The 269,838-nt window shown below is 42.4% G+C and overlaps 2 protein-coding genes across 2 annotated transcripts; one reads left to right on the forward strand and one right to left on the reverse strand.

Moving 5' to 3' along the window:
* Nucleotides 1–25,201: 25,201 nt before the first annotated feature.
* On the reverse strand, nt 25,202–178,641 carry LOC142942177 (MAM domain-containing glycosylphosphatidylinositol anchor protein 2). The gene is made up of 18 exons (XM_076084400.1): nt 177,756–178,641; nt 127,864–128,003; nt 119,623–119,797; nt 104,044–104,240; nt 99,729–99,867; nt 99,208–99,477; nt 86,262–86,353; nt 85,917–86,154; nt 75,156–75,449; nt 63,354–63,626; nt 54,078–54,226; nt 47,980–48,157; nt 42,006–42,026; nt 39,581–39,736; nt 36,809–36,970; nt 30,370–30,500; nt 29,786–29,882; nt 25,202–28,642 (listed from the first exon to the last, which is right to left on the reverse strand). The coding sequence occupies exons 1-18, from the start codon at nt 177,826–177,828 to the stop codon at nt 28,554–28,556; spliced, it is 2,874 nt and encodes a 957-aa protein (XP_075940515.1). The 5' UTR covers nt 177,829–178,641; the 3' UTR covers nt 25,202–28,553.
* Nucleotides 143,638–145,876, forward strand: LOC142941767 (low choriolytic enzyme-like). The gene is made up of 8 exons (XM_076083832.1): nt 143,638–143,709; nt 143,882–143,900; nt 144,001–144,039; nt 144,199–144,345; nt 144,431–144,548; nt 145,284–145,462; nt 145,549–145,630; nt 145,738–145,876. Exons 1-8 carry the CDS (start codon nt 143,638–143,640, stop codon nt 145,874–145,876), a joined length of 795 nt encoding a protein of 264 aa, XP_075939947.1.
* Nucleotides 178,642–269,838: the final 91,197 nt, after the last annotated feature.

The following is a 269,838-nucleotide window of genomic DNA, read 5'->3' on the forward strand; positions in this document are numbered from 1 at the left end:
CTCCGATTGTCCAACAATGTCCTTGAAAGCTTCTCAGCTTCCATCTGTCAAATCCTGGATAACAGAGCGTCCTTGAATGCACCACCAAGAACAATCCGCTGCTTACAACACATGTGGCACAAGTGAAACAAAATGAATGACGACACGCAGCTGCCCAACACCTATTAGTACAAACTGGACATAAAGGAAGAATGTCAAGTTTTGGGTGAAAAAGGAGTGAGGATATTATCAAAAGATATTACAACCATATCGGAGTGTATTTTCCTCATACCAACAAAGGTGAGATAGTGCTGGAGGTTCATTCCAGCTTTCACTTCAGCTGTGCGAGCACATCGACTATACGCCTTGACCTAATCTCGTCATTCCTCCCATTGCGCCCACCACAGTAAGCCCCTCTCCCATTTTACATTCTCAGGGGTTAAACCCACGTAGCCTTTATTCAATCCAGCCCTTGATCATGCAGATAATGACTTCAGGGAGCTAGTTAAGCCGAGGGACAGGAGGGGGCTCTGTGCGCATGACAGCCAGCAGACGGGATAAAGAGACCGTTGGCCTTGCCAGGATGACATGCTGAAGGCGTTCCTAGTCAGCAGGCAGCCCCTTATACGATGTGCACCCAGCTCCAATTCAAAGAATACGTGGGTATACTGCACAGTAAATATATACGGTGAAGTATGTGTGGAAAATTTACAGGCTGCATTGAAGATTGTGTCATTTTCACAAACGCAACTGCAGGCAAGGTCAACACTCATTTTTATGTCAGAAAAATCATAAATATGCAATCCTACTGTAAAGTACAGTAGCGCTGCAGCAATCTGCAAACTGTACTTGTGTACAGTAAATTTAGTGCATGAATAGCAATGGAGGTCATCTCCTATAAAGTCACAACCAGGCTGAATTGTTCTGACACACGCTTGTGATAACTCTGAAACGTCAGTGCAAATTTACTGTCTCCCACTCCTTTCTATTTCATGCCCGCTTTCTCTCCAGTGCTCTCTTTCTTGCTTGCACAGGAAATTTAGCAGGATGCTCATCCTCCAGAGACGAGCACAATATCCCTCTCCCAGTCAACATCTCTCACTCTAGATTGTAGCTAATGTCAGACCTCGCCCTCATTACACGTCGCAATCGCAGAGGGAGAGAGGTGGCTTACGTATCCATATGGGGAGAAAGTGGCCGTCAAGTAGGGTGCAACATGTAAATTGAAGGCTTATTTTAACTCCAGTCTGAAGCGGTTTGAGGTGCTTTTCTTTACTCTAAAACTGAAAATAAGTGGACAAGCATTCAAAAAACATCACCTCGTTTTTTTTTACAGATTCTTTGTTCATGCTAATTAGCAGAATCGTCATCACCAGATATTTTACTACAACTTTTACATCCGTCTTTACCTTTTGACTCTAAAACATATAAGGATAGGATTTTCTTACTGTCAACAAATCCCATGGAAAGCTAAAAACTATCAATAACGAATCCTAATTGTATTCTCTGTGTACCTAAAGCCTCATAGCGCAATCCTCTGTGCCATAGAATACCACTGTTCTCCAAAAATAACAGCGCATAAATTAGCCACACTGCTGCGCGGTGACATGTTCCTTCATTATAATGAACATGGGCACTGTTTATTCCAGTCAATCCCACACACACTGTCCTGCTGCCTCTAAATGTGTGTGAATCAGATGCTGAAAATAGTCCCCAACAAATGCTTTACTTCTGTTCGAGTAACATTTCTTCGAGAACAATGCGCAGCTATTTTAGTTAATCATCAAACAAACTATATAATGTGACCAGTATGAGCAGTATTCTCTGGGCTGAGTGCCACAGACAGAGTAAATAAATCTATGGATATAGACTACGGTTGGAGGAAGAGGGTCAATAGATGAGGCTATGCATAATCATCACTTTAGATCGCTAACGTGCACCCGACGGACTTACTCGTGGACTTTCCCAAGACACAAGATTGGGTCATGCATAGCTGACAATGATACACCACAACCCCCATTGGCCTGGAGAGCACGGTGGCTCGTTCACAGGAAGAAGCCCAGTTTGCCGGGGCAGATGGCCACAGCTGTGGCACACTGGCATACACTTTGTTCTGCTCTGGATGAACCTCCCCTGTGCCGGCCCGGGTAAACGCTGCAGCTGTGGTGAACCTCTGCCACACACTCTCACTCAGTCCTTCTCACTCTCTGATGATCTTTTCCTCACGTACACACACACACACACACACACACACACACACACACACACAAGCTCTTGGTCTCTAGGGATGTATATCTTCATCTGTGAATTCAGAGAAAAACAAACTGCCATCGGAAAGCAACATATGGCCTGCTTCTAATGGAACACATCTCTTGGGGTCTAACTGATACAGTGACACAATGGCTTGAATGTTTTGCACCGCTATTTGAGCTTTGGGTGGAATTATTTGCAGAATAATAAAACTGAGACTTTTTTTTGAGTACGGTTTTCAGTTTCAGTTATTTCTTCAGAGGATGATATGGTCGCTTGTCTTTGCCAGCTTAGGATCCCAAGGACAATTGGAAGATGAATTTGGCAGCGTAGAGAATCACAAAACTCCTTTATTTATGCATGTAGGTCGCTAAAGAATACATTCTTATTTACAAGCATAACCTTGGAGGAGGGAATTTTCCTCTTAAGTGGGAGGGGGCGGAGATAAAAAAATGACGTTGAGGCAAACAAAAACACTCTTCACTGAGGGGCAATATCAGACAGTGATAAACAAGAACATAAATATCAAAATAAGTGCAGACTGGCAGCAATGGCGGCAAAATAAAATGAAAGCAGAAGGAATAATGAGAAGGGATTAGGCAATAAATAATAGTAATCAGGAAGAGAACAGCACAAATAAAAAGAGCGGAACAGAAGGACACTAAAATCATGAGGAAACAGAAATAGGTAAGCTACAAAAAAACATGTCCACAGGCATGAGACCAATATTAAGATGTTGTGTTGCAGTGCTCTCAATAAAATGTGCAAATGAAGACATCGCGTGATATTTAAATCCACATTCAATATTTAAAAATCTAAATAAATCCGTTTCCCTCAGTATACAAACATCACTGTTGGAGAATATTCACAGCTGAGACAAACCTTAAGCTTTGGAAAGTGATGCTGCACACAGCGTGTGCACGGGATCTGCTCCAGATTTAGAGGCCCATTGAATTTTTGAATTATATCAAAGCTCTACAAGCAAGAAAGGATTGTGTGATGACAGAGAGCCAGAGGTGATGTGATGTGCAGATGGGTGTTTTGTTGGGCACATTCTGGAATCTCACATTACTTGTTCTGGCTGCCTGAAAACAACATTTTCTTCTGACCCAATTTACTGAAAGAACTGGACACAAAATATCACATCTGAGATTCATTCATTTGAAATAATACTCTGGCCAAAACGATTATCCAAAAGTTATTGTTCTACAATAACAGCTTCTGCACATCTGGGGACGGTTTTCTACTAGAATTTGGAACCTGGCTGCAGGGATTTAGGCCCATTTAGCTACAAGAGTATTAGTGAGGTCACCGATGTTGGGTGATAAGGACTGGCTCACAGCGGACGTTCCAATGTAATCCAAAGGTGCTGGATGGGGTTAGGGTCAGGGTTCTTGCAGGCCAGAGCCGAATACAAAACAAAAGTAGAAAAGCTGCACTCAGTAGAGTATGTAATACAAACCACAATTCAACTGGATAACCCCCCATTTGTAAGTGTATCAGACATGTTATTCATTCGCACATCTGACACAACAGATTTACATTCATTTTAATCTATGCAGATGTCTGAACCGGCTCTGTGCAGGCACGTGTCTCAGCTGCGTCTCATGGGCGTAACCTCGAATTGAAGCACTTATTTAGGCTTCTAGTCTATTTTTTTTGACAATACGCGTGTAAAAGTGAGGTTGATGCTCCAAAGAATGGCACCTAATAACCGTGCCTCTGGTCGCAGAGCAGAGCACTGCAATGCAGTGAGCTGTGTTTGTAGTTCTGTTAGCTGATAACCAAACACACTGCCTGAAACAAAAAAGTGATCAAACTGTTTTCCCCATAGACGTACAGTCTATGGTTTCCCCCAACTGTCTCGGCAACAGAGAAGCGGCTGGGAGGTGGCGATGCTCTTAGCTGTGTTATCACTAGTGGTCCTAACCGGTGAGAGGCAGTCAGCGCGCAGTATAAAGAAGGCAATAAAAGGTGTTTTGAGAAAGTGTAAGTCACACAACCGCAAGCATGCAGCCGTAACTGGCCACCCAAACTATTATGCTATTTGATGAAGCAGAATGCCAGATTAGCCGTGGACAGACACAGAGATGCACAATCACTCCCGGACACACGAATGGACACATGTGAGCGGAGACTATAAATGGCTGACCTGTTAATAATGTCTTCACTAGGGACTAATAGGCTTGACAGAGAGGCACACACTAACTGGTCTTGGTCTTTACATGGGACTCAATTAGAAAGACATAAATTAACGCCAACATTATCCTTGATCATTATCCTTTTTACATTCTCCTTAACATTTTACCGAGAAGAGTCAGGTTTTTACACACCAAACATCATAAAGGAAACCATTTTTTTATGGACCTCACTTTGTACGGGGACAATGACATGTTCCCCAAACTGCTGCCAAAAAGTAGGAAGCATACTATTGTCTAAAGTAATAGTTGCCATGCATATATTTTGTAGAAAGAGCGAATTTTAAAAAGCTTGGCTTTGGACATGAACATTGTTCTAATATCGACTTTCTTATGGTGACAGGGGTGGAGAAACAACCCCCAGATCAATAGCACATAAACGTATGTGTCCACATATCCTTGGCTATACAGTGTGTAATTATGCTCTCGTAAAACTGCATTCAAGTTCAATACTGAATAACCACTACACGGTTTTCATCAAGCACAGCCCACACAAGAAACAACCGAACTTTCTTGCTTGTATGGCTGTTTTTTTCTTTCCCCATAAAGTCAACACATGCTACACTGTGACCTGCCAGTATTATTTACTGCTATTTACAGCAGAAATCAATGACTTACACTGCCTTAAAATGTCTCTCCATCTAAAGGACCCTACAAAAAAATACTTTATGTAACACTGACATGTGAGAAAGGACAGGGTGAAAAGCAGCTTTTGCCATAGAAACAAGCTGATGTTCTGTCTCTTTTTTTCCTCAACTAGTGCAGCTAGCGTTACTGTTTTAGTAGCGCTGGTTCAATACTGTGATATGTAGCCTACATATCGCTTTTCATCTGGTATGAAAAATTTAGAAGACGCGTTATATCACCATCAGACCCACAGAGACATGAATATCAAAGAGCATTCTCTTGGTTTTGTTTCATAACACCCATATGATTCTCTTTCTACCCCTCACTCTCTGCTCTGATGCAACATAGGAATGTGTATACTGTACATGAACCTCGCACGTCCATAGAAAACACAGAATAATCAATGTTGAAACAACGGCGTCAGACTAAACTAGCGCTCACTCCTCCTCTTTTCTTACCCTTCTCTCTCCCTCCTTCCAGCTCCCAAATGAACACAGATGCCTCCTAATACTCTGCTAACTCAAAGACCATCTCTGGTGTAGCCAAGACAATACAGCTTATGATATATTCCCTCTTGATATAAAAAATGTGGGATGAGCAGAGGGATTGTCTGGGCTCTCTTATCTGACTTCTGAGAGCCTTCATCAACCCCCCCCCCCCCCCCTCTCTCTCCCACCTGCCTCCCACCTGCCTCCCCTCCTCTCCTGATCGTTACAGCGATAACACACTGAGTGATGAAGGGGGGGGGGGGGGGGTCTGCATTCTGGAGGGATAACAATGTGGGCTAACTTCAACCCCCACCAAATCCCCCTGATGCTGTTCTCAGATCAGCCTATTTGTTATACATATTTTTTTTTTTGCTTGCGTACAACAGACACTAAGAGAGACAAACTCCTTGTTTGAGTAGTGCCAGTGCTGCCTCGTCTCTTTACGCCACTCAGTCTATAGGGATATGTGTGCGTGTGTGGTGGCCTACATTAAGTGCAATGCTGTCTGCTGCGATGTGTTTACGCTGAATGTAATGTGCAAATTGGCAAATTCTACTCTTCATTTGTTGTTTGTGAATTCCATTTGCTTCTCTAAACTGTCACCTAAAAGGTTGAAAATAACAATCAACAGCTAGGCACAACCAAAGACCTAATATAGTGGTGTGCATAGGTGGGGATATGGGGGGGGGGATTTGCCCCTGCCTTTCTGTCCTTGGAGCCCCCATGCCACCCCTTACTGATGATAACGGCTGCCCCGTTGCTTGATATTTATGCATGTGATTTGTCGTGTTTTATATACGTTTAACCTGAAAGCCACACGCTGAAACGCGTTGGTGTGACAACGTTTTGATCTCGTAAGTCCTTGGATCCCCCCTCAGGTGGAAACAGGAAGATACAAACCATAAACAGGCATCACTCACACAAGTCACGTTTACATGCACATCAGATATTAGATTATAATTTGATTAAGTCAATAAAGCTTGTGAGACAGAGCCCATGTCAACACCATTCTCTGATTGTATTAATTAGATTTTGCTCTTAATCTATAATCATGATTGTATTAAATCTGCACAGTGCTTGGATTTTAATCCCACTAATGGACACCAGTTAGGACATATGCTCACCTTTGACACACATTGAATGGTGAGCACGCTATCTGGAGGTAGAGGGGTGATGGAGCCTGGAAAGTTTATATTAGTTTAATTTGAATCTTTCTTTTCACCTGTAATTTGTTACAGATAAGGTTCACATTTGTCACCCCGTGAACCAGATAAATCCCACCCCTTATTTTCAGATCCATAACTGACCACATAAACATTATGGGAACTGTAGTTCTGATGCACATGCATCAATGTCAATACTAGACACGAACAAATATGGTACTACATTATGTTAGTAAGTAGAAATATGAAGAGTCAGAGATGCAGTGGGAATGTGGGCTCTGACTGATCAATTGACAGTTATTGAACTGCAGCCAGTCACAAATTATTGATAAACTCTCTCCGTCAGTCATGACAATCACTGTTGAAACTGTTTGACTAATAGCCGATGAAGAAACATGCCATCTAATCATTGTCTGGCCCAGGCAGGTTTTCCTCAAGAAGAATATCCTTAAAATATATATCTGCCTTCCAACATAATTTTTTTTTCAATTTTTTACTGAACATAAAAGGGGAGACAACATGCACCAATGCAACTTTTAAGGGGAAGTGCCCTTTAAAAAGACAATCTTCATGAAATTACAGCTTTACTACATTGTACTCAAGGTGTCGCAGTCACATGGCGCTCTTTAACTACCTGAGAAAATAAAGAGCTATAAACAAACAAATGAAATATTAGAAATAGATGGGAAATCAAAATGAGTGCTGGATAATATGGCTGCTGCGACGAGGTTCTTCACAACTCATGAGACACTTTTGCTTTATTTTCAAATTACAAGCCAATCGCTGTCTCCAAATAATACATAGACTCGACCAAATAGACTTAAAGCTACAGCCAAGAAAAGCATTCACCACTTAACAGCATGCATGCACTCTAACCCTCACACACACATGCACACACACACACACACACACACACACACACACACACACACACCCACACAAACACACTCCCTTCCCAGCAGCCAGTGGTCCCCTGCTTTGCATAAACCAATAATGTAATGGAGGGAAAGTCATTCCCTGATGAGCACTGTTATGAATAATTTAAAAATAATACAGCTGAAAACCATCTCAAACTTTTAAACTCGCTCCAATCACACATTCAAAAAGTCTATAAAGAAACGTAATGGCAGTCAATAGATGTAATGTTGCAGAATCACTGCACAAATAAGATGAGTTGCTTGCATTTATATCCAATTGAATTTAATAAGCACTAAGTCTGAGTTGGTTTGATTATTGTTGTGATGGATTGTAGTGGAGCCTGCTAAGCTGCTCAGTGGCCTCTGCTCTGCATTGTGGGTAGAAACAGTTCAGAGGTAGCTTTGTTTTTGCTGTGCGATTTCTCTTGACCCTGAGGGATGTTGTGACTGCAAGAACCAGATAGTAAGAAGGAGATAGAAGAATGTTATCTTATGTGCTGCAAGCGTGTGTAGACACAGATGTAGATAAGAACTCAGCAGGGCTGCCAACTAGAGCTAAAAACAGCTAAAGTTGGCATCACAGAGGCCTCTGGGAGCTCGCAGGCAGCACCATCATTGATGGGTGTGGTCCATTCCTGACACACATGGCCACAGTTAAGTGATGATGCTCTCACAAGAGGCCATTGTCGAAAGATAAACCGCAAACAGAAACGTGATGTCGGTTTGAATCAAGTTGAACTAAAACATATTTATCAAAGTCATCAAAAATTTGAACTCGTTTTATCATCCAGTTTTTGAGTGCCACCTGTTATTGTGCTGTGCTGATAAAGACAACGATAATTACGCAATTCACAGTATTCCTAGCCTCCATAATTTCTTGCATGAATTATGGACGTTTTTTCCGTTTATTTCTTGATCCTGGCAGAATTAGCGACAGTTTTGTTCCATTTTCCCGGAGTTGAAATCTCAAAGATTTCCATCTGTTAAGTCTCTACTCTAATGGTAACACAATGGTGATTAAGCCTATGGCCCACTGATGAAAGTATTGAAATATTTATACATTTGCATGTTACGAACTGGGTATCCGTGGTGACATTCCCGTAAAAAATAATAATTCTGTATTAAGTTACTGTTAAAGCAAACCAGACATTTCCTACCGCTGCAGCTCTACACTACAAGTATTGAACTGATACAACATGAGTTGACTTTTAATACAAAGTAGTCACAAGAAATGCAATGTGTTTGTCAGCATGACGATGGCTATTGCTCATCAAAAATGCATCGACGAAACAAGGAACAGATCATTTTGGGGATTTTTGGACAGCGGATCAGTTGGAAATATTGCAGGGAGTAATGGAACAAGAAACCGCAGCTACAGTGAGCTGTTAGATGAAAAGCTGCAGGCGACAGGCTGCACACCCAGCTTCTAAGCCAGGTAAGCAACTACTTTCACTTTCGCTGTTTGCAGACTCAAGCCGTGTGCAGCATGAATCGGATCACGGTCTCTCCCAGAATGATGGAAAAAGGCCAGTTATTGCATGACATATTTATTTAAATGGAAATAGTTTGTGTTGCAGCCCTCTTTTGCATTTTAACAGGTCCCAGACTACTGCAGTATTAAACCACAATTTAAAACCACAATGATACTAGGACACCTACAACCCAGCCAAATTATATTTCTTAGCCGTGTTTTATAGCATAGTGTATGAATAGAGTATGAATGAAACTTATCACGATTACATTTTATGCAAGGTTCTCAAGAGCAGTGGTCAATTCGTCTCAAGGGGCCCTACATTTATACACATTAGGTAACGGACCCCCCTTTGATAAGATTTAGCTTCAGGGACCTCTATCTGAAAAGATTTGGGTTGTTACATGATTCAGATCATAATTCTTCAGATATAATTATCTGATCTGATCTCTGGCATAATTCAGACGATCCGCCTCTTTTGCTCTCCAACGGACTGTTTCCTGCATTTAACCGACCTTCAAGCATTTAACTGCGTTGGTCTGCGTTGGTCAATACTACTTGGAATGAAAAAAGGCTTCTGATGTCTTGTTCCAATACCTTCAGCTTCTGCATATGAATGCAGAATCTGTTTAGAGGTTAAAAATGGGTCACATCTTACAGTTCAGAGTTGTACCGTGTTCTGTCCGTGGTACCCGATGATGCCACTGGCTCTGAGAGGACTCACAGTTTTCTACATCTGTGACACATCTGAAGGAAACCATCCGTCGGCAGCTGAAACAGTGACGAATTGGAAAAAAAAAGAAAAGCTTATGGGATCTGGCATTGATGATGATAATGTGATTTGGATGATGGTGTTGGAAATGTATTTGCTTGCACTATCAGCTCTACATTCCTCCCTGTGCCTGTAGTCCACTTTCTCTGCACATCAGTACACAATGTCCCTGTCGTTCCCTGTCTGACGGCTCTCTCAACAGTAAACATCATTTTGAGAGGATGATGTTTTATTTTACTTGAGGAGATGCAAAAAAAAAAAGGGTGATTCAGGTGATGATTTAGTAAGTAAGGCTATTCAAGTAAATACTCTCTTTAATAGTGCATCACTTTACTTGAAGGGACACAAAACTTTATGTTACTGTATAATATAAAGTAATTGGAAATGTAGCAGTTTTGTTCCACTCACCAGCTCACTCAGTTAATTGTGGCCTAATCGGTCATTAAGACAGCCTCAAAATCTATTATAACAATTTTAAATGAGCAATTAATTAATCATAGTATTTCATGAATTTATTACTCATTCTCCAAAGTTTCTGTGTTATTGTGCTGCTACTGTTGATTGATCGAGAATTAATTAAGAAAGTGTGATCGATCTGGTTGTTGAATGGTTTCCCATCACGTGCTGCATCAGTACAGTCTGCTCCACAACCATATGTCATCCACCTCTTTCCAAAGCATCTCCCAGCCTCACTCTGACCGGCCGCCCTGCTGTACGCGGGGCCGGGCCGGTGGGACACAACGGAGGTCGTATCTGGAAGGGGACAGTACATCAGCTGGACGCTAATCGGCTGACTCACCTTCACAATGCTCCCCTCTGGGATGGGCCAGAGGACTAGCGAAGGGGAAAGGCGGAGGGAAATCAGACTGTGAGCGATTAGGTTAATGAAAGAGAGAAATGGAGTGAAAGGACAGGAAAATGTGGCCCTAAGGCAAATAAGTTTAGAGGAGAGCCGAACCAATTCCGCTGACAGCTTTAGAGCACAGCATTGAGACACTGATTGGCAGAGAGGAAATAAGAGCCAAGACACACTGTCACTGGGTGAAAGAATTACTTTAAATGTCCTATTTTAGAACCTTTTCTATCAACTGCAAGGTCAGTAAAAACCGGCGCTATCACATAAAAGTCCTCTTTTTTACAGCTGTCGGGTTTTACTGACTAACTGTAAGTTAACTGAAAAAAATTTCAAATAAAGTCGAATTTTAAAGCTCCGCTTGGCAGATTTTTATGTAGAAACACAACTGTCGAGGCTGCCAAAGAGCAGAGCATCAAATCAAATGACACTGACTGAGACACCACAGAGGATGATGATTTATTATTATTATTTATATCGTATTAGGATGTTGGCTGTGACCACCATGGTAGAAATGATGTTCATGCTCAGTGGTGGAAGAAGCATTTCGATTGCCAAAGTAAATATCACACAGTGAGCAATAATGGCTGAAAATATGAATATATGATTCGTGGATTGTGCACTAACGTAATGCTTCACTATCACAGGATATTACAGTCCTTTAAACAATTATTTTATGCAGCCTTTTGTAGCTGCATATATTGTACGCAGTCACAGGCCGTTCTAACACAGTCCCCTTTATTGCCCTGGACTTAATATCGCAGCTGGAGCCAAATTGAGAGAGTTAGAATCGGAATGTAATGCTCATTACAGCAGTTAACATGTTGTAAAAACAATAAATACAAGTCACGTAAGTCATGTAGGCTATATATGTTATGATCAACAAGATCAGTGTCCACTTTAGTCAGGAAAATGGTTGTGTGTCAGTCAACATATAATCCAGCTTTGGCCCGTGTCTTTATCGGGAGTGTAGGTTGTGTGATGCTGAATTTCAAGTAAATAAAGCCTCACCCTTGCTTTCAACAGCTTTTAAAATATTTTTTTTGGGGGGGGCTAATGAGAAGTGACAGTTGTGATTATTGAGATTTGTACCTTTGCATGAATGTGTGAGTTTTGCTCTAGGAAATGCTGTAGATGTTAACAAGGCTGTCACCAAAAAATATGCCTCTGTGAGACAGTGATGAACAAAGTGCAAGAATTATGCAGCAGGGATTGGAGATTCTGAGTACTGGACATAGACTGTATGTAAGAAGTGGGCGTAGTCACCATGAAGTCACCTATTGCTGAAACCAACTGCTGAAAAATAATTTTGCTTGTGCTAATGGTTACAATTAACTGTCATGAACTGTAAAATTGGAAGACAAAAAAAAATAAATCAAGTGAGAAGTAGAGTCATTTTGTCTTGAATGCTAAGCATATTGTGTATACGACTTCCCACGTCGTAACCACACATTCACAATAGCAACAGTTTCTCTGCTTTCAGACAGAGGCAGGCCAAGGCCTTTTCACTTCTACCCGGCAAACGGCTACACTGAGCACACAAGCTGCCATCTGCTGATTATGAATTCTCCACAATTTGAACAACCAGCATTTTCTCTATTAACTATCATCAGTGTACTTTGTCTTGGGTCATTTCTTTCTTATTCCAAGTGAAACCATCTAGCCGGCCAGGACGGGTGTAAACAGAATGCAAAGGAACTCTAGAAATGTATTCAGAGCATTTATTATTTAGTTATACTGCAGGTTTGCACTTCTACCAGCTGAACAAGCAAGTATTTGGTACTCAAATTGTAAATATATTTAGATATAGAATATTTAACTTCTTTGAACAATGTGTTTTTTCTTAAATGAATAAAATCCCCTGCGTCTTGCACAGTTTGTATTTTTTTTATGTTGGATAGAAGCTTCATTCTAGGTTTCCGAAATGGACAATCCTGTTTAAATTCAGTGCAGGTGATGGGGTGTATTTGATTGCCAGTCCTGTCACTTTTGCTGGCGCCTTAGAGCATAGTTGGGATTGGGCCTGTCACTGTGCTGGTGTTGGAGAAGCATTTATTTTGGTGATATACTCCCAGCATTGCTCCATATGTGCCAATTTGTCTCAAGGATTGGCCCCTTCAGATTATTCTGTGCTCCTCAGGACATCTCAGAATTCAGCGTTGAGAACAAACAAAACAAAAATAAGTCTCCATTTTCCTCTGTGCTTAATGTGCTCAGCAGATAAACAAATACAAAACTAAAATCACAGAAACAACAGGAGCTTTACTTTAGCAGATGCCCATATTGATTTTAAGAAAACTCTTCTTCCAGAATGTGGAGAACGTTTAAGCACCTACAGGAACAAAACCTCTGAAATCCTCTCTTGACCTCTCTTCACCCACCAACATCTTCCTTCTCAGCAACACACACACACACACACACACACACACACACACACACACACACACACACACACACACACACACACACCCACACAAATAACTGAAGAAGCACCACTGAAAAAAAGCCCAAAGGATCCCAAACCTTCTGGACTGGAAAATGTGTACAAGCTGTAAACAAATAGCCAAGGAACAAACCTCCTGGTCTCTGCGAGCTCGCTTCAAATACTTAAGAATTCACCTCACACTGCAGAGTTGACCTGGTCCTCACTCGGTACCTCCGACTCCTCAAAACCTGACTCTGCAGCACTCACAAATACTTCCCCTATTGTCCAGGAGACAGCAAAGTGTATCAGCGATGACCTTTTGAACTGTAAGAAAAGCTCAGGTGTTCACAATCCAAACAAAGTGTCGAGGTTGGCCTCAGAGGTTAAAGGTTATGGCTGATGGAGAATAGCTTGCTGCTTAAAGTCAGAGATGTTGAGTTTACATCCCCTGTGGGTCCTTTGGCATTTGTGCAAGATGAAAGACAGTAAATGATCTTTTTCTTTGACTGAGAGAGATTGTGAACCTGAAATCGGCAAGATGATGATAGAATTTGCCAGACTTTTCTTTCCTTTTCTGATTATTTCTTATGTTCTTCTGTCCTTATTTTTCATCGGCCCCCTGGCCCCGCTGAGGGGCAGTAGAGTCAGTTGGGGCCACTTAATCCCCATGCAGCCTCTCAGTGCACCTTCACAAGAGTGTGAAATATAATTGGACACCTGCACCCAAGGAGCCCCAAAAATAGCTTTCCATGTTTACACTAGAGCTCTGAGGAGGGAGAGCAGTGCAGCCTGAGTATCACTGTTCCCCTTTGTTACACTCAGGCTGCTTCGCTGCTGTTGTGTGATTGCCCAGCCCCTCTGCAGCACGGAAATACAAATCCATCCTAAGTTCCTGAAAGCAAAATGGTATTTCAAGTGCTTTTCTGTGTCTTTGTAAATTCTGGAGCGCACACTAATGTCGACACAAATCTCTCAGACCAGACCACTTGCCCTGAATTTGGTTTAGTGCGACTCATTCGGGAGGAATTTCCAGTACAATACAAGGATTAATTCGAAGAATAGTTTTCTCTTAAGTCAGAAAGCCAGCTACGGTACACTGCCTTCCGCCCACACACTTTTTTTTCGCCTCACCCCTTTTGTCCGACCTACTCCATTCTTGGTTTCAAATGATCCATGGTTTCCCCCCTTAGTGAACCGTGATTTTCAATAATCTAACTTTATTGGAGCACTGTCAGTTGAGGAAGAAAAAGAAAAAGACTTTATCCTTCAAAAGCGTGTGTGTGCGTTAAGCAGCAGAGCAAGGGGTTGCAGTGTCTGTCCACATGCCCCACCATTTACAGTTCTTAACTGATCAATAGGCGCTTGAGGCAGTGAAAACCTCATTGAACCAGATCTACATCTCCACCTCTTACCCCAGGGACCTGGAGATGGATCTCAGCACACAATTAAAATGTCACACTTGACTGCACTCCACAGACTGTCAATATTAGGAAAATGAATAATAGCAAAGTTTGCAGTAAACACAAAGTTAAAGGCGACTAATAACTTGTAAAAGTAACTGATATAAGAACAAGAATAACACAGAGAGGTGATTAGGGAAGAGTTTGCTGCGATGTTAGCGGCTCTGTGGGGCTGTACTTGTGCACAGAGGTGACAAAGCTAAATGCTAAGCTCAGCATGCTAACATGCTTACAATGACAATGCTAACCTGCAATCACAATCGTCTTGCAATATAGATGGGGGGAATGCTGGCTGCAATAGGCGGCCAATGGCAGGCTTATACCCGCAGCCTACATCCGGTGAGTCAGACAAGTGCGTCATCAAAGTAGGGGAACTTCAGTGGGATTCATTGTCTGGGGTGCATGCCATGAATGTCTGTACAGTACAACATTTGGTGTCAATCCATCTAGTAGATGTTGAGATATTTCACAGGGATAAGTGAAAACCTTGATCTAGTGGTGGTGCTAGTATCTAAAAGGTGTTATTAAAAAAACCTAAACTGTTAAAATCGTAGTGGCACTAGAGGAAAAATCAGTAGACATCATTCTCTGAGGACCATCAACGTACAAAACTTCACATTCATCCATCCAAAATGGTGGACAAACCAACCAACAGACAGACAAGATGTATCATAGAGCCACACCTCTAGCATGTCTAAAAATAAGTGCTGATATAATATGACAACTTGGGCTTCACAAAACTATTGTCAAGTTGTATTCACTGAAGAAATTTGGTCTACAGGCTTGGATTCTGGGACACTGTCTTCCTTGTTGATTTTCTTTACCCAGCAGAAGGTTTAGCCCTCTGGGAGAAAAGCTGGCACAGGTTGCTTTGTTCTCCACACGACATGACAAAATATAACTGCTGCAGCTGCAGTGAACTAAGTCCTGCCTTTCTGGCCAAAACAAAACAAAACACAACGAATGCCATGTCACGCGACGCGACACAATCCCTGCTTTTGAAGGCAGATCGCAAATCCATTTGACTAGCTTGATAAATATCATTTCACATAAAGCATATGCCACAGAGTTAGCATTCCAGCACAGTTCCACTGCCACCATGACAGAAACAAACAAAATAAAACCAATTGAATTTCCTGAGCTGTCAGGCTTTTGTCAGGGTGAAAACTAGTTTACGATGCTGTGGGGCGGATTTTGTCGAGGAATCGAAGAACCACAACCTGTTAAGTGGAACCAGGGATCAGAAGAACTTGTCAGACTTACATTTTTCAAATGATTTCCAGTCAACTCACATACAGATGAGGGCTCAGCCACCCAGTGAAATATGCGAACAGGAGGATTTTCATCTATCTACCTATCTATCTATCTATCCAGCCACCTTTCTGTCTGTCTATAAATAAAAAAAGAGGTAATAGCTTGGTCTATCTTGTCATCTTCATGCTGAGAGGTACTCTGTGCCCGTGTCCTGCTCTTCAAAGGACACTTGTGTGATATCAAAACCACCAAGTGGTGGGCACCGATGAAAAGAGGAGATGAAAATTATGGATTGGAGTTTCGGTTACTTGCCCACTTTCAGCAGTTATATACTTCAGACATTTTAACAGGCTTTTTAGATTTCTTGGGAAAAAAAACATGTGGGTATATCTATCTTATTCAGCGTAAGATTGCATTTTTTTAAAGCAGCTTTAATCAATATTCCTGTATTATCAATGGATTAATGTGTAATGTGAAAGGAGTCGCTTGCAGTTTTTCTCAGCTCTACCAAGCTTTTTAACATATTTAAGTTCCTTGTTCGGGTCTTCTGGCCTGCAACTTTTCTGTTTTTGATTCACTTCTCATCAAAGACAAAGTTCAGGAGGTGAACACATGGACCGTTTAGCAGCTAAAGAGCTCGATACTTCTTTCACGAGTTGGTGATGACCAAAGTGTAGCAAACAAGAGAGTCTACAATGACACTAATGCTGCTGCTTATCTGCTGTATGTACAAATAAGCAACAGTTTGCTAACAAAGTTGCTTACATTATAAGGTGATATATATAATATGTTAATGTCATATTTATAGATAATTGCAGGTTTAAATTTGACGCTTTGTAAGACCTCCATGGATACAGTGATGAATTGCTCATTCATTAATGATTACACAATACTAACTCTTCCATCCCCTAGTTTGGTTGTCATCAGGTGAATCATTTGACACAGTCAGGGTGATTTAATGTGCAATCATATCATTGTCATCACTTTGTGTCGTAGCATCACTTGTTTTCATGCTGACTCAAGGAGTGTAAATTGAAAGTGATTTCCAGGTTCTGTGTCGTGTTGATTGACCTACTTTCGTTTAAAGGGCATGTGACTTCATTGAAATGCGATACGAGTCATTCCCCTCTGTACCTCCACAGTGTACGACCGACCTCTCTCAAACACAATTAAAGGTGCAAGATCAGAAATCGGGAGCATTTGGATTGACTCTCAACGGCTCTCAACAGGTCGACAGCGAGCTCGTAGCTAACGGCGCTAACAGCGTTTAGAGTGCAAACTATGGTGAAACTGCTGGCAGAGCTAACCTGAGTTTACCTGAGTGCTTTGCTTCCACGACGCTGCTGTCGATTGGGACGACGTTATCAGCTATAACCGTCGTATGAGAGCAGTGCAGAGCGGCGGCCTTGAGCTAGCACACTGGCATGCACTAACATGCACTAAAAGCACATGCGGCCGGCCTGGATAAGTCAACAAAGCAAGGAGATGCCTAGATAACAACACAGAGGGAGAGCGACTTCATTCTCTGCTCAGGTAGACATGACTCAACTATGTCTTTACATAGCAAATAGTTGTTTACTGCGATATCAATGTTCAGAATTTTAAATACAGATCCTTCAAAGAAAAGCAATCCCCACATTTTGGGCCAAATCAAATGTGAGACCACTTGATGCGATGCTTCAAGCAGGGCATTTGAAGCCACTCTGAATTATAATTCTTGGGCTCATATTAAATGGCGTGACCGCTCATAAGCGCAGTGCGATAAGGGAGCAATGGGTGTGGATCCTCGTGGCATCGTGCAATCAGGATGTGGTGATGAGAAAAGGTCACTTGTGCTAATGTAATATTTTTTATTCCACGAGAGAGACGTCAGCGCTGATAGATGATCCAAAGGTCACCCGTGTCATCACGCCCATTCTGTCCTGTTAGGTGATGCAAAACAGATTTGATGACTGCTCTGCACACTCCGTACTCCATCAGAGAAGAAGAGAGCGAACAGCTCATCTGGTGGGCGGATAATGGCCTGGGTGGGGCTCGCCCGCTCACATGATGACCAACCTTGCATGCAACCTTACTCATAATGTAAACTCAATGTCTGAGGTGGCAGTGGAGTGAGTGAATCCGGCGAGTTTAAGGTTCGGTTACTTCCTCGCTGACGTGGAAGACATACTGGCGCAGATTTACGCTCTTTTGATCTGTATCAGCATCTTTAACAGTAATGAAAAGCCTCGCAACCCGAGGAGCTGCTTGGATAAACACACAATTCATACTGAGCAAATGAATGACCTGATTGATATGCACAGGAGCAGTAATCATTATCTAGCCAGCTCATGAGCATTATGCTCATAGCCTACTAGTAAACAAAGCACATGAAATCACTTTTTGTCAATTAGCTCTTTGAGAAGTGATCCAGAGAAAAAATATAGTGATCGTGATGTGGATGGATGAGGAGCGATGGTCTTTATCCTCGCGCCTTACCAAATTATTGCTTAATCACTTAGCAAAGAAACTATACATTGAGAGCATATGCACATGACAAAGAGAACGCTGAGGGGAATATTTACCGGCAGATGTCGAATTAGACGTCTCATTTGCATTTAAGGATAAATTAACAACAATAAATGTGAGTGAAAAGATTTCTTTTTTTGACTCATCTAAAGTAAAGTGTTCACCAACTCTGAGAAATGCTATGTTCGTTAGACGTGGGTCTTGCTCTACCCATGAGGGAAATACATGTAGAATCACCCTCTGGATATAATCCATCTTATAGATGAGCCAGTATTACAATACAGAAATATAAGAGTTGTGATACAGGGTGACACTCATTGTCATCATAATTGAATTAGGCAGAATATCAGCAGATGTTCAGAATCTCTTCATCCATTGTTTAATTACCTGCAAGGATAAAACAATGAGGCGGTGTACGCTTTGTGAAAGTGCTCTGGATCTGTCCTGCATCAGCAATGCAGAACTCAATACTGCAGTACAGCAGAAGTAATCCCCTCAGAGGTGAAGCAGAAGTGCAGCAACAGCACAGTGCACGTGTGGAAGGGCTGACCACTCTGCTGTTCAGGCTCCCCTTTGTATATGTATCTAGCGGCCACAATTAAAACAAAGACCTGATGCCTTCCTCCCATGACGTGTGCTCTTATCACACGACACAGATGTCTGAGCTCATGCCAGCGGGCTCAGGTCTGTGATGAGAACTCCTAGTTATGCGCGGTGGCACCCGGTGCGAGCGCCGGCTTCCGAAGGGCAGATGGATAAATTATTCAGCCTGAAGTTTTGCATCAACACGGCTCAGATGGCATCACATGAGAGGGATTAATTTATGCAACATCCATGAGAGGGACGAGGAGATGTCTCCAAGCCATGGGTTGAGTGAGAGGTGCTCATATGCATGTGGAGAGGCAAATCACTGCTTATAATAGAAGAAATGCTAATTGCTAAGTTAATGTAGATGCTGACATCTTTGTAGTCGAGATGCAGGTGTTGAAGGAAAAAAACAAAACAACGCCTCACTGACTGCTTCTACTTAGCCTGTTGACTGGATTTGTTGTTTTCTGATTATTTTGATCTTGTGTGAAAACTTTTGAATCCTATTTAAAAACAATAACTCTGCTTATTAAATCTGAGGCAACAAAGAGTGTCCCAGCTAATAAACTAAATAAAATGCATCGCTCTCTTAGTTCTGTTATTGAGGGATGTTATTGCTGATGTGTTCTTGAAGACGATCAACTTTAATCGTCGCGGCGGACACAAATTAGTTCAAGCACAACATGTGTTGATGGCTAATAAATAAGGAGTATTTTTTAATTGATCATTTGTCAACAGTGCACCGGCCACATACGTGGTCGCCTCTTTGTTCGCCTGTCTGACTTTGACGACGCTGGCATTACTGAATAGACATCGTTTGACTGACACGGGGAGCATTAACAGGCCATTAGCATTCCATGACATTTTCTCATCCGCCGATAAAGCAGCGGCGGCCCTGTAAACAAAGTGCTGTGTCGGTGCATGGCAAGGAGAAAAGGGAATAGAACGTAATGTAAAACGGCATTGTTCAGTGGTTGAGATACCAGGTGCGCATTCTAATGCGGATCTACAGGGCAACCTCTGGCTGGCTGAAACAAAGGAGGGGGACGATAAGGGAGTGGACGAATGGGACATGCAGCAGGGTAATTGAAAGTGCTTGGGATTTTAAAGGCCAAATGCGACCAGGGGTTATCAGCCGCAGAAACAATCTGAATTTTTTATGGGAGTGACTTATTATCCGGACAAAAAGGAGGTTTGCTCCGCTTCACAGAGGGCTCACTGGATAAAACAAGATCATAAAGGCCACAAGCAAACTTTAGGGAGCTTTTAAAGAACTGTAAGATTACTTTTAGCACCTTGTGTGTAGGAACAACGTGTGGATTGTGTACTCAACACCCTTTTGAATAAATGTGCTCCAGTTACAAACCGTTCCCTTCACAGTAATTGTCTGTGTAATGTGGTGTTGATGTAATTATTTTTTCATGAATCTGCACAAACTAAATGAGATCACCACTTGGATATTTGTAAAGAGGCTTAGATCATCGCTTCTACAATGCAGGGCAAAACAAACCTGGAGATACAGGTGAGAGCTGCAGAAATTCCCGTGTTTCTGATCGCTCGTCAGAGATTGACGCTGAAAAAATGATTGTTGTGACAATGAAATGTTTTATCGTGTGAGCATGTTGCACACAGTCACACGCGTGTGCGCCCACACATCACAGCCATAGCATTCTCTAAATTGGTGGGCAGCCTTAGGAAAGCCCTGAGGCTAAAGAGAGACTGATGACAAAATCTGCATAAAACAATAACTTTCTCCCGCTGTTCCCTCAGGGTACAGTGCTGAAAAACAACACAACTGGCAGACTCCTCCAGTCCCGGTAAAGAACTTGCCTATCAGGGGTATGGACGCAGCTAGGCCCTGGGGAAAGCTGGCTGTATGAGATTGCCTATTAGCCCCTACAGCAAGGCCTTGTTGTGTGCAAACGCCAAAATAGTGTAAAGAGATCATCCTGACATGCATTAATTTATTTGTCAGTATTGTATAAACAACAGAATGCAGCCTGGTCTTTTAATAACCTTTGGAAATTGTTAGAATATCTTTACAGTTGAAGCTTGGGTTACATTGGAGAAACGCAAGATTTTTTAAAATAAACTATACCAAAAAGTCCAGCCCAGTGTTGCCAATTATTTTCTAACAAAAGTAGCTAGCTACAATAGCTCCAAAATGATGCTTATGAATGTAAACACGTCAGAATAAATGTACACATGACACTATTGTTAGTACTCACAGGTGTGAAGCTAGCAGCTTGAGGAAGACTCCGGTGACGCGCAATCCTGTACTGCAAATATGACGCTATAGACTTACCTACATGATTTAAGATTGGCCTTTCTTCATCGCCAGATGGCAAATTGGGTTTAGCTTAGCATGAAGCATTAGCTTAGCTTAAGGTGCCCTGTTTCTTGCAAAAAAAAGTTTCTGTTCTTTTCTCTCTAAGATTGAAACCTGCATTGTTTACATCCATGCTTACTAACGCGCAATCTTCATCTTCACCGCATTTGTCGGCACATTGGTGGGTTTCTTGAAACGATACGGCCACCTGTGGATCAGTGGCACAAACACAGATGGGATCAATGCATAAAACCGTTGCATTGGTGTTCAAAAACTCCACAGGCAACGTTTTTTTACATAAAATGTTTGAACTTGTGATTATTCAAATAATAATAAAAAGTTTGTGGGTTTTCCTGTATGTTTAGCACATCAAAGAGGAAGAAAAGTCATTTCAGGCTGTGAACAGCAGCTTCTGCTCTATAAGCTTTCCTCAGTCTGGAGGCCCCTGCTGGCTAACCTTTGGATGACTTTCAAGCCCCTCCGCACAGCATTGTTATTCCTCCGTCTTTCCCTCAGATGTCCTTTTCTTGCTACAATCACTCACATGCTCTCAACTCTGAGAGGACAGCGAGCATGCTAGCTCCTCAGAAGGAGCACAAACTGGGGAGTACTGTCAAAAGAACAATTTGCACAACACAAAATCTTCTGTTTCCAGCCCTTTGAGTGGGAGACAGGTGGTCACTGTGGGAATACCTTGGCTTTCCCTTTGAAAAAACTGTGGGGACAGAAGTGTCAAGAACAGGCAAGCCACAGAAACAAGAGGGTTTGTGTGAAAGCACTAAGCTTATAATATGGAACATTGTGTTCTATTCTATTGCACTTTACTATGTTCTAGTCTCATGCTGTACGATGAAAAATGTATTTGACACAGCCCATAAAATATTCCTTTTCTTTATTTTTTCATTAGTTGCAGGTATGGCACAAAAAAATGGGTGATAAATCCAAAGAAATACAGTGAAAAAAAAGCCTGATCATATATAAATATAGAGCACAAAACAGAGAAGAGTGACAGGTCATCATTACAGGGTGTCGGCACACAACAAGATAAATAACATCACTCAAACACAGCTTTCTCAACAACCTTGATGTTATAGCATCAAATCTCATTATTTCCAGGAGTCTTTTAAAATGTGAGGCGGCAGGGGGGGGGGGGGGGGGGGGGGGCGATTTCCCTTCATTTTGTCATCCTGCTGCACCGATGGTAAATAACTGGACAAGTAAAAATGGAGTCTGTGTGCGAGCAGTCATGCTGCTGCTCCTGCCTGGCCTGTGATTCCATCGAGGAGTAGTGAGATTCACTCCAACACGGGAAACAATAAAGTACCAAGAGGTGGCAGTTTCCCCACTGGTAAAGTTGTCACACTGAGCAGCCATGCCATCAAATAGCGACATACTGCTCCTTCCCTGACAGAGTAAAATGAGATCTCTGAGATGTGTCTACCTCTCCCAGTTATTTAGTGAGACTGCAGTCAGCCTCCTGTCGAGAAGTCCCTCACTACAGCCATAGCCACTGTGTGAAAGTGAAAGAAACTCACCGCATTAAGACGGCTATTTTAATGTTTTAGGTTTAATACGACAGACATTTTGTTCCTATTTGAGTCCCTCATAAGAACACTTTTCTGACTGCCAAATTCAATGCGACTGCCAATTCTGACGTTTCTGGTCGCACCTAACCACAAAGCTCCCCCCCCCCCCCCCACTGTTGGTACCAATTTTCTTTGCTGAATCAATAAAGCAGGGTGTGTTTAGTGATAGTTGGGGCTACCGGTTGGAATTATATCACACTAGTGGAACTGAATGGTTATTCAGGGTGCTAAAATAGCGCGATGAATGGCACAATGTGACAAAGCCCTTCTTAGGTTGAACAGAAAATGAGAACATTTCCACTCAATAAGAAATCTTGGGACTGTTCCTTTTAGAGACCCTTGAAGCACTAGGTATCAAAAAATTTAAATACATGGTAAGACTAACACTTTACCAGGTAATTATAGCTGTAACCAAGTTAGTAAAATGTGAAAGTTACAGCTGAAAAAACACCTTTCAAGAAACGACATTACAGCAGCATAACAGAAATGACTTCAAGCCACAACTTTTCCACTTGTGGGTTATAATATTACAAAGTATGCACTTTCTAGGAATTAAGGCAATACTTTGTTTTAAATTACATTTCCTCACATAGCAACTGGTCATGGTTCAACTCACATGGATAGGTTTAATCAAATTCACCACAGAACCTGGGAAACAGTTTCAGCAGGCTGCATGTTGCACCAATTATGTTCAATCTACAGCCTGCACAAACCCTGACAGACCACATCCTTTCATGCTACAGTGCCTCCATTTTAATGGTATTAATGTAAGCACCGGGTACATTCATCCACAACTGCATAATTCCTTTGTGTATTTGTCAATTTTCACAAAGGATGTAACAGCATTGAGTCAAGACCTTGTTTGTTTCCTTGGTCCTTCTCAGTTCAAGACCAACGTGCACCCCGTCATTAATGCTACACAAAGGCATTAAGTCAAACGTGACATTTTCTCAGTAAGGAAGGTGGAACTGCATTTAAAAAAAAAAAAACACGATTTCTCTCCGTAAAATGTACTTCCCTCCTCCCAAATGGTTGTTGCCTTTCCCCATGCAATAACGATTGACTTGTGTTTTTAGCGGTGGTACAAAGGAAAAGGCAAGTGTATACTGTGACCGGTACTATGTAATGCAAACCAATGCAACTGACCCAAACACCTCATGTATAATGTTAGTATTTGTCAAAACTGCCAGCTTTAGTATTTGAGCTTTACTTGTCTTGACTGACTTTGATGGTACATTTTTCACGTTGTTCTTTCCAGAGGTTTTATCTAAACTTTAACACTTAAATCAAACAAATCGACTATTTATAGCAAACAGTTCTACTTGATGGAGAAGGCTCTTCTGTTTGAACGAGCTCTGAACGACTCTGAGCAGCAGCATGGACTCTGCTGGGTAAATGAATCCGCTCGTAATAAAGACATGGAGGTTAAAACGTTGTGTAATCAACAACAGCAGAAAATATAGCACATGAGGTGGAGGTTTGGGTAGTGTGGGGGGGGGGGGGGGCAGCAAACAAAAGTGGCAAACTTAAATGCTTTTGTCTGCACTAATGCCGTGCTCTATTTGAGAACGCAGTAGTCATTACTGGACAATCAGATTGCAGTACCCATACGATATCATAAATAGAGACTTTTACATTTTATATTATCATGAAAGAGGTTTGAGGTACTGGACTTAATAGATTCCTGGAGCGGTCTACCGAGAAGAAAAGAGAAGAAAAAGATAGTCACTTTATTTTTTGTAACCCTCTATTAAAATTCATGGCACTATCATCACCACTGCAAAACCCTCGCACAAAGTGTCAAACGTAAGTGTCTGGTGTGAGAAACATCTAATAATGTGTGTGCCGGTGGGAAAAACAACACACACAAAATGCCTTGATGGAACTCTTGGCGCACATGGACACATTCAGCTCCAGCACCCCCAAACTAATCAGAAGCTACAAATACCTCAAACCCATTTCCCCTCGTTAGTTTATGAGCACACCTACCGCAACTACAGACGCCTCTAATCGTCCAGAAATAAAGTCAGTAAACACGCCGCTGTTTACATATTCAAATACCGTTAATCCCCTTCAATTGTACTTTGAAGTAGCTTAGAGGACTTTTATCAATATAGAGCTGAGTGTAAGCTACTCACCAGACTCACAACTCACGTACACACAAAGGGCAGAGGCTCACACAGGGTGCGTGAATTGCACAGAAATGAAAAATAAAGGATGTGGTGAGAGCTGTAGTACCACGGAAACAAACAATGGTTCCTTTTGCTGTCCAATTTGAGCAGTTATGGGAAAATTTGACAATACTTCCTTCACACAGATGGAAGTTTTGCAGATGAAGGTACCCAGAGTTTAATAATATACAACACAAAAGCAGGATACAAATCTGGCTTTCCATTCAGGTCTGTTTTTGAAAGGCTCATGCTGATATAATTCCAACAAACACAAAACTAATTTCAAAGTATGGCAAATATACAGAAGGGATTTTGCAAACTCAGGCTGTTATTTAGAAGCTCAACTTTTGGAGCAGTATGCTTATTTGCTTTTCGTTACCTTCGGAGACAGTTCCCCCTTGTTTACAGTCTTTGTGCTAAGCTAAGCTAACCAGCTTTCAGCAAGAAAGTGAAAAAGCTCATTCCCCAAAAAGTCAAACGACTACTTTAAAAAAGTTGAACCAACACCAAATGCGTTCTTTCATTTAAATCCAGCTGTAACTTTGAATCACTCACGTACTGTACTAAGGTGTAGCTGCTGTTACATGAGTACAGGTGCTGAGGGTGGCAGTAAAAGGAACAGTTACCAAAATATCTGAAGGAACTCGTATCCAGACTTAGCAACAGTGACGACTGCACGGGGCACTTTGGCACTTTTCATTACTTGCTATACCACAGGAGGATACAGCAACTAGCTAATGGATATTTCATCTGAGCTTGTATTTTTTGGAAATTGTGTCAAAGTCTGTGTCAAAGTCAGACGAACTTCATGTTCTTGATGTGTCCAAAACAACCTATGAAAGTCTGAAAGTTCTCATCATCAAAAGCACACAAAAAACATATGTTTTAGTAAAACATTACATCTAGTAAGACTGTTAGAAAAGAACTCGCCCCAGAACTCCATTTACATTCATTATGATTTATGGAAATAAAAATAAAATAAGAAACTAAAGAAAAAAGAAAGGAATAGCAGAAAATAGCTGTGATAATGTCTCTGTAATAATATCATTTAGACTATAATGGTATTATAAGGATGCCCTGAAATTCTCATCATTCTGCTCTGTTTTTTTTAATCTTCTTTACACGTGTCAGTTCTTTATCGCATCTTTTGTACACAGCTTGATGCTCACACATGTACATGACCCACTCAGACCAGCCCAGGCTTCCACTGAAGAGGCTACATATGCTGAGCAACCACAACACCAAACCGAACCTCAACCCAGTCCGCATTCACAAAGATTTCCTTTATACTCTTGACCGGCTTCCCTTTCTGTCCTCTAGTGTTCTGGTTGCACGATAAATATCAATGTAACAAGTAAAAAAAAAAGGATCAGTTTGCTGTTAAATGTGGACTTGGGTTGGAAATCCTGTGGGAGTAGGTCACGCATGTGCAGAGAAATATAAAATGGATTTTATATGTTGAGACCTTGAACTGTATGTTGTGCTTCCTGTACTCCAACATAAAACATTTATCATAAACCTTTGAATAGAGCTTCTTTAACATTTACAAGTTATACAGTTACCAAATTGGTTTACTTCTTATGCTTCCATCAGCTTTGATACTTAAGCAATGCAAAGGGAGACAACAAGAAGAGAAAGGAAGTGAATTCATCTTCAACGGAAAAAAATAAGAAACAAGACACAAGTCCTCAAAACATTTGTCATAACCAACGATGAACGGAATTTTTCATTTTCTTATTTTCTCTTTTTTACAATACATTTTTCAAAAACCCCGCTGGTTAAGGTTATGGTCTCAGGTAGATCTTCCACAGTCAATCTTCACAGTTTGTGTAAAAGCAGAGAAACATTCTCGCTGGAGTAATAAAATATCATGACTATTATTATGGTCATTATTATCTTTTATTCTCATATTGTTCCATATAAATGGTGGAGGACAGGGGCGAGGCATGTCACCCTAATGAAGAGCCTGCGGTCCCAAAGTTCCTGCTCTGCTCCCTGTACAACGCAATGTTTTATTCAGCAGTTGTTCTTTTGTTTAAAAAATGCTCGCCCGCGGGGAAGGAGAATTATGGGAAGAGAGAGTGGGGTATTCATTCGATGAAGTGTCTTCATCGTCCTGTATGATCTCGTCTTTCTGCAAAAAAAAAAAAAAAAAAAAATAGAGCCAGAGCCTCACTGCCACTGTTGCCGCTGTTTTCATCCAAATTGTTTCCAAACCTGGTCTGCCAGCACTGCCTGGTCAGCTGCCCTCACATTGAACTACGCGTAGGCATAGGCAAAGGCTTAGGCGCATGCACACACACAAACACACACACACACACACACATACGCACACACATACACACTTGCACGCACACAAACACACAGGCAACTGTCCCATCAGGAGTTAAATCCGGGTGGAGCACAACCCCATGCTCCCTCTGCACACGCATGCCCTCTCCCGTCAGCACTTGTGGGGCAAAAGAAACATGTAGAAAATAGCCCATCAGAGGAAACATGAACAGAGATGTGTTCGATGTTGATTAACACCCAGGCTCACGATTCGGTTTGTAATCTGAAGGCACTTTGTTTCATGGCAGAAAGTAAAGTGGCTTCTGTTCCACAGGCGGACCGCCGACTGAATATTCGAGTCGGGCCTCACTAATCGGACCTTTGTCTGCTCTCTGCCTGTCCCTCCTCTCCCTCCTCTCTGCTCTCCTTCCACCTCTCCCTCTCATGTCAGCTCCTGAGCTTGACCTTCTCTCTGCCCTCCAGTCCAGCTGTCTACACCTCCGCTGATTCCTCCTGCAGTCATTGTTCTGCCACCCTACCCTCGGTTGGCCACTTGGACTCGTGAGCACAGTGTTAATAGATACATAGGCAGCTACAGGGGGGGGGTAAGCAGATGGAACTAAATGTTGCCAAAGTCCTTGTTTTTCTACAGTTCAGCACCAAGCAGATAAAGAAATGCCAAGGTGTGACTTGAGGCCGGACTAGAGTGAAAAACAAGTGTCGGTGATTGGCATCTGGTGCGAGAAAATGAAGATAAAGATACACAGAGAAAGGTCTGATTCCATGTATTTGTAAGCAGGGAAATGCTATTTCCTCTTCAAAAAGTCAGCAGTGTCTATATTCTGCCGCCTTCTAGCGATATTTTCATAACTTCATAAAATTGTTCTTGTGCTTTACAAACTGTCCGTCCTCCTTCGACGCTTGTGAACTCTTTCGGCAAAGTCCAGGCGCATTCGTCGCCCACCTGTCTTTGTGCTCGTAAAGATGTCCAGAGTCCTGCACCGAGGAGTTGTTTCTGTAAAAGTGGTGTCTTTAAAAAAAATTGCGCATCTTCTTTATTACTTTTTGTGGAACTTTTTTATCACGATTTTTTTCTCTCTTTCATTAATTTCGGTCCCTCCGAGGTCTGGCAGGGGACCCCTGCTGCTTTCAGGATGCATGAATCTTTGGTGATTGGATGCCGAGGGTACAGTTCACAGACGGTGGGTCTGAATATTCGCCTCTGAGGTGACGGAGAGAAGGGTCACCTCTGACCTTCCAGGAGGGTCATCACCAAGGTGATGCATAGCAGCCATATATGGGAGGACGTGGACGGAGCCTGAGCGCTGAGATCTACAAACAGAAACAGAAAATAATGGTGGAAATTGATTTTATATACTCCAAACAACACATGAACACGTAATGAGCCAATTGTGTTTCAGGGCATAGTTCTCCAATATTTGGAAATACATCTATTCACTTTCTTGCCGAGAAAAGAAGAAGATTGAGAAGATGGACAGCACTCTAATGTATGTATGTCTCTTTGATAAATATGAAGCCACAGCCAGCAGCTGGTTAGCCTAGCTTAGCATACAGACTGAAAACAGGGGAAACAGCTAGCCTGGCTCTGCTTTCAGTCTCTAAACTAAACTGTCTCCTGTTTCATATTCTACAAACAGACATGAGCGCGGTATCAACTCCCTGCAAGAAACAAATAAATATATTTCCCAAATTGCGAAACTATTCCTAATGTAGAACTAACCTGTATGATCAGATCCTAAAACAAGACGAGATAATTCAAATCTTTTTCCCTCTTACATTAAATAAAGTCATATAATATTCATCATCTGAGATTGAAATGCATTATTCTCTGCATGACTCTGTCCTCAGCCTGGGCGACCAATCCCAAAACTCCAAACAAATTAAATCTTGTCGCTCTGAATCATAAATGGATCCATATGAAATGTAACTTGAGCAACAATCTTGCCGTTATAGAAAGAATACCTTTTAGATGCCTGCTTATTTTCCTCCAATGACATGAACAATTTAAATAAGATCACCCTGATGCATGTATGGTACACGTTAGAAGGATGTCTCAGTTTGAGGAGCTTCTGGAAAAGAACCATTCCTCCAACCCTAAATAACACGCACGACATCAAATGAACAGCGCTCGTCTGCCTGCCAATATCACTTTGTCAATCGCAGACCATTTGCTCTGTCCCGTTTTCTGTTTTTTCCGTTCCGTTTGTTCCTGCAGCGCAATTACAGCGCTCCACTCAGCCGGCGTGGCTATCGCTCATGTGATTACAACACTGTTGCCACGGCAACCCGTGGTTCAACGCCGTTCAAACCGTCTGAGATTGGATCCCCTCTCGTAAATCAATAACCTCGTCCAATGTGGGTAGAGAGAGACAGAACCTGGAGCTCAGATGAAAAGGCACGGAGGAGGCGGAAGTGCGGTGCGGAAGTGCGGTGCGGAAGTGCGGTGCTACTCACTGGGCGGCGGGTCTCGACACTCCCCTTCCTCCAGCGTGACATCATCGATGGCGATGTCACCCTCGATGCCTGGTCCTCGGATGCCTTCGAGTACCACCTGCGGAGAGGAAAAACATGTTTGTCATGTTAGATGTTCAGATTTGATAAGACTACAAAAAAACAAGAAAATTGGCACTGCAGAAAGATTACAGCAGGTGGCAAGTGTTTGTTTCAGTCTTTAATGTCACAACATTTAAAGTTAAGAACGCTTGTGATGTTACAGTTAGAAGTAAGAGTGGGAACAAAAAAAGAGCTGAAACTATAATTACTTTCCACAACTGCAGTCATAACAATGATTGAGAATATTGCAGTCCTATATTCTCTACTCGCAAAAGAGTAGGCATCCTGATGGCAACGGGTGAGCGATATTGCTTTCACAACAGCAAACAATGTCCACGTCTCTGCTTAATATCACAGCTTGTGAAGCGCCACATCAATATGCCGCCCTCAAGGAAACCAATACTTCAACATACCAACGGAAGGAAATAGAGGGCAACAAGAGGAATGCTGCTGGGTATTGGATTGATTACGTTTCCCGGTCTCACCTGGAAGGATGCTGTCGGATGGATGCTAACTTTTGCCTGCTTCCAGCGGTCACCTTGGTTCCCATTTAACGACCACACGGGACCCTCGGAGGCCGTTTGGCCCTTCTGTTTCAGGAGGGCGTTTAGTGTTCCTGTACGAGGGAGAGAGACAGTTGCACATGAATGTCAGCGTACTCACGCACAAACGCGATTCCAACGCTGTACCGTCAGTGGTTTCCAACCTCCAGGCAGTGGGCCCATAGTGGGCCACGGATTCCATGCTACTGGGCCATGTGACAACAATATAACTTCATTAGTTCATGGGAGTACACTACAGGCACATTTTTCAGTCTCTCACTCTTTGTTATTTTTCAAGTAATGTCACGTTTTATTTGTATTTTGAGTAAATAAATAGAGACATTATTATGTCTGGAGCCCTAATCATTTGCCCTATTAAGAACACTATGGCGTTAAATTGTTAAGAGAAAAGCTTGTGACAAAATTGTGTTTCGGCAGACTTCTTAGTGAGACCAAGACAGACTGTTGTGCTTACATAATATGGACCGTTCAATTTTAAAAAAATAGAGAAAGTAGAGAACAAATCCTAAAAAGATCTGTCAAAAAGAAAGACGAACAATATCCATCTAAAGTATTCTAAAGAACTGTAAAACCAAAAGTGTGAAACTCCAGCGATGCTTCTGTCCTTTTTTTGAAGCATTTCTTCTCCCACATTTGAGATACACAACCACGCAGAGTGTTCAGCTTAGTATTCACACCGGTCTCCTGCATTTCAAATGTATGTATTCCTCTGCATTTGAAGCAGAGCCGAGCAGTAGCAAAGGTTAAACTCGGGTCACATGAATTGATACATCTATTAAGTTGTGATTCTGCAAGCGAAGATAAGTTATTCTCTGGCTTGTATTAATCCTAATTAATTATCACTAATGGGCAATGTGTGATGAGAATTTTCGGAGAGCATAAATACATTCCCTGTAGAGAACAGTTCCTAATGTTTCATTAGCTGCAAACTATTTATGCTCAGTCCAGCTTCTTTCCAGCTTCAAGATGTTGGATGTCACTGTCGAGACAAACTCTGCATCTGAAAATGCAATTTGACGGATCCATTTTAAGTGCATTCAGTTAAATAATAACACAGAAGTACTGGCTCCCCCTGTCACAGAATAAGCTATGTACCAGGTCTGAATTGAAGACTCCCCTCAGTGAGACCTCTTGTCTGGCCCTGGGCTTTGATATAAAGCTGTCAGATGATGACACAGAGTGCAACCTCTTTTCCCTCCTCTCTTGTTAGTTGTTTTAATCACCATGCAGGGAGAGAGCGAGAGAGCGAGAGAGAGCAGCATCCAAAGACCAGATCAGTTTAGCATTGACACCATATCGAAGCTCAGCAGGACCACTGCTCTGAAGTCAAGTGAATTTTACAAATATGTTAAGCATAACCTTTGTGCTGACATAACTGGTGAGCAAAGAAACAGCAGCGTCTACGGCTCCAACCTCTCTTTTGATGCATCTGTGTCTCGGCGAGGTGCCTCATTACTGTACATCTCTGTGAGGAAACGAGGGGAAGCCACACTGTATGTCACTGTTCATATTCTTTCATCAGCGCAGTATACAGTACGCTTATCCCCCGACGACAGCACAATCTCCAGTGAGAGATGAGCTCTTGCACAGAACATGACCTGCGGTTTCATCTCCCGTTGAAGTGTTTAGGATGTAGGAGGATTCTTGCTGAGCTGGCTCGCTTAGATTTTTCTTTGAACTCATCGCCATGTAGGTGGTAATATCAGTGTCATCACATCCTGAGCAAAGGCATACGTTGTCTATTCTTCAGAATACCTTCCTTTTTTTTAAGGAAATACCTGTGGCAGACACTTGTGAAATTTAAAAAGATCTGAGAAGAGAAAGATGTGAGTCTGGTGAAAAGTGAGAAGTAGCTCCTGGAAATTTTCAATTATGTAGTGAGGACGAGCGAGAGGGGGATTGAGGTGCAGTACCACCCTCCTTGCTAATGAAAGGATGACTCCATTGCTTCTCAGAAGGTCAGGCTTAAAACAGACTTGCTTGGTGTGCTTTGCTGGAGACTTAATCCGATAAACAAATGCGACACGGGCTCCAAAGGCAAACTTTGATGTGCGCTTCAGTAATTAAGTGTGACCTTGTCTCAGGTATTCCCCCGCTAGCTAACTATGGAGGAGTTTCTTTGAGCCCGTGCCACTGTTCTCATCAGCGCGTGGGCGAAACTCCTTATCGACTGATTCTGGCCTCCAGCGCTGCCGTGCCACAACTTGACTGTGACTCACCTCTGCAGCACAGTCCCTAAGAGCATCAAACTCCCAGCTTCTCAAGACGGAGCTGTGCCAGCTAGAACGGATTACTGAGGATGGCTCGATGGATGCCATAGACATTTTCTCCCACTGCCAAAAACTGTAGAGTCACTGGGCTTCTGTCAAAGGTGTAGGTCCAAAACACAAGACAGCTATGTTTGCTGAGAGAGGTGCCCATGGTAGATAACAATGGGAGACATCTGGTGGCTTGGGCCTTCAAACATATGATTCAATGGTGCCATGACCTAACACACATCAGACGAGTATGGAAAAGGTTGTCCGGTTCCAAATGCACCAACACAGGAACCACCATGCGTGATTACCAATGTAGAGGCCAGTGTGGGATCTGCATTCGTTTGAGAGGCATTCGAGAGGCTTTAAAGTGTAAATGTAAAATGTAAGCTAACTACGAGCTATTTAAAACAACAGTCCTCTGCAAAAAGAGAACATGCACAGCATATGTGAGCATACATTATTTGATGCATTTGTCATAAGCACTCATTTCTCTGGGTAGAAAATATCACAAACTAACATTCTTGAGTTCTGTGGGTGAATTTCTCTCACGGCCAGAGAGGCAGAATACTAAATGGAGCGTAGCCATGGAGGATCTGAGCTGGGTTTCAAGTCCTTGACATTTAGCCCATTCATCATAACACGCCAGAGTCTGGGCATGGGCTTCACCACAGACGGGGAGGGCAGGGAAGAGAGGGTCTGGCTGGCGATCAATTTGAGCAAATTGGAAATGTCACGGCCTACTCAACCTCAGCAGGGAGCCGGAGGAGCTCTCATCTCCCCGCTGAGTCGCCCTCCAACACCCCTCTCCTTATATTCTCTCCACCTCCCTTGCTTCCACCTCTCCAGATGTTTGGTCCGGCCCCCCACCTGGACACTTCCAGTAGACCTTTCCACTGAGGGCAGCTGAAAAGTAGCCATGCTAAATTTCAGACCATATGGAGTCCTGCTGTCAACTCCATGTTAAGCTTAAAGCTAGGGTTTCTAGAAATATTTTTCGTTATATTTGTTGAAATTTTCTTTATATCCCAACAGCAATTAATAAATAAAAATAAAAAACATGGCGTCTGTGTCCGTCACAAGCCTTCCCATACACTCATAGCATGTGAAGTGTTCCACAAGGCTAGGGCAGGTTACCACCTCCAGTTCTGCCGAGTGAAGCCAATGCGGAAGAGTCTTAAAACTTGCATAGAGTAAAATAGACCATCAAGCGGAGTATGCTTTAGGGCGGGCTTACTGTGAGTGAAAGGTCGCTGCCGCTACCAGAGCCATATTCATACTCTATGTTGACGTTTACGAGGATAATGTTACGTGTTTTGTGATGTAGGAGGGAGCCAACCCAATTAGGACTTTATAGACAAAAGGATACAAAACCGTCTTAAACATAGGTTTGGTATTATTTGCAGAGCTTTTGAGATATTTGAATTGAGTTGTCTGACACTACCGACATACAATGGAGATAATTGGAATCTTACGCATATGTGCAAAGCAGTGAAAATTCACATTTTTCAGAAAGCGATTTTCTGATTACTCATAATAATCGGTTGAAAGTATTCACAGTGACCTCTGTGGATCACACTGAATAAGCACGAGAGCTCACAGTGGTCAAATTTGTCGAAAAACACTTCATGTTTCAGACCGCAGTTCACCTTCAGCTGTGAAAAGAAAATGCATTTTACTCAATAGAACAATCTGTGAGCCAGCGTTTGTATTATTCATGCAAATACGAGTCATTTAACAAACTTCAAAGGGAAATAAAATAGCTGGAATGACATAAGATCCACAAAAGAAGACGTGGCTTATAAAGATATATAAGCCAGTTTACTCAAAGAGGGAGAGAAGAGAGGAAGCTGAGTGGGTTGCTCTTGGAGCAGCAGGTCCAGCAGAAGCTCAGAGCGGAGCAGGTGGAGGGTGGAGATGGCGCCGATTCCACCGATGTCTCAGTAGAATACTGAGGTAAATGCAGCCAAATGCTCGCGGTAAACTTCTTATCAAAAGAGAATTGAGTGCAGTTGCCAGCCTGTAGTGATTTCACAGTTTATTGAACATCAAGTTTGATGAGCACGAAACTGCAAGTCCCTCTCCCGTCATTGGGTTCATTCACTATCAATGCTTTGTTGTGTTTGTTGTCTATGTTTGTTTTTGTTTACTCGAAAATATTTTTAGGGAAGTAGTATTTTTAGTTTACTGGATATTTTTGTGGTGCACTCTCTTAGTGTCATTGTCATTGAAAACATATTTTTCAATCAGCTTCTTACCAACAGTGACGAGGTCCCCCATGAACACAAACAATCTGACAACTTTCTGTATTTATTGTTTCTTATATATATATATATATTTTTTTTTTTTAGCTGGTTTGTTGTTGGAGAGCCAAAGTTGGGAGAAGGCGATGTCGTGTACTTCCAAGCACCAACCAGGATTTGGCAGCATTTGAATCAGAATGTGATGACAGTTATTGGGGTTGTTTGGTCGCTGTCAATCAAATCTGATCAAACCACACTGGAGCAGATTAGCTGAAGTTTTGAGTGTTTAACTCTCAATGAATAATACTGAAGGATCTTTTCTTTTTACTTTAACTTTGACTTTCTCAATTAGTCATGAACATTTATTGCTATTGAGAGAAATTTAGAAAATATCGGACTTTGGCAAGTCCTAGTGGTAATGTACAGAGAGACACACTGTATACCCGTCACTGTACGTGTCGGCCTTTAATTACCACACAGACGGTGCCTCAAGGCTCCTGCGCTGATGATCTATCTGGGGATTGAAGCATCAATGCCAAAACAGACCAGAGCTCCTCAACCTTGGGAACACCGCGAATGTGCTGAGTGGTTCGTGGAAGGTTTATGAGACACATTGACATATTTTATTTTAACAAGAGACATTAATAGTAAAGGTTTCAATCATTTCAGAATTCCACGATGATTTGTGAAGTGACGAGCCAGACAAAACTGAGAAGCCTTTTCATAATCACAAGTTTTAATTTTTGCTATTATAGTAAATGCTTTTTGCAGTGGTTCGAGTGCACAGCATCACCTTGCCATCTAACAAACTGCTCTTATGCCAAACAGCATCCAGCCCCCATGATACCAAGACGATCCCGCAGCCCCACCCAACAGTGCCCCTCACCCGCCTTATGAACCTGTGCAGGAGCTAATGATACTGGGTGAAGCCGAGACAGAGAAATCACCAATAGAGGCTGTCAACAATGTATAAGCTTGCTGTTTTTGTACTAGAGATCCAATCTTTCTCCCCACTCCCAAATGTACAAACACACACAAAAAGCATGCACTCAGAGCTGGAGCGCCTGCGAATCGGCTGATTGGGTCCCCAGTGAAGAAAGCCTAAGAGTCAGACGTTAGCCACAGATGGCTCCTCCAGTCGCTCTGCCATCTTCAAATGGGCCATACAAGGTTGTTATCTACATTCAGAGAGGAATGTATGAGCTAATGCCCAGGATTTGTGAACACACCTTTGAAGGGGTTTGTTGCAAAAATGAGATATCTTTTGCTCAAAACATCTGACAGCTGCACTTACAAAATTTTAGCATGAAAGCACAAAAGTCCCCGCTGCACCTGCCATGGGGACAAACTCTGTGGAAATGACTGAAATTCTGTTGCTTGCAGGAAAAAGTGCCGCCGTTCTCCCTCGTAAAAACCCATGTAGGTGGCAGACAGCAATTTTAAGAATCTCTTCTCTCTCGTTATGTCTCAAAGCCAGTTGTGATGTTGTGCCACAGATGCTTGTCGATGGACTTTTTTTGGTAAATAAAATGTGTTGTTTCCTCATTGACTGTTATTTAGTTCCGCATAGATGAGAACGCATCTCCTTCATTTAGCAGAGAATTGCCAAAGCAATTTAAGTTCCACTTTAAGTTGCTTTTGCTGCTTAAGCAACCAAAAGCACAGACAAGTGACATATTCTTTAAAGAATGAGTGCAATTATCCTTTTCTTCATCAGTCTCCATGAACCATTGAGCAATGAATATAAATGAAGATGATCTTTTCAGCAGTGGATAAACTGTATGGCAGATTAAACCCAACAGCAACACGGACGTTTGTTACAACAGACGGGGGACAATGAAGTGTCTGGGGAGTGTATCTTACCTATGTGTTTTCCATACATGTGGTAGAAGAAGCCGAAGCAGTAGGCAGGTGGGTTGGTGATACCGTAAGGGTTTTTAGGGGCTACGTTGAAAAATGGACTTATGAGCCGTGCTTGCTCCCCATCCTTCCGTGGCCTTGATGTCTCAATGTACATGTAGAAACCTTGAAACACAGGGACACATAAAAACACATAAATACCTAAAATAGAACAAACTGCAATGGACTTTGTTCATTGAACATTTAAACATTTGAACATTTAAAGAAGAATTCTAGTTCATTACAACTTAACTGTTATTTTGTAGCTTTGGTCATCATATATTATAGTTTGGTTAACTTCATATACTCAACCCAACACTTGAGCCGGATTTACTAAACCACTTTATTTGAAGGTAAAACCAAAGGTAACTACATCCTGAATTGGTAATAATCCATCATTGCACACACACAACTGTGTGCACACGGTTTAAAAGGAAGGTTACACAGACAGTTTGGCTTTTTCAATTGCCTTCGCTCTTCCAAAGACATCTGGTTTGTTTGAAACAAACTGTTGTCTGATTGCTGCTCATGTTTCTTGTACCGTCGACACTTTTCCAGATGTCAGTTATTATTACCTATAGGACAAATGTATGTAGTTTTTATGTAGTAGTAGAGTATAAAGAGTATCTGAGAAAATGCCTTGTGGATATCCTGAGGACAAAGTCATTGTGCCTCACTGAGAAACAGTTGATTTACCCTTTGAAAGAATATGAGAGCTTTTTTCAGGCAGTGTTCAGACTCCCTCAACGACTTCCTGAATGCCTACTGATACACCAGCAAATCATTTGTCACTGCAAACAGCGAAAAAGCGAGGCATCCGTGGTCATTCTCAGTTGCTTTTTCAGCCGGTCAGTGATAGCATGATGGGAATGAAACCTTCCATATCAGAGATAAGGGGGCAGGGCTTTCTACGAAGGACAGTTCTCCTTTTACTTATGGCAATGACCCGGGGCGAATCGAGGCGATAACAATGGGGTTACATTGATGCTCCCCCGGTCTGACAGTCGTGGACAGCAGCGAATGTCTAACAGACCTCTGATTGTGTCTGAGCCGCACGCTCTGAAGCCAAACTCTGCGCTGCCACAGGGAAGGTAGCTGGTGAGCCGCTCCACGCCCCTCCAGCCAAAATCAAATGGAATATCTCCCTCAGTTGAATCTCATATCAGATAATTACACGCAAAGAGGAATGGGCATGGTAATGAAATGCTGGACATTTTGAAACCATTAGGTGATTAAAGCCGATGCATTATTTACTGCTTCAGCTGGCGCTGGTGCCACAGCACCATAATAGCCACTTATACTCCAGCACAGATACTTTCCATCAGCAGATTCATATAAAATCCTGAGACAGATCCCTGCAAATCCAATTATATTAATTCTTTATTTATCAAGTTCTTGAATATTGAATACCTGCACTGGTAACTCACATATTGAATACCACATTCTATGCAGTATTCCCTGGTTTAGGTACCCATGGAAACAGCAACCCAGTTACAAGTTGATCAAGGCTGCTCACTGTTAGATTGTGCTGCGTCAAGCAATCGATGACACAATGAGTACAGCTGAAAGCATCTACTATGCAGCTGGGAACACTAATCTTTCTTTATTTCCACACGTCAAAAAAGTGAAATGTTAGCATATGTGTAGCGACGCAATGCCGCTAATTTACCCCATCATTCAGCAATACCGTGATAGTTTGCCACTGCACTCTGGGGATTCATGTATTCATGCATGGATTACATAAGAAAATACAGAGTGGTGTCCATTTAAAGTGTGTGCATTCAACCAACATTTTTCCAATCCAATGAGCAGCTGCAGTGTTTTCAGAGCCCCGCTGACAGCTGGCAAACATAATCGCTTACACACACACACACACACACACACACCAACTGTGTTTTCTTCTTCTCTATTCGTGCATACGTTTACGATATGATTGTTCAGCTATATAGATAATCCCCAGCTGAGCAATTCAATTGAGTAACTTGCTCACTGGTTAGTGAATGTTGACGTTGTTTGTGATTTGTATCTACGGTTATGTTACATGTATCGGTAAATATATCTATTCTCTACACACACACACACACATTCCTGTTTGCGTCACAGGAAGCTGAAGCCTTGGATTATGTAAGAAATAACAGAGAGCGTGTGTCATACAAAAGCAGGAAAATACTGAAATGGTCTGACACACAGAAAAACACATTCACACTTTGACCATTGTCAATTTAGGGTTTCCAAATCACTTCCAGCTACATTACATTACAGTCATAATTACAGACAATTACAGACGTCTGTGGCTGATATCAATCAATTTGACAGTTAAGTTGTGAAAATGCCCAAATTGCTAATGAAGTGGTGAGTTTAATTGAATTATACAAAGTGATCCACTTACTTTCGAAGTAGAGTGAAATGGATGGATCTTTTTATACTTAATGTATGGATTAGTTAAAGTCCCTCTGCAGTAATGAAGCTTGGTTTTGCTCTTATTTCACTTGGATGTTTGACCTTCACTGTGCAGAATAATGTATGTGCAGAGTTTGTTTTCACATTTGCTGACGGAGGAGAGTTTCTCTGCGCTCCCCTTAAATCTCTGCCGTTCACAGTGTGGTGAGCAAACGTGATGCCTTCAGAGCACACACACTGAGAATGGACTTTTCAAGTTAAGAAAAATTGTCATCAATAAAAAGTTTCAGAAAACAAATAAAGACTTACGTCCCCGGTAGACTTTTAAATACTTACCCTGCTTAGAATCAGTGCGGTCGCCACTGGGCCCGGTGTTGGGCGTGTACTTGGTATCGCGGGTAGCGGCGCTGTGTCGCGTCCAATCAAAATCATCATTCTTGTCCTGGGTGAACATGCAGATAGGCTCCTCCTCAAAGCTGCAGTGGAACTCTCCTGGTGAGTGACAGAGCAGAACCAGGCTCTTACATTCACATTCTTATAAAAGAGAGAAGTTATGCCTTGTAGGTACAGTATGTGTGCAGTGTGACACCTACTGTATATTTATGAGATTCATGAGTGTTATGTGTGCCACAGGGGGATATATATTTATATATATATACATCAGAACAGTCCTAATTACGCCATACTATCTGGTGAGAAGAATTTCTAAATGAAGACGTGACCTCTCGCTGACTGTGGTGGAGACGTCAGTGAGTGTGTTTGGTTCCTCCCTGACAATGAAAAGAAGTCTCTGCAGAGAGAGTGCTGCACCCTGAAAACATCCAATGGCAGTGTGTGTTTTTGTGTGTACGCGTGTGTGTGTGTGTGTGTGTTTCGGAGCTGGTTATTAGACATTATACCATGACAGCCCACTACTAATGCATGGTGGATAGTATTCAATAAACACAAACCCACGCACCCTGACTTAGGAAATAATATTAAAACCAAATACAAATATCACGCGAAAGAGGTTGGGAACACTAAAACCCATGATTTCTAAAGGCATTAATGGTTTTCTTCATGTTTTTTGACGTTGAAAAAGTAGTATAACGTGTATATATATATATACTGCTAATAATTTAGAGTAACTGTTTGTTTAAAGATTGAAAGCATAAACGATTGCTGGTTGTTTTGTAGTGCCCCACAAGTAGGACTCTGTGTAATCGGTCTTAAAAATTGACACCCACTCCCTCCTTCTCAATCACTCTCCATCTTTTCTGTAGTGGGTGTGCAGATGGAGATATTGCCCCCCCCCCCCTTCTCTGTCGCTCTCCACGTCCCTTCAACTGCAATTTTTAAACTAGTGGAGTGAGCAGAGAGGGAGTGACACTGTAAGTTTCATCACCCTTTAAGAAAGAAATGTAGGTAAATCTGTAGCGCAATGTTATGATGGGTCATATGTAGGGGAACGTCTAACAGTAAATACACTCATGAATAGTTAGACGCGTGGGGAACTAACCCACTCAGTTTAATGAAGGGGTAGTGGCAAGATCAACAGAGACAGAACCCCCCCCATTTAATCCATGTAACAAACAAAGCAAAACCCCTAACTAGAGGACACGGTGCTGCTGAGCAGAGTCCTCAAAGAGATAGTAAAAAAGAGCATTTGGATTCTGGGTGCAGGCATGTGTTCTGATAAATATTCATTGATTTATTAAAATGTAGCCGGGAGCAGTTTGGAGTGGTGACCTTGAGAGGAGCAGAATCCGCTGCTTTTAGTCAGGTAATGGAGGTAACATAGGCTGAGGTGGAGTGTGGGCGGATGGACCAAGGGAGGGAAGAAGGGCAGCGATGTTGCGAGGCAGAGAAAGCGATAGACAGTGAGAGCAGGAGAATAAAAAGAGTGGCGGAGAGGGAGAGGAAGGGGCTAGGTTGCAGGCACTCTTGCCTCTTCTCCTCATAGGCATGCAGATTTAAATGGAGGTCTAGCTCCGGGTGCCAGACACTAACGCCCCCATCCACTGTGAGCTAAACTAAATGTTTTCACCTTCTGTGCCTGGGAGAGATAGGAGGATTTGGAGGAGAGGCAAGAGGAAGGAGGGAGGAAGAGGAGGCGTGCAGGTAAGATAGTTTCCTTCAGGGATTTGGATAATGATGTTGGTGATTAGGATGTTTGTTATTATGTTGGCAATGTTTGTGTAAACACCCACCAAAATATAGAACTATTCAAATAAATAAACCGCCATACACAAACGCTGCACTGCAGCACAGCAAACAACGATTAAGCGTGGATTCTCAAGGCGTGGATAATGTGAATTTGTAAAGTTTCAACAATGAAATGTGTCATAAACGGGACTAAACATTAACGGATATAAACATACGGCGCAGATGCATGCAGCAGTAATGCTCACAAAGCACACACACACACACACACACACGCACACACACACACACACACACACACACAATAGCTAATATCTCATGCAAATACACTCCATCTAAACTGTCCTGTGGAGATTAAAAGCTCTCAACATGTCAGATAGCCTGATGAAGGTTTACTCAGAGTTCCTAAAAGAAGCCTCACTTTTCTTTCTTCATACCTCATTTAGTGCTACTTAAGAACACTTGGAATGATCTTCCAGTGCAGTGTGACATGTTGTGAGTCAGATCTCTACAGGATGTGCAGTTACTTTGAATCTCCCCACTGTTCTCACAGACTGTGCAGCGACAGAAGGAGCTCGCCCTCTGCCGAGGCATGCTAAGTGAGGTGCACATTACTTACTCAGGTGAGGGTTGATGGGAGCTGTGAAAGAGAGAGGCCAGGGACAGTCATTAGTACAGAATATATTAGCCGTCTGTCAATACGTGAAATACTTCTTAAAAGGGAACGGAAGGCGCACGCAGCTGAACAAGCACTCGAGTTGTCGCACTTTAAAAACGCTTGGCTGATACAAGGTTCTCTAGCGCAGGTCACACAGAACACAACACAAGCATGCACACACCAGTAGTTGCTATTCAACTTTTGTCCTGCTGTCATCTGCTGTTTAGGCGCAGAGCTCATAAAAGTCTGCATGTATAACACGTTCAGCCTGCGCACAATGCTCAGTGTTCTACTGTCATAAAAAAAGAAAATGAAAGAGGCTCATGGGAAGGCTGGAAATACTGTCCGCTGATATTAAAACACTGGAAGCATATTAGAGAGTCCACGCTCCATCTTCATCAAGCTCTGTTGCTTTCACAGCGTAAACATCGCCAAACAGGAAGCAATCCACAGGCACACACAATGCAATTATTATTGAGCCGACAGAAAGAGAGATGTCTGGGATTTAAAGTTGAAAAGGTGACAGCAGTCGTTCTCTGCCTCTTATCAAATGTAAAAGACAGAGGGATTAGGAAGACCAGCCTGACCACATTAATAAGCTTATAGCGCAACTGCTTATCATTATTGCCATTTACCGACATTGCCGATGTTCTTGTTCAAGGTGACTTCCATTTAAAGCACTAAGCCTAATTTATACTTCCATTTAGAAGCCAGTAAATCAGAAAAAAAGTAGGAATAATCACAAGTGTGTGTGCTAATCACGTTCCCGTAAACATCCTTGATTCTTTCTGTGTTTTCAACTTCCGCCATTATGGACACTTTCACGTGGAACACTGATGACTTGAGTCCACTGAAATACATGCAAAGCTCCTCCTGCATTCTGTCCACCTAACCGCGCGGCTCAACGCTTCCCTCATTGATCATTTCAGAGGCTACCGCCGCAGCAAACACAGAAAGGTCAAGGGTATCACACAGAGTTGCAACAAGCCAGTTAGTCGGCACTTCAACTTTTTTGCAGAGTAAATACCATTTAACCTGTCAAGAAGATTCATGAGCATTTTCATGATCGATTGCTGACCGGCTGAATAAATGCGATACATCAGCTTTACCACAAAACTATGTTGCCGCGTGATTTATGAAACCCATGCTGTTCATGGGGGGAATTGATTTTAATCCAACCAATTAAAGTGAGTAATAACAAATCACTCCTACAAAGGAAAACATGTAGTGAAGAGCGGGGAAGCAGTGCGGGGATGGTGGAATCGGTCTTCTTTAAAAGCAGAAAGAGGTAGTGATTTCTGTTTATTGCTCTGCGGTTCATAGAAATGTGCGTCCACTCGTTCAGTTGCAGGGTGGACAGAAAAGAGAAATAAGCACAACGGCACACGCAGAGACGGGGGAAAGAGAGAGAGAAAACAAACCATTGCATTTCCAATTGAATCATATAAAACGTTCAGTGAACTGCAACACTGCAGCTGGAGCCTCACCGCGAGTGTGGGAAGAACAGGCTGTACACTGTAATAGCTTTAATAATCTCTTATGTTACTGAAAATACCTGCATGCTACTGAATCTACGCTGGGCTGCACACTGGCACTGCTGCAATGAAAGTCTGCAGAGAGGGAGGAAATCATCCGGGCTGTTGCAGGGGAAACGTTTTAAATGACAACTTACAGCCTCGGGCCTGTGAAACGGATGCTGAGTTTTCTGACAAAACTCTATTCTTTCACTCTCAACCTCCCATTTCCTGCAGCTCCCCCCATCCCAATCCGTACTGCTGCCCCCTTCTTTCTTTCAAGATTGTAGTTATGAAAATATTTTTCCTTGTCAGATTTTTGTCTTCTTTTTACCTGCAGCCTCCCCAGGCCGACTCCCGGTGCCTCAGTCCAGATGAATGTGTCTGCTCGAGCAATGTCTCTACCCCCAGAGGCTACTTTACTCCACACACACACACACACACACACGCACACGCACACACCGACAAATAATTTAACTTCCAATTTAGATTAATGTATTGGATATGGTGAAACAAACGAGGAATTAAAATACACCGAGATTGCTAACTGTTGTTGGCTCATCCATTAAAAAGCATTTTTTTCTTCAAATATTTCTGTAGCTCCTGAAAACATGAGTGAACCTCAAGCACTCGTCTAAAATTGCACAATGTTGTTAAAGCTTAGGTGTGGAAAGCCCTCAAGGTGTAAGGGCTTAAAAACACCGTCTCTTATTTCTATCTCAGCGCTGCAGCGCTCTGCTTTCCCTTCCAGCAACAAAAGCCTCAAATAATGATCGAGGATGAAATGTAATTTTGATAGTTCTTAAGATTAACACTCGTGGAGCAAAGTGAGTTTTCGTTGGACTTCTTTGAAGACTTCTCATATGAAAGGTCGTGTCCTCTGGTTTCTACTTTTCCACCTCAGAGGACAAAACAAACTGTTGCTTGACGCATGACCGCCTTCCATCCAAAACTGCCTAATTTTGATTGAAACACAAAGTGAGCTCGTTGACCGCCAAAGGACAGCGGTCCGTAGAGGCCGTTCCGGATACGAACACTGACTTCATCTTGGCTGGATTCTCTGCCCACTGGCCTGCGGCTGTATTACAAAGCAGCAGACAATTCCATGGCCGAGGCCAAGTGTCCTCAAACACAACAGCAGCCCAGCTTCTCATATAATTCACGCTCTCTAAGATTCCCATCCATCATGTTTAGGGGGTTCTGGGTGGATGCCATGACGTTCTGAAAAAGCCCTGTGACGGCTTTACAGCTCCAACCATCAGTTGGAATAATAACAGCGTGGGCAAATGTCATTCAGTAATCTTCCCTTCATGTCTCCAAGACAAGAAATAACACGAGCGACATCCCACTGCTGTGTCCTTTAATGAAAACTGTTGCTCCCTCAAGGAGGATGCAAGTGTTCTGCACTGGTCCTGCAGTATCACACACCCAAACACAGCCAGCCCATGTCCAATAATCTCCCGTGTGTTATCCTGTTGTTGCATCAGTTAACATGTGACACATTGATCCAAGCAAGTGAATCCTCAATGGTCCTCGACGTGGATGACGGAAGCAGAGGGCCGTGCGTAAATTGTGCAAAAAGCAAAAAGAAGAGACTGCTAGTAAACAAGCAAACATATACCTGATAGAAACAGTGAGAGGCGCTCCGTATCATATCACTTATGATAATATTGGTATGTCTTTTTTTAATGAAAATGCATTGGGAAGATGCGCTCTGAAGTTAGCCTCGCACAACGAAAGAACCAGCTAACTGACAAGTGTCTGCAGCCTTCTACTTCACAGACACCAGGGTGGTATCGACCTTCTCCTCTAGTTCTACACCACAGTGCCAATGAGTGCTGAACAACTCAAAACCACACAATATTTTAAGGAAATATTGCCCACCATGACAAACCCTTTGTTACAGGCTTGAGGCCCAAGTCTTTTAAAAAAAAAGAAAGAATGAATTATAAAATATAATTTCAAAGACTGTGACTCATTGAGTTCTGAGGTAAACAGAGTTGAGCCCAGGACTGAACAAAAGCTCAGACAGGGATTACAGTGAACCACCGCTGGCCGGATAATAATAATACCCCAACACCTCAGGTATGGCAGGCGATAGACATCACCAGAAGCAGAGGACTGTATTTAATATAAGATTTAGTGGATTTTGACTTTAGGACAGGCATCTTACTGTATTATGTCCCTTTCGAGCTGCATAAAAATGGAAAATTAAGAAATAACGGCAATGTTTTACCGTGCCACTGTGCAGGTTGACGCGAGGCTTAAACATTAAATCCTGCACTTTGGGGGAACCAGAGAGAGAGAGAGAGAGAGAGAGAGAGAGAGAGAGAGAGACTAGTGTTATGAGGAACACCAAACAGATGCCAAGTTTGTCACTGCAGCACAATTTAAAAGAGCATCTTTGGAGTTTGGTGACACAACCATCCTTCATCCTACAGCTGGGGACACTATAACCGCTTTTGTGTTTTCTTGCCAACGCACAGAAAAGCTGCTACCATCGGCTTTATGTGCTGCATCAGAATGATCGCCGGGCCTATTGGGCATTGACGAGGAAACTCACTCATACTTGGATTTTAGAGGCCTTGGAGTTAAAACTAGGACAGGAATGTTTCTCCTAACAGCTAACAAACCGCCTGTCTTATTTCTTTGGTTTATTGTTTGTTTCAGGGTCATGGGAAGTTGGAGACTACATACTGTAGTGAAAGGCAGGAAGCACCATGTTCGTCATTGCACTGCAAACACACATAAATGTGTTTATGTGACAAAGACAAAGACAGAAAGATAGAGACGCACAGGTTACTGTTCCCCAGTGAGAGTGAAAAGGAAGCGGTAATGGAGATGATGCCGGGACTGTATTTCACGTCAGTAAGGATGTCTTTCGGGTCACGTTCTGTGAGCAGAGTGGATTCTGCTCAGACCCGCATGAGGCTGCTTCAGTGATGCTATGCTGTGCGTGGGAGAGCAGAGCAGCCCTAGGGTGATAATTAGTCCGGTCTCTTGTTGGGCAGCCGATTCGCACATCAGCATTGGCTGTCTTCCTTTTTTTTTCTACTTTGTTCCTCTGTATCTTCTTTTTTTTCTCAGTCCCGACTTGACTGCCTCCGTCTTCCCTTCTGTGCCTCTCTCTGTCTTAATTAGTCTCAATTGTCATGACTTGAATTCATCTGAATTCAATTCAAGGTTTGGCAGAGGCAACACAATACCACAAACTACAACGGGGATAACAGCAGAGAAAGTTTTATTTATCTCTCTTCCCCTCTTTTTCAATTCTCTTTTCACCAGCCACGATAAGCTGCAGTGAAACTGAATAATTCACAACTGCAGCAGGCAGCAGCACAACTCAGGAAGACGAAGCAGCCAGCGATAGACAGAAAACAGTCAGCCAGTTGATTCTGAAAATGCACATCTCAAGTACACGTGCATCTGTTCACTGACACTGCCGGATACTAATGTAGTGTTTGTGTTTCAGCCAGCGTGTCGTCCAACAGGCTGGCCTGCTCATACAGTACACATCATCTTCATGTTGTCCTTCTGGCCACTAATCTATTATAGTCCTGATTCAAAACCTACATCAACCAGATTTAACAATATGACAGCAGTACACTTGTTATTGTCCTGTCTTGTTCTGGGGCCGTTGTGGGGCTTAGTAAAGCCAGGGACCTTTCAAAATATTTGAAATAAAAAATGAAAAAAGCCACTAAACATCCCATGAGATAAATTACATCCTCTGGCAAAAGAAAATCAAAGGAATCACAGACCAAAAATGCATTGTTTTGTGGGAAACTGAGTCAAGCAAAGCACGACTCGTCTTTAATAACCAGCTCTGTTTGGTCTTGTGACCCGAACTATATGTCTCAGTCATCTGACGCTTTGATGTCACGATGATCTCTCACGCACAGAAACAAGTCAGACTTTGCTCGAGTCCTGAATAGACCTGACTCAGGCAATAAAGGTCACAAGGCAGAGATGATTAGTCAGTTGATCCACATTTAGTCAAAGTGGCAAAGAAGCGTAGCAAGCTGATGTCAAGCTGTCCTCTGATGACTGCATGTGTTAGATGCAATTCAAATAATTTGAATGAGTTCACTTTGTCCTTCCTACATAAACACAATGCGTCATCATAGGGATCATCGTAATGATTGGTGATAGCAGAGAGAACTTTTGATATCCATCAGTGTTGATGAATATGTGTCAATATCCGGCGGCACAAACTTGAGATGGAGATAATTTAGGAGTATTTCTGAGTTAGCTGAAGGATAACGGTACCAGCTGTAGCTGTAATTCACCCACCTGTGCAACCACATGGGTGGCCAGAAGGCTAAAGTGAATGCCGGAACGTGGAAACATTCAAGTACAGCAGCAGGAGCAGACTGGTCCCTTAAAAAAAGACACCTTTAGAGTTTGTATACAGCACTCACCGCTGTACGTGACAATCCGGATGGTGGAGTCACCCTCTCCGAAACGCGTGATGGGAGTGAGGCGCACCTCGTAGGACTCAGGCTTTATGAGCTCCGTCAGGTTGTGCGTCATGAGCTCTCCTTTGTTGATTGCTCCGTCCACAGGGATCTCCTGCTCCCACCAGCGCTGCAAGCCCATCTGGATGGAAAGAGGAACCACACAATTGTTAAAAATCACCAAACATTCAGAGGTTCCGTACTTACATGCGTAACCGCACAGATATTCTTATACATAGTTGGGCTGAGAAAAACATTTGGGACATAAAATGCTGCTCCACAGCAGGAGGAGTCGTTTGAGGATGATGTGCTTAGACAGCTTGTACACGACTGAGACGGTCAACCACATCTGCATAACCGGAAGTTTAGGCACTCACTAGTTATATTAAGGAAGCAGCTGAAACTGAAATACATGAGAAGTAATAGTAAAATTCAACATACAGCTATTTGAAGATATATATATATATATATATATATAAGGGAGGTGCCAAAACGTTTGGGGACCCCAGTCCTAGATGGTGTAGTTTCAATCTGCCAATCCCTCTTTTGGAGACGACAGAACGAGGTTTCTGGCTAGAAAAGCTAATTTAATTGATAAAGGAAGACTAACTGCTGCTGCTGGCTAATTCTCTTGTTTTGAATTAATTTCATTAGTCACTCTGTTCACGGTTCGAAAGTCCGCGAAACACCTCAAGTTAATTACAGAACACAAGTTGGACAGTGTTGGGTTTGGACTCAAGGGCACGTGTTGGCAAGCACTATCAACAGCTAGGGTGGTCAGGCTTGAAGGATAAACTTGTACAACTACAAATCATCCAGGTACACAACATTTGGGCAACTTTGTAGGGTTAGAGGAACTCAAGCCCACCAGACTCAAGCTTGCAGAGTTTTAATACCAACATGGTATTCGCTCCTTTAGGTCCTGTGTTGGCAGAAATTGGAATAAGTTCCATTTTTTTTACACGAAAAGCAGCTATAATCAATACTTATACATTTATATTTATTTAACGTAAACTAAAATACACACAACACAAGGCACTATAGATTTTATAATATCGCCACAAAAGGATGTAGAATACAAAGAAAATTCTTATTAAGAGTTTGCTCCCGGGAACATATGCAAATATGTAGAAATATGACCACAGCAGTATACATGTATGTTCTCCTCACCATCAGTGTAGGATGTTCCCTCTCATCTGCCAATTGACCTTGCCTATAGGCATTTGTATGATCCACCAACACCAAATGCAACACAACAAAAACCTCTTTTTCTCTGTAAGGTGTTGACAGCTCGCTGCTCATTAGACAGATTTACTTTCAAGGCACCTCCCAGCCGCTGAATTCAAATACTGCTATTAACAAGCAGCAGGAATATTCTCATATCTCAAGCGAGAAACATCCGGATTCATTTTCTCCATTAAAGATATGCTTCAGTCGGCACTATACTGGCTTTTTGCGAGTACAGTACGGCCAACACCTTTGTGCTCTGTACACGATTGCCTCATTCTTTGTCTTTAATCATGTTCTACAATGTTCTGCTATCCCTTTATACAGGGACCTTGAACTGACAGGAATTTCATATCTCGACTTTGCACAATGCTGAGCACACAAGCAAACTTGTCTTCAGGTGACTAAGCTCAGGTATCTTGTCTTGTCTTGTGACACAATACAGCCCCCTTAGAAATTCAAAGAGACAAAACAAGGGTTTGATGCTGCTGCATGCGCTGGGGGCAAAGACATGAGAAGTAGGGTCCATTTTATCCTTGAGAATCAGTTTAAGGGGAAGAGCTGCACAAAGACAAGTTACAGCTTCTGCATCACAATTAGTGACTTTACATGCCCTTCTCACTAGCACAGAGAGACAGAGACAGAGTGAATGAAGGTGTGATAGCAGTGGAGCAAAGTCAGTGTGTGTGTGTGTGTGTGTGTGTGTGAGAACAATACAAATTAAGTAATTACTTAAGAGCCGAGATGATCCACAATTATGGGGTGCAAGTTCTCACCACCATCAGTTTGCAGGTAAATAGAGTGTTTTGTCTGCCACTGGTAATTGCAGACGGAACACTTATCCTTATCCTTTTTTTAGTACTGAAGTAAAATTTTATTACAAAAGGCGTGGCAGCTAACAGCTATAAATTACACGATGTCGGCCTGAACGTCTTGGTGTGTTTGAACACTTTTAAAAGAGGATGCATCATTTCAAGAACATTTGATATTGAAATAAAAGAGTTGAAAATAACTTCTTTCCCCCAGTGGTAACAAAAAGGACATCTGCTGTCTCCGAATAGACACACACAGATACATTAAAAATGACATATTTTTATATTTGGCAGTCTAGCTAATGTCTGCAGATTGGTGATGAGGGGTTTGCAGATGCTAGAGACGGGCTACCTTTGTGTGTCTGCAGTGATAGGCAGTCGTACGATTCAGAAATGATTTACACACATGACAAACATCATGTAGTATATATCTGCAGTGGTGCAAATGCAGAAGTGTGTATTAAAACAACTAATACTGATCAATCTGTGTTTTGCGCATGGACACCTTTTAAAGAACATTTAATGCACCTTTCCTAAAGAATGTGTTTATTGGAATGGAGTTTCCTGAAGGTGCAGATGCCAGGGAGAGGCAGGAAGGCACAGCGGCATGAAAATGACTGCAGCATTCTATAAGTCCAATATTCAGAGATGTAAAACATATTAGTCCACTTCATTAAATCAAACATTGTTGGACATGTGGGGGTGTCATGTTATACCTACAACATTCCTGACCAACGTCATCTCCAAATACATGGAATTTCACCCACGTGCACTTTCTTGCTTTTGTATTGCTGTGTATTTGCTTTAAATTTCTTCGATTTCTTTAACCTGGAGCCAAAAAGCTTTCCAAAACTCAATCTCACATATAACTGAATGCTCATGCTCGACATCATGACATCTACTTAAGTCCTACTTATAGAGCAAAGCTTTAGTTCAGGCAGAGCACTGAAGTTGCGCTTGCATCAGCTGATTGCGATCAGCTGCACCATTCACCATTTCACAATTACTGGATAATTTATTTACATATAGCTTATCTTAGTTTTGTTACTTTACAAAATGAATACAATGCTCTTACTACTCAAAAAAACAATGGTATACTGTAGGTCTCAGTACAATATATATTTCAGTTCAAATGGATTTAATGGCAATGTATAATGAGAGCATCCTGTAAATTGACTCTGAGATGGGGTTACTTCATTATTGTTCCCAAATTCCCACATCACATTGCTTGCGTGTTGTTTAAAAAACAACAACATTTAATTGGGAAAATAATGTCAATTAGGGGGACTAGTGTGTGTGTGTGTGTGTGTGTGTGTGTGTCCCAAAGCTCCAGGCAGATGGAGCCTTAAATGCTAGTCTTGGCAAACATTGACTGAAACTCCAAAAAACAACAAAAAAGGGAAGCAAATATTAAAATTCTTTTGACATCAAAAATGAAATATATTTAAATATGCAAATCAAATCAAGTTTGAGATGTTGATTGAGAGAAACATTCACATTTTCAGACGTTTCGAATCATACACATGCTCACTGGGTTATGGATTGTTGTACCTTTGTTCTGATTCCCATTAAGGATCACTGAATCCCCGCGTCTGCGCTCAATTAAGTTTTCTGTTTACATCCCATTACCTTTCATTCTCCAAAGTTTCCCCACAGAGGCAGAGTGCCACATTGATTCAAAATAATTTGACGGCTGCAACTTCAAAATCACAGCAGGATTGATTACAGGAGCCGAAAGTAAGACAGGAATAATCACAGTGGCGGTGTATTGTTTGAAGAAGGCTGATCTACTGTAGATTGCCTGCATGTCAAATATATGGCTCGTATTGATCCGCCTGCACACCCTGACTTGACAGATCAATTGAAAAAGACGAAAGAGGTGGAGGAGGAGGAGGAAGAGGGGGAGGAAGAGACAGAAGAAGCAGTTCCAAGATGGCAAGACGGGTCGAAGACGGGGTTGGAGACGGGCAATCAAGCGTCTGGACAGCCGAGAAGGCTTTGAAGTAGCCGACTGTAGCGTCAAAACAAGGCCAGATGTCAAACCTTCACCATTGCATCCTTGACAGGTGCGGTGATTTGTGTTTTGTGATTCTCACCCTTTCAATGCCTTTTAGCGAGACCTTCTTTCCCATTTCCCCTTCAGCCAGACTCTCTCTCACGGGAGCGCTGGACGATAACACAAAGCAATCCCTTTCAGAGACATAAGGTCTACCGGCTCTAAGCATTAATTCAAACGAGAAAATGATAACAATTCTCAGGGAACGGCAGGGGAGCTGCTGCTGGATCTATAAATAGATCGAAGTGGTGTAGTCCACGTGCCGAAGCTTTCCTTACTGCACCACTCTTTCACATTCAGTCTGGGGGTATCTCTGTATTTATGCATTTACACAGGGAGCATCTCCTCCTACTCATTTCCTCTTGCTCACTGCGTTGACATTTTGTTTGCTACAAATCTTCATTACCAAAAGGCATAACAAAAATCCTATTATCAGTCTAAATCAATACTCTAAGCTGAGACTCAATCAATCACAGAGGGTATACTGTGTAGCAAAGCCCAGGACAAAGTCAGTGAATTTTCCTGAAGGCAAATAATCCCTTTCATTTAAAACAACAGAAGATTGGTTGTTATGCCTCGGAGGAAGGAAATAATGGTCACAAAATGTACCCTCTTGAGATATCAAGGCAAGAAGGTGGAACAAAAATGAATTTGCCCAAACAATGATTGTCTGCTAACACAGATTGTGGTAGTGATGTTCTCTTTTTTAATAAACAAATGCAGAGAAGTCCAAATGTTCAAGAAGCAGACATTATAATCTGTTCAAAAAGAAAACTGCAGTTGAAAATAGGAAAAGCAAATGTATATTCCTGGCAAATTTTCAGAGAAACGCCTGCCAAGCGCTAACATGGGCTCCGCGGAAGATCATTTATTACCAAACAGACCGACTACGATAGTTGACAGAAAAATCATTGCGCTACGCAAACATAACTGGTTTAGAATGTGTTTTCAAGCTTCAACCCCTTGAGGGTGTAGTGTGAAACAAACATGAAATTATATTATTCATTGCAAACACAACTGTCAGGGTATGCTCGCTAATTCTGAGCAGAACTGAGATGGATTTTGCATTGCAGCATGTACTACTTTTCTCTGATGCACCTTCTTTTTTTTCAAACAGGCTCCTGCATGGCGGCTCAGCTCTGCGATGCCATGTTAACCCAAACATCTGTAGTGTTTATGGAGCTAGTTCACTATTTCAAACTCTATGTAAACTGAAGTGGGTGCCACACCTGCTGGTGTAAATGATAAAAAAAAGAATCTATAAAGACAAAGTGCGCGCCACTCTGCCATGAGGAGAGAGAGGAAGGTACACATTGATTGCCAACGAGAGAGAAAACGTAACCATGTCATCCATCAATGCCTACCAGCCTGTCATCTGTGGAGTTTACTTGAGAAGCAGGGAAAACAGGAGTTATGCCTGCTCTCTCTCTCTGCGGGGTTCCCTTCCACTCGTCTGACTGAGCCTCTGATGGAGAGCAAAAACAGAAGCAATTCGTGGGAACCACAGAACTCGTTCAAACGACCGCCACTGACAGATTCTTAGTCGTCCTGCCCGGCCCGCAGAGGCTCATTCACGTCCTCAAAAACTGCAGAATAAGACAGTCAATGAATCGAGGCGTAAGATTTGGAGCTGTCGAGCGAAAGACAACAAGCAAGCTGTGCAAACACTTCCATCTTAAACTATAAGAGAGGTTTTTAGGTGGCACAAAACGACTCGAATTCATATGAGAAGGGTCAAAAAGAGGCTGACCAATACCAATGACTCAGCGATTATTGTACCAGGAGCCAACATTTCTGGCTTTAAAAACTCATGTTCTGGCTGTAACAAAAGCTCCCCGAGAACCGATTTCTGTGGGACTGAATAACACCTTTCAGTGCAAACAGCATTTGAATGATGCACGCATAGGTTACACTGAGAAAAAGAGAAGAAACAGGCAGGCAGGAGGGTGAGTGCTCGGCGTTCCTACCTGTCTGATGCCGAGTCTGTAGGCGACGATGCGGTCCACAGCGTTGGGGTTCATCTGGGTCCACTGGAGCTTGAAGCCGTAGACTCTGGGCCTGTTCTGCCACAGAGGGCTGTAGGTATCGTAGTAGAACTCTGGAGGGTAGGCCTTGCCTGGAGAGAAAAAGCAGATTCATAAGCTCACTTAGGATGAGAAACAAAATGTCTAAAAATCATATAGTGGAATTTAAGGGCCCCTGCAATTCACGTCTACCTATAAACATCCCAGAACTGAATTAAAGGGCTATTGAAAATAGAGTACAAGTAGTAGTAGTAGTAGTAGTAGTAGTATTGCCTTTCCATAAAGGTACTTGTTCCAGAAATATGTATATAAAAAAAGCAGCAGAGGCTGAGATATCTCTACAGTTGTGTGTCTACATGTACGTGCAGACACCATGTGAGAAAGCATTAAAAGGCCTTCGAAAGCGGGACGATATCACAGCATGTATTATTATTTAGTGAAATTGATGAGAATTCTAACTGTAATCCTTGAACGTTGTCAAGTTATTATTGCCATTATTATTATGATTATTATTATGAGATCTCAATTCTTTGCCTGTATTTGTACCGTTACTGAACAGGCATACCCTGCCCTGCCGCAGTGGTTTCTTTTGCACACTGCAGGCTTTCTTTTATGCCTATTTTCATGTAAAAATGTAAACTCGTAAGTGTTTCATTTGTTAACCCAGTGACACTTCTTTAAAGCCAAAAAAGAACGTCTGAATTAGCATGACAAAGATGTACAGTATCTTTCATCATGTTCTGTTTGTTCTATTTCTATTCACTCTACAGTATAGGATATTCCTCGTTGCTGCTGTGACCCAATTTTCCCCAAAGGATCATTAAAGTTTCATCTCATGTCACGTGACATACTGTCGAGGTCGTTCGCGGCGTTGAATCAAAGCGTGTACCAGATTGTAGTACGTCTCCTCAATGTAGCAAAGTGTCCGTCCCATTCAACATTACACTCAAATGACCTCCTCAGTGAAAATCATTTCATCCAGTTGGAAGCAGACTACCACGGAGATCCTCGAGATGCTTCTCTTTCAATAGCACGCTTTGCTTGGTTGGAATCTGGGAGGATTTATTTTGCGACAGCCGCGGTGGCACGGACTGAATACATCTTTCAAGATTTTTGGCTTTCCAGTCACAGCCTGCAAGCTGATTTTCTGACAGCTGAAGTATGGGAGCTGGCAGAACATTGTACTTTAATCAAGATCTAGAAACAAGCTTACAGGATGACCTTCCAGGCGAAGAATAGTAATTCACCTCAATGTCAGGTTGTTGTGTATGCCCCTCTGCTATTTGGGCTTGTTTATTGAAGGATGACAATACCCAAGGCAGATGATTTTTAATAGCCACGGATAAGACGGTGGAGCAGCCATTGTTAGCTCAAACAAAAGGAGGACTGGGATTTGATGTACCCGAGTGGAGATGCAGCAAGTAGTTGATGTATGTCAGGCAATTGCATAAACCTGTCAAGTTAGTTTATGTCATTGATGAATTATAATAGCATTATTTCCCTAAACATGTTAGTAGTCTCCTGAGGATCTTCCTGTAGACTCCTTTGTGTGAACAGATCCTTGAGCCATTTAGTTTTCTTTGATTTTAATTTGACTTATGACACTCAGGGGAGGAAATAAACTGTGACTCGGGAGTTTGTGAAGGTTCTGAGTTCAAAGGATTATCTGTCTGGTTGCAGTTCCCTGCACGGTAACACCGACGCTGGTGGCTCTTGATCTGGATCTTAATATTGCAAATAACGGACGTTTTCTGGACACATTATATGAATGATAAGAGGCCGTCACCGCAATTAGTGGATTTGCTTGTAAGAACAAAGTAAATCCCTACAAATGCTTCTTGTAGAGTTCAACTTTGGTGAATTCTGAAATTTGTGCCTTTGTTGACGAATAGCAAAGCGTCTTGACGGTGCTGAAATTTAAGAGCAGAGCCGGACAAAATGGAGGAAGCACATTTTATCGTGGCAGTTGCGCTGCAGCGTCGGCATTTCCATAGCAAAGGCGAGGTTTGCAAGCTGTTATGGAACAGGCATCAATGGTGCAAATGTGCCCTTTGAATAAAATGAGTGGACTTTTTGTGCTGTTAGTGACTGAGTTAGCTGAGTCAGCAAGATAGTTATTAAGCTCGCAAACTCAGAGAGGTCTCTGAGCCTCTTTCTGATGCGACCAGACTGGTGATATTCTCTGTTTTTCTTAAACAAACTAAATCCCATGAAAAGACCAAAACCAACAATTAATTGACCCAACTATCTGTATAGCTAAAGCCTGTCAGCGTATTCCCCTGTGCCATAGACCTCCATTGTTGCTCAAAAACACATCAATGAGACACTGCATTACAATGAACATGAGCATTGTTTGTTTCCACCCTGCTGTCATAAATACTCACTAACACACCAGAAGTGTATTAATCAACAGCTGAATATATTTTCCCAACAAATCCTAAATAGTGCTGTTTGAGTAACATTTGCAAAAAACAAATGCAGTGCCCAGAAGTTTGAGGAAATGTCTTCAGCAGGAATGAATGAGCTTGTGGCTGAGAGCCACAACAGGGCAGCAAAGTCACAGTATTGAGAGGCGGACAAACACACGGGCTGTATGGACAGTAGGACAAATACAGAATAACGCCAGCCTTAAATGTTAAAGCAGAATTCATCTGGCGTTAGAAGAGAAGAATCCGTGCTGGTTGAAGTGTTCACTCAGCTGTATAATCATGCAACATTAGCAGTAACTGATGCAAAATGACGAGAGTATGCATCTTCTTGAGATGAATTCCACGACGAGGAAAACAATATGGGGCAAACATGCTGAATAGTTAAGTAGGAGAAAACATAATCCACAACACACGGGCATGTTTCATAATTCCTTTGAGTGCCTTTTATCCAAGTTAAGTAGTAAACGCTTGCACTTCATATTTAATTATTCGCATTTAAACAAATCAAAAGCAGCGAGGTGCCTTGGTAAGAGTTTCGGTCAGGCTCTGACTGGTTTGATCAATTCTCATAACAATAAGTCAAAAAAAATCAACTCCGAGGGTATTTTGTTCTGCATTTTAGAAAATAAATCAGTTTAATGATTCTTTGGGCAGCACACTGGTGATCACTTTGCCTTTACATGGATAAAGCTGTTAAAAATACCATATCATAATCCGAGGGAAAGGAACACTCATTTATCAGCCAGATGAAATCATTTAGAGAGAAATTACTGCTGTAATGTATATTTTTTAATGTTTTTATGTTGAAGAAATGCATCTCACAAGGTTGAGACGTCTACTGCAAGTTGAAGCTTTCTGTTTTGTAGCTATAGATGCTATAAAACAAACTATCTCTATATGGCTCACTGAAATGCTAGAAAAACATATTTTCCAACAACAAAAAGCAAGGATAATTACTGAGCGCTCTCCACTTGGCAGCGTTTCACTGTATAGAGCCAGCTGTGTTTACAGCACACTGTACAGTATATGTTACATAAGCCAGCCAGGCAAGTACCGTCAGCTTTCTTCATGCAGTTTATTCTGTATAATAAGGCTGATAGTGAAAGGCTGCTCTTCGCAGTGGAGCAAAGGCACAAAAGGTTAATTAAACTGACTCATATCATTGTATGTTTTCATCATATCTCTTTAAAGATTCCCAGGCAGACTCTGCTTCAGGAACACATGACTGAAAGGATTGCATTCATTCCCTTTATTCATTTAGCCAAAGGGTCTTGTACTAATCTACAACATCAATTGGCTTTTGAGGAGAAACCTTTTAGAAGTAATGTTCTGGGAGCACAGTTACAAGAATAGCAGAGACATTGTCACAAACTTAAACCAATTGTGGCCTTTTACTCAAAACATACAATCTAATGTAATGAAGGCCCTCAATCATAACACATTACTAGTGGCGAAGCACATTACCTAACCCTCTTACACCACTTGAAACCGATAACCCTGGGTGGGAGACATCAAACACGAAGTACGGACGGCTTAATTGATTTATTTTTTAAATCCTGTTCATAGCAGCAGACCAATGCAATGATTCATAGCAGCTCAGTAAAAAGCCTTCAGGCAAGACGTTGACCTTGTTTGCAGACTTCCTTTTCATTTTTTAAGGGTATATGAACATACCTTCCTCTACATGAAAACAACACCATATGCTAAGCGGTGCTATATGGTGCAGGGCTGATGTGTGATGTAGGCTTTTGTGGCAGAAATGACGCTTACATATGGATGAACAGCTGGCCGAGACCAACCCAACACCACTGCATGAATAGCTAACTGACTATAGGGAAAAGACATTAGAGACATTAAAAGACTTGGTGGTAATTGCCTGGTTGTGTCCTTCTGGGATAGAAAGTGAAATCTCTCTGTGGCTATTATTTTTTTTTTAAGGGAAATGGCATTGAACTTGAAATGAGTCACTTCCCCCCTGACTATTCAGCTTATTCTTCCTCAACTTCCTCCCTCCTCTCCTAATCCACTTGAACAAAAAAAAAAAAAAAAAACAGCCAGAAAGATTTCTATTCGTCGATCGTATTCACTGGGATTACATCTTGTTTGTCGTGACCCACTGTGACTTCTGTTTCAATCCTTCTCGGTGAATATCAATGGGAGGCTGCTCTAATGACTAACCTTGTGGTATCGATGTAAAAGAAAAAAAAATAGGTCAGAAAATAAAAATAGGAAGAAGAAGGGAGAAAGACGGCCGAACAGATTCCGTCCGTCCTCGTAAAGACGGTCATCATACAGGATCTATCAATGTCCGTGTGTCTCTGTGAGCCGCGGAAAGTATTCAACATCGTCCACCATCTACAGCCGGGGCGAAGTTCGACTCAGGTGAACGCGGCACAGACTATAAAGGCAGATAGCTGAGTTAGTAAAAAACATGTCTGGAACTCGCAATTGTTCATCGGAGACCAACACTGATAAGGTTTATAAACCCCTGAGATGAAGAAACATGCAGGTTTGAAGGTAAAATCAATTCAGTTTTTTTCTTTTGCTTGAAGATATGAAAAATGATACACACACACACACACACACACACACGCGCACACACGCACACGCACACACGCACACGCACACACACGCACACGCTAAAAAAGGTCAGATTGTACTACTAGATTGAAGCTCAAAAAAGTCCAAGAGGCCTATTTAAAACACACCTCAAAGAGCCGACAAATAAATCAAGATGACAAAATCATTACTCTTAACAGATGATGGATCAAATAATCAAATAGACGAATGTAGAACAGAAACAAGATAGTGAATGTGTGTGTGTGTGTGTTAGTCACAGTACAATAAATTCAATTCTAAAACATGAAACATATGCAGATAACTCATTGCAGCCAACTTTGGGAACCATGTTCCACAATGTGATTTCTGCATCATTAGGAACAATGGCTACAATAAAAAGAGAAACTGGGACCAGATGAGCACATCATAGAGCACAATCTGAATTCATTTCATGAGCAAACTCGCAATATCCAAACAATGACTCTCTGAACATCGTCCCTGAGAATTTACTTGTTCTTCTCTTGTAATTCATGACAGACTGCCAAAAAGAGGACTTAAATGTGGGGAAAATTAGGAACCTTTGTGATTTTCCAGCAAAACTGCAAGACACATTGTTTGGGGGACTGTTCAATGAAAGGAGGGAGAAGTGTAGACTCGCTATGCAGAATTTGTTTCATTATAAATTTTGGTTTTGAACTGATTAGAGAAATGCACCGCCTTAAAGGGACACTTCACTGATTTTACACATGCAGTTCAGTTTACTTGTCATGGTTGGTCCTACTCAGCTTCAGTGGTCGATCTAGAGAAATATTCAGGGCTGGGAAGAGGGTGGTATGGAGACCTTAAGGAGTGGCCTAACTCCGTTAGCTTTAAATGTAGCCAGAACATATTCAGTAATTACATGTGTTTTTATTGGTCTTTATTTATTTTATAATACATCTAAATGAATGCAATACATTTGACAGTCTAAGGTACTAAGCTTTGAATGAACTGTAACTTCATTCTTGACTTGGCTTTTGTTTGGGGCTTGGAGCAAGTGATTTTTGTGCCTGGGTGCTTATGTATGATGCACTGATGACTGATCTAAAATGTGGATGTTTGTCTGCAAATGAGTAGTTTCAGAGATGTTGGCAACTGCAGACACCAGTGAATATTTGTGTTTATTCAGGTTTAATCCGTCCCTCACACAATCAAACAGGAGTTACTATTAGGCCTACTAAACAAAACACGCTTCAACAAAACAACCGGCCACTGCTGTCCAACTGGGCCCATTCTGTATTTTCTACTAGTGGGAGTTGGCAACCCTACACACACATTCAGCAGGAAAAAAAAAATCCATCTGCAGTTGTTGTGTGCGACCAGGAGAGACTGCACAGAAAGCTACCGGTGTTGTTGCCGACTGCATGGCACGGACAGCTAGCGGCAGTTGATTGGTGTGTTACCAAAGTCCTCTCGCGACTCCTTGTACCAAACTGTGGAGTGTAGGGGTGCTCTTGTTGCATTCGATTGCACTCGGACATCAGAGTTTTGCTCTATCGCCGAAGCAACAACTTTTCATGAATATACATTTTTAATTAGATTATCCAAATGATGATGTTATCAGGGTTATCACAGCTTGGGCTTGAAAACCTGCGGTGTATACCGGAGGTTTGAAAGAAGTGTTAGAAGATAGAGCGGGTCTAGTGAAGGATACTTTTGAGTTGCATTGTGGGAGATGTAGGACCCAAGGTTTTAAGAGTGTTGCTCATACTTTGGGCTAAAAGTATCTCAGTCTCTGCCGCTTCCATTTTGAAAGAACCCCTTTTTAAAAAATCTGTTTCTTGCAAGTCCCCCGACTTTATGAAGCTCAGTAATAAATTGACAGAATATAACTTTACATTTTTAAGTCTGTGCATTTTGTGACTTGGGTTTTACCCCATTACCGCTTCATCAGTACACATTTGCAGCCGGAGGGCCGGATGTACAGTAAATGCAGACTAGTGCATAAATCATCAGCTGCATCGGACGGGAATGAAGTCAGAGTCAAAGAAAAGCAGCGTGAAGTCTCAACGGTGAAATACTTCTTTTCTTTATCTTCCAAATCTAACTCTTCAGGAGAGCAGGATTCCAGCATTTGCTAAAAAGTCAGGGTTCCCATGACAGAGAGCCTGAGCCAAAGCTCAGTGGTACACATTACATCCCTCTGAGGGGTCTCTCCCCTGGCACAATTTAATGGCCAACTTCGCTATTACAGCCGACTCGCTGTTTCCACAGATGTCCCAATGACTTGGCACATGGGCATCCATGCACATGCACACACTCTCCCCTGGCACAATACACTTTTTGAGGCGTCAACGTTTACATAAGCCAAAGAATGGCCTCACGTCTGGTGAGTTTGCATGTTTCCGTCGGCGAGGCAATGTGTACGTAGTGCGTAGTATGTTGACTGGATCGGTGATGTAAAATCGAGCCACTGTATCCTCAGGCCAAAGCTCCTCACTGATGTGTATATTACACATCAACACAGCGCAATAGGAAGTCAGGCAGAGAGCGGCGAGGGAACATCCAGGTGTACCTTTCTTCACTCGGTAAAGTGAGCAACCCAAGATACTACCTAACTGCATGAGCCATAACAAATATTTAATGAGCTTCATCTTGAGATGGGCTCACAAGTCTTAGAGGAGTCGATGTTCTCTCCAGTAGATTATTTATTCCAGCCACACTACAGAAGAGTGTTGATCACATTTTGTGGCTATTGAATTTCAGGATGAAATTTTAAAACAAATCTTTAAGGATTAGAGCTTGAGTTAAGGGAATGGGGCCCGCCAGATTTCATGGATGATGGGAGGAACAAAAGTGGATTTTCTGCACCATGCTCCCGCACTCAGGGGGTTACTAAAAGAGCCTCCATACCTTTGGCAACCACTGAGTCCAGATGGTGAGAATCTGGAGCATTGGGCGGGAAGAATGGAGCGGTGGTGGGGGAGAAAGGGAAGGAGGGATGGAGGATGAAAGGGAAGGAAGGGTATTGCAGGTAAGAAGAGGGAGGGAGGGGACATGAGAGCAAGAACAGGCGAAACCCCAGCCCTGTTGAGAAAAACAACTGGCTGGAGGGGACTATCTGCTTCTGTCTCACCTCTCTACCAGGGAGGACTGATTTATGACATGCAGTGGGGGAGGAAAGGGAGGGGAAAAAGAGAGAAAGAAACTGCGAGAGAAGAGATAGAAAAATGCGGCAGGAAAGGTACGATTAGAAGATGGCAATAGATGGAGAGAAACAGACAGTACCTAAGAAGAGAGCAACCTAAATGGCAGAGGATCAAAGTGACAAATACTCCTCCTGTGACCCTGCAGCTCGGGTCTCTAATGGGAGGTCTGGGAGATTGAAACCTTGGCCGGAGTTCCTGCGGTCACTCAACGTGGCCAAACTAATTTGGTCCTGTCATAACAACAACAGGCAATCTAATGAAAAATAGCAGAAAGTAAGTGTGTATTATCTGAAAGAACAGGTTTACTGCGTGGGAAAGAGAGCGAGCCGACATGATTGACATGTCTTGTTCAAACTGACAATCTATTATCATCTTTTCTTTCACTCTTCTCTTAAATTAATTGTCTATCCCACACGGAGACATCTGTGCCACTAAAACACAGCATGACAAGGATTGTTATATGTTTGAGGAGCCAATTTCAGCTGTCCAAAAAGTTCAAGATGAACAATTGAACTATCAACTGGAGGGCATACTGACGGAGTTACTGTAATATTGGTTTGTGTTTGATCATGTAACATTAAATCATTGAACAGCATCTGTGCTATTGCAGCTTAGCAACTGTGACTAGGCACAAACTAACTAGGTAACTTTGGATTTCGCCACATGTTCAAGCGGTGTACGTGGTGCTGTAGTAAGAGCTATACTTTGCATTTAAAGAGTTTGGAGTGTAGTGTTTTCCAAAATAAAAAAACAAAAGTAATGCAAGAAAGTGTCACATATATAAGAAGCGGATGAAGTTGCCATGACGTCACCCATTGGTTTGGGGACTGCCGTGGTGAAACCTCAAGTTAGGCATTTTGGCCGTCGCCATCTTGGTTTTTTGGACGTTGCCAGCTTGGTTCTTGCCTGTCAAAAACACGAACAACACCTAGACCAGACAACGCCTGTGGGTAAAATCAGCCGGTAAAATCAGCTGCTTTTGTCTACCTTTGTCTGGATTCAGGGGCTCATTGTTAAAAAAAAATGACAAAAGCACTCTTTACCTGTAACCTGGAAGGTGCATTTGCCTGCTCCCGCCTCGTTGATGACATTGCAGGTGTACTCCCCCCAGCCGTCTCGATTCAGGCTGCGGATGGTGTACTCCGTCTCGTCTCTTTGGGCGTCAAAAGCTCCGGCGTGGAGCAGCCGGTTTGATAGGAGCCACTCGAATCGCAGCACACGGGAAGGGTGGGCTCGCAGCACCCTGCAGGTCATCACCACAGGCCTCCCAAGGCCCTGACGCATCTCCATGTAAACCGGCTCCACCGTCGGAGGGTCTGAGTGGGAGACAGAAGGACTCAGATGAGTTCAGCCAACGTTTCACAGGGACTGAAAAGGATAGTGCAAGTTAGTACAGTGGAAATATGAAGAAATACGAAAAAGAGGGTAAAGACAGAACAGAAGCTATCCGGGTGAGGGCCCTCCTGGTCAGATAGGTTGTCTCTGACTTCCAGAGATATTTAGAGAGAAAAAATATCTGGAAGACAGAAAAGACAGTCGGAATAGTTAGGTATGAGATGTAGAAAAACAAACAATACAAGGACATATTACAGAAGTGTGGAAAAAGGAAAATGGCTCTGAGCAATGTTCCCGAAGCTCGCCGAAGACCTAAGAAGCACATAACTGGAGAGAAAACAGAAGCTTTTTCAACGACAACCAACAAATCATGCACTGACAGGAAGGAAGAGAAATACTTTAGAGGACAGTCGACTATTTTGACATGAATGGGAGCGGTGAGCCAGAGGAGGAAAAAGGTGAGATTGAAACTCTAAACAATCACCACTGCAAAGTCAAAATGCCTCAGCAATAAATGAACAACATCAAGTGAAAACAATCGTGGGGGGAGCTGCAATGGGTGCAGGGAGATCAATTTTGCATGAAAACTGGAACAATGTTCTGAATGAAATCAGTCACGCTTCACGGAAAATTGGTAACAGGATGATGAAGTGCCCCTCCAGCTCTCAAAATGGAAAATTAATAACTTATTTGAGTATCTGACAGGCTTCACCTCGTCCCCCACACAGACAACCGGGTGGTGAATTATTTAGCCAGGCTACACAGAGAAAAGTGAAGGGGCTGAATATGACCTCGAAGCAACCCGGACCCTTCCTCTGCAAGGTACAATATGCACGATTCTATATTTAGGCTCACGTTCAATGTGTGTTAGATTATGTGCACGGCAACAAAACGCGTGTGTTTGTGAGGACAAAACAGTAGAAAGTGCTTGTGTGTGCCAGCACCGAAATGGTTATGAATAATTTCCCCATCTTAAGCATCTTTGCTCTTGATATGCCCATACAGATGCTTGACAAAAGTCACGGCGGGGTTTGAAAAACAACAGTGAATGCTGAGGGGAAGAGACAGAATGACACAAAGCCCCTTAATTGCCTGACATTTGCATATTCCCCGACTCATTAAAGGAGAGGCCAGGGCCGGGCATGGTACTTTTAAAAAAAGTAATATGTTACAGATCACTGATTACCTGATTGAAACTGTAATCTGCAACATAATTCCCTACATTATTCACACACGGTAATATAATCTAATTACTGAGCCTTGCGACCTTGATAGGATATGCAATTAAAGGAACAGTTTATTAAGATTTACATCGTGTCATTTGATAATACTATTAATGGCATTATTTACAACTTTAATCAGGCATTTTTTAAAAAATGTACAAGATACTTTAATGTCACAAGTGGGCAACCCGCTAGTGTTACCGGTGTTACACGATGAACAGGCACGCACAAGTACTTTACTTGCCCACTACCCCCAGTCGGTTGTCGGTTGACAAATGCAAAAGTTATCAAAATAAATTGTTTGCTCCATACACTTAATTACAAATCATGCTAGAGTGAAGGCATGACCTGCCCTTCTCTGCCTTCTAGCCATACCTGACATTTTTATGTGTCAGAATATTGTGGCCAATTTACAATTACTTCTACTAATTTATTATTACTTCTACTTGAATTGTTGTTGTTATTATTCTGTTCTTACGATACAATTTCGATCTTTTTTCTTTTTCTTTTTGTTTCTCTCTTTCTTTTGTATATATGCACTTTTTTGTTTCTTTTTTCTCCTCTTCCCTCGTACTCTCTCGCCCTCCTTTATTGATATTTATTTTTGTTTATGTTCACCCACTAACCAGATCACACATAAGATAGACAGAACACACACACACACACACACACACACACACACACACACACACACACACACACACACACACACACACACACACACATGTTTTGTACTCACTTTTCTATTAAAAAAAAAATATATATATATATAATAAATACTGTATATATATATTGTGGCCATTGAAGTTGTGGCTGTCCAAATGTCAACACTTGGCCGCTATTGGCTCGTACTTATTGCATTTGTCGGTTGGATTGGTTAGGTTTAGGCATGAGGAGTGAGATTGTTTCAGGTAAAAATATCAGGGTCAGCCAATCAGAGGCAGAGTAGGGCCCGCCCCCCTGGATTCCATCGGGCATAGCTGCTACTGAAGCTTCTCTCTGCGCCGCTAAAAATACGTGCCCACAGCGAAAGCTCGACCGGAGAGGCCAGACACACAGCCATCCGATGTTAAAGATTAAAGTATGCGCTCTACAGATATTCACAAATATCTTTTTTTTGCAAGATGGCCGACGTAATCGCAACATCGATGTTATCACGAGTTTATTAACATGTGGGGAAATTGCTTCACTGGGGCAACACTACTCATATGCTCAATCGTCTGTTTTTCCAGAACTTCTTTTTGCTGTTTTCGAGTAGCTTTCGAGCGGTAACTTTTATTTAGTTTTTTGTTCTGTTGCGCATCACTGAGTGAACTCAGCCCAGGCCGTAGAGCAGGGTAGGTCCTCCCGGCCAGAGAGATGCACTGGGAAATGTGGGCTGTAAAACATTATACTTTATGCAAAATAACACACAAACACATCTACAATCCAAAGTGGGATTTTACTTTCTCGCCCTCGATGCTTTTTATCACACACACAAATTTGGAATTCACACAGCAGCGACTGTGATTAATGACCAATCATTAGATCGGATAATGACTCTCTGGAATGTGATAAATAATAAATCATAACACACGGGATGACAGAAATAGTAAACACAAATATTCCAAAAGGTTTGGACTGAAAAGGAAATGGACAAAGAAAGTTTGCAAACACAGTTGGCCTCCCTCACCTGACGCTGTTCACAAGGTGGAGAGTAAAGTGGCTTTCATCTCCGCTGAATGAAGCGGCAATCAGTTCCTTCTTCAAATCAGCCTTGCCTGGGCTTTTACCCAAACCCTATGGCTTATTTCTGACTCCAAAAGAGGGGTCTGAATCTCTACTTATCACATTAAAATTGTAGGTCTGTGTGCGGCGTTGAATCACAGCCCAGCTCCACAGCCTCCCTGAGTAGCACTACAACAAATTGCAGTAAGTGCATTTCCATTGACACAGAAAGACAAATGAAGACAAGGTTTGGGTCTGCAGCAAATGAAGAAAAAAAAAAAATCAGTTATATAACCAAAACATCCTTTAAAACAAGGGCACACGCCTCATCTCCCCCTGTGTTTCTCCTGTGAAACAGCTGCCCAGCGAACATGAGGAGACGGGAGCGAAAAGGTCGTGCGTGATATTCCCTGAGCAGCGCTCGCCATGCTAAGTGTAGCAGCGAGGGCAGCGAGGGCTCGGAGTTGCTGTTAGTCACAGGGAAAACCCTGTGCACTGGCTGAGATGTAATCCATCATCAGTCACCGGTGGATACTTTGACAGTAATGTTGAGGAAAAACAACATTCAGGAGCACGGAGGCCTTTTCCTCACGGTCCATGTATCAACAGGCAGGCGGACAGAACAAAGACACAGATATACGTGGGGGATGTAGACATGTGTGTTTTCGAGCATGTGTGCAAGGCTGAGGTGAATTTGTGTGCACCTGCATTTCTGAATTGCCGCTTGACTGCTTTTCAATGAACTTCACCTTCAGTCAGAATTGGTTCGATCTGTCTTCCATGTGCTTCGGGTGAGTGCATCAAGAGAAGGACACGCAACTCCTGTGGGCAAACCCGCGAGAGTGGACTGTACTGTAGAGTCTGAATGTGCACATGCAGTCTGTTTGTGGCACTGCGTTCCTTCTATATGGTTACATCTTCTTTGGTTTGTCTTTCATCCCTTTTCTCCTGAGAGCAACACAACGTTTTCCCTCATGGCTCATAGTCACACCTTTGATTTATATAAAAGCACCAATACAACGATATCAAAATAGTCCATGTAAAAGTCCTGCATTACAAATCAAATACATCTACAGATCTATCATCTGCAAAATGTACTTGAAGTAGAGCTGGGCGATTTCTCATTTCATATCTCTAACGGTGTATGTCACAGCATGTCTTCCATACGTAGTCTAGAAATAACCACTTAGAAAAGCCTATTTTTGTATGCTCCAGTGTAAATAAAAATTAAATACTTAGTACTGAGCATTTTTTCATACATTGTCTATGATTTAACTGAGTTTGATCAGATGTTCTTGTATATTGGTGTGCCTTTTTTTGTCGTGTCATCACCGTTCATATCTATACAACCGTGTGTCTATGATTACATTATGTACAAGAACACAAAGTTCTTCATCGTTCTAGCTTCTCAAAGTGCACCAACACAACCTGCGGGTGTTGTATTTTTCTTTTAATAAGGATTTAAGATTTTATGCCCTCGTGGTATTATGTTCTCTAAGAATGTTGATATTTTTCAAGGCATTGTTTCAAAGTTGGAAATTCCAGTATCGTGAAAACATTAATTAAGACAATTAAAGAAAATTTGAGTTAATGTACTTAGTTACTTTACTATATCGGTGCTCCTTGATACATCCAAATTATTACTGTCAAATGCTGGATTAACATGTGACAAACCTGCGCTCCATTTAGAAACATGTTTTTCGTATGAAAGCCTTCTTGTGGGAGAATAACCTTTGTAGAACTACATGCTTCAATATCAAGTCTTGAGAGAGGAAATAACATTCATTAGGAAGTCAAACTGATATATACAGAATATGAAATGATAACCCTGATTCAACTGATTTATAATGAATCCCTGTGTTGAATAATGTAGGCCCTCCTTCCCTCACGCTACAGTCGCTGCAATCAAACAATGAACTTAAGCACCATCTGCATTACCATATCGTTATTAAAACTTAGGGATAATTTATGAACTTAAATATACAATTAATGATAATCAATGTAGACTCTTCAGTGGGAGGAGACGCCTGGTGTGCCGCTAATAGGTTTAGCTCAGTCATTGACCAAGTTATGAATTATTCTGTCGAAGCCGTGTGCAGGCTCCTGTTTGCAACCTACATACGCGCTGACCTTTTCTGGTGTGGATTTGATGCGGCTGATCAATTCAATATTGTTCCATAAAAAAAGGTTATTAAAATTTCATCCCCAAATGCGGTGTGTGAGCCCCGCTGTAATGCGAACGATTAATTTGCCGGCGTTGGGCTAATGTGAATCACTCTAATGTGATTCACTTTAGAGTGGCCCTCAGGGGCCAGCATTGCAGGCCTTCTTGATGCAGAAAGGAAAATTAATTAAAAACAATAATCGTGGAATTCCGCTCATTACTTTTGCCCAGACAGTAGCTCTTTATCCCGGTGTGTCTTTTTGATGTATGTCAGATAGCGAGTCGCTCGCTCAGGGGGACAATCGTGCGGTTTGCATCAGGCAGGTGTCATGGACGATGTGAGGAGGAACAGAAGGGAAGCCTGGATAAAAGAAACCTGTTCGTCTGGGCTGAAGTATCTTGATAACTCCGAGTCTGACAGAAAGTGGTATCAAGGACAGGAGACCACTCTACACCTCCTTTCTCCCTCTATTTCTCTCTCTTTCTTCACTCCCTCTCTCAAGCCCCTGGACCATGCCAACTCAGTCTGACTAAGAACATTAGGGCGTCACAGCTTGGGATTTGGCGTTTGCAATTCTATTAGAGTGACGACTCTAAAGGCAGGCGTCTTCCATTCCCTCTACCTCTCCTCCTGGTGTCGCCTCTGCCAGCCAACAGATGCAGGTTTTTTTTACATATCAAAGCTGTTGACTTGCCAGAGTCGTTCTTTCACGCCTCTAATGCTCTTTGCTTCAGAGGACTGTACCTCGGTCCCTTGATCAAGTTACTGAACGCGGCTTTGCGCATGGCTCACCACCAAAGGCGGGCGGCTCACGCTGGGACCTGGAAATGCAGGCGAGAAAAGCATCTCAGAGGGATTGGCTTGTGCTTACACATCATGAGACAGTCCAAGAGAAAGAAGGGAGGAGGGCATACCGACAGGCAGACAACAAAAGCAGGCCGGATTGTGTTAATAAAGTACATTCTCGAGCTGAGAAAGACGAGCAAAGGTTTGTGTATTTGGCAGACGCAACAGAGTCAACTGTTGATGTTTACATGCGGTGGACACATTTTTCCCCGATACACTCAAATTGTGTCAAAGCAATCCAACACCTCCAGTACGAATTGTTTGTGCTTTTTAAACTTGCGCATTGATGCCAACTATTAATAAGGGAGCAGCGCTGTCTCCGAAGAGAACACTTGGCAGAATGATTGATTTATCAATACCAATGCCCTGATAACTTTCTTCACTGTGCGTTTTTGCTTTGAAGATGGCGAACAGATGCCGAGCAAGAGAGGTGCTTTATTAAAATATTACACGATGAGAAATAATTGCATTCTCAGAATAAATTGTGTCGAAGAAGAGGCAGAATTATTAGGAGTGAATGGATTTGCTTCACTTTGTGTGTGTGTGTGTGTGTGTGTTTTAATCTGATGATGCAACGTATGCCTGAGAATAGATCTAATGGTAAGCGTCTTTCACATGAGGTCACGGAGTCTCAGGCTACATCCACAATAATACGCTTTTGTTTTAAAACAGGGACAATCTATGTGCACTTAAACGTTTTAGCAGCGTTTCGAAATAATCTCTGTCGATACTAAGACGCCTGAAAAACGCAAATCACATGAACATTCACGTACAACTGGACACACGCGTGCCGGTGTGAACAGGAAGCAGATCGTCTACTCTGAGGGTTGTCCTCTTCATCTCCGTGTCACTGAAAACAGTCATCCCTGTATGTGACCCCTGTCCACTGTCACTGAGACATGGGGGGGAAGCAGCAGCAGTGTGTGTTCAGAGATAACCTTCCCTGGTTGGTTGTCAAAGGAGAAACATCTTGCCGGAGAGCGCCCGTGATATTGACCTCCACTCTGTGACGGGATCATTCAAAGGTTGTGGACCTTGTGGGAGTTACGCCTTTGCTTCTCGAAACTGCAGTTAAACCCTCTGAGACCTGCGGATTGCCGGATCATTAAGAGGCTGTAGCGAGATCTCCTCTCCAGCTTTAGAAGCGAGATCGGTTTAATTTGAAAATAGACAGCCTATGGCATCCATTGGTACCATATCATGCTAGTTTGTCAGGAAGGGAGCTTAAAACGCTCCAAAGTTAGGCGGAAATAACTAGAGGGGAAAAACTGGTGTGGCCATTTTCAAAGGGATCTCTTGACATCTCACCTCAAGATATATGAATGGAAATGAGTTCTTTGGGTGCTGTTCCCAAGCAGCATTCTGTGGTCCCTAAACAGTCATGGAATTGCATAAATTGGGTATGACTGGAAAGCTGAGACACATTCAATGAGCTTGATTGTACACATGGGATGATGTCAGTCCCAATAGCAGCCATTTCATTATAGTGAGACCGTTCTGTGATAATCACAGCTTCATGAAACTTTCACAACTACAAACTTGCTTAATATCCAATCGTAAAAAATGCAATTCTTGCATAAATCTCTTAATGTCAAAAAGTTTTAGATGCAAAATCAGCGCATGGTGTTCCTCAAGGCTGTGGTGTCTAATGTTGTATTTTCGAGGGGGTTTCAGGTGCTTAAAAATTGTTACATTTTGCATCAAATGTATATATACATATATACATGACCAGAGACCCCGTGAGAATAAAAGGTTTGTTTTTAAGATTTCACTATATCATTTTGGATTGAACTGGGCCATAAAGGTATGTAATGAATACTTAGTAGTCATTGTACATTCAGTCGGTAGGCCACCTGGATTTATAGTCTGAAGGTCCTTTTCCTCCTCTCCATCTTAAAAACAATCTGTTCTACCAGACAAAGGGGGAGTTTGACATTCAACATACTGTGTAGTTCTACATTTCTTTCACTTGTTCTTGCTATTCCTATTTGTAACATCATATCTGTCTTGTCTTCTTCGTGATTACTCTTGATCAAATGTGAGATGTTTTTTCAGACTGAGGAGGACTTTGTATGGGACGTTTTCACTTCCTTCCTCCTCTACACCTTATCTTTCACCCCAGATGTCCACTGGATGTTACTGAGTATCCCCAGTTGCACAAAGTCTATGTGCAACTGTCATTTCCAACCCTCCATTATTAATCTGTTTTGTTGTTTGCCAACATTTTTTTGTGTTTGACAAGCACTGAATACACGTTTATGATCACTGTGCTCACAGATTCTTAGTTGCTGTACTTGTTTACAATGTCTGTACTAGAGCACAGCGTCTGTCTTTCATGAAGTGCATATTAGCCGAAGGAAAACCGTAGCATTCGCTCTCCTTCAGAACACTTTGAAGGAGAAGTGACATGTAAACAAGAAGAAATAGTTTTGCTCTTGACTATATCCTGTTATTTTGTCTTTTAACTTCCTTCCTACACTGGAAGTGAAAATGTAATGCGCCTCCATTTTATGAAATATCTGACCACTTTAATAGTATAACGTACAGCGTGAAGGTCTGCCAGAGCTCAAAGAAAATAAGAGACTTTCTTCTTCAGCAGTCTGACAAACTGCTATTTGCATAGCATCACTAATCAGATCAGTTCTCCTCCGACACAGCGCTGGGATCAGCTGCTCTGGTTTCCGTTATAATAGTGATGGACATAGTGAGTCATAATGTGTTGGTATTTGTGTTTTGTCTGAGTGAGGCCATTCAAAGGAAGAGGAAACTTATTCGGTTACACAAGTAGACACAGTCCATTTTTACATGATGTGTTTATCATTGTGTAACAAGCTACCTGTTCTAATCTATATTATCAGTAAAATATATATCGTATTACATAGTTGGCTGAATATTCAGTCAGATTGAAAAACTGAAAACTGGTTTGACTATTGTTTGTGAAGAATGCAAATAATGTTAATATTTTAATAACCAGCATGGTCATACTGATATGTAGAAAAAACGTCACCATACAACCAACTACTGCAGCCCACAGCAAGCTAGTAAAGCTAGTCGTGAGCTACTGAACCCAGAACATTACTGTGCCAAAGATTGTCTTTCCAATCCAACACCTGTGGTGTTCTCTGAGCATGTGACCTAAACAATGTGGACGTTTGTTCCCGACATTGAGAAACGTATAATAAGACTGTTACCGGTTTGACTTGTATTTGCTATAGCCATAACCGGACATTAAAAGACAAAACTGGGAACAAACAAACAAAAACATGGGCAGGCCACATAAAATGCCAATGACAAATGAAATGCATAATGTAATATCATGTCAACTGTCAATAAATATAAGCATTTTTTGTACATTGAAATTAATTCCATGTTTTATAGATGCAAGCTGCTCTGGTGTTGGAAAAAGAGTAGGGGTTTATTTTCTTATTTCATGTCTCTTACCATCAAGTCTTAAAAACCATAAACAATGAATTCACTTCATCATAGAATAATAACATATTGCTTTTTTTGTTTCTTGAATAGTTTTTGTACTCTATATTTTATTATGTAAAAAAAGACCTTTAAATTTTTCATTAGACATTTAATATGATCCTATTCTTCAATGAGAACCCTCTACTGAATCTGAAGAAGTTCTGTTATTTCATCTTTTTTTTGTATTTCTCACTGATTTGTAGATGAAGCTGTAGCATGCGATGTTGCTTTGAATGCAGGATGAAAAACAGAAAGAAACGTATAGTGTCGTAATTACTAAGTAATTGTAACTGCTTCTGGACAGTAAAAATGGCACACAGAATCCAGTACTTGTCCCTGCTGCTTTCCAAGCGGTAGCCAAGATCACGGTGACCTATTGCTGCTTGTGGCAGTAAGCTGCTCTCTCTGCTGAGAGGGATCAGAGGGGAAAGCATCTTCATCCATTCTTTCACTCCTTTTAAACAACTGAGGCAGGGTTGGCACGGTAGGTATACGTGTGTTGTTGTTTTACATCGACTTATGTACAGATTGTTTTTAATGTGACTGTTGTTTAAAAGAAGGACATGTAGAAATGTTCAACGTGAGGATGCAGTGTGAACAAAAGTCGTGAACACCAATCTTCTTGTAATCTTGCAATCAACAATTTGTCTCTATCGCGCCACACCCTCTTTGCTGATCCACCGAGTGTTGCTAATTACTGAAGGGCACCTTAGAGTCCGAAGCCTCTGCTTACTCTTTGGTGTCGGCAGTGGTGCGCAGCAAAGCCACTAACCTTAGATACGGGCTGTCATCACTGCACGATCATAATCAATTCAGCCAAAAATAAAACACAGTCTTCTTCAATGCAGCTAAGCTTAAATGTGAACACCATAGCAAAGAGTGCAATAAAACTCTTGAAAAACAAAATGAGGGCAGAATTATGCACTAATCCTTGTTGAAAAAGAACAGAACGGGGGCTGCTCTTGTTCCTCTTCAATCAAAATATTGGTAGTTGGTGTGTCAAGTGCAGCCATTATTCTGTGTTATTACTCAGACTTTAAAAAGTTGTTGAATATTTGTATGCAGTCTTATGTTTGGTCCAATAGGGGAGGACATTTAAAACAGGGCAATCAGCATAGAGCATGTTAATTGCCGTTCATATCAGAGTAGTTTAGGAGTGACATACTGGTGCACAGGTTCCTTCTGGGTTAGTTGAGATGGAAGACTGTTTGGATTAACTAAGTAGGCCATGAGGAAAACAATGGGACTGTGGCTGTGACACTCCGTTTTTCTATTTCCTATAATCACTTGGCAGAGAATGATAGCACCCTACATGGATTGCTTTAATTTACTTCCTATCCATCTTCCGTTCTTTCTTTCTTTTTTTTTGTTGGAGAGGAACATCCCCAGCCCTTGAATGAGTGAAAACGCTTTGAATCCCTGACGTTCGTTCGAAATATCCCATTCAAATCTCCATAAATGAATACTAGCGGGAATAAATTAGCCGCTCGCTAATTAGCTGTTAAGAGCCATCTTTGAATGTGACATCTTAAGGAAGGGAAGGGGTTTCACAATGAGCGGCAGTGGAGGGGGGGGGGGGGTCTCAGGCCCGGGGACATGGCACACAGTCTTTAGGGTCTTCTCTGCTGTATTCACACACACACACACACACACACACACACACACACACACACACACACACACACACACACACACACACACACACACACTATAATAAGTGTGGACATCAGTAACTAGCTTTGTGCCTCTGATAATACTAGTTCTGCACAGTTCACACTCAGATAAAGTTCTCCCCTTAGTGTAAGAGGTGGAGTCAGAGCTGTTTCCTCTCAGACCTGACTGAGAGCACCGGGGGACCGGACTAATTTTACAGCCTTCAGAAGGAAATTGGATGGGTGTGGTAGGAAAGAAATGTTCAATTTTAGTCACACTGGACCAGAACACAAAGACTAATTACACTGCGTACATACAGTAATACACCACATAGACAATTGACGCACCACACTTAGATAAACGTATACTATATCACTGCCACGACGCTGCAACATGCACAAAATATAACCACATAGACAAAAATACCCACAGTCTGTCTACTTACATTGTACGATCAGCTCCACCACGGCCTCCCGGGGCTTCACGTTGAACCCATTAAACTGGCTGGTCTGGCAGCGGTACGAGCCCGTCATCTCCCTGGACACATTAACAATACGCAGCACACCATCGTAGCTCTCCATCTGCATGCTGCCGTCCGGCATGGGCACCTCCTTATCGGCCCGCGACCACAGGATGATGGGTTTGGGCTTTCCTGAAACAAGGCACTCCAGCTCCACTGTGTCACCCTCGCGGGCCACCAGGGGGGACTTGCCCCGAGGGACTGTCAGGTTGGGGGGAACTAAGAAAGAGAAAAACAGAGGAGGGACTGATATGGGGCTCTAGAAAGTCAGCAGGCGGGGTAAGAGGAAATGGCGACTGGGGGGGGGAAGAGTGGCGTGGAAGGTATGGGGGAGGGGGGGGAGCGAATGAGCATCCAGGTTGCAATGGCAATGAAGCTGAGTCTCAGCCACATACACAGCTTGAATGGAAGGACCATGCGGATATTAGCAGCAGCAATGGCTAACGGCTGGGACTGGACGATCTGAGCATGTACCTTCAGTAGAACCATCATGGAGGGCAGCAGTGAGGAAGTTAAATGCAATCAAGCAATGGCAAACAATGGACAATGCAATGACGAGCTGACAAGCAAAGGCACGTTGTGACCCCGACGGTCAAAGAAGAAGATCAACAACAAGGAGGCCACAGGAACTACACTCAGGTTTGAAACGAGGATCTTAAAGTGTGAGCATCTCCGTTTGCTTTTCCACTGCATGTGAAGAACTGTGAACAAATTAGTCCCATAATTGACACACACGGAATAACAGCAGAGCTGAGTCATTGGACTTTATCCATAAGACACCAAGAGAGGCTTCATGAGAAAGCTAATTAACATGTTATAGGTCTTTGGACACCCCAGGTAAATTGGGTGAAACTTCCCCAGCAATTACTGACAATAAGGCAATACATTGTACATTTTTGTATTAAAGTGTGAAAATCCAAATGAGGCATCATTTTATTAAATATTAGCTAATAAGTGTACATTTCCAGAACAGAAATGTGAACATTGGAGAAAGCCGGGTTCAAAATTCTTGTCTCCATTTTTGAGTCAAAGGTTTTTACTTTTTACTACTTCCTAAATCAGAAAATACTGTCAACAGCCATAAAAAAATACATCTTCGCCATGTTTTTATGGATAAAATGTTCTATAAATCAGGCTATGAATGATATATGAACAAACCCCAAAGCTTGCACAAAAATGCTACTGAAGAGTAGATTTATAGTATGAGATGAGCTCAAAATCTTCAAATTGAACAGTGCATTTTTTCCCAGGGTGCCTTGACCTAATCCGTAATCTTGGTCCAACTCAGTGACTTCCGCAATCTCTTGTGCGGACTACGGATTAAACCAAAGACATATAACATGTTAATCATCCTTTTCTACCTTTGAACAGGGCCGGTCTAGCTGTGTCTCCTGTTTTACTTCCATGATTAACTTGCTATCTTCACTTGTCGCCGCTTCATCGCTCGTGCTCTCAGCTCGTTCGCACACTCTCTCCCTTTATCTTGCTCTTTGTTGGAAACCTGGCAACCTAACTTTGTCTTTAACATCAATAAATCGTACAAGAAACGACCCTCGCCCTAGTATTGATCCATAGCACTTGCTCGTGTGTGAATGAAGCTGTAGACTGGAGTTTTATGTCCGACCAATCAGCGACGTTCAGCACTGCAAACTCTAACCCGATAGTTCCTGGACCGGTCTCACAGCAGGCACTGTTTTGCCACCAGAAACTATGGCAGAGGAACTAAATTAAGTCCACGGTTCCTCCGGTCAAAATGGAAATAAGCTTTCTTAAAAATAGTTCCCGTGCCGCCTGTTTGCAGTGAAAACGGGCTATAAATCACTCAATAAGAAGCTAACGTAATCCACCTAATAATCTTACTATAATCACATTCTATCTACTCTACATCTGCCTAAGAAACGCATTACCCTTCGAAAGATACCATCATCATCAACGTCAGCATTGTCTCCACAACCATCGGCATAACAATATTATCATCATCCTTGTCACATTTTCATTATAATGTTCATCATCACATCACATTCTCATCACAATACTATTTTCAGGATGGATTCCACCACAGCCATTACAACATGCATAATCCTTATCACCATCACTCGCCGCAGCGTTTGTACTTTTCTGCCCGCCTCCTCGTGCAGCTCCTCGATCTCAGCACAGCGTCGTATATTCCAGAGCATTTACAACAGAACACTCCCATCGGTGATGTGGCATTATTTGATGGCCATGTAACAAAATATGACCCAGTAAATATCTTGCCTTTGTTTAACGGACACTAAGAGCCTTGGCTGGAAGTGATCGATGAATAATAAAAGAAGTGCAAAGTGCCGAATTGCTGGACACATATGCAGCTTTCCTTGAGTGTGTGTTTGTGTGTGTGTGTGTCTGTGTGTTCTAAGTTTGGAAAGCAGGAAAACTACCAGGTTGGATCATGCAGTCTGGTTCCTCATCAAGCATGCTGGCCAAGTAAATTTGTATAATTAGCAAACCTGGCAAATTGCACGGGCTCCTGGAGTGCTGTGCTGTGTGTGTGTGTGTGTGTGTGTTCATGTATTTTGTGCGAGTCCAAACCAGACTCCAAGACTATTTTGTAGCGCTGCTCCCAAAAATAGTTTACAGCCATCGACTCGAGGAGTGAAAATCTTCCCAGCAATGATGAAACCGCATCATGCTTCCCTGATGATTTTCGAATCACTGTCATTCTGCCCAAACAATGCTGCAGCTGGAATGAAGTCAAGTCACAATGAAGTTTCATAGTGATGAAAGCGCTAGTAATCGCCAGAAAATGAAGCAGAGTCCAGCTTTATTTCCTTTGACTCCATTTCTGTCTAGGTAACAGCCTCACTGCCATCTCAAGTCTGCAACTGTCAGTTATTTGTTTTGTCAATAGTACATTGTGTGAATTGTAGATGAATCAAACCGGTAGAAACAACACAAAGCTCAACATGCAGCCCTGATTCTAAATGTCATCCTCACGTACAAATATGATGCCAACTGTAAATTTGGCTCGTTAATGACCCCAGGTTTTGCACAAAGAATGTGAAAGTCCAAAATTGTAAAAGTTGTTGAATTATTATTTTTTTAAATTTAAAACCTGGAATAACTGGTTGGCTACTTGGAGGCAAGTGAAAACAAGCTGTAAACACAACACCTTGTAAGTTAATATGGCAAAGGTGTTAACAAACAATGGCATATTTCCACATCCAGCAGAGAAAGAACATTTGGATCTGTGTGTTTCTGGCCATCTGATGAATCTCAGTCCAAGATTCATTCCGCTTTCACTGCTAGTCACTAACTTTGTCGGTCTGCAAATTCTGGGCAGAGGGGTTTATCAAAGCCTTTTCTCTGAAACAGCTGCCTGCTGCTAACAATGCAAAGAACGATGAGAGTGTACCATAACAGTGAAACCAAAACAATGAGCTGAAACACGCTAAAACACATTTGAGTACTTTGATTGATTGTTAATATGAACATATTGATAATAGCAGCTCTGAACCGATTCTACTGTATACAGGAAATACTGCACTGATTAATCACTGTATTGTGACAGATGAATATGCCTTTTCAGCCATTGTAATCCATCAGCTTGTTCAACATTTATGTATAACTTTTCAGGGAAGTAATACTTAAACATTTTGGTGACATTAGCATGGGATAATGAACACTGGTCATTCACAGTCTTGACAATTCTGTTTGGCACCAAACGAGCCGCAAAAATGATCTCCGCAGAGACAATGACAGCAGACACTCATTTCACTCACATTTGCTGATTGGTATTCACACAATGTCTCGATCGAGGCAGCCAGGTGTCAAGAGCTGACATATTTCTTTCCACAGCACATTTTCTCCTCTTTCCCGAATGTTTCCTTGAAACCAAACAGTAGAATGGTGAACCGACAAGCGGCGAAATAGGAAGGGAGCAGCAAGCAACCATTAGCGAGTGCAGGAGAGCTGTATTCACGGAGTTGCCATCATTACACCTGGCCTCTCCACAGCCCAGATTAGGCAGGCAATTACAGTTTTCTGCCTATTGGGTTTGGCAGCACAAATACTGGCCATCAGCTGCCATTGTCTCTCCCCGCGCCATCGTGGAAACGCAAACAGGCATACATGCACATGCTGATCTCTGTCTCTCTTGCTCACTCTGTACCTCATTCTTCATCCTGCTCTCTCGTTCCAAATGAATACCCTGCCTCTGTGTGTGAGACTGACCACTGAGATGCTCAGTGTGGCAGAGAGCCCGCTACTGGTCTTCACTGCGCTCTCATTGTGCCAAAGCCAACCAAATGCCAGTGATGCCTGCAGGGCATGCCCGCTGTGTGCGTATGCTTCTATAGTGTGCGCTTATGTGGTTTTTAGTCTCTGCTTGTGCATGTGCGTAGCCGAGTGTTGCTCCTCTCGCCCACGGGTGACCCCATGCTGTGATCCTTCCTCGGTCCCTCAATGCGATGCTTCTCGTTGTTGTTGTTGTCGGATAACATGTCTCAGTGTGTGTGCTTGTGTACTTTGTGGGGCTAAATTGGGACTGGACCTCCTTGTTTGGCCTCAGTAGCGCTGCAACATCTCTAGGGCCTCAGCTGGAATGATCCTCTAAGTGTAGTGCCTGATTGCTACAGCATCTCAGCAGGATCCAGCAGAGCAGACGCAAGCCGACTGGAAAAAACGGGAAAATATCTGGCACTTTGCATTTTCTTACAGCGGCGGGAGGCAGAGTGGTGCATACGGACGTCTTCGAGAATAAACAACATTCCTGTTGCCCCGTTTTTTTTTTCGGGTGAAGTGCGGTGATATAACTCTCCATCACCATGGCAACACAGCGCTCTCTACAACTGCAAGTCCGGCAGAGTGTGTGTATGTACATGCGAGAGTGTGTCTTTGGACAGCTTGGGGCCAATGAGTTGGTCACAATGTGACAGGACTCTCTGCCCCTCTGAGTCCTGGACCTCTGGGGACCGAGAGAGGAGTCCCAAAGGACCACCGTGCACATGTTTGTGAATCCGTGTGTGTGGCGGAGCTGCATCGAGTCGCTGAAGTGTAATAAATATCCACAGATGTGTTCAAATTGGCTAAGTGGATTGATAGACTGCAGTGGCACACAGCTGACCGAACACACGACTGTGTGTGTGTGTGTTTTTGGGCTCTATGCCGTCCCGCTGATATCTTACAACTTACCTTGCGATCAATCACACAACCCCACATTAATTCATGTGGAGATTGTAGCAGTAGGCTTTCAAAACCAATGCACCAGCACCAGCACTTTTCTTGCTGCTAAGTAGCAAGTAACTCCCAGGAAGGACCAGAGTTCATGTACATTGCTCAAGGGGCATTGACAGTAGTTAATGAGGAAGGGGAGAGGGTTTTCTATGCATGTTTCCCTCAGGTTTTTCCCAGATGGCCACCTCCATAAAGCATGACTTTAGGTGGTGCAGTTGGGGCTAAACAATGTGCCAAGTTATCTAGTCCTATTCACATATTTTATGGACTAAAGTGAAAACTGGTAACAGCATAATCTACCTACAGTTGTAACCACTACACTTCTGCCATGAATGTACATACATGCGTTTATAGACAATTTTACATTGTTCTCCAGCAACATCACAGATGTGCTGACATGTGCTGCCAGGTGTCCATCCTTGTAGAAGTGGCATGACCATGGCATCTACTGTTGTCATATGGCAGATTTCTCAGGACAGCATCCCAGCTTTGAGACAGCTGTTAGGCCCCTTCATCCCCGTTCACAGCTCACTGGGCCGGTTTCTGGACCTCTGTTGGCTTGATGGTCCAATGCTGGGATACTGCTCTCAGATGTTATTATTTCAATGTAAAATGGATCTTTTCTTGACGTAACTTTCAATAAAGCAAAATGCAGACACATTGCAAAAGTAAGATACACTGCTCACAGTATTTTTACAGGATATTACAAGATATTGTTTCATATTCTTCAGTGTTTTTTCAGACGATTGTTGGACCAGCTGCATTTCCTCCTGTCCAAACAATAAAAACCAATGACTAATATTAACAATGCAATGAAAGAAAATGGACATTTGTCCAACATCAACAAAAGACCGACGTTCTATGAAAACTCCACATGTCCAAACAAAAGCAGCAAACAAGTTGTTTCCACCCACAGATCCCAAACAGCAGTTGAACCGTTGCACCCTGTAGGTGAGTCAGGATGCAGACCAGGTTTCTCTTTATCGGGGTCAGTGAATTTGCTGCTGAAATAAGCACATTAGCCAGCGGTCTGCCCCTCCTTAGAGTCACATGTGGCGCGGTCACTCAGATGATGGCATCTCATGACGAATCAGAGTCAAACAGACAACAGGACGGTTGAAAGGAGGACAGACTGAGAGGAGCGGGCCTGCCTGCAAGCTCTGGATGACTCAAACTAATTTCAGAGAAAAAAAAAAAAGAGCTGTACTTTGTGTTTATTAAACCAGCTCATTTTTTAATCAACTGAGCACTTAATTGATTTGCTTAATTCATTAACTGCAGTGATTCTTTAGATTGACGGAAACACTGGGTGGTGCCAGAGTTTCAGGTGTGAGCGGGATGCTAATCGGGGAACTCATCACGGAATGAAGAGAGAGGTGACTTTCAATCCGAATACTTACTTTGTGATTATGAACCAGACTGAGGATGAACTACTGCCGTGTGCTGATGCTTTGATGTATAAACAGAGACTATTCTTGCCGCAGTAACGTCGTTTTGTTGAATAAAGGCAGTGGAATCCAGTGTTTGTAGTAATTATAACACAGAGTGCAATAAGCAGATATCAGCTTTAAAGGTCAACAATCATCCGTAATAACTCTTCATGCTATTAATATTCATCTCTAAGATGGTCCCAATGGTAGTTCCAATCTGAAGCCAAATGCCATTTCAGAGTCAGAGCCATAGAATGGCAATAATTGCATCATCTAACAATAATCCAGCAAGACGCAACAACTAAACACACATTTAAGATGCGGACTAATGAGAGGAATAATCAGCTATGTCCAGTTAGAAGTTTATGGGATGTTTTATGTTTTACACTAATGCTCGTAACTCTTTTCAGCTGTTGCTGTGTCTTGCGGTTCTTAATCCTGACGGTACCCAAAGGGGAGGTCTGTGTCCTCGTTTCCAGACCACGCTCATAAATAAGTATTAGCCTTGCAGTCTCTGGGAGCCCCGACGAGAAAAGAAGATGCTTATTTTATGAGTGTGCCATGATAGTAAATATTAGCGCTGTTTTGCAAAAGGGAGAAATCATGAAGGCCGTTGAAATCTGTGTTCATCAAAAGTTGAAAGAATGAAACATAGAAAATATTCTCTTTTATGAAGACATGCTGTGGGCTGGGGCTAAATCCGGGTTTGGAATCTGGAACTGGAGCCAATGCTTGAACAGTCAGCAAGCTCCAAAGTGTTCAGACGAGAGACACTTTAGGCCCAATCTCCTTCCAACCACTTCACCAGCACGAAACCCTGGCAGACCTGCAGTGTAATCTCCTCTAAACACTTTTATTAAGACTTCTAATTGAGGCTCGAGCTTTCTTCCTTCAGGAGAACAGGCAGAGGAACAAAAACTAGGCTTATACACCTCAAAACAGGCTGCAGGGGAATGGCAAGGCAGAGGCATAAGGAGCTTTAGTCAGGGGTGTGAATAAAGACACTGGGGGCCCGTGGGGTGGAGGGCTCATGTAGAGAATGGGCCTGACAACAGTGAGAAGATTGGAGATTTGGGCTCTTGAGATCGATTCAGAAAATATGAAAGAAATATGCCTGTGTTCAAAGAAAAACACACATTATATATCGAGTGGCGCCATCTTGATTCATGGCAACCAGTGAACGGAAGTGACCATATTTGGACCAAGGAGGACTGACGTAGGGACGCCGTATACGTCTCTCGTAGTGGATGACTGACTTCTTTTTGCAACCACAAGAGTCGCCCCCTGATGGCCAGTAGAGAGAATGCAATTTTAGGCACTTTTGCATTGGCTTCACTTCTCAGAACTGGAGGCTGCCGCCTGATACATCTATATGAAATGATGATTGCTGGGTAATATGTATGTTGATGTTGTCCAAAAGTCTCTATTTCATAACGTGACGAGATGATATACTGTAGCTAGTTTAGCTGCAAAATCTGTCAAGACTGACAAGCTGAGCCCTTCAAAATAAAAGCAACAGTAAGTAACTAGGCCCCGACATAATCATGCGCACTGTGGCCCGTCGTAACCACCTTACGCTACTGGCTTTAGTAAACAACACTGTGCCCCTCGGTTGAAGACACTTCTCTGGTTCATGGCTTCATGACACGCATTCTCCAGGGAAACAGCCCAGTCACATTCAGCTAATGCAGCAGGAATTGTTACTGGCAGAAGCAAAATTCAATATATTATTTCCTACGACAGGAACAGCTTTATGACAATGCAACCATTTCATAATATTTCATACCCGCACATCTGACTGGAACAATGAAAGCTTAAAAAGTAATCACAGCGAAGCCTTAAGGAAACCTTTCATTCCATATGATCACAATAGAGTCAGTCATTTCCTCACTAATTTCCTCAGTCAGACAGCAGCACATTTCTTTTTTACACATTAAAGGGTCTGTGTTAATGCATTGCCATCACCAAGACACTCCAAAAGAAAAGACTGCACTACTTAAAAGATAATGAGGAAACAATCTTGGCAGGTGTGATTGATCGCACTCTTTTATAGCATAGGGATTATCAAAGGATTATCTAACAATAATTATGCACCCAAGGTTGACACACTGCTTTCATGTTCACACTGTGAGTGGTAGCGAGGTGTGTGTATGCGATAGACATTGAGTGGAGGTAAGGGTGCAGCGGGAATGTGAAAATGTGCCTGTGGAATAGTGTGTGTGTGAGTAAAAGGGGAAGTAAAGCCTGCTATGAACCCAATCACAAGTCGCAAAATATCACACAACTTTAAAGTCACTTATCAGTACCGAAACACAGGCCAGGAAATTCAAAGCAAACAGATATCTCCTCAGCCAGCGGCAACACCAACACATGGGAGTCCCCCACATGGAAAATATGAAAAAGTGTGATGACTGAGTGAGCGGTAAGCAGGAGACTCCTCACACCCCTCTATGAGCGGTGAAGTAATGCCCGGTGACACCGGAGCATTACCGCATATTCGCTGCACACTGACTGACCTCACACGGGAGATTACAGACAAAAAAAAACATCACTCCTGTCCCACTACGCTTGTCATAACGTTGTCTCTGCCACTGCGTTTCACCATTATTGCAGAGCCTGCAGGAAGTGAGTAAGCACAATGCTATGCTATGTCGCAATCTTCTAAAAGTCAGGCTCGCTTTTGTTGCCTGTGAAGCTCTTCCAGAAGTCTTTCTTTTAACGTCTGACAGGAAGATGGTTGATTGATGTTGAAATCTAAAACAATAGATATAAAATGGATGTTTTGACAGCAGATTTTGTCTTTTGATTACACTTTTAAAGCTTGAAAGATTTCAGTATAAAAGCACCTATGTATCTAAAAGACACGACGAACAGCTGCTGTAACAAGACTACTCAACATGCCAGGGTTGAAACTGGAACGATGCAGCTCAGTAGACAAGGTGGACTGGTATGTTGTGTTATTAACATGCTGTACACATGTATACAAACGTTAGTCGGAACAGTGGTGGAAGCAGCCAATTAGATGGGAAGACGATGGATGTTTAGTCTCTGATTAGTCGGACTGATGGAGTCAGCTTTGGTTCACAGGAATCCCAATTGAACACTCATTGTTGGCGCTGTGATACAACTGTGTGTAAAAACTCAAAATTACAGACGACAGTGAATATTTCTCAGGCTGGGACAGATTACTGGAATTCATTCAGGCAGTGAGCAACAGTCTAAAGAAGACATACAAGCGTTCTTAACCTGTGGAGACGAAGGGCTTAAAGGGTCAGTTCACCCAAATCACACACACAAATATCAGATAGTTTTGCCTTTATCTGCTTTAGTTCTGATAATCAGAAAAGTTTCTGCATTGCTACAATCACCAGAGATACATGGGAAACATGATTTGGGTGAAGTGACCATTTAAAGGAAAGTTCCCTTTTCTTGTAACCTGGTCTTATTTCACATCTCTGCTACCATTCCTATCCGTTACACACAACAACTTACTGGCTGGAATACTATGTATCTAACTATATATATATATATATATATATGATTATTTTAACATGTTTTTAGCAATTCTTTTCTAACATGTAAAATCTCTTTCGAAACAAATCTCTGATTTCAGTTCACACAGATATTAATAATACTAAGTCACGTTACTAAAGGTGAACATTAGATAGTCCATACTAACTTTCCTCAAGTTTGACCATTGAGTTTTACAATGCAATGGACACAGTGTGTAATCCTTAGCTTTTACTTCCAAATAAATGTTTTATATAACCTGGCTGGACATGATTACAGTGAAATTATATCAAAACTTAAAGGATTGATGGCAAAAACTACAAAAATAAGACTTAGATTGTGTTTCCTTTAAAAAGCCCCACAGTCTAAGAAACACTGCCCGAGTTTTTTTATTTCCTTGTCACGGTACATTCTCAGTCTCTCGTGATCTTCAAGCATGAGTGTTTGACGAGCATAGCTACGAGACGTCTGCGTGTCGAATGTGTTGGGGGAGGTGTGTAGATGCGTCGCTGACACAAAGGGGTGTGAGGCTCACCAGTTGTGGAAGAGATGTTGACGTCAATGCTGATCTCAGGGATGCCCCCTCCCTTCAGCGCGGCCACGCAGGTGTACGTGCCGAAGTCGGTGAACTTGAGGTCTATGATGTCCAGGTTGGTGGTCCCGGGGGAGATGTCGGGGTCCGTCTGGGTGATGACCATTCGCTCTGAGCTCCGCAGGCCACGGCCATTTTTCAGCCAGCTAAAAGTCAGCTCCTCTGGCGGCGTCGCCTCCACCTAGCACATTCAGCAACGTGGTTACTTGTGTTGCATTCATGAGTAACTTACTTGTACTTCTCTTTTACGCAGCCACGTGTGTGTTTACTCTGCCAGCGCAACTATACCTGACAAGATATCTTGACTTCACGTCCGATCTGGATGTTGTCGTCGTTGTGGTAGGGGTCAGGCGTGATCCAGAATCGCCCCTTTTTCAGAGCTGTGAAGAGACAATCCATTTGATTAAAACTAGATTCATATCTGCGACACTCTGTAGGTTATGGCTCTGCTTGTCATATTGATGCGATTTCTGAGATGTAATACCAAAGACAGGACTTTACTTTGCTCAATGTCCACACTTGGGCTGTAAAGGGTTGTTATGCATCTCCAGTGAATATACCGTAAACCTGACTGCGTTACTCACCTGCTCAGCCTTTGAGCACTTCACACATTGTCTAAATGCACAGAACGACTGGATCGTGTTACAGCTACGATGTAACCGATCGGAGCATGGCATTGTGAGCAACACATACTGTATGTATTTGCTCATTTAGATGCGTCACTTCAGTATAGAGGTTGTGGAGTCATAAAAGAGGTATTCAAAAACAAGTGGAAGAGTACAAATGGAACTGTAACTGTTCTTTTAAAAACAAAAACTGCAAGTTTGACTTTTGGTGGCGCAGCAGAGTCAAACAGAGAACTTAACAGATAAATCAGAATCCCATACTTGTTTTGAGGACCAAAGCTGTGAGTCGACATTAATATTGATAGCTACGGACTGAAGAATCCTGCAGCATTCAAGCAGGTAAACACATACTCACTCACATGCACACACACGCACACACACACACACACACACACTGTGAAATTGGAGAGATACCTCACAAAATCTCCACCATTTCTAATCCAATTTGGTTTGCAAACTCCATTTTCAAAGCATAGCTCCTCTGAACAGAAAAAAGATGATTTCATTATAATGCATGCTGTATTGGTTCCAAACCCTGCGCCCGCTGTTCAATTCATCTCCTAAGCAAAAAAAAAACAAAACATGTATGGAAATCACCATGGAAATCTTTTCATCTAGCAATTCTCAAGTGACATTATCATATTCAGTTTGGTAAAGGGAAAATGAAAACAAAACCTGCGTGTCAGATTTAAACACAGGAAATTGAATGTGCAAAACATTATGATACCTGCCAAGCTGCACATCGAGGGGAGAGACGAGTGACACACGCTTCCTTGACATGATCTTCCTCCTCGCGTTTGAAATCAGCGTCGGCAGGCAGACAATTTGATTTCTGACACGTGTCAGATACAAATAGTACAAATCGTGTCAACACACAAATTCTCACAAAAGCCTCTGTGCATTTGCATCTGTTCTTGTGTCCCATATATTCTTATTCTCCGAAGTCCTAGCTATCAATCGTGCTGTGTATAATTCAATAGCACAAGCATGGAAACTGTGGCAATTAGCATAATATGGTAAACAGCGCATGTCTGTGACCTTTATGGATTATGGATGGAATATAATACAAGGCATTACCTACAACCCACGTTCGTCTCTGCATCACGGCGTACATCTACTACACACACGGCGAGATTCAATTTCCTTTAAAGCCGACCTACGCAGCACATAATTAATGAGTCAATACCAACTCAGAGGTGGAAGCCATTAAGTGAGCAGATCTGGAAGGAAACGCAGATCTTCCGTTAATCACGCACGTCATAAAGTGGAAACACCCGGAGACAGAGATGTACTCATATCTGACAGTTTGAAAAGGCTTTTGCGTCTCAGTGACATAAGAAAGCATTATCTCATCCACACAACACACGCAGACACACACACACACACACACATCTCATGAGCCATTGTGCTGTCACAGGTGACAGCGGATAAACATTTGAATTTACTGCTTTTCTCTCTTTACGTTCCTTCGTCTCAAGTGTATTCTCTCCGCTACAAGAACTGCGACACAACCGGGCATATAACAATCACCCTGGAAGGCCAGATTTAATCTTTGTTCGAGAAGTTGTCCGTCAGACGAATGAACTTAGGTCGTTCTCTACAGTTGCTTGTAGTTAGTTATTTCTGAATAGCCGACCAGCCAAAGAAATAACTGTCAGTGCTCTGGAGGTACTGTAAGATGGGTTTTTTCCACATCACTTATGGTCCGTCCTTGACAACATGCACTGTATGCAATGGTGTATGTGATTGCCTCTTTACACCATCCCCCATTACAGAGTGCTCGAGTGAGTCAGAGTAACTACTGTATATACTGGTGATTGTTGGCCTACTTGAGAAAAAACTGGTCAGCAGCTTGACTATCGCCTACTCTATTTAATGTTTGTTTTGCTGCCGTCGTTTTAATTCTGTTGGATACATTTTATTTGGATTTAAAATATATAATTCTATAATTTAATTATATAATCTCAATAGAATAAACGTTTAACACATTCCCCCTTTCCTTTGTGTTTACAGTCGCAGTCACGTAACCTGCGTCACCCCATCATCACCACGACTGATATATTTCAATTGTCATACATTTACTCATTAGGTAGGTCACTGCTTTAGGTGAATATTAACCTTCAATATTTTTAACGACACACCCATGTTATCAGCAGAAAACACAAAGATGGGCTGCTGTGCAAACTTGGACCTTTGGGCCGAATTAAATTCTGTTGCTGTGTAGATACACTTTACTGACCGCAGGATGTGATGAATCAGACTCTAAAGTGCCCCGTCACAACACAACGAGGGCCGTCTGCACTTGATGCGATGAGGAGCTATTCACAAATCTCTGATTGGGGCTTTAATCATGAAACGTAAATTGTCTCTCAAACAGGAGAAACCGGACTCATGAGTGTTACATCATTTGCCCTTTTTTTAAATTCCCTTTCTTACCATCCGCTTCACATCCCTGAACTCTTACTGATGACTGGCTGGCCAGGTTGATACCTCAGTGAAAAGGGTGGATGAGGAAAACAGGGCGCAGTCATTGGCTTATGTGCAGCATTCACTATAAGTTATGGGTTTCAGGTTTTTTTTCATATTAACGTAGGGAAATGTCAGCTGGTACTAATTAACCTTAGAAAAGTCAGCCTTTCATTGCTCACATTTCTGAGTAACTGTGCATTATTTTACTGTTAACTATTCAGATTGAAGGAACATGACCTACGTGGACCTTCAGAGTCTAAACATTGCTGAATAGCTTACAGGGCTTCAAGCTCCAAGTGATATAAAGAAACTTGCTGCTGGCATTTGTGGTCGTGGTTGGCTTTATATAAAGTGATGGTGTTGACTGATCTGGAATCCGAATCAAAATGGAGCTAAAACATAAAACTGAACAGAAGAATAAAGCATAAAAAAGCTTATTTCTTCTCACAGCCAATGAGCGCATAATGAGTCCACAAAAATGATCCCTCCGCTTGGAGAGTGAAATTACATACTTACATATATTGACTTATCAATTAATAGAAGGCCAGTGGCCAGAAGCAGAAGAGTGATATTTGACGAAGAAATGTCTCAAAAAACCTAGTTATTTTTATTTCATGCTCAATTCTCTCAGATTTAAAAAGATAAATAACACTTTTATTTCCTCTCATCTAGACTATTGCAACTATCTCTATACATTACCTGCCTCAGTCAAAAATCAATCTCACATCTCCGGCTTGTTCAAAACGCTGCAGCTGTAAATCACTGTAACTGGCTCTAAACGTCTTAGCACACACTCTGTATGTTCGTCGTATATCTGTCTACCTGCTCCATTACTTTTTATTTCAATGTTTTGTTGTAGCAGCTTTTGGGTTTTATTGTATTTTTTTAATTTAAAAAGATCTTGAGATGAAAGGGAGACCTGGCCAAGATAGCCAACATTGATTACAATGTTTTTTTTTAAAGTTATATACAAAGGAAGTTAATATTATTATTACATACGTCAGGGTCCATGCACAGTAAACTAGTCCATTATCATATTCTCCATCTACTCATGATTAACAACTTCTGGACTCATCACTGTCATAAGGGAAGAGCAGATAATAGTCCACACTGACCCGACTGCCCATGCTCCACTTTTTAATATCTATGATAACACCAGAATACCAAGGAGACCCGCTTTATTATTATACTGATCAGAACATCTCCACCAAGCATCAGAGCTATACGATCAAATATATTTTCATAAAAAAAAGAAAAGAAACAGTGTCTGAAATCTGCAACCGACTCTTTCAAACTGTGTTTAATGGATTTAGGTTGTTTTGACAAACTCAAAGTGAGACTTAAGTCAACTTTGCTAAAAACAATAGTCTACCGGGGTCGGTGCAAAGGTGCATTTAAGCTCCTCAACCACAGATCTTCATTCTAGTTAAACCGGGAGTAAGAGTGTCTGATTAAATCTCGGTGCTCTTTTTTTCCGTTCCCTACTTGTCCCACACTTCCCCTCACGATGACTCCCCTCGTTTCCGCACAGAGCTGCAGCGCACTTCAGAATGGCCGGTGCTGCATGTGCACTCATGCATATTTCAGAATTGGTACCCTCCCTGCCTCCTCCACATTCAAAACATCCTCTCCTGCAATTTTATCTGACCATAAATATTGAATAGCAGGTAGGTATTCTGTAAATCGACTACATTTGTGTACACGAGAGATAAGTGGGCATTACTTCACCTGGTTGCACCAAATTTTGCTGGACAGCTGCAGCGACTAAAACTGTGCCTGTTCCCTTATGCATGGGAGACAATCTGAAACTAGAGGTATTTTAAAAGGGATTCTGGGGAGTGTGTGAGGTGAGAAGAGCAGAGTTGAGAGACATTGTCGGGTGATGATGGACTGTCACTCTTCCTTCCCCATTTCTAAATCACGGCAAAAAGTATTATGTTTAATGTTTAATGAGGATCTGCTCAGAAACAGAACTTTCCAATTTGCTCTGGAGGTAAACCGTGTCTCCGAATATTGTTTTACAATTTCCACAACATCATTAATATCTCACAAGAGTGTGTGTGTGTGTGTGTATAAGGTTGGAGTTAGTGAGTCTATATATACATGTGACACTGTATGTACTGTAGGGGAGACACACTTCGATACAATACAATACATTTGCAATAAACACTAATGTCTGTTTATGAAGTTTGACAAAAACAAATCCCAGCCTAAGGTTCCTCTACTGCTTTTTCTGGAGCTTTTCTCTCTCAGATGATTCAACATGTAGCTAGATACACAGTCTACAATCCACAACAAAAGCTTCGTAATGATACGATATCGTATGAAGCGACTCAAAGTCGATTCGTCGCAAGTCGATTATTCGCAATTTAGACTTTATATTTGAAGTGATACTAAAATATATCAATGATTTCTTCGAGTTTTAAACACTGAATACTCCAGAAAGTTACGTCTTCTGCCATGCCGACAGTGCAGCACAGGAAGTGATACAGTAGCATTAGCAGCTAATCAGAGGCCTGGCTCGAAGTCTTGACCACGCTGAATGACAGTGGAGGAAGTGGAGATAGCGCATGTTCAAACATAGTTTATCCATCTTTAAAGTTAGTTTTGTTTTTTTTAAAGCTGCTGTTACACTGCTATTTAAAAAAGTGCAGCATTTGAACTGACAAAGTGAGGTTTGACTCGTTTACATTTCAGGTGGTAGCATACTGCTAATGCTAGCTTTACTCGCTTTGTGATAACTGCTCCTCAGTCAACTTTTTACACGCCCAGAAGGGTTTGTTGTGCCACAGGCAGATTTTATAGTACAATTGCGTGCTTTAAATGGCGTGTTGATAACATTACTATATAGTAGTTAGTAACTACTATAGTAACTACTAGTTACATCGGTTTCTGATAGGTATTGGTCAGTGTTTACACTGCTACAACTGAGCAAACGGCATCTGCAGATGTATGGTTGTAAGCTCTGGAAAAGGTCAAGACTGAGATTTGATTCTAACCTTTAAGAAGTACTATGTAACATTGTTGTTAAGATGTCAGCTGTTGGTTAGGCAAAAACAGCAAAAAAAAGCATCTTTGTCACAGTAAAAAAACATAAGCTTAATAAAGATCATCTTCAGTGTTTGTACTGTGTGTTGAATAGAAAACTCTCACAGCACGATATCTTAACGACATACCAAGACTTGTTCGCAAAGCTGGCCTAGCAGTAGCTCCTTCATAAGTTGCACACCAAAGCAAGAAATCATCATCAGAATAAGCAAAATGTAAACACTTATCTCAGGCACCGGTGTAGAAAATCAAGCCTTATTTAAAAAAACATTGCCAGTATCACAGCCGCTGCGGCACAAAACACAAGTCAACCTGCGCACAAACAAACTGCATGAATTATTGATGAATTTAGGAAGCTGGTTTCCTTTTATCGTCATCAGAGTTTTCTGTCATTCAACATGGCAAGGAGTAAAACATCCACTATAGGGACACTTACAGGAGCTACTTTCTTCATGGCAATATCAGGCGAAGACATAGAGCTGACATTTGCATTACATGTCTCCTGCATCCTATTTCGCCTCAGAGATTGCATGCGGTTCATCGGTGATACAGTTCATATTCAAGGCATTTTCTTGGATCATTACCAAACAAATTACAGTGGTCCCTCTTTTTCTTTTTTTGTTCTACCGCAAACTGAAGTGCTTTTCCCTGCAGCGAGCCTGCATGACTCTCCATAGCTTTAATAGCCTGTGAGAATAATGGGTGGCCTGAACATGAAAAGCACAGATAATCACACAAAGAAAAAAGCCCTGGTTGAGGCCTCCTTCTACAGAAGGCTGATGTCACACGGCGGGATTACAATACCGACTCGGGGGAGCTTCTTTGCAGGGCAAAAGTACACACAGCCCTGACATACTGATTATGACATACACGTATGTAGGCACAAAATGACAAAGACACAACGGCATCACTTATGCACAGACACAAACGCTGCAACACTGCAGGAGAAATTACGTTTGAATGTGCCCCCACTCTTTCCAGAGCACTTCCCCCGCCATTCTCTGGGATGCGAAGAAAATTGTGTCTCACTCCGTTCCCACTCTGAATCATTATCCTCCTCTCTACTCATCAGTTCATCTCATTTTTCAGTCGCTCCTGTCCGACCGTCTCTCAGCAGGCGTCATACTGGGCTCTCCATTCACTCTTGCAGCGAATATCAGCAGGTGGAGCTGAACTCATCTCTCAGAGCCAGATGGATGCCTCTCTAACTGCCACTCTCCTCTGCCTCCTCTCATCCGCTCAAGGTTAAAAAAAAAAAAAGGACAACGGGCATTAGCATGGCTCAAAACACACACACACACTGGCACCGCCATCCAAAACACCTTTCATTTTCCTATTATCGCATGTATCCTCACATTAGCAGCAACACATTCCCCCATGCATCAGCACCTTCACCATATAACGGACACTCACACGTGTCCATTCTTTGGCAGGAAGAAAATGAGTCCTAAATGTTGCTCTCAACCTTCAGGCGGACCTCCGGCTTTAATTTATGTCAAAAAGGATTCACATGCACCGACTGCACAAACAAGACAGAGACGTTCACATGTACAGGCACAGACACGTACAAATACACACAGGCGGTCCTCAGGGCCGCAGCCCAAGAGACCTGCCCGCCTGTGCCAGTTCTGGCCATCCAGCCATTAAATCTGGCATTCATGAATGGAAATGTATTCAGCTTTCGTCCAATTTATTCCAAAGCAAATTTGATAAGGGTCATTCACATGTTGATTCACATGCTGACAGCCGGGTTTTTACCAGGCACGTCATGATTGTTTTCTCCCCTCCAAACAGTCCAAATATAAACGGCGGGGAGCTCACACTGAAAAAGATTGCATTTGCTTCTCTATAAATAACAGCAAGCTTCCAATCAGAGTTACAAAGTGTGGATGGTAGCGAGTGTGTTTGACTTTGTGTTTACGCTTGAGTGTGTGTACGTGGAATAAGTTGTGTCTACGTTAGCGGGTCGGGAATGATGGATGTCTTAGGGTGTGAAAGCTTCATACCTGAATTTGTTAGGAGCCCCCGGGGGAATTGTCGAGAAAATCCGACGGCAAACACGGCTGCGTTTGATTTTCAATCTTTGATAGCTACAGCAATGCTCATTTCTCTACATCACAAAGATGGGAAACACATGCACCGAGTCTCCGTCTGTGTGCAGGGAGACATGAAAACAAAATGCGAGGCCAGCTGCCCATTTCAACAACACCATCTACAGACAGTCCTGTCTCGATTCACCAACTCTCCAAGCGAGAGCTGCCGACTCATATTTGAGCAACAGAGGAAAGGAAGAAACAACCAGCGCAGAGTATCTTTGCATTGTCGCAACGGATATATCACAAACTGGTGTGTGTGTGGAGGACAGAGTGGACTGAAGTGGCCCGGGGAAGGCAGAGTATTGACCTGCATTTGAAGACGTGTTGCGGACCCGTAATCCATAAAAAGGATCTGGTCAGCAGGGTGATGTGATGCCAGTAGCCTGCTGGGCAGGCTGTGGAGATGGCGAAGCCCTGGAAGGCAGTCTGGCTGGTGGGACAGTATGGCCAGAGAAACTACCATCTGCTGGGGAGAGATGTGTGTTTTCACACACACACAGCCCCCTTTGGCAACAGCAGTTTGAGAGGGCTTCTCAAGGACTGGAGAGGAGCGTGAACAAGCTATGCAACAATGAGGCCACAGGATGACCCTGCAAAACACGCACTCAGTGTAGAAAAACCGAATAAATTGGTATTTTATGTAGACATGTAGAACATGAATATCAAAACATATTCACACATGCACAGACGGATGCAGCAATTCTTCCCATGTGCTTGCAATTCCAAACATTTCAGCCGTTCATGGCCACACACACATACATACTTAAGCAATTAGCAGAGCAATTATTTCTCCTGGTTTTGTAGCCTAGTCGGGATTTTCTGAAGAAAATGTTTTATAAGCACACAGATAGCAGTCTTTTTCTGTTGCCTCTCTTTTCTGCACATACACACATTCATACACAAACAAAGAGCAACTAAAGGTCTGCCTGCGCTCTAGCCTCGAGCCTGGCTTATCCTCTTTCAATTTTCCTTTTCTCCCCACTTCAAAGTATCACGACAGTAACAAGTTGCCAGTGGAGCGACTGTACCGAATGTCTTGTCGAACACAATTAAAAGAATACACAATTTACACGTGCAAATATGACCACGATTTCCATAAAAAAATTTGCCAACATCGAGAAGAAGCAACTTGGGAGATTTAGAGGAGAACAAAGCACGATATCATTTCTTAATTACTACCCGGTTAGAATTCATTTAGTCACAATAGAATGGCATTAGGGGGGAAATAGAGTACAGTCAATTGTGCCACGATTACAGTCATGGTGGTTATTTCAAAGTGTTTCCTGTCTAATTTCAATAGAGATTGACTGCAATCATGCATGATTGATTTGCATGCTAAGAGGAAGGTGGGTAAAGAAAAGTAGACAGGATCAAACCCATTCTTGGCACTACAACTTCACCCTTTTCCACTCCGCCTACATTTGTGTTCTCACTGGTCGGCTTTGTCATTTTAAGGGCCATGTCAACCAGTTAATGGGGACAGGAAGTGGTCTGTAAAACTGTCTGCACTGGTGTTAACTCACCAAAGTCCACTACTATTGTCACCCGCGGTGATATATCGGCTGATATGAGCTTATTACGGGTATATTTGTACGACCGTGGATGTCAGCTGATAAGTAACAACAATTTCCAGTAAAGAAATGGCAAGGATAAGTTTGGGGTACATAGTCTGTCAACTAAAGAGGACTGACAAGTTAATTTTTCAACTGTAAAATGTCTAACTTAGTACTTATCGCTGTTGTAGGTGCTCAGTCTGTGGCGACTTGGCTTTAGAACCGGAGGGGCGCATGTTCAAGTCCCCCGCATGGTCAAAGTACCGAGCATAGAGTGGAGAATCTCTCCATTAATGCATGAGTAGGTCCTGTTTGTGCATGTGTGTGTATTTACGGCCTGTGTGTGTGTAATGTGTAAAAATAACAACCGTAATTTCTCCTCAGGGATCAATAAAGTTTGTCTTCCTAAAAAAATGAATAAAAAACTCTGAGGTAGTTTAAAGTTCCTCAAAGCAACTTTAAACTGGTTGTAAAACAGTCTCAATTTAATACAGATGCCTCTATATGACCTACATAACTAAACAAGACCATCAGCGAGAAGGAGAGACACAGGAGAACCAGGACCAGGACTAAGCGGGGCAGTTCCTCATAGTAGCTTTTAAAAAATGTTTCATATGTTTGTTCATTTATTCATTATTTACAAGAAAATAATATTGGAAGATTCGTATATTCAAATTCAACTCTCGAATATCAACATCTGCCTAGAAAATCCAGTATTAGTTGTGCCCACCCATTAACAAACGCACACGTCAGGGAAAGTCTATGTTTGGTCTATGTTGGTGGGTTTATACGTAAAAGAAGAATAACACCCTTTTCTTCTAAATTCAAACATCTAACAGTGTCTATGGTGATGGAAATATCCTCCTAAAGGTGGACATTATACACACCCCCATCCCACCCACCAGCCCCCTTAATATGAAAAGATGCTGCAAGCTTGTTTTCATGCACTCAGTAACAGCAGTTTTTGTTTTTCACCATGAGTATGTCTGGTACAGAGAGCTGTGTGTCTCCATTGTTTCACTGCTGAACTGGTTGTATGTTATTAAGAAACAAATCAAATCTATGATATATTTCTACAGACAATGTAGTCTATTAATATACCGTCGCACCCTTCGTCATCTGGTGCATGTTGATCCTAAAATTGCATTTGCGTCAGCGACAGCTCGTCAGACTCAGGAGACCGATCCTGACGCCTCAGAGAGATATGTGACATCGATCCTGACTGTTTCTCATAGTTCATCAGTCTGTCCCAGAAATAGCATTAAATCAGTACTGCTTTTGTCTGTTCGAGCTTATTCAGCTTGGTTCAAAATTAATTTTGACATGTGATGTTTTGTTGGACTTCAGAGTGTCTCCCTCAAATGGTCTTGTCCTTTAGGTGTGTCTTTGTCTTTCTAAATCATTTTGATAATCAATGCATCTAAACGACGTGTCATTTCAGTATGCTGATCCAAATTGTGCTCTCAGTGATGGTTGGTCAGACTCAGGACAGAGTTTTTGTGTTTCATACAGCACCCCCTCACTCTGGAGTTTTCACTCCAAATTGATTTACTCGTTTACTAGTTTTTAATCTATTTAGTCTCCTCTCGTCTGATTGCCTTTCGTTTAAACATCTGCAGTAAATGATTGAGTCGCACACATGTTGGTGAGGGCTTTTAGGCTTTAGGAGAATATACTGGTCAATGTCTCCACAATGGGTGTTCATCAATGTCTGACTTTTGCATGAAGGTTATGAATCAGAAACGTAACCCAACATATACATCATTATACGTGTGATTGTTTTAAAGAGCTAATGATCAGGCTTTTGCATCTGGATTGATGATTCATAAAGCCTGGCACTGCATGAAAACATCTGCAGCTGCAAAACATTCAGTCAAGCAGAATAATGCATATTTGTCCTGTTTAACTTTTAACAAGTACAGACTTTGCTCTGCAGCCTTAAATGTGATCAATGAGTGTGGATGCAAACATCATCTATATTTAAGGAAGGTTGGGTGTTTACTTTTAATGATATTTGATCAAGATCCCATATGAGAACCATTGTCATCTCCAGATGTCTGACACATCAATGAGAGAGTGATATTTATTGCAGCGATTGCCCGCGGTGAGTGTGCTCTGACTTATTTGCTGCCGTGTGACACCTGACACCTTCTCTTTGATGTAAACCTCTCAATTCCTAAGTCCTCAACTATATGGGCACTTTCACAATGCAGAGACGGGGTTTTATCTGTCAGGAGGGGGCCATCAGGAGTGATTTGTCGATGATTTGATTTTCATCCCAGGGAATATATGGCTGCATAAATAAATGCTTCCAAACAGGTTGAGCACAGAAGCGACCTGATGATGGAGCTGTGGCTTAATCTCTTAGATGAAAGGAGAGAAACTCCGTGAGAAACTTTCTGAGCCAATCTGCTAAACTCTGATATGTGATTCCATTCGTGTGTGTGTGTGTGTGTGAGAATGTGTGTGTGGGATGTTCTCTTGAAAGTTAAAATTCACTTTTGGATCATCCCCTGAATGCTGTATTGCTTGTAAGGCTTTCACTAATTAATACATCTTTTTATTCACCTGCAAGAGGTTCCTGCAGTTTCACATTCAGGGCGTTAGGATCCTCGGTTATGTCACAGATGAAAGCCTAGTCACACACCACCCTTAATCCTCCAGCTTAGTAACAGCAGTCAATTTAAGAAAGTTAATTTCCTCATGAGTCATGTCGCATCTGTGCGTGTTTTATATCAAAACGCCTTTTCTTTACAGGTGGTAAAATATCCTGTCTTGAGTATTAACCTTCAGTGTTGTTTTAGCATTACTGTACATAACATGTGTCTGTTGACAACTAAAAGCACGATTCACCGTCTGCGTATCCGCGTTGACAGAGATCAGTCAATGTGACAACATGCAGGAAAAAGGGACTTTGATAACGGTCATTTCTGTAACGAGCTACAGCTGTATACTACCCTGTTAACGAGCAAACAGGCAGCAATGGACCCTCGTCCCACTGCCCTTGTTAAATTTGTGTAAACCCCTCTTTGAATCCGTGTTTTTTAATGAATGGTTTCACACTCTTTTGCCTCCAGCGTTTATCCTTGGTGGTCTTCAAGTAGCCGGAGCAGAACCAACAGTGAGATCTGATGCTCTGCGTGTTTTGTCAGGTCAAACTCTAAGAGCATAATCTGAAGGACACTCAGCAACTCTGTGAATACATTAATTATAAAGCTATACAAGCAAACTTTAACTAAATTATTAATCAAAAGTAAAACAGTAAACAAGAAATAATATCGTGCCCAGTCATGCACGACAGAATGCTCTACTGTTTTTGCTTTCTTTGTGTAGCAAATAGGCTACAACTGCATTTCATACTGCAACCCTTTGTTGCATAATGCCAATAATTTATCCTTGAATTCTGTATTTATGTCATACTTAAGGTTTTTGGACTCCTCACCTCGCACCACAATGGTGGTGGACTTCTTGGCCGGGTTTCCCACGTTGTTGCTGGCAACGCAGCTGTAGACCCCCGACTCATCTGAGCTGATGGCTGGAAGGGTGAGCGTGCCCCCCTTCACCACGCTCCTTTGTGGCAGGCTGTCATTACTGCTGATCCAGGCGAGAATGGGGGGCGGCTCTCCACCTGTGGTGATGCACACCAAGGACACCGTTTGGCCAGGATTAACGATGATAGGATCCTCCACCAGCAGCTTGATGGACGGCGAGGCTGTGGAGGAAGACAGTGTGGAGTCTTAATTGGCAGGAGATGGACAATTTTGGCAGTTATGACAGTTACAGAATATGTCAGTTCACTTCATCTGTCTGTTTCCATGCCGGTGCTATATTTATTAGGACACGTATATAGATTTAGCTGCATTTATTTAGCAATACACAGTTAATATCAAAATAACTGCAAAAACAGTAATTTGGTGTAAGATTATCAAATCATAACGTAGAAAAGTCAATGGTCTTAAGTACCTGTCTTGTTGGTGAGTCTGAAGATAACACTGCGGTCAGGGATCCCACACACATTTCTGACAGAAGCGACGCAGCTGTAGTTGGCGTAGTCCTGAGGACGCAGGTTCTTCAGCTTCAAAATCTTCGTTTCCCCCTGCAGCTCAGACCAAACCAACACTGGTATGCAAATGTGTGCAAAAATATCAACATAATCAAGTTAAAGAAATGCAGAAAACTAGGCGCTGGGACGGGGATGACAAAGGCCAAACACCTCCAAAGAAAGGTCAAAGAGATGAATATGTATACAGTTTTAATGACGACCAAAATGAAAGGGGAAGGTTGCAGATTACAGCTAAATATATGATGGCGTTGGTTTTAAAGGAAATTGATGTGTCAACTTGCTTAATACCAACGTGTGGATTACTCTCCAGTCAATGGCCCTGCAGTATTTTCCCCATTCAGCTGCAGTAATATGGATGGGCTCAGCAGGGGATCCCTCCATAGAAACGGCTAGCTCACTTATAATATGTGTTTGATTCCAGCTGGGCCTGTCAACCATGAGCTCCGTCCAGGAGGCTGTGATGAGGATGTGAACCTTTTGTTCTGGCTGACTCCAATGTGTGGGTGTTGGGTCGGAGGGGGCGGCTACTGATTAAAACACGAGTCAGCCGCACGCTGCGGCAGTCCACACAACATGGCAGTCCCTCACGTCTTCCACATCCAATGAGGCTCATGGATAAATTAATTGTGTTCGATTAGCGACGGACCCCGCACTGCTCTTCCTTTCTTACTCTGTCACCTCCTCTGCTTCGGAGCAGATATCAGGAGATGAGGTCCGTGGTATTCAGAGTGCAAAGCTTTACTCTCAGTAGGGGGGGGCAAATTGGAGGGAAAATCTATTTGCAAAATGCAAGGGGCAGAGAAAGGAAGCGAAAGGACAAACACATTAAACCGAATTGGAGAGGGGGATTTGATAGTCATATCGACTGAAAGATTGAACGCTACACAAAGTACACAAGAGCTTCGGGAACGGGACTTATGGCTGAAAAAAGGGCAAAGAAATGATGGAGGAGTGCATTGTCACTGTAAGGTGAAAATCCACAGTTTTGCTTTCATGTTTTAAATTACATATTTGAGGCATTAAATGGGCGTCTTTGGGGACATAGAGTCACAACCAGCTTGATGAACTTAAAATGCATGGCAATACAGATGCAAATGAGGGCGTTTTTCAGGCTAGCAGCAGGAAAACTACTAACTTGGCTTCATAGGGGGCAAGAAATTGAGTGAGGAAGCTGAACAAAAGAGCGACAGAAAAATGTGATGTGTGCCTCCGCTGGGTGATGAGCAATATGTTTCTAACTGGTTACTTCCTTGAGAGACATAATGCTCAAGCTGAACATCACACCACAAGAAAACATCAAACTCCATCGTAAACATCAAAACATATCGACTACTATAAAGAAGTGGGAATCTGACGAGGGAGGAGAAATGGCTCCATTATATGTTGGATAATTGTCCTATTCTCTGGCACTTTGTGAGGAAAATGGAGGAGAAAGGAACAGACGATTTTCTACAATAAAAGCAGAGCTCTGGGCCTCACCTAATTATGAGCCCTTTCTCCATACAGGGTTTAAAATGCCACCTCTGCATTTCTACAGTATCAGTGGGAATATAAAAAAAGATTTGGTAGACTGAAAAAGGTGCAAGAGAATGAAGCTGGAATGAAGAATAATGGAGGGAGGAAGGTATTCAGATGAACTTAATTCACAAATCTGCCAGGTCAAAATGGAAGCCTGGCGGCACTCTAATGGACTCCAAATCGGCCCCGCAGGCTCAGCTTTGGTCAGCTATGAATCTGTAACTCTATTGTCGGAGAGTGTGTTTCAGGCAAGTTCAGACATATTGGTGAAAAATAATGCTATTAGCCATTTATATGAGCAAATTACTAGGAGTTTTGTCAGGATTTATTTGGGGTTGGACCGTCACAAAGCTCATCTCTGGAGTTTGGGTTGCGCTCATATTTCCAGAAGCAATTAAAGCTTTACTGTAATAGAGGGCAGGATGAAGGAGCAAAGAGGTATGGAGAGCAGGATGGAGAAGGGAAGAGTGTCTGATGAGGCCCAGTTGCGCAGCTTCTTCAGCCTCCTTTACCCACTCCATTAGTCCGCAGCCATCTTTCTCCATTTGGCCAAACATCAATTTCACTTCCCGTTTCTTAATCCTCTTTTCCTCTCTCGCACGTCTTTATCTCTTTCTTAAAGATTCCCATTCTCTCTGCTGCCCGGTTCAACATACAAATCACATTTAACTCGATCAATTCAAAAACTACAATTCCCTTACTAGTGACAGAGTAAAGCTCGATCAGTTCTTTTATTGTTAGCATTTGAATCCTTTGAGAAGAAAAGTTTCGCAATTTCCAAATTGCGAAGAAAATCCAACTATTGAGGGAAGTGATTGTGAAGAGAACGCGATCTCTCTGTGTCGGCAATTACTCAACATGCATGAAACTTTGTGAAACCGGGTTCGTGAAAGTGATACTGCTATTCATATGGTTAATGAGTACGGCTTAGCTTTCACAGCAAGGGGTGGAGATAGGGTTCAGGGAAAGGATGTGAAACAAGCTGAATCAAACTCATAGTCCCAATACCTGTAGGCAAATGAATAGCAGCAATATCATTACAGTATTTCACGTTGCAATATGTCACCTTTGTAACAAGATGTGGTGTTGTTGACAATTAGCTACTGCGGCTTACTCATCTCTGTTGTGAACATGCAGGATCGGGTGTGTTCTATTGTTGCACTTCTTACTTATTCTCAAAAGATGGTTGATGAAGGGCATCATTTACATACTTAGTGTCTGTTTAAGTCCCTGAACTTCTCAACTCCTCAATATACTGTATCACTAGTGATAATAAAAATACCGTGGCTAGCAAAATTGGTTTCCTGAACATGCAGGGTTTCATCATTTAGAGTTCTAAAGTGTGCTGTAAACGCATTGTCTTGTTTCAGCAAAAAATGCTTCGCTCACTTCATCTATTGAGACTGAAACATTAACCAGAAACAATAGTTTTTACACATAAAAAAATCAGTCCAACAAACATGAGAATACAAACAGCCCCTCATTGTGAGAGAGCATTGTGTCATACGAATTGAATCTTGTTAACAAATTCTAAACCTGCTCTGCTGCTTCAATCTATTCATAGCAAAAATGTTTGCTGTATTTCTCTTCCCTTTTTTTTTTTTTTTGGTAACACACAGGAGGAGGCCACTGGTCATGAGAGCATCTCTTAATAATGTATGAGAGAGAGAGAGCTGTCTGTAACAGCTTCAGCAAATGTATCTCCTGATGAACACATCTTTTGCGATGCCTTCAAAAGCGTATTATGGTTGCATCCTCTTTTCTTCTGTATCAGCCTATTTATCCTCCCTTTGTAGTGTGCATGCAGACGGCATAAGGTGCATATAGCCACATTAAAAGACTCGGGATAGCCGAAGCCCTTAAGTTTTATAATCAACTCTAAGCATTTAGTGAATAGTACGATACATCTTGTTTTCTGTCTAATATTCTGCTTGATTTGACACTTTCATCCACATCATGTTGCCTCTGTCTTATGTAGGAAATTTGGGTTTAGAACTGTGCTTTAACAAATTATAATAGTGTTTAATAATTCATAATTAAGAAATCATAATTAGAAGTGTCTTGGAATACATAATTAGAAGATTCATAATTGTAGAAGTGTTTTAGGATTTGTAGTTACAAGTGATTTGTAGTTAGAAGTGTATCTTAGTAGAATTTGTAGCACCTTTAGCTCTATGCTTGTGAAACTTGTGAAGTTTTTGCCAAAAGTTGCAAAACCTTATCTTTATATAGTATGTTTATCATAGAAGTGTTAAGCCATAAAAGACAGTCATTGAATGTATTAAACTGTAAAGAGTAGCAGAGGGATAGACAGAGATTTCTAGACAGGCAATTGCAGCGGACGCAGAAGGAGCATCACCCGAGCCAGGGGGGTCCTAGCTGGCTGAGAGAGGAGGAGCCAGCTGGATTTAGCCAATAGGAACTACGGACATTATGGGATGTTTTTTGAACTATGTAAGGCGGGAGAGAAAGAACTTCCGTTCTCTTGCTCCTGTTCCACGGTGTGGTGGTAACGTTTCCGGGGTGAGCGGGTCATATTCTATGTAACTGTAAATAATGTACTTCACTATGCAACTGTTTTAGCATCAGAAGTATTAAATGCTTTTGTTCATAATTGAAACCGGCTGACTTTTAGTATTACTGGGTCAAAGGTTTGCAATTCCCACAGTTTAAGAGGCTCTCGAACTCAACACTTACCTGAGTGAAAAACGGCTCGTAGATCTCCACTCCCTTGTCCGAGCCCTGCGTCAGGACCTCCCTCCCACGATGCCAGCTGTAGCGGACGGGCGGGTTGGAATTGGCGACGCAGCGCAGAAACACGGTCCTCTCATAGTAGAACTGCTCCTTAGCTTCTCCTATACTCTGGTGCACCGTCACCACCGGGTCATCAAGGTCTGTGAGAGGAGCACACAAACGGATGGCAGGAAGCTGTCAATAAACACAGTTCTGTGACTTCGTTCAATTTGCAAATGAGTAGAAGACTCCTCAGATCAATCTGTGACACAGACCACGATTCACGCATAAACATATATTTGCCGAGTCAAAACATCCGTCGGCATTTGTTTTCTCTTCTCCCCTCTTTTGTGTCTCAAATTCTGCTCAATATTTCATCGGTATAGTCTCACCATTACATTCTGGAGCTCAGAGGAGAGGGCCAGGACGGTCTGCAATGGACACTGGTAGTCAGCAGGGTCACAACGGAGCGCCAATAGTTTTAGATAATATCTTATAAAACTGTACAAATATAACCAAGTATTTTTGTGACCATGGATGTGCTGCCAAAGAGCGCAGCGGAGACGCCGTGGTGCGTTCTTTAGTCACCTCACCACCACAGATAGCTGTCTAATTGATAGTTGTCAGTTTGAACCGGAGACGGTGGGCTTTTTTAGGAAATAATTACCGAGGTCCGGACCTCGGTGACCTCTACAACCGATGATCCCACCAGAAGCGCATTTCTCCACGCCGGTCAACAAGCGATTCTGCTCCTCGGACTCTCTGTGCGCGCATGAGACATAAGATAATGCAAACGCTATATGAGAAGTTTGCTCAAATATTGGTTGGGACAATTCTGTCCTCCCAAAATATAGGTAGTGACATGTCCATACCATCTATTTGCAAACCTACTCCCTTGATCCGTTAACACAATCTCCCGTGTTGATTGTGGTTAAAGGTCTGACCGAAAAGGTCAGAATTCTCATTGCATCATGAGAGCCAGTTAACGGCGTGCACACAGGAGTCGATGTGTGAAGGGAGGTGAGAAGCCCACAACTTGAACTACTTAAGTCAATAGGATGCAGCCCAAGGGCACATTGACTTCCCAGTCAATGAGCGAGCTGCTACGTGTTCCAAGTCTCACCCCGTCGTGAGCTTCAAACATGAGCGAGGACGACAAATACTGTGCACAAAATAATATTTGATGTCCGTCACTTCAAAGAGTAATGTTTGGCTGGCTTCCTCTCTGATTCAGGCACTGACACATCTGTTACTCTACTCATTTCCCAACAGATCTGAGGGAAGTTGTACCCCGACGCTCGATAGTTGCTTATTTGAGAAAGCGCCTGTGGTTGATTAAATGGATTCAAAGTTAATCATCTTACCCGGCTATCACATTAAGCCTTGGCAAATAGTGTTCATCATGGCTGTGGTGTCTTTTAGCATGCTAATACTCCCCTTTTAGATTATGTCCATTTGCACGCTCAAAGAAACGTGGGGAGCTAGCTGTTACCCTTTCATCTCCGTCATAGATGCAATCAGTTTTTAACACAAGCAAAAAGGCAATTTAAGGGAGAGGATGAGAGAAGCTAATGCAAGTTATCCCTCATGCTCAAATTCCAAATGATAAAGGCTGACCTTTTGCATATGAAGGGGAAAGCGATTGTGTTAATGAGAGAGTCAGTGAGTGAGCAACACGGTGGACGACTGACTGAGTGATTGAGAGAGCCGGTATGCAAATGTGTGAGCGCGAGTGCAAACCGCTTAAATGAATACCCAAATCTTTAACACTTATAAGCCTCCAGAGAAAAACTCCACACGCCTTCGGTATTATTAATGGATGGATTCATCGCTTTTAATTCAGTAGCTGTGGCCCACCTCTGGATTTGCTGAGGATCAGGTCCTAATCAAGGTGCCTCTGGGCCACACTGCACAGCCTCCAGCCTCAGAATGCTGATTCCTCAGTTTCATTAAAGACATGTTCTGCCCTACAGCCCCTTAATCAAAATCTAGCAGCGGTCAATACTTCATCCAGGATCCATTACAGTGTCTCAGGTAAGAGCAATTACCTTTGGGGAGGGGGGGGGGGGGGGGGGGGGGGGTATGAGAGAAACATGGGAGAGGGTGACAACGCTCCGGAGAAGACGAAGCGATTGCGGTGCCATTTTAGAGAAGCAGATTGCTGAGTAAATACACTGATTCATTATAGAGAGGAGGAAAGTGAGAATGCTGCATCTTATCTCTGACTCTTCCCAGCTCCCCCCTCATCTGTTTCAAACAGTCAATTTACCAACTGTGGCAGGAATGGAGTGATTCAATGACAGCCCTATCTGCCCGTGTCTTTGAGCACCGGACCTGATAGGATGTTTTACTTTTCTTTTCTTGTGGCGACAAGAGTGGTTGTGTGTGTTTCTGTATGTTTGCAGCGGTTTGAGCTATTAATAGGGCCGAAATGATATGCAGAGAAGAAGTGGATGCTAGGAGCATAAAGAAATAAATATGGAAATATGGAAATGTTGCGCTGGATTAAAATTTGATGAATTTCAAACAAAATTCCACCTCCGCCATCAGTTTTCCCCCCGTAAGGATGTTGTGTGAGTGTGTGTGTGTGTGTGTGTGTGTCACTCTTCTGCAATTAGCTTCTGAAGTTACGCTTGACTGATTGTGAAGCTTAAATCCTCGAGCCTAGAGGAAAACTGCGGTGTACAGGCCGCCTGCGCCAGAGTTGTTAGGGTTTGTAATTGCAGGTTTATGGGTTCACAGGCCGGTAAATCTGCCCATGTACATCTAAACGCTCCAGCGAGCTAACCTTAGCGTCACTCCTGCTCACTCCCACCAAGCATGACAGGTCTAAAAGCTCTGGGTTTTCTTTGATATTAAGACACAGGGGCCGCGGGCAACATGACACACCAATGTGCAAACGCCAGACACATTGCGTGTCTGAGGGGCTCTCAGAAGAAAAGCAGGAAAAAGGGTAAAATTCAGAATCTCCAATCTTTTAATCCCCTCCGGTGAGAAAGAGTGGAACAAAACCTGCGGATGATATTCCTGTTTGAAAAGCAGAATGGAGATTTCTGCTTTATGGGCCTACCAAAACATTTGTTGGACAAATAGGCACAAGTGAGTGGATCGGATAAAAGAGAGGATGAGGATTAAAGAAGGTGCTTCATTATCACATCAAACCATAGCTCCTTCCTTTCATGCCCCCCCCCCCTGCCAAAAAAAAAAACCAGACACTAAACTCACACACATTACCTCACTCCACCTACCCACACCCAATCCACTCAGACACCAACATTCTTGTACGGACTCACACACACACACCTCTTTTGGGCTATCTCGCGGGTATTAATCTAATGCAAGTTTCTTTCTATTTTTTTTCCTCTGCTTTGATGTCTTTCACTCTCTCTGCCTGATCTGTCGAAATCACCTGGGAAGAGAACACCTATCTGGCTCCCGGGCTGTCAGCCATGCGCGACAGAGGCCCGCGATTCATTTTCACCTAATCACCGTGCCAGCTTGATTACCAGTGGGAGCCGCAGACCTCAAAGACATTTGTGCGACGTCTTTCATGAGTTAAAAAACAGCCAGGTTACGTCAAAGACGAGCAATTTGCTTTTATTTGTGTGCGAAGGGACAGCGAGAAACAGCGAGACGGACAAAAGGAGGAAATGGAGGGTCGAGAGCATGCGTCAACTTCTAAATTGCTGTGATCGAGTTGCGGCGTTAACGAGGTGGTGATAACAGCTGTCTCCAAATAAGGGTGACTTGCTCTCTTTCTCTCTCGTAAAAGTTTTTTTTTTTATTATATAGCAATATGGGCATGAGGCATAAGTGATTAGAGAAGTTATTACTTGGCAACCCGCCCTGTGACTGACCTCACCTTCAAGCCTCTTCTTTTTTCTCTTTTTTTTTTTAAAGCTGGAGTTTAAAAGTAAATCCTAAAAAAGGTAGAGACACCTCCACATAAATAGGAAGCATTAATAGGTGAATTTCTTTTCTGGCTCTCCGACCACATTAAAAGGCGTCTGCTCATGCGAATACCGGAGTATGTGTGTGATCTTTAAAAATATCACCGGTAGCTAAACAGAAGCCTCTGATAAATGAGGGATTGAGATAATGGGCAGTGAGGGTTAAGCATGAGATATTTCCACGCCGCTGATGGAAAATGTGTGGGTTTAATGTACTGTAAGAAGACCTTCAATTTGTAATATGCAACATCAGTGTACTATGTGTAAACACACTACATCAAATAAGACGGCACTGTAGAACATGATCTAGATGGTGTGTAATTTCCGTTTGCTGAGTGGTGTGCTTTAATGAATTTTATTTATGTGGGTCGAAAGGTTAAAACGGCGCAGTGGTGATATATAACATCCATCTCACGTGGAGGCCTCTGATGGAATATGTGTATCCAGCATGTAATTTAGTGTCGGTACATTTCCTTTCCCTCCATCTCTCAACCCAGTGGCAAACAGTGACCTCTATCTCATGGCTACACTCCACAATAACCAGCTCCTGCTAGCGGTATCTATCAGGCGTCAGCTGTTGCTTCACACTAAAGTGTGATTGTGGCGGCGGATGGATGTGTTTGGAGGGTGGGCGAGGGCGTGATACAGCTATTGCAATAAGTCCACTCTGACGATGTGTGCCTGTGTAGCAGAGATATCTCAGTAAACTGAATATCATTCTCCGAGACATGAGAAACGAGTGTGAGGGGGGGGGGGGGGGGGGGGGGGCTGATTCAGTCTGTGTGTGAAAACAGAATTTGTCAGCGTATCATTTGTATGTTGAGAAAGACACACAGTGACTGGACACATTATACAGCCGAGTGCATCTTACCATGGTATCGTATTATGGTAATGTAAACATGGCTCATGGTGCAGCGTTGATTTGTATATAATGATTATTATGATAGTTTATGAGCGATCATAAACGCGCGTCAAAGCTTCAGAATACAGTGACGTCATGGTAAAGATAAATCAAAGGATAAATAACACTGGGGGTATTAATACTAGTTCTTGGCTGGAGCAGTGACTTCCTGGAGTGATCGCTGGGTTCACGTCAGGGTGATGACAACACGTTCTAAAAAGTCTTTACTTCCAGCCAAGAAATAGTCTCACACAACTTGTCAAATCTACAGTTTGTTTTTTATTCAGATCAAACAAGTAACATATAATGTGTTTTGTTACTGAACAGAGCCAGGCTAGCCATTTCCCCCTGTTTTCAGTCTTTGTGCTAAGCTAAGCTAACCAGCTGCTGGATGTAGCTTCCTATTAACCGTACAGTCATGAGTGTAGCAATCCTCTCATCAAACATCATAGGGAATTCAGATAAACATTATTCTTTATGGATTTAAAAAAAAAAGTTGTTTAAATGTATCGGTGAATACGTATTCTTTTCATTCAGAGTATGTTTACAGAGGTTATGCACTCAATCCTGTGATTTCTATTGTGACATGCATTTAAGGCACTCACTCCATGTCATTTTAATAAGCATGATTTAAAATGTAGCGCTTAAAGCGAAAGCATTGAAAGAGAGATAACAATGTGCAAACATTGCTCACATACCCAATTAGCTGCTTCTGTAATGAAACAAGATTCTAAATGAAAAGAACAAATTATTGTTTTTGTTCTGGCTGCATCAGTAGAACAAGAGTGAATACCCAAATCCTTGTGGCACAATAATAGAACATTGGGGGTTTACTGGGTTAGGTGGCTGTATGCGTGTGTGTGTGTGTGTGTGTGTGTGTGTGTGTGTGTGTGTGTGTGTGTGTCTTAGGGAGCAATGAGTTACACAACTCCCCATCCACGCTTTAATATTTGAAGTTTGGAATTGAAATTGAATCAGTGGGTCAGTTGCCAGGGGTCGAAACAACTGTTTTAATACACTGTAAAGGGGGTTTATAAAGGCGGCTCTTCTCTCTCTGCCAGGAACACAGTGAGGGGGAGTTTGTACAACTTGGGTTAAGGTTTGTAAAGGGCAACAGACCACCCCTGCCATGGCTGCTGTTTGGCATGCCTCTGTGGTGCTGTGTAACAAGTCTTGAATTATTCATTAAGCATTTCCTCATTCCAGCGTTAACTTGGACTATAAAACAAATCACCTTTTCTTGATTCTCTCTCTCTCTCTCAGGATATGCATTGAGCATTAAGGTAATGGTAACTAACTCCCTCTCTGAGGCTACAGTCATCAGGCCTGGCTAAGTGTAATTACTGCCAATTAAAGTGGCAATGCACAATGGAGTCAATGGAGCGATCGCCAACGATACAGCTTGCTACACTGTTGGTGGCAGAGTAGCCTAAACAGATATACTGTATAGAGGACAATGGTCTTGTTAGAATTGGAAACTCCTAATGTATAGTAAAGTGGGCTTGTCCCCTCAAGTTACTGGCTGCTAATGTGTAGATAAAAAACAGATTTAGACAATGTGCAGTATGGATGTAAAAATACAAACATTTCATTTGTGCTATAAACAAACCTCCAGAGCTTGGATATAGACTTTTGATTGCTCTTTTTCCCTTAAAGTCAAAACTATGCAAATAGATGATGTTTAAGCTCAAAGAGCGGACCATGTTTCCCTCTAACCAGATGAAGTCGTCTTTCACTTTTACTGTGCTGTTGAAGCTGTTGCTTTAAGAGCTGGAGCTGTGTTCAGGAAGCTACAGCCCACTTAGGACTGGTTCACCTCCATCTTCTTCAGTGACAGTGATTTTCCAATTATGCTGTCTTTGGAGGAACACTGGGTGTCTGTGCGGGTGTGTACGAGACCAATGTGTGTGTGTGTGTGTGTGTGTGTGTGAACACATGGACAATATATGTGATAAATGGAGGGGCAGACGTCAGCAGCCTCACAGCAGAGCTTGCAGGCCCTCACTTCCTCCCAGTGATGGAGATGAGGAAATAATGAGGCCCAGTTGTACTCTGTGTGTGTGTGTGTGTATGTGTGTGTGTGTTAGAGGGTGAGGAGTAATGAAATCTCTTCTTCATCCTCGCCCTTAGACAGTGGCGTCTGCCTCAGCTCATCTCCTCTCTAATTCATCTCCCTAGAAAACAAGCAAGCCACAGACCACTGATCTAAACACAACCACCTAGAAACCAACCATTAGAGTTGGAGGCAAAGCGCCAGCGACATGACGGAGTTCTTTTCTGGTTTCGGCCTAATGACCTTCTCCTCTGTTTGGTTTGGACAAAGACCAACCGAGGATAGGAGACCTTTCCTGAATGTGAAAGCATCCAACTATAAAGCAAGGAATCTCAGTCTGTTTGTATGGGGGTATGTCTTTCGCATATCTCAAAAATTGCTCATCCAATCTACTTCACACTTGGTGGGTGTATTGCGATGGACCCAAAGGAGTGCCGTGTCGAATTTGGTACAATTTGAATCCACGGCACGTTCAATACTAATAAACTTTGAATTAACAAGTGATAGCACTCTGTGAAGCAGCGGGGGCGTGGCCACAGCAGAGCAGGTGACCTGCAGCGGGGTGATCACTTTTGCTGCTGGATGCTGGATGCACAAATGTTACAACTAAACTCTTCCCTTCTTTTCCCCTCGAGTCAACGCAGCACTCCCAGGACCAAGCATGCGGCTGCTTTGAACGGCCATGTGATCCAAACAGCCACGTGCCGTTTCAACGGAATTGCAGCTTGGGAATAAACTGGGACACATTTGGAACGTTAACATTCACAACTGTGAAACCGTCTCTACCGGGAGCCAAGCAATCAATCGCCCGCAAAGGGCAGTGAACTACTCTAACTATAGGAATCTCTGAATGTGTGTGTGTCCTTTGCCTATCTCGAGAACCGTCCAGCCGATCTACTTCACACTTGCGGTTGCTGGGGACCCAAGGACGATGAGTGCCATTGTTTGGTGCAATTTGGACACGTGATAGGTTCATGTCTTCTATGTGAGCTATAATACAGAATGTGAAAATGTACTGATTTAAAAGAAATTCTGTTGTTGTATCCAAGAAAACAGCAAGCTACTTTATCCGTTATTTGTTCTCGATAGCAGGTCTGCTTCCAAGGTGCTGAGGCTTGTTTGACTACTAACTGTAATGTCTGTTGTACTAGGGCACACTGTGTTTCTTTAACGACACAATAAAATTGGCATTGAAACGTTCTAGCACACAATAAATCTCCAACAGTGAACTTGTACTGTAGCAGAAGGTGACACTTTACATATGTAAAGAGTCCTGCTCTTCTCTGTACATCAAACTAGATACTTTCTTTCTTTAACTGATACTCCTTGATCTTGATGATCTCTTACTGCGTTATTTCCTGCCACAACGTCCTGTTTGTGTCCAGACATTACATCATATAAAGATACTCTGATTGTGTCTTTAATGCAGTGTTCTGTATGATGTTACAATTCATTCAATCATTACTGATTCTCTTTATCTTTTCCATCACCTCGTATCATTCTCAAAACAACTCAGTAAACAAGTATTTCATTTCTTGTCTCATTGGACTTCCTTGGTATTAACACAAAACCAAAGCTCTGCATGATTTTAATTAGTTTTAACAATATTATTCACACATTTTTGCCCTCTATCCTCATGAGACTATTATGAGGATTCAAATAACATCATATAATTTACAGGCACTCATTAAATACTTATTTTGCTCAATAAAGTTCTGTTATATAAATAAGTAGTAGAACTCAAGATCAATATCATCATTTCCCATGATTCCCACTGTAAAAACTGATCTTGTAATTTGGATATTGTGGCCCTTATCCAAACATACTGGCGAAAAGATGAATAATAACGCAGTCAGTGCATCATCCATGGCCTTTCCTCTCCCGGAGAGAAAATGTTCAAAAACAAAAAGCAGATAAGAATGAAATTCTGAACAAGATAATCACATTAGCATACACCACACAAACACACTAGTGTGTTTTAAGCTCCTGATGGGGAGGAAAAACTGAGGCAAGAGATGAGGTTGACTCCACTACTCTGATTAAGGGCCCCTCCCCAGAGCAAGTCATTGAAAGAGTAATGGGCAGTCGTGAACTGGCTTTACCTCCATTAACCAAACCTGCAAACATTTACATAATGTACACATAATGTGCTGATTCATTCTGTCCTGATTCAAACAAGGCTCAGATAACTCACCGTGGCCGTATCACACCATTCATCACAGCAGGTCATTTACATCCAAAAGCACTTAAGAGCTGCTGCACATATATCTTTGTCTACATACATTATGGGATCTTTTCAGAAGATTGTATAATACATCACCTCGTATCATGAGATCACATCATTTTGAGGTATCAAGATTGAGTTCCTCAGCCATTTCTCGCACAATACCCGTTTTGTTATCCCAGAATTGATGAAGATGTCATGTGTGGTTTTGTTTTGTTGAAATTTGAAGAGCATGGAATGTATTATATACACAAAATATACGCTCCAAATAGATGGTATAAGAATTATGAAATATTTCAGACCCATTTTGTTTTATTTCTTCTTCTCAAGAATGTTTTTATAGTCCAAGAACAGGCAAGTTAGGGGAATTAATCGTTTGCTTAACCTCTCCCTCAAATCACAATGATCCAAGGTCTGTTAAGCTTTGAATTCCTCAAAATGTCAAAGCAGTAATAGGGGCCATAGTGAGTGTGAAACTTTCTTTTCAGCCTTTCTAAAACCAAAAACACAGGGGCTTAACTGTAAGAAATTGATTAAACAGTGTGTTTTTCTTGACAGAAGTAGCAACAGCAACATAGCAGGGCGAACAATTTTCTTCATTTTCAGGCCGGTGTTGTTGATTTTGAGCCATGTAGTCATGTAGTCATGGTCAAAGTGATCCTCGTTACCCTGAAAGGTTGGAAGAAGATATACGATTCTAAAACCTTACGTTTCTACGTAAAAACCTGTGACGCTAACTTTAGCAGAGTACGTTAGCACATCATTAATTAGCATTAGCACTTCTATGCTACGCTAGCGACTGAATATATACTATACATCTACACATGCTGCTTTTGCTTTTAAATGATCGTTACAGTGAATAAAGACCTCCCCAGCTTTACAGGAACAGTGTTGCTCCTTAATAATGTTTCCTTAATGTCTCGATTATCATGATGTGGTGTTTCACTTTTACACTGTGATCTGTAGGCTTTAGTTTCTATCTTTACCTTTCTAACCTGTTTAAACTGCTGAATCAGTCTGACATTGTGTATAAACCCTTCTGTCTGCTTCTTTCTGATTTGTTTTTCCATAAATTCAATATTTCTTCAGGGAGCACAGTTAGTGACAGTGTGGGCTCCATGGTAAGTCTGACAGCTTAACGGAGTAGCAGCGGGGATGAATTAAATCTAAAGTACCTTTGGTTGTGAATGATAGTGTTGCCCAGGGTGTACCTGGTTTTTACCCAGCGCATGTTGGGATAGGCTTTAAATCCCCCTGACCCTGAATAGGATAAGAAGGTATAGTGGGTGGACTACTGGAGGGATGGATCGATCTATTCTTTTATCCATGAAACTGTCAAAATATAAGCTTTATTGTATATAACTAGGAGCTAGTCCACCAGTTAACAATTATATCCTTCTTCAATCTGAGTCATAACTCATCCTATTGAGCCTGCAGCAGACTGCTTCATACAATTGAACCCACTAATCGATAGGCTCTCTTGAGCTCACCATCCCACACACTACCTTCTGTACACTGTACACCCAAATGTATTACTAAGTCACTTTAAAAGAGCCTCTCCATGCTATATAAATTCAAGCACAGGGTGCAAATGCCAGTAATGACGGGACAAAGGAGTTAACATTAACCGCATCAGCCACAGTCAAAACTCGATTTTCATCACCATGTTCCGTGTTTCTTGTTTCTGTGACTCAGTGTTTCTCCAAAACCCTCTGTCCTCCCTTGCTCTGCACACACATTTACTCAGGCTCCTTGCAGCAGGGCGGCGCGAATTGGACACCTGATGAGATAGGAAGCGCCAGTTATACTGACCGACTGGATAAAATAAAGCCAGCATGGCCGCTAAACAAACACCATCAGCTGCTGTTTGGTCTCCGAGCTCCTCTATGAACTCCATCGATGGAAGGCAAACATGAAGCGGACACACTTCCCCAAGTCGGCCCCACACCGCATGCTGCTGCACAGCGTTGCACAGCTGAGGAGGCGTATATGCCAAGACAAGTTAAGCCTTTGACATGTGTGTGTGTGACTCAGGACCTCACTGGTGGAGAGTGTGTTCATGCATAAGCATGTGCTTGAACCCATTGGGCAGCCTCTATTTTTGTTTCCTCTCGCACGCATGAGCAGACAAAGAAATGGACACACACATTCACACGTCTCAAATCTAGATGAACGCTGCCGTTGCCAAAATCATGATTCAAGCTCAGACTGGAGCCCCTTGCGCTGCCAAACACACACAAACACACAGTATCCTCATTAAAATTCTCTGGCTTCTGCAATAGCAGTGTGAAGTAAGTCCTGCCACAGATAACACAGAGAAAGCAGGCTATTGTCTTATTCTAATCCTTCTTTTGAGGGAATGTAGTGAGAAATATCAGGGAGGAGTGAGGATGTGTGTGAAAGCTTCAGTAAACTGATATCTACAGTTCGGTGGGTTGTTTCTCACAATACAGTATATGCATCACCTGATTCTTACTATTTCACAGCCACTGACAAACTGGCACTGGCTGACTAGGCAGACCACATTAATATCATCTGCACAGCATTAGCATACGGACCAAGAGTGCAAATTCCTGTAAACTCCGGAAGACTTGGCAGCATTTTGACTTTCTCCTTTTCTTTTACTTTTTCCGCAATACATCTCTGTGTTCCCAATTTAATCTGTTTTGCCAGCGTTGTTCCGACCATTTTAAAGTGAGTTTTAAAGTGGTCCTTTATCACAACCTGTACAGTAAATGCTGACCTGGACTGAGCAGGTTTAAGGCAAAGCAATTTGTTCTCCATTAGTCCATCAGGTGAAATCATTCTGCTTCGCTCTCTACGAGTTCATTTGACAACCTCTGTGTTTGCCCACAAATAATTGACTTAAAGGTTATATTGTTTATCAGTAGGAAGTGGAGTTATTCATTCAGCAGATTACTATTAGGCTTTGCAACCAATGACATTTTTTGTATTAAATAGTTTGAATAAATTCAATATTAACTCTAAAAAAATCACCGGTCCACAGAGGCGTGTTGAAATTGCTTGTTTAGACCAACAAACAATATAAAACACATCATCTAAATTGTTGATCAATGCTTTATTGAGTAATCAACTTCCATTTCAGCACCATTTAAATATATTAATATCAGTAGGAAGCATTTTGAAAACTGGTGATTACTAGAATGAGACTAGCAGAGTAAATTCATTTACAACATGCTGTAAGTAGCAATATTTCATGCCCCTGGACATTGGTGGTCAGTCACTTCTGTGACATTTCCTCCTGGCCACGTCCTCTCCAAATCTCTCTTCGGTTTATTGTGCTGGCGATGGTTAATGGACACTCTGAGCCTGCCATAAGCTGGCCCTGCAGAACTCTTAAGCCCTCCTCACTCAGTCAACCAATGGCACATTAGATGCTCCTGCTAAATTAATGGAGCTGAAATTAAATGAAAACATTGAAAAGACCCCCCCCCCCCCGTAGGAAAAAGAAGTGAGCATCTTAAGCTTAAAATCGATTAGTGTAGGAGTTGGGAAAGGTTCTTTATTAACCTTGCGAAGGACTTTCCCTACAGACCTAAATGCAGACAAACACAGCTGAAGTGTCAGCAGGTATAAAATGTGCGTAGATGGACTTCAGAGCTCTGTAAATATGTTAGCTTTGAGCTGGCTGTGTAACTAATACCAGCTCCTCCGGGCTGCAGAGGTCACTTATTACTGACTCTCAACTCAGCAGAAAACCTCTGCTGTCCGTCTGTCTCGATTTAGCCTCGTATTTCCGTCATTTCATTTCCCTGAAAGTGAGTCAAGCAGGTTTGCGGCTGCCTTTATGAAGAATGGGGTGCTCAGCACACTTTGATCTAATAAAAGGTGCACACATGAATAAAAACTCTAGTGTGTATTTTGAAAATTGAAAACAAAACCTTTGATTCCAAGAAGCAGAAGCAAATAAACGGTCTCGACAGAAAACCAAGGATTCGACTGTAGAAAGATCATTCGTGTTATACGCCTCTTATTGTAAAACATGGGGCCCTGTGTCTGGTTATAGAGAGTATTTTCCCTTTGCCGTAATGGTGCAGTCCATTAGAACTGCCCGTGTTGTTTCTTAGACAAACAGAGTGATGTGAACAAAGAAACACATGCAGGATAAATCCGAAAGAGACAGCAAACTCAATTCAAGGTGTTGTTGTTGGGAGGTCCAGCTCCAAAACACCAATTTTAATACTAATTAAAAACCGTAGCTGCAAACCACTAAAAATAGCATGTACTGCAGAGGCCCATCAATTAAATTCACCCCCGGGGGACAGCTATAACATTGCTCAAGAGGAATGATGTGTTCCGCTGGTTGTGCAACATAGCACAAAATGCTAGCTAATGAAGTACATGCATACTGTGTTACAAGGCCAGATGCAAGGACATTATCAGGATAGCAATTTAAAACGCTAAAGATAACCTTCATTTTATTCAATATATGAAGCTTTTTTTCTTCATGTTTTCATCACTCCCCTTTTGTTGATGCATAGGACTTATATCACCATAATAATAGCCTATATTACAAATATATTGTTGTTATTGTGTTTTTATATTGTTCTGTACTCCTATATGTACTACTATATATCTTTACATATATATATACTCCACACATCATGGCTGCTGGAGCAGCACAATTATCTGAATTTCTTTCACAAAATATTTGTGTTCTACTGTATATATTGTAATTGTTTTTAAGGGCATCTATCTTCAACTTCTCATTTTTATCTTAATTTGTTTGATTTAAATCGTTATTTATCTGTTTTCTGTTTTGATAAAATCTTATTTTCTTCACGATACCTCAGATATGAATTTGCATCAACAGTACGGAAAGGTTGAGCTCGAAATGAAGCTTGTTGAGGATCCACGCTCTCCGATTCTCCTCAGCTCTGTCCCTGACGTGTTATCTGGCTTCATTTCCACGTCTGCTGCTCCTCCGGCTCTTTAGTGCAGTCGAGGTGAAATGGTGCACGGAGGGAACGAGGTCTCTGACTGTCAGCTCCTGAGATACGCTCAGCCCCGGCTCTGCTGCTCCACTAAGGCCTTCCACCAGCTTTCTAAACAAGTTTCAATTCCACAACCTTTGCCCGTGTCAGTCCACATAAACAGATACAAGGATGTTGGCTCACACACAGCGAAGGAAAGAAAACATGGGCAGAGGAGAGGCCCATAACAGACAGAGAGGCCAGCGTTGCCACTCTGCGATGCTTCAAATGAACGTAGGCTTTACGAGAAACGAGTCACGGACTGGAAGGAGATCAAGTACATCTTATTTAGTGCGAATGCTCTGCTCCACCACCTCCTCCTTTCCTCTGTGCCTGAAAAGTGGATGTTTGGCAACAAATTAAGAGCGAGGTCATCGATTATATTAGACTTATATTAGATAAGACAAAGCATGTTTTGACTTTGCAGCGTGGCATGAAAAACAAAGCAGTGATTGAGTGCTACCGAGGGAGCGGAGGCTGAAGCAGAAGTGTAAATTTAAGGAGGCGGCTTACAGATCTTTCAAAGGCACCAAACACTACATTTTAAATGTATCTTGGCAGAGTTTTTTTGAAGCTGAAACAGTAAGACTAGAGTTCCTCCCTTGATACATCTGATTACAATACAACTATATATTATTCACTGGATATAAACTCCCACTTTCCTCCATTTCTGAGGGCCCGGCAGCGACTCCCTTGTCTCTCGCCTCACTTTCGACAACTCAGAAGGTGAAATCGGACGATCAATTCCCAGTCAATAAAAACAATAATAATTAATCACAGTGTTCTTTGATGAATGCTAATGAGCCTTTTACCGTTTGTCGTACAGATAGAGAGGTTGCACTAACAGTCGATGGCTTTGTCAGGATAACAACAGCGTTTTAGCTTAATTGCCATTCTCAGGAGAGCGCAGGGGGGTCTCTTCGGATGCTCTACCTCCGAATAATAAGTACATTTTCATTCAAAGCAAAAGTATGGAACGGTGCTATATTGTGCCGTAAGCTTTCATGTTGTTTCACACTGATCAGCACTAATAGTTCATTTCACATAATGATATATTTCCCAGCACTTTGAATTGATTTAATAAAGCATATACGTGCTGGTTAAAGTTTAAAAGCTAACTGCGCTGGAAGCGGCAATATACTACCTTTTGCTACACTGCTAACTGACTTTGTTGCATATCAGAACTGTGAATAGAAACCTTTTCAGGGTCATGTTTGTCCGGAATGTGTCCTAGTAGTGAATTAGGAAGTAGACAAAGCGACACCGCGGCCGGTGCTTCGCACAATAGTAAAGATACGGACCCTTGATAGTCGCACCTTTGGGCAACTTACCATCTTCAGTCTGCCTCACTTGGATGTCTTTGTAAACCAGGAAGAAACACGTGATAACGTTTTTTCAGTCATGTATGTCATTGCACTTACAGTAGACGTCCACCCTGATGGACTTGATAGCCGGGGATCCAAGGCCGTTCTCAGCCTTGCAGTAGTAGCGACCTCCCTGGGTCCTCAGGATCTTTGTGATGTGCAACGTCTCGTTGAACACACTGGAGTCCTGGAAGCGGTCCGACACACTGCCTGCTGTCTTGGTCCATCGGATCTGTGAAGAACAAAGGTCGGGAATGACTTCAGGTCTGATTTAGAGTGAGGGGTCCAACGCAGCTTCAGGTAGTAAGTAGATATACAGGTTGAATCAAGATGGCACAAAGACAGTATGCACTGATTTCATCAGTATTCCAGTGCAGCCAGTTTCACTTCTTTTTAAAATAAATATTGTCTTTATTTTGTGTTCAGTGTCTTTTGATCGCTGTAAAAGCTCATTATGAGTATGCCCTTTGAGCAATGGCAGGTGGCTTTTAATGTGAAATGTCTTTGCAGGAAGTGTTGGCTTCATTGACAGTGGCTTAACACAGATGGAAAATCAACAAACTGGAAGCGACTGGAAATAAATAGTGAATTAAATCTGTGCTTTCATTTGTAAGAAGAGACTCGGAGCAACTCCCTCAATCAAGAGAACAGGTAGGCGTGGAGGAAGTGTTGAGTTTGCATTAACAGCAAACAGCATCGACAACCATAGTTGGAGAAACAGTTACTGCACCGGACCAAGACATAGTCCACCGCATAAGCCTCCATGAAATTAGTTTTTTCGAAGGATTAAACAAACAAGATACAATGTGTTGATAAGTGAGCTTTAGAGGTGTTGGTAGGTGGATTTTGTTACCTTTGGCGAGAGTCAGGGTAGCTATTTCCAGCTTATTATTATTATCTAACATATACGAGAGTGATATCAATCTTCACATCAAACCCACAGCAAGAAAGTTCATACGCTTTTTTGTCCCCCAAAAAAACAAGCTATTCATTTAAAACAGCAGATCAGAAAACAGGCTTCTTATAGACACACAATGAGATATTTAACAAAGGAAATTGGAACTAAAGGAATTTCCAATATGAGCCTGTTCCAAGTAAGGGTTTGTTTGTCTCTGTAGTTGAGATAAATAAAGGCCACTATTTGAGAATTTGCAGAAGATTCAAATTAAGTTATTGCATTTACGTTTGTTATATTTTCTTGTGTTGTTGACTAGAGTCTGTGTTTAACGATATGCACAGATGCCCGTTTAAAAGATGTTCTTCTGTGACATGCCGTCGTACAAAGGAGGACTTGAGAGCTAATAATCTTCCTCTAACCTCCGTTCTTCCTCCATTCTGCACAAGGCGACCACCAGCGTGGCATTCTCAGCACGAGTACCTTTCACTAACTGATGAGACCCAGTTAGCCCATGGCATCGAGGTGTAATGAAAGGTGAAATAGTGTCACTCTCCTACATGGGGTTGTAATTGACTCTCCATCATCTCCATCTCCTGTCCTCATTAAAGCATACAGCATGAACAGGTACTGTGACAACTCTGGCCTGGGGGGCCACGCAGCCAGAACTACGGAGCATAAAGCTCCATTCAATCCCTCATCCTAAGTAAGCCACAGATGGACTGGCTTTGCCTGCAGAACCTTACATATCTCTGCCGAGGCAGGGGGGAGGAATTAGAATCCAATATCTCCACACTGTATGACGATAGCATCATTTTGGATACTGATAACATCCCATTTTACAGAGATAGCATCAGATGGAACAGGGATATCGCTACATGGAGGGATGAAGATAGGGTGCTATCTTGGGAGATTGCTGCTGGTGCTGTGGGGTTTTAACCATGGCGACTCCAGCCCAAGGATACGACAGCTTGAAGTTTGGTCATTTTCCTAACAGACAACAGAAAGGAAATGAAAGGACGGCTGGCCCAAAACCTGATAATGGTGTCCTATTCCAAACGCTGTTTTTTTGTGTGTGCGTGCGCTCAGGGCTAGAGGATGACAAGGAGAGGAATTCACATGCAGCAAAAGTTTATCAGAGGAGTTTCAGATTCTCTGTCTTGCTCGGGGTGTTTACTGTTCAGAGTGGCAGAAATAAATTAGCTACCCTGAAACTCAAAGACTGCGTGTGTGTGCTGTAGTTCTTTCTTTCATCGACCTCTCTCGCTGGAAAAAAGTCTGTAGCCAGACTGAGCTTCTGTGCCATCCATTTATACTGCCTTTAAGTGGATATATTGTCATTAAAATTAAATGCCTGTAAATGAATACACTTCACTGAAATGGCTTCACTTGGCCTGTTTCAAATGCATCAAGAGACACTCCGTGAAAAAGCCCAAACTCAGCAATTGATCGATGCTAAAGCCCCACTGTTAGGAAACCTGGAGCCCTATTATAACAGTTAGGGACATCGTGAGTTCAGCAAAACCAGCCCCAAAGTTAAATAAGTTATGATTATAAATTAGATGGAGCAAAGTCTTTTGAATTCTGTGTCACTCTCCCCACGGTGCTCTGGATCCCCTCATGTAAATACAAAGCAAGCTGGTTTATGGCGACCTCAGCAGAATTCAGTGTTCTCCCAGCTTATACCACCAGTCATTTCCTTTGCCTTTTGTGTAAAGAGCTTTGAGTTTTAGGAAAGCGCGGTATCAATAAGTGCATTGTTGGAGCGACGCTAAGAAGTGGGTATTCAAACAACGCTTCATATTTTTAAAAGGAAAGTGCTGCTGTTTGTTTCACGAGGGCAGCAGACCACATTATTGGTGAGCTTTAAACTCCCCCTGTACCCTGGAGCTATTTTCATTCCTCCACTCCCTTTGACTTTTCTCTTCTGAGCACTTCTGCTCACAGGGGGAGTCCTGAAGTATGCCTGGCGAGAACAGTTTGACCCTCTTCACTCTCCTCCGTGCAATGCAAATACTCTTGATCTGAGAGGAGCTGGTGGATTTGAGCAATATGATAATTGCTGCTCCTAGCCCGCCGACTGCCTTGCTGAGTTTCTTTTGACTGTTTGTGCCTCTCCTTTGTCAATCCTCAGCTGAAACTAATAAGGTGCTCTTTAGTATACACTGGGGACTGAGTCAAACTGCCAAAGATGTACCACCCAGCCACTGAGCCACTGTTTTATAGAAGTAATATATTATTCCTGTGGGTCCCTTGCAACTGTGTGCATATATTATTACCATGAAATGTAAATGGCGTCTGGTATTCATGTTCACCTCGCATAGTTTAGAAAAAAGGAGTTTATGTGCATATTTAGCATATTCTATTAAAAAAAAGAAAGCATAAAATACATGACAGCACTTAGTTCCACAGGGGAACAGCAGAGTCTACGCACTAATAACGTCATTCCCTCTTAAATTAGACATCCCAATAGAAGATCAACATTTGCTTACAAGGAAAGCAGAAGCTCGTCTCGATCAGTATCCAACTGAAAATCCCAGCAGTGTTCGAGACCACACATGCTGCGATGTCACGGCAAGAGCTAATTAAAATGCGCCCAGTGTCTGTTGTTATGCAGGGATCATATGCTGGAGCACGCGTCTTCGGTGAATCTCCCATAATGCCTGCTGTGACGTTTCCCTCTCCCTAACAACAGACTGGTTTGTAATTGCTTGCCATCTTTTGTTTTCCGGCACTGATGGCGGACTGTGCCGCTCAGTGGTGAAGCCAAGTGTGGCTGAGCATGACAATCAAGCGATCAGTGGAAGCAACAGGGGGTCCAAAACACACATTGTGAGTGCAAAGACTCTACAGGTCTAAATTAGAAAGTACTGTACCTTGTAAAGAAACAAAACTGGATGACAATATGAAACAAACTGCAATGGTCTTTGATGTCAAAATAAAAATCATCAACATTTGCTTTGGTGTTGAACTACTTATGGTATGTTTGCTGAAGTTAAAGTCACTTTAAAGACAACAGAGTATGACTGCGGGTGCATTTGGACAGGGTGTAGTTCAAGGGGAAGCTCTACGGTGCCCCCTACGATACTGCAGTTTGCATGGCAAAAAATAGAAAGTTTAAAAAAAAAGCACCATCTGCTAAAGACACCGGCACTGTAGGCTAACTGTCATGGGAGCATCCAAAACAGATCACATACTCCAATTGGTCTGTGTAAAGCGAAATGTCCCAAGGCCCGAGGTCAGCGTATTTGTAATCGCTGACCCGTGGCGCTGCGAGTTGAATCTGGCCAGCCAATAATTGAAACCAAAAAAAAAAAGGTGTTTGCAGTGTGATGTTGCTGGCTATTGGAGGGAGCCTGGTACTCAAACAAAGTAGTGTGGACACAATGGATGGAGGCCAGGGCCGGGGGAGCGAGGGGGCAGATGGCTTCATCATCATGGGACTCTTTGATGTCTGTTCACGGCATCAAAGACAATGAAAGAAGCTGGAGGACGGTGACCATGAAAGTATGAACAGATGAAGCTGTATACTGTATATGCGGTGTTCTGATACAGAGACAAAGAGAGTGAGATAGTGATAAAGACATACCATGGGGAGAGGGTTTATCTTTATACGTATATTCAATGGAGGCAGGGCTGAGTGTAATACTTATTTTTAGTATTGATGATTCATGAATTGTCTGATTAATTGTTTAATCCTTACATCTATTACATGTCAAGAAAACAGTGAAACATCCTCATTACGTTTCCAGAAACCTCAGGGGACATCTTCAAATTGCATTGATTCAATTTCTATTGATGTAAAACAGAGAAAAACGGCAGATCTTCACATGTGAGAAGCCGTAGTCGGCTAAAGCTCGGCAATTCTGCTTAGTGAGTGACTCGGATATCAAAATTGCAGTAGATTAACTTCATGTTCATCGACCAATTGATTAACCGCTGAATCGTTACAGCACCAGATGGAGGGCGATGGTAGAGAAACAGACGGGACATGTTAGTGTTTTATAGATATGGAGTTTGGAGAGGCGCAGCCATCGAATACGATTTTTTCAAACGTTTTGCGTGTATATACAGTATATTTAATTGTGTCTATACATTTTACCCCAAATCAATTAATCCTTTAATCTCAAATATGTCCCAAAAAAAATGCTCATCACGAGTGACCCGCTCAACATCCACATGTTAGCATTTAGCTCACAGCCACTACCATGGCTATACTTCTTGTCTTGTTGTTTGATAAACAGTTCATTGATTATCAATACTGTTGTGGATTAATTCTCTGTTGATGTACTTCTTTTTTTTCAGAAATACACAGAAGGAAGCGACAGATCAAGAACATGGACTTGCTCTGTGTGAGTGCGAGCAGGAAAAGCACTGGCCACATCTACGATTTTCTGTCTTATTCTTCTCCTCGGAGAGTCAAGTTCCACAAATCCTTCCAGTGACCTCTGCACCAGACACCCATGACAATTTAACTTCATTGCCCCCTGAGCCTGCCAGATGCCAGCAGTCCCAGTCTTCCTGCATAGCCTTCAGTAACACCTTGAAATGCCAAACCCACGAGGCACAGCGGAAGAAAAGCACATATTATACGGTGTGCCGGTGACTGACAGGAACATATATTTATTTGACAATTAAATGGGAAGGCAGACAAGTGTTGAGTGTGTGCGTGTGCCATTGTGTGTGAGGTTGGATGCATGTATGCTTTTATTATTAGAAAGCCTCTGTGTGTTTTTCTTCCTCCGAGGTGAGTGGGCAGATGTGCACGGAGCTGACAGCGCGGCCCACTGTGAGGAAGCTGCTGCTGCTGCCTGGTTGGACACAATCCAGAGACTCCATCAGCGGGAGGGCCTGAGGGGCGTCTATGCAATTTAAGAAGTGTGCATATTGATAGACACGCGAAGAATTAAACAGTGGCGAAATTGCCAAGTGTGGCCCCATTTACTCTGTGGTTGGTCCTTTGTGGTGCTGATGTTGTACTTGGCACAACACCCCTCCATCTATGTATCATCATGGGAGCTTTTGCAGTATCTCAAAGTCAGGGAAAGAGACGGGAAACTGGACAGTAATGATGGAGAAAGCAATTTTCTGATTTGCTAATGCAGAACTAATTGAAGCCACTTACAGTGATCGAGTAGTGTGACTTGGCCCCCTGTGATATCGTGGTGCAGATGGAGAGAGTGGTTTAAGTTATTGTTGGTATGGAAGTTCTTTCAGAAAACAAAATTGAAAATGATTTCACAGACCAGAGAAACTACTTTCCCATTAATCTGAGGCGTCTCTAGGGGTGGTGGTGGTGGTGGTGGTGGTGGGGGGGGGGGGGGGGTTCTAGGGCCCAGAATCTTTTACTGTTCATCACGCGTGGCATTTCCTCTACTCAACCCAGATCACGGCCGCGTAGGAATAAATGTGTTTTGAACAGCGTGGTCAGAGTGAAGCGCTGACGGAGTGCTAAACAGAGCCCAAAATGTATGCATGAGCGAATTCATATTCATTCTTATAGTTTTATGCCAAAAGCAAAAGATGGAGGACATCATGTGTCTTTTTTACAGGGGAACAAATGTGTCTGTAACATCTTAGCTAATAAGAATGATCGGTGACATAAGAAAATCAGAAACTAAAATGTGCACAGTATACAAGTCCTGCTTTGAGGAAGTTTACAAGTAAAAACATCTTGCAAACATTTTGCTTTATCAAGGCCTATGTGATTGTACATACAGTATGTGTATGTTCATGCATGCACATGACTTACAACAACAAATAGAGAGACACACACACAATTGTTTATACAGTCTGACAAAAGAGTCCCTGCCAAAGGCAAAACCAAACATGTGCCCATGTCATTAATCAAGACAGGACATGAAATAACCTTTGCAAAGAGCACTGATTACTTTTCCCCCCACATATGCTCTCGAAAGATGAGGAAACTCAACTCAATTAAATGTGGAACTTTGGGGCAAAGAAAGACTCAGAACATGGTCTGAGAATTAATATTTAACTCGAATGAAAAGACGAGCCGTTATTAACTCGCCAGTGTGTTTTTCCGATGAGGTCGCAAAGCCCTCGTGTTCTTCGACCAACATCACAAAACCAGCCGTGGGTCCACCGCCACCCCAGATAACCTCGCCTGCTTCCGAAACTACTCAGTATGAGTGTGCGCCTCCCCCGGTCCCATGCCACTACCAGAGGGGGGAAAAGCTGACACATCCCATAGTCCGGGGAGACACAGCCGAGACCCGCTGTGCCAGGGGAACTGTGCGAGTCTCATAATGACTCTGTTTCAAAGGAGATCCTGCCTCTCCTGCCAGAGCCGTGCAGGGCTTTTGATCTCCCGCCCCCTCCCCCTCCCCCTCCCCCTCACTCTGCTCTGGTTTTCAGAAATTCTAATTAAGAGGAAAAGACAGAGATGATGAGTTGCGAAGATGTCCCCCCCCCCTGACGAGTAGGGGAGATGAACGGTGTGCCTGAACGTCTCGCTAATTTAAGAGGCCTCACCTTTTCAAGTGAAATATAAAAATCAATACGCTCTTCTGCTTTGGCATCCAGAGGGGGGAGTGTACAAACAAAAGGCCCCGTCCATCGATCAAAAGGGGAATTATAGTAATTAATGTAAATGAGCTCAGTTCGGTCCAGAGATAGCGCTGAATTCCGGCTACGTTCTTTGTTATCGAGCAAATTGGAAACAACATTCGATAAATGTTGGAAAGGTTAGTGTGTGCAAATCCTGTCCAGATTAATGCGAGAACAAAATGTGATGGTCGGGTCATTTGTGGCAGAGCTGACATTTATACCTGCGTTAGTTGGTATTTAGTCGAAGCAAGTAGATGAAATCTTGTTTCTGCCTTTGTCTTACTTTTCCGAACATATTTTTCATGCACTTACTTCTAAGATCTGGATGAGAAAAGAATAACTAAAAGAACAAATCAACGGCCCATTTCCTTTGGAAAAAGGTGGAAGACTTTTTAAATTAGTTCAGATCTCAACAGTAAATAAAAGAACTTGAAAAGAAAGAAAAAGCGCTCTCTCAGATGTCAAGGACCCGTGTGCATTCACATGACCGAGCGTCTTTTCACTGTGGCCTGCTTTCACTCGTTAGACTTTTTGTTTTGGCAGATGTTCTGGCTGTTTTGTTTCTGCATTCTAATTAGACTTGGAAGCTTTCATTATCAACATGCAGGTGCACAATGCACCCCAAACCATCAATAATTAAAGGACTGAACTCCTCAGCTGGTTTCCGTGCAGAGGTACCTGGTGTGCCACTCAATGGTTCTAATACAGAATGAAAAGAAAGCTGATGAAGGTGAGTGAGGAGAGGAGAAACGGACAGGAAGGATAGGCAGGCTACACAATGAGCGTCTTGTCCCATGAGTCCCTTGTGTGGCTACTTTTGTCCTGCTCCTCACCTGTGGTCGAGGATGCCCCGTCACCAGACAGGTGAGCTCCAGGGTCTCTCCCTCTCTGATGGTGTAGACCCTCTCCGTGTGCCTCTCCTCTTCAACATTACAGGCATGCCCCGAGTGTATGATGCGGACGGTCGGAGGCGCTGCGGAGGGAAAAAGAACAAAGCGTGTTAGCATTCTGATCATCTCTGACGGAATGAGCGGTTTAGCACAACAGATTGTGTATTGATTAAGAGGTCGTCCCACTCGGGGGAAAGAAAAGTCTTCAAAGCGTCGTGGCCACGTTTGTACAGCGAACAACAAACCAGAGATGTTTGCACAAGAAAAAATAGAAAAAGAATTGCCATTTTTTTTTTTTTTTTTTGCATTCAGTTTGGTTTAGCTTTTCAAATATTGCTAGAACGTCAAATACAAAGTCGAGGGAAGCTACTTGTGGGAAAATGATTCACTGCCTGCTTAGTTTTCATTTGAAGTAAGTTGTGAGAGTCGCACTTTCACAGACACGTACTGATGGAGCTCGTGCTGCAGAGTGTGTTCTCAAACAGGTTTTAACAATGGTGTTCCATTTCTCTTTTTTAATCTTGGACAAGTCCTATATCCGTCAAGTGTGATCAGTTGGACTGAGTTCCCACTACACTTTCAAAGCAATTAGATCGCTGCGCTGCTCACACAACTTACTGTCATGTAATCGAAAGTATTTAAGTCATTTTGGGGTTTTTTCACACTACATTTCTGACTAATGTTGCACTTTTAGCGATACTAGAAAAGTATCACAAAACCCTGCCGATAAAAAACGTACAATACCCCATTTTACAAGTACTGCTACCTAAAGGATAACAGTGTTTTATTAAGAGCCGTACGTATGAGTTGTTTCTTTTTTAAACAAAGATGAAACACTTCTACTGTATTTATCTATGTATTTACATAACTTGGTAGCGCAACAAGAACTGCTACACAGGCACTAGCATTTCGATTGGCTCTTAGATTTTTCTTATTGAAAGAAAAATAACACAAATTAAACTGATCACACTCATTAATTAAGTAATTTTAAATCAATTTTTGACCTTGTGACCCTCTGCGATACTTGCAGACCTTCTCTGGAGCACCTTGGCCCCAGCCCCGCCATCTTAATTACAGTTTGGAGGAAACAGATTCAGTAGTTATGACAAAAGCAGTAACCAATCAGTATCACTCCACTCTGATGCAAAGTGAGTGTCACTTTGCATCTTAACCAAATTGCCCCGCGTAATCAGAAATGATTCAAATGCAGTGTCAAGTTGATGACCAACTGTGAACGATTGATGGTTGGCTGCAAAACAACTAATTTATCTCATTCCTCATCCTCCCCACTCCCTCGCTGTGGGGAGATACGTATCAGGACGGATTTACAACTCAGTCTAATTACACGCCAGAAGGGTTTCATTACAAAACCTTACACATGTACATGAAGAACATTCTCTCAAATGAATCAGCCATGACTCAAAAACGTGATCATCTTTTAGCTAAATGTCTTAACGTGACTTTAATATCATTTTGATACAAGATTTCAATATCAACATATTATATTCTCAACTGCCATTAGAACATCTGGAGAGTAGGCGTCTATGTTTAAATAAGTGACTCTTATTTTGGAACAGAACTCGTCATTTAGCACATTTATTTGAGCACATCATTTCCTTATGTAATACAATCAAGGATATCAAAATGCCAGAATCTGTGATGTGGACAATAACCGCTCAGTATCCAGCAGCACATACTGCAGCACAAGATCAGGGCAGAAAAACCCACAGCTGTAGTTACTGCACTGGTGTTTCTCTCCCTAATAGCTGACCCTTGAGAGACTGTAAGGACATTGCAATCACTCCACAGCCCAACATGCAGCGGGGCACAAGCGGTGGGGGTTAAAACAGAACGGAGAAATGAGTCATCTTAGGTAAAGCGCCCCCAAAAAAACTCAGTTCCAAAGAGCTGTGGAAGCGCAGTCGCATGTAACCGACCCCTGACAATATTAGCATCTGTTAAGCATTTATTCCTCTTCAACTTACATGATTAGTGAAGAGGTTTGGGATGAGATGATTTAGAGAGCGGATACGGGATATGATTAGGAGGAGGACTACAAATTGGTGAAAAATAAATAAATAAATAAATCAAGCTGAAATCACAAGGAGTTACTGACTGCAGTGTGCCTTTCATGTTGGAGGAGCAGCTTCCTGTGTGGGCCTCTCTCAGCAGACTCAGCGCCGGCAGCAGACTCAGTTCTACCTCTATCCAGGCTGCGATGCTAATGAGCGTGGCGACACTCCTCCCTACCGCTGCATTGGGAGTCTCAGCAGGAGTGTGTCCTTAGCCACGCGCTAACCACCCATCCCTCCCCCGTTACCAACCGCGCTGTTTGTCTCACTCAGCTTATTGCCTCGCCGTGCTCGCCGCTGCACGCAGATTGATGAACACTGATACGAAACACTAACTGGCTACTCATAAAGCCGCGTTGGACCGCTCCTGCTCTCACCCCTCCTTGTCTTCCCTCTCTCCATTCAGAGATGAATACACTGGTGGTGAACTCCATAGGGGCGGATAAGGGCTTGAGAAATAGGCTCAGTGTAAGGGAGCTTCACGCAAGGCTGCCACTTGAAACAAAAAAAGGGCTCGGAAACAAGGCCCCAGGGCACGCACCGAACAAAGTACTAATGCCATTTACTCCAATGAGCCAGTATCTCCGCAGCACACCATCAGCCCTGGAGGAAAGTAGGGAGACACCCGTAATTAATGATCTTTAACTGCTATAGCAGCTACTGCCGCGGCCGCACACACATAAACACACACGTGTTGTTTATGCAGACAACGCTAAGCTCACAGCGACGAAAGCAAATAACACTCTCTTTAAGCATACATAATGAGCGCCATAATGTTCTCGGAGAGTCGCACACATCAGCTAAGACCTCAGCTCACTTGGCCCAAAGCATGAGACACAATCACTGTCATTACTACATCATTTTCTGTTGGTTTACTTTTCATGAAAGCCACTTGATATACTGGCAGTAACTACTCATAGTGTTTTCAGAAAAGACATCTAACGATGGATAATGAGACATTAATGCACTGGGACTTGGGGTAGCACAAAGTGAGACGTCAACGCGCTGACAGGTTTGAGATAAAAGATGTCCTGGTGGAGGAGATATGGGTGATAGACAAAGCTTTGAATGCGTCAGAGCAGACACAGTGGTCATAGCCCTTAGTATCTGAACTACATCACATACAAGCTGATTGTGGGGCTCAGGATTCTGTCTTATTCACTGGAAACGTTATGGTGTGACGGTGTAACGTCTTCTAAATGTTCAGGCTGTTTGTGGGTCAGTAAGAACGTACTAACACACACACTGACAGAGTCATTCATCGATTAGCTCTATTTGTGCTGTGTGAATTTTTGAAGTACATTTGTCTAATTGTCAGTCAAAATATTAAGTAACATTTCAGTGAAATGTAGAGACTTTGTTTTAGACAATGCATCCTGAATATCTTAAGTTTACATCACAGGCTCATTGGGACACATAACACTTCCTAATACCAGTGGAATATAGCTCAAAATGAGTTTACTTTCAAGACCTCTTTTTATCTTTAAAGGCCTACATATTACATCTTATTTCAAGAACTCTTACCAAGCCAATTATCACTTGTTGCATTGGCAGCTTTTTTTTTACATATTACAAGCAAAAACACCTCCTATTCATTGTATTCAAGTGGCCTTTTTTCCAATGCAACATCTTTTTTACTCCACATAAAATAGATATGATGCTCTAGACTGGGTTTCAAATGATTTCTCAGTGGTGGAAGGGCATTCAGATCTTTTACATACATGAAAGTAGAAATACTCCACAAACTGCTACAAGCAAACATCCTGCAATTATACTCAATAGGTACCATGTGGAGTTTTCTTGAAAACAAACAAAGGTTGTGTTTACATTCATTTGAAATTGTACAATGTTAACATCGATGTTTGCTTGCTGGCATTGTTCTTCTATTCTACGTTTCTTGGCGCTTTTTCCCTCACCGACGTTCAATCAACAATACGACACGCTGTAAAATGCACTTACACGATACAAACAAAACCCACACTTCAAAACGTTGCTCCATACCTCCACAGGGTGCCTCTAAGCAAAAGCACAGAAGTATAATCAGCGTAATGTACTTAAAAGTAGGAGTGAAAAGTACATCAACTCCCAGCAGTGCGCTAAAACATCTGTTTGGATAGTCACAGACATCCTTCAACACTCCATTAAAGAGCTACAAGTAAATGTTTAAGGACAATTAATCGACAACAAACTTTTCTAAAGCACCTTCTTCTACTCCTCATATCCCTCCGGAGCAAAACAATATGTTAAAAGAGTGAGTGTTCATGTGTGTTGAGAAGCAAAGCAAAGGTAACTTGGGAGCGAATTTCTGCACATTTGGATGTTAATTAGACACTTATTTTTTAGATCTTGTTTTTTTTTCTCTTAGTTTTTTTTCTGCCGGTTGGGGAATTGGCATCGGCATACGAAGCACATCTGCCACTCACACTGATGTGAGAAGTGCAACACAGTGCAGGGGAAAATCAATGCTAAATATTGAGTGGATCCGCGCAGTCAAACTAATGCAGAGTTATTCTGAAATCACTCGTTTGTTTGCTCGACAAGCACTTGTGATTAAACAGCGTTTTTGCAAATGTCGAGCAAATGTTGCCACAAACCTGTGGGTTAAGTTATGGCATTTGCATAAATGTGCATTTCAGGCTGTAGTGTCACCCCCCCCCCCCCCCCCCTGCACCCCTCCCAACCATCTGCAGACACACACACACACACACACACACACACACACGTTTCCTGATAACTATACAGTTTTTTAGGGAAAAAGGAAGCAGAAGAGCTGCAGGCTAGGAGCTGGAGTCTCAGATGTGCCTCTCTTTTTCATTTCATTATCTCATTTCCATAACAGTGACATCATTCCCCCCCTCTGCAGAAACACACGACGGGGAGAGAAAAGGTAGGAGAGGGGAGGAGAACAAGAGACTGCCTCTGCACATATAGTTGTGCATTTTAGATTGTTACTTTAGTGCTCTCTCTTCATCTCCAGTCTGCATATGTGTGTGTGTTTGTGTGGGCATTGTGCGTGTTGAATGTGCAGCTCCCACTGGAGTGACTGGCCTTCCTTGGCCTCAGTTGGGGGAAATTGAGACAGCTTTATCCACTACCGCCAATGGAGATTAAATTGGATTTGGCTAAAAGCAGCCTTGTCACCACGGTTCTGGAGTGCCCGAGTGGCAGAGGAGGTTCTTGGCATTAGTAGAGACTCTAAATTTGACAAACAAATGAATGTGAAAAAAAAAATGCCAACAGCTGGGGCTCGTTGTCGCTGTGGGCTTAATGTCCTCAGACCAACCCCTCAGGACCACTAACCATCGCCTGCTAGTTTTCTGGCTCCGTAATCACCTTCTCAGAGTGGGAGAGCCAGAGAGAGAGCAACAGAAGGAGAAAAAGACATGCAATATGCATACCGTTACAATTTTAAAAATAATTGTTTTTGTTATCAAACCAAACTCATTATCGATTCTGCAGCAGGAGCACTGAAAATAAACTTCTGGTATAAAGGGACTGGGGGGGGGGGTAGTTAATTTCAGCTGAACGATAAAGCTGCACAATGCCAACATAAAAACGCGTAGAGATAACACTAAAACAAGCTGCATTGAGCTGCTTAAATAAGGACAACACAGACATATTAGATATTGCAAAAAATTGCCGATGTTTTGAAAAAAAATGTTGGTGTAACTGGTCACCCGTTGTTAATAAACACCACTGTCACATACAAGCTCTCTTTTTGATGAGCGATAATGAACTTGAACTAATGAATCTAAGCACATTTCTGTTTCAGGCCATCGCATTTAACACAAGACACGACATTTTCATACACATCACGGCTTAATCAAAGAATTATGACAAACATAACAGCTGACGGACCGTTTATATGCTGTGGTCTGACTCACTAAGACTTCTTCTCTATTTATATTCAGACTGTACGTACGGAAACATAATGTTAACAGTCGCCAGAGCACAGAGGAAGCAGGACGCTAATTGACTCAGTAATGTCAGTTTTTTATTTGTAAGAAGAATATTATGTTATTTCTTTATCTTCAAATCAGCAATATTTGTATTTTTGGCCGCCTTGAGGCGGTGGAACACGTTTTAAACACGCCATTGTAATATTAGGATGTAGTTAGTTAACTCTCCTTTAAGCTCTGTTTTGGTCTCCACCAACTCCTAAAGGGATCCTTTCACGTTACACATAATTTGATCCATAGCTTATGTAAAAGTATTGTAACCAAAATGTACTCTCACGTTATGTCAGTCCTATGGTAAATCTATAGAGAACATATAGCAGCGATGCAGCAATACAGATACCGATATCAGATATCAGTCCGATACCGACTCAAATCGCTGGATCGGCGGTCAGTGACTACGGGCCAATCTGTCATCTGATACCATTATTTGAATAAATAACAATTCAAACATTAATATCTATGTTTTTATTTGTTACTTTCTGTTTTACAAAGTTCAGACAGCAATGTTTAAGTCAAGCTTGATGTTGCCTATCTCATAAAAGAATGATCTCTGTCCCTCCCACACAGTGAGGCATAGAGCTTATTAACTAAACACTGGTATGGGATCGGTACTCTGTATTGGCGCAGGTATCGTTATCTGTATCGTGACTGGAAAAGTCAGCTCGGTGCGTCCTTGTCATATAGTAGGCATTAGAGAGCTTCGATCTTTTCTTCCCCCTTTTGTACCCCAGCTGAGCAGACCCACTTATACTAAATCAGTATTTTATGGTTAAAAACAGTATTGGCTGTATCTTCTCGGTGCTGATGAAGAGCATTGGTTGTGTCAGTGTGAATGGATTTTTGTAACCTTGAGATTTCGTAAACATGGTCCATTGCCAAAGTTGTCACACGATAAATTCATTTGTATGCTTTTCCTCATTCCTTACACTTTGGACAGCGTACGCTTACACTACACCCAGCCCATCCTACTGTATAATTGAGAAGCAACTCATCCACGGGGTCATCCATGTGTGGAAGAGCTAGAAATGGTGTGCCAGCAGCACATGCATACTATTACATCAGGGGTTGTCAGAGCGTATTGATTACACACTGTAATGCACTCGCATGCACTCCTCGGCCTACACTGTTGTTGTAAATGAGAGCCTGTGTATATCCGGCTTCGCACTATCAGCACAGATGATCTATCGCACCGTGTGTGTGTGTGTGTTTATTTTTCAGCCCACCACAGTACACACGGTGCGATAGATCATCTGTGCCGATAGTGTGAAGCCGGATATACACAGGCTTGAAAATGAACACACACACACACACACACACACACGTTCATACGAGACTGCAGCATCACAGAAAAACACAACATGTCTGTCCAGCACAGCAGAAAAGAGCGACAATGAATATTACAATCAAGAGAGACATCAGGTGGTCTTTGTGTGACACAAAGGGACAAACTGAAGCCTACTGTCAATTGGGTGGTTGAGATAGCTCATTAACACAGCAGACCAGCTTGTTTGTTCCATCACTCGACGGACACGGGACACTGTAAGAGCACAAAACAAACCGTGCACAGCTGTGGTGCTCAGAGGGGCTATTTATAGGAAACAGACATGCACACACAATCATACAAACACATACTCCTGCACACACACACACACACACACACACACACACACTGTTAGTCTAAAAGTAGGCCAGTGTGAAACTGCCAAAGCCCTGCTGAGATGGAGAGAGAGGAGAGATGACTGTGGTGGGTGAAGGTGGGGAGATTTAGAGGACAGATTCATCTTTGCGCCCACATTACGGCGCTCTACAGCAGGGGGTTATGGAGCTTGACTGCATACAGCTGCATCCATTATGTTCATGCAAGCTTTATGTCATGCAAACCATCTTGAGGAAATGACACAAACGAGCACCCGGTTTCATCTGATGTATCGCTTGTTTCCGCACCAGACCGGACGTGTGAAGGTAACGCCGCAGACTATCAGACGCGCCGTGGTTGTCTGGCTCGCAGCAGTGCTGTGACGGTGCCGTCGCTGTCCATGGTGCTGAAGCATACAGCGGTTGCCATGCAGGGAGAGTAGAAAAAATCAGCTGCTGCCTACTAATGTGGGCATCACACCAACAAGAACCAAACAGGCATACATTACCTGAAGTAACACTGAAGGCTTATTGCACCTCAGCAAATGCATACATGTAAGGCACTGCATTAAATCCACCATCTTGGTTTCACTGTCCCTGGGTTCCTTCAAATGCTACACCGGGACTTTGAGCTTGTAACCTTTTTACGATTTAATTCCCAACATTTTTTATGTGACATTAGTTGTACTACTCAAGATTTAAAGTAGTTATTGTCAATTAACAGGAAATTAATCAGCAACAAATTTGATAATCAGGCAAAAATGGCAAACATTTGCTGTTTCTTCTCAGTTTGAATATTTGGTGTTTCTCTTGATCTTCTGAGATATTAAATAGCTTGAACTTTTACTCAGACAAAACAAGCAATTCGGCAGTTTTAACAGTTCACGCTTTTTTCTTACATTCTGAATACTAAATATGAGAGAAAAGTATTTGATTTTATTTAGTAATAGTTATGGCTATAGCCACCTGTCATTCACCTACTTATCATTTATGTAGTCATCTTCATATAAAGTTTGCTGGCACGCATACTGTACGACTTATCAGCACTGCCAGGAAGCAAAAAAGTGTTTGAAACACTATTTCTCCAAGACTAGAAGAATAATCATGATTTTATAGAATATTATTCACTTCAACCACCAGCACTGCCAAAACAGAGAAGGAGAATGTGTGTCTCCTGAGAAAATGGTGTGTATTAGCTTTAATCCTTATGCACCATAATATTATGGAGTAAAACAATATTTCAACATCTTTTTACGAGTATAATTTAAAACATTCTCTGGCTTGAACTAGCATCTTATTTTCAGAGCTTTGTACATCGAAGATAATACAATCGAATACTGTGCAGGAAAACATGTGTGCAGCTACAAAGAGCTACAGGAAAAAATATCTGCCAAGGTTGTCTTAAAGTGTGTCGTAAAAGCAGGGAAGAGCAGGGAATGTAAAGTCTGCGTAATTGGAAATTGCTTATTTACCTCTGGAATGGGCAGAGATGTCAGGTGCAGTTAGCACTTTCTGCTGCTGCAAGTGATGAGCGCTGCAACATAAAAATGCTGACTGCATTCTCCAGTGGAAACAGAAAGCTTGAGCAGTCCTAAAGCCTCTGTACTCTAATCTGATCTAATGCTTATGTCAATTGAAGGCGCAGACATGTGTTATAAGCCCATTAAACTGACCGTGACCAGAGATCATTGAACACGGCCTCGCCGGTGCAGGTTTATGAGGAATAAACCTGCAGGCCTTTACGAGTACATGCTGGTAAATTTAGAACCTCATTAAAGAAAGACCTCCACAGCTAAGCAGTGCCTGCTAGCTCATGGTACTGTTAAGAAAGGTCATCAAGCAGAGGTGTGAATCTATACTTTGCCTACCCAACAATGCTACAACCCTCTATAAAACACCCGCTGACAGACTATCACAGTGTTACAGTTAAGTAAGCCTTTGTGGGTTTCTCCTATCCCATTCTACCGGTCTGCCCATTCATGCTGCCACATTGGCATAGTGGGCCTGTTGTGGCAGTTAGATTTCCCTAAACAACACTAATCGGACATCTGTAGGGAAGGATAAAGTCCATGTTGGCTGCAAACATGCAGCAGTTCTCTGTCGATAGGCTTCACTCTGGCCAACACTCACACGATTGGCTGATGCAAGGCACCAGCTTTCTTTATGGTTGGCTAGCAGCGAGCCAGCAAGAGCTCACTGAGGATAGAGTATCTGGCAACCCTCTGAAGATTGGGTGCTTGCGCCAAGAAACTGTCTGATGATTGGCTGCGGCAACTCCAGAGTGAACTGATTGTCCTATCAAAGCCCACAGTGCAGGGTGGCTGACAGTGCTGCCTGCTGGCTGGGTTTGCAAAATGCAGCTATCCGTAACACCTCCAGGGGGCATATGTCCATGTCTTTGAGTGAGTGAGTGAGTGAGTGAGTGTGTGTGCGTGTGTGTGTGTGCGTGTGTGTGTGTGTGTATAAAGTCCATAACTTTTCCATTGGGAAGGTGTGTGGCTAAGTCCTGCCAGCAGGCTCTAACACCTCATTATTCTAAGCCAGGCAGGAAATGGCTTTTAGAGATCTCTCGCCGAGCTACGCTCTTGGAAGCGAGGCTACAGGTCTTCCTACATCAGCAGCACAGACCTCGGAAAAGTTTAATTCAAGTTAGCTCCACTGCAGCACTTCACCAAAAATCTAAACCAATTGGCCGGGCACGTACTGTTACTTAAACAAAATACAAACTGTTGTAGTCTTGTGCAAATTAATTTTGGTCTGAGAGTTTTTGAGATTTAATGAATTTGAATTTTTCCACCGAGTCTTGTTAACTGAAGGGTGCTTACTCCATGTGCTGTTAAATACAGCTCAGCGGAACGACGAAGATGAAGAACAGCAGTGCCTAAAGCCTCATTAGGGGATTTTCTACATTTGGGTGAAAAATGTAAGTAAGTTAGCTCGTATGCACTGACTAGGGAATTTAAAAAAGGAGGTGAAGGAAGCAGAGAAGGAGAAGATTAAGAGAAAGAAAAAAAGAAAAAAGAAAAATGACAGTGTGAAATTATTCTTCCACTACTGACATGTGCATTAAAGATTGAATTGAGTTAAGCTATTTTGTCCCATCCCGTATTTTAGACATTCAAATAAAAATGTTACACAAGGTTCAAAACTAGGTATAATAATTTAGGTCAAAATGACTGTAATCGGTCTTGAATGATCAGTTAGAGCTGCTATCAAGTGCAGTTTGACTTAAAGCAACTCATGACTTGAAGTGCCGAACCATTAAAGCGTGCCGTGGTGCTTTTTACAAGAACAGACCTCTTGATCTTATATTCAAAGAATGTCTTTCATACCGTGCTGGTGTTTCCCCGTTACCTCCGGTACTTTACTCTCCACATAATGTGCGGAAAATGTCAAAAAGTAAACCAGAAGGGGGTTAAACCTGACTAGACAGATAAGAGCCCAGTGTTGTCTAATCTGATACAATAAACTGTGCGCTAACAGTAGCCACCCGTTAGCCTGGGTGTGACCGGTGAAAAGAGAAGCCATATAAACAGCAACACACTAATACCAGTTAACCTATTGTAGGCCTTTGCAAATAGAAACAGAGGGCTTATATATGGTAATGTTATGTTAGTTACAATACCAAATTCTTCACAACACAAAAGGCAGTTGACTTTAAAATCAACACTGTCTGCAGATGCCTTTTGTATTTATTTAAGTGTTCTACATATTGAAATAATGATATAATTTATATTGTTCTGCAAACAGAAGAGTTCTCTATCAGTGGCTGTAGCCTGGAGGTTTGGGAAATGGGCGTGCAACCTCTTCTCTAACGTCATCAGTTCTAGACGGGGCTGAGGAAACGCGAGAGGGCAAAGTGATGAGTCCCACTCTGCCCTCAAATAAAAAAGACATTTCTGAGATACTCTTGAGCAAGTCATATATTGGGTTAGTGGCAACCAATCTAAAGACTGACCTGGGCGGGAATGCTTAAGTATGATGTCATGGAGTTCTGTGAATTTAAATCTGAAAAACAAAACAATCTATAAAACAACAACTCTTTGGAATCATTATGTCGATTATACTATCTGTTCAACTGGACCAGAAGTTCTCTTAACTGCCATTTCTCTCAGCATAAAGACCTTTTATGGTATAATTTTCAAATCTGCCTTCTAAAGCACTTCACACCTATTCCATCAAACACATTCATTCCCTGAATGGACTGTTCAACTGCATTGTGGCTTAATCAATTGCATTACTACAATAATACACCTGATTTAATTTGCTATTTGCGTGGCTCTTACAAGTCTGGTAGTTCACACCAATTAAGACGGTGTTTATATTCAATATATTTGTCCCGGTTTGTCTGAATGTCAATCAGTGTGAACAAGCTGTTTACCTTCACTGATTGACTTCAGCATGGAGAAGAGAGCGAGAGAGGGACAAAGAGGGACGAAGAGATACTTTTCAGAAAGCCGCTAAAGATTCTGTCATTACTCAGAGTTACTAACGCTGTAAAAAAAAAAAAAAGCAGATTAGATGAGAAATTAGCCAGCCAGAGAGGAAATGACAGAGGAATTATATGGCTCATTTGAAGACTTACAACGAGTTAAATCACAGAGGATGCAGTGTACAACACACTCGATTGTTACTTTGACATGCAGAGTTGAAGGCGGGGGCAGGGAGAGTAAGTGGGGCACCTGTGTCGGACGAGCCAACCAACTGTAGGAGGAGAAGGAGCGAGAGTGAGCGAGAGGCAGCGGAGCACGCTAATGCGTGTCATTTCACAGGGCGGTTATCATGGCAGCGGGCTTTCCTGGCGCACACTCCCACCGAACACCAGTGCAGCCATTCTAAATGTTAAGCACATTGTTTAATAGTCCATTACGTAAATTGATATTGCTCATTGACTGTTGTCCTTGGCTGCCCACGTAGAGTCAGAGAAAAAGACAGAGATGTACTCAATGGAGGGTAATCGGGTACGTCATCACTGTTGTTTGGTGATCGGGAACACAGAGCCAAAACTTCCCATCTGCTCCGCTTCCCCCCACCACGCAGATCTACCTGCTAATGCTCTAGAAGTCACAGTGAAATGAGAAGTGAGAGTCATCGTTCCTTTAATGTCTATAGAATAGTGAGAATTGGCCTTTAGAATCTTTTTTTGTCTCCAGCCAAGCAGCTAAAACCTAAATATTTTACACATTGAAGAAGCTGGAACCAGAGAATGTTGTTTCTCTGCTTGAAAATGACTGAAAGCATTTTTGATGGACTAATCAATTAATCGACTACTTGTTTCAGCTCTGTTCAGTTTACCATAAGAGACAAAACAGAGACGCAAAACAGAGACCCTTACATTGTAAAGAAATGACCCAACGATGAACCGATCTACCAATCGGTCAATCAAGTTATAGTTCCAGATTTAATCTCTCATAATTCATGCCTTTTTTTTAAATGTTCAATTTTTAAAAAATCCAGACTTTGCTGTGCTTCATATAAAGACATTTCTACTGTTAGTTGTGGTTGAAAATCCAGGTGAACAGTGCTTCCCCTCATGCAGTTCCCTGTTGACTTTGAAGTGTGGTTGAAACGAGCAGGATCATAGTTGAGGTTCAAGTCCATTGAACGTGTCAAAATGAAAAATATTGGCGGCCAAAGGGGAAAACTAAAACTAAATATAACTGGAAAAGTCTTACACTATACTTTTACTCTGACAAGTGATGTTCTCTTTCCTTCTTCTGAAGCTTATCCTCCGCATAAAGTGCAGATGTTTGAAGACAAATGATAGCATTAGACTGACAGCCAATTGAATAAGATCTACTTCCCCCTGCAGCTGGAGGGGCATTAGGAATGAAGCTCAACTGAAAGGATGGGTCATACATCATTGAGCATTACTCGTGCTGTGCTTGTGTCTCTAAAACACAAATTGGATTACCTGTGCACTAACGCGAATCACCCCGAGTTGGATAGACACAGGCAGACTGGACACACACACACACACACACACACACACACACACACACACAGACACACATGAATGTGCAGAATGCACGACGCAAACATTGTTAAATTCACAAATCCGTAGGACTTTATCGTGCTTGCAGTGAAGGAAGTTCACACAGGCAGCACCTGCAGTTCATCTCTCTTTAAGATACACACACACACACACACACACACACACACACGGTGCAATTTTTGTTCCCCGATAATAAATGCCACATTACTGTGACGTACAGTGGAGGGCCGCATCATATAAAGGTTGCCGTGATGGAATCTCCATCTGAAGCTGCCGGCCTTGACATGCAGAATCAGATGCTAAAGCTGTTTATGGCGCTATGAAACCAGACAGCATCCCTCTTCTCTAGTAGACAGTCCACTGGAAGCTGATGATTTATTAGCGAGGCCTTCGATAAATCTGAATACTCATCTTTCTAAACAACCCGTGTCTGGATTTGGAATTTGGAATTGGAATTTTGTTGATCACAGTCTGGTGGCCAAGGTGGCCCGGCCTTTCCAGCTGAGATCATCACTGCAGCAGCAGCAGCAGCGCTTTAATAATGAATCCAGGACTTTACCGCCGGTCACTAATTGAGCCATTATTTTTATTATTTAACCAACACAATTTAAATGGGGCCTCATAACAGTAGGTCACACCCTGTGAAATCTGCAAAGCTCTTTGTGGAATCTAAAGGGTTGTAAAGGCCACAGTGGCTGTTTGGTTTAATAGGAAATCATGTTTCTGTTGATGAGATGCACGGATGGTTTCTGCAGCACTGGTGATCAAGCTCTTAAGGGCTCGTACTTGGATCAAAAAGAAAGTTTGTTCTGATACCAATAGAGAAATAAATTGCTCTTTGGCATAATGAAATATAAAAATGTTCTGGCTGGAAGAGAAACACAAGCAGCAGTGTGGGGAGTCGCTTCACAGCAGCTCCCAACAAAAGAGACGCTCAGAATGGTGGAGCGGCTCCCTCAGCAATCAGAAATGAAACACTTAAACCTATTCAAAACTTTCAATTCAAAGTTTTATTTGTGGTTTTTTTCATCTTTTAAAAATTGACGTAATTAATTAAAAAGATGTTGACATTGAAATATGGAGTGATTAAGAGTGTTGGGGTAAGAACGAAACTACAGAGCCAGCTAATCATTATGTAATCAACAAATTAAAAACGATACTGCAGAGGATGTTTATCAGTATCTTTATTAGTATCTTTTTATCTCTCTTTCTCTGCTTAAAAACTCCATTTTCTCCACCTTATTATCATTACTGTAATAATCATTCCTTCTATGATTTCATTGAGGATTCATAGTTTTCGGTGCATATTTTGGTCAAACTAAGCATGTGTTTTTGCTATTCTTCTCCTTCTGAAAACTTAGTGAAAACCTCCTTTTATTTTAGATCTAACTTTCTCGATTAACCAAAAAAACTGTCATAAAATAGTCCCACGGCCCAAGGTGACGTCATCGATTTGCTTGTTTTGTTCGACAATCGGTCCAAAGCCCAAAGATGTTTAACACACGAGCATTTATGATAAAGCAAGGCAGCAAACACTCACAACTGAGAGGTTCTAACTAGCAAATACTAGTTTTCCTTGAAAAATGTTGAAGCAAAATAACTATTTTTTAGTACTGAAATAGTCTTCTATTTATTTATTTAGCTACATTATCACTTCACTTCAGTGCCTGCAAATACTCAGTAGGAATTTTCCAAAATGTGTATCTGTTATTTTTAGAATAAAACTTAAGGACAGGCCCAGATCTCATGCGCGGATTCCCCGCTGGTTAAAAAGGCCATCTGAAATCTGATGCTGAGCGAGCCGACAGCAGCCTTTGGTCATTGTACTGTAATCCCCCCCCCCCCCCCAGAATAAGATTATCCCTGTGAGGTAACAGGCACTCCCATCAGCTGTGTGTTTAAGACAGAGCCCATTGAACACCTACCCACTAATCTCTGTACACAGACACTCGCTGACAGCCTGCATATAAACTCAGCCCTGAGTGGGCTTCAGCATCGGGCCCCTGGCGAGACGACGACTCCGAAGCGACATCTTAAGCAGCACCTTCAGACAAAAATGGATCTCAAAGCAACGTTTTCTCTTTTTCTGCTGCTGCTTTCGGGCCTCTGTTGTGCTCAGCAGGGCATTGTAAGATATAACTCACTAAATCTAGTGTAGAGCAGCTTGTATGCACTGTATGTAATAGTGACATATTTCCCATATCATCTGTGTCTATCTTTGTCTATATCAATGCATTAGACGGAGTTTAAATACTGTAAAATGAAGTAAAATGGTTTGTTTTTTCCTTTTTTCCCCACAGGATCATGGTACTGATAATGGTAAGTAACCAAACATCACTAAAAGACAAAATCGATCAGGTAAAACACTGAGGGTTATGAGTTGTATGACTTCTGTTTTGCTTCCATTTAGAGATCTTAGAGGAGGACCTAACCCAAACTATTTTGAGGATGAACAATGGTGAGTTTCCATGATACTACAAGGAAAGGGTGGGAACATTAGTTTCTCCCAATATTGGTGCACAATTTCTATATTCAGTCATAGAAAACATACATACTGGATTTTACAGATTTTTCTGCCAGTTAGTTTAAAAATGATTCATTTATTTTCTTCCAATAGGATCCAGGGATACTCTGCTGGAAGGAGACTTGTTGATTCCAAAAACCAGGAATGCTATGAAGTGCATTAATAAAGTATATAGCTGTCTGTGGCAGAAGTCTGCCAACGGGTTCGTGGATATCCCTTTCCTCATAAGCACCAAATATGGTAAGTTCAACAAATTAAGGATTTTGCACACTGGTGTTTCGTTCACACACAGAATCTAATTAGCTACTTTTATTCACAATTTTAGACAACACCGAGAGGAATGAGATTTTAAGCGCCATAAAGGACTTTGAACACAAAACCTGCATTCGCTTCATTCCCCATGCTGCTCAGAGGGCGTACATAAGCATTGAACCAAAATCTGGGTGAGTCAATGACTAAAGCACTCCTGTATGAGAAGGGAAAAATACAAAAGTCGAGACATCTGTTACGGGTAAGGTGAACAGTAAGAATACGTATCTACACATATCCCAGCTGCACAGCATACTGAGGCTACATCAACATTTAATTACAATACAGTAACATTAGTAAAGTCATTTAAACCAGTTTGGCAGCAGTGTCTCAGGCTTTTTTTGGTGTTTTCCTATAATACTTTGTGTAGCGCGTTCTAGTATTCAATATATCTTTGCAGAGAAGTGTCAGTAAGAGATGCAATACGGCTACAAAGAGACACAAAACAACCACAAAGAGATGCAAAGCAGCTACAAAGACACAAAATGGCCTAAATTTAAAGAATCAACTCAGGTTATGACTGTAATCATTCTATGGACACAAGCTGGAGCCGCAACGGTCATCTGGCAGCATCATTCTTGCGTTTAACTACGACAGGAAGTGTTTCTTTAATCCAGCACTCTTCCCCTTAGTCTACCAAATGTTTGTCATTTGTGCGCAACAAGAGCTTTAGAAGCGAAAACAAAACGCAAGAACAGTAAACTACAAGTTTAGCGTCACAAGAGCTATTTTTGTCTGTTGTTCTGAAGCTAATCAGTTAAGCATGGACACACAGGGTCGCTGATGATGTAAATTACATGAATTAATTAATCAGATATCAAGTTGCATATTAACCATCTCTGTCTCTCCGTCACTCTCTCTGCCATTAGTTGTTTCTCTTTACTGGGTCGTATTGGAGACAAGCAGGTCGTGTCGCTGCAGAGGTTTGGCTGCATAAAACGTGGCATCATTCAGCACGAACTGCTGCACTCGCTGGGCTTCTACCACGAACAAAATCGCAGCGACCGTGACGGTTATGTCAGAATCAACTGGGATAACCTCCATAAATGTAAGAATCTCTAGCGTTGTTTATGATTGATTGATACATCTCTTAGTCTGGTAGTTATTTACTCATCTCTTTTTTTTTGGCACCAGATTTTAAATTGAACTTCGAAAAGAAGATCACAAATAATCTCAACACTCCGTATGATTACACCTCTGTGATGCACTATGGGAGGTATGTTACTTTATCAAATGTGTCAATGGAGAACCTAATTCTATAATATACCTATAGAAACTAGTTGAATGATATTTTTTGATGATTCCCATTGTCCAAATCTGTAGAACTGCTTTTGGAAAGAACGGAAAAGAGACCATAACTCCCATCCCCGACTCCTCTGTTGCCATCGGGCAGAGAGACGAAATGTCCAAAATCGACATTCTGAGGATCAACCGGCTCTACAGTTGCAGGAATCACATGTAGTAGACGGTTACTGCAGTATGTTTACATTCTGACATGATACTTGACATTCATGTGACAGTTTAACAATAAAACGATTTAATTCAGCTCTTGTCTTTTTTCATTTACTCAACAGTACAGTATATGAAGAAATGTTGTGTAAATTTAAAAGGGGCAGTCTACCAATTATAGGTGTCAAAGAAAATGAACTAGTGCGGAGAGAAGAAATATAAAATTGAAGGCAGCGTTACACACTGGAGGTATGAAGTTTAACAGGTCTTCTCAAATATTTTTATTGATTCCACACCAGTACTGTCAACAATAAATAGTGACATATCTAAAATGTCTGAAAGAACTGGTCTCTGACGTGACAGACAGGATATATAAACAAAAATCAAACCTTGAACCGACCCTCTCCTTTATCGACCCCCACCCAGCCTTCACATACCCAATAATGTTGTCTAACGAAAGACACTTTCATGCTGCATGAAGGGCGAAGTCTTTGTTTCATTTTATTTCTTGAACTTATTTGTAAGTTACATATTGTGATGCTCAAATAAAACCCCAAAATATTCATTTTGATTCTACAAAAACAGGATGGAAGACATGAAGAAGTTACAAAACAATCCAGTTAACTACATTTATTAGGAATGCAGTAAAATCATGTTGCAAATAAACCAAGTAAAAATCCTTTTTATTATTGTTACATTTTTCCAATTAGTCCATATTACTTTTTGTGAAAACAAAGTTGGGAAATGTTGGCAAAACCACAGAGATTTATTTAATTAGATACAAAAAAGACCGGAGGGCAAATATGTGGCAATATCGTGATAATTGAGTTAATTTCCATTTCGGCTCATGGTAATTAAGTTTGGGATTGGTACACAAGTGAAGACTACAGTGTTTTATCAGAGAGAATCAGTGCTGCAGTATATTCTTTGCAGGAAGGAATAGATGTGGTATGACACAACATAAACCCCGCTCCTGCTCCCTACAGAGACTTTCTGGGGGGGGGGTTTTCAACTTGGCCACATCCCACACTCTTGAATGTGTTTTTTTTTTCCTTCTCCCTTTGAAATCCTACGCAATGTTATCCTTCTGTACTCCACCCCAGTGAGAGAGCGCAGCGTCGGGTGAGAAAGGAGTGGCGGGGGAGTGTCAGGGTGAGATAAGGGAGGAGAATGCCAGTGAGAGAGAACAGATTCCTATTACGCTAATTTCCCTCCTTCCATGATGTAGGACTGCATGAACAATCACGACAGCATCGCATGTATTCCTCCAGTGTTGTGGCTTGAATGCAGCTGAAGAGGCCATGGCAGAAAGCCAGTGAATGTGTACGGTTCAGATGGACGCCGGGCCTTTAATGTTTCATAAAGTAGTTTCAGTTCCTATCAATCGCTCTGCACATGAAATATTTAAAATATACTTGTTTATTGAAATATTGAACGCTCCGGCTCTGTTCACGCTCCAAGAAGCTCTGAGAGACTTTCGGCCATGCTATAAATTAAGAGTATTTCTTCAAATCCCGATTAAAAGAAGATTACCAATGAGCCGGAGATCCATTGATTGACTTACAAACAGGCCACCACCAAAACACACTGTACGTTCACTGAAGCTGGAGTCTAATGAGAGTCATCTCTCTGGCCTGTGAGGCTGATGTAAACTGAAAAACATCGAATGGAATATCTCATCTTTGCTTTGATTGCTAGTGCGCCTTCCTTGGTTTCTGCGTTTACTGAAGCCTTGTAAAACATTAAAACATGAAATGGAAGCCTGATCTACAGTATATTAGCTGACTTTACTCTTATTTGCTAGTACAGCTTTAAAGCACTGTCCGTAATGCTCTTGCGGATGCTTTTTGACTGCACGTGTATATGACCAGCGGGGTCTCCTGTAGGTTGTCTGGTCTAATGAGAGAAGGCCGAGCGCAGGCCAAATGCAGTCTGATCTGTGATGTCACCGGTAATATGCTGGTGGGCCATATAACCGCCGGCTGGCTGAGCGGCTCTTACCGCCACGTTATTAACACAGATCAGGGTACCTGCCTCTCTTCAAACACGATAAGCTTCAACACACAGCTCTCCTCGCTTCGCTGCGCGAGCTGGCTTAAAGCCCAACGATAGGAAATTAAAATGTTCTCTGTGAGCGGTGCTACCATCTTAACTAGTCCAACCCGGGAGACTGTGTCATAGTTTTCTGTTAACATGGTGGGCTTTTTGACCTTACTGGAAAAAAAAAAGTAATCGGAATAATAAAATATAAAACAGTAACTGCAAGCGTGTAAATACAGAGAAGGAAAGTTAGCGGAGTTACAGTGTTTTGGAAAAGAAATCCCCATTTTTGTTACTGTTCCTTTTGCATCAGCTCAGCAAAGAAACACTGAGGGGAAAATGAAAATACTTGATTTGTCGACTTCAGACTGCTGATATTAATTGAATTGAGCAATGCCATTTTGCACAAAACGAGAGCTGTGGATTCTATCCACACTTTCATACATTATTATCGTATTAGAAAAGGGACCTCTTCAATAAAGGATAACAGCAAACAGTAAATTAAAAGTACACGAGTATTGTTTACGACAGACTAGCTGCCTGATTACAGAATGGGTATTAAGCTGCATAGATAACATACGGTAGCTTCCTCCTGAACATAACACGATAACAACGGGAATTCATGAAAACAACAGAAACAGTTGTTTGCGCGGAACATTTGATTTGTGCAATCTGTGGTGTGCTTCTGCTTTCAAAGCCTGTGCTGGGTCACGTGCGAGTCAGCTGCTAAGTGCCCCTTTTGAGGGAGATGAAAGCAGCGCTAAAAAAAAAAAAAAAAGTAAATTTAGTTTAGGACGCCATCAAAAGAAATAACAGATTGGCATACAAAATCTGGGAGTCTTTGTTGTTGCCCTGCAGGACCCAGTGGAAACGATTAGCAGGCTGAGAGATCGAAGGCAGGCAGACTGTAACATGTGCTATTGTTGAAGCTTTCACGAAGATTTCACTTAGCTTCTCTTCTGCAGATCTGAGGAGCCTGGGGAGTCATATAACGCACTTCTAAGATGTCTGAACCTAGAATAGCATACTGACATGTTACTGTCTGTTGTCACTGAATTCTCAAATCTCATGCATTCATGCGATGTGTTCCCAGACTGGATTGAAGCTGATATTACTTAAATTAAGAAAAAAAAGACATTTCAGAAGACAGTGAGTTGGGAGATTCTGACTAAAGGAAAATATGTCCGACTGAGGTCTGTTATATACGTACTGTACGCTGTGGCATTTCTATACAACCCCAGTGTGTGTGTGTGTGTGTGTGTGTGTGTGTGTGTGTGTGTGTCAAAGAGAAATGATATTTTAAAAAGGCCTTTGTAAATGTGTGAATCAGACTGAGGCATTATTCTACAATCCCTCTGAGCGGTGTTCGCAAGAGCTGCACCACATCTCTGCTCGTCAGCGCTGAGGAATTGCAGCTGTCGAAAATGATGCGGCCCCATTAGTGACGGAATCCAAGCTGAGACGAAGCCAGACAGAAAGCCGCTGTGGGGACAAGATGATAACAAGGTACTCATTGGAGATGTGAGGGATGGTGTTTGTGCATCACTCTCTGTGTGCGTCTGATGAGAAGGGGGACAGGGGAAGCGATGGGGGGGGTTGAGATAAAGACAGAGAGAGACGGCGTGGAGAATGAGAAAGAGAGGAGAAGTGGTTAAGGGAGAAGAAAAAGGATGGGGGAGATAAGACGAGACAAATTGAGCGGGGGACAATGAGACTGGGGAGTAAAAGGGAGTGACTGGGACAGTAATCAGAGGAAGGCAACACTGAAACAGATGAATCAAAGAGAGACGGAGAGAGCCCAATAGCCGGAGCCCTGACAAATTGGCAGGTTTACTCACAGGGAGTTGCTGATCTCTCATCCCGCGGATCGTTTCACCGCTGAGCTGAGCCGTGTGCATGATAGCGGGAGGACGATGCAGAAACCCAACAGCTGCCGCAAAGTAAAGATCACTTCGCTCGATGCAACAGATTTGAGTAAAGCCGTCTGTGACGTCACACTACAGAAGAGGCCGCAGCATTACATTACAGCCAGGTGGCCATCTTAACAATCAACAGGTTTAAAAAGTATATTTCTACAGTCGGTTAGCCTCGCACCAAAGAAATCACTCTACCGAATGCAGGGAGCTAAACTATAATATAGGTGCTAACACGAGGATATTAATTAAATAGCAATGTGATAATAGAATACCCGAGGTAATTTAAAGGTTAAAGTTAACATAACCCTAATAAATTACAGCAACGTTGCAACAGACAACTTGGGGCCTTTGGGGCCCTTGAGGGTCAGTTGCCCACTTTACCTGGTTAGTAATCAATTCCTTCCTAATAGAACCAGGAAGCTGCCTCACAGGTATACTGAAAGAGGGGAGCAGAGCTCTCTTAAACACCTTTTTCTGGCGATTCAAACTGCTGTGTAAGCTGTTGGAATGGGCCCATATTGCGGCGTTCAAGATAGTTGAGAAAAAGTCCAAAATCTATTCTCGGTGCACGCTGCCACCCCAAGGGAAATAATCCCCAGAGTATTCTGCCAAACAGCACTGATACGATGGAAATAACAACAGAAACACAATAACATTCACACAGTCAAACAAGAAATACTTTGATTACAGTGAAATCACTTCAGCACCAAGGACAGCGCACACGGTAATGAATCAGCCCACATTTCTAAACCAATCAGTGAACACTTTGTTCTGGTCAACATTTGGTTCACAGAGCGTCTATCACAACAGTATAGTTGTAGTGCATACTTGTCCTCTAAGATAGATTCAAGAGCCTCGGTTAGGCATAGTACAAACCAAACTCTAGTTTCCCTTCTCTCACACAGAAAAAGACAAACAAAAGAAACCTTAACGGCTGGTTTTGTTTTGGTTAATTGCAATAAAATCCCTATTCATTCAAGCATCAGGGAATCCATACAGGGCCAATAAAACATTAGATAGTATTGATGAAGAAAAAGCATTTACAGCAGTTCTAGGGTGGAAACGCAGCTAAAAAAACAAACTGAATAAAACAGCGATAATGCTTTTACAGAAGTGCTTGCATGCTTCATTTCAGCTCTTTTCTGTGCATCACCAGAGATGATGCTAGCACGCCGTGTGTGTGTTTGCGTGTCATGCACATCTTCTCTAAGTGTTGAAGGTTAAAAGCAACTGAACAAGTGCTTCTGTGCACGCGTGCTCATGAGCATTAAGCCGTGCTGTGCTGTGAGCAGTGGATCAGGGCGAATGTGCATACGAAAGGTGGGATTGTATAATTACTGCTATAGAAATATAATTACAACTTCAAATGTAGCAATTATATGTGGCAATTACACAGGTTGTGTGAGTCTGACTTGTATGAGCAGCAGAGTGGATGACAGCCTCCGATCTCCATGAAGAGGCCATTTATTCCACGTTATATTAATAGCGCCTCTCCTGCTTTCACAGGCAGGACGCCGACTCTTAATGCTTCAGCTAATCATGGTGGCATTTGGCTATAGCTCACTCTCTTTGTCCTTGTAGACTCGCCACCAAAACCCATGAGAATCGTGATCGTTGACAGCTGTTTCTGCTTTTCGCATTATTATTCATCCCCCGGTTTTTTTCTCTTAATTAATTTAGTTTTTGCTGATGGCTCCCTCATCACTTTTAAGCCAATAAATTGGATCGCCATTTGCAATCAAACTGTGGTTTAATCGTAGCACAGTTGTGCGGTGAGTGTTGATGAAAAATCGAACAAAATGGGCAAACAGACATTGATGAGATGACAAAACGATGAAGCAAATCCCGAGAGTATCGGTGAGCGATCCCCAAAGCTAAGATGTTTACTTGTTTTAGGTGTTGAACGACAACAAATGTGCTTTTAGAATTCCAGCGCTCCCAGATATAGCCGATAAGGGGAAATTATGTTCTTTTTTTTAAAATCTAAATGTTTCTTTTTTCTTTGTTTACAACATAATGTTCCTAGGAGGACATACTATCCCTGCAGAGATGTGTTGCACATTTAAGATATTTTTAACTTAGTATACTTGTATATCGCCCAATTAAAGCCGTAATTAATGCAGCAGCGTTGTGCTTCCAGGACAAAGTGAAACGTAACGCGGATGACAAACAAACAGCCGGGATCAAGCTCCGAACCACCAAAGACAAGGCTTAAAGGTCAAACGTCTCTAATTGTGTTGGAAAAATGTTATTTCTGTGAAAATGTTTTCATGTTTGTGAGCTCTATGTGCTTATTGTGTTCCTCCACACATCCTCTTGCCCCCAATGTACACCCATCATGTTGCCGCAGACAATTGGAAAATGTAATTTCTTTTCGTTGAATGAATGGGTTGCAGAGCACATGAACGTCCGCTCAGGCGATGCATGTCTCTGTCCTGGAGCAAAACACACTGTCCACAAGGACATGCTAAATCAGCAGAAAGGTCAAACAATTTGCAGTAGAGAGGGAGAACGTTATAGGAACGTATGAGCAGTTCCTTTGTGGGTGTCCAGTCAGTGCTTCAGGGTACTACAGGCAATTGAAGCAATAACATTTTCACAGTCAGGAGAAATGAGATTGTTTCCTTTCATGTGAACAGCGTGCGCCTGTTTTAGTTTCCATTGCATGAATTCTCCTTCCACTTGAACATTTTCCGATTCAGGAGAAAACCTAAGTACGCCTCTCATGCCTGGCCTCTTCCTCTCTCCTCATTGTACTGTTATAGCAACCAGAGAAACGGTCTACTTCTCAAAAAGCAAAAAATCCATTTAAGCTGCTTTTTGAAACTCCAAATGGGACGTTTCCAAGCGGTTGGCAGTAATACGGCTAAGAGTTGTTAACAAACCACCAATAAATCCCAAATAAGAAGAACCTCTCTGCTGCAGCAAAAGAGACGACAACAGTGTGCAGTGTTGGGGGAATGCCCCTATGCTCTTGGTTCATCGCATCTGACACAAACTGGAACAAAGGATGCCATTGTTCTACCAGCAACCCTTAACACCAGGATTCAGATGCTGCATCAGTGTTTCCATCATGATGCGGTAGATGGAAGCAGGCAGGCGCGTTCGCCTGTAGTCTACACATAACTCTGGGATACAGTTGATCATTTTTCATGGCCGCTGAAAAACGGTGAAGATAGCGCTGGAGCATTACAACAGCGCCGAGGCTCATTAGCCTTTTCTTCAGTTCACCAGTTCTGATTATGAATTCTTTCATCATTTTTTTTCCAGTGTGTGTGTGTGTGTGTATATGTGTTTGCAGTGAGAGTTTTGCATATGTGCGCACATGTGAAATTGAGGAGCTGAAGTGTGCTGAGACCAGGTGGATGCTAATTCGTTGTTTAGGCCGTCACGCTTCGTGTGCCTCACTGTTAAAATGGTCTTAAAGTTTTGACACCTGACCATAATGAACACATTAGCGGTTGAAGTTTGGGTTCAGTTTCCATCCCAGCATGCAACACAAAAAAAGCTTTTTTTTCTGAGAAGCTTCAGTGTCTCTTGTTCTCAGGTAGTTGTTTTGAGTGAGCAGCCTTCCACACCCGTTAGTACAAGAATCTAATTGAAGTTTTGTTCCCCCTTCCCATAACTAACATGACATGCTGTGTGCCGGTATGATGCCCCATGCAATGAGAGGCTTATTAGTCCATGAAATTGACCAATGTTACCGTGTCTTGTGAAAAAAAAAATTGAGGGAGAGAAAGGAGGAAAGAGAAAGAGAAAAAGAAAGGTGTTGTTTGCTTTTCCCAAAATTAAAACATGGTCAAGAGTCCTTATTCCTACTTTTTCACTTGAACATGAACATGCATCAGTCTTGCAGTCATGCAGAACGTCTGCACCATTTACACAGCAGCAAGATGAATGGAAACAAGTGACTGCCAATCTTACAACTTTTAGTTTGATGTATCAAAAGTGGTATCCGTGATGTTGAAATGCAACATATGTGTGATTAGATGTAATGTGCAAAAAAACATTAGCCTTGTCCGTCAATCACATTCATCGGCAGCCTTCAAACAGATTTCATAACCTCCACTCTGCCAGTCTAACAGCTACACGCACAAGCACAGCAACAGTATGCAAGGCTTGTGTCAGATACACTGGCAGCCCTTTCAATCTGAACATGAGGGGGAATGTTCGGGACACACCAGCATACTACCCGACCTGAGTGGAGTAATAGACTTCCATGGACATCTACTGCACTTTTAGGTCTAACAAACTGCAGAGTAAAAAGTGCAACATTTTGGAAGTGCTTGTGTGAGGGGTATTGTAGCAAGGTAATAAAAAACAGTGTTGCTCCATGGAGTGTATAATGGGAGGGTTTGGCAGTGAGCAGAAAGGGAGGACAGCAGGGGAGAGGGAGAGCCGGTCGCTGGGGTAATTCAGCTCTGATCGCAGTGCATTGTCGTGAAGCCCGGGGAGGGAAGCCCATGCATCACACTGCAGCTAGCTGTGTCCGGAGTGCACTTCTATGATTGATCACCCCGCACCCCCCGCTTTAATTCAAAGTCAATGGCATCCATAGATACCTGTCAGAGCAGAGCAACCTGCAATGTCTCCTCACAGGGCCGGGACCCTCAGTTCTCCGAGCGAGGAGCCGCGAACACCTTCAGCAGCCCGATCGGTCCGGGAACAAAAGGAGGAGAAAGAGCAGGATCCTGGTGATCACTCATCCAGCTGTTATATTTCTGCCAGCTGTGACAGAGAGTGTAAGGTGTTCACCGGTGATTTGAGTCGAAGATTGATCGCAGCAGGTGAAACCCAATGCAAACATAAGTGAAGGAAAATTGGATTTGTTGTCCTCGCGCCACAATTTAAGATTACATTATGTTTGAACCTAAAAAGCTGTGGTTCTCAACCTGGGGGGGGGTCACAAGAAATAAAATTACATATTTCACCTGTAATAGTGATATTATTTGCCTTAGAGTAGATGCTATTGATTGTGATTGTGAGTCAAGTTGTGCTTGCGTGACTTCCTGATTGAAAACAATTCGTTTTGGAGTTTCACAGTGTCGTGCTTAGCCAAGCAGCTCTAGACAATTTTGCAAGCCATCACATGGGATGGAGCGATGGCTTCTCAGAAAATAGTATTCCAGCTCAAGTCTCGGGCCAACGGCCTGACATTCTGCAACACGGATTTACATGTGTAGCCAAAAAACAATGTGGAATATCGACAGTGTTATTTGTTCTGAAGCGTTTGCTCATGAAAGCGTAAAACCAGTTAAACTCCAGAGACGTTTGCAAAAGAAACACACCTGTCACATCCTTTGTCAAGTTCTTTTCTAGGAGGCGAGTGTGCACACTACAGTCTCTGCTCAAGCCCTGGCAGCTTCATATGAAGTGGCATATCTGGTGGCTCAAGTGAAAAGCCCCACACTACTGCTGAGAGTCTCATCTGCCAGGCAGCCACTACAAACTCCAAGAATTATGTCTGTCAGTGGCTGCTGAATACTCAGAACTATAAAAAGCTGCAATGCAAATATTTATTCCTTTTTGGATTTACATATTAACGTGAAAAGGCCTTTTTTTCCGCACATATATTCATCAAGAACAAAAAAAAAAGATCTCCTGTTGAAGAGGATCTTCGTGTGTCTCCATCATAAAACCAAGAATAACGTTGCTTTGATTAAATAAGCAGGCCCAGCAGTCCCACTAGAATGTGTGAATTCTCACACGCAATGGTCTTCCTGTGTGAGTTTGGTCGCTCTCGAGTGTAATATTTAGTGCTTCATTTGTAAATTAGGAGGTCTTGGAACGCAGAGACGGTGCTGAGTCAGAGGGAGAGAAGAAGTTGCACCAGAAATCCACAAATATCCTCCTTGTATCTATCAAGCCCAGAGACATCAATACCTCCACTGTTCACACTCATTTACAGTTTCATAGGTTTCAGAATTTTCAATTAACTGGGAAAAGACATTTATTTTTAATTTTTTCCCCCACAAATGTTAATGAACAGTTTCTGCAGACCAGTCCTTTCAAAAGAAAACCACAGCGGCTTCACATATCTTGGAATTATAATATCAAAAAAAGCAGATGACCCTCTACAGATCAACTTTAAAAAAAAGCTCAAGTAAAGCAAAATATGGAAATCTAGATATCATTTTTCATATCCATACAGCTGGGAGAATCAATGCTATCAAAATGGTTATTCTTCCATCTATCTCTCATCCCTCTTTCTCATTTTAAATACCTAGACTTAATCATTATGCCATTCATACAGAGCTACAAAACTGCACAAAATCACCAAAAAACACCTAAATCCAAAGACAACGGTGGTGTCAGCCTGCCCCTCTTTGTATCGTGGAGGAAAAAGGGCCCAGTCGATGCATCAAGTGACTGCCTGGCCTGGCTATCATTAGAGCGTATGAGACCTTTCTTCTTGCCCTTCTCAACCATCCCATCAAAAACAGGCAAATTACATTACAACAACAGTTTTGTCAATAACTCTTTAAAATCAAATTACACATAAAGGCACCAAATGCCTACATGTATAATCAAATATGTGGAACCCATGCATTCGCTCCTGGCTTGGCTTGAATGACTCAGTCTTCACAATCTCAAAGGGTGTCAAAGAAATAAGCGCTTTATACCTCGGTGGGCACTTTTTGTCACTTGAGCAGCTACAGTAAGCATGTAATATCCCAGCCTCTGACTACTTAAGGAAAAATATGTAATATTCATAATAAGTGTTCCCTTAACGCCCTTGAGAGTATCAACCACTTTGATCCACGTAGAAAGGGGGCAGTCTCTTACGATGTATTGACATTAACACAAGTGCACTCAAGCAGAACTAGGAGACAGATCTGGGTGAGGGATTGATGAGACTTGAGAGGAAAGCCTTGTGCATAAATGTTAAATTAACTCCAGGCACAATGTGACACAATTCAAAACGGTGCATCGGCTATACTGCTCCAGAGACAGATTATAAGATTTTCCCTGAGCTGTCCTTCCTCTGTAACCGAGACAGATGGGACATTGTTCTTTTTGGACAAGTCTGGAAGTGTTTAGTTATTGGATTTAAAAGTGTATCTCAAGCCCTTGGGAAGGACTGGACCGCTAGCCACTAGTCCCCGTCTCAGGTGTCATGAGTGTGTTACATATGGCAACTAATATCAAAGCCCTTTGGTACGGCTGTATCAAGAAAACCTATTCTACCAACATATGACATAAGAGAGTTGTGAATGTGAATTTAGAAAGCTTGAGGTTCCCTAATAAAAACTATGTATTTGTCAGAATTTGGAGCCCTGTACTACTCAAGTGTACTGGAGTGTAGTGTGTACTCATTTTGCTGTGTATATATGTGTATACGTACTGTTGAAGTATGATTTGTTTTTGTTTTGTTTCTTTCTGTATCTGTGACGGTAATCATGGCAGATTTGTTGAGATGATGTACTGATTATGTAATGATGGGAGTCTTTGCATAATTTTGAAAATCCTAAAATAAAAAGGTTGAAAAAAAAAGAAAGAAACGGTTTTCATTTATTAATCAGAGCATTCACAATAACCACTCAAAATCAGCAGGGGGAGGCGTGAAGAAAAAGCAGTTTACAGCGCTTTGCCGCTGTCTCTCTCTCTCTCTCACACACTGTCAGTGACTGTCCCTTCGCTTTCCTGTCTGTCAGTGGGTTGGTACAATATGGGGGGGGGGGGGCAACCTGATTATTCTGGGAGGATCGTGACTTTGAAAGGTTGAGAAGAACCCCCGCTTTAGTTTTCTTTGGCATTAGCGCACACAAGACATATTTCTCACAATGCGTTTCCTCTGTTCTTCTACTGATGCTTGTACTCGTGTCGCTCTTGCCAGCCCTGATTAAAATTCCTCATTGTTTTCTTTCATTTTTCACATTAATCTAAATACCGGGGGAGAGGAAGAAAGACATACGGCGGTATTACAGATGAGATAAGTGTAAAATACCTGGCAAGTCTGCAACTTTCTATATCACAAATGACAGCAGGCCTCGCTGGGACATAAGATCACACACATGAAATGATTCATATCCTTCAGCAGGTACATTTTATTTTTGGCTAAGAACATCCGGGCCACTTAAATCATTGAAATAAGAACAAAGAGGTGATGCTGAATTACTTGAGTGCCAATTTAGAGCCTTTGATTCATGATCATTCTATCTTAGGTGTTATTTTCAGCTCTAAGTAAAGGCGGAAAAAAATCATGTGCTTGTATCCTAAACCATTAATAATACAACTGATCGATATACAGAGTCTTTAAATCAATTAAGTCTTATGTCATCCAGATGCAAAACTCTTTCACCCACTAATCTCTGCACCATTGTATCCCACTCTACTTATAAACAGTGCCTGGTTATGGGTCATTAAAGCAGACCCTCAGGGTCCCTGCTGGCAAAAACCATATTCTGATTCGTTGTCCCTGACCTCCACTCGTGCATTCATAATGCAGGACTTTGCACCGCAGGGCATGACAGACACCTAAAGGGCCTCTGGAAGCAAGTAGCCTGGAGCAGGGAAGACATGAATACTTCTCTCTCTCTCTCTCTTTAGGTATAAAAAGACATGTACTAGGAGTACTAGATATCCACTCACACATACACTTGGGACACCTACAGTATATGGACCTTATGTGTCTGGCTCTGTGTTGAGACAGTTATGCATCCTAGAATGTATGAGCCAGAAGCTGCACTTTGATTAGAAGCTTTTTTAGGTTTTTCTACACACTTGTAGAGTGTCTCTTTATTGATTTATTTTTTTAATTTCCTGTGTTCGGCAGTTGCGCATGACGTACTAACCCATTACAGTAATGGATGACTTTTTCAGGAACAAAAAGTGTATGGGAGTTTCTTTGACATTCCGGGTTCGGCTTCCTCATTGTCTTACCAGGAGTTAGATGGTGGGACAATCTCAGTTTGGCTCTCAGTCTAAGTGGACAGACTGATCCGGGAACGTGCCAGCTAAGAAGATGGTTAACCTCTACGAAAAGAGGAGAAAATTGTTGAGAAAGTTGTTGAGAAGAATGTTGTGCGTGGGGCTGTAGAGCATTCGCATTGGAGCATTGAAAAGGCCATCACATGTTATAGGCTTGAGCAAACTAAACCACGCTACACCCGCTGCAGGAGCAGCATATGTCCATTTTGTTCATTTCACGCACAGTAAACTGTGCCCGATTGTGCCATGACACCCCGTGGCTCTAAATCTGTGTCTGCACGTGCATATACCTGGGCATGTGCGTGGGCGGTATGTGAAGTCATGAGAGGATCCGCCGTGGAGAATCACATTTTTGGATTCACTCCATTTCACGCTGTAATTGAAATAAGTGCCTTTGCCCTGATCGTCCAGCCGGAAAACACAGAGGGAGCAAATCAATGTCCAGTCGTGAAGCCTAAAGGGTCGAACGGGAGGTCTGGTGTTGTACAGTGCTAGTTAAAGTTTAGAATTTCCATGCAAGGCCAAGCACCTATAGCTGCTACCAGACACATCAGATGGCGAGACAGATGTATTAATTGAACAGTGAATGAGATGGCTGAATTATCTGCCGCCTTCGGTCAAGCCCAGCAGAGAGAGAAAATGCTCAAGAATTATGCAATTTATACACAAAATTCTTGATTATCTCCAACCATCATTGCATTAAATTGACTAATTTGGAATTAGCATTCAGGATCTCTGGTGAGCAGTAGAGGATATGAGATGAAGAGGAGCCATCACACCTGAACCCACTGACCAGCTTCTCATTAGAGACAATAATCATTTTGCACAAGTGGCGATGGCCACCAGTTCACAGGTGAACCAGTCCAATTAAAAAACACTCCTACTACCCCAAAAGGCAAGTCTTTCCCCGCAAGGCAAACCTCTGTTTCACCAATTAGGCATGTGACCAACAATGCCACATGCATAATAAATGGTTTTGAAGTTTTTGGAACTGAAAGACCAACTAAGTAAAGTACCAGAAAGCTTCTGTATGCCGCTAAAATCATTGGGAAACTGAAGTGAAACTAAACCAGATAAAATGAGACTTTCAAAATGAAGTTGAATGCACTGTTGGTATATATTTCATGTGCTCCAAACAAACTCTAACACTAAGCCAAAGGACTTGTAACTTTGCCACACAATTAGAGGCTTGTAACTATGTTGTCAGCAGATTATTTATTATTTCTTACACTGCAGTGGGCCATCACACAGACTTACACGCTGCGACATAAACACATAAAAGTCAACCATGTAAAGATGTCTTCAACACAGCTGTGAACCATTCAAAGCTGCCATCATAACACCAGCACTTCCAGCAGGAGAATGTTGCAGTCAGCTAAGTTTGCAGATCATAAAGGCTTTTACGGCCTTATGCATTACAGTTTATTGCCATGCACCTAACGGAATGTGTTCCTATTTGCATGTACATTACATGTTATGCTTGAGAGCGCCCAAGCCAAACTGTTTCCTGCTCCGTACTAACGGCCCACTCCATGCCACAGGCATGACAGAGCTCCTCCAATAGTCAGCGCTTAGTCAAAGTAGGCTTTCCTGAAATGTGAAAATCAATCATGGATGACAGCTCATTTGGGCTATCTACCAGGGGGGAGGGAATAAAAGGGTAGAAATTCCAATTACACAGTCGATGACCGTTTGCTCCGTAGATATGTGTAACCTCTGCCTGGCGTTGTTGACGTTGGCGTATAATGAGCATGATGTGGGCGAAACTTATTCAGTGGAGTTAAACATCAGAAGAATGAAGCGAGCATTGTAAAGGTGCTTCCAGGGAGCCATCACGAGGGTAAGAGTCGAGAACCCAGACAGGTATTATCTTGCTGTCACGCTGTGACAGGCAAATTATCCCATAGAGCTGGTTGAACCTGGCTGCCTTCAGCTCATTAGAATAACTAGAGAACAGCATGCCATACCATCTTATACCTGTCGAAACCAATGTATAGTATAAAGTCAATTTCAGCACTCAGTGCTTGAGACAAAAGTTCACCTTTAAGTGCCAGCAACAAATCAAACGATGAACTCACCGCGCTCCAGACTGACATGGAGCTTACGTGACCCATTTAACCTTTTGCCAGCCATGCAAACCCCACAATCTGTTCTTTGGCCCTCCTGTCACCCGTGGACGGGGCACCATAGCAGCCTGCGACGGAGTCAAACCGCTGAAAACTAATATAATTTTGTCTGGGCAATCTAATAAGACATAAGAGCCATTTCCCCCTCTTGTCTGTCTCTCCTGCCATCTTTCCATATATCCTGGCGGAGCCGCTATGATTCATACGAGATGTGGTGGCGTGTCTCAGTATGCGATGAGCGAAAGGCACCTTGGGGAATTTTATGATCCATGACGAAGCACCCAGGATCATTTTGGATGTATGCATGTGTCACTGCATATTAATAATGGCCTCTGTCTCATGAAAGCACCAGCACACCTTCAAAGGAGATAATTTAATCTTCTCCCTGCTGAGCCTCCTCTCCTCTCCACGCTTGCTAATACTTTCCATCAGAATCCCAGTCAAAGGAGCCGTTGCTTACATTGTGCACTTTGGCTTTAGGATGATAAAAAAAAAATGAAGAAACAGGAAATGATGGAAGTAAAGCCAACCAGGAGGAGGAAATAAGCCCCAGATTCAGCACACCGCTGAGGAAGATAAACACAGATCTGATAGAGAATCTCCTTCCTTCTCTTTACGTATGTAAATTGAGCGGTCATATAATGTCACCAAGGAGCTAGTTGTTGAGGAAATTGACTTTTTACCCTTCTGCGTAATATATCCACTGCTGAGAATCATGTGCAGCCACTGAAAAAAAATCCCCTCATTAAAAATTACCATCCTGTGGTGCTCTTTCTCCTTCTGTCCCTATTTTTTTGCACCGTAAGCCTGCAAACAAGCAAAAGAACAAGCCAGGGTACTCTTAAGTGAGCTCCATGTGCCCTTTATCTCGCAGAAAGATTTCATTCTCTTTAAAGAGCTGGCACCCTGCGGTGGAACCAACAAATGAGGAGAGCATTGTTGGATCCTGGACTTTGTTTATGTGACGCCATGGCGAGCATCGTCAGGGCGAGAAGCTGACTCTCATTACTCAGTGACAGCACAGCATACCAAACGCTGCCAAGCTCGGTAAAACTCAACGACGACGTGTCCCTTTTAACACACAACGCTACGTGATCTAATGATTGGATGTAAAAATCAAAGTTGATACGTAATAGCCTTAAGTGTTTTATTGTCGTACACGGTGCGGTGGAGGCAGAGAACTGGTTAACCTCTGTTCGAGGGGAGCTGCCTCCAATGAAACCCGCCGTCAAAGACCTTCCATTATGTGAATAGATCCAACAGCGTATTCCCTGTATACCAATAAAACATGCAGAGCCCACAGCAGCCACGTATTAGCACGCATGATGGCATACTGATGTTATCAATAGGGTAATGTCAGCCGATGATGCGAGTGCATTAAGAGGACTCGTAAACCTGTGAAAGAACCATTAATGGGTCATCTAGGGAGCGTTCATCCAGAGAAAAACACATCATAATACCATATACAACATGGCACACAATCGGGAATGCACATGTGTGCTGATTCCATTCAAATGCAGCAAAGGACAGTTGGCATATTAACACAAGAGCTTGATCTCTTGGTCTCAACGGGTGTTGGTTTGACTTAAATACGCTTTAAAAGCTTTGCAGGGCAACATGTGCAACAATAGCCTTTTGGTACCAGTGAGTACCAACAGCTGCTTACTTTTTCAAGTTGAGAATACGGTCCGTTCAATTTGCTTCTTTATCTTTTCTTACAGCATTTGGGGTTTTCTTCTCAAGTGATGGAGGTCTATTAAGAGGCACAGGTCCGATTCCAATTCAGCGGTAGAAGAACAAGTAAAAATAACTTCGTTATTAACGGACCACTTCAGAACACATCTATGGAAAGACGTTTTAAAGTATATTCAAGGCTTCTACTCGTGCTGATTCGGTTCTTCTACCACTGAATGGGAATATAAACTGTACATCAACTTGAGTAAGGACAACCTGTTATGAGCAAGACCACTTTAGAATGGGGAACATACTCAGAGTTAGAAATACTTCATTTAGACTTATTTGGTCACTATTACCACTTGTAATTTCACATAAGAAAAGACTATGTATTAAATGTTTTTAATGGAGAACGACTATTCTTGTGGTACTTCCACTTATAAGGCCCACAGTGGGCGAAGCATGTTATTTTTTATAGATTGTGATCTATTTTGTTTGACCTCTATTTAACTTTAACTAGATAAGTCAATTGAGAACCAATTCTCATTTACAATGAGGACCTGGGGAAGAGGCAGCAACAGAAGGAAAGTCGATACAAGACAGTGAAAACGTAGATACGGCTGCTGGTGCAATAAAACAACATCAGATAAAATGAACCAAAGAAATGTTGCTGTTGATATTGAGCAGTGAGCAGTAAGCAGAGGTATGGAGGGGTCTTACCAATGATAGTTGTGTATCAGTGGACAAGGTGGGCTCAGCAGAGTGGGTTGAAAATGCTTTAAATCGACAACGGAAACCAATTCTTAGTCTGACTGCGGAGAGCAGTGTATCATAATTCATATACAACAACGTCTTTACTTACCATTAATAAGCAGTAATTAGGATATTATTTTGTGGAAAACTTTTATTAAATGGCCTTGTAGTTGTAGAATTTGGTCATGCAGAAAAAGGCATTAATAAGTGCTTTATAATGACTAATAAAGAGCCAGTATTCCACTAATATGCATGCTAATAAGTGTTACGAATTACATGACAGAGGGTTTTATTACTATTGCTTCCATAAAGCTTCCAATATCAAGCCTACAACAGCGCTCTCTATTGCAGCAGAGCTTTGTATGACCATGCAATTTATTACTATTACTATTGTTAGCATATTATGTCATCAGACAAGGCAGTGAGTAACTCCCACTGCTGTTCACCTTTTGGCGTTTTAATGACGTTATCATCACGGCTGCCTCCCACTTCCGCTGCAGCAAAAATAACCTCGTAACATGTACAACAAGCCACTTAATGGCGAAATAAATGAGTCAGAGGCCTTCTTCCTCTTGTGCACACTGCATGTGTGTGTGTGTGAGTGTGTGTGAGAGAGAGAAAGCAGGGGAGTAAAACATACAGGAACAGAAAGCAAACCCATGCAAGTGTGACCCGTTCTTTCCACGTGTGAATGAACAGCACGGTTCAGAGAGTGCTCTTTTATTCACTCGCATCCCCGTAAACCGTGTTTGTGGCGATGGCGAAATCCCCTGCTGTCTTTAAGGTTCCTTTCTCTGTCGCCACACTCTCACCTCCCCTCAAGAGCGCGGAGGAGGTGAGAGGGAGAGAGCCTAAGCTGTCATCACAGTTTAGATCAGTGTCCTGCCTCCACCCCCGCTGCCTCCACACCCCCGTTACCCAAACCTCCAGCAGCGCATTACGCAACTTCGAAAAACAAGGTCACGGAAATATCCAGTCAGGAATCAAAGGAGATAAACAGGAGAGGAAGGGAAGGAAAGTCTTCTTCCTCCTCCCTCTCTTTCTGCCCATTGCAGTGTGTGATTCAGCGGGAGGTAAGGCCGCTGGAATGAGAGAGCCTGCGGCATCTAACGCATACAAATGCCGGCAGGCACACATTTCAATCCACACAGACGGAGGCACAAACATTGACACATACACATGTCAGACACTGGCAGCTCGAGAAATCATGATAGTTTCAACAAGACGTGGTCCGCGGCGTGTCCCTGTGTTTGTGCTCATATTCCGGCTGCATGCTTTGAGGTATATCACTGTGAAGACTTAATACTCACCCACGGTTAAGATCAGATTTCCTAAAAAAGGCATCCTCTTAAGTAAGAAACCTCATTCTGACCCTCTCTTTGCATCATGCATTGTTAATGAGGCTTCTAGTTAAAATAAAATAAAAACTAGCCCTAGAGATGTCTAGAGATGTCACACATTACTTCTGCATCGCACTGGGGATTAACAATAGCAACTGCAGCGAAGAAGAAAGAAGACGTGTGACTTAAAAGCAGCCGTGGTGCTTTTTAGGGATCCAAATGACTATTGGAGCAGAATATTATTGTAATGCTCAGTGAGAAATTAATCCAAAAAACAATTGTGGTAATTGTTTTATTATTTAAGTCCTTTCTCAAGTAACAGGACTAATAGTCACATTAGTAACATTAGACAGCTAACATGCTCACAAAGCCGCTATGATGCTAACCATGTTACAGCATGTTAGGACCTTAGCATTTGTCAATTAGGACAAAGGTTAAAGTGCAGCTGAGGCTAACGGGAATGGCATCAGTTTGCAGGTATTCTGTCATAAACCAAAGTGTGAGGAAAAGTCTGTGAGATTACCAAATGTCATGGCGACCCATCCAAAATTGATTTGGTAGTTCAGTCTGAATCGAGGTGGCCGCCAGACCGACCGAGAGGCCCACATTGACATCCCTAAAAGTATTTAACTTCCAAAATATGACGATTTATCGATATAACATTGAATCGGGCAATATAACTATATATTGCTGTAATTTAAATATGGATTTCAAACTATTGGGAAGGCAGAATATCTCCGGGGTCATGGGTTGTTGACTGGACAAAACAATCAATTTGAAGACATCTAACACGGCTCTGGGAAATTGTACTGCCATTTTACAGTATTTCCAGACAATCAAGACTGATATAGATTAAACAATTAATAAAATCGACAGATTGATATATACTGAAAATAAATGCGGTGGCGGAATTAGAATATAGCAACTATAAAGGCTTCACGAGCCATGCCACCACTTCACAAACACAGGAGCTCATTGCCAAAATGGATATTTGGTATGGTAATGTGACACTATACAAATCAATTAATTGCTGATTCTTCTGTTAATGTACATGCTAATGTTGTCGTGTCAGCTTGCAGACATTGTTTTTTCCATGATGAAAGTTTGCTGTAGCCGCTCGTGATTCCCAAAGAGCAAAGCCAACGTTAATTAAATTCAGACTGCAGAAAACTCAACCCTGTGCCAGGCTTTAGGTACATCTCCACACATCGGGGGTAATTTCACACTCTTGACACTTTCGAGCACCTGCCCCCGAGCTGTATCCGCTCCACCAGAGAACAGTCGGTTTCTCGTGGTTCTCCCAAAATAATTATCACCGAAAAATCAACAGTTATTAAGTGGGGAAAACTGTGGTGAGCAGCTGGACGTTTTTCCCTGCGACTGCCACGCCAGGTCATGTCATTACATGTTAATGGGCTTTCCTCTGATGCTACAGCGGAGCAGAGAGGGAGAGACGGAGGCTGTGATGGAGAGAACAGGGAACCATTTGATGTTTGCCAGTTGAAAGAATAAGCCTTACTTTGGGTTGTGCTTTCCACAGAGGCATGCTGGGATTGAAAGAGCGCTTGCCCAGGGCTAAAGGGGATTTTTGGTGGGCGCCACACATCCAATTACCACGGCAGCATCACAGAAATCCGCGGGGGAACGCGCACACAAACAGACAGATACACACAGTCACACATGCGCACGTGGGCGCCCACGCACACACACACACACATACACAACATGTAAGACACCCACCGCAGGATGCTCTCGCCGCAGAGGGGGCCCGGCCGAATGTCACTACTCGGCTTCTGCTGGATCGGCTGCTCCAGAATTCATGAATATTATCAGCATGTGTTGATAGGTGGCTTATGATATAAATATGGATAGCAATATGGAAGCACCACACAGGTTCCACCTCTTTGGGGAGGATTATTAATGCATTCAGTGAAGCTATTACTGGATTTGCATGGGCTCTTCTGATGAGCCCAGAGAACCTGAGGATCCACTAATATGTTGAGGTTTATTGGTGCATTTCAAAGCTGTTTTGAAGTCCTCTGTACTGTGGTTTCTAGCTGTTTAATATCCCCGCCAACAAACTTTAATAACTACATGGTCCCACATCAGCACACCAAACACGTAGACCCACCAAACCAAACTCATTTAAAATACAACATCCTGGAATTAATGCATTCATTTTTTTTACTTCTACCCAGGTTAATAACTTTAATATTTCCTCTCTCCTTAAAACGGGCAGCCCGAAGGCCAATGGGAAATCATACTTCACCAGACGCTAGTATGAAATCGATTTTGCGATATATTTTTAATTATACGAGATTTGTCATTTCTTTTAATAACGTGGTGAGATGGCCCGGAGCACCACTTCTCTTTTATTGAAACAGACGAATCTCTGATAGCTGCGTATCTGTAAATCACCTGTGCCACTACGGAGGAATCTACTCCACATTTGGTAAACACACCCACAATATTACAAATTCAAACCTCAAGGTGGGTATTTCAATGAATTTTGATCAAAGCTTTTGGTAAATGTCTCATCTTGAGGAGCACCACGGTGGTCTCCGGTAATGTTTTAGTCACTTTGTTCAAAATCATTTGGGAAGCTACAGATCATTTTCTTCTTTCTCCTGAGTCACACCAGAATACAGCCCTAAAACATAGACGCTATATGTATGTATACAGTGAGTAAATACTGGTGTTACCATGAACTGGCACAGCAGACCTCAAACAATCAACTATAGATCGACTATTGACCTGCAGTTTTACACAATCAACCTTTCCCCCAAATGAGCTTGGATGATAAAATGGGGAGTCTGGCTGTAGCACAGAGACCTTTGATTACAACCCAAGAGAGGACGTATGTAAACTCTGCTCCAACAAATATTTTAGCAACCTTTTTAAGGTAATCACGCCAATGAAAGGTCAAAAAAAGGCCAAACCAGCCAATTCCTTAATATTAAGATGGCTTAACTGTGCAGACTCTTAGAGGCATTTGGTATACACCCAGAACCGAAGGAGTAATAATATTGCGTGCAAGGATAAAGGCAATATAAGGGCTCATGGAAATAAAATGGAGGGAAATGAAGAGAAAAGGGGACGGGAGGTCATCTGGAGCTGTGAATGTGGCATTTCGGGAGGCCTGCTTTAGGCTTCACTCATCTTCAGATGAAATACATCTAAGTGACATGAAAGACGGGAAAAAAGGACATGCCAAGTGCGCGTCTCTCTGTTTGCACATGTGTATATATGCGCATGAGTTTTTTGTTCTTACAGTCCGGGAACATTTTTTAAAAAGTGTTGCATCAATGCTTTTATATATATATAATTATCACACCTTTCTTGTGCTGACATTAACTCATGTGTTAACTCACTGCATCTATGACAAGATATGAAAAATTCATTAAGGAAAAAGCATCAGATTTCCTACCAGATCGCATGCTGCATAAAATACGATTTGCTTACGCAACAGCAATTTTTGAATTAATCAGTAATTGCACTTGTGTCAAGATGTAAAGTCTTCATTTGGTGAAGCTCAGGTTACGGGTGTCATTGTAATGATTTCATTTGTCTCTTAAAAATAAAACGTCTGAATGAAATAAAAGTGACTGGTTACTCAGAGCAAAAGAAATCTGTGCCACGAGTGGTGGACGGCAGCCTTTGTTGAGGCCAGGGGAGACTGAACCAAGTCAAGTGAGAGCGAAAAAAAGCGTGGGTTGAGACTTCCGCTGCTTGTGGCGAGGGAGAAGACCTCCAACAGGAAGCAAACCTCACGCTGTGCACACATCTAGACGGGATCATGGGTCAGATTGGATTAATAACTGAAGGCCAAAGCTTGATTTTCTAAGGCGTTGCACCCTTGAGGAAACACTGCTGAACAGCTTTTTGCCGGATTCTGGACTGTGACTGTTATCAGTGTATTGCGGCTACTTCCGTAAAGAAATTCCTATACACCTACAGTGTGCGAATATAACTCCAGGTACTATGAACTCCAAAACCTTTGCTGCAGCAGCCTGAATGAAGACAACAAGGGAGACGGCAGACAATCAGAACTGGGCGAGAACGCCGACATCTTCATTAAATCTCGCCCTTAGATTTCTTTCCCGCTTACTGAACTCTCAGTGGAGAAGTGCTTCGCCTACTCCAGATAACTGCTTACTTTGCCATAGGAAGCCATTAACTGACAGTACACGGCTTGAGGTTATCCCCATGGGTGTAGCAGCCTCTGGGATATACCGTGTCTGGCGGAGAGATGAAGAGAGCATGACGCTAAAGAGATTAACTATTACAATGTGAATTTCTGTTAGAAGAATAAGGTTTTTAGAGACTATTGAGGGATACACGGAAAGCCAAATAATAGAAAAAAAAGGCTCAGCAGACAAAAGGATAACCCTTTAGAAAGGGTAGGAGGTTTAGTGAGTGTAAAGATGCACGTAATGACTGCATCACATGTTCGAAAGGCACTTTGAGGCGCGTTCTGCACGATGCGTCTCATTCAGCCGGGCTGGTGTGTGAATGCACATTGCTAAATTAATATCTCAGCAAAGTATTGCCCTAGATAGATGAAAAAGCACACACACACACACACACACAAAAAGGAGTTATCATGCTTCCAAACACACGCGCGCACACACACACACACAAACTGCATGTTCATCTGTGTTGAAATTTCACAGTGCCTCTGCAGAGCCACAGCACAACTCAAGAGATTCGGTTTTCCTTTTGCCAGCAGGGGGATGAATGACTAGATGTGAGAGATGGGGGGGGGAATACAGCATGGATTTGTGTGTGTGTGTGTTTTTTTTAGTAGCATTGGTGTGGGTGGCTGCCTAGGTGGAAGTTATTGATGTGACGGTAGTCTTATCCAGGGGCCAATGTGTGGCTCCCCTGCTGGCTGCCTGTTCAGCATTGGTTTTGGAGCCGGGGTCTACTGAGGGCGTCACTGTCAACACACTTACTTCGCCACTGTCCCTGCTTGTCGGAGAAGCTCAACCATTATTTGCTACGAAGTTAAGTAGGCTTCCTTCCTGCAGTTGCCTCATCGCAGTGAAATGGTGGTGATTTGTGAAGAGACACATTCAGAGCCCCCCCCCCCCCCGAACCCTCTACATGCATCCCCTCCCCTCCCCTCCTCCTCCTTTCACCGCAATCTCATCTGCTCTCGTGCACAATTGTAAGGCTGCTGCGAGGAGCTTTTGTTTCTGCAATCACTTCACATTTGTTTCAGCGATTGATTTCCTGGCATGTGAGGGGAAGGAGAGAATGAGCGAGTGGGTAGGCAGCGAAGGGAAGGGAAGGGAGGGAGGGGAGGATGGAGGGAGGGAGGAAACAGGGAAGTCGGAGGACGTGCAATGCAAGGCTCACATACTGTCACCATGACAACAGACATCACTTCACAGGAGCAGCACTTAGGATGCCTGTGTGGGCTGAAGTGACATAGTTGAAGGTTGGCATTAGCCTCTTGTGGGTGCCAAACGTACCAATCCTTTCCTTTTCCCTTTATTTCCTCCACGGTTCCGCTAAAAGGCACACCCTGTTGCTCTTGTCAGCTACCTATTGGGATCACCGTGTAATTTGTACTTTATGTGTGTAAATGCAGGTCCTGCCAGTTTGGTTTAACAAAGACAATTCAATTGACTGAAATGCGTAAGGGAAGACAGGAGGAGACATTCATATTCAACGAGCCCCCCTTTCATCACTTGCGTCACTTTGAAGCTGGCTAGCATGTATAATTCTCTGTGATTTGAAGTGATGCCAATCATGGAAATGGTAACTCCACATATACGGAAATGCACCACAGACACTTAAAAGGATCTATCTTAGCCGCTAATCCTGCCATTCATTAAGAATAATCTGCAACACTCTATGGAGGTATACAATTGATGCTTTTTAAATGCAAAATGTATGCATGACTCATCAATATCGAATGCATGCGTTAATGGGTTATATAAGAGTAGCTTAATATCAATAAATGATCAAGTTTATGCCATGATTTAACACTTTATGAATAATCACTTAACAGAATGAATTTTAACACACAGTTAAGTCTTACATTAATTAACATGTCATTAAATCAGCAATAAAGCAGGTAAAAGGACGTAAGCCTCAGTCTCTCTCAGCCCCTCTAAAAGCATAAATGTACCTCTTTCTTGTCTTTGTGCACAAATTTAAAACCTGGCTGAAGGGATTTGGGTTTGCTCTTATCAGCATGCAGCACATACAGCTGCATGCCTCGCTCTCTGCGTCCAGGTCTTGTCCGTCCAATCACATACAGTCATATACAGTATTTACGAGCGGGCCAGACTTTCATGCATGTAATAGGCGTGACGTAATGAAAGCATGAATGCTGGAAGAAATGGAGGCTCGTGGGGCGGTGGTAAACGTCCAGTTAGTCGCATTTCTGCAACACAGCGTATATATGATGAGATTTTAATGAATTTATGACTTAACTGCGGGTTAATGGTTAGAAATTGAGCAGAAAATGTAAAACTGAAACACAAAGGAGAACTCCGGCTCCGCTAAGGGATTAATACTTAAGCCTCGGGTTTATACTCTATTGTTTTAATTACAATTCTAATTGTTTCACCGAAGTCTTTAGCTCTGAAACTGTAACTCTCTGAGTTGGTTTTTGATCTCCCCAAACAGGCCTATCTATGCAACTAAATGTGCACTGATCGACCATGTGGTGGCGCTATCATGAGGTATTACATTTTGTTTTGACCCTTTCTTTTATCGGAGTTCCAGCCATGTCTCTCTCCTGGTTAGTTTTTGTTTCCTGTACATTTAATCAAGTACTCTACTTCAGGTACTACTTGAGTATTTCCATTGCAGTATTGCCATCTACTTCACAATAGGGAAATATTGTACTTGTTACTCCACTACAATTATCTGACAGCTGTAGCCACTAGTTAGTCTGCAAATCGAAAGGCTCCGCACACTCAAACAGGTGTTTTCAATTAGGCTGCTCAGACTAATTAGAGCTCACCAGGTGCTTTGGGAGGAGCTATGCCGGGAACAACATCATTCCACCCACCTCTGTGCACTAATAGGGATCATAACAGGGCAACTTGCCCCGCCCTAAACAACACAACAGAATCAACGAACGGGTGAGGGAGGTGTCACTCAAACTCACTTCTCTGTCCTGGACAGAGTGCTAATTAGGGAACATAAGCAAACACACCTGTGTGGGTGGACCATGGATGGAGGCTTTAAGATAATGCATGACTTCATTAAATAAGATGCATTATTATGAATGAAACTAAACAGCAGCACTTCCTCCCTTACTCTTAAGCAAACCAAACTACAAACTGAAACTAATTTGAAAAATAGGATTCATGCAGGTCAAGAGTCCAGATTCAGAATAAACTCAGTGGATGTAAATCAGCTCCTGTTGAGTTCAGGCTACATGACATTATGCGTGTTCTGGCTATGAATTACAGTCTTTTGTGAGCAGCTTATGCCACTTTTTAAAAACATTTTCTTGGTTGTCTTTTATTCATTAGGATAGTATTAATGCAGTCAAGAGCAGACAGGAAATGATGGAGAGGGTGAGATGTGTGGGATGGCAATGCTACTCACTAAATGGTGGGACTTGAACTGCCGGCTTTGCTTCAACCCCACGGCCAACAGGATGCCCTTGTTACTGACATTTCATCTTTCAAGCATTACACTGGTCTTTATGATGGTCAAACTTATCCAGTCCATCTTTAGGAAAAAACATGAGGCTACTGTATTGCTGACTACAGCCAACAACAACATGATGAAAACGTTTTTTGATGCTCTAGTGTTTATTTATTATCATGAAAACGGCAACAGAGATAGAAAGCGTATGGAAAGGAAGCCCAATGCAATGCCAATAGTAGTCTCATCCCAATGATTTACACCTGCCATGAGTCACACTGCTACTGCAACACTAGTATTGGCCATTTGGGCTTTTTAAAAAGGTACAGTGTTTAGGATTTGGCGGCACCTAGCGGGGAGGATGCAGTTATCAACCAATTGCAACTTCTCCCGTCTGCAAAGCATGCGGGTAAAACTACGGTAAACGTGAAAACGCGAATGGCCGCATCCAGAGCCAGTGTTTGGTTTGACCATTCTGGGCTACTGTAGAAACATGGCGGCACAACATGCCGGGCTCCGTCAGCTCATTCTACACTAAATTAAAAGTACTTATTCATATTATATTATATTTTTGCCAATAGATCCCGTTAAGTGCTACACACTGTTCCTTTAAAGCAAGATGTTGTAGCTTTTTAATTCATTCAGGTTGGACCTCGTGTCTGGCAACCTGAGGATATTAACACTATCACATGAAATGAAATCACGACAGATAAAAGTCTTGCTGCTGTACAAGGTAATATCAGCGAGACCAAGGTTGACATTTAAGATTTAAATCATGTTTTTAATGACCCAGATGATGAATGGCCGCTTCATCAGAATGTCTGAAGACAGAGGAGAAAATATCGGGTTACTACACTTAATTCCGAGTCCAGAATTGCTTTTGATTCTAAATAAACGGGGGCAGAAGGGCGGCCTAGTCGTGCACCAGGACAGGATTTAATGAATGAATGATTACGAGATCATTAGCAGCAGCTTTCTGTCCGCAGCACTGTACGGAGCGGGACAAGTAGCTCAGGGTTTGGGGATGTGGGCTTAACAGTTGAAGCAGCCAGCCAGGTTACAATAAGCTTCTTTGGTCCACGGTGGGGATTTGGCCTTGAATGATCCAGAGGTAAATTGTGTTCCTTAAATCATCCAAATCCTCACAGCAGAAGGAGGAAAAGTATTACAACTGTTCATGATGTGTGCAAAGCAGCAAAAGCTACATTATACCTTTTTTTTTTTTTTGGAACACAAACCATCAAGAAAAATGTATTCCATTTATCACAGCTGCGCACGACTCTATCTCTGCTTTGTACTATGCATACCATAAAGCCCACTGCTCCATTTTGCCTACTGCCAAACTACACACAGCTACATCTTCCACAGTAGCTAAAGGGGAGCAGAGAGAGGGCAGGACTGCGAGCGGCATCCTTCCAGTGGAGAGTGTCCCACTTGCAACAAAGACACAAACCTCGCATGAACCTCTCTCAGACCTCTGCTTCGCAGCTAAACAGCGCTCAAACTAAAAGGGCACTTCCCTGATGTTACACAGATGAGAATGTATGACTCAGCTCGTGAAAGCAGTTCTATCATTTCTTCGGTGGCTTTGTAAAGCCTGAGAAAATAACCCTGAGGTTGGAGATTGCAGGCAGGGAGGGTCAAATGAAATGATGCTATTGGCTGCATTATGGGTAATGTAGGATCCAGTGTTTTTTGGATGTCGACTCAAACCGTTGACCAAACATCAGGATAGCCTCTGTTGCCTCATTTTCACCACTTAAATACCTATACTCATTTGGTGTAGTACCCTTAAATTTGAACTTCGAGCCAACCTGATTTCCAAAATTGACCACAGTGAAAAACAGCTTTTCACCTTAATCGCATTGTATTAAGAGTGTTAAAGTAAAAGTGTGAAAGACTATCCAGTGAATACTGAGCACAGCAGGAGTGCTTCAGACTTCAAGTTAAAACATTGTCTCTGCAGTGTATATTCAGAGCCAGTCTCAGAGGACTCTGTCCTAAGAGAACTGACATTCAGTATGATTAAGTTGGTGCTGTCTGAAGCCCCTTCTTTTCTTCTACTGCAACGAATTACTTCCTCTACGACGTACCAGCTGTATATCCTTATTTGGCTCTGATAGAAGCGCATATACTGTAGACATCCCTCCGATACTCTTGGGGACGGGGGGGACGGAGAGAGAGACAGGCAGAGGAGAGAGAGACGGGCAGGGAGGCAGGGAGGAGAAGAGATAGAGTTATCCGTGGTCTCATTACGGTGGGAAATGTGAGGGTCCCGATCCAAGGGAATGATGAAGGACTCTGTGGAGGAGGCCTCTGAGAACCAACAAAGACGGCTTTAGTTTCACTGGCAGAATGCATTTGCATAGCTTAGAAGCCAAAGCGACTGAACCGGGGCTCATGAAAAGAAACCCCAGCAATTGCTTGGACTTCAATGCAAACGAGAGGGAGCGAGAGACAGAAAGAGAGAGACAGAGAGGGAGAAGTGGGATGGGAGAAAGAGTCGGAACTTTTTCTCTTTAGTGGAATAACACAAAACGAGATCAGGAACATGTGCACTTCCCGTGGAGGTTGTCACCAACTGACTTTGATGCAAAGAGAACATAATGAAGGCGGTACATCTCCAGATTAGGTAACCGGCTGTGAAAAAAAACATGTCCGTGCTATCAGAAGTGTCATGCTCCATTGTATTATTATTTAGGGCAGCTTGGTTGTCAGCAACATTCCAGATAATTGCCAAATTGAGGATATTTAGCAGTGTTTGTAGGTACTTCCATTTCCTACGAGCAGCCACTGGCTTATTGGAGCTCTAAAGAGCAACACAGAGATTGAGATAATAGAGCAATCTCGTGGTGGAGGCTGTTTGTGTGTGTGGTGAAAGTGATGAGAAAAGAGGGAAGGAGGGTGGTAAGAAAAAAAATAAAAGAGAGGAGATAAAGAGTGGAGCAGATGTACTTTAGTAGTGTCTCTCTTTTTCCACTCTGTGGCCTGGAGTCATGGAGGGATGACTGGCCTTCATCAATCCTCTTTAATGACTCTGGCAGCACCACTTAACGCACTAGTATGTGTTTTCTTCATTACCACATCATGATTCCACCATTTAGTCGGCCGCGATGACGTTTGTCGATGCTCGGGGATAAAAAAAAATAATCGGTGAACATTTTTTTTTCCAGCAAAACTGTCCCATTCATCTGCTCTTGAGTCAATTAGGAAATCTGGGGAGGAAAGTGATAGCCGAGGGTTTGAATGCAAAAAATAAGAGATGGAATCGGGTGGTAGAAAGAAAAAGAAATGTCTGAAAAAGCTATTATTGAAATAGATTTGACTGTGAAAAAAAAAGAAAGAATATATAGCACTTTAAATACCTCGATTTCAAAGATATGATCAGAGCAAAGAATTCAGGCCTTGCCCTCTATAAAGACCTGATTTGGAACTCTACCACTTCAAAGTCACTGGCACCATTATGCATTATTTTCTCACAGCCCTCGTTTCAGTCAACCAGACACCCACTGCCTTTCACCTGTGGTGCACAATACTCCCATTTCACTGACCCCCCCCCCCCCCCCCCCCCCTCCCATCCCATCCACCGCTCCTTCAGGTGTCAAACCTCCGGTGAATACAATGGGAGGCAACACAGCGTGGCATGCTAATGTTTGGCACTATCAATAATAAACGCTGACCTTTGACAACCTGCCTAAAGATGTGCAGTGCACTTTAAACACGAGGCATACACAGGACCTAGCCATTGGCTCCTCGCCATTTAAAGGAATGTGATGTACCAAGCTTCTCTATCTACCTCTCTATACAAGAGAAGGGGGAGGGGGGGGGGAACTGTGCTCAAAAGAATTTCCAGGCTGCACAACATGCAAAACACACAGGAACAGATACATGCTCAAATAACTCCATGTGCTACATCTCCCTGTCTCTTCTCACTGGTCCACACACACCTCTATGGCAAAGCCACATCGAGCATTATGGGATATGATTCCTTCTAATGAGCTTGCATCTTCATCCTGCACGCACATGCTGCAGCGTGGACAGCTCGCTCACACCAAGAATCCTGCAGCTTTGATCTGAGAATCATGTGATCAGTTTTGATGGTTGGCGTCATGCCTGTCTCCCCCTGTGAATATATGTATATAAATGAGACCGATTTAGAAGATACAGATATCGAATCCAGCAAAGGCAATGATTTCTTGAGACATCAATGTTTGATCAGGTTATTGCCCTCGGGCTTAAATGGGTAACTGGAGGAATCCACTAACTCCAAACAACAACACCCACGTAGAAATCTTACTCCGCCTAATGAGTGCTTAGAGGTTTAAAGATCAGGTCAAAAAGATGTATATCTCCGCAACAGGTGTTCAAAGAAATGTGGGAATATGAGTGCACATGTATGAGCAGCCATGCAACAGCTGCCCTGACGTGTGCTGTGATTTATTATCTCATTCCTCTCCTCCGTCTCCAGCAAGAGAATAGATCAAATCCTGGCGCATCATTGGTCAGGTGCAGCAGCATGACTGCTCCTGTCATGCTCACGGTAACCTTTCATTGCTACCTCATCTGTGCGCACACAGACACCCTGGAGACAAAGATCTTTTTTAGTGCTTGGCAACGGCCTCTGAAACGCACCACCCCACGTCTCTACTTGACCTCGCGCTCTCCCCGCACAGCCTCGGCTTCGGTAAGAGCCCCCCGTCTCCACCGACAGGTCAGGGCCGCCGCGCACCTCAAGGCTTCCTCCACGTCCCAATGTTACTGCACAGGAATGATTATTTCCTCACAGTGCTGCTGCTGCGAGGACGATTCATTTGACACATCGTCTCTGTCACCGGTTGCACAAGCAGACAGAGAGAGAGAGAGACACCAAAATATGTGCTTATTGTTGAGTGTGTGTGTGTGTGTGTGTGTGTGTGTGTGTGTGTGTGAGGGAGGTAGAGACAGACAGACATAAGGAAGAGGTAGGCAGACTGAGCCACCGCACATGGAAATAATTCATGACTGAGCGTACTAAATGCCACTGCTCAACAGATTATGGTGCTCATGGTGACTTTCAAATATAAAAGTGCCACGAAGACCAATTGAGTGCTAATTACCAAACCCCATGTATGTCGTATGGTGACCAGTCTGAGAGGCTTGAAGAAAAGTCAACCAGGTTCCACTGTCATAATGTATGAATGCAGCCTAAATTTAGCTTGCTCACCAACCATCATGAGTGATGGATTGGACGGGGAAAGGGGGGCTGTGCATGATTGGCTGCCCACGCAATCTGCTGTATAACCTCAGGGTTGCTGAAAACATTTGGAGCCTCTCACTCCATCATGACATTCAGACCTGGTTTGGCGCCCCTTACACCAGGTGATGCTGCGTTTTGGGGGGGTTATTACTATTAGGGGACATGGTGAGTCTAAAGGATGGCGATGTATGAGCGACCACTGCTTTTACAAGGTCATGGTCGTATTTGGTTTCAGCAGAAGCAAATTGCATACACTCACCGTACACTCCTTGGCAACGGATGCCCTCCACGACCAGCGCCAGCAGCCCCAAAACACAGATAATTAGATCCATCCTCTCACGTTAATCTCTGCATATCCTCCTCTCAATGGCAAGAAGTCCTTTCCGGGGCGGTGTGACTGAGGCGCATAGACAACGGCGCCGCTGCGATCCCCACACGTCGATTAATTTAGTCTCGGTATTAGCTGCGAAGGTAAGTACGGTCCGCAGGAGGCGAACACACTCAGGCTGTGATTGTTTTGATGTCCGCTGCCATGTAGTCGGGACGCGGAAGCGCTCGCGGCGCAGAGACGCCGCGGAGGCTGCGGGGAAAAGCGAGCAGGCGCGGGGGAGTGGGCTGCAGAAAGCCCGGCCTTAAAACAGACAACCGCGTCTCCAGGTGCGCTGTGTTTCCCCCGGACTTTAGCGGAGACCCCCGAGGCACCAAACCGAGGGGGCACACTGGTGCTGTCGACTACAAGCAGACGGAGGCTCGGTGCCCACGGACATAGCTCCTCAAAATCCAGCTGTGGTCAAGGCTCGCTCCGCGGATGCAGCTGCTGCGTTGACTGCGTGCTGTCAAACGAAGCCATCACCTCATGATTCCCAAAAAAATACACACACGCGCGCACATTGTCAAATTTTCAGTTCCCACCTTGTAAGGCGGCCGTCAGGCTTCCGATACCACAGTTAGAGGCTCGTGCGCTCACACAGTCACATCACGACTGCACCCCGACGCCGCGCGCTCTGCTCCATCTCTCCCGGTGGCAATGACAAGGGGAGGGTCCAGTACGGCGAGGAGCGGCTGATGGTTCCTCCACAGCGCCTCGGCGATGCCCGCTGTTGCCTCGGCGTTATGAGACCACTTTCTTAATGAATTCACGCGACGGTGGGGAGCCGGATGTGCCCGTCGCGAAGTCAGTTGAGCATCAGTCACGTTGCGCAATACGTGCTACGGAGACCGAGTGGCACCGCAGCCGGTCTGTGGCTACGTCAAGAGGTGCGTGGCTTCCAGCGCTCATCTGTATGGGAGGCTTCGCTCAGCGTCAGGAAAGGCATGAGAGGCGCAGCTGCTGGAAGCTGAGAGAGAGAGAGAGAGAGAGAGAGAGAGAGAGAGAGAGAGAGAGAGAGAGAGAGAGAGAGAGAGAGACCATTGGAATTCAGGAGATCTAGCTTTGACAGACCTTTTGCAATCAACACCAAGCAGCCAGTCTATACTCCTGTCTGCTCATGTTTCACCAGGTCTCCTTTATCAGACAGGGAGGATGAGATGCTGTCTGCCATGTAGCGTTCATCTGCTACAGAAGATCTATTTTGGCTTGAAACAGTGAGATGTCGGTTAGTCTATCCAAGCACACACTGCTGCTGCTGCCACAGGTCTCTAATGTTTTTGGTAACTTTAGCAATACATAACTTTTAAAGTAAAAAAAAAAAGGTACCAAGTGGTTCCCAAATGGGGTCCCAGAAGGCCCTCGGGGGGTCCTGCTGGCAGTTCTGTGGGGGGGGGGGGGCACCTGCAAAACCTGTTTCATTATATAACATTTTGCCATATCTAATGGCTGGAAATATCCCAATTAAAAATGTGGCCTATTCTGACTACAGGTTTCACCTCCCCATTGTCCTGATCTAAAAGTTTTACTATAGCTGTTTCCTAGCAACACAATTTTGATTGAATGGTATTAATTAGTTAAATAGTTCCCCCAGTGTTAGACTTTTGGGACTTTTGGGACAAGGGATGAACGTCAAGAGCCACAGGTTGATTCTGATAAAAGAGTTTGATTCATCTCTAAATTCGGTTTCCCTGTGATGTCTATAATTGTCTTTTAAGGCTTTTTAGCTTTTAAAAAGCATCAAAATGTACGAGTAACAATAAATACAGATTGGTATTTTTACACCCAGCTGGGGATAAACTGTGGAAGTGACTGGTGGAGCACCAGTGTGTGGTTTGGCGCCCTCTACAGGACTCCATTAAATGAATCAATAATCATGCAGTCATTGGGGTTGTAAACCCAATTTCTCACCAGGCTATCGTTCTGATCGCACATTCTCACCATTTAAAATATGAATAAATATGATATGATTATTTCATTGCCTCATGAGGCTTCCATCATTGTAATTCAGCTGAGCTGACAATATCTGATCCTGACACGAGGAGTAAAATTAATTTAGTGGAGTTAATATTTGATATAGGCTACTCCAAATTAAATTTTTGGAATCTAAATGATTGATCTTTCCCATCCGTTCTATGCCGTCGTCAGTGCAGTGCCCTCGAACGTCGGGGTGGTGAAGCAGTGTCGATAGCAAACCGTAATTTGAAAAAATGTTTCAGATCTTATTTTCTGCCAATAACTGGCTTTGTTTTTATCTCAAATGGTGTGTGGAGCAGAGAGCTCCATCACTTTTACCGTTGCTTTAATGCAGGATGTTTAACCATCTCTTGCTCTCTGTGAGCGTACGTATGTGCCTGTTTTCGAAAGTGTTAGAAAAGTGGTCCTTACAATAAGTCATTTAACATCCAGTGTCCACGGATAGAATTTTGACAAGTGTGTGTTTTGTCGTCTGCTGATGTGGTGCGTGTAGTCGCTTATCCCCCACCTGCTTGCTGCTAATCATGTGTATTACTGTACGTTTGCATCACCCATCCAATATGGACTGGAACGGCAGACCACCGGGGAAGCTTAGACTTCTACCTTCCATCTGTCTGTTGTGGATAAATCTGCTCTGCCCCCCCCTTCTCTCTAGCTCTCTCTTTTTCCATCTTCTGCTTCCCTGGAGGAATATAATGCAACCTTATTTCAAGCAAGATGTCTGATGCTGCTAAAGTACACTGACATTGGAGGAAATGTGATTATGAAGCCCATTGTGAGTACAGTGTCTCCGTGCAGCATCATGGGGGGGGGGGGGGGGGGGGGTTATAAATATAAAAGGCTCTCCCTAGTATTGTAGTTCGAGCTGTATGACATTTGACTAAATGTATTCAGTCATACAGTGCATGAGGTGTTGGATACGGTATGAAACAAGACAATTTGGCATTTGAGGGAGCCTCTATGGGCTTCACATTCATCTTCAAACACAGCAGACCTATGATGTCACGGTGGGACACAAAGCCAGGGTCAGCCAGAAGAGTGTGTATCTGTGCTTGTGTGTATCTGCGAGTGTGTGAGAAAGAACATGAGAGGGTTATGGCTTTGGTACTCCTGACAATATTCTGCTCTGGTTGGCATCACACATGAGCAAATCTCAAATGGAACAACATGTATTTTTCCATCTCGCTGCCTTAAAAGTCATATAACAGCCAGTAGCCACCTGTGGAAACGGTTCCACTGACAACTGTAGCTCAAGTCTCGTCTAGCAATGCTCACTTTTTTTTTCGTCGGGTTGCTTTTGCTTCATTTAAATTGTCAGCGGCACCTTTCCAATGTGACATTTGAAGCGAATGATTACTTTAAATTTCTATCTGGTGAACAAGAGAGATGTCATTTGGCACACCCTGAGGAAATAGTGCGATAGTAAAGCCATGCATAGCCCTGAGCATTTGGATTCAAAGAGACTTTTAACGGTTCCAACAAACTGCAATTACCTTCACCTCTGAACAACCGGAAGCGCCGTTAAGCATGCTCCAACATCTTGGGGACCATCACCCGTGGGGGATATGGGATGTACATTTTTGTCTGTCACTCAAACATTGCCCATACCTGACTTCATGCATGGTAGCTACAGTGTGCACGCTCACAGAAGGACACAACCAAGCGTCCCCTCGTGTGCCACTGCTGACGAATGTTTCCCCTAAAAAAATAGGTCACATTCAAGCTGGCAGGTCTATTTTAGAAGGGACGACATTTTTTCAGTTTTCCCGTGTCATAATTTGTTCACGGCGCGGATAATGACTTGCATGTGGCTCCTCCGAGTCCGGAGGGAAGGAGGCGGCGGGTAAAAGTGCATTCGACAAGAACACGTGCGACTCTCTTCCAGGCTGCGGTATTAAAAAAAGATGCCAAAGTGCAAACCTCATTCCAATAAAAATCTTTTGGGCTTCATAAAGCACTGATGACTTAATGCATACTTGCTCTGTCGATTCTCTAAGAAGGAAACAAATAACTTTCTTTTATGTTAATGGAAATTAGACCCCATCTGTTCTTAATGCTCTTGCATGCTCTTCCACATGAAGAGAGCGGACGCCATTTAGATTTAGTGTTTCCTGTCGGGGAAAGCATCAGTGCACTCTAGACTAGTGTAAGATCTCATGCTGAGAGGCAGGCCTTAGCCCGACTATAAAGACAAAAGGCAGTTCTGACGGGCATGACGTGCGTTTCTATTCTACAAATGTTCCCTCAGACACCCCCGTTTTCCCTGGCTAGCAGCACTCCGACACACTCTGTATTCACGGCAGCGGGACGCCTGTCGGCAGTATTTACACACATAACTGGGGTGAAAAGAGGTGGATTTCACAATGAGGTGCAGCGGTTCATGGCAGCTGGTATCAACATGCAGTCAGAATCCAGAGGCCGCCGCTCTTTGTGATGCTCCCTGGTGAGATATCAGGGCTGGTCTCCGCAGAGGTGGAATCGTCAATGTATTCATTGAAGGGGTCTGAAGGTACCTGCACATTTGAAGCTTTGTAAAACGTGCCACCAATGCGTGAAAAGTGTCACGCTCAAACTGCATCCTAAACACATTTACAAATACATTAAGAAAAAAGTTTCACTCTTTTAATTTGCTTTCCTCAAAAAGGGGATATTTCATGACACCCTTCAACAATGCAATCTGACTAATCTCCACAAACCAATTCATTCATCCGTCTATGCTGTGATTGAGGAAACCTGTTACGTCTCCCCTAAGATAACTACACTGCAGCTGTCCACTTCAACATGGGAGAACCAACTCCTGGCCTATTGATCAGCCGCGCTCCCAAGTGAATCGTCCCAACTCCGATTGATTCTGCCGAAGCCGTTTTGGTGACACAGCACAGAGTTAACTGCATGAACCTCACAATTAGATGGCCTTATACTTGGCATCATACACAGACAACTGAGAGCAGTATCACTGTAGAAGGTTAGAACGCAATACATCAAATGAATACAGTCTGGAGATGATCCGAGGATAACTTGTAGAGGATTTGTGATGCAACTTGCTGCACATTTTCTTTGCATTGAAATGTCAGCGAATCGCTCAAATGAAGAATCTGCTCAGGTCTTGATAATATGAGTTCATTATTATGAAAATGTATTTTGGGAACACTATCTAAACCCTCCTATTTACCATTTATTAAAAATAAATGTTTCTGAAAGATTATTGTAGTTTTAAAGTGTTAATAATGTATTTATCAACAACTATAACTCCTGAGCATCTGTAACGGTGCATCACTGATAACAAAGCATAACATGCTGTAATCATATTTACATGAAACATGACGCACATGAACAAATCCTTAAAACATATTTATTAATTTATACATATGGAAAAAATTATTCAATGGTAAAACTGAATTTTTCCAAGCTGCATGTAATACATTACATACATATAAAGATGTATGTAATGTGGTGATTACAATGAATACATTGCATAAATGTAATATGTATATAAGTAGTGAAGTAGTGTGCTTACACCCAGAACAACGTTACACACAGACACTGCATTTGATATTTTTTTTGTAATGAGAAAACTTCGTTGAAAGAGAAAAACATTCTCATGATAATGAGAAACTGAGACGATTTGTTTTCCTCATGGCGGTCTGTAACACAATGCTGTGTATTCCCAGCGCTGTGCAAATCACAAATAGTATGATCCAAGCAAGTGCAATCAGTTTCCCCGATTTAAACCCCTTCAGCTGCATAGAAAATGTGACTCCCGGTTTAGTATGCGGCGCTACTTGGCTCAGTGTCTGAGATTGTAATTATCTCTCTGTAAAGAAGGTAAAGTGAGGCCCATGTTAGCCTTCGTGTTCTCGGCTGCACCGGGGCGGGAAAATAAATCGTCAGAAGTAAAATCATTACACTGCACTCGACAGACAGTAAATTACATTACCAACTCCACTTAAAATTGCAGGTACAGAGTGACGGGGAGGAACCCCTCGTTGAAGAGAAAACTTGGAGAATTGTTTTGTATCTCGGGAGGCCTCGGATCAGCGCTTAACTGCACACTAGTCCTACCTCCACCGAGAGGCCATTATTAGTAATCCCTGTTTGTACCCGAGTGTACAAACAGATGCGGATAATTGCGTGAAAGAAACCATTACAGTGTAATGGTTTTCTTTATCTGCGGCAGATCCTGTTCCCGATTCTGCATGACAGCCTCTTTGTGAATCAGAGCTCTTTCTGAAAACATAGCAGGGCCAGGAGCAACAGCAGAAAGCAATGAAGTATGGGTAAAGTGGTGTGTGTGAATGAAATACAAATGCCACTCCATTCAGTAGGACCGTATTTGCCATAGATATACACTGTAGGAAATTTGGGTTTAGAACTGTGCTTTAAGAAATTATAATAGTGTTTAATAATTCATAATTAAGAAATCATAATTAGAAGTGTCTTGGAATACATAATTAGAAGATTCATAATTGTAGAAGTGTTTTAGGATTTGTAGTTTTAGAATTTGTAGTTAGAAGTGTATCTTAGTAGCACCTTTATATTTGCTTGTGAAACTTGTGAAGGTTTTTGCCAAAAGTTGCAAATCCTTATCTTTATATAGAATGTTTACCATAGAAGTGTTAAGCCATAAAAGACAGTCATTGAATGTTTTAAACTGTAAAGAATAGTATGTTGGGAGTAAGGGACAGATAGATTTCTAGACAGGCAATTACAGGTCATACCCGTGCGAGGGTCCTGCGAGGAGGAGGAGCCAACTGGATTTAGCCAATAGGAACTACGGACATGATGGGATGTTTTTTGAACTATGTAAGGCGGGGGAGAAAGAAATTCCGGCCTCTTGCTCCTGTACCACTGGGTGGGTGGTAACGCTTTTTGGGGTGAGCAGGTCATATTCGGTGTAACTGTAAAGCATGAGATGTATTAAATGCTTTGTTTATAATTGAAACCGGTTCTCTTTGTGTAAGCGGCTGGATTACTTGCGGTTTCCCCACAGTCTAGAGGTTCCTTGAACCTAACAACACCCAAATGAAAAAGGGCCACAATCACTTTAGGCTGAGTTGCGAGCAAACAAATTAATTATTTATGAACAATGAATATTGCATATTGCTCTCAAAATTGTTGTGGCCTCTCCTTCATAAGCCAGCAGATTTGATTTACAGGGTTGGATATTCACTTCGATGGAAGCTGAATTCTAATCACTTTTTCTATGTCAGCACACGGAGGAGGGAGAAGCAACCAACATGCTGTCGATATTTGTGACTCGGAACCATAAAATAAAATGTAGAATGCATATATTAAAAGAGTAAAAAAAAGTTACCCAAGTTGAATAATTTGCATTTCATTTTCTTGACACCCAACGTAAACATGGTTCCTGCGTTGTAAAAGAGCTTTTACCTAGAACCCAGTCATGTTTCCGTTTCTATCTTCCGTGGCCGATAAACAATGTTCCGCCGGCAGCGTCGCATCATGTTGTGTCTCTTATTTCCACCCAACATTGCCTTCTCATTGCTCACTTTAAAACGTAATCGAGTGGTCAAATAAAGATGGAAACAGCCGCTGTGTAACCATTGGCTTTTCTATTTTGCACCGTGGTTCAGGTGTGGGATAATAATGGCTCTGCCATCTGCTCACCCGGTTGTCCTTTAAATTGTCTTTTGCTATTGGCTTAAAAAAAGAAAAAAAACTGAGTGCGCACTGCTGTTTATGCCTGGCACGCATTCATTCTGGCACCAAAAGTACCACCGCCAATAGATAATCATGAAAATATGAGAAAACATTCAGAGGAGCAGGTTATACCGATTCAAACCATTTATCTTTTTAAATGAAAAATACATCCATAACATGCAACTTCAACACAAAATTACAAATTAGCAATCATTTTCTTTGTGCAAATAAAACTCTTTTATTCAATGTGTACTGCACTACAGACATGTTTATCTCTCCATCCATCCCTTTCTGTTTCTTGTTCAGGGTTGTGTAGGGGGGGGGGCAGCAGCCTATCCCAGTATGCATTTGACAAAAGGCAGGGTCCATCCTGAACAGGTCACCAGTCACAGATAGAAAGACCACATTCACAGATTCAGCCAATATTAAACGTTCTACTTCACCTAACCTGAATGTGTCAGAACTGTGGGAGGAAAATTGAGTGCACAGAGAAAAAACCCACACAGAGACCTGGTGATATATACCACAAAGGTTTGAAGTCAGGGCCACTGAGTATCCCATCATTTAATGCTCATTTTATGGAGGCACAGAGTTATAGTTCCAATTGGACATTTTCTCCTGGTACCTCTAGCTCTGCGGGGTAGCTAATAGTTCAGAAATACTCATTTCATGAATTCTTAAACCCGCATTATTATTAGTTTTGCCTTAGCTATAGGGGCAGCACAACAAGCTGTGAACACAACACTGAAGTAATATCACATTTTAAAAGGTGCTATGGCGACAGTTTTGTCCAATATTCCAACAAATTTCCCCTTGCGGGATTAATAAAGTATCTATCTATCTATCTATTCATCCTGCTTTTGACTCTGTTTTGGTCTCCACCAACCCCTGAGAGTAAACGTCTGTCTGTTTAGCTCCTAAAGGCTCAGCAACATTCACCAGCTTTGTCTGTCTTGACGGGTAGGTGGGGTTCGTTGGGCTTTTCAAAGCTGCTGATAACAGCTGCTGAAAATGATGCTGATGAGAGCAGTGAGAGTAAATCAAAACCTTAAAGTTGCAAGTCGTAAAACAAAAACAAGGAACTGATAGACGCTAAAATGCTCAGCACAGCAGAGGAGATCTGCATAGTCGGGTGATACTACGATGTGGGATCGTCACTGCAAGCGAGCCCTTTCACATTATACATTGTATTTGCATCCATTGTTAACATAAAATATATCAATGGGAGCTTTAATCTTTAAAATTTTGCAACAGAAAGTAAAGGTTTATGACAAAAAAAACCTAAACTGCTATTTTCCTCCTACGTCAATCTGAACAAAGAGATATTGCGTTTGGGATCAATAGGAACTGATATAAACTAACGTGCTTAGCTTGTCTGGACTTCCCATCATCAAACATTGCTGCAGGAATGTCGTGACAGCAGCAGCCAAAATAAATCCAGGACGACAGAGCCTGGGGGGGGGGGTGATCTCGTTGCGATGTGTCAGGAAATGTTAGAAGTGAGCTACTGCTTACTTCGTGGCAGGTGATGGATATGTATTCGACCAGATTCCTTCTTTTTTTGCTACATGAAAAGCCTCGCTGTCGGTGGACTTTGGCTGTGAAGTCAATGGTTGAGCTAAACCTCTGTTCACTGCGCAAGCTGTCATCAGGAATATCACAACGCTCAGCAGCTCAATGATGCGGTTGGTCTAAGCCGTGTTACATCAATTTGACTTTGGGTAACTTCCAATAGATGAGGAATAATGATAAATTCACATAAATACTACGTATAGACCCGATACAATTCATGCATCAGTAATAAATAACAATTACATAGATATTCACGCTGTCACGCTTTTTCATGTACTATCTGAATACCCGGTAGAGTTTGTGTCTTATTCAACCTGTCAGTTAAGTGGGTTTTTTGGGGGGAGCTGACTTTTCTTTTTACCATGGAGCTTACAACATCATGAATATTTTGAAATGTTGGCGGAGTACGTCAGAGAACCATTTTACCAAGGTTGTTGAAACCTCATCACACCTCAGTCTGAACATTTTAATCCTCACCCAAAGAAACACCTGGGATGTGATCGGCTTTCGGTGCAAAGCTGAACAAAAAGGGAGTCGTGTTTCATTCAGCAACAAACTCTGTTCGCTCAGCTTTAACTCCCCGTATACTCTCGTGTCTCTCGTTACTGTGTCCAAGCAACTGAGACATGGTTTTTATGATGGCTGAGGCTCATAGACGTCTGTGTGAGCAGTGGGTGAGCTCTGAAAATCATCATGCAGAGCTCATCACGAAATTAGATTTAATCTTTTGTGAGACGCTAATGCGAATTGCATCCGAGGTAGCGTTGTTTCTCACATCAGTCGATTCGGATGCATGTTGTTGTATGAATGCAGATGTACCACATAACATGGATGTTTAGAGTATTAACTGAAACTGTGGGCGGATAAGTGGAAGATTTCACTTATCTGTCTTTTCTCTATTAGTGTGTACTTATTTCTGATCATCATTCATCACATTTCCCAGCTGTCATTTAATTGCTGGGCAGGCATCCAACACGGTAGACTTATATGTTGCTAATAGATGTAAAATGAGAGCAGACACCCGTGGCTGCGTCAACGGGATATGAATGCAAAAGTTGCTACAGTAAAGGATTTGGCAGTCTGACAGGCTGTACCATAATCAAGTGTGACTGTTCAAAAACGGATTACTTTCATTCTTTAAATCACTTTTTTGACACGAGGATTGCTAATAGGACGGCGTGGGCCATTGCTCCACCTGTAAGAAGAGAGACGTAGCTGAGGCAGAGGTCATGAAAATGAATCAGAAATAGCAGCGCATCATTGCCTTGTAGTGAACGCCTGTACCACGTAATCCCAGCCATCTTTCTTCATATATATACACATTATATTGTATGTGTTCAAGCGTGCACAGACACATGAGCTTGTTTGGGAGTGTATTTGTCTGTGTGTGTGTCTCAGAGGGGTCTGGGGGTATGTGTCTGTCGGCATGATAGTACGTCTCAGGAGAGCAGAGCTAAGCAGAACTGTGATATGTGGAGGGCCTAATTACACCGCGATGCAGGTTCGATGTGCTGCCCTCAGCACTGCTGACCGAACACTTCCAATGGGACACGCAGGTGACAAAGAACATAGGAGGGCTGCTTAATAAATAGATAATCACAACAGTTTCCCCCTCCTCCTCCTCCTCTGGCTGATTCAAGGTTTTTCGCCGAATCTTTTGTTGTTATCGTAAATGATTCTCGAAACAGTGTGGTGCTGGAGATGCCCCGGGACGCTGAGTGCGCCCCCGGATGAGGGAATGGGTAAAGGAGGCAGTCGGCAATGAGTTACACTCACCGTCTGCATACAAATCTGCAAGGCGGCGACGGGAGACAGCAAGGCCGACGACAGATTTAACATCTCAGTGAGCGGGTGAGGATGACGCGAGCTGGCAGCTCCCATCTTCTCGCGGCGGCAGCGGCGGCGGCGGTGGCGGGCCAGCTGGCGTTCCGTTGGAAGGGCAGGTTGGGAGGACAGCCAGCACCAACTGTCAGAGGCCTGCCAGGGAAGCTGAGGAGCTGGGTGCTCTCCGCTCTGCTCAGCATGAGGCATTAACTGGGAATACATGCACACACAGCAGATTTGTATCATTATACAGTGGATTGGAGAATCTTCAGTGATTCCCTATCCCATAACCTTCTGGCATAAGCCTCTTCACTACGTGCCCACTCTCATGAGCTGAGTCACACCAGGATTTAGTACCAGGAAAAAAGAAGTTGGACTAAAATCATTTAAATAGAATTCCCATGGCCAGTAGAATCGCTTGTTTAGTAAATACCAAAATAAATATGGTTCCGAATAGGGCGGTCACAATATCAGATTTGCACTACACAAGTATTGTGGCCAAAATAATTCATGATAACAATATCAATATGATATCTATAAAATATGTAATTTGTTCTCTCTTTTGGAAAATGAATAACATTCGTGTGTGGAGCGTTGGGGGAGGGATACACACAGAGAACGCAAAGAAACAGAAATGACAGAAAAGGCGCTCAATTTATTTTGCCAGGGAATCACAAAAGTTATTCAAAAGTTGCCACAGATAAACATGGTAAATCGTATTTACATAGCGCCTTCACACTACATGTCAACATTTACCCATTCACACACGTCGACGCGAGGTCTGGAAGAGCCGGGGTTCGAACTTCCGATCTTCCAACTAGTAGATGACCTGCTCCACCTCCTGAGCCACAGCCGTCCCAAAACACACAAACAAGCCAAGAGTGAAAGGGGAAAATGTTAGACATCATTCTATAAAATCTATTCATTGCAAGGCCTTGTCACACGAACCTTGATGGCACTTCAATCTTTGTCTTTTGATACATCAATCGGCTCGTCCCCGTCAGTCTGTCTCTCCACTCATTAACAGGGTTGTGTGTAGTGAGGCTCAGCGGACATTATATGCGCCATCTATTTGCCAGATGTTATTGCTTACACGGTGGCGATTTCATAAGGTGCTGTGACAATTTCATTAACTTAGGGGAGATCACACTCTCTCTTTCCCGGAGAAGGAGAGAATGGAGAGGGGCGAATGGGGCTTCGGGATCTGAGACGCTGTTACATTAGCAGGATGGGGGAGGAATACATCACCAAGGAATTACCGAGCACAATAGACTCAGGCAGAGCCATTCTGCTCTATTTTAATGAGATATGCTCGGCTCATGCTACCTGCAGTCCTGGGCTGTGCGGAAATTAAATTGCACTCGGATGGCACGCTCAATTGTCACCAACAAGAACCTTGATCTGTTAGCAATGCGGCCGAGTCGCCTATCTGCTCCACTGTGGATTCAAATGATCAAATTGAGAGACATCGGATGATATCAGACGTATCCCATTTCAGGAAGATATTCTGCCCTCAGAGTTAGCTTACTGTACTTGGGCTCGGAGAGGAGGGAAAATTTGCGGTCACGTGCACGGAGCTACACGGTGGCATGGTTGATGGGGTTTCATTGAAAGCAAGAGACGAAGGGTGATAGCCCTCCCCGATCACATTAGTCACATATCGATCGTGCCCCTCCGTCTGCTTGGTAAAGGCGAACACGCCAGACATAATCCTGTTAGCAGCTCTTTCCCCAACCACTCGCCCAGATGGAGGGGTATCTGTGATAAGGGCTTCTATCTGCTCACATCTAAGGTTTACCTGGTAGAGCCCTTTACAAATTGCCTTTGTTCGTCCTGGATCTGAATTCACAATGTGCTACTCCTTTCTTCTTCTTTTTTTCTGAAGACCAGAAAAGCAAAAAAGAAGTTGTTGTCTCTGTGTCTTTATCAGTGTTGGAGGCTTTATCTCATCTACACACACTTACTGTACACACACGCAGGAGTCACTGCATATGCACACACGCATATATAAATGTACATGAAGACAAGAGTTCCCGGCGGCGATTGCTAAAACAGATGAAGAGATAAAGGGGCTTCATCAAAAAAGCACGATGCTTCAACTCAGTGGCCAGTGATGCATAATTCATAGCTGATCAAATTTGACAAGTTCTTATCTCCCCGTTTGGGGTTTGTTGTGGAACAAGGCTGCTGCAGGAGCGCTGAGGAGTCCAATTTCCATTTCTTGCAGTCGGGCCACATTAGCATACATTTCTCCATGCGGTAGTGAGAAGGGGACAGCCGGGGTCCTCATCAGATCGGATTAAAGGAGAGCGTCCGCTGGAGCGGAACAGATTTAGGGAGAGGCAGGCGGAGAGAGCGAGGCGGAGAGAGAGGAGGTGTACAGAGGGACGGAGAGGAAGGGACAGAGAAACAGTCGGACCATGAACAACTTCGACCCGCACATGGTTCTTCTGCAGTACATCTGAACCCGTTATTAGATAAGCCTCGAGTCTCTTAGGAAAAGTCGTGTCTGTTCGGTTATTTTCTTTATTCTTAACATCAGTACCTCAAACGTCCCGACTTCCACCCAGGGTCATATCACACCAGCTCATAACCGACCTTGGAGCTGAAAGCATCCAGGAGGTGATATTCTGCTCGCGTAATTTAACTTCATAGTTGCTCTTAGCACAATGTCGTCTCGCCCTTGTAAAGGTACATTAGCGATATTGATGGTGTTTTTCGGTGCAACCGAGACATCTAGATAGACCATTTAAGTTGCACTCATACGATGAAAATGTATCGCCAGACACAGACATTTCAGAGCGATCAAAGGCAATGTACTGTACAGCGGCAGACAGATGAGTTCTCACACTCGGGGTGACTGACTTGGATGCTCGCAGTCACATGAGCTGTGAGCATCATTCAGGGTTTTTACTCTGTGGGTTATTTCCCTAGTTTCTGCCATCGCGCCGCTTCAGTCAAATGTTTTTCAGCGACTAAAGTTCTGCTCTTTTCTTTTAATCCGCTGGGTCAAAGCACAAATCGATCCAAATGAAAAAGAAGTTCCTCATATAAACAATTAATGTCTGTTTCTCTGAGAAGGATTAATGGTTCGATGGACTGTGTAAACCTCAGGAACCTGTGCTGAAATAAATCTATAATGTCTTCCCCGCCAAACTGTTAAATTTTTAAAAACTCATTGCAAAGTGAGCTGCATCAATCAGAGTACGATTTAGGATACGATATCCTAACTACCATATACCAAATGGAAAATATAGGTCTATTCGTTTAATACATAAATAAAAAAGAGATTTGGACAATTTGACAAGTCAAAACATTTTTAGAAATATAATTTTATAACTTTATACACATGACATCTATTGCACTTCTGAAGAATACTTGAAACTAGAGCTTGAGACCATAAACTCGTGTTCACAATGTTTACTGAGGGAATAAATCAAGTGAGAAGTAGAGTCATTTTCTCATAGACTTCTATACAATCAGAGGAGTCGCCCCCTGATGGCCAGTAGGGAGAATGCAGGTTAAAGACACTTCTGCATGAGCTTTAGTTTTCAGAACCTGAGATTGCCGCTTGGTTGATACTCAATATTCATTTTCAAATCAAGTGTTCCAATGTTGAATTGCCCTCCATTTCACCCAGCGTTTCAGAGATTTGTAAATTTCAGGGACAGCTTGTCCTTTTCATCTACCACCATCCATTCTTTTAGCTGATGAAATCAGTTGAACTACACTCACTCCATCTGGCCATATGATGAAGAGATATTTAGTTTACGCTAAGATATCGAAGGGAAAACAGACAATAATTCTGCAGTTACTTAGTGCAGCCGGCTTGTTTGAGTGATGAATATTGTATTCAAGTGGTTTTCCAGCAGTGATTCATTGCCACATTTATGAGGTCAGCTTTTACAACACACGGGCTGCATGGCGCCGTGTAGTCGTACATGACGCTGTCCTCGGCCCGCCTTGTTCAGCACATTCATGGCGCCGGTCCTGCCTGTCCTAACCTCCATCATCGCTCATCAGTGCAGGTCTCCTGCTTTCTCTCTCTCCAAAGAGCTCACAGACTTCCCTCCATGATTAATTCACCATCCCATTCCTCTGCTCCAACTGGATAAGTTGGAGCACATCAATTATGGACCTGTGCATGTGTGCGTGTGTGATGTTTTTGTTTGACATACCTGGATCAGACAAGGCTATCAGAAAATGTTCAATTGTGCTTGTGCACGTGTGCGAGAGAATGACAGGTGTGAAGAATTTTTATCAAAACAATATTGATGCACCCATAAAATAAAAAGTTCTGAAGTATTCCTCAAAGCAGCTTCGTCTTGTTCTTCCGAGGAGTAAAACAATGTTTTTACTTCATGTATAAAAACTTAAAGAATCCTAAGACCCTGTCAAATACATATTGAAAGTGTGATCTTACACGTTTGATGTGCTTTGTAATGTCAATAAATCATTATAAAGAAAACGTCTTTGGGCAAATACTGCCTCTGTATGAGTTTACTGATTAAGCATTTAATTTGCAGAGGAAGTAAACGCAGTCAAGAGTTCATCAGAAAAAAAAAATGTATTTTGGCAAAAATACAAAGGTTTTTCTTGGTTCATTTCCAACATCTTTTACAGTTCTTGACTAAGATATCAAGATGCTTGTTGCAGTGTACTGCAGCTCTGTAGTCCACTGTGCTGGGGAGATGTTAGAGCTGCTGTTATTTTGATCATATAAAATGATAGTGACAGTTTAATGTGTAGTGCAAACTTCCAAAACATGCAAACGTTTTAATATGTAAAAACCTAAGATACAGGCTCATCATTTTAGTGAAAGTCATATTTCAAAAAGGAAAACAAATGTTTCACTATCTCTCACAGGAGTTGCATTAACTACATTCTGTAAATGACATAATGGTGCTTTTGTCCCATTTGTTGTTATAGTTGTTGCATTTGAAAAAGAAAAGAAAATTCACAGGCAACTGGAAGTGTTCCGATTCACATACTGAGGATATAATAGTGTCACAGCCACAAGCAAAAACTTTCCCCGTAGCCAAGGACTCTCCATCTTTGCCAGGTGAGATAATCCCATGGAGGGTATTCATCCGATTGAAAAAGACAAGACTTCACTCCGTCTTCCCATCACGGCATCTCGAACTGGAAGCTTCAGTTCTCTGCCGGGGGGGCCGGAAAAGTCTGTTCAACTTTTAAGTCAACTTCGCTCTCGCAAAAGGATCTAAATTAACATTGCCGCGTGAGGTGCAAGCCATATGGATCTGAGTCTGGGTTTATGATTAACACAGCGCGCCGTGAAGTTATCGCTGCAGGAGCCATTATACACTCTTGTGAAAACTTCATCAGCTCTCATATATAGTATAGAAATCCCAGTCATATGGAGCTCTACAATAAGCGAGGCTTCATCTTGGCGGTGAGTTTAGGTTTAGTGACCAGTACTTTTAATGCAGTGACAGCAGCGATATAATGAGTCCTGAAGATTGCTGATTCCTCTTTATGTGCCCCTCACAGGAAATCACCAAAACTCTAGCTGCTCGTTATCCACGTGGCTGGGTATAAAATTCTCGACGTTGATATGAGTTTTAGGTGCGGTGGAACATGCACATAAATGCACACACACACACGCATACACACAGATAGACCTCACTCCTCCACCCACTCTTTTCCATCTTATATATTTCCAGCATGACTGAGCTCACCACATTCCCCTACAGAGCCCTTCTCCAAACTTGCAGAGTGCTTGAGCAAACACTGTGTACTGGGCCAATTAAAACTCCTGTGGCGTGGGCGAAGGGGTATGGCAGCATGGGATGGATAGATGGGGCATAACGGCCCATTTGGGTAATGACCATCTTCTCCCTCTCCTTGTATACACCTTCATCTCCTCCCCTCTTTTGTATTTCTGTCCCCCCCCTGCACCTCACTCCTTTCTTTCCCTCCCTCCATGTTGATTGTCTGTCACTCCTGCAGTGCTCCTGGGAGCAGCTAATTGCACCTCTTGCACTCCCCCGCTTCCCCCTCGTGTCATAGGATGCCGATTGTGGCGGGTGCTCACTTTAGGCGATCAATGGGGCGAGTTGCTAAACAGCTCCGCGCAGAGCTGACTGCCGGGACGGCGGCTGTGGTCGATGCGAGGCACTTTTGTGGCCTGTTAGCATTTCAAAGGGCTTTTCTCCCATCATACGTGTCGTCTTCAGCCGACGTGTGCTGTTTGGCAAAAAAAAGCACATAAGTTGATACTATGAATCAAAGCCACATCAACCCAAGAGCAACAGTATTGTTTTTTTTAACTTCTCCCCCAGTGTGAAACAGTTAAATCTGAAGTTTAAACCCCGTCGCTCCTATAAAGAAAGGATGACGTCTTCTCTTATGTTGTCGCTGTCAGGTGTTATCACGCTTCTGGTTGACAGTGTCGCCGCGCGCTTCAGAATGCACAGTGAGTCAGCATAAAGGAATAATGACAGAATGTGACAAATTATCACTCACAGCCTGTCAATCATCCACACCCAGGGGTTGTTTGTTGTGACACAAATAGCAGCAGTAAACTTAGTCACAGGGAGGATGGCATTTGCAAAGGTTTGGGTTACGTCCTCAGTGTGCAGGGAGCTGTTTTTATTCAGCACGAGCTCTCATATGTATGTTAAAGATGGTGGAATATGCTCTCTCACGGGACCGGGGCCACGTTTCACACAAAAGGAAGCGGATTGGCGGTAATGATGCCCCGTTATCATTTATTCACTCTGGAACGCGCAGTTTGCATTCGACTGCATGCAAACAAACACCGCCGATGATTACATTCACAATAACAAAAGCCTATTCTATTTGTATCCTCCCTCCTCCTGTATTTTGGCAAAATGTCTGCTTCGAGACTCCTCCCGGCACATCGCTGGAAGAGCGACACTTTGCATGTAGTGAAAGAGCCGTCACAAATGATCTGCTAATGTGATTACAGAGTAACACCCCTGAGTGCTCGACGTGAACGGCAAAAAGAAGAAAGCGAGGAGTTTCTTTATTTTTTTATTTTTGTTTTCCAAAGTGGGATGATGTTTGGCAAAAAGCTTTGACACGACGAAAAAAAAACACAAAGCGGGGTGACTGCAATCCTACTGTAAAGGCTGATATTATCAATGCCTGATTACACTTTCAGTCATCAGTTTCAAATCTAATCAAGGAGAAAATTAATATTTCAAAATCATATTTCAGAGCAATTCTCAACTCTATTCATGTCTGCTAATGAGAGAGGCGTAGATATAGTAGACAGGCCAATGTACTCTTTAATTACCCCCTTTTTGGCTTCTCTCTACATTACACATGGTCATTTCTCTGCTTCCTTTTGACCACAGCATGGTGCCCAGTTCGTTTGCGTTTTCACTCAAGTACTAGATGAGACCATAATATGTATTTTTTGTCATCTGTCCGTGGCCATATTCTTTTTATATTAGAGTCCAATCAAAGCTTGTATTATGTGCTGCTCAAAAAAAAAAAAATCTGATACTAAACTGTCTGTCTGAACTAGACGAGAAAGAAAAGAAGGATCAAATGTTGGCATCTAATACTAAAGTAAAAAAAAGTGCAAAAGTGCAATCTTCCTTGGCAATAAACGGTTCTGATTCTGATTCTGATATACAGTATATGTATGAGGGCGGAGCATAGGCTGAAATTCAACCGTGGTGTTGATCTGTCAGGAGATTCAGATTCAAACCAAGTACGAGTAGATGAGCTATGACTAAGAAAGAGTAACTACCTAACGAACTACCTAACGTTAGCCGCTAGACTAAGTCCTGCAGTGTAAAACACCATTGGCATTCAGAAAGTGCCCTGCTTCAGAGCTGCGATGTGAAATTCTTATTTTTGTAGATGACAGCAGGAGTTCTGAACCTTCTGTAACTGAAGGCCCACTTCTGATTGTTACAAAATTTCCGAGGACCACGTTCCAAAATAAATGACAAAAAACATGAACAGGGCTGTAAATATGCGTTATGCCACTGTCAGCCGTAATGACTGAAATAAATATCCTGCTCACCCTCATCCATCACTGCCTGTCATTATGAATCCAAATGTAATGTATTCCGGATCATATTTCCTCTTCACGCGCTTTGGAGCTTTTTACGGGTGCAGGCTCGTCTCCCACATCACTTTTTCGTTTCCAGAACCGATCCATTTTGTGTCACTGCACTGGAGGGGACATTAGCTAGCTAACGGTGGCAAAACACGCTTCTGTATACCTGATGATGTGTCAAGATTCAAACATGACGAGTCATTGCAATTTTGCTTTGTGTGAAAAACTATACTTTATTTTAATTTATGTGAAAAACAAGCACAAAATGTGTGGATGATCAGAGTTTTACTCAGATTATCTAAAGCACTTTTATTTACAAGTATGGTAGTCGGTTACAACACGCAGTTTGTTGTGTCATTTCAGTTTGCCTTCATTCTCTCTCTAAATTAGTTTTGCTGACCTGGGGGTTTATTTGAACCTGTATCTGACTGCTCATGTTTCTTGCTCCAACTTCATTTCGTAGACATGTTCCCAGATCTCAGCAATTAACTCGTGTTAATACAAATGTTTTATTACCGAACACAGGTAACAATGATAGCCACTTAGAAATACAACTGGAATGTGCCCTCGACGACAGCCCGGCAAAAAAAAGTATCTTATCTGATTATCGTTGATCAGAGTGATTATAATTTACCTGCTTTTATATAATTAACTTTGTTTTAAATCAGAGGAACACAGACTTTATTTCACCTACGAACTATGTTAAATTTCACTCAAACAATGAATTAAGTAGTTCAAGCTTTCAATTTCCCTTCTAGAGCAGAACAAGAACATGCATGAACTGCTGTCGGTGCACTTACAACAGTACAGATGATCTAAACGTGGGCGACTGTGGCTAAGTGGATAGCAGGGCCGTCTTTCAATCAGGGGGTCGGCGGTTCAATCCCCGGCTCCGGCTCTGCTAGCCGCATGTCGATGTGTCCTTGAGCAAGACACTTAACCCCAAAATTGCTCCCGTAGTTGTGCCTACGGTATAGAAATGTGATAGAATCTGAATTATAAGTCGCTTTGGATAAAAGCGTCTGCTAAATGACTGTAATCTAAATGAGCAAATACTGGGCGGTAACATTGTGAGGGTTTGCTTCCTTTCTAATAGGTCTTGAAAATACATGACACACTCAAAAACTTCTGTTCCCGTCTTGCCGACTCTACACTTTTGACCAATTGTGTTTATAAAAGACATTCACGGATGTTTGTGTGAAGTCCTTCAGTGGAAACATCAGTTGTGCACAGTATCAAGTCGGTACTTGATTTAAATAATTTAAATTTAAATTTCAGCTATTCATCTGCGTAGATGATATTTCAGAATCACATATACACAACTTTGTCTGCATGTCACCACAGTTGGCAGGTGATTCAGGCCAGATGTAATTCCTATAGCCGCTCCGTCCTCTCCTGTTAATTAGATAATGCTTCACTTCTGCTGGCATCACACACTTGATGAACGCAGTCCTGGGAGATTACTTCTCCAGAGCAGCAGACAGGCGGGATTACCTAGACAAATTAATGGCTCTATAATTTGATTTTCTTGGGATTGCAATGTCTAAGCGACTCCAGCTGAGAGGAAGGGGTCTGAATCAGCCCTCCTGCGCGGTGACGTTAGCTAATTGCATCTGCATGCTAAAGAGGCCGCTGGGGCCGCAGGGAAACAAAAGGCTCCACCGAGGTAGGAAATGAGAAAGCTTTTCTCAAGGAGCCCATCTGTGGGGGAAACCAGCGGGCTCAGAGGTACTGCTCACGGTTCAACCACATGATGTCTGCACTGAAGGGTGTGAGAGACAAGGCTGGGGGACAATCTGCTACAAATGGGGGCAGCACAGAGCACTCTGGGTGGCTGCTTGTCAAACTGCCTGTGGCACCGGAGATCAGCTTGCAAACACTTGTGAGGTGTTTCTCTGATAAGGGCCTAATGGAGTTATTGGCTATTGAAAACACGAGGCACGCCACACTGCCTCTTTTTGCTGAAGACGCCCGCTCGCAAATTTCTTTAAATTGACAAACAGCTAGCTAATAGTACACTTTATATGAATCAATACAACTAAACCAAAGTCTAAAGTAGCCTACCGCACTTTTTACCTCCAGGCCGGCTGTTTTCTGTTCGGATCATGGTGACTACGGTTGGTTAAGTCATATAGCCCCTCAGAGTGTCTACCAAAGGTCACCACAATGTTAAAAAACATCAATGACGTTGGGTGCTTTTTCGCTCCAAGACATTTCTTTTTCAACTCGAGGCGTTCAAGGCGTGAAAACCCATGGAGCGTGAAAACGTGATGCTCTCAGCAACGCAAAAGCAGCGCACGAAAGCCTTCACTCTAATTGTAAACAACTGCAAAGAGCCGCCACAGGCTGCTAAAAGCCGCTCTGTCTGATGAGGATCTTAGAAGGCCATGTATGTGCAGACAACGCAGACTACATGCCAGCAAGCAAATCCTCACCTTCTTCTCTCTGCCCTGTGGTGTTGAATTGAAACTGTTCCCCTTTCTTCACTGTAGATTTGTGTACTTTGCATGTAGTGCATGTATTTCACAAAATAAAAGCCTGAGCTTCACAAAATAAAACCCCCATATATCTATGTATGTGTGTGTGTGACCTATACTGTTGAGCAGACTATTGCAAGGCCACGGACACAATTACATTATGAAGAACTTATGTTGTGTTTTGCTGCTTCACAGTGCTAATAAAAGTTGTAATGGCAGCTCTACCACTTGCACAAGTCCCAATGGCATGTAATTAAACTGTCTCATCAGGGAACCCTAGGCCTAATGAGCCTCTCACATTTCAACAAGTAAACTGCTGCTACGGAACAGTTGTGGGCTCAGGCAACCGTTCCAAATCCATTCTCTGGGGTAACTCTCTGAATGAAAGTTTTGCAATTAAACTGCAAATCATTTGACTTCTCCAAAGCCCAATTCATTTATGTCTGTGTGCACGCGTGTGTCTGTGTGTGTGTGTTCTGTATGACTGATAGTCAGGCTCTGAGTGACTGACGCAGAGTGACAGCCAATCAGGGAAGCAGCTCTGCCTGTCCAGGAAGTCCCATCTGTGCCGACAGTGCAGATTCGATCGGCCCCTGCACAGGATTAGTTTGCAGGCCGCCCACGTACCGATGCACTCACACACACACACGATGGCATGTCAACTCCTAAAACAGACTAGCAAAGTGGCTGTGCTTCTTATGTAACAACAACAGTATCTTGTGTAAGGATTTAGCACGGCCATTCTTACTGAAGAGCGCAAAAAGCTTCAATTCCCATGGCAACGCAAATGATTTGGAAGTGAGAGGTAATATTCGTCTCTGCGAGCGCGTCGCTCTAAGTGTTATTATGCAATGATTACATTTCCAGTGCTTCAAAACAGGCACCGACCCATCAGGGGCTAGATTCCAAAACGTATGTGGCGGTTCTTTGTTCTTCCTTGGCTCATGTGTATCCAGGGCTAATTAAATGCAAATTCATTCTTTAACTACCCGCCATGCATGCACACTACACATTAGATGACTCATCATGAATGATCTTCTTTTTTTTTTTGTGATAGCGGTATACAAACGTTGGGATGAAACTTTATCAACAAAGTAACTTTTCTGCTATTATTCCCAAACATGCCAGACATTGTTTCAAAGAATATGAGCAAGGTAATTCAAGGTCCTGTATTCGCACAACCCCCGCAACAACTTCATACCGCAACATCCTTCTTACAGACGCCTGAATAGGATGGGGACATCACAAACAAAGCTGTCGGTGGGACAGCTGATGTCAATGAAAAAAGCACAGGCGTCATCCTTGAGACCTTCATCAGTCAGTGATCAGCGAGCCTCTTCATCCTGGCACACAGTGTGCTCTGGGGAGACCTCTGGTGACACTCCGCCTCTTCTGCGGTTCACGACACTGAATTGTGGCCATTTGATCTCTGCATACGCCCCAAAGCACAGAACTATTCTGGCATTTTGTCGACGAGGCAACGGGGAGAGCCGTGCCCCGTCGTAGTGAGGAGGGTCAGGGTGTCAGGACAGAGCGGGGGCGCCCCTGCAAACCCAGATACAGACAGAGAGGAAGAAACGGAGCGAGGAGAAGCGGAGATGATGCTCCGGTGGACATGAAAGGAAAGAGCGTCACTCGGGGGCTTTGGTTGGAGAATGTTCGCAGATTAAAGCAGCTAGAAGGCGCATGCAATAGTGGGGGGGCTTGGAATGTGGCTGCCTGTTCGAGATTCGGTCTGGTTGGTTAATGCATTATTTGATTATTTTAGCCACACAAGGGCAGCACAACAAGCTGTGAACATAACACATTAACAGGTCTTAAACGATTACGTTTTAGTAAATATTTTGCCAGCCGAATCAGATTGAGATGATATGCCATGATATTCAACCTTTGTTTGATTATAAGACATTTATTACTTTACATCTATTTTACAAGGATTGTATAAAAGGCAATTAAGTAGGCCATGAATATGAGCTATGCGTTTATAGTTCATTACAATTCCTCCTCCGTTGTTTTATGGCGTTTTGCCAGTAACACTGTTTGACTTCTTGCTTCTTCACAGAATACATTGTTTGGATGCCCTCTGGCGTTTCGGAGAATACTGCATTGAACAGTGCTTTGAGCGTAAACGCCTTTGTGCGTGCTCGTAGCTCACACGCCATCTGTGGAGGCCACAGCCTCACGTTTATTATTCACTGGATATGACATACAATATAGCCATCGGCTCCCTGCCGATCTCCCTCCAGCCAGCTGCCACCTTATTCAGGTTTTTACGTAGAAAAATGAGGACGTATCGGAGAGATAACTCCTCATTTTAATATCAAAATATGTATTATGTCAGGTTTGTTGTTTAGGAAAACATGTGGTTTGAATGTAAAAAATGACTTAAGGTTACAGACATGGAAGACTCCCGGATATGGTGAAAAGAAAACATTGACTTTCTGTAGGACACAGCAAAAAAAGCATCCATCATCCACGTCAACCTCCTCCCTACAAGATATTGATAAAAAGAAAATGCAGAGGCCTTTGCTTCTGACAGAGACCGGTAATAATTCACACAGACAATAGAGGTCCTTTTCAGGTAAACATAAATGGGTCGTAGTAGAGAGTTGAATGAACCACGAATGCTGCTGTATCTCTTGTGAGGAAAGTCTAATTTCGTTCCACTGTATGAGAAAAGCAATTTGTCTTTTTACTTTTTACAGTTTAATTCAGGATGAAAATGAATTTCTGCCCTGATGAAATGAAGATAACATCTGAAATATCCCAATCAAACTACAGCTGTGAGGGTGAATAACGCCCAGACATCACTGGATACGGATGAATAAGTCAAACTTACCAAGAGGTTTGTGATGTTATCTACACTAACAGTGAGTGACAGTAAAACATTATATCTGCTTCAGCATTGCACTACTTCACTCCTTCACTACATTTCAGAGGTAAATATTGTGCTTTTTACAGCGACAAGTTACTAGTTACTTTGCAGATAAACATTTTACATATAAGTAAATAACATCAGCTAATAAAATGTAACATAATTATTGTTTGTGTTTGAATAAAAGAACAGTGTGTAGCATGTAGGACAGAAACGGAAAATCATACAAATAAGTGTTTTCTCTGTTAAATGAAGGAATCAAAAACAATAAAAATGAATTTAGAAACTAAAAATCTGTAAGAATACTTAGTTCCTCTTCAATCATTTTTTCCTCAACAAAGCTGAAGCCAAACTTTTCCATTTAATGTTCCCACATCCTCTATTATGCTATCAGATGAAAAGCTAATCGGCAACTCCCTCCTGGTTCACACCATTCTTATCGAGAATATGCTAATGCTACCTCCCTTACCCACATGGGAGTCAATTACCAATTAGCATGTTCTTTATAAACCCCGTAAGATGCACACCTATGCTGCCTCCAGCTCTCACTCAGATGCAAACATACAACCACCATCTTCCCCAACTACAGAAGGATTAATAATAATAATAATAATACATTTTATTTATATAGCGCTTTAAAAGGCACTCAAAGACACTTTACATGTTAAAAACAGAAACAATAGAAGCATTTATAATAAGAACAAAATATACGACATAACAGTAAGAAAAAAATAAATAAAATAAAATAAACATGAAAAGAAAGAAAGAAAACATACATGACTGACTTTAGAGGTTAAAAGCAGATTTGAATAGGTGAGTTTTAAGTGCAGTTTTGAAAGTGGCAAGTGACGAAGAATGTCTGAGGTGTTGGGGCAGGGAGTTCCAGAGGGAGGGGGCAGCAACGGAGAAGGCCCTGTCCCCCCAGGTCCGATGCTTGGACAGAGTAGGGGGGGTAAGGAGGTTGGCGTCAGCAGATCTGAGGTTGCGGTTGGGAATGTGATGGTACAGGAGGTCCGAAAGGTATGAAGGGGCAAGGTTGTGGAGGGCTTTGTAGGTGATGAGGAGGAGCTTGAACTGGATTCTTTGCTGTATGGGGAGCCAGTGGAGGTTTTGAAGGACTGGGGGATTAAGACTCCGTTCATCGTGATGGAAACACATGCCGTCGATAAACTGGTCTCTGATAACACTGTGTACTGGTACAATAAAGCTAGCAGCTAGAAGTACTATTACTACAAATGGAGAACACCGTATAGTCAGCATTGAGGCAGTTCTGTTTTATAAGCTCTCAAGGAAAAAGACAAGAAAACAAAGGATTTTGAGAAGTCTCAAAAGCAATAAAATGCTAAGTCTTCCTAAGACACATCCTTAGTCAAGTATAGTCTCACAGTTTCAAATCAACAAACAGAAATATGTATGTCTGACACGTTGGCAGACACATTTTGAGGTGAAACTACCTCTGGGACTGAGATTAAAGCTCAGCTCTCTTTGATACTTGCCACCTATTTCCACAATGAGAAGACTCAGTGAATCCTCAACATGTGTAGTACTGCCGTTAAAACGTTGTATCACATAGCATTGCCCTTGTTTTGTAATTTTGAGCCAAAAGACAAGGCAGCGGAAACAAACACCATATATCAAAAAATGGGGAAAGAAAGTACCAAAAGAACACATTATTCTTGCTAAGCTACCAGGAGAATTGGTCTGTCCAAAATGCATTACTGCATCATCTCACTGAAAGCAGCACGATGAATATCTTTCCAATATGTGAAGGAAGAGAGAATTTCTATTAGCAGGCTGTGATAACGTAGTAAAGAAAAAGTGAAAAAAGACCTCGTCCAGCTGGCTGAGTGGAGCGGAGTGCCAGTCTCTCCTCTGTCTCCTGCTCTCTCTCTCTCCTCTGAGGTGTACTGTTCAATCAGCCTCCATTAGTAAATTAGATGTTATCTCCTCCGACTGGATCGATAAATTATCACATAACAAGATGTCGGACCTTGATTTGCATTACTGCCCCTGACAGCATGTAACAAACTAATTATTTCTGGAGGACCCCTTTCTCTGTGTGTGACAATTTGGGAAATGGAGTGGAGACATTTCTGTGACTTGTGAAAGCCCACAGAGCTAATACACAGACACCAAGTGCAATGACACAGTCACATTAAAACCAAGCTACAGATAGACGTGCAGTAGAGCTTACACAGGAATGCTAAAGGCCCAAACACTGAAATGAAGACATCTTCGTTAGAACGTATCTTCCAGTATTTTCTCCCTGTACTCTTATATATTAATTCACATCCTTTTGTATTGGCTTAATACAAATATGACATAAAGGAGCATTTAGTATTTTATTTCATAGGCCTATTGTGGCAGTGGTGTCCAAAGGTTAGAGATGTGAGCTTGTGACCGGAGGGTCTTCGGTTCAGTTCCCCGGTTCCTCCCTCGTTACCACCACTGAGGTGCCCTTAACCTCAACTGCTCCAGTGGAGCTGCTCAGTGGCCAGCGGACTGTGGTTGTTTTGGGAAGCTTCCAGGTGTGAATGTGTAACTGCAGGAATCTGGTCCAGCTAAATCCAGCTTGTACTGCATTGGTAACAGGTGATATGACAACGTGACAATACCGTGTTTGTTCACAAACGGTTGCTCGCCACCTGCTGATTAAAGTGAAGGGTGTTAGCGCCGCAGTTAGCGCCGACTTCGGCCCAGGCTCATTTAAGGTGGGCTGACCTTTAAGGTAACTTTGGAGTTTTGGTGGAGCGACTGCTGAATGAAAATTCGGGGTGTGGCTTGAAACTCAAACCAGTTAACTACTTAATTAACTCGGTTTTTTTTCAGCTCCCAAAAAAAGAGAGCATTGTTTTTCATTGTTTTTCCCCCCTTCTGAATAAACAATGGTTCAAAAAAATTATTCATACAAGCGTTCTCATATCTAATATGCTTCAATGAATCTATTGCATGACTTGATTTCTCTTCTTCACTGCATTTTCATTTGAGCTTTGCTGTATATCCAGGATGCTTTGAATGCTAAAAATAACAGACAGTTGATGAAATTTAATTTGAGATAAAGTAATGGCTTGAATCAGTCGCAAGTTGGGAGGAAAAAGGAGAAATAGTTCACATGTTGCTCCCTATGAATGATAACATGCCTGTCTGGGCCAATCAGTAACAAATGTGTCCCCTTTACATGCGTCATAGTCCAGTAAATATAAATTGTCTAGTTGTTATTTTCAGCATGTCACAGGAAGTGGTTTGCGACAGGTTGTTTATCACAATGAAGACTTTATTGCCTTAATATTATTGTCAAAGCCATGAATTTATATATATAGACATAAGAATAAAGATATTATTGTCCTTTAAAAGACAGTTCACTCCCTGTCATGTACTGTCACCTGCTTACCGTTACAAAAACTGTAAAGTTTGTGCAGGTCTGCTTAGAATTTCTCCAAGGAATAAACTCCCATGTGGCCACTGATAACTAGAAAAACAGGACAAAGTCCAACACTGAACAACAAAACAATGCGCTCATGCGCTCATGCGTCTCTGAGATCCTGCAAATCTCACATATGGCATTGCATTGATCTTTAAGGTTCAACGGCAACGACGACAAATGCCCTTGGATCCAGTTATCATCCAGGCAGTCCAGGGCAGGAGCTGGATGTGCATCTCGGGCACCTTACTGTGCGTAGATGGCAGGTCAGCATCTTCTCAGGGTGGATAGTGACGGTTCAGGGAGAAGTAAGAAGACTGACATTAAGGCAGGGGGAGAACAGGGAGTGTAGTGAAAAGATGGAGGAGGAAAAGGGACTTCAAAGATGTGACCAAGGGTTTTTGTTTGACTGCTAGATGCTGGAGGGAGAGAAAAAGGAGAGTACAATATTAAAGGAGAGACAAAAGGTGCGTACTTACAAAGTCAAGGGAGTGGGAGAAGGACACAGGCGACAGAGAGTGAGAGGGGATAGAGGAAGGGATTGAAAAATGGAGCAGAGGGGCAGAAGAGGGGAAACACCAGTCCGAGGCGCATAGTAAAGAATGTAGGATTGGCTGGTCGGGTAAAGGGAGCTTTGGTCCCTATAAAGTCACATTACTGCAGGCTCATACTGCAGGGAAGCTGCTGCCTCCACAGATATGAGCAGTGGCTTTGTACATGAATAATTCAGCCAGCAAGAAGGACAGAGGAATACGCGGTTATGGTGGCGTACGGGGTGGACCCTTGCGAGGGGCCCCGAGAGACTTAACGCTGCAGGAAGGAGCACAAGTTAATGCACATCGCCGTACGATCTGACCTTACACACCCATGACATCAGAACTAGGAGAAGCAGCCGCATGGTCGGAAAGCATATATCCCTTCTAACCTCTTGTTTGCACTCTGTATTGTATCTAGGCCTCATTAGGCAGCGCGAAATGTGCATCGTGTTTTACAAGAGGTTTGTTAGCATGGAAATGCATGCAAAGCCCCAGATAGAAGCTTTTACTAATCCGGTCAGGAGAGAGTTAATGTGAGAGTTCCTCGGCATGCATTAGATAGCTGCTGTACTAATGGGAGGCAGGCTGCTAGGAACCTGGCCGACAGGGATTAGATAGAGAAGTGATCACAGGGAAGACTTCATCAGAAAGGCTGAGGCACCAGGCAGCTCGTTACTACTGTTGCAGCACAGCGGTCCTGCTCGGCACTCTGCAGCACCACACACACACGTGCAGGCTGGATACACACACACACACACACACACACACACACACTGGAAGACTCACATGCAATTAAACCTACTGTTCATACACGGGACACACACACACACAGGTAAGCGGCTTAACCAAGCAGCACCTGTCCCATTCATTATTAAAACTGCACATTACACCTTTATGTAGATGAGTGGACCGTGGTTCCTGGAGCGCTAAAGCTGGATTCCATCCGCTCGGATACAAATGGGCGCTAAAAAAGATCTAAAGCGCACAATCATCATCCCAATGTTGACTTCAAACACGCATACGATTTATATTTTATGCTGAGAGCTGTGGAGGATACCCTGGGTCTCAACAAAAGGAATTACACCGTTTTCAGAAAACATCAAAACACATTTTCAATGAGGCTGAACAGAGTTAGATCCTCTGAGGACAACACACAAAAAAACACCTTTTGTGTGTGTGTGTGTGTGTGTGTGATATTTGAAATTCATCCCAGGAACGATGGCTTCTTGATATTAGGGCATATCAGTGTTCTCAAGTTGTTCTGCCCTGCTCTAGTGGTTAGTGATGGCTTCTCATCTATTCACACTTCTGGTTCCATCCATTGCCTCAGCAGAAACACTGAATTGAACTATAGTTGCGTCATACATCAACCTACCGTACAGCAGCACCTCACTTGTATTTAATCTTTTGGAGATTTTTTTATTTCATCTACTTGGAAAATATTTCTCCCACAAGCAAGAAGACAAATGTTTTTTGTTTGAAAAGTGGTGTTTTAGAGACCCTTTAAAATGAAAATCTCTCTTCTTCAGTGCACATAAATTGTGGTTTCTGGAGTGGCTCCCAACCGGCTGTTTTGATCAAAGAACATGTGAATCAACAAGCTTCCTATAGCGCATCTCACACAGAGATTCTGCAAAACTGCCGTTACGAAGACCTGCTGTTATGCCGGCTTTGCTTTCCCACATGGACCCATACACCATGATGCTGTCCCAGCGTGTGATTTCAGATAGCATCATGGGAGCAAAAGAAGCATGATGTTTAACACAACAACATCGACCTCTAGTGTGACGTATAACATACACGTTGGAAAAGCAACTTGGCGGGGGGAAATGAGTGTTGGTTTTTGAGTGTGTGCTTTTGCTCGCTACTTGACTCCCAAATTCGCTGCCATCCACTGTTGCTGTAGGTTAGCCGCTAAATGCTGCCATTGTTTTTTTGTTTTTTTTATCTCCCCGAGGTTTGGGCTCACTACGTCATTAAAATATCACACCTGTTCCGCCGTGGTGGCTGTCACTTTCTACTGATGTCGGATTGACTCTGAAAACTAGGGATGGGTATCATTAGGATTTTATCAATACTAGTACTATTATCGATACGTATCGGTTTGGTTCCTTATCAATACTCCGGGTATTTACTATGGTTCTACTACGGTTCCCGTTTAGAACCGGGTATCAAGGGCCATGATGATATAATAATGAAAATCTCCCCGCTTGAACAGACTGAGTGAAAACAGCTCATGTCACGTGTAGGCTCATTACAATATACCGCCCCCTCTCAACCTCTCTTGGAAAGGTGCACCATATTTTTCTCCCAAGCCAATCAGAGCAGATTGGGCATTTTCTGGGAGGGGGGTTTCAAGAGACAGGCGCTAAAATAGAGCGGTTCAGACAGAGGGTGATTACAGGTATAATCAGACTGACAATATGAGGAAAATTATGTTTTTTGTTAACATAAAGCATCTAATTATGTTATAGTGTAAACCCAAAATACAAGTATGAACCTGAAAATAAGCATATGTCCCCTGGCCTTTTTTTTCCCTTTCAAAGTTTGAGTAAAAAGACAGAGCCAGACACAGCCGGGTATGATTGCATCCATTTTACATCAACACCTTTTATTTTTTTGTGAAATGATAATTTGTTTGCTTTCTGTGACCCCAGACAGTGTGAGGACAACAGGATGTTTATCAGTGAAAGCCCCAGAGCGAGAAAAAAAAAAAAAAAAAAACATGCTCCGGATTACAACAGGTTCATCATGGCAATTGCCCAACTCCTGCTCGAAAAAAAAGGAAATGATTGCCAAAGAGAAGCGAGAGCGGGGGATGTGCGCTGTGTGAGGAGGTTAACAAGAGACAACAAAGCACTGATGTGGCAGAGGGGGATTGGCAAAGACAGTATGCAGAGAAGAAGGGATCTTTTTCTGCTGTTATGTTGACAGACTTTCACATCCAGCCATGCGTCTCCATTATGGAGGCAAATAAGAACAACTGTGTTTGCATTTATCATATGCACAAATACACAGAAATCCACACCAAACAGACAGTAGACATCAGCCTTCATGCTTGTTACAACTTGGCCGGACAGATTGCGGGCATAAAATGATCACAGTCTGCAAGATGCCACATCCAGACGGAGAAGTCGGTCACAATTTGTGCGATAAATAAAGACAGATGGTTCAAACAAGTGAGAAAAATATTAACTATGGAGAAACGGGAGAGAAAAAAAATAACGTTGACATCTTTCACTGGAACGAAAAGTCCGGACCAGAATCTCCTTGGAGGTTTGACGACATTCAGAGTCGCAGCTTCCCAAATATACATGACAGAACAATATTCTACCAAGAGCATGTTTGGCAATGTCTGTCGGTTAGTCTTCCGCTTCATTCCAGATTGTAATACTTTAAAATGTGTGATGATTCCGTTGACTGATGATTTTCCCCCACGACAAACTCCTGTTCGCAGTCACACTAACTGACAGTCACCTGAACGGTCATGATGGAGTTGAGAGAGTTTTAAGTGACACAAAGGCAAGAGAGGATTTTTGATTGACCGTCGCTAAGCACCGTCACTTTTAATTAGCGCTGCTACGCCTGTCAGGCTTTCAGTTGTCACACAGCAGATTACAGTTTACAAAGACAGGAGCAGGAAGATTCCACACTCAAAGTTCTCAGTACATTTTGAAGCAATGGGTCCTTAATTTCAGACAAGGGTAGATATTTTTTAACCTGAAAACCGTCAATTTTGCCATTAGAAATGCCAATTTATCTGGGATTTAATCAGCTATAGCTAGCTAACCAGCTAATTAAGCAAACACTAGCGCCAAGTGTTAGTTGAAAATGTTGTCTCATATACGTACATACTTGATCGCAACAATAAACTTGCATCACACGACTTGTTTTATTTATGTTATTTCGTTATAAATTCACCCGTTTTGGCTGTTTGGCTTAACTTCTTCAACCCGAGAGCTTATTTGTGTTTTCAAACAGCAGTTTTTCACTTTTAACATGACAAGAAACTAGCAGTCATGTTGCAGTAAACATCCATGTCTGTCCAAAATGTCACCACTTCATCATTTTATCATATTCGATATTTGTGTGAAATTGTCATAATTAGCATACCAATCCTTGTGGTACGGTCAAAAACATGTTTTGTGAGGTAATAGTGACCGTTGACCACCAAAAATAAACCTGGATTGCAAGTGGTTGTTTGTGCCAAATCTGAGGAAATTCACTCAAAGCGTTCCTGAGATATCACGAGAATGGATCGGCTGGACAGACAACTCAAAAAAACATAATGGCTGGTTTGACGTACGCAAGAGCACAGGTGTTGGCGTCTTTGTTCCGCAGCAGCCTGGTGCGCTTGTGCATGATTTAATCAAGTTAACCACCACAGTGGATCTGGCATGCATAACTAGACGGTGACAATGTGTGTCACTCAAATTAGAGACTGAAGATGGAAACATGCTCGTCACCTTCAGGAAGCTGTAACGGGACTTCATCATCTGAACACGATTGTGGATGTGAGATGCTGATAAGAACAGACGGGAATATTTACTCTGCCTTGCTGGTATTATTGGCATAATTGCTACGGAATTGTATTTTTGCTGTATATTTAGATGCCTCTACCGGCTGATGAATGTATCGTGAAAATGAAACTGACAAGCTAATTACAAGTAGAAAGAGTTTTTCTTATGTTGGATGGTTTGTTTCCACCTATGAAAGTGAAGAAAAAGAGCACAGAACACATACATGTTGACCCGTTGACCTGGACCAGACAGGCTGGCCACAAAATGCTGTGAACACAGACACCAAAACTGTTCCGAGCTGCCAACGATTCGCCCCCCCCCCCCCCTGCAGCGTGGCTCTTCTATTTCGGCACATGGTGAGTCACCAAAATGCCAGAGAAACCTCAACGCTCCAGGAAAGTGCCACATCAACATTGTGCAACATATTAATATAGAGCCAAGAATATCAATAAATGAAACAAACAAACAAAAAAACAAGTAGCTAATGATGAGTGCTGCTTCTCAAGATGTACTCAAAAGTGGCTTCCTGCTAGTTGTTGCAGGAAGTACGACATCATTTTCATCTTTGGTTAAGATGCTGTTTTAATCGCTCCTTAAATGTAAGAGGCAGCAGAAGATTGGTTCAACCGTTTTATGGCCTGTTCGAGCTCCGTTTCCTCGGGTAGCATCTGAATTCCTACCAGCCTAAAACATGCTGCAAGGAACTCATTTTCCTCTTCAATTAATTAACTCTTGCTAAATTATTTTGACTGTGGGGCTGTGATCATTTTTAAATGGAATTAAGAAATAATTTAATAAAGAATAAAATTCGTTCCAGAGTCTGATTATGTGGGTAGTTGTGCTGAAAGATCCCTCACGCGATAGAAGGCAGAACTGGGAAGAAAGTATTACTAGAAGGAGCTCACGGTGATCCTGGAAATGAGTTCACAGGAGGTGATTATTAAGTTTACACATCTCGCTTTCACCTCTAAAAACCAGTCGCATATTTTCATGTTCTTGTTTATTGCCGCTGTTTGTTACATTCAGCATGAGCGCTGTGAATCCAAAGGGATGCCCTCGTAGCGTGACTGTATTAAATAAAAACCTGAGCGCTACGCCCAGAGAGGTGGGCTGCTGTCAGCGTCTTCTGCTTGACATGCAGAAGGCGGCGGAAGAAACTGGGGAAATTTAGACCGAGCAATCCCAATGAATCACAAATTCAGTGAATCATTAATGTATCATATCGCAGTCGAGCCGGCTTTCCATTTCAATTCATTTTTATTTAGACACCTCGTTTCATGTGAAAATAATCGATAGAATAACCCCAAACAGAAATAATCATATTCATAACTACAGGAGCGAGGTAGATGGAGGGAGGACCCGCGTTACTTTGCTGGCTGAGCTGAAGCGAACAGTCTGCTTTCACCTTGTATTGCTTTGCATTTCATCACTTCTTTGACTCACTCTTGGGCAGCTGTATTTAAAATCTATATCTGTAGAATAGCAGACCCTAAACTGTGAACATTTTTGAAGCTGTAAACGATCACAAGTCGAATGTTGTTAGTGAAATGTTAGCTGATGAGATTTTCGGAGACATCGTGAACGGTTGGTAATCTGACAAAACATCTGTAATGGGAGGTACAACCACAACTTACCCTTGTTTTCGACACCGGTACCTCTCATGGCACAATGTCTCGCAAAACATCCCCTGTGCACCAAATGGTGACCACAACTACATGCAGATTCATGTGCACACCCACCGAGTGATGCACAGGGAAGTGACAGAGGGACAAAGTCACCGTTTGCAGCTGTTCAAACATGTCATCTACTCTCTTGTTGGAAGCTTCGCATGTAATTACACAGCTGTCACACTGTAATCACACTAATCTGTGCTGAATCACAGGCAAATAGCTTGGGCCACTCACTCAATAAGAGGCACATCTCCTCCTTATCTGCCATGTGTCTGTTTCATAAACCTGGAGAGATCATCCGCTTGTCTGCGATGGGACGGAAAAAAGAAGAAGAAAAAAAAAAAATCGGTATCAATCTGCAAAGACGTAAAAGTAAACAACCACCGCCAGTGACAGCTTGTGCGAGATCATCCATGGATCAAAACCTAATGTTAGTGTAGGGATCAGCAGTTCTATGCAAGACGCCTGCTGGGGATTGTTAATCTGCAGGATTAACCTGTGGTCAGGTTGAGTTAGCACAGTGTCCACTTTTTTGATGGCTGAGAGACTTCGCACGAGAGGCGAGAGCTGTCAAGTCGTATTGATGAAATGCCAGCTGATGTGACAAGTTCAAAGGAGAGGCTATAAAAATGAAAGTTTGCTGTCATATGCTTCAGTATAAAACGACGGGTCACTAACTGTCTGATGTGCCAGAATGAAATAAATTGGAAGAATATTATTAAGGCTTTAAAAAAAAAACACCCACACACCCATAGTCACCCACACAGATGTTTTCAATTATGTTTCTTGATTCGACCTCTTCTCTGGACTGTTCGTATGCACGCACTGTTGTCCCAGAAAACATCTCACTTTGCTGTTCCTGCGTTTGAGCACGTTAGGGTGGCACCTTAGGGATTGATGGAGAGTAAGGTGGTATGGTAGGAATGCACCGACATCTATTTAATGTTTATATACTACATATATTATAAGTTGCTGGTGTACGATTTATTATCTTAATAATCTACATATAATATATATTCAGTCCATTTATTTCTATGCATTTGTACCATTTTGTTAGAAAGGCTATGTTAAAGTCGAGCCTGATGTTGTCCAACGCATAAAAGAATGATCCCAGCCTCTTCCACACCTTGAGGCATACAGCTTATTGAATAAACACTGGTATCGGATCGGTGCTCTGTATCGGCCGACGCCCAAAGGCCAGGTATCGTTATCAGCATCGGGACTGAAAAAGTTGGATCGATGCAACCCAATAGGCGACGGCGCATAAATAAAAACTCTCTGGCCATCCTGCTATGTTGATTTGAATGGGAATGTCCGTCCACCTCTTATTCTATTTGTGATACTCTTCTGTCACATTTATTAGCACGTAGGACATCGTGTATGACCCTGCATAGCGTCGCCCAATGGCAACCTCCAAAGCGGTCCAATCAACCAGAGTAGGTGAAAGCAATGCAGAGCACTGATGCAAAACACCTCATGTTAAGGCCAGCCGATAGAAAGAACTCAAACCCTGTTTAACCTGTCCCTTGTGACAATCTACCACCAATATTATTTCCTGCTTGAGGGTTTTCTGCCAATACATGCGTTTTCAGTAATCCACTGAGTGACTTCCACATCGACATGGTTTAAGCCGTTTTACTTCAGAAGCATGGCACAGCCCACAGGGGTGTTGGAAAGAGTCCGTCCCGTGAAGGTGGTCCATCAGAGTGTCCGAGGCTCGGGCTCTGAGCCTGCCTCTGGCAAAGTCACAACAGTCTGCGATCAAACGCCCCATGGAGTCGTCACACGGCCCGAAGCCTCAGGAACATCCTCAACTATTGCCATTCTCACCATCTGGATGGAGAAACTCCAGAGTGGCTACTTCCTGTCCGACTCCTAACTGCTGACTAAGGAGCAGGTAGCTGGCCTGACCTTACCAACCTTGTCAAAACTCCAGAGGAGAGGATTATTTATGTCTTACCTTGATGAACTGAGCTGTTTTGCTGTAGAAAAATACACTGAAATCCTGACTGTTATATATATATATATATATATATATTGTGCGGTGTTTTTGGTGTTGCGCATTTTAGTAAATGTCTGGTGGGGTTTCATGAGGAAGGTTTTTAAGTTCTTTGTATTTTGATTGTCACACATAACTGACACCGCACTGTTGTCAAACCAGTATGCATAGGGGCAGCAGCCAATTATAAAATAATTAATAGCTCCTGTAATGACGAGTGTTGCCCCTTCCTGCAGACACTCGAGTTTATTTGATTCTGTGCTCAGGTAGACTGAATACGTCACTATATCTTTATTTTAGCTTCTACAATATAAATGCTCTGAATCCCGTATATTGCACCTTTAATATCTGAATTTGAGGTTATTTTGACAGTGATGTAAAATTGTTATTTTTGTATTATTATTAATTCTAAATCCTCAACAGAAAAAAACAAAAGTATAAAGAGCATTTCTACCTCATAGGTCAACTTTTATTTATACATGATGTGATATCTTTCTTTCATCTATTGGTTAAATTACTACTGCATATTCAGACTAGTATGGGGGAAAATAGAAAAAAATAACCTCAATACTTCTCACCATGGGTTGAGTTTGCAGATGGACTCGGTGCCAGTGGCAATGCAGAGAATTAAGATATATTTGATGGTCTTACTCCAGGAACTTTCTGCAGAAGAGGGGATTAAACTATGGTGAGGTTTTAAGGCCGTATACCTCCAGGGCCTCTACGAAGTTAATCAAATGTGTTGCGGAAGTTTATTTATGCGTCCTGGTGTGATGTGTGCATTTGGAATGGCAATGCCGTCACTCTAAACAACCCATGGCTGTTTGAGTTCAACTTACTTTTTACAGCTGGTATTCCCCATACATTTGTATAATTTCACTACTCACCGTATAAAAAGGCATACTCTTCAAAGGCGGATGTATAAATTGATTGGGTAAGAGCTCTTTATATTCCCCCACCATAGCAATACGAACACCAGCGCTATGCATCAGAAATAGACCTTCTATTCATAAGTATGGAGGGAGGAAGTGGGGGGGTAGAGGAGGGGGAAAAAAAAAAACATGTATTGAAACTGGAGGTCTCGCTGAATTGATGGGCACCAGGCGTGGAGCTTTTCTGCAGGGAAATAATTTGCATAATGGGAAAGTGGTTGGAGTTGGAGCTGAGAGCTCTCCTCTTGTGGGGACAGTCAGTGAAGTGGAAGGAGAGAGCTCCTATCAGATAGAAGGCCAATACCAAGGTGCTCCGAGAATGAGATGTACGCCGGTGATACGCTCCGTTTCTTCCCGTCACTTGCCCATTTCATCCGCAAAACAATTTACCAACAATCTCTCAGTCGCCTGCATCCAATATGTATACTCATGAATTTGCTTTTGAAAAGACTGCGGCAGAGTTGCTCCGTCTTCATTCCGCTAATGAATCTTGCACAACAGTTTCCAGTCAACTTGCTCCGATAAAGGAGAGGGAATCCCGATTGATTTGAACATTTTGAAACACCGCATCTGTGGAAACTGAAACAAGCCTAAGCTTCAGTCATACAGGCAGGCTCACTCCATTACACCATAAAACTCTGCTCACAAGTCAGCCGCAGGTCCAAGTAGTGATCCACAGCCATTCCTGCTCTGATACATTAAAACCCTAAATGTAGAAACAGTATATTACTATATTATGGATAATACTTTTGCACATACATTAGAGTGGTGGTCACGAAAAGTGGCTTGAAAGATATGGAGGACAAAAGCCTGTTGACTGCAGCACTGAAAATGTGTCCTACTGCATGATTTATGGGTCTTTGGCTGTTTTATGCAGTCTTATGATGTATGTTTGCACTTACCAGAAAGGAGGTATGTAGTGTAGGCTAGGAATTGAGGATCGAAGTGAACGATGTTTCAGTCATATATTTTTCAAAAGGCTTTGGAGGTGCTTGGTGGTTTTGCTGTTGCCTGGAAAGAATATCAACAGCCACTTTTGCAGATGCAGGAAGGAAAAGAGCAGAATAGCATTCTCTTCCGGGGATTGTATTAAGTTAAAAAAAATATATATATATGCTGCCCACAATAAGTCTTACAGTGACACACTTAATGCTAGTATTTTGGTGTTTACACCCTAAACATGGTCGCCACGATTCGATTAATGTAATACCTTATCTTCTAAAATGATAGTTGCCGTTCAAGTGTTGACCACTGAATATTAATGACGTGAAGCCTGCCATCTAGTTCAGACAGAAAACTTGAGGAGCGCTGCATCCTGAATCAGCTGATGCTTTTAAACTGAGCTTATGTACTGTCAACACCCACTGCACCGTCTATTTAAGGTGTCAAACTTGCTAGTCATCATGCAGCTGCTATTCCCTCTGCTGCTACAACATCTGTGCATGTCCCGATTTACTTATCACAATCATGTCGCTTGATCTGCGTCTCACGGGATTACTTAAAAGTATGAGTGTGGAGTTATGATTTCAGTTTTGTTATAGCAGCTAAATGCTGCTTGTACGTACGTAGGCGTAGTGAAATTAGAAGTATATTTTGAAATATGAAAGATGCTGAAATACTGCTTGTTGTCACCTTGATGACGAGCACATTATCATGCAACACGCCGTTGTTACACAGCGGCTGGGTACATTTAATGGCATTGAATAGTTTTGCATCCTCTCCAGTAAAAGAAAAAGGAGCTAAATTCATTTGACCGGAGCACTCCAGTTTGTTTCCTAATGCCTGTTTTAATCAGCGGGTGGCTGGTTCTTCAACGTTAATCAACACAATTAGATTCAACCCAAAGTCCTGACTGCTCACGAACAAATGGATTATATATGCTCGGCTAAAGGTGAATATTGTGTTGCTTTTAATTTGCTCTTCCTCTGCATCAACAACAGAAAATCCAATTCTTCCGAAATGCTGTTGTAACTTCCGGGCATCCGCTCGAAGCTGCAATAAGCACCTGCAGCTCTTCATCCATCTTCTTCCTCATTTAAAAAGTTTCCGGATAACAATTGAAGGCTCGGATAAATAAACTATATAAAGCTTCAGCGACAGAATACATTCATTGTTGGTTTTGGTGTTTTCATGGGATTTGTTGATAGTAAGAAAAGTAAAGAATGTTACCAGCCTCATCTTTTAATAATATAAAGGAATGCTATAACATGAGAATAACATTGTCCATGTAATATATATGCAAAACTACACATAGCCTACCACATTTTTTGGGCTGGGTATCGCTTCAGTATAAGACTTATAAGTTTAAGAATCAAAATAATACCAGTAATTGACCCTTTTTGAGCCCAGATCTTACAAAAAAAAATTAAAAAACTATTTGTATGGTTTTGCTCGCAGATAATCACCACAAGCAGTCTTCGATTTAATGCAAGGTTTAATTGGCCCACTACCTTAACAGCTATGGGGGTTGACGGACTGCATAATCAGCAGTAACCACTGTACGAGCACTGTGCAGTGCTGCAGGGATTAGCTAGACTTGGACACACACACACACACACACACACACACACACACACACGGCTTCCATTTATATGATGGGTATCGAATGAAGTACTCTCTTGGTATAGTTATCACTTTAAGAGTAGTATTGGTTCTGGCATCGTCATTTTTTGATGCAATAACTAGCCCTACGCATCATGACGAGCTCCAAATGATATTGGCTACACTGCTGTGTGTAACTGCAGGGATGTGAGCAGTGATCACATTCAAATTACTTGTTGTGTGAGTGGAAACGGACTACGTATTAATTTATATTTTTTTAAATGAGGCCATTGCCTTCAACAAGATGTTCTGTACATCTTTGGTCTTAGCCTTAGCGCGAGTGCGAGTGAAATATACATTGATGTTCAGGTATTCATGCCCGGAGCAGAACAAGATGTCACTTATTACATATAGAAGGGGCCCGTCACTTAGCATTGGAAACAAATGTCCAATCTAACTATCTAAAAAATACTCATTCAAAGAATAAATACATGTTTAGCTTCACCACAATAGCCTTTCACCAATCATATGTCATTATATTCCACTCTCCCTAAAGTACATGCACCTGCAGTGCTTGACACGTCACATTACTTGACATCAACAAGGAAAGACGTCTGACACACTGTTGACTAATATGCAGGTACAAAATCACGCACGTGGAGTAAATGCGTCCGGCGAGGGCCTGCCAGTGTCGAGGAGAGGATAATCCCCAGGTGGCAACCTCTGGGTCTGAAAAGTGAAGCCAATGCTGAAGTGCCTTGGATCTGCAGCTTCTCTACTGGCTTAAAAGGGAGCAACTCCTCCGGTTGCAAAATGAAGTCAGCTCTATAGAAGTCTATGAGAAAATGTCCGTACCTCTCACATGATTCCCTCAGTAAACATTGTAAACATGAGTTTATCGTCTCAATCGCTAGTTTCAAGTTGTCTTAAATTAAAATTTAAGACAACATGGTGGTCTGAGGTTACAGTCGGCAAGACAACAGTATCCTTACATCAGGTAGGGATTTTGTCTTGTTTAACCGACACATTACCAGTTCAGTTCCCTGACACACAAGCTTGTGCTGGGCCCATAACGATTCAGGAGAAAAACAACCTGTAAAGTGCATATTTCAAAAGGACTTCGGACTTGAGTGGCAAATATATACATAAAAAGCATTAGCTTTCATGTTGTGTAAGCTAGTTCTAGTGGACCATGCACACATCCACCCCTTTGATTTTTTTTTTTTATATATATATATATATATATATATATATATATATATATATATATATATATATATATATATATATATATATATATATATATATATATATATATATATATATATATATATATATATATATATAGCACAGTAGCTAAGTATTAATTCACCGCTTACTTTCCTCAACAGCCACATCAGAGATTTGGAGTCTAATGATTTCTGCTGCAGAATAATAGGATCTTTCTTCACGCCACCCTTTGAAGTCAAAGAGCCAGATCGTCAGGGTAAAGACTGCCACTTATGATGTGCCTTAGGTACAAATGAGAAGCATTAGTTTGCTGGACCCTCACATGAATATCAATAGCTTGCTCCATGGACTGGCCTTAGCTGGGCCAGTCACTTCCTATTTTCTCTTATGGGCAGAGAGTTCTCATTGAAAGTATCCAAGGTTTCCGTCTCCGTGTTTTGGTTACTGGACAGTATAAGAGTATGAGAGACTAGTGTGAAATGACAATCAAGTCACTGAGATTATTACACGATTTATAAATACCTATCAGACTTTAAAGTGGCATTCTCCAGTAAGCCGCCTGTGGTTCAACACACATCGGCTCTGGATAGGCTCCGTCTTTGATTTGTCCAAAGTGTGATTGTGCTGAACTGTTTCTGCACTTAAGTACAGTGAGTCAGACCACTCATGATGGGTTTCAGTGTTACCGCTATAAAGCTCTCTGTTTAGCCGCAGTGACGGATGATTTCTGTTCTATGTACTCTTTAAAGATATGCCTTTAAAAGACATCTAAAGCGCCTGAATTCCTCACTTTTGGGATGGATTGTTTGTCATTTCTTTTGTTTGTCTTTTTCATTGTAACCATTCTTACACATGTAAAACAATGAATGAGAAATCAAAATGAGAAGCACCTGAAGGCTGTCTTTTGTATTTCTAAAGCTCGCTGTTCTGACTTGTAGAGAGGTTCACGTGTGCTTCCAGGCACATTTGTAGAGACTGTCGACTGAACTCTGCATTATGTTTGATAATAAAAGGGAAGCTTTCTAATAACCGCCAACAATCCTGTGAATTTTTTTTGAATGTGCTTCAATTGCATCAAGAGTTATTAGTAAGTGCGTGTTTAACACAGAATATAATGCCGTTTTTTCATTTCATGATAATTGTTTGCTGGTTGACTGATGATTTAATTAAATTAAATTAAATCATTTTTAATGTGGTTAAAAACAACACATCGTTTATCACATGCATTTTTAATTTACTGCTGATTATCTCTTGCAAATCATTGCTCACCTGTAATGACAAAGTAAGTAGAGTGAGAAGCATTTGGTCGGGCAAAAGCCATCACAATAAGACTTTGTCTGCGTAGTTATTAAGGCATAATGATAATAATAATAATAATATAGTAGCTTTGAATTAATAATATATTACAGTTCTGGTCTGGATTTGTGATATCTAGATGGTTGACAGTCAGGCTGAAGTGAACACACTCTCTGTGTGATTTCTTTGTTCGGTTATCTCGACCTGAACATGAAGAATAAACAACGACTGCGAATATCCAATATTCAAGAAAAGGTTGCAATAGATTTGTGCAGGCAGAGGACCAACTACTGGAGCAGGTCTGACAGTCTCTCTGAGATAAACTGTTGTACAGCCTAAGCTACAGTAAGCTATTTCATTGAGCCTCCCATTAGCCAGAGAAACCACATGTGGAGCTCCTGGCCATGTGAACGAAGTGGGCGGGACTACTGTGTGCACGCGGTTTGAGAAAGTTTGACACTGCATTAGAGATTATTTTTAATTTTTTGTTATTGAGACTCTGTAACCAATGAAATCCTACGGGTTGAAGAACACAACCCCTCAGGTCCTCAGCCAGTTGGGTTCATTTCATAAGTTGAGTCAGCATTGTTCTGCCAGGCTGTTTCAAGCGATGAAATGATGCATGTTCCAGGCTAACTCAGATATACAAAACAACTCAAAGAGAAATGCAGCCGGGGGCAGGTGCAGATGAGAAAGCACAGGTGCAAAACAAAACAAAAAAAAGATGACTTGTCTGTCATGTGGGCACACAATACAGACACAACAAAAGTAAATGGAAATACTGTCAGAAAATAGTGGAGCGGTCGTCGGATAAGCAGAGAAGCGGTGCGCTGCTGTGTGTGGGTGTGGGTGTGTGGGTGTGTGGGTGTGTGTGTGTGTGTGTGCGGCATGTGTGCTGGAGGGAGATAGAAAGATGTCCAGGGAGGCGTAGTCGGATAGCAGCAACAGTGACTGTACGAGCCATGGTTGTTACAAATGAATGCTGCAGCTCCTCGAGATCCAAGCAGAGACCACTTGCTTTGTTTGCCAGCAGCTGAACATAGCGGCGTGGTCGACCCCAAAGTTAGCTACAACCTAGCCCTGGAACATTAATGGAGTGTCCCCTTCACAGTCTGGAGGCCGGAGCAGCGGTGTTACACAAGCTTTTGTTGAAATACTGTATGTTTACTCCATACCCTTAAGCATCCCGCTGAGGAAACTAAATATCAGAAGCCTAAATAGTGTTACTCAAACCTGATTTGTCAGATTTTTGTCAGAGTCCCAAGAGTTGTATGATATGGCTAACTTCACCTTGAGATGCCCCTCTTATCAAACTTGAAAGTGAAACGTAAAAGTGGTCTTAATCACTAAATATGAATATTACTCAGAGTCATAATTCATGATGATTTTGTGTTTATTGATCGTTAGGAATGATTAATAAGAGGTCCACCGTGACGAAAGACAATCTTGTGAACACGTGTTTTTAATAAGACATCGCTCATCAATCGTTAACGAGGTAAATTAGGAAATCAATCATGATGTTGATATCAGATTATATCACTCGGCCCTGCAGCAAATAACTTCTATTATTTTCCAATTCTTCACAGCCTTTCTATCGGGAACGTCGAATGCAGCGAATGCAGCGAACCCAACTCGCGGTTAATCCAAAAATGGGTAAAGAGGTGGATCGTCGGTGGAGCTGTGGCGAGCCCAGGTGATGCAGCAGAAGAGAGATCTGACACAACACCCACCTGTCACTCAAAGAGGCCACGCCCTCAATCATGCCTACCTTTAAGCCTTTGTCTAATTTAAACCGGTGAATTAGTCGTTTAGGTAAAACTTTATAGCTCTTCATCATTAGCTACTTCGCACCAGTAACAGCCTAAAAATAATCAGCACATTCATGCACAACAGCAATAATACTAATGTTCACATGCATATTTTCTTGCCCTTCCACAGGCAGGTAAAAGACAGAAGGGAGCACCCACTCACGGGGACTCAGCACTCGCATGTGACACATGGGCTTCAAGTCTCCCAACTCACAGCACGACTCCAGACTGCATCTTTTTTTCGAAACCTTTGCTTCTTTTGCTTTCATCACACATGGTTTAGCAGAGAGAGAGAGAGAGAGAGAGAGAGAGAGAGAGAGAGAGAGAGAGAGAGACAGACAGCGAAAGACAGATGGGATAAGATGCAACGTCATGAGGTGGATTTGAACAGATGCCGCTGGGGGCTTGAGCCCGCTACGGTGCACCTGAGCAACTTACACAACCGACCGCTACTATGACTGTAATGGCGACCTTAAAGAATATGAGCAGAGATGTTTATTCATATTCATTTGGTCCGTTCTACAGCAGGGATGCGCGTGTAATGGAAAGACACATTTGTATTTTTGAGTCCACAGAGTAACAGAGTCTCTCGAGCATAAAAACAATTGCAAGCTGGCAGCAATTCTTTTTTTCTGATAATATAATTCCACATTCTTATTATTTCTTGTGGTCTGGTAATGGAGATTGAATGGAAATATGAGACAGGCAAAGCCCCCCCCCCCCCCCCCTGCACTCCCTCCCTCCCTCCAGTCCACTAGCATTAATTTAATGCTTCGTCTATCTAATATTGTAATCCTATAAAATTTTCTGCTGCTGTAATTTTGCCCATCATCATCACCTCTGAGTCATGAAGCGCAGACCCACGAGTATATATTCCCGGAGACTCCAACTCCACACTTTTCTTTCGTTTATACAACTGCAAACTTTCTGTGAGTGAGTGAGCGAGTGAGCGAGAGAGAAAAGAGCAGGCAGGTTGAGGTTCACAGTGTTGTGAATGCCGCCTGATTCAATCCCCATAGACGTAAGGGGCGCAGTCTTATGTGTACAGCTGCACAGACAGAAAGTGCACACGTAAACATACAACACTGTCTCTGGCAGCGCTTCCTGTCCCTCGGGAAGTGACTAGAGGAGAATAAGTGAGTGTGAGCGTTTGTGTGGATGTTGGGAGGTCAAGGCTGAAATAGAGACAGTCGACAGGAACCAAGCCAAACAAGAACAAACTGAGAACTAGTCGAGTTATTACAAGGTACAGTGGAAAACTACTCTATCCGAAAGCGAGACACTCCTGGTTTTCCATCTGGATGACTTAACTAGAATCTGTCTTTTATATGGAAAATAGGCTGCAAATTATTACCTGAGATGAGCTTTGAGCCAGTGAGCCAGGATGCAGCCTCCTGACTTTTAATATGATTAGATAACCTGATTTTGACATTTTATTAATAGGGAAACTGTCAGCACAGGGATACAGAATTCTTTATTTAATCACCGTTACATTACTATAGTGACAGTGTATTCAATTTTTAAAAAAGACTATAATTTAAGACAACAGCATATTAATGTATGTCGGCTGTAGAAAGAAGCTATTATTGTGGCCTGTGTGTATTCTGCCACTGGGTTTGTATGAGGCTGTGCTGTCCTTGAGGAAATCGATTGTATGACATTGATATTCCTTTAGCATGAATAGAGACGCACAACAACTAAAAGGCCTCAACGCTAGAAACGTATACCTCTCTGCAAATTTAAATCAATAACGCTCAAGTTAATGAACAAGTGGTGAAAACATCGAGAAAATGTCAGCGCCTTGATCCCCCAAAGGATCAAATTATATTCCACACAACATATTTTCTAATAAACCTCTACAAAAAAAGCAAAACACAACAAATGGCTCTCTGAGGCGGCACTGAAGACCTTATGTTGAGGCAACAACAGCAGCATAAAGTGTCATGCTAATTAATTGATTGTATGATTAACATTGCTCAGGTAATAATCCCAGCAGTCAACCCAAACAAATTCTGTGAGGACAAACCGTGAGTGACCGCTCCATGATGAGAATATTACTTTAAAAAAGGTGCAATATACATTATTGGGAGCGATGCGCTCGCCTCTCAACCGCTCTCAACATGCCATAGACAACAACAAATGTTAGCAAAGGAAGAAACAAAAACACTGAGGAGGATGTGATGTTACAACCTTATTCTTACGGATCAGTATTCATTAACATTTTCTTTAGTATTTAGTGGGTACAGATCATAGAAAGGCTTCTCAAAGAAACAGCTACAGATTAATGACTTGGAATAATTTAAGTGTCAGTTAATAACTGCATTAGAAACCCACTCAGTTACTGTATAATATTTTGGAAAGCCACTCTGCTTTTAGCACCACGCACTACAGTGGAGCCAGGATCCTTGGCTCCCCTGTAGCCGGCAGATAAAGCCCAATTCATCTTCTGAACCTGTAGAGTTCATTACTTAAGAGAAAATAAATAGTATTTTATACATTGTATTTCATCAATCATGTATAATAATTTACATCTTTTCTTAAAATTTGTATTCATCACATAGTATGTGCTGCAGCTAATAGTAATAAGAGTTTAAAATTACCACTCGTCTTATCACTCTCTGCCGTACTCGAGGCAGCAACCTGCTGCTGGTTTTCTGCCAACAACAAAATTAAAATATAACTTCCTTTGGAAGAGACAAAGAATAGACTTCCTCCATGGACACCAATTTGGCAAAAATAAACTGGCATTGTTTAGATGATATAATAAATATTAAAGTGAATGCAATATGAATCAAAAACAGCTGAGGTGTATAACCCACATAACCTTAGTGCTTGTTATATCATTGGTTATAACAGTTTTTCATACTGTTTTTAGAGCTTCTTTGTTTATATTCTGTGTCAAGTAATAAGTTAAATTGTTTAATTTGATCTATTTGAGGTTTAAAAAAGCATTTTCAGTCCAATACTGTATCTTGCTCCTTTTCAATGACTTCTCCGACTGAATTTTGTACACTGAGCGAAACCGGATTATCCCGTGGTGTTACATTGTGAAATTCACAGGTGAGTGTGTTCCTTGATAATCACGCAAATTATGTTGTGGATTGAGAATCACAAAGTGTGAGAAGTGCACACTAACACCCACAGAAACACACAGGGTTTTCTTCATATGAACGGTTTCACAGCAGGAAAAGGATAATTAACAGCCCCAATTCGAGTAGGGTTATTATTTTGAGGCTGGGGAAAGATTGTCCTTCCTGTGTTATTTGTTCGAAGAGAAGAGAATGTGTTGCAGAGTTGTTTTTGCCCCCCCTCTGCAGAAAAGCTATTCTTTACAGCCAGTTGTTTTGTCGTTAAATATTCTATGAAAATGTGATTAGGATTCAGGTGCTTCTCTCTGCCACACACACACACACACACACACACACACACCTTGCCAGCCTAGTTTCCAATTAAAATGGGAAGTGTGTGTTGAGTCACTGCCAGAAGACGTGGCTTCATTAATGCTGCGGGTTGATGACACTCTCCGATATCAATAATCAATCATGAAACTCCATGCTACGATCTAGTCAGTTAAGCACCGGTACGGATCAATACAATGATGAAGTGGCTTGTCCCTCAGGCACAGACTACAGCTTAAGTCTGCTCTGCGGAGACTTTCCTCAGCTGGACATGAATCCCACTGTGCAAGTCGCTCAGCAGCTGGTCATTTTCTAAAAATCCATTTCCATGTCTTACTTCCATGTCGGTGCTGCAGCGAGTCACCTGTTTTCTGGCTCAGCACACAGCTTGAGGTTTACGCAGTGTCCCGTTCAAAATAAAAACCACTGATGGAGGATAAATATGGAGGCGATGGACGATATTCTGTAATGTTGCTAGTCTTTTTTCCGACCACCGCACGCTACCTTAAAGCCTGCACAAGTGTTTACGGTGCCCACAGCTGGTTTAAGCTCTTGTTTACTCTTTGCATATATTACAAAAGCACAAGTAGAAGTGCGTTTGTCCTACAAAATGTGTTTCCAATTTGAATGTATGAACTTTAAGGAAAGTGAATGGTGATGGCAGGACCTTTGTTTACACAATGAGATGCCTCCGACTGTTGAGTCAGAAACAACACGTTAAAAATGCCATTCAATTAAAGCGTCGACTTGGACAGATGTTAACATCTGCGTAGCCTTCTGAATAATGCATTTGGTGTGCGTTTGTGTGTGCGCACTGTTACACACTCCCGTACAGTATGTCAGCGTGTGAATGTGTACATGTGCACAAGGTGATTAATGCACAGTGCTGTGTGATGTGGCTCAGGTACACACGGATCGGGTTTGACCTCGATGTTTAACAGGCGTCAGGGGTCTGTGTGTGTGTTTACGTGTTTCACAGGTCTGTGATTGGTTCTCTACAGGAGAGAGCAACAAAATGTGTCCAGCCTCAACATATCCAACAAACATTGTTCCACGTCCAAAGTCTGATGTGTACAACCAAGCAATGAGCAGGAAGTACTAAATATGTGTATACAATTGCACACTCACACACACTCGATATAAAGGGTATCTATAAACACTAAGCCAGTTGGAGAGTAAAATTGCCATGCATGAATCTTCATTTATTGTGATTCCACCTTAAAATCCAAGGGCTCACCGCTGCCTATCAGAGCTCTGCACTGTTGCCATAGCAGCGACTCTGAGCTCTTCAGCTCAGTGACAGAAGTAGTGCGCTCATGTGTTCACTAGCACCAGCAAATGGAACTCATTTCATTTAATTCATTCATTTATTTTTGTTTTGTTTGTCGTCGTGTGCTTCTGAAGCATGATTTAGATGATCATGGACTCAATGGATGCTCACAGCAGACATTTCAATAATTATGCTAGGTACTGTGGTAGGAAAAGTGTGTGTGTGTGTGTGTGTGTGTGTGTGTGTGTGTCTACACGCGTCGGTCGGGCGTGTTTGTTCTGCACACAAAGAGATCTCATAAATAAGAATGTAGTCCAACTGTTTAGCTCATTAACCATGTATCGTAAAACTTGGTAAATTCTTGTAAACTTATCTGCTGCTGACGATGATGCAGTTGAAGAACAAAAGTTCTTGCTGACCATGTCACAACATCTAAACATTATCTGTGCACAGACTAATGCTATTTATGTGAGGCAGAGCAAAGTTGGGAGTATTTTAGGAGAGGCATGCTGTACTATTTAAAATTTTCATTTACACGTCACTGTAGGTAGTTATTCCATCTAAATAAAACTATTTCTGCCTTTGTTTTAAAAAAATCAGTCATAGGCCTACTTGTCGTCATTCAAAGACAACCATATTCGTCTATTTGACCAGCTCATGCCTGTATTGAAGGCCAAGGCCGTTAAGCCTTTGGAATGAGTGCAGCACCCAGATTCATCCACCAGATGGAGACATTACCGTGTTTCCAATGGAAGGCTGAGGATAGGCTGTTCGATGCTAAAGGGAGGCAGACTGAAAATGCTCCTTTTTGGAGGCAAGACACAAAAATGAATAGGAGACATCGTAGTAGCCATTGGCAGCATTGTTATGCCCTCGAACAAAACTTTTACTCACAAAAAAAAGAAAAGGCAAGACATAATTCATGGTTATTTCTGTGCAAAGTTAAGTTTTTTTCGGCTGCAGGTTTAGGGAGTTTTGGTAATCGAGTGATAACAGTTGTAACCTGTGGAGTATCAGCTTTCATAACGACATATCGTTTGTGCGGGAAGCATTAGGCAAAATTGCTAGTGTGCATCCACCGTTAGCTGAACTTCTTTCCATTATGTGGGTATGCAAGACGGATGTGGCTTCATGTTTAACATGTCCCTATCTGGTGTTTGTTGCAATATGTTCACCGCTTTAGTGTTTAGTGGCATCAATGAAATTCTAATGATACCCATCCCTATTCACTACTGTATGTATTAAGCTTCTGTTGCAACGTAGCTCCTATCTCCTCGTTACACACAGCATAAAATAGTTGTTAATGAATTTCTGGTCCATGTGACCTTGCTGTATGGGTTGTCACTGTGCAACTCATTCAAGCCTTCGTTGAATACACTGAAGGCTAAACCACAGGTTACTGTGTATTATACAATCACCACCATGAATTTGATTGGCAATCTTAGCACTCTGGGTTTGAGTACTACACTCACGAAGTTCAATATCCAGTTGCAGTCCATTCAGAATAGTTTAGTTTAGTTCTTTCTTGTGTAACATGAAGGGACTACAGCTTGCAATTTCTTGTACAACCCTGTGATGTAGAAGGAAAATAAATTAACTTTAAATATATTCTCAGAGAACCAAGGTTTTCCTGCCGAACTGTATGCCTTATAGAAAGCCTCATGCTCCTATTTGCAGCCGAGGATAGGTAAGAAAGGAGTGCGCTCTCGCTAGTAATCCTCTCCTTAAGTGCTAATCAGGACTCCAGTGATTTCCAGTGTGGCTCAATATGCTCCGCTCGCCACTCAATCAGGTAAACTTAAAACAATACAGTACAGTACAATACAGTTGAGACAACCGCTCAGTCCCTCCATTAGTTCAACGAGAGCTATTCATAAATTTATTTATCCGAGTGCTCACAGGAGCAAGGCCATGGAGATACAGCGGAGGGAGCGTTTTAATCAAGCCCCAGCTCCCAACCGGCTGACTGATGTGCAGCGACGCTTGTTTGTTTATCCAGGGCGCAGCTGCCAGAGGGCAAGTGACGAGTGACTTTCTCCCTTTCCCTACACATTGAGATCAGTTAAGCGAAAAAAAAAAAAAAAAAAAAAGGCAAGGAGGATCTTGAACTTTTTCTAACGAGATCTAAAGCACTGGGTGTAATTAGGAGCTGTCTGGAACGAGGACAATTAAGTGTGGTTTTGGTGTCCCCCAGGATTCTCTCAATGGGCCGAATTAGAAAATGGGTGCAAAGAGATTGATGAGTTCAATGTTTTCCAAATGAGCAGCCTTATACACATAATTACACCACGGAAATGAATGGATCATCACGATACAAACTCGGGCGAGGGTATGCTAATTGCTCATCAAATGGTAAGGCTGCGGTGTCAGCTACACAACTGCAGTATCCAAAGTAAAGTAAAAAAAAAAAGAAGAGCTGGGTGGGGGGGGAATCTGCTGCTCAGATTAATGTGATCCATCTTCCTTTTGTCTATGTTCATTATTCTATATTCACACTGTAACCCCACTTATCTAGTCCCACTCTACCGTGCCAGTCAGATGCACAAGGACACTGCAGTACTTCTTACAGTCCTGTAAACGTGTCTGCCATTAAACACCGCTTCAGTGTGATGCAGGATCCCTCCAGCTTCTTTGACATGTGGTGGGTGGTGAAGAAAATGGAAATTATACATCAGAATTACAGTCTTTCCTTACTTTTTCTCTTGTTTGGCCATTTCTACAAAAGATGCAAAGACATTGAGCAGATTTGGTGATGTCTGCCAATATTTTGAATGATGCATCTCCCTCCTGCTTGCATATTACATTCGGCTTAACTTTCCCCGGGGTTTGCAGTGACACAGTCAGGCGGTGCAGAGTAGGACATTTTGTCACTGACTAGACATCAGTAAGTAATATTCAGTGGAGTGATCTTGGGGATAATGACATGACTCATTTTAATAAATTCCCCCCCTCTCTATATAATTATTATCAGAGGTTATGGGACTTCAGAAACAGCTGCCAGAGCAGCTGTTAAGTTGATGGAAAGAGTCCAAATGAAACTTGGTTTATAATGCGAGGACATTAGACCTTTGATCATGGTATTCTGATTTTCATTTTCAATATCCACACATTTTTTTGGGAGTCTTCACTCGACTGTGTAGCTTACACTGTGAAAGATATTCAGCATCATCTCGGCCATGTGCCTCACATGACCCCGTGTAATAATGTGAGGGATGACATTTCATTTTCTCAAATTGCATTTCTTTAACAACTTTCTCGTATTTGAATTCAGAACAAGTCTTTCAAATGAGCCATCAGTGAAGTCATCGGTGTGCAAGATCATCCCCCGCTGCAGAGTCCACCAAACCCATTTCTGCTGCCCATCGGATCTTTGCTTTCCTCGTACTAAGCCTGAGGTGTCAGTGTTACAGGGGACATGTTGGCAATGGCCTACTTATCAAATCCCCAGGAATGGATGGCAAATCTCTTTTTCCCCTGACCTTATCTGATATCTGTCCGGCAAGCCTTTCAGCACACTCATCCAGCATTGCATTAGACCATATAGCCTTGGGCTTACTGGGGCCGCGTGTATCCTTCCTTACCTCCTTCCTCCCACAATCCCACATGAATAAGTGAGTGTCCAGGAAGGGTTGTCTAGATCTCTTTAGATTTCCTCTGGGATGCCTGTTCTTGCCTTGTGGAACAGTCCATTTAGGGATGCTAGCAAAGGCAAGATTCTCATTGCAATGGATTCGTATGAAAAACTTCATGCAGATTCGACTACATATTTAATCAGTTTTTCTATGGTTCAAGAAACATGCCGAGACACTGAAACACAGGAATGGAGGAGCAGGGGCTTGAATTTGTGGGTTGAAGCACAAATAAAATGGCTTCTGATGTGTTTATTGCTGCCAAGGGACGCCAGGCTGCAATGTGGATGAGGGTTCAGTGTGTCAATAAACAGAAAATGAAGGAAAACAAATTTAAAACAAGTCCTCAGGGGGAATTCCTCAACAGGTTTTGATGCTGCTAGCACCACAAAGGTAGGCGTTTCAAAGAGATCCATGAAAGGCCCGACAACAAAGACACTTCTGTGGAGAGCAGCCATTAAGATCCCTCAAAACATTCCTATTCTTCGAAATTAAGGCCACAGCCTGAATTGGTGATGTTATGGATCACTAGATGTGAATTTTTAGCCAATACTTTGAATGGGAGGCAGTACTGCAGCACGTAAATGTATTGACAAACCCATAGTGTAGCAGCAATCATGTAAAAAGCCTGGATGCATCAAGAGCTGCCATTACTGAGCAGCTGTTAGCACGTTAACCGAGGGCAGTGAAAGGAACATGCTGACAGGACAAGTACTGGGAAACATGTGTCCTCATCTGTCCGCGGCGGGCAGGTCACTGCCGGAGGCCCCGCTGGAGTCTGAGCTGAAGGACTCTCTGGTGAACCTGCATGATTTCGGTTAACTTTTAGACAGGGCGGACTGTCCTCAGTGTCTGTGGCAATGTCGGCAACCCACCTGACCAGTCTGGAAACACAATTGTACAATAGTAGTTGGGGTCGGTGTAGAAGCTTAAACCGCTTTAATTTTATACATACCGGCTGATCCGGCATTTTGTCATTATGACAAGTTCTGGCAAATAAAAAAAATAAAAAGTAGCCTGCATAAGCAACCTGTGCAGGAACCGGCCGGGCAGTGAGGAGACGCTCTTGGCCGCAGGAGAAGCCGCTGCCGCCAGGAGCGGAGCTCTTCACCTCCCGCCGGAGCTCCGACAGTAGTTTTAAAAAGGTGGCAGCGAAGCCGGACTTGGGTCCGTCCGCGGCGGGCTGGTTGCTGCAGGAAGCCTCGCTCGATGTGAGCTGAAGGAATATCTGGTGAACATGCATGATTCCGTCTGATTAATCATAACTTTAAAGTATGACCAAATGTATTGAACAGAGCTCCAGAAACTACAATTATGAGATAGTACGAGGTGCAAAAACTTCAAAATAGAGTGGAACAAGGGAAAAAATTAAGTTGTTGAACTGACTCAGTAATACCCATCATACAGCACTAGCTATACAAAGTTTGTTAACATTAGCCAGCATACCAGACCAACTCTTGCAGCGGTGAAACCCTTTAATGTACTGAACTAGGCAAGGGTGTGTTTTATTCTTATGCATTCAGCTTTGAATTTTTAATCAATTTTTCTTCTAGAAGTTGCATAGTCATAGTAGCTTTATTTAAATTCAATTTCTGGCACCCATTTATTAATTCAATGATCAATTTAATGTTTTTGTTCTATGCAGCAAAGTTATGAGGGAGGTTAAAACAATAATACTATTCATCATGAAATCATAGTGCAAGTAGTCCAGTATGAGGCCAAGGAGCAGCACGGAGTTAGAGGAGCAGAAAAACACACAGAGTCCTTTAAGGTGACCCATGGACACACTTGGCCCCTGGGGTCCTCCCTGACTGTTCCCCCAGCTGCCATATTCAGATGGCAGCTTTAAGATTGTATTTAGACACAACTAAAATCTCTTTAATTTGTTGGAATGTGTTCTTTGTGTGTGTGTACACATACGTGTATGTGAGAGTCAGAGATCCAAAGAACAAAAGCAGTGGAGTGTAATGGAAAGATCATATTGAGTTAATGGGGGTTTAATGGTAGTAATTGTCATCAGGACCATGGGCAGCACCACAGAGAAATTCCAGCCAAACTTTAATCTATTTTGTTTTGTGCTCATTTTATCTGAACGTTCAAGGACCTCTTGTGGTTGTGTTTACTCCTCCCTACAGATCAACAACTGCTCCAGTTTGAACTCCTGTTTCCACTACAGACCAGGAATTGTTCCTCTCTTGATTTGCAGGCCAAGGTAAAAACAATTGGATGCATGTATGAATATCGCCAATCAAATGACAAACTCAACTGAGCACTGACTACAACAGAGCTCGACGTCTCATGTCCACGGGCAGAGAGCTAGTTAGCTGTTAGCATGCGATAGCCAGCAGAGTGTGTTTGGCTGAGCCGGTGCAGACAGCTGCATGGATTCAAATGAGCGCATCTGTTGCGTGAGACGTGCAAAACACGTGATTTCCCCCTCGTCTATATCAGACGTGAAAAACACGTCTGATATAGACGGGGGGGAAATCATGGTTTCTAGTCATTCAACAAAACATTACAGCAAGGAAAGTTGCAGACACACCTGGGGGAGATCTGCACTCTAATGAGTGCACCTTTCTAGTTTGCAAGTGTATTTATGCACGTCAGAAACGCAGCTTTCCAGAGACCTACAGGGAACTACACCGAAATCCATTCCATGCAGGATTTCAATGAAGAGGGTTGTGACTAATAGTTTGGACACATGTACTCCAGCTTGTGACAACTGAGCACCGGTGTTAATTATTTCTCGGTTTAGGGATCAAATGAATAAACATGAGCTTTGTTTAATTATGGCCTTCAGTAGAGTAAAATTCCTTAGATCGTGAGGACATAAACTGTCAGAAGGGGGATAATCCCACACCTGCAGGATGACACCTACTCTAAATCCCTTTAACAAATATGTCCAACCTAAACCTCTTCACTTCCCTTTAAATAGGGTGCAGGCCGCACAGTTTCCCAGAGTCTAAATAAAGGTGGATTAAAGACGGGGACAAATATATATAGACAAAGGGACACGTAAACAAGACGGACAGAAACAAACAGAGAATGAACTGTGCCACTGCGTAACCTGCAAACTTGGAAGGCGATGCATTGGTCGGTTTAACCTACTGGCTTTCTCAAGGCGGCTCTTCAACTCAACGCACAAATGCTGGTGTCTGCCTCTGAGCTTATCAGGCTTTCCCAGATGGTGATTTGAGCGCATGGAGGGAGCGAGAGGCGCACTGAAAGGGAAAGGGGAGTAGAGAGGAGTGGAGGTGAGTTTACGAAGATGAAACAGACTCTACACTTGGGGTCAAAAAATAATATATGAGACTAAAATGACTCTACGAGCTTTTGCTTTCCAGGACAAGTAAACGGCGAGATATTACACATTCACTGAGGTGTTATAATCAAATATGTCACCTACACTGTCAATGTGAGGATATTTTCAGTCTGCTGCTCATTAGGTTTTTGAATGACATGTAAAAAAAATAAAAATATGCTCTTTATCTAGGACAACTGCAAAGACAGCAGCAATTAAGTTTCCCTTTTACCCATCATCAAAACATCATTTCTAAACTAGTTTTTGCTCAAATGTAGAAAAAATGCTAATGTATATACACCACCATACATACATTTACAGAATGTAAAATGCGTTTGGCAAAGCAGCAAGTGCCATCATGATATGTGGGGGTTCAGGTGTTGTGTTACCGAATGCGGTGCTACAGGATGCAAACTCAAGAGCTAATTGACTGTAATGTCATTTTATCAGCTTCAGCAGGTTATTGACAGCAACATCCCAGAAGCCTGTTCATCCTTCTGTCAACTCGTCAGCATGGGAGAAGCCATTATCATCTCATTACGGCTCACGCTTTTATATAATTCTGACATTTCCTCTCTCTCTCTGTCTGGGCTTTGGGAGCTTCCACGCTTGGCTGTATTGTAGTGGTAATAGTGAAAATGTTGTGTGTGTTTGTGTGTGTGGGGGGGGAGGGGGGGGTAGAGGATGAGAGGTAATAAAGACAGTTTAATTTCCTGGAGACACTCGATAGACCGTCCTTATCCATCTGCTACTCCCCACCAACAACCTCACAGCCTTTAAATCTCAACATTCTTGAACTTCAGCAAAAAAAAAAACAAAAAAAAAACTGCATGCTTGACAACAAAAGATTCCTGAATCTACACCCAACAACTTGAAAGCAGTCTTGCCTGTTGTCAGTGTTGTTTGTGGAGAGTGTAGCTTTGGATGATGCCTAGTTATTACTGAAATAACCATTGTGCACCCAGAGAAGGAAAGGTCACCGACAGACATGAGAAATGAGCGGTGTGTTGGGCCGAGGGAAAGAAGTCAGAGTGCTGTGTGCGTTACAGTGGATAATGAGCAGACATGCTTCCCACTGAGAGCAGAAAGAAACTCATGGAAAAACAGCAACCATCAAGTTTGTGCGTCTTTGAAGAGGGAGACCAAATGTATTGGTATCTCCCCACACAGAGATTGCCGTTTGGCCATGTGATACAGCGATCATGTTAAAAAGGTGTGCAGGTTCTACAGACGACCTTCTCTCTGAACCGCGTTTCTTTTCATCTGCCGTTTCCAGCAACTCACCGCTGTGCCTCTTATTAATCTTCCATGAGAAAAAAATAAATAAAATCTGTTTCAACTGAGCGCCGGGTGCACAGGGATATCAGAGCAATCGATGCGAGGAGCTTCTGTAGAGGAAGCAGCAGCAGGCCCCGGTGATGTGGGCGAAGGTGAGACTCTCGGTATGAATCCTACAATTTATCCTATTCAGGCTGCAGAGAACAGAGGGAAAGTTCCACATTTCCACTCGAGCAGCGATCAATAGCTCACAAGGCTGCCTCACACCGCTTTATGTTCTTGCAGCTGTCACAGGATGGTGGGGTGTTTGTCAGGTGACACTGAAGCGTGTCCAGGTCAATGAGCACACATGCAGACAACACGAAATGTAAGCCACTGTAATTTCTTTAAACCCTCTTATTTGCATAGCGTGAAATATATTCAGTATTTGGAGAATTTAGTCTTAATGGTATTTGAAATAAAAAAGGATATTACTTTATTAGCTTTATAAACATTTAAGTTAATGTATTTTGCAACAGAGAAATAATTGTAATGAAACAATCCATTTGGGAAATTATAAGTGTCTCTGGAGCTGATTTTCAAGTGCCTTGCTTAAGGACACTGCAGCAGAACTGGAGCCCACATGAGAAGCAATAAAATTACAGCTGCAAGCAGCAATACAGCAATTGGGGTCTAGCAATGTAGCCATAGGTGCATAATAAAAAGTGAATTTAGAAGATCGAGCATGTCTAGAAGAGTTAATTCGGAGGTGCAACGTGCAAGAACTTTAGTTTAAAGTCATAAAAAAAAATAAAAATGAACTATGATAATCAAAACAGTGCAAAGTAACAGTTTTGATGTATTGTGCTGCGGAGATATCTACTGGCCACCAGCAAGGTCCGGACCGTCCTGTCTCGTAATACCACTCGTTACTAAAGAGGCGATAGAGATTGACTTTAACACCCGGCTACTTTTAGAATAAAGAAGGAGAGCTGCACAGAAGGCTTATCCACGGTCCTTGTGAGTTTATTCGACTAAATCCAAAATGGCAGAAACAAAAAAATGACTCGCACTCTCGCCTCTGCTTCGCCGGGAGTAGAGCGTGCGGCTACTCCGGGAGACGTCCTCGACTTCGGCGCCGGGGGTTTCTGCTGGTTGGAATCCATTTGCTACTGGGTGTCCATCTTTCGGAGCTGCTGAGTGCAGACCGCTCTCCTTTTGGCATTGGTGGTCTCCTGGCTCCTCATTTCTGCCACTTTGGATTTAATCCAATAAACAAACCATTAAAAAGTGCACGGACCGTACAGCCCCGGGTCAGCGTCACAGTAAAAATACAGATGGCAAACGTAAACTATAGGCTGAGGACACCCTTAAAGATTATTAGATTGTTTTGACCGGCTCCCAGAGTTTCAGCAGTTTGGTTGAATTTTGCGGTTTCTTTAAAATAACAATGAAACAGCTGTAAATTTAGATTGAAGTGAAATGCTGCCCCCTATTTCTTTGGAGCAGGTGGTCAGGTACTCACATTGCACCTTTAATGCTTTTCTTTTATGAAGGTTTGGCAGCAAAAACAAATGATTTTTCACCTTTTGCAATCGTGCAAAGTTTGGGGCATTTTTAATTTCATGAGCAATATTTTATCAAAATGAATAATCACCAACACATGGTGATTTATCACTGAACAATATGGATCAGTTGTGGTAGAAAGGTTTGCTTCTCTCATCAAGTACAGTTTTCAACCAACAGCAACACTTGTGTGCGACACACACCTTCAGAGAGCTGTATGGCTCCAGTGTGCAATAACAGAGCGTGATGGGGCATTTTTTGAAAAGTGACATGTGTGGAGGAAACATATATGATCCACCAAAGCATCTCTGGATTGGCCCCAATTGTGGTCATTTGGATTAGAATGGGACATCCCCATTATGAAGTGCAAAAATCAACCCTAAATGTAAACATAAACCCAACTATGGATGCACCTGGTTGGGATCTAGAGCTTATGGTGCTTGCAGTATTCCTGCATTTCCATGACTAATGTACAACAACATAAATATTCTTCACTTCAGTACTTCAAATCAGCAGCCTGGAACTGAACCGATAGGTGCACTGATACCAATCAACATAAGTCTGCAGGAACAATACATTATGCTTCATGTCTGACAGTAATGGGTACATGGATTGCTGTTTCACTCTTGCTTCCACTAGAGTATATTTCATTGATCTCTGAGGGTAACAGTCATAGAACCTTGCAGGACAGAAAGACCTAAGAAACAACAAATATCCAAGAGACAAGATCACAGTACAGTTACGTTGAACCTGGCTCGGGTTACATTGAAATGATGTGAGTGGGAGCGCATGCACCATGATGGTGATGACATTTCCTGATTTCTGTTGCAGCCGCCAGAAACCCATTTCCATTTTTCCAATTGGGCTGTTTAACTGGGTTTATTGGCAGGATAAAAAAAATATTCATATTATTACTTTAATTTGTTTGTTTGCACACAAACGCAGATCTTTCTATTTTTCTTCAGGCAACATTACCAACATTCAAAGCATCACACATGTTAATGCGCTCCCGTTTATTTCAACTCTGACACATCAATGACAAATCGAGGAAGAAAAAAAAAAAAAAGAAACATGTACCAAATGTGCGACAGCTTGCCATAAATCCACACGCCATAAATTGGACCAATTATTCTCCTGCTGTCATGAACACACAGCGCATTCAGTTGACTCAGAGCCTATGCATAGCTGCTGTTGATTTTTGTACCGCTATTCTATTTTGTACCACCACAGAGCTGCCAGATTGCCAGGAAAGCTCGGTTAGCCAGCTCCGTCCCATCAGGAATACCAAGTACATGTTCAGCCTACTCAGAGGATATGGATACAGATACCTCTGTGTTCCGCCTCAGCTCGCAGGCTGGAAGCAGAACGCCACCATATTACAAAAACAATGCCTAATCGTCCAACTGTGTTGCTCAGAGGACACATGACCCCTTGTTCTGCCGTGCCGTTGCCCCTTTACACATATATAAACGCAGTCTGTGTGCATACAGTATGCATCCGTAGGATAACATAGATGAACATGCAGTCACACAATATGCAGTCATTATTGTATTCCGGAGGCGGCGGAGTGGGCAGTGTGCCCCGGCTCTCATACATGAGGCAACATGAGTGATAAGGCTCCGTGCCTCCGGGCCTGGCTTGTCACTCTGCTAAATTGTTGTAATTTTATTCTCCTGCACCGGCCTGCGCAACCTTCTACATTTGACCTTGCCACTGTCCTCCGGTCAGAGCTGTTTCCTAATACATTCATCTGGGCAGGAATGGCAAATGTTGCCTTGAGAAATGCATGAAGATCTTTAATTTCTTCTTAACCTCCATTTCTTCAGATGATCTGTAATCATACACATTTGGCAGTACAGTACTGTAGTAAATGTGTTACTAACATCTATGGAACACCAAGACGAATTGCAGCACATTAGGACAGTTAGCTGTGAATGCCTCCCCTCCCCCTCGTATATTCAAAGCCTGCATACAGTCAATGCCCTCCTCTGCAGTTATGTCTCTTGTAAAGCGTCACACCGAGGAGCATAATGGCCATACAGAGAATCATGAGGATTCATCTCAAACCGCTCTATATGCATTGCTCTCCAGTTCCCTTCTGATCCGACTAGGGGTGATGGAGTTGTCAGTTTCTCTAACCCAGCGGTCCGATAGCATCTCTCCCAGGTTTGCTTATCTGTGCTCACGGCAGAAGACTTAACAGAGTGGGCCGAGGCACAAAACAGACGCCTGATCTGCCTCGGCTTATTTTAGCACGGGGCTGGAGTTCAGACGTCTAGAAGCTGGAGAAAAATCACTGGATGGAGAAGTGAGGAGCATGTCGTGAAGTTCCGTTTGCCCAATTTCGTAACAAAGAGTCAATGACACCCTGTCAAATGAAGAATCGACTGCAAACTGTTCTTCATATGACTCTATACGGGTGCTACTTTTGTCAGAAAAGGCTGTAGTGTAGACTATATCATTAAAGATCTTGAAAACGTAGTTTCAAGAACTTTAATTTCTTACAAACTCAAGCTTGTAAGTTGGCAAAAGGCATCGGTATGCTTGTGCATGCATGAAACTGTGTGTCAATGCTTTTCAAGGACAACTCATTTGGGACCCCCTTGAAAACAAGATGATACATCTCAAGGGGTTCATCCTTCCTGAGACGATACATTCCTGTCAACTTGAGAAAAGGCATCTGTCGCATGTCCTAGAAGAGACATCCCCCTCTGTTGCTCTTGCTGAGGTTTCTTTCATGTTTTTGCCCTTTAAAGGCTTTTTTTGGAGAACTTATTCCTTATCCGGAGCATGGATCTAAGGACTAGCTAGGGTGTCACATGTTGTGCAGATTGTAAAGCCCCTTGAGGCAAATTTGTGATTTGGGACATTGGGCTACACAACTCAAAATTGACAAAGGGTGGTAGGAGATGAGGCACAGGATGAGGCAAGGGAGAATAGCAAAGGGTCCATGTGCATCCAGTCATGTACTCAGCTGCTGAGTGCGGCTCTCAGGTTGCCATTTGTCCATTCCCAGCTCCAGAGAGAGGGCCGAGGCGCTGACAGAGACTCCCTGCAGCAGATGGCAGAGTTATGCTGTGCAGAGGTGAGAAAAAAAAAGCCCATTAGCCGGACCAAAATTACAGCCTGCCTCCTCTTTAGTGCTCAGCCTTGAGTACACCTGACCAGATTGGGACTGTGCCTGACATGATCACTCCTTAATCATACGGTTGCCGTGTTGACAAAAACTCCTTTCCTCCCTGCCTGCACATCAATTCAATAAGGAGAAAATTCACTGGAAATGAATAACAATATTTATGCAGGATTGAGGGGGCGCCACAGAAAGAGTTCAGCAATTAGAGCCCATTTACACACAGCATCTTCCCCCTTGGAGTCAAAAAATGCCCTTCAGCTAAAATTTGGGACTGGCTATAGTCAAGACTCAGCTTTCCATAAACATTTTGTAAGCGAGGCAACAACGTGAAACAATGTTAGCCGTCAGCTAATCTTAAAAATGTCTACGTCTCGAATTAAATCCAAACTAAAAGGTTTACGTCCACTAGGAAACTTCATTGTTGGACCCACAGAAAACAACCAATCAGTAAAAACTTAACCATGCCCAAGTGACATTTATGACCCTTGGATGCAATAACAAAACATAAATGACGCTTTTGTGCCCCATAAAATGAGTCTGCTGTTGTCTAAACTATCTCATCCGCTGAGAAGAACAGCCAGTGCACACTTGAGAATATGTAATCATTTTGTTCTTTTTTCAAGAGCAGGGTGTTTTATGGAGCCTCTTTTTAAATGTGATTCTTGGCAAATCACTGAAATAACAGTTCTATTCATACTTTGGATATTGCCATCCTAGAGTGGAACAAAAGGATGAGGGACTTGGGAGACTTTGAATGCCTTCCCATTCACAGGGGTAAGGTGAGACTGAATTAATGCGGCAGCTTTCCAAGCAAAAGACACAGCATTACAATGTGGGGACTTGACAAGCGTGTAAGGATTAGCTCGCGTTACACTGGAAGTAGACAATTCGAGGAAGTTGCTTCAGAAGGAATTAAACAGCCGTAGATAGTACGTGTTCTGACACCTCTGACTGTTTGGAAGAAACCAACTCTGCAGAGCCGGCAGGACAAAACGGCATAAAGAGCAGCCATCAATACATTACATACCGTAATCAAAAGACTTTTGTGTTTTCTATAGAAAGTAAAACACTTCCACTCAAGAAGATTAAAAGGCTAAAACTTCGATGGTGTAATAAATTATGTTTCGTTCATAAATCTATGTATGATGTCACTAAGGTCAGTGCCATTAATTTAACAGAACATTAAAAAGGTCAATGAATGTCAGGTGTTACAAAAAGGTACGTTTTTTTTTTGTTTTTTTTCAAACTATCAGATGTTAACAATAGAAAACAACAACAACAACAACACACCGGATGACTTCACACTGCAAATCTTCATGACTCGGTAACTCCAGACATTTAGTCAAGGGAACATGAACAGCTACATTACGTGATCAACAGTAATCTGTGTTACACGGAGCAACACATGCCCGTTTTGACACGAGCTGATGATGTCATTAAACCAAGATCATTTCCACAAGAAAGGCTGCGGAAATTGTAATTTCTAATCAGAGTTTTGTATCCTAAAGACCGTGGCAATCCAAGCCCATTTGAAATACACGGGTCAGAGGGGGAACGGCTGTTTGTTTGAGGGGCGCCAGTTAACTGAGCCTACAGGGAGCGCTCTGATGTAGCTCAGGAAAAGACTGAGACCGTCAAGTCAGATGAGTCCTCTACAAAAACACAAACGCTACTGTAAAGTAGGACACACTGTCGTCTACCAACATAGTTGACAAAGACAGTTTTGTAGCATCTCAAAAAATTACACAACATTCAATTAGTTAACCGCTGGATAACATTTAGACTGACAGTTTAAATTAAAAAGAAAAGACGCATGACTTATACACACAGACCTACAACGCTTACACACCCTGCTGCATGTACAGACCGGTATTGAATAGGGCAGCTCCCGCTTAGTTGACTAAGATTTTTTTGTATTTATGCTTTTCCATGCTGAGTGACTTATTTTGCAGAAACTTATTAGCCCACCTCTGGTAAACAAAATATTTAAAGTGGTGCTTTTGTGTGATGCCTTGTGGAGATCCTCAGTCCTGCAGCTCCATCGATGTTAATGATTAGTCGACAAATTTGAGTGTTACGAGACTAGAAGAAGTGATACTTTGGTTGAGGACAGCCCCTAGTAGTGACTGCTGAAAAGTCACCAACAGTTATTCAATTTACAGATTTTAAAGGTTTATGTTCACATGCAGAAATACCAATGAATGTATCAAATACATGACTTACACTCCTTTTATTAATATACAGAGCATAAAACAGAAATTCTCCACAAGACCAACAGTAGGCTATTGAAGCAAATGACCTATTATGCAGCAATTTAGTAGTAAAGTACACAATTGAGTAAATTCCAAAACGTTACTTTGCTCCTTGCAACACCACCTCCACAACTGCTTCTTTATCCAAAACCATTCTTTTGACCAATATAACCTTCAGCATGTCAGCAAAAAACAAGCAAAGCAGGATTTCTAACAGTTCGACCTCCAGCTATCAGAGACATACACAAACAGACAGGAACAGTGGTTGACTTACTGTACCTTCGAAGCTTATAAATCCTCTCTCCTTCCATCCATGGAGGTGTCCATGTCATGTAACCTCTGAACTCTGCCGGTTGAAACATTTCAGTCATCAGTAGATGAGCTAACTTTCTACAGAATATAGTAAGTGAAAGTTGTGAAAAGCCAGTCCAATGTCTTTCAAACTTGACTTCACAGTTTATCCTCCAGTCGCAGTGCCGGAGTGTCTCTAAATTGGCCGCATCTGACAGTTTGCTGGTGCCAAACATTTTCTAATCACGGGACATCACTTTCACCTGGTGTCTCCTCGGTGTCCTCCTGTGCAATGCTCCTCTCTCACCACAACACACTACAACCTGGGGAGGGGGGCGCTGTTTCACCACTTTTTAATTATCAAAGGATTGGGGAAGAAAATAGCAACAGACTGTACATAAACAATGACATAATGTTTAAGAATTAGTTGAAGTGATAGTAAAGAGTTATATCGAGCTTCAGGAAACAAAGTGAGGCTGGGCTTACTTTGTTTCCTGAGAGAAAAATGCAAAACTGGAGAAGCACAGGGGGTCCAAACATCTTTGAGTGAAAAGCATGACTTCATATTTAATTAAAGCGACCACTAAATCCAGCTTTCATTTAGAAAATAGGTCACTGCCAACCAAATGGCATTTCCTTATATCACAAACACAGCCGTGATGCCAACTAGCACTTCTGGTAGTTTTAGTTTCCTCTTTCAGAAATATCAACTAAATATCCAGTAATTTTCCGCAAATAGGTAAATACTAGCTAGCAGCTGTGTTTGGTCATTTTATTGTTTTGACAACCATTTATGCTAGCAGTGCACACTGAACAATTTGCCTAATTAGTAATTATAATATTGGAAAATAGTCAGTGACAGATGGGTGCACGAAAGCCTGGAATTAAATCTCACAAAAACAGTCGCATATAGCATCCACAAAAATCTGATTTTGACAAAGTCAGGTCAATCAATTCAACTTAAGACACTGACGTGTCTCCTCTATGGTTCATGACAGGCAGAGGAAATTGACTAAATTGGCGGCTGGATAGCGAGCACTGCCGTGTGAACAATCAAAGATCATGTTCTATTCCTCTATACCTTTAATCTTAGTGACGGGCTTCTTAGGGTTCATTCCTTTTATAATGTTCTTTTCATTTTCAGAGAAAAAAAAACTACCCATGCTCTATATCTTTCACTGTTCACGCTTTGATTATATCTGATGCGATCTGATGCAATGAAACAACATGCATCCCTCGTACATTGCAGCAGCAAGAAGTAGCGTGCATCAAAGCAAACTGGATATTAATAATATATTAAATGAGGGTCGTAAAACATACTCTAGTCAACAATCTTGATATATTAAGGAAAAACTGTGTGATTAAAGATGTGCACTAGCTATGGAAGATATTATCAGGCAGCACTGAAACATAAGAGTGAAAGAAATATTAGCCAAGAAGACAGAGACTATATATTTCCCTTGGGCTGGATACCTGTGCAGAGCTAAACTCTATACTGCACAGCTGGAGGGCTTTTACTGTTTAACAGCAGCAGGAACTGTTGAGATTAACATTGCAAGGGAGTAATGGACTTTCACTGCAGCTGTGAAAAAGCTCAACTGAGGGGAGCTGAGGCTGCTATCTGTGGGATGAATGAAACAAAAACGCAGCGGTATAACTCAGCGCCAAACAACAGCAGCTCTGGTGTCACTGACAACCCACAACACTGCTGAATGCTCGACAAAGTGAGTAGTCTTTTAAATGTCACCGTCTCCCGCTTCCTGTCCCCTGCATGGCCCCACATGCCTTGAGCCAGTCGGTTGACCGGGATGTCATTACAACTCAGCCGTGGGCAGGCTACCATCGCACGAGCAGAACATAAACAGCACTGTACGGGGTGGGCTCCGACATCATCAGCCGAGAATGGGAAATGACAGCACAGTTTGGCACGGACGGCGTTTGGCTGGAAGCTTCCTCTTTCTGTACCGTCTGAATGGAAACATGATGTATGTGATTAAAGTGCAGCAGGAACAAATTGTGCAGAAATGTGTTCACCCAATAATAGGTTTACATGGGGGGGGGGGGGGGGGCATGCAGCTAAATATGTGTGTGCACTTAGAGAGAAGTATTCACTTCTCTTGCAGTATGGTTGGATGCAAATAAATGTGTGATCATGAAGATTTGCAGGAAGACAAGGAGTGACAATGTGCAAGGCATATGTAAATTGATCCTCCATCTGAACATGACATGTATATAAATATGCATGAAAAGGGACTTCTCGACAGCGAAAGCTGCGTCTGTGATCTCACAATAGGAAGAAGTTAATCGTCGGACTTGATGATCACAATGTCTGACATGGAACGTGGCCGGCTGAATGCAAAACTGCAAATGCTCCGTGGGAATGTGCCAAATCTGTGCTTTTTTTCCTTCTTCTTGTGTTGCTGATTATGGGATGTTCGGCGGAAGTTCTGAGTTTCCTGTCAAAACTTTGACATCTGTTAGATCCCTGATGGTTTCTATCTTTAAATGAAAGGGCCGTTGGCAGTGGCAATTTTTCCCTGCTGTAATGAAAATGTACCCAACTGCAACCCAGACACTGTGCTGTTTTATCATTTTCTGCCTTTCCTGAAATGTTCAACTTCTGCTGGAACTATTTATTTTTTTTTTTTTTTTATGCTTTACTTTCGCAAACAATGTTGTCATTCCTTTTCTTAAATTGCCTCAACAGTGCATGGGCATCCATTTACAGTGTACTTCTTCTGGTGAGTATTTTTTTTTAAAGCAGTTCGGAGGGGGCAAGTTGAGAAAAGGTGATATAAGGCTTTTTTTTAATGCAAGCACACAACAGAACTACTAAAGCATTGAATCTGACTGCATCACTCCGGATACAAACTCCCCACGCAGCTGGCTAGGGGATGTAAATCAAAATGTCACGCCCACGTGTGCAGGTTGGTTATGAAACCTTTCACATGAGTGTTTAAAGAACAACATCTTGAATCAGGAATGGGTTTTGTCCCTTTGGCTGCTTTTTTCATTTTCTTGACCTACTTTACTGTGAGGTTCACATAAAAAAAAAGAAAAGGTGTAAATGTATTAGTGCCAAGGTGGTCCAGACAGAGTATCCAGCATGTAGGAGGCATGAGTCAGCAGACTGAACAGAACCAGTAAGAGAGGCACAAAGCAAGGCTGGCAGAAGAAGCTCTGATGTGTCTGTGAAACTGAACCAGCTATATGTATTCTTGCACATGTGCACGTGAACATGTGGTACATCATGCAATAAATTCAGGCTGTGTAGAAGGACACATGCTGACACAGAGAGTGGACAAACATCAGAATCATGGACTCTGCTCTGATTCCAAATCCCGAGGCAATTTTGCCAGCTTTGACGTGTTCACTTCTAAAAAAAAAACAAAGACGTTGCCTTAAAACACCTGGTGCGTCCGAGCACGGATCCGGCTGTGCCTGCACGTGTACTGTGTGCACCTGTGTGAACATTATCTGTTCTCACATCTCTGTCTACTCTCTGTTTTTAATGTGTTTTTTTTTGTATGCCACTGTGAACACCACGTTGTTGTAAGCTGTGGTGCTGGGAAATATTCTGGTTATCATGCAGGATTCATATCTGGATGAAAAATGATTCCCTTTGAGGATTCTGCAGATCAAATTATCATTTTTGTTCTAATATTAGGCCAGAACACTGAGGCCAGCCAGGACAGAATCTGTTCGAGCAACAACCACCAGACTGTCCCTGTTTCTTGATCAAAATTCTCCATTTCCAGGTCTTGCTTTATCTCAAGTCTTGCTGTCTCTGCTGCAGTCCTTCCTGCAGTACGGCACTTCCCTAGAAAGGAATCTAATTAGATGCTCAGCCTGAAAGAGACTCCTGATATACCATAAATCCAGTGAAAAATCTGTTTCTTTAATGAGATGCTTTCATGTCCTCAGGTTCAGTCAAGACTTTCAAAAAGGGAGATTGCCTTTATAGATAACAGGGGAGGTATACACTGACACTGACTACTTCAATGCCCTCGCGGTCAACTTAAACTCCAATTTCAACTCCTCTTTCAGCATGAAACCTATAAAACGCAGTCCTTCAAAAGCATATCTGCTGATAAAGTTGCCCAGTGTTGTGCGCAATGATTTTCTGTCTACTGAGGTCCAATCTATAAAGAATTCACCTTTTCTTCTCTATACTTAAAGAGGCATCATTCACTACGCTAAATGGCACAAGAATCAAGGCTGGACGGCTGTAATTGGTTGCTATTTATTTCATGTTAGGTCTCATTATTCTGACATCCCCGTATATACACTCCAATCACATCATATGTTTTCCATGTTATGTTGCCCTTGCTGGTGATCAATATTTCTCATGCCCTGCATCATTTATCAAATGTTCATAAGATCCTGCTATATACTCTGAAGTCTTGCATAGCCAAACCTAACTCCACATTTATATTACATTACAATCCCAAGGAATATATTGTGCTTTTTGGCTTTATAACTGTGACTGTGCTATGATCTGTTGGTTTCTGTCTGACTGTATTAGATCCAGGCTTCAGCAATTCTCTGCTGGCAGCATACAATGCACTAAAGTACTGTCTGCAGTATATGCAGAATGACATCCTAGATAGTGGGTGGCTGTAAGCTAAAAGAACAACCAAACAACAAACAGCAAGAAAGAAATAAAGATGTGTCTAATTTTATTAACTTGCGACAGATACTCATTTCAACTCATAACTCTGCTTGCATGATTATCTGAGATACATAATTAGCTCCAAAAATATTGATGTAAAACAATCAACAACTCAAGGCATCAGTGTTTAGCAATTTATCATTTAACGATTAGTTTCTTTCAGGAGCAGCTGAATGAAATATCACATATATTTCATTTAGCACAGCTTTAAACGTGGTGTCAAATGATACCTCATACATTTGAGTTCAGTTAAATATGGTTTTTTTTGTCCACTTGGAGGTATTAGAAACAAGCCGTACCACAACACTGATATTTTACTTCACTGACATGGCACTATTTGGCAAACCTGTTCGAAAAAAGTTGCCTTTTGACACACTTAGCATACAAAGTAACATCAACTTCGTTTGTTAAGTCGTCACTCTCCTTAGAGCTCGGTTTTAATCTCCACCAACTCCTTAGCACAATATCTAGCTCTTTAGCTTCTAAATGCTCCACTGTGCTGTTCACCAGCTTGTCGCTGACTGTCTGTCTCCCCTTAGTGCTGGGCAGGTAGCATAGGGACGACACACGAAGATTAGCTCTCTAGCTACATCTGGCACATTTATATTGTTTAGATTAGATCTTCAACACATACACCAATGATTCACATTCACAAAGAAGAGATGTTTGAGTCGTCAGTGATGAAGGTCACATGGTTCTTTGCAACATTAATCGTTATATTGATCAGAGTTGCTTACATTATAACTTGACAAAATACCATTGCTTAAGTTATAGCCACCATGATGTCATAGAGTTGTATTCATAATGTATATATTTATTTTGAGGCAGACACAATTCATTTATATTTCAATGCATATTGATTTTCAAAGAGTTACATTTTATTTTTTGTGGGGGGGTATAAATTTTTGTTATTTTGGGTTGTTTTTTTGTTCATATCTTTGGATTGTGGGGGAACCTAAGGACTAGGAGAAAACCCACAGACACTGCAGTGCTAATCACTGAGCCACTGTAGTGCCCTGAATGTGAGGGGATGGGGGGGGGGGGGGGGGGGGGGGGGGGGGGGAGTGGATAGAGAGAAGGGGTGAGGTAGATGGAGGAGGGAGGGGGGGAGGTGGGAGGACCTGAACAGAACAACCAGCAGCCTCCTCCACCACCTCCTTTTCATTTTCCGCCGTCTCCTGCTTTGATTTATTTTTCATCGCCTTCTCGTGCATTTTGGTTTTCATTTTCTGAAGCTCTGTCTCTCTTTCCCTTCTCGTCCTGCGAAACAAGAAGAATCTCCTCTTTTTGTTTATTTCAAGACGGAGGTCCTCCAGTTCTTTGTTCTCGTCCTCCAGAGCTTTGTATTTAGCCTGTCAGGCTTTCTCCTTCTGGTGGATCTGTTCCTCCTTCTGGTTCACCTTCCGGGTCTCATTCTGCAGCGTTTCAAGTACTGTTGGTGCTCAGACAGTAGCTCTACCTCCAGTTCCTTCTTCTCGTCCAGTATGTGTGCGATGTTTGTCTCCATCAGCTTTTCTGTCTTGACCCAGTCCTATTGTTTCCAAGTCTTTTGTTAATTTCTTCTCCAGAGATTTGTATTTTGCCGTCCAGGCGTTCTCACTCTGGAAGAGTTCAGTACAGTTCTTGCTCAGCTGGGTCATGGTCGCCGTATACTTTTGAGAAAGAACCTCCTTCTCCTTGCACAAATCCTGGATCTTAGCGTCCATCCGGGGGATCTCTTCCTCCATCTGGCTCACCTTCTGGAACTCATTGTGCAGCATTTCCAAAAGCCGTTGGTTCTCAGACAGTAGCTCTTCAAACTTTACGTCCAGTTCCTTCTTCTCGTCCAGAATGCGTGCGATGTTTGTCTCCATCAGCTCTTTTTTCATGGCTCGGCCCTGTTGTTTCTTGACAAAAACGTTTGTTCATTTCTCCTCCAGAAAATTGTATTTTGCAGAGGGTGTAACTGACAATTCAGATGGTAGATGTGGCCGTTTGCAGTATCAAGATCATTTTGCAGATGGAAGTTTGGGGTAGGTAGTAGGCCTCCAGGAAATCTCTCTTCATTTCTTCTATCCATGGTACTGTCAGTTGCAGAATGTAGATGTGCGTAGAAGATTTGGATGTTCGGCGAAGACTTTGGTAGTCGAGTGTAGTTTGACGATTTGTATGCCTTGTTTCATCAGACTACAAAACCCATAGTCAGCAGGGCAGTCAGAACAATGCTGCCCAGCTGAACCAATTAAGCGTATTGCTCTAGTGAGGGAAATGGAAGCACATGGGGAAAAAAAACACATCATACGAGTCAGGGTTACATTATTGAACAGGTAGGGAGCTACAGAAATTATTTCATAATGTATCTTAACAAGCCTTTTTTTTTGCACAGATCCCATGATGGCGCTGTATGTGACAATTCAAAACATTAATATTGTATATTAGCATTATATGTGAAGCCTTCAGAAATGAGTCTGCTCCTCATCTGCTCTGCACTCCATAAATTGATTCAATCCGCTTCGATGTCTTGTTCACAATCGATCACACACACAAACACACACTCACACAAACAGGGTGTTCGCCATGGTGAACACGTTGTTCTCTAATACACACATACCTTGCCTTCTTTATCGGTAGACAATCATCGGAACTGCCATGAATGAGGATTTATTTACGCAGCTTGAATTAAAGTGTCCATTCCCTTACACATCACACCTTCTAATTCAAGTATACATGGCAGAAATTCGTAGAGGGGTAATCCGAGCAATTTTGACAAATCTTAAAAAATAATATCAGTCCTTTGTGTGTATTTATTACCCATGTACAATGTTCATTTTGCTTTCCCTTGAGCAAAAGGAAGTGACCAAGAAGCATAATAAGTCAATCCCATGGCCCCTATTAGGAGAGAGCTTTTGTCTGATGAACTGTGCTGCTGAACTGCCTCCTTTAAATCCAGACTTGTTTCTGTCCACGTCTCCACAGTGCCCTCCTCAGGGCTCCACAACACTGCTGTTAATGCTGGATGCTGGCAGACTAGTTCTGGACATGGAGCTATGTTGTCTTTAGTGCAGACAGCGCTCACAATGTTAGTTGTCGTCATTGCTTTGACCTGAACCGTACTGATGTAAGCCGAGTATACAGACTGGCAGCCTGTTTAGGATGCTGCAAATCTCGCTGCTCTTGTTTGTTTGGTACTGCCTCAGGATTTACACAACCACCACTTGTTTTGGGTGCTGCTCAATATGTATCCATGGGGAGTTAGATACTGTTAAGTGCGCTTGTGCATGCCAATTGTGCTCCACAACTACAGCAAGAAAAACTGAGTAAACAGAAAACTTTAAAATCTGTACAGCTATGTCATGCAGACAGAGTTTTATCCTAAGAACAAACATCGTACACATAGACAGAAATTAACTTCAGGGTTTTACTTTTTTCCTTTCCTTTTAGTTTAACACAACTACCAGAACAAAATACAAAAAACTGTTGTTTTCCATGTCATAATAATCTTTTGATCAGAATATTCATTCTGGGCAAATGTGTCTGGATTATTTTAAGTGCTCTTTTTGTGGGTTGAAAAATGTTCCTACTTATCTACCTAAACTAAATACAACAACTAAAAACCCATTTGTTTTATATGATAAATGCATTGTCACACAGATGAAAATTATGATAAAATGGGAAAACTAGATATATACGTAGAATACGGAATCATAGACACCCAACAATGAAGTCATAACTTGAGAATTGAAGGAAGAAGTAGTGATTAAAGGGCCACAGCGTACAGGCTTGAACAATGAAATATAGGCCTGAATTTATGGCCCAAATGCCAATATAAGAATTGGTTGCAACAGGGCAGAGAAACACATAAAGCAATGTTCAATTTGAGTGCACGGCCTGATGAGATAGCTCCTCTAGGGATCATCAATTTACATGAGGTGTATTATACAGGCCTGTTAACCATATTACGCACAATTAAGCGTGTGCTTTGACCACTTCTACACTTTTTATTTTTAAGGCTTGATAGCCTTTTGTGGAGTTTAGGATTATGTGATTCAAAGGAAATATCATTTGCTCAAGAGTCCTAATTGAAAAGCTTTTCACTGGACATTTGCCATCAAATCAACCTCAACGTCTAACTGCAAAATCAATACATCATCAACACTGAGACGTCAGTACAGACAGCCTGTCTCCTGGTAGCTTCTTACACCATCATAGCAGGATAAATTAATGCTTTTATGCACCGCTGTGTGATTGGTATTATAACCGGGGTTGGTGAACACAGGGGCTGAACATATTCCAACTGACATTAATGAAATGTCTCAAATTTATCTGCGCACAGATGCCTTACTGGCACTCGTTCAGTGCTCCTGATGGTCAGGGTGCGCTGATGAATTTGTCTTGCCTGCTCAGCTGATAATCAAGTCTTGGGTTCAGTGATCATGTCCTGTGGTGTCTATGAGCAAGACAATTACCAGCATGGAAGTGGGCTCTTTCTATTTCTGCACGTCAGTGAGGGGAGACAACAAACAGGCAGCAAACAGTTGAAGAAACTCAGCTGAGTAATGTCCGTGGGATGATCACTACGAGCAATGCCTTCCACATACTGACAAGCCGTCACCCATTAATATGAAAATATTGATGATGGCCAATCTAATTGAACCGATCTACCCTTATTATAGGATCAATCAATCAATCACTTAAACTTTATTTGTACATACAAGTTCGTGCAGTCCAAACTGCTTCGCAGATGACTGACAAGCTGAAAAAAAAGAGACTAGATTAATACAATTGAATAAAATTATAACTTAACTTAAATACAATAAAATAGCAATAAAATAGAATACAAATGTTTTTAAGGTGCGAGCAGGTTGTTATGTATGTAGATGTTATTTCTGCACAGCGAGCTCAGCACTGGCGCTCCACGTGTCTGCTGCAATTTTACAAAACTGAAAACCATTTACAGTGTATTGTGTTTGTGTTGCCTGTTATTTTAGTTTTCCACTTATTTTCTTTTTACTTTCTCCATTCTGCTGTCTTTGTTTCTCTCTTTGTGTTCCTCGCCTCTTCCCCATTGTAGCTCTTCCCTCTCCAGCTCCCCGCTGACAGCTGGATTACCATGTGTCAATGCAGTGCCAGGAACTGGCTGCCAGACAAAATCATGTTTTGTCTCATCCTTGGCAACTGCAGTGTGATGAGGGCCATCAGCATGTGACATTGGGACCAAGAGACAGAAAGCCAGGTGTGACCAGAGACAAAGGTGACAGGAGGTTGACGTTTCCACATGTGCGTTTGTACACAGCCGTGTGTATGTGTGTGTATCGGCACTTGTGCTCGTCTGCATGAATACGCTGTTCCCCCGTAATGATGCAGTTATTCACTTTAAGGGCTATTCGTGAATCATGTGCCACGTATGTACACATACAGTACGTCATTGTCTACATTTAGGTCTGTGGAGATGTACGTGTGGCTGTGTGTGATGTCTGTTTGAAGGTTATAAATGCTTATAGTCCGGGAGACCATCGTGAAATTGCAGAGCGATGAGAAAGATTCTCACTGGCTTGCAGGGCTGAATATTGGATTTTCCAAAAAGTCAATAAAGGGCTCGATCATTAAAGTGAATAAATATTCTCTCCCCTCAAAGCTATTTCAAGACCTACAGTTTCCTATCGCTACTGTGGCTCCTTTATTATATACAAAATTGTGCTGACACACACACTCTTACTGCATGTAGTGTCACATGAAGCTCAGAGGAGGTGCACGAAGGGAAAGTTGCCAGTAAGAGACAGCTCTATTAAAATGGATTACCTTTCCCACCACTCACACTCTTTCTCTGCACTCCCCAAAAATAATGTATAAGAATTCTGTCAGGGCTTTTTGCAATAGATTGGCTTTTTTTGTATATCTGTTTCCCAGAGGAGGAGGAGGAGAGGTTATATTTTGAAGCATTTCGTAGATGTGGAGGAAGCGCTTTGCTGAGGAGGTAAAAACAGTGTCATGAGGGAATACACAGTATTGCAGTCATTATCCGCTACCCATATAGGAGGCTCAATTAGTTGGCTTTTACCGCTGCATCATGCTGATATGAGATAATAAAGTCTACCAGGTAGAACTGTGAAGCTGACAAGCTTCAAACTTTAAGAAGTGTTGCCTCAAGCTCACACAATGACTGGTATTATAAAGGATTAATAACTTGGAATTTATGCTGCAGTTAATCGTTAAAGTTCCCCTCCAGAGAAGCTTTAAAGCAAAACCTCTGCGATGATTAAAATTTTGTTTAACGTGGTTTACCAATATATAAATTAAAACCAAACTCTGAAAAGGGGCTGGAAGCACATTTACTCTTTCTCCCTCATTGAGAATTTCTTGATACTGGCCTCGCTCCAGCCCAACACCGCTGCTCCTTTTATGATATACGAGTGATATCAAGATAGCGGCTTGGAGCTCTGCGACTGGCTCGGGAAACGTTGTAACTGTCATTGGCTGACACAGCTATAGTGGGTGTGAAGCACACAATATCTAGCGGGATCTTTTGGTAGAAAGTGGAAGAAAGCTGCAAACTCTTGCTCTCTCTGCACTGGAGGTTTCAGGTTCCTTTGCCGGTGTTGTGTTGAAGACTGTTTCCCTGTCAATACGTGTTGGCATTTGTATTTTGGAGTGTGACTGGCTTCCGAACTTGTGACGTACCAAGTCGAGCTGCACAGACAACTCCGCCTTCAGTAGAGGGATGTGAAAACACCTCTGGTGACAATCTTTGCACAGATACATGTCAGTATAGGCAAGGCCAGACATTTTAGGTGACCTAAACATTAGAAAAGCACTTGAGTGGAGAGGATCTTTGATAGATCATTTTCCAATACTTTATCAGCTTTTAAGAACATGTTGCAAAAAAAAACCTTTGGCTGCTGTATCTTCTCCCAGAGGGACACTTTCCTTGTCTCTCCTTGCAAGCTGACCTCTGACCTTGTGGAAAATATTTTTTGCATCAATAAATTCTATAAACAAAAGGATGTTGGTCAGATTCGCTGCAGCTCTTTTCCAGGAGGTCAGAGCACATTAGCATGATCTCCCAGATGAATTCAAGAGCTAAGAGCAAAAATCAAGTGGTTCTTATTGCTGGCCTACACACCATTATGATTTGAGCTGATTGCTAATGTCGGCATGCTAACATAATCACAATGGCAACATGCTGATTTTTGGAGGGTATAATGTGTACCATGTGCAACATCTGAATTAAGCAACACCAAAACAACAGCACCTGGGGAATTTACACAGCAGGGAATACTCTCTCAAGAACCTTTTTTATTTTTTTATTTGATAAAGGTACACAGACTTGTTGCTGACTGACGTGTTTTCAGAACGAATCAAAGGTTTTATTGAAATTATTTTTAAAAATCAACTGGAGCTGCTGGGAGGAAAGAATATTAATAACCAACTGAAGATTACTGAAACCAACAAAAGGGATAAATATATAGTTATTATTACAATTTAATGCAAAATCTAAAACCACAAGATAACCCTTCATCATCTAAAATTGCCAGTGCAACATAAACTAAGCCAAACTGGAGATGCAGACTACATGGAGGAGGTGCTACCGCTTACTCACCTCAGGTGCAACATCGTAAATATGGTGCTGTCTTCATTCATCAAACCACATCTGGTATTGGGGCATTGACACTCAAAAGGTAGGCAGGACAGAAATGGGGTGCCAACACAATATTAGTCAGCCAATCAAATCTAGAAGAAGGCAGTCAACTAAGTATGCAGTTTAAAAAGCCTGACTTGTTCAGTGATCCCTTAAACTACATACCTGAAAAACCAAATAATACCAGCCACCATAGAGACAGGGGCCAAAAGAGTGATCATGAGCCTTATATAATCTGGCCCTAATTAGGTAATTGGTTTGAGGAAGAGCCAGGCTCATGCATTAACCAACACTACACATGATGCTGTATTCACTTGCACTATGGGAGCATTCCCCACCAAATTAGCATACTAACCTTCGCTAATTTGCACTGAACACAAAGCTTAGCTGAGGCAGGTAATTATTTATTTTTTACCTGATAATGGCGTTAGTTGAAATGTTAGGGAATCACCAAAGTCACAAACCTCACGCCGAGGTTTCCTCGCAGGGGAGCGGTGAATAACGAATGTCGGTACAAAATGTTGCACCGATCCATATAGAAAGTGTCACTGCAAGGCTGGTTGATGTGTGGTAAACAATCATCAGCAAATGTACATGATGATGTCAAATATCAGAACAGCTAGAACGGTCTGGTGTGTTCAGAAAATTCAATATAATTGATATATATTGCACACTGAAAAGGGCAGGGATCACCAAAGTCCTGGTCTCTGGGGATCAAGAATGTCTCGACTAAATTCCAGGACAATCTCAGTCTGGACCAAAGGGGTGGTCTGAAAGACTGGCATCGCCATCCCTTCAGCAACAACACCAGCATCGCAAAAAAACTGCACTTGTTTGACCCTTACTCATGTATTTCTCTCTTCCATTTAAATCATGTTTTCTTAATTATCTAATAACACTGGACTATCACTGGCTGATTAGCAGTTTGGGTATTCATGTGAGTTCATACGGTAAGAACCACAAATGTTTGATAAGAATGATCATCTCTGAAATAAAGCCCCTGTCCCTTTGGTTGAAGGTGGATTTCCAGCACATCTTCCTCCCACTGATGACTAATGCTGTCATGGGAGAGCTGCCCAAACTGTCCATCCCCGTATCTGTTGGTCCTTTGTGATATCTCTACTTCCATTTGTTGGCACATTGTTTCTGGTTATTTACCGAGCAGCAATCCCCTAAACCAAGGCAGACAGGAGAGGGCTGATTTGTATTCATCTGGACCTGCACACAACCTGACAGTATGGAAGGAAAGGAGGAGTAAGCGGGCAAGAATATGTGAGCGTATGTGTGTTTGGGATGAATATCTCCGAGTACATGTGCACATCCAGGTGTGTGCTTCCCTGTGAATATTTATATGTGTGTGTGTGGGGCAGCTTATGTCTCCTTCACACACCAAGTACTGCTCAAGTTAATTAGTTTATTTATGAGGGAGTCGAGCGGCAAGAGGAGGCAAATGAAGACTTAGTATTGTTACTTATCCTGACAGAGCAGGATAGTGGAGAGATTAACCAAGGGTCCAAGATACAGCTCTTGTGGATTGATGACTCCTGAGCAAGTGGGAGACAGACTCGCCAACTCTTGAAACTATAACAAACTCCCATGAAAATCTTGTAACTGACATTCTCTCAAACCAACATACATCAGTCTCCGTTGTTATGCTAACAATACACATGTTGACATGGGCATTGAGCCTGAGATGTCAGTTGTTGCATCACTTGCTGCGGGCATCACTTTACATTTTTTGGTATGAGCTGGGGGGCTTTTCTGTCCACTCAGTGTCTTGTGGCGTACCTCAAAGGTCCATCCTCGGGCCAATCATATCAAATCAAATCATATGTCCCCTTCGTTTACATTATCAGCCATCCCAATATCTCCTTCCATTTTTATGCAGATGAAACAAAGTTTCATCCTAATGTTCTCAACAGACGATCGATTCTCCATGATCGTTTTCATGACATTAAGAACAGACGGAGAACAAGAATTCCTGGACTGTGACTCTCCTTAACATTGCTACAGTAACATATTAGGGGGGGAAATGTCATACCTTCAAAATGTAACATTTTCAAGATATTTGAGTGATTTTTGTGCTTTTTACTGCAAAAATAGACAAGCCTGCACTAGAATTAGTACTCTACCTGTTTATCCTTACAGTTCAACCCGACACTTATTGTACTGCTGCTCACCAACAGGCAGGACAGTCCTAAACCATGGATAGACCAAAACTTTCTCGAGTTAAATGACAAAACTGAGGTATTTATCACCTCTCCATCGCTCATCGCCAAAACAGTTCAGAAGTCCTTGGGTTCTTTATCTTACTGTGTAATATCAGTGTGCAAGAATTGTATTTTTTATTTTTTGGGGGGGATAGAAACTGGTCCAGTGATGATTCTTTCAGCTCAAAAATATTGCAAAAAGTGGATCCATCCTTTGACCTCCCATGTCTTCGCAACCTCTCTGTTAGACTACTGTAATTAACTTTTTTCAACGCTTATGCCTAAACATCAAGTACAAATTAGACATTTATTTGATGTTTTGACCAAATTACATCTGTTCTGACATCCTTTCACAGTCACTCTCCAATTCAGGGAGATTAAAATCCAATCTCCCTAAAGTGTTCCTGTTGACATATGCTGTGCAGTTAATCATTACATGGGCTCTTTTTCCCTATCATTCAGCCTCTTCATCCTTCATCTACTCTGTCATGTGCTCCAGTTGCAGGATGCTGTTAGCTTGCTGAATCAAGAAAAGAAATCTGCAAGCAGCAGAGCATTTTCCTCCCCAGTTGCTCATCTCTGGCACCAAATCCTGTTGCAATTAAATTCTAGTGGAAACCCTCAAAACCTCCCAAATTAAACACATTAATTATCACTGTACTCATATGACAGACCCTAGTGCCGTCCAGTTTGAGACTTTGTTTAGACAGCATCGATATAGAAACCAGGTTAAGATATAAACTCGGTTATGGTAGCTTTTTTAGGATTCTGTAATTTGCTGTGCTTACTGTATTGTTGTTTTATGTTGCTGCATTCTAATTGCTTCCTTTTGTTCCGTATCTATCAGTAAATCAAGATAGGCTCTTTCTCTCTAAAGGTTATAGTATATGGGATTCAGAGCATTAATATAGCAGCAAACAAGTATTTAAAAGATAAAGTGAAGTGGCTCCCTGAGCAGAGAAGGATGTCGCTCTCTCATGTGCGTTGCAATCCGAGGTTCTTTGTGCTTTGCTTTCATAACCAGGGTCGGCCGTCGCTATGTTGAGAGGCGTATGGAGACAATAGATGTGCTTTGACTTACATATTGAGCGCCTTTAAATTCCTTTGAGACATGCTTGTGACAAAGGGCTGTATATTTTGTACAGCTATATGATGAAAATGAAGAGATAAACTGGTGGTTACACTCAACGGAATATCAATGTTATGTGCAGGCGCAATAATACAGTTGTGGAACAACATATTTTGCTGCTGTTCTCCTCTTATTTAAAAGAGTATCACAGTATCTCTATGACAGCAGGCTTAACAGCAAGTTTTAAGCAAAATGCCACCGTGACAGTAGCAGGGCTGGATTGCCCAGGGACAAAAAATGAGATGTGGTCCCCATTGGGCCCCAGAAAGCAAACTGTATTTCCATGCTGGAATGCTAGCCTACACCAGCAAAATGAGACTCAACACTAATAAGAGCGGTTGTGGCCTGATTGAAGCGCTCCCTTTTTGAAGCAGACGACAACAGTGTATTTAAGTTAATGCTGTTGAATAATTACCCACCCTGGTGAACAGACTCAATAGCAACTGCCAATGTTTGCATTGAAATCGTTTGCCAACCAATTACTCATGATGCGAGGACTTTAAGCCGAGGAGCTCTGGATGAAACGATCAATCAATTCTTGTCCTTGCTCGGCTCTGAGATCCAGCCTGCTGAACTCACAGTACAGTGCGTACTTTAACAAATACGTGGAAACGGCCTTTTGTTCACATCCAGCAATCTTGGTTCAGTAAGTGTAGCAGTAAATGTTCCTTTCTTGGCCGTTGAGCTGCGGGAAAAGCAAGTGCTGTCATTCAGTGCTCTCTATATCCATAATAGACCATTTGTATTCAGGTGGTACAAGTACACACAGGTACACACACATACACGACACTTGACACTGAAGAATGACACAAACTCTTCAATATTCCGGGCCACTGTCAGAGGCCTGACTGAAACACCATTGCTACAAATTACTTCATAGAAAAGATAGAGTTTGAGGGTATAGTTATCATCCCACTCTCTGTTGTAATGGCTTCCGATGCCTGATGCATAGGGGCTGGGTAATGACATGCAAAATACACACTGCAGAGGCAAGGTAATAGATAAAATCTATTTTCTTGTTTCATACATGCCAATTTGGAGTTGCTGGAGTGAGCTTCTTCGGCTAGAACCGTCTATGGTTGGTAGAACTGACAGTAATGAGCATATCAATAAGAAACCTAAGATCTGCCCCCTCAGCCCTCCTGTCCTACTCTTCTGATGAATCGAAGTCTTCAAAGACACTCCCATCTGGGAATTTATGGATATAATATGGCTTCCTCTGGTTCAAACTAATACTGCTGAGGGGGTGCTTTGAATGCCTGCATATGAATGAAGAAATAAAAATATACGTGCGGTTCCCATAGGGTTTGAAAATAAAGAGGGATCTCATTGCATCTTTTGTAGAGATTGGTAACTACACCGGAAACTGAAGACGTCTTAGTTGCAAAACGGGATGTTAAGAGTGTGAGATCCTTAAAGAAATCGTTTGGCATTTTGGGAAATGCTTTCTTGCAGAGAGTTAGATGAAAAGATCAAAAAGTACTCACACGTCTGTTTGGTGAATATGAAGCTACAGCGCAAAGATGGTAAGCTTAGCTTACCATGAAGTCTGGAAACATGAAGAAACAGCCAGCGAGGACTAGCACCTTAACACAGTGTATCTGATGAATAGAGTGCTGTAACAATGAGTCCTAAAACCTGGAAAGGAGTATGCATCGTTGCACTTCCGGTTGCCTCATCTTAAATTCAGTGGGCTTTTTGAACAGGTTTTTGGTTAGATGCCTCAAATAAGGTCTGTGGTGACACAAGCTTAAGAGATTTTACAGTTTTGTTCTACGATATGAAATACGTCAGTAAGTACCCCTCTCGTGATTTTCTAAGCTTTTACGTGTCTTAAAATAGGCGGTTGCTGACAAGTGGCGAAATGAGACTGCAAAACGTCATCACTCCAACAAGTCTGCCTCTACAGCGTTGGTGTGTATACTCGCTCGCATGCGACAGTGGTGTAGTTTGTTTGTAGCCTAATGTTATCGTTTTACATCTGCCGATTGCATTCATTAAAAGCGGTGTTCAGTTGTCGGGCAAAATTTAATGTGGCAGTATAATTGCTTGTGTTTTTTTTATTTTCTGCAATGATCCCAAATCCAATGGAAAGAATCCCATTAGCTTTTTGCTGAGGTAACCAGTGCAATGCTAACTACAAAAATCTGTCATCCCTGCAGCACTCTATTGGTGAGCTTTTGAGCCGCTTGCGAGTATGATTTCTGTCCATAGTCTTAATGCTAAGCTAACCACCTGCTGGCTGTAGTTTCATATTTATCATGAAATGTTCTCATCTAACAGTCAGCGTAACGCAAATAAGTGTATTTCCCAAAATGTCAACCTCTTCCTTTCACAAACAAGAACAAGTTATGTTTTATTCTTTCTTATTTCATGTGTACCATTGAATATAATGCGATTAAAAAAAAGAGATTTGTTTCTTTTGGAGTGACCTTTACCCGAGTAGTCTCCATTAGGGTCGGACGCAACGTTGATAACAGGTTGGCTCATGAATCACATTTACTGTTTCAGCCAGAAAAGTGTCAGTTCTACATAGAGACATAGTGACCATAAAATTGATTTGTTTGATCACAGAGCGGGGTGTAAAATTGGCTGCCTGTCACATTTCACACATTTATAACTATCGTCTGACTTTACCCATCAAGAGCAGTCATGTATGTAACCTGTGTGTGCATGTGTGAGTGTGTTTTGGGGAGAGTGTGTACATGATGTATAGGCACAGAACCATGCACATACATGTTATAATCAGCATGCAAATAACAAGGGAAAGTGACATTTCATTCCCGAATGGGCTGCCAACGGAGCAGTAATGGCAATAAAGTCATAGCGATAATGAAATCTCAAACAGGGGCTCGAACTGAGGTTGCGGCGGTTGCAGCGGTGTGACTGTGTGCACTCGTCCGCTCATGCACTCAGGCCCACTGAGCACATCTGAGTGAAATTAATATCTTACCAGAGAAGCCTCCAGTGAGTTCTGTCTGGGTCGGTGTCATTCGGAGAGGCATATGCAATCACGCACACTGTAAAAAGTGACATTTCACTTAAGCCTGTGCCGTGTGGCCGGCTAATGTATGCACGCACATCAGATGGCACCTGTCACAGCACTCAACAGAAGGCAATATCACAGATTCAACTCTGTTCTGATAAATGGATTAGTTCAGATTAGCCGGTGTCCACTACAGCAGATTCACAGAGGGTTGATGGTGTTTATGGATCCACAGGAAAGTGTTCCAGATGGCGCTTCTGGATTTTGCAGTGTTTGCAACGACAGTTATGGGTTTGATTCCCATATGGTGAAGACGCCTAGTCACATTAAATATGAGATATGTGTACGCATGTGTTTGTCTACTCTACACAGAAAACAAATCAGATGAAATGCTTTCTGCTCAGAAAGTAAGCTAACTATAAATCTAGCCAACAGGGATTGAAGCTCCTTGTTGTCAGGGGACATGCAGCGTCAGTTATCATCTCTGTTCTGTTATGCAAATAGGAAACCTATCTTCTTATGGTTGTCCCCAGTTTAATAATGATACCAATTAAGCATTCAGATCAGGTAAGTGATTGAGCTGTTGTTATCTCCATTGAGTAAACAAGGTTTCTTTCTTCTCGTCCCTCGGCTTCATTAGCAAGCACAACAAATGGATGCATCCGGGCGCCCACAAAAGCGTGAATCTATAGCTCGGAGTGCACTCCAGCGTACACAGACAGTCAAACAGAAACATAGGCACAAACAGGATTTTTTAAAATAAAGGCTACCTCAATCTAACTTAACTCGAGATATATTTATCTCATCTAGTTTTTAGGATTGGAAAGATTTTTTCAAAACTATTTTTTCAATCCTACTTGTAAAACTTTGGTTTTCCCTCCCCATTTGTTCCGTCAGACAAACCCTCATGTGGATAGCAACACAAGATCTGTGGATTACTTGAGATTACACATAACTCTGTGATGAATGTTCAGGATTTTGTCTGCATATATCAGTGATGAAACAAACCTCTAGGGATATGAAAGGCATGAAAAGCTTTACAATGAATATATCCATTTGTTCAGTGGCCGACTCAGGCTGTCGGAAAAATAAAAAGGGCACCGGCGTGCAGAAAGTTTTCTAGCATGTAGGGCAGCCTATATGGCACTGCATCATGTTTTCTCCATTTGAGGGCACCCATTAGTGCAATGCATCTTGTTTTCTCCACTGGAAGGACCCTAGAAGACACTTTACCATGTTTTATCTACCTTAGGAGCTTCCAAGAGGGAACTTCTTCATGTTTTCTCCACTGGAAGAGCATCCGATAGGACACGTGATTATGTTTTCTCCACTGGAAGGGCCCCCTCGAGGGCACTTTATCATGTTTTCTCTTGTAAAAGGGTACCCCAGAGGAAACTTCAGTACGTTTTATCGACCACAAGGGCACCCAAGAGGATGTTTGAAAGATGGATTTCTTTCGAACATGGGGGCACCAAGGGGGGCGATCACCCCCCTTGCCCAACCCCTGAGTCCACGAGTGTGAAGTTAACGGACGTAATTATGACGAATAATGAAAAAGTACAACTAATTACAAAGAACGTGACAAGACGTCATTTTGGTTTCATCTTCCATTCATGTAAAGCCTTCAAACTCAACATCCCGACACTCTCAGTCCCTCTTAAAGCCAACCCAGACCTTAATGATCGTGCTCATTCAAATAAAATGAGGACATCTAACCTCAATGGCCCTCCATTTCACAAACGTACAACAACAGGCACCTTCTTGTTTTATCATTTCACCCCTCCCTCTCACTCCCTCTCACTCTGTGTAAACTGGGAATGCTTTTCATGCTTCATTAAAGCTGGCAGTGCGTTTCCATTTAAATCCATTACTTTATAAAGCTCAGTGATACACAGTGGTGATGATGTTCTCATAACCCCATTTAAGATTGCGTTGCTGCTAAAATGAGCTCTGGTGTAATTCACAAGTAATAATGGCATTTGGACCCATTGTCACTGCAGTTTTGTGCCTCTTTTTCTGATTTCTACAGTGTTTTACCAGGCAAAGTCGACAAGAATGCCTCATCAGAACCTATTCTGAAGCATCACTGTTAATTCTGCATAACACCAGCGCCGTAAGAGGACACCCGTCCATTATGTTCCCCATCAACTGCTGAGAAATACGCTCATAAAAGCAGCACTCATTCCCGGAAAGGAGTAGATGTAATATCTCCATCATTCGAAGGCACAGAGGATTTCTCTGCCTGCATGTGAGGAAGTCAATTTGGACGATTGAAGGCCCCCCTGGCCCCTCTCTGATAGAGTTTGCAGAGGGGGAGGCCGCAGCATTTATTAACACTGATAAGCCTCTTACCTGTACATTCTCATCCCCTTTTACCTCTTAATAAGCTCAGTTCATCTGAATTCCATTTGGCTACAATCAGCCGCGGTGATTTTGCTCTCTCTCTCTCTAAATTGGGCCTCGTACATCATCATTTCCTTGAGCCTAAGCAGATGCTCCGTGCAGAATCAGGTTGGGAAGGGTGTATCGAATTAATCAAAATAATTGGTCTTAGCTTGTTTGAGCAGGCTCCCACACTGATCTCGAACAGCGTAATGAAGTTGCGACCTCCCCTCACATGAGCTGGCCAGTCGGGCCCAGCTCATGTGAGGCGCACGTGTCATGAGCATAATTAAGTGGTAACAACTGAGGTGAGGAGCGATGCAATGACAGTGTACCCCTGACCCCAGCACTCATAAATCATAAACTCCATGTTGTCGCCCTAATCTTCATTATAAATAACAGCCCCAAGTTCCAGAGCTGCTGAATTATTCATGTTTTACTAATAGAGGTATTTAGAGGTATCCTGTTTCCTTACGTGTATAATGTGCACAATTACCCAAATGAAACATTTAGCAAACCACTCTTGGGGTCATGAGCAGAAGCTACCAGAAGTATTTCTGTTCTCAGGCAACAGAAAACACAACATGGTGCTAAGCATACAATCCGGATTGTTTTTTACACACAATAAATTGTGGTTGTATTGTTAATGTGCCACTTATAGTGGATACTTCATCATCCCTAAAGCTATTGCTATGAAGCTCGAGTTTCAGTGACGCAGATGAGGAGCTGAAATACAGCTAGGACTGGTCATCATTTCAGTCCTTGTAAATTGTATTCTTCTGTATAATGTAGTTCTGTTCTGCTCAGGCAGCAACCTCCAGGGCGCGAAACCAAATGCATGAAGCAAATGCACCGCTGTGTCAGGGTCTATCAGCATATGCACCTCTGGGGAGGGTTTTGTGTTGCTATTTTGCCCCGAAGCAGCTTAAATGAAGTGCACATGAAGCAGTGATTGATATGAAAAGGCTGAAGTAGAGGAAGAGGTGAGGACTGTATGAGGTGATCAAAGAGATGTTGGGAAATGGACCCTACCTGGGATGCTTCCCTTTAAATCATAATAAGACTTTGAGATCCCCCTGAACCTTTTGTCATTGCCCAACGGTGATCCTCTCTGACATTTATGAATTAATAAAAAGACAGCAGAATGTCAGCATATCTATTTGTAGCCCAGATAGTACTTGTGTACACTGACTGTATTCTCCCATTAAGATGCCCTCCAACTGTAGCACACGTTCATTTTGAATACACACAGGTTGAACGCATGTTAAGCCGGTTTGCTCTTTCTCATTGCCATACATTGCACAGATGGTAATATAACATCAGCTACTCTAAATGAGGCCACTAAATGGCGTGCACCAGATACATAATGAAGAACACACTGTGTATTCAGTAAAAATGCCCTATTTGATTTCCCGCACTGTGGAGTTTGAGATAGACTGTATGGATAAATGGAGGGAGGTCTTGCTGTTCTTTGAGCAGGGGGATAGAAGCATGCTGGGTGTAACTGTGGTTTGCTATGACAGCCATGCCCCAGTGCAACGTTCATTCAAAGCACAAAGTAAGCTTTGTCCAGTTGTTTCTGTCGGTGGGGTGCACGGGGGTGGGTTTGTACAGGGCAGAGCAGAGACGATGATGAATGCAGAAAAGTGTGCATCTCCCAGCCAGGTGGAATCAGACAGCCTCTTCTTAAAATGACAGATGAGCTGGGAGACCATTTACATACTTCATGCTTTGCTAGACTGATCAGGAGAAAGAATGGGAGCAAGACAGGATTAATCATTTCATGAGAGGCTGAACACTGTGAGAATTACACCAGGCAGACAGACGAGCCTGCTTATTTTCAGCACCAGTTGGATGGTATTTCTGCCCAGTCTCCCTGACGGCTTTTCCTGTTGAAATACATCACTGGGTCAGATGCAGAAGCACCGCGCTATTCCCTCCATTTTGTCCCATCTGTTAAACATGTCGCATTACTAACACAATCAGCAGATCCTGGCACGGTGTGTGCCAGATACTTGTGGAACAACTGCCACGGAAACCTGTGTATTTACACCACATTTTCTTTAATTTCACTCTCGTGTCAAATGATTAATTTGGACGTTTTACTGCTCCTCTCTAATCTGCTTCTGTGTTACACCCCCACAAGACCTCTTAGGTCTGTTTACTGTCTGTACTGGATTGAGTTTCACCACTTGAATCCAATAATACATTTATATTTAAAGATCTCCCTAACATCATAGTAACAACTGGCGGGTTTCAGTGGTGATTTACAAAATGCTATTGCACAATTAAAGATGTCTCTGCTTAAGACTAGTAATGTGAAAATCGTTTGTAGGGAAGAAATCTGCAGCACCATCCAATCATAAGCAATCAGTGTCAAAATAAGGTCACTGCAGCATTACGAGCTACTTACCTTCAAAAACAGAGGCAATATATTCAACCTACCTGCAAATACTCTGTAAATGTAGATATGAATTTGATTAATTGTATTCATTTTTTTGATTTGTTTTTATTTTATTTCAGTATTCATGCAAAATGAGAGGAAAATATCCAATTATGCTAAGCTAACCAGCGTTTTTGGTCATTAAGGCTCACGTTAGCGCCATGACACTTTGTAATTGAGGCACTGTGTTTTTCTTTGAAATGTAATTTACTATCTTTCCAGTTTACATCACTATTATTCGTCTGTCGGGTTAGACGTGTCGATGATATCCCACTAAGCACCTCCTGTGTTAGCAAGCTAACGTTACTTCAGTCAGTTGGTTCCGTTAGCTAGTTAGCAGTCTCCTCTTCCACCAGGATAAACTTCCAGAACATACCACGGTCTAACCTTTATTCCTTCGATCTATTGATTTTTCTATCTCTACTTTGTATGAATTCATATATATTTTCCTACATATTGCTTTTTTTAATGCTAAAGAAATTGCCTTGTTTGAGAGTTTCTATCCAAATAAACTTGTTACCCCAGAATGACACCAGACCTGGATTATTCCAGTCAATTTTGTGACTTCCACCCGTTTAGTTTGTGTGAGCTGTCTGAATTCTTCAACCTTTCCATCTCTCATGGCGCTGGCCATCTCCGTGGCTCTGAGAACCATTTGTCATGCAGGTTCATAAGATCAAGTGGGTGTTTGTCATTCCCAAGCACACTCCTTCACAGTGGTTGGCTGCCTGTCTCCCCGCGATACCACAGTGAGGAGAAAAACAGCATGACATGCACCACGGTCATCTGCCTCACAGAAAAAAAAAGGAATGCACAGGGCCACTTCTCATATGTTTGCTCTGATTTGCTCCAGTGTTACATTGATTTCCTGGCAAGATGGTCAGGCAGACGGTGTTTGCTACAGCAGTCTGGTTTTACTGTCAGTCATGCAGCAGCTGCTCTTGCTCTGCTGGAGATAAAAGAGATGCACGCTGGAAAGTGAGGGGGGGGGGGGGGGGGGGCACACAAACACATCGACAGTCACAGCAGGCAAGAGTGTGACCCCACAAATAGTGATGAGGTCACTTCAGCCGATACAGCCGGAGCTGGAGGCTGGAGACTGGAGGCTGTGCAGCAGTGAAACAGAAGTGAGTACAGCATGTTCCCCAGAAAGGTCGGAGGTCAGCACGAGCCGGTCCCCCACGCTTGTCCTCGGCGGCGGATACAGAGGACAGGGAGCCCGTGACATCACACAGGGCTCGCTCGCAGTGACTCACAGACACTAATTATGGTTTCAGCCTCCTGCTCTCGCTCAGTTTGACTCCTCTTCACCTCACTGCTGACATTTCCACCTGCGACATTTTGGCAGTCTCTCTCAAATCTCACGTTCTCTCTTGCTTGAACTTTTTTTCTCTCACCTCTCTCTCTCTCTCTCTCTCTGTCTGTCTCTTCGTCTCGGCACACACACACATCCATGTATGCGACGATTAGATACAACAGCAGAATTTATATATTCACGTCGTCCCTTTCTCTGTCTTGCTCTCTCACTTTCCCTCCGTGGACCTAGGCCCCTTTCGGAAACCAGATTTTTGTGAACTGCAACTAGAGGAAATACACTTAATGGACTTGACTGGAAAAAAAGGCAACATGTGCTGGGCTGAATGTAGGCCTTTTATAGTCGGGTGTGTTGGTATCCTGTTAAGGGATGATTCACTACATTTCCACTCCAAGACAGGTGAATAGAGAGTGGTGCAGAGGTTACTCAGTGAAAAAGATGCGAGGCGGCAAGAAGCGGGGAATGTAACTATAAACTTTGTGAAAAAGAGGTCTATATATAGAGAGAGGAAGTAATACGAAGGGTTTGGTCTGCGGCAGCAGTGGGTGGGTTTTTGTTTGCGCTCCCGGTTAGCTCTCAGCTGGCTGATATGAAGGATCCTTGGCAGAGCAGTCAGCCAGCAGCCACCACACCTGAGGAGTAAACAGGACTGATGCTGATAGACCCTGACACAGACTGATAAGCGCTCCCCCACAATCCCCCAGTGCTGTCCATGGCGGTGCAGAAACCTTATCGTGCGGTGCACCGTGCCAGGCTTCCTTCACTTGCATCGCCACCATGGCAGCCGCCCCTGCGACCACCCTGATAGGCAGGCGCCACGGAGCGATCCGCCTCCAATGGGTGTGACGTGGGCTGCACGCACTCACCCCGGTGGGGCTGGAAATTACACTTGACTCCTGCGATTATTCATCTCATCTTGGTAACCAGCATATTTTATTAACATCCTGAGGCTTGATTGAGCACCACTCCACATCCAAGTGTAATGATGGAGAGCGGTGCTATCGTAGAAGGAGAAAATGAATGATGAGATGCCAAAGTTACACCAGTTCTATGTAAATTGGCTAATAAAGATATCTCTGTTTTAAAATGATGTGTAGGCTGGGAAAAGAAAATCAAGTCAGACACACCGGCTGGTTACTGTAAAACGTGTCTTTGCAAGGAGAGGTAGTAGAAGAAGTAAAAGTGCACCATTCATGAAAATATGTAGTGATAGCAGTATTAGTCATAATAACTGTGCATGCAGCCACAGTGGGAATAGTAATAAGAGCCATGAGACTGAAAGACATTTTCAGGAAGTAGATGTAAAAATCCGAAATTAAAGTCAAATGTGTAGTTTCTAGAATTGCTCTCAGGTATATTGGGGTCCAAGTGCCTGACGCTATCGCAAAGGTGGTTTAATAAACAATGTTTTTTTTATGCTTGAGCAGGCTCAGACACCCTCTGGCCATACACGCTATCAAGATTTGCTCCAGCCTTGGACCACAAAGGCCGGGGTGTCCATGTCTCCACTATTGGATGTGTTGATGTGTCTCTTGGTACCATTATATGCATTACACGTTAAACTTAAAAAGCAAATAATGTAATCTAAATATGAAGTTATTTTCTACTTGTTCACTGTGTTTTATTCATTTCCATAAGCTAAAATAAGGCCTTGGCATCAATCCATATCAGATCCTAACTCTTGGTGTCGCAGTCTGGTGCTTGTTAAAATGCTTATAATTTCTATTGACCTGTCTCCATTGATCTCTCTATCAGTTTACACACACACACACCTAATCAATCGTAACCTCGCTCGAACTGATCCCTATCACTCTCAATTACGCCAATCAGAGTTTGGTGTGCTGATACCCTCCGGCCTCTAAATATGTGGACTCTGCATCATGTTAACTGGTATCGGATTCTCTGGTGGGCGGACAGGCAGGACTCAATAGACGCAGAGAGGATCCCAGTGCAGCGGCAGCACACAGCCGAGAATGGGCAGGCCATGCTGCCGCAGGCGAGCAGACAGTGAATCTACAGGGACGGACGTATCTCAGCACCAAACAACAATGTACTATCCTTTGCTGCTTGACTTCTTAATCCTGTACTTGCTGGAACCAAGTAATTTAACCTCTCGAGAACCCCGAAGTCGTGGGAAAAATCTTACGTTCACAGTCAAAGGAACATGAAGCGCTTTCAGGGAATAAAACAGCACAGACTGTGCAGTATATAATAGTGGGGAATGACACATAGCGAATGTATGTAACCTCTTATCTAAAGCACCGTCCTTCACGAGAACATGTCGTTACTACTGACGTTAGAGCTTTGATAGGCTGTTGAGCCGACGTGGAAAGACCACTCTTAGCCCAGGTAGGCTATCCATAAAGGGAGGCGTTCACTTCATAGGAACATCAGCAGTGAGTGCTGAAAGGTCAAAGTGGCACTTCATGCAGAGACAGTACAAGGCAGTAAACATCGCACGGCGAACGCCCACTGATTTGCATTGTAAATGCAGCTTTGAGGGGCGACAAACTGCGGCAGTCAAAAAGCTGCTCAACTCAGCTGGATGCTGAGGGACGGCGGTTTGTTGTACGAGGGGGGGGACTTGGAAAACGAGACGACTCCAACGCTGCATTAGGCCTGTTCGTCAAAAAATATCCGGTCCACACCATCCTCCATTTCCCTCAAGAGGAAAATGGCCCTCTCTTCGATGATGGCATAAGGACGGTGTATCATATTTAATGACATG

This window comes from Anarhichas minor, unplaced genomic scaffold (assembly GCF_050575085.1).
Source record: "Anarhichas minor isolate MPS153535 unplaced genomic scaffold, ASM5057508v1 ptg000136l, whole genome shotgun sequence".
Taxonomy (NCBI): domain Eukaryota; kingdom Metazoa; phylum Chordata; class Actinopteri; order Perciformes; family Anarhichadidae; genus Anarhichas; species Anarhichas minor.

Excerpts from the sequence above, each read along its gene's own strand:
- LOC142941767 (XM_076083832.1), top strand. The coding sequence starts at position 143,638 with ATGGATCTCAAAGCAACGTTTTCTCTTTTTCTGCTGCTGCTTTCGGGC. Across the intron at positions 144,040-144,198 it reads TATTTTGAGGATGAACAATG|GATCCAGGGATACTCTGCTG; the intron begins GTGAGTTTCCAT and ends TTCTTCCAATAG. Across the intron at positions 144,346-144,430 it reads CCTCATAAGCACCAAATATG|ACAACACCGAGAGGAATGAG; the intron begins GTAAGTTCAACA and ends TCACAATTTTAG.
- LOC142942177 (XM_076084400.1), bottom strand. The coding sequence starts at position 177,828 with ATGGATCTAATTATCTGTGTTTTGGGGCTGCTGGCGCTGGTCGTGGAG. Across the intron at positions 99,478-99,728 it reads CAGACTCACCAACAAGACAG|CCTCGCCGTCCATCAAGCTG; the intron begins GTACTTAAGACC and ends CTTCCTCCACAG. Across the intron at positions 54,227-63,353 it reads ATGCACCTTCCAGGTTACAG|GCAAGGCCTACCCTCCAGAG; the intron begins GTAAAGAGTGCT and ends TTTTCTCTCCAG.